Source organism: Oreochromis niloticus, linkage group LG18 (genome assembly GCF_001858045.2).
Source record: "Oreochromis niloticus isolate F11D_XX linkage group LG18, O_niloticus_UMD_NMBU, whole genome shotgun sequence".
NCBI lineage: Eukaryota > Metazoa > Chordata > Actinopteri > Cichliformes > Cichlidae > Oreochromis > Oreochromis niloticus.
In genome coordinates, this window is record NC_031982.2 from 37,390,807 (window position 1) to 37,643,891 (window position 253,085).

A 253,085-nucleotide genomic window follows, 5' to 3' on the forward strand; every position below is an offset into this window, starting at 1 on the left:
AATGAATGGAACACATTATCAATGTGGTCACTGATTTTGCTCCCTGGAGTGAGCTGTGTTTTAGCTCAGTGAGATGAGCAGCAGTTCTCAGAGCGGGAGGCCCGGGTTCAAATCCCGCTTATGGCAACTATTTTTTTCAGTGCATAATTATATTGTTTTAACTCTTTTCAACACAAATGTAAGATTCTTCACCCCTTTTCACCAGAATTTTCCAGTTTTTTCACCACTTTTCAGCACAAATCCCAGCTTTTTCAGCTGTTTTAAGCAAAAACCTCTTTTCAGCAGAATTTTGCTCATTCACCTCTTTTCAGCAGAAATTATGCTGATTGACCTCTTTTCAGCAGAATTTTCAGAATTTTGCTTATTCAACTCTTCTGCAAAGTTTTCAGCCTTTTCACCTCTTATCAGCACAATTCTCAGCAGCTTCTGCTCATTTCAGCAAAATTGGCAGTCTCTCCACCTATTCTTGGTCAGAATGAGTCTGGCTCAGTGAGATGAATAGCTGCCTCTAGACCAGAAGGGCCAGTTTCGAATCCTGCTCAGGGTAACATTTTTTTTCCACTACTTTTCAGCAAAGATTTCTCCGTCTTTACCCCTTTCAGTAGAATTTTTGGCTTTTCACCACTTTTCAGCAAAAAAATTCTGCTTCTTCACCTGTTTTCTGCAGATTTTCCAGTTTTTGCACCGCCATATAACTTTTTGCAAATTTTCAGCTTTTTCAGCAGCCAACTTCAGCGTTAAGGCATCCACACAGCATTTTCGCAGGAAATGCAAATTTTTCTAGTTCTACTTTATTATTATTATTCTAGTTGCCACTTTTGCACTTTTTTTGGCACTTTTCTACTTCCACAATTTTCAGCCGATTTTCACCGTTCAAATTTTAAACTATTCTGCTATTTCTGCTAATGTGCGCTATGACTTTTGGTATTTTTAACTGTTATACTTTTTAAAATATTAAGCTTTTTATGCTTTTTTTTGTCCCATTGAAATGAATGGGAAACTTCCACAATTCTGCTAAAATTTGCTTGTTTTTGAAACTTAACTACTTTATCATACTTTCACCTAGAACAACCATTCAAATTTTAAAATGTTCACAAATTATTGGGCTATTCATGAATGATTCAGCTTTTTCATATCTGTTACCGTTTTAATCTTATCCCTCTTTAAGTTTTGAGTTTCATTTTTGTGATTTTTCACAAAATACATGCGTTGTTATGGTTGCTATGCACTTGGCTTTCAGTGTGCCACTGAAAGTTTTGCAGTCTTCTCTTCATGTCCGAACAACTTCTTGGTACTTGCTCAATCTTCACTCCACTTCCACAATTTATACATCAAAACGTAGGTATTTTTGCTGGCTTTCAGAAAATGTTACTATCATTGTTGTGGGATTTATAGAATTTTGGCAAATCTCCTCAGACCAACACAAAGTCTGAAAACTCTCCATAGAAAGTCAATGGAGAGTTTGTTCAAAATCACCGCTTGATTTCTGTAATGAGAGGCATATTCGAATCGTCATATCTCCTTAACGAAGCGAAGTTAAAACATGAGGCTTGTCCCAGTATATCTTGAGACACTCCTGACGCTCACAATTCAAGAATTTCTTTCTCACCTATTACCGTTCTGAAATGAGTTAGACTTGTTTGAGGGTAGGAAATTCGTCCCTCGCTCAGATTTCTTCAGCTTTCAAACTCTGGAAATGAACCACTTTTTTCTCTCGTCATATCTTTTTGATGGATTTCCACAGAGACCTGAAAATTTCCATGACTGTTCACCAAAGCCTGCTGTCTCTTACGGTGAAAGAATGATATCGATACTCCAAATAGATTTAGAGTTAGAAAGCGTTGTTTGAGGGCAAGTCAAGGCAGTTTTCGCTTGCCTCTACTCAGTTATGGTGCATTACAAGTCAAATATCTTTAATAATTCATATTTTAATGATAAATTGTAAACACTTGAAGATTCCCCCATCTCTTCTGAACAAAACGGTGTAAGAATGACCGTTCTAGCCCCTACGGTTAGGAAATTATGGCCATTTGTTTGAGGGGAACCCTCACTATGAGAAATACACTGCAGAAATCCTGTCTCTCTCTGTGCTGAGTGTGTAAAAACGGCTGCACCTGTTTTGGCGGGAAAAAGTACACAGCCTCTCTGATTGGTGGATTCAAATTTAGCAGCTCCCAGGCTGCTTGACTGACCTAGAAACTTGCTTGTCTCTCCCTATGTGTGTGTGTGTGTGTGTGTGTGTGTGTGTGTGTGTGTGACAGAGAGAGAGAGAAAGGGAGGGCGAGAGAGAGTTTTTATGGGAGCATCTTATTGTATGATTTCAATTCAATATATTTAGACTGGTTGACTGAATTTGGTCCTGTGTGTGTCTCTCTGTGCATGTGTGTTTCCATATGTGTCCATATTTGTGATTGTGTGACTACTGTTATACTTTTTTTTGCTGATTTTTTTTTCATTTCACAATTACATTTGAGGGACCCTTAGCATGTTCAGCATTTTTTCAGCTGTTCATTTTGCTATTCCAATTTTTCTGTTTAAGTTATTACTATTGTGTTGAGTCATAGCATTTCTGTTGCTTTTCAGTATTTGTGCTAAATACAGCATTTCTGCTAAATCATACTATGTCTGCTATTTTATGAGATTTGTGCTAAATACAGCATTTCTGCTAAATCATACTCTTTCTGCTATTTCATAAGATTTGTGCTAAATATAGTGTTTCTGCCAAATTTAGTATTTTTGATTAATTAGGGTTTTTCTACCAAATCATAGTATAGTTTTACTGCTTTTTATAGGATTTTTAGAGGATATTTATATTGCTTAATATAGTATTTCTGCTTTTTATAGGATTTGTGCTTAATATAGTTTTTCTAAAAAATGTAGTATTTATGCTTAATCATACTATTTCTATATATTTCTGCCAGGTCCCCAGGCAGCTAATCCTCTGTGAGGACTGATACATACAAATACATATCAGGGCCTGCACGGCTTCCCAGCCAGCCAATCCTATCTGGTGTCTGCCCTTTCTTCTCTCGTCATATCTCAGCAACAGATGTACAAAGAGCAATGCAAATCACAGTCAAAGTACACCAAAGTCCGCTGATTCACCCAGTACAAGAATTATGCTTCTAGTCCACCTAGTTTTTGAGTTACACGACGTTTTGTAACTCCAAAAAACGGTGTTTTTCGCCTCTCACCGCAATCTAATTCTGACTGCTCATCACCCTGTTTTCCAGGCGCTCGCTCTCTTTCCCAGTGGTGCAGTTGGTAATGACACAGGTCTGCAACCCAAAGGTCGTGGGTTCAATTACACCTTGGGCAACATGTGTTTTTTCCCTACAAATTAATACACTATCACAGACCACTAATTCATATACATCATTTATTACAATTCTGCAACCTTTTATGATTTTAGCAGCTTTTCTAATATGGACCTCGGATTCTTGTTAACACTCCATGGCACAAATACTGTTCCCTTTAGGCTCTGTGTGTGTGTGTGTGTGTGTGTGTGTGTGTGTGTGTGTGTGTGTGTGTGTGTGAGAGAGAGAGAGAGAGCGAGAGAGAGCCTTTTGATGGGAGCATCTTATTATATCATTTAAATTCAATATATTTAGACTGGTTGACTGAATTTGGTCCTGTGTGTGTCTCTCTGTGCATGTGTGTTTCCATATGTGCCCATATTTGTGATTGTGTGACTGTTATACTTTTTTTGCTGATTTTTTTTTTTCAATTAACAATTAGATTTGAGGGACCCTTAGCATGTTCAGGATTTTTCCAGCTGTCCATTTTGCTTTTCCAATTTTTCTATAAGTTATTACTGTTGTGCTAAGTCATAGCATTTCTGCTGCTTTTCAGTATTTGTGCTAAATACAGCATTTCTGCTAAATCATACTATGTCTGCTATTTTATGAGATTTGTGCCAAATACAGCATTTCTGCTAAATCATACTATTTCTGCTATTTTATGAGATTTGTGCCAAATACAGCATTTCTGCTAAATCATACTATTTCTGCTATTTTATGAGATTTGTGCCAAATACAGCATTTCTGCTAAATCATACTATTTCTGCTATTTCATAAGATTTGTACTAAATATAGTGTTTCTGCCAAATATAGTATTTCTGCTTAATTATAGTATTTCTGCCATTTTATAGTATTTGTGCTAAAACATAGTATTTCTACTAAATGTAGTATTTATGCTTAATCATACTATTTGTATATATTTCTGCCAGGTCCCCAGGCAGCTAATCCTCTGTGAGGACTGATACATATAAAATTTACATATCAGGGCCTGCACAGCTTCCCAGCCAGCCAATCATATCTGAGGTCTGCCCTTTCTTCTCTCGTCATATCTCAGCGACCGATGTACAAAGAGCAATGCAAATCACAGTCAAAGTACACGAAAGTACGCTGATTCACCCAGTACAAGAATTATGCTTCTAGTCCACCTAGTTTTTGAGTTACACGACGTTTTGTAACTCCAAAAAACAGCGTTTTTCGCCTCTCACCACAATCTAATTCTGACTGCTCATCACCCTGTTTTCCAGGCGCTCGCTCTCTTTCCCAGTGGCGCAGTTGGTAATGACACAGGTCTGCAACCCAAAGGTCGTGGGTTCAATTACACCTTGGGCAACATGTTTTTTTTCCCTACAAATTAATACACTATCACAGACCACTAATTCATATACATCATTTATTACAATTCTGCAACCTTTTATGATTTTAGCAGCTTTTCTAATATGGACTTCAGATTCTTGTTAGCACTCCATGGCAGAAATACTGTTCCCTTTAGGCTCTGTGTATGTGTGTGTGTATCAATGTTTCTCCCATTTTAAAGTATTACTCCTCCATAATTGTATTTCTGTTAAATCAAAGTACTTTTACTACATCTTAGTACTTCTGCTCAATCATAGTATTTTGCCAAATCATGGTTTTTGTGCCAAATCATAACATTTGTCTTATGTTATAGTATTACTACTAAGTGGAGGAATTTCTGTCATGTTACAGTATATGTGCTGATTACAGTCTTTCTGCTAAATCATAGTATTTCTACTATATTATATTTTTCTTTCTAAATATAGCATTTCTGCTATATAAGTGTATTCTGCTATGTTATAATATTTGTGCTAAACCAGAGTATTTGTGCTGAAACATAGTATTTCTGCCAAATGATAGTATTTCTGCCAAATTATAGTATTTGTGCTAAAACATAGTTTTTATTTAAAATTACAATATTCATAGTTCATCACAGTGTCTCTGGTAAATCACAGTATTTCTGCTATGTTGTACTATTTTTCTAAATCATAGTATTTCTGTAATGTTTAAGTATTTTTGGCTAAATATATTCTTTCTGTTATTTTATACTATTTCTCCTAAATTCTTGTATTTTTGAGAAGTTATCATGTTTCTGGTAAGTTACAATATTTCTGCTAAGTTCTGCAATGCTATTGTATTTCTGCCAAGTATTATGTTTCCTCTGAGATATTGCAGTTCTGCTAAGTTATTACATTTTAGCAAAGTTCCTTTGCTTCTGCAAACTTTTTACAATTTCTGCAACTTTTCAGCTTTTTCAGCTAGTTTTTGCAGACAGCTTCAGCTTTAAAGCATCCACACTGCATTTTCGCAGGAAATGCAAATTTTTCTAGTTATTATTATTTTCCTTTTTCCGCCTGAAATTTTGCAGTGTATCTCGACCCGCAGTTTTGAGACAAGCTTCATATATGTTACCTCATTTTGTGCGGCTGGATCTGGAATGGTGTGCTATGACTTTTGGTGTTTATGAATATTATAGTTTTTAAAATATTAATATTTTAGTGAAAATTTTCCCGCGCTCCTCTGCCAAACAGTTTTGACAATAGGGGTACATATGTTACATCATTTTGTGCGGCTGGAGCTGGGCTAGTATGGTGTGACTTTTGGTGTTTATAACTTTTATAGTTTTTGAAATATTTAGATTTTAGTGCAAATTTAGGCCAATTTCTAGGCTCCTGAGAAAGATTCTGCTTTTGGCACCATAGAAACAGACTTCATTTGTGGTGTCTTGGCTCTCTCTAGTGGTATACCGGGAGTAGTACAGCCGAAAAGATTTATCCTTGTGTTGAAAACTCCATATCCCACAATTCATAGCACGCCTCTACAGAGTGAACAATGGCGGCCACCACTTCGTTTTATATGTCTTTTATTCGTGTTTCTAGGTCACAAAATAAACTTTTAAGATATTTTCAGGCGAGAATGTAGGTGTGTAAACTTCAAATATCTGCTTGTTTTATCAAGACATCCCATATTTAGCGACAGTGCTCTGACGACGTCCGTCCTGCCTGACAGCTAGCCGGCTACCTAGCTAGCTGCCGCACTTGGCTGCAAATGGATAGCGAGGGGACTCTCTCTGTCGTTTCAATCGTGGATCAGGGAAAGCGAAGGCAGGAGCGTGAGGTGAACTGAATTTCAGGTAAGAAGTTATGAACTGCACTCTATTTGGGTCAGATATAAACCAAGTTTAGGTGTAGTTTGTTTTCATTGTGCTGACTTTTTACAATCGTACTGCGTGCTAGCTAGCACGACGGGAGTTTGTATACAGCTGTGTGCGTGCTAAGTTACTGACGTTGGACTTTATTTTATTCATAAGGGTTCGTTCGTAGAGTTGCCGTACAAACGGAATCGTGCCACATTCAGAGAAAATATTACGATTTATTCTGTCGTTACGAAGCCTCCCCTGTCATTCTCTGCCTGTTGCAACTTCAATCATGAAACTGATCAATGATCGGCTTTTCGCTCTTGTTTGTTTATCGCCTAAACAACAGCTGCACGTTTAAGCTTGATCAGCTGTTGTTAGAATTCATTTGCTTCTAATTTCTAGTATCAGCTGATGTCGATGTGGAAAAAATAACTGAGTTGTTTGGTGGTGGAGCTACAACAGAGGGCAGCTATCCACCGGTGTGTGACAGAAAGGACATGCCGCGAACGAGACATAAAAGGCGGTGAGGCTACCGCCGATCGACCGGTGTTTGCTAACGTGGAGGTCAATCGTGGATCAGGGAAAGCGAAGGCAGGAGCGTGAGGTGAACTGAATTTCAGGTAAGAAGTTATGACCTGCACTCTATTTCGGTCAGATATAAACCGAGTTTAGGTGTAGTTTATTTTCGTTGTGCTGACTTTTTACAATCGTACTGCGTGCTAGCTAGCACGACGGGAGTTTGTATACAGCTGTGTGCGCGCTAAGTTACTGACGTTGAACTTTATTTTATTCATAAGGGTTAGTTCGTAGAGTTGCCGTACAAACGGAATCGTGCCACATTCAGAGAAAATATTACGATTTATTCTGTCGTTACGAAGCCTCCCCTGTCATTCTCTGCCTGTTGCAACTTCAATCATGAAACTGATCAATGATCGGCTTTTCGCTCTTGTTTGTTTATCGCGCTAAACAACAGCTGCACGTTTAAGCTTGATCAGCTGTTGTTAGAATTCATTTGCTTTTAATTTCTAGTATCAGCTGATGTTTGCTGGAGTCACAGCTGTAAAAAACGGCTGTTCCAAACCAGATGTCCTTACTGAATCATCAGAGGTGAACAGGTGATGGAGAAACAGGTTTACCCTTTAGGTGACATGAATGAGTTGAAGGGAAATTATGAACCGTTTCTGAGAGACAAATACAGGGAGTGCAGAATTATTAGGCAAGTTGTATTTTTGAGGAATAATTTTATTATTGAACAACAACCATGTTCTCAATGAACCCAAAAAACTCATTAATATCAAAGCTGAAAGTTTTTGGAAGTAGTTTTTAGTTTTAGCTATTTTAGGGGGATATCTGTGTGTGCAGGTGACTATTACTGTGCATAATTATTAGGCAACTTAACAAAAAACAAATATATACCCATTTCAATTATTTATTTTTACCAGTGAAACCAATATAACATCTCCACATTCACAAATATACATTTCTGACATTCAAAAACAAAACCAAAACAAATCAGCGACCAATATAGCCACCTTTCTTTGCAAGGACGCTCAAAAGCCTGCCATCCATGGATTCTGTCAGTGTTTTGATCTGTTCACCATCAACATTGCGTGCAGCAGCAACCACAGCCTCCCAGACACTGTTCAGAGAGGTGTACTGTTTTCCCTCCTTGTAAATCTCACATTTGATGATGGACCACAGGTTCTCAATGGGTTCAGATCAGGTGAACAAGGAGGCCATGTCATTAGTTTTTCTTCTTTTATACCCTTTCTTGCCAGCCACGCTGTGGAGTACTTGGACGCGTGTGATGGAGCATTGTCCTGCATGAAAATCATGTTTTTCTTGAAGGATGCAGACTTCTTCCTGTACCACTGCTTGAAGAAGGTGTCTTCCAGAAACTGGCAGTAGGACTGGGAGTTGAGCTTGACTCCATCCTCAACCCGAAAAGGCCCCACAAGCTCATCTTTGATGATACCGGCCCAAACCAGTACTCCACCTCCACCTTGCTGGCGTCTGAGTCGGACTGGAGCTCTCTGCCCTTTAGCAATCCAGCCACGGGCCCATCCATCTGGCCCATCAAGACTCACTCTCATTTCATCAGTCCATAAAACCTTGGAAAAAATCAGTCTTGAGATATTTCTTGGCCCAGTCTTGACGTTTCAGCTTGTGTGTCTTGTTCAGTGGTGGTCGTCTTTCAGCCTTTCTTACCTTGGCCATGTCTCTGAGTATTGCACACCTTGTGCTTTTGGGCACTCCAGTGATGTTGCAGCTCTGAAATATGGCCAAACTGGTGGCAAGTGGCATCTTGGCAGCTGCACGCTTGACTTTTCTCAGTTCATGGGCAGTTATTTTGCGCCTTGGTTTTTCCACACGCTTCTTGCGATCCTGTTGACTATTTTTGAATGAAACGCTTGATTGTTCGATGATCACGCTTCAGAAGCTTTGCAATTTTAAGACTGCTGCATCCCTCTGCAAGATATCTCACTATTTTTGACTTTTCTGAGCCTGTCAAGTCCTTCTTTTGACCCATTTTGCCAAAGGAAAGGAGGTTGCCTAATAATTATGCACACCTGATATAGGGTGTTGATGTCATTAGACCACACCCCTTCTCATTACAGAGATGCACATCACCTAATATGCTTAATTGGTAGTAGGCTTTCGAGCCTATACAGCTTGGAGTAAGACAACATGCATGAAGAGGATGATGTGGACAAAATACTCATTTGCCTAATAATTCTGCACTCCCTGTAAACACCAAGCTCCTTTTTTTGTGTAGCTGACAGCTGGTAACTGTGCAGGGGCGGATCTAGCAAAGCTTTTGCCAGGGGGCCAGGTAGGGCATTAACAGAGAAAGGTGGACATAAAGATATACTTTTCTTTCTTACTCTCATATAAAATATTTAGCTTTTATTAAATACTTATCTGAATCTTACAACCAAAGTTTGTATAATAATACACAAGATTGGCTGTAGACCATTGTTCATCATTCAGAACACTGTGTAAAAATAACAAAAAACAAAAAGTGAATGCATGTGTGAAAAGTGGTCCATAATGTAATGCTTCAAAGCGTGTTCATGCAAACATTGTCGGGTCTGCCGTGGTACAATGGGACTTCTGCTCATGAACCTGTGTGCACAGCGTCTACAAATCGGCGCTGTACGAAGTAACTTCATCTTTACACAAAACTGTAAGCTGTCATCTGTGAAGCGTGAGCGGTGTTTGTTTTTACCATAGTTCATGGTGGAGAATGGCTGCTCTTCTGAGTTTTGCTCTCTGTAGCCGTATGAATGGCAACTACAGTGATTAGCAGCGGCATAGGCACACATAAAATTTCTTCTGAAATTTTCGCTTTCTAGTTATGTGTGCCTATGCCAAGAGGCACACATATTACTATTCGTCGGATTTATTATTATTATTATTATTATTATTCTCCAGTTTCCGCCTGAAATTTTGCAGCGAATCTCGCCTCGCAGTTTTGAGACAAGCTTCATATATGTTACCTCATTTTGTGCGGCCGGATCTGGAATGGTGTGCTATGACTTTTGGTGTTTATGAATTTATAGTTTTTAAATATTAATATTTTAGTGAAAATTTTCCCGCGCTCCTCTGCCAAACAGTTTTGACATTAGGGTTACATATGTTAGATCATTTTGTGCGGCTGGAGCTGGACTATTATGTTATGACTTTTGGTGTTTATAACTTTTATAGTTTTTAAATATTAATATTTTAGTGCAAATTTAGGCCAATTCATCTTTTGGCGCCAAATAAACAGACTTCATTTGTGGTGTGTTGGCTCTCTCTAGTGGTATGCCGGGAGTGGTACAGCCTGTGTACCCTTATTTGGATTACCGTAATGATGACAATTTCAACAGTGCGCACAGCGTCGCTGCTTTCAGGAGCCATTGGAATTTTTAAGGTTGCGCAAATCATTCAAAAGTTACGGTAATGCTTGGTGGAAAACTCAATATCCCACAATTCATAGCACGCCTCTACAGAGTGAACAATGGCGGCCACCACTTCGTTTTATATGTCTTTTATTCGTGTTTCTAGGTCACAAAATAAGCTTTTAAGATATTTTCAGGCGAGAATGTAGGTGTGTAAACTTCAAATATCTGCTTGTTTTATCAAGACATCCCATATTTAGCGACAGTGCTCTGACTACTCGGTCCTGCCTGACAGCTAGCCGGCTACCTAGCTAGCTGCCGCACTTGGCTGCAAATGGATAGCGAGGGGACTCTCTCTCTCCTTTCACCTCCCCGGTCTCTCGCAAATGCTCGCATAGAATCGGAGTTACAGCTGGATGTGGAAAAAATAACTGAGTTGTTTGGTGGTGGAGCTACAACAGAGGGCAGCTACCCACCGGTGTGTGACAGAAAGGACATGCCGCCAACGAGACATATGAGGCCGGGCAGGCGATTGCTAACGCGGTGGTCAATCATGGATCAGGGAAAGCGAAGGCAGGAGCGTGAGGTGAACTGAATTTCAGGTAAGAAGTTATGACCTGCACTCTATTTGGGTCAGATATAAACCGAGTTTAGGTGTAGTTTATTTAGCAGCAGTTCTCTTATGTGTTGCTGATAGCCGGCTAGCTAGCTAGCGCCGCTAGCATAGTTAGCTAGCGCCGCTAGCAACCCTTCGTGAAAAAGCACCCAGGCTTGGCTTATATTGAGGCGGGTGAAACTCGTGTCAGCACCCGGTCGCTCTCTATTTGGGTCAGATATAAACCGAGTTTAGGTGTAGTTTATTTAGCAGCAGTTCTCTTATGTGTTGCTGATAGCCGGCTAGCTAGCTAGCGCCGCTAGCATAGTTAGCTCGCGCCGCTAGCAACCCTTCGTGAAAAAGCACCCAGGCTTGGCTTATATTGAGGCGGGTGAAACTCGTGTCAGCACCCGGTCGCTCTCTATTTGGGTCAGATATAAACCGAGTTTAGGTGTAGTTTATTTAGCAGCAGTTCTCTTATGTGTTGCTGATAGCCGGCTAGCTAGCTAGCGCCGCTAGCATAGTTAGCTCGCGCCGCTAGCAACCCTTCGTGAAAAAGCACCCAGGCTTGGCTTATATTGAGGCGGGTGAAACTCGTGTCAGCACCCGGTCGCTCTCTATTTGGGTCAGATATAAACCGAGTTTAGGTGTAATTTATTTTCGTTGACCTTTTACAATCGTAATGCCATGGGAGTTTATATACAGCTGTGTGCGCACTAAGTTACTGACGTTGGACTTTATTTTATTCATTAGGGTTAGTTCATAGAGTTGCCGTGCAGTACAAACGGAATCATCCCACATTCAGAGAAAACATTATGATTTATTCTGTCGTTACGAAGCCTCCCCTGTCATTCTCTCGCGTGTTGAAACGTCAATCATGAAACTGATCAATGATCGGCTGTTCGCTCTTATTTATCGCGCTAAACAACAGCAGCACGTTTAAGCTTGATCAGCTGTTGTTAGAATTCTTTTGATTTTAATTTCTAGTATCAGCTGATGTTTGCTGGAGCATGAAGATGAAATCAGGAGATGTCCTTACTGAATCATCAGAGCTGAACTGGTGATGGAGAAACAGGTTTACACTTTAGGTGACATGAATGAGTTGAAGGGAAGTTATGAGTTGTTTCTGAGAGACAAAGACCAAGCTCCTTTTTGTGTAGCTGACAGCTGGTAACTGTGCAGGGGCGGATCTAGCAAAGCTTTTGCCAGGGGGCCAGGTAGGGCATTAACAGAGAAAGGTGGACACAAAGATATACTTTTCTTTCTTACTCTCATATAAAATATTTAGCTTTTATTAAATAGTTATCTGAATCTCACAACCAAAGTTTGTATAATAATACACAGGATTGGCTGTAGACCATTGTTCATAATTCAGAACACTGTGTAAAATAACAAAAAACAAAAAGTGAATGCATGTGTGAAAAGTGGTCTATAATGTAATGCTTCAAAGTGTGTTCATGCAAACATTGTCGGGTCTGCCGTGGTACAATGGGACTTCTGCTCATGAACCTGTGTGCACAGCGTCTGCAAATCGGCGCTGTACAAAGTAACTTCATCTTTACACAAAACTGTAAGCTGTCATCTGTGAAGCGTGAGCGGTGTTTGTTTTTACCATAGTTCATGGTGGAGAATGGCTGCTCTTCTGAGTTTTGCTCTCTGTAGCCGTATGAATGGCAAACTACAGTGATTAGCAGCGGCATAGGCACACATAAAATTTCTTCTGAAATTTTCGCTTTCTAGTTATTATTATTATTCTCCAGTTTCCGCCTGAAATTTTGCAGCGAATCTCGCCTCGCAGTTTTGAGACAAGCTTCATATATGTTACCTCATTTTGTGCGGCCGGATCTGGAATGGTGTGCTATGACTTTTGGTGTTTATGAATTTTATAGTTTTTTAAATATTAATATTTTAGTGAAAATTTTCCCGCGCTCCTCTGCCAAACAGTTTTGACATTAGGGTTACATATGTTAGATCATTTTGTGCGGCTGGAGCTGGACTATTATGTTATGACTTTTGGTGTTTATAACTTTTATAGTTTTTTAAATATTAATATTTTAGTGCAAATTTAGGCCAATTCATCTTTTGGCGCCAAATAAACAGACTTCATTTGTGGTGTCTTGGCTTTCTCTAGTGGTATGCCGGGAGTGGTACAGCCTGTGTACCCTTATTTGGATTACCGTAATGATGACAATTTCAACGGTGGGCACAGCGTCGCTGCTTTCAGGAGCCCTTGGAATTTTTAAGGTTGCGCAAATCATTCAAAAGTTACGGTAATGCTTGGTGGAAAACTCAATATCCCACAATTCATAGCACGCCTCTACAGAGTGAACAATGGCGGCAGATCACCACTTCGTTTTATATGTCTTTTATTCGTGTTTCTAGGTCACAAAATAAGCTTTTAAGATATTTTCAGGCGAGAATGTAGGTGTGTAAACTTCAAATATCTGCTTGTTTTATCAAGACATCCCATATTTAGCGACAGTGCTCTGACTACGTCGGTCCTGCCTGACAGCTAGCCGGCTACCTAGCTGGCTACCTAGCTAGCTGCCGCACTTGGCTGCAAATGGATAGCGAGGGACTCTCTCTGTCGTTTCACCTCCCTGGTCTCTCGCAAATGCTCGCATAGAATCGGAGTTACAGCTGGATGTGGAAAAAATAACTGAGTTGTTTGGTGGTGGAGCTACAACAGAGGGCAGCTACCCACCGGTGTGTGACAGAAAGGACATGCCGCCAACGAGACATATGAGGCCGGGCAGGCGATTGCTAACGCGGTGGTCAATCATGGATCAGGGAAAGCGAAGGCAGGAGCGTGAGGTGAACTGAATTTCAGGTAGGAAGTTATGACCTGCACTCTATTTGGGTCAGATATAAACAGAGTTTAGGTGTAGTTTATTTTTGTTGTGCTGACTTTTTACAATCGTACTGCGTGCTAGCTAGCACGACGGGAGTTTATATACAGCTGTGTGCGCGCTAAGTTACTGACGTTGGACTTTATTTTATTCATAATGGTTAGTTCGTAGAGTTGCCGTACAAACGGAATCGTGCCACATTCAGAGAAAATATTACGATTTATTCTGTCGTTACGAAGCCTCCCCTGTCATTCTCTCGCCTGTTGAAACTTCAGTCATGAAACTGATCAATGATCGGCTTTTCGCTCTTGTTTGTTTATCGCGCTAAACAACAGCAGCACGTTTAAGCTTGATCAGCTGTTGTTAGAATTCATTTGCTTTTAATTTCTAGTATCAGCTGATGTTTGCTGCAGCCACAGCTGTAAAAACGGCTGTTCCAAACCAGATATCCTTACTGAATCATCAGAGCTGAACAGGTGATGGAGAAACAGGTTTACCCTTAGGTGACATGAATGAGTTGAAGGGAAGTTATGAACTGTTTCTGAGAGACAAACACCAAGCTCATTTTTTTGTGTAGCTGACAGCTGGTAACTGTGCAGGGGCGGATCTAGCAAAGCTTTTGCCAGGGGGCCAGGTAGGGCATTAACAGAGAAAGGTGGACACAAAGATATACTTTTCTTTCTTACTCTCATACAGGGAGTGCAGAATTATTAGGCAAGTTGTATTTTTGAGGAATAATTTTATTATTGAACAACAACCATGTTCTCAATGAACCCAAAAAACTCATTAATATCAAAGCTGAATGTTTTTGGAAGTAGTTTATAGTTTTAGCTATTTTAGGGGGATATCTGTGTGTGCAGGTGACACTTCCTGTGCATAATTATTAGGCAACTTAACAAAAAACAAATATATACCCATTTCAATTATTTATTTTTACCAGTGAAACCAATATAACATCTCCACATTCACAAATATACATTTCTGACATTCAAAAACAAAACAAAAACAAATCGGCGACCAATATAACCACCTTTCTTTGCAAGGACGCTCAAAAGCCTGCCATCCATGGATTCTGTCAGTGTTTTGATCTGTTCACCATCAACATTGCATGCAGCAGCAACCACAGCCTCCCAGACACTGTTCAGAGAGGTGTACTGTTTTCCCTCCTTGTAAATCTCACATTTGATGATGGACCACAGGTTCTCAATGGGGTTCAGATCAGGTGAACAAGGAGGCCATGTCATTAGTTTTTCTTCTTTTATACCCTTTCTTGCCAGCCACGCTGTGGAGTACTTGGACGCGTGTGATGGAGCATTGTCCTGCATGAAAATCATGTTTTTCTTGAAGGATGCAGACTTCTTCCTGTACCACTGCTTGAAGAAGGTGTCTTCCAGAAACTGGCAGTAGGACTGGGAGTTGAGCTTGACTCCATCCTCAACCCGAAAAGGCCCCACAAGCTCATCTTTGATGATACCAGCCCAAACCAGTACTCCACCTCCACCTTGCTGGCGTCTGAGTCGGACTGGAGCTCTCTGCCCTTTACCAATCCAGCCACGGGCCCATCCATCTGGCCCATCAAGACTCACTCTCATTTCATCAGTCCATAAAACCTTAGAAAAATCAGTCTTGAGATATTTCTTGGCCCAGTCTTGACGTTTCAGCTTGTGTGTCTTGTTCAGTGGTGGTCATCTTTCAGCCTTTCTTACCTTGGCCGTGTCTCTGAGTATTGCACACCTTGTGCTTTTGGGCACTCCAGTGATGTTGCAGCTCTGAAATATGGCCAAACTGGTGGCAAGTGGCATCTTGGCAGCTCCACGCTTGACTTTTCTCAGTTCATGGGCAGTTATTTTGCGCCTTGGTTTTTCCACACGCTTCTTGCGACCCTGTTGACTATTTTGAATGAAACGCTTGATTGTTCGATGGTCACGCTTCAGAAGCTTTGCAATTTTAAGACTGCTGCATCCCTCTGCAAGATATCTCACTATTTTTGACTTTTCTGAGCCTGTCAAGTCCTTCTTTTGACCCATTTTGCCAAAGGAAAGGAGGTTGCCTAATAATTATGCACACCTGATATAGGGTGTTGATGTCATTAGACCACACCCCTTCTCATTACAGAGATGCACATCACCTAATATGCTTAATTGGTAGTAGGCTTTCGAGCCTATACAGCTTGGAGTAAGACAACATGCATGAAGAGGATGATGTGGACAAAATACTCATTTGCCTAATAATTCTGCACTCCCTGTAAACACCAAGCTCCTTTTTTTGTGTAGCTGACAGCTGGTAACTGTGCAGGGGCGGATCTAGCAAAGCTTTTGCCAGGGGGCCAGGTAGGGCATTAACAGAGAAAGGTGGACATAAAGATATACTTTTCTTTCTTACTCTCATATAAAATATTTAGCTTTTATTAAATAGTTATCTGAATCTCACAACCAAAGTTTGTATAATAATACACAAGATTGGCTGTAGACCATTGTTCATAATTCAGAACACTGTGTAGAAATAACAAAAAACAAAAAGTGAATGCATGTGTGAAAAGTGGTCTATAATGTAATGCTTCAAAGCGTGTTCATGCAAACATTGTCGGGTCTGCCGTGGTACAATGGGACTTCTGCTCATGAACCTGTGTGCACAGCGTCTGCAAATCGGCGCTGTACGAAGTAACTTCATCTTTACACAAAACTGTAAGCTGTCATCTGTGAAGCGTGAGCGGTGTTTGTTTTTACCATAGTTCATGGTGGAGAATGGCTGCTCTTCTGAGTTTTGCTGTCTGTAGCCATATGAATGGCAACTACAGTGATTAGCAGCGGCATAGGCACACATAAAATTTCTTCTGAAATTTTCGCTTTCTAGTTCCATTTATTCTCCTTGAACTCATCACATCAGATGATGATGATGCTCTCCTTCATCATTGTCCTGCTCTGGTACTTTGTGATGTTCCCCCTCTGGCAGGTCCAGGATTTTGGTCTATGCTTATGTCTGCCAATATATCCCTTATACTTAAAAAGGGTAAGCTACCTGAAGATTGTGCCTCCTACAGGCCAATCTCTTTGTTGAATGTGGATCTGAAAATCCTCTTCAAGATATTAGCAAAACGTCTGGAACTTTTACTCCCCTCGCTTATTAATGAGGACCAAACGGGTTTCATTAAAGTTCGCAATTCATATAATAACATGCGTAGGTTGTTGAATATGATCCAGTTCTTCCAACAAAAATCTCTGCCTGGTGTGGTAATTTCCCTTGATGCCGAGAAGGCATTTGACCGTGTTGAATGGTCTCACCTGTTTTTTACACTACACCAATTCGGTTTCAGTGGAAACTTTATAAACTGGATTAAGCTACTTTATAACAATCCCTGCTCTGCAGTCCTCACAAACGGGGTGCGGTCCTCCAACTTTTGGATACAGAAGGGAACTAGACAAGGCTGCCCCCTCTCCCCTTTGCTCTTTGCCTTAGCCATAGAACCATTGGCAGAAGCAGTACGAGTTCAGGCGGATATACATGGTCTATCTGTAGGACAAAGACAGTGTAACCCATGGTTATTTCATTGCAAATGGTATTCTATTTTCATTCTAATTTTAAGTGTTACTGTTTTGTTAAGTGTTGAGTTTTCCCATGTACCGTGAATGCACCATAGCGCTGTGCGTGGTGACTTTCTTTCACTGCATCCGCCTGCACGGAGCTAGATGCGCAAAGCTGTGTGGAGATTCAGTTCTGTAACGTGTTGCGCTACGGAATTAATGTTTTCTTTGAAGAATATCCTGGTAAGTCTCACAGTTGCAGATTAAGTTGTGATTCACAGTCCAGTTTCTGAGTATAAAACCAGTCAGGATACTATGTTTGTCGAAGATGTGATGTTTGTTGTAGAAGCTGCTAACGATTCCTTAGCTTTCTCCAAAAGTTGAATCTGTTCATCTGGACGTAGCGTTTTGTGGGAGAAATGTTTCGTCACTCATCCAAGTGACTTCTTCAGTCTCAGCTGACTGCAGGTTTCCCCAAACCTTATAAACAGGACATTTGCATAATGACTGAAACCAGCCCACTGAAGGAACAATGGGCTGTGAGGTCAGTTTCTTAATCATAATTATGCAAATTCCCATGACCATTGATCAAAGACCACTGATCATTGGCCATTAGTACCATTCACAGAGAGTTGGGGAATGGCTGCAATCGCAGCTGGAAAGCTGTGATTGCAAAGCTGGAAAGACACCTAAAGAAAGCTCCAGCCGATCCAGGAGAGAAGGACAACCGCTGCCCAAGCAAAAACCTGTAGTGATCCCATATGTGTCAGGAGTATCGGACCAATTGAGACGCATTTTTTCTAAACACCGCGTCTCGGTAGCTCTTAAACCCCAAAACATGCTGCGCCAAAAACTGGTCCACCCCAAGGATCGGGTCCCCCGACACAAACAGAGTAACATAGTGTACGCTGTTAAGTGCCAGGAGGATTGCCAGGATTTATACATCGGGGAAACCAAACAACCTCTGGCGAAGCGGATGGCACAACACAGAAGAGCTACCTCGTCAGGCCAGGACTCTGCAGTCTATTTACACCTACAGGCCAGTGGACACTCTTTCAATGATGAGGATGTACACATCCTGGACAGGGAGGAACGCTGGTTTGAGCGCGGAGTCAAGGAGGCCATTTACGTGAAAAGGGAAAGACCATCTCTGAATCGAGGAGGGGGCCTAAGGGTACATCTGTCACCATCTTACAATGCTGTGATTGCAGCCATTCCCCAACTCTCTGTGAATGGGACTCATGGCCATTGATCAGTGTTCTTTGATCAGTGGGTTTTGGTCAGTGGTTGTTGATCAATGGTCATGGGAATTTGCATAATTATGATTAAGGAACTGACCTCACAGCCCATTGTTCCTTCAGTGGGCTGGTTTCAGTCATTATGCAAATGTTCTGTTTATAAGGTTGGGGAAACCTGCAGTCAGCTGAGACTGAAGAAGTCACTTGGATGAGTGACGAAACGTTTCTTCCACAAAACGCTACGTCCAGATGAACAGAATCAACTTTTGGAGATTTACTTTCCTGGATGATTGAGAATGCATCAAGACGATTCCTTAGCTTCCTTAGCTGTGTTAGCTTGTGGAAAGTATGCTAGCGTACCCACATGTGCTCCCTGTGCTAATGCGCTTACATGTGAAGTTTTAGCTAACATGCCACGTGACACTTTTCATGCGTTATGATTTGCTGTGAAATGTATTTTTGTCGTTGATAAATTGTTATTGGCCAATAAGAACTGTATAGATGTGTGATGTGTGAAGACAAAAAAAAGGATTTTTGTGGTAGAAATCTGCTGCAAGGACCGAGCGGTGCCATCTAAGGACTGGATGCCACTGGAGGTGCCTAGAAAGGACGTTCTCAATCTGAAGGCCACCTGTTTCCTTGGAGGGTGGTAGGATACAACGATTTACAGTTTTTTTAAGGATTAAAGTTTTTTTACTGAGATCTCAGGACGCTTTATGTTGTTACTTTTTTCCTTTTTTGGGTCAGATCTGATTCCACTTAACACAAAAAACGGATGCATCTAAAAGCAAAACTGTGACTAAAGACAATTAACACTTACTAAAAACACTGAGTACGAAGTGGACTGAACTGAATGGACAGCCTACCTAATACATTTATGGACACTTTAAGTGATATATTGTACATTGTTGAGATTTACATGTTTGAGATTATTGAAATGATGTTGTTCATGTCTATGTTTTGGACCATTTAAATGTTGAATACACTCAAATCACTTTTTTCCTTTAAGTTGTTGTCAGTGTCTCATTCTGAGTGGAGGGTTTTTCCTTCTTTAAGTTGAGTTACCACTGCCAGTCTCCTTACGATCCTAATTGAACCCAACAAGAGTAGATTCTGAAATAGTTTTTTTCCTTGACTTTGTATGACAGATTAGTGTGGATTTGACTGATTTTTGACTACTCAGTTAAAAAGGGTGACAACTAGTGGTGAGCCAGCCAGGAGATTGGCATAGTGGTTTTACCTCCAACTCATATGACACACTGAGTGATACGTTTATTTTCGAAAATGGCACTTGACCTTTTTGAACGCTTTAGAGTTGATAGCCAGAAAACCCTGCTTATTACAGGTATTGAAAGACACCGCAGTGAACATGATATAACTAATGTTTTCGAAGTGAATGGTAAGATCTCTAACATCGTCAGGGTCCCTGATGAGCCACATCAGCCTGAAGGCAGAACACTTATAGTGTATGAGTCTGAACAGGCTATCTTAAAGATAGACCCTTCCACCTTAGGGGAAGTTGTCAGCCCTGTAGACCCTACAGTGAAATGGGTTTTCAAAACCGTCAGAGATATCACCCAAGAAGAAATGGGCAAAGAAGTGGCCCGTAGATACCTGAAGGAACTTGGGTTTATGGGGGGCATTGGAAGGGCAGGCTTCCTCAGTATTTTCCAAGGCGAGTTGCAGCTCAGCCCTACCCGCCAGACTGAGACACGATCACCCATTGACCATAACGTTAATACGACAGCTGACATCATTCCCAAGTGCTTTCAGCCCACATACTGACGCTTTTGCTGGTCCAGTACATGTAGAGGAGAGCATCTACAACCCTTCACATATTCAGAAAGTAGTGGTTGAACATGTTATTCGTAATGAGCCAAGTCACGCACCCCTTGCTCATGCTAAGATACGTACCTTCTCAGGCCGACTTCCACGGCCCAACGGTGAAGTCGACTGTGAGACATGGCGTACCCAAGTCGATCTTCTACTCAGTGACCCTTTTCTGACTGATGCCCTCAAAGTGAGGAAGATATTTGAGAGCTTACTTAGCCCTGCATCTGAAGTTGTAAAGCCTCTAGGGGTCACTGCAACACCAAGCACTTATGTCACTCAGCTTGATTCAGCCTTTGGAGTTGTTGAGGACGGTGAAGAGCTTTTCACTGCCTTTCTCGGCTCGAATCAAAACAGCGGAGAAAATCCATCTGCCTTCTTGAACCGTCTTCACAGCCTTCTTACACGAGTCATTTCTAGAGAGGTGATGATCCATTTGGCAAAATAAATCCATTTGGTATCCTTGTTGGTCTTCAGACAACAATTCTGACGGCTAAAGATCCAAATGGGACAGACAAATAAATAAATAAATAAATAAAGACTCATCTTTTTACTCTGGCTCTGACTTAAGATTAGGGATGGGTACCGGTGTCCGGTGCCATGATGGCACCGGTTCTGACATAAACGGTAGTAACCAGACCGAAAAGCAGCGCACATTTCGGTGCTTTATTTCCTGAGATGTGATAGACTTTAGATTCTAGCCAATCATTTTACGTTTCCGAGGATAGTAGGCGGGCCCAGGTACGTACGTTCTTTTAGAGCAGAGCTACAGATTAAAAAAGTCTGGCTGTACTTCACCGCAAAAGATGCAAACTCAGCAGCCTGCAACAAGTGCTTTAAGCTGATACTGTGATACTGTCAAAGGAGGTAACATCTCGAATCTGATGAAACACCTGGCGACGCATAGCGTTTTTTTAAAAGCCGAGAAATGCGCCGTGTTTGATAGATTGCTGAGAGACCTCACACCGAGCACATCTACTGCGGGTGTGGTGCCTGTTATCGGACCCGGAGTTAGCAACATCCCCCAAAAAAACCCGAAGAGTAGAGTCCTGGTCCCTAGCCCTGCCAGTGTAGCAGAAATGATGACGATGATGATGGCAGCAGCAGCCGTTCTTCTCTGCGTGAGTAGCTTAATGTTGTTCGTGTGTAATTTACGTTGAGTAGGCTAACCACGTTATTACATTAATGCATGTAAGGTGAACTAGCAAACACCGTCGTAGTTACATGCGGCTGTCTTCTTGTTTGATGGCAGATACTCCCTTCACCCTGGCCAAAAAGGCTAAAATGACCAAAGAAAAAGTGGAAAACAGCTAAACATGAGAGGTTTTTGGACCAATTTTGTGTTTTTTCCATTGTTTAAGCACTGCTTCCAGCCAAGAGTGATACCATATATGCCCTATAGCTGAAGAAAAGGCTTACATTGTTATCTTTTTACAAAAAAAACAGCTGAACATGAGAGGTTTTTGGACCAATTTTGTGTTCTCCATTCTTTAAGCACCGGTTCGAGCACCGTTTAAGCACCGGCACCGTTTCAAAAGTACCGGTTTGGCACCGGTATCGGATAAAACCTAAACGATACCCATCCCTACTTAAGATAGTTTGACTATCATTTGGTTGGCTTCTAAGTTTGTCTTGTCTTTTGTTGTTGTTTGGTAAATTTGTCTTATTTTATTTATTTCCTAACTTGTGAAGCACTTTGATCGAAACTGCTTAAATTTGCTATATAAATAATTTTGATTTGATTGACTGATATCGGGGCTGCCACATGAAGGGGCAAAGTGAACAATTTTATGAATACCCCCCAAAAAACTTTAATTAGTGTAAATTATCCTCTAATATTAACAATATCCTGGAACACCAACAGAGATCGTTGTATTTCACTGGGAACACAAAACAGAGAAAATTCCAGACTGTCTGTTAAAGTTGTTGATGATCAAAGATGAATGGATCTTCAGATCTGCTCTGCTGCAGTGACAGACTCTGCTGTGAGGCCCACAGTGACAGGAAACCCACAGAGACGCTCCACTAGAGGGCGACATCATCCAGTAGGCGGTGCTCTCCTTCTGCACTGTGTTCAACCATTGTGTCAATAATAAGTGCTGCTGTGAAGAGAACAATTCTCAGACTGAATGTTGAACATCAGCTAGTTTCTCCTGTTGATTGAAACCTTGTTGTACAGATGGAACATTGGCTGTGGATTATTCTTGCTGCTCTTTTCTTTGGTAAGATACAAACATCAACATGTTTCCTCTGCACACGATTCACAACAAGGACAGAAAGAGGAGATTTAATCATTTTACACTGTGGAACTTTTCAATAACTTCAATCATGTTTATTGATCCATCTCTTCCTCTGCATGTTCTGTTCTTCCTCAGAGTGTAAAGGAGAAGACAAAGTGATCCAGGAACAAGGAGATGTCATTGCTGCTGAAGGAGTCACAGTTACACTTGGATGTAGATTTGAAACCAGTGATGCAAGCCCAACTTTGTTCTGGTACAAACAGAAAAAGAACGGCTCGCCAAAACTTTTAGTTCAACGATTTTTCTTATCAGCAGATAATTCTGAAGCAAAGGACAGATTTGATGCCAAAGTCGACAAGAAAGAAAAGTCAGTTCCTCTGAAGATCCAGAAGCTTCAGCTGTCTGACTCTGCTGTGTACTACTGTGCTCTGCAGCCCACAGTGACAGGAAACACCAAAACTCTGTACAAAAACCTTTGGAGCAAAGACAACAGAATACTCCACAACATCCACTAGAGGGAGCCACACACTGTTAAACCTCTGATTCTTGTGTCATTGGACTGATGACAAAGACAACAGAGAAATGAAGCAGTAAAGATCAGAGACAGAGACAGAGCTGCAGTGGAAGAACATTGTTCATGTGCTGTCTGTCTGGCTTTAATAACTCCAAAGACATGTTGCTGCACCTGTTTTTGCTTCTATCTCACATTATAGGTGAGTTTAAGAACAGGGATTAAAGTTTAGTTGAAGCTGCTGCATTAAGCAGATATACAGACTGCATTTCACTACTTTTCTTCTTTCTTTTTCCAGGACTAACAGCTGGAGACTCAATCACTCCTGAACGAGCTGAAGTCACTGAAACAGAAGGAAAAACTGTCACACTGAAATGTAACTATCAAACAAGTTATACACATCCAATACTTCACTGGTATAGACATCCATTACTGTTCTCAACAGCAGACAGCTCAATATATTCCTGATAATCAATATGACTCAGAAACATCAGATACATCAACTAATCTGACCATAACAGCCCTAACCCAAAGTGACAGATGAAAAAAAAGAGTTTGTTTTTTTTAACATTAAAACTTTAATGCCTGTGAAAATAGCGATGTGATTTGGACTGTTTTACAGATTATTATATGTCTTGTACATAAAAATCCTCACTGCTTCCCAGATAACCCTGCCAACTCAGGTCTTTGCCCTTTCTGGGTTTGTGTAGGATTAGATAGGTTGTGAGGCAGGTGATGAGAGGAGGCACACCTGTTACCATTGTGGTATTGTTGAAAAAGACCTGGTAACAAATGTTCAGTCTTCTCGCCAGTAGGCGGGGATGTGGTTTCTCTGGCATTGGTTTAATTTTCATTCTTTTTCCGACCTTAGCTACATACAGACATCCACACACTCACCACATGAATGTCAGCCGTTCCACATTTCTTTTAATTTACTATAATAAAACGGCTGATTAAGTATTCTGAACTTCATGATATATATGAGCAGCTGGAACTCAAACGTCAGCCTCCTATCTGCAAAATTCTGTTTTCTACACACCTCCAAATCTGCATCAGAGATCTGACAACCAAACATTTTGGGGACTTCCATCCATCATTCCACTCGTTCCACTTCTGAAAGTCCATATTCATGGAGCCATAGTGCCGATATTTAATCTGAAACATCTTAACCCTTTAAGACTTACCATAGAACCAAGTCCGCCAGAGCTTATCTTTATATTTTTACATGCTGTAGTGCCATTTTTGGGAGCATTTCAAGTTGCTATACAGCAATACAACCGTTATAGCACAAGTTTTAATAATATGTATGCATTAAGTCCATAGTAACTACATAAATTGCAGAAAAGTGCAATGAGCTACAAAAAAATAGAAAATTGTTTTTGGATTTTTTTTACATATATTTCTAGTTAGAGAATTTTAAGAGGTTTATCCCTCAAAACTGTAAATACAAAAAAGTTGCACAAAAGGTTTCCAACAACAGGAAATTTATTTTGAGTGTCTTCATAGTTTTGTTTTTGAGAAACACCAGGAAAAACGAAAATAATTATTGTAATCCAAATTTGCAAAAAAAAGCGAACAAAAAAACAGCATGTGCATCAAAATAAACTATTTCCAGCAGTACAATTTGAGTTCTAAGCATCCCAGAAACTATTCAGAAAAGCATAAAGTCAACATGAGTTTTAAAAATACCAGTATAGGCTTATAAGGCCCCGAAGGTAAAAAAACCAAAAAAACAACTACATTTTCCACGAAAATGACATCACTTCCGTTTCGGGCAAGTAATAGCAGACATGCGATATTTCGCTCTGATGTCTATTCCAACGTAGGAAACGTTTTAAACAGCTGATTGGATCAGCAAAGCGTGTTTCTGGAAGATTATGTTTTTGTTGCTGCAAGTGCTTTTTATGCAGTTTTTGCAAAGCTATGTGTGGAAGGAAACCGTGACCTAGGACAAGCTGATGGCATATGATGCAAGTACAACTCCTCCGGTTTCATATGCAAAAAACAATTATTGTGCTAGCTTACGTGGTTGCAGTTCTACAGGGATTTAAAAATAGCTATGCAAAAGTGTGCCCGCTCCGACCGGCTTTAAAGGGTTAAGGACCGAGCGCAAGTGGCTTTGTAATGACAGCATTCAGGTGGGAGGAGTCTGAGGAATGAAATAAAGTAATGACAGGTGGGCTTTAATCACAGATTCAATTTAATGTATGCAGAAGCTAACAGCAATAACCTATAAAAATCTATTCAACGGATATAGAGGATACAAGTACAACTGAAGTAAACTGTTAGCTTCATTTATCCCTAGTCCATTTTATGAAATGAAAGATTTATGAAATGATTTTATGAAATGAAAGATGAAAGATGAGCTCTGGCAGGTCCCCATTACGCAGGAAAAACATCTTTGCCTCACACTGTGAGGCAAATCAAGCAGAGACACTTGTGCAGCTACAGGAACAGCAGTTTGCTGCAGGCTGGAGGAGTCCAAGCAACACAATCATCCCCTCAAAACTTTCTGCTTTACTACTGTCAAAATATTCATCCATTAGTTACTGCTGTGTAGATAAAACACAACAAAACAAAGACCCTCCCCCATGGTGGACCTGCCTACCCAACCTGATGATTCCATCAGCACAACACGTCTACATTCCTACAAAACTGAAAAGTTAAAAAAAAAAAAAAAAAAAAAAACTTATGTCAGTCTTAATGAACGAAATAACCAAAGGTTATATGAACCAAATAAACTAAACACCTACCAATGTAACAAAAACCTTCAATTTTTTCTTTTTGTTAAAAAACAAATAGCTCAAATCCAGTTTTACATCAAAAGACACTAAATCCAAATCAGCAACAGCCATCAGCTATCCTCTAATGCACAGCAAAAGCAAAACTTAATATTCAAATTGAGTTTCAACTTCGCCACAGAGAAATATATCAGTAAATAAAACCAAAACCAAAATATATTTTTTGAGAGTCACCATATTTTCATTGACAAATTAGATGAGAACAGATTAACCCTATAGCCCTTTGTATCATATTTGTTACATGAGTTTCTGAGACCTCTATCTCATCAGCATGATCGATACTTGCCTTAATTTCAAAATGTTATGGACAAACTCCTTTTTTTGTCTAAAATTAACACTGTTGTTAACAAAAATGCCAAATGCATCAAATGTAAAAGAAAAAATATATTTTTATTAAATATTTATTATATATCATAAACAACATGATATAAAAAATGTGGATTTTGTTATAAGGGTTATTAAACATTTCAGTCCCCCCCCCCAAAAAAAACAACCTAGAATTGTCTGGGTATTTTGTGACGGATTGGTCTTACAGGATTAAATCTGCTTTATACATAATAAACATGCAATAAATGATGATTTTGGAACACAGCTTAAAGGTATTTAAACTCTGAAAGTTCTCCTGTGAACCTGTATAAATTCTCAGATCTTCTTTCAAGCTTGGCTTCTTGGACATTGTTCTCTAAATGTTTCAAGACTACGACTTCTCACCTGTGTGAGTTTTCATGTGGCACAATGACACGGTCTCACCTGTGTGCGATCTTCTGTGTGCCGATAAATGACTGCTAGATGTGAACATTTTCCCGCATGATTTACAATGGTATGGTCTCTCACCTGTGTGCATTCTCATGTGTATGGTCACACCACTGCTTCGTGTGAAACTTTTGCCACATATTTTACAAGAATACGGTTTCTCACCTGTATGGGTAGTCTTATGGCTTTTAAGTGTTGATGACAGACAAAACTTTTTCCCACACGTTTCACAAGAATATGGCTTCTCACCTGTGTGGATTCTGTGATGTTGACTCATTTTGTACTTATTCTTAAAGGATTTTCCACAAAGATTACATGTTAAAGACTCTTTACCTGTGTCACAATTACTCTGACTTTCTAAGTTACTATTTGTCCCCGTGTCTAAATTCCTGCTTCCTCCGCGATTTTGGCTCTCATCTATAGGACAGGTTTGAGAAGGGAGCTGGTTACTGTTTGCTTCTGGGTCATGGTGGTCTCTTTCCTCAGCAGCAGTCACCATAAAGGTATCAGTCTCCTCCTTGAGTCCAACCTGCTCACCCTCCTGACTAGTGCAGACTTCCTCCTGTTCCTCTTTAATATGTGGAAGTTCTGGTTCCCCCTGGTGCAGAGAGTTCCTCTCCTGGTTCCAGAGCTGCTGCTCAGGGAGAACCACCTCGTCCTTACAGACAGGCTGCTGTGGGAGTTCTGGAGGGACAAAAAGACAAGAGGAAAAGAAAAGTAATGATGATAAACTGTGAAAATCATTTTTAAAAAACGGCTTTGCTTCACAGAATCTGAAGAGGTTGTGAGCAAAGCAGCAACCCAGGGTTCGATATAACTAATGGCTGATTTTACAAGTGCATTTACAACTGTTGAAGTATTGCAGATAAGGTGGTTCCAAGTCATTGGACATGGGCTGCATCCTCCTGAGGACCCGGCCTTTGTGGTCTACGTGGGTCGGGTCCTCGGAAGATCGGGTAGGCCGGAAGTAAACTGCTGTGAAATTGGACGGTCTAGCCTTCAGATTTGCATCACCGCTGTGTCGGTGGAGTTTAATAAACTCAGCCGTCTGCTCCTTGCTATCTAAAATATAACAGGACACTGGTGTAAATTCTCAACCATCTGACACTTCTGTTTAATCAGTTTTCTGTTTGACATTTATTCAGCTGTGTGAAAACCACGCAGGGGATTAATAAAGTTTTATATTATCTAATCTAATCTAATAACGTTAATCTCAGCCAAACCAATTTACTCAAAAGTAGTTAAAATGGCCAATTATGCCGTGGACCCAGAGGGTTAAATATACATTCTCTCTGGTTACTCTGGTATGAATGATACAACATTGGCAAAACACAGTGTGAAAAAATTCTAGATTGAAGTTTTTAGTTTAACATACAAGTGATGACATGTCTGTGAAGGTTCTCAGTCATCCAGGTCATCATAGTCTAAGGAGCTTGGAACGAAAAGCGTCTGGACTTCTTTGAGTTGCTTGAAGACGTTTCACCTCTCATCCGAGAAGCTTCTTCAGTTCTAAGGTCAAATGGTGGAGAGTCCCAGATTTAAACCCAGTGGGAGTTTCCCCCCCAAAGAGGGACAAAGGACCCCCTGATGATCCTCTACCTAATCACATGAGCCGAGGTGTGAAAGTGGGTGTGGGTCCTAATCAACCAGAGTTTCGGGTGAGCTCATTGTGAAACCTGGCCCCACCCTATCATGTGATTTCCTGAGGTCAGATGGCCCAGGATGTGAGTGGGCGTTAAGGCGTCTGGGAAGGGATCTCAAAACTGGATTATAGATGGCAGACAGTTGGTGTCGATTTACTGCTGGTACATTCAATGGTTGTAACCATAAACAAACTGCTCTGGAGTTAATTTGGAGCTGGACAAAAACCACATCCTCTGCAGTTACTGCAGGTCTGTTAATGAACCGAGGAAATGAATTGGAGTTTGATTTAAACAGATAAAACAGCACAGGTGTGAAAACACATAAACCCAAGAGGAGGGGACTAAGACAAAGACTGATGAAACACATCTATTATGCGACTGTGTTTATTAAATGTTAAATACAGGAGATACCAGGTTGATCAGACTGACATCAAGCTACTTTGATGTCTTAATAAGTGAAATCACCATTTCAAATATGAACTTTGTATTTACTCTCTGCATTTCTGCAAATAATATCAATGATCATAATGATTGATGGTTTAATGATCCTTTAAAATAAAAGTGAGTGATGACTGAAGGAAGAACTGCATGATGAGCGAAATTCTTTGTTGTCACAAAGAAAAATAATAGAACATGTTCTAATGCTGTAATCAATTTAATGCTCTTGCATTTGTGAAAAGCACAGGAAGTGTGTGTGCCTCCCTCTCACATCTGAGCTCTGTCTGATAATGCACAGTATAACAAATCAAACTGGACATGTCACAGTGCTTCCATAGCCATATAGAATCCATATAGTCAGAGCATCTTTCTTACCCAGTAAGAAGAGCAGCAACATCAGAAGCTTCTTCATCCTGCAGTCCCGTTAAATCTGATCCTCAGTCAGACACATGCAGCAGCAGACTGCAGACACACCCAGAGACTGACGCACGAACACCAGTTTAGCCTTCACTTTCACTTTCCAGGATCAGGATTTTAAATATGATGGTGGATGGGGCATGGTGGCGACACATCATGTCCTGCTTTCAAACAGAGCTCTGACTTTAGAATTAATATCTTTATACTCACAGAGAGCAGACATCACTGTGTGTGTGTGTGTGTGTGTGTGTGTGTGTGTGTGTGTGTGTGTGTGTGTGTGTGTGTGTGTGTGCGCGCGCGTGTGTGTGTGTGTGTGCGCGCGCGCGTGTGTGTGGGTGTGTGCAGAGCATGAGTGTCACGGTCCCCGTGTCTCTCTGGTTGGCTCACGCTGGCTACAGGTTTTGTTTTTGTTGTTGTTCTTGTTTTCTTTGTCTCTCCTCCTCCTCTCTGCCTGGGTGGAGCTCGTTACGGGCTCTCGCTCTTGGTCCACGCACCTGTGTGATTGTCTCCATCTGCTGTTGATCTGGCTGATTTCCCCTGGCTGCTATTTAAGGCAGTGGCACAGAGCAGCTCATCGCTGAAACGTTGAACCTCCTGAGTTCGTGCTCTCGACATTACCATTAGAAATCCCTGTATGTATTTTGCTGTGAAACTAACGTGGAATTCTGTGTGTAGATATCCCTCTTCTGGACCAAATCACTGGACCTGCCCGGGTGTGGCAGCGTGTGTGGAGTTTTGGAGCGAGTGCGGCTGAAGAGGAGTGCGTGTGTGCGGAGGAGCTGTGGCGGTGACTGTGTAGAAGAGGAAGCGTGTGTGTGGATTCCCCCCCTTCTCTCCCTGGAGCCCTGGACCCCCCCTCCCAACTCACTGTTCATGTACATAGCACTGAGGTGATCCCCTGTTGTAAATAAATAATCTCCTTTTGTTCTCTAAGAAAGAACTGTCTGCGCGTGAGTCCATCCAGTAGCCATGACAATGAGAGCATCTTTCTCACCGAGTAAGAGGAGTAGCAGCATCAGCAGCATCTTCATCTTGCAGTCCCGTTAAATCTGATCCTCAGTCAGACACATGCAGCAGCACACTGCAGACACACCCAGAGACTGACACACGAACACCAGTTGCACACGTGACCAGGACACAGATCTGTAGTGTTACAGTGTTATAGCCCTCTGTGTTCATCTGAAAGTGAACATGGCATATGAATCCACCATCACAGCAACAACATGAACCATCATGTCCTGTTTTCAAACAGAGCGTGAGCTGCAGAGAGCTCAGACTTTATTATTAATATCTTTATATTCATGCATGAAGTAAATAAAGTTTTTTTTTTTTTCCAGGTGATTTTTCTGACATCACCTGTGGAGGAAGATGCTGTCTTCTTTGCTGTCTGTGTTTATCATGGATGCTGTGCAGAGAGCTTACAGTCATGATGCAGGGAGTGTGGTCCATCATTTCATCCCTGTTTGTGACAACATCAGTGTTCAGTTCATACAAGTGATGACCTTTGCCCTTAATCAGGTTTAATTTAATGCTGTCAGAGAAAATCTCATGTGCTCTTCATGCAGCTGAAGCTGTGCAGGTCTGAGATCAGCAGCTTTCTGAAACAGCAAACTGAGTTACTGGTGAATCTTGTCTTCGTTATCATTCCCCTCGTACGTTTTATTACTTCGATTTCAGCGTCTTCGCCACACAACTGAAGCGTGCAGTTTACTTTGTGTGCACTCAAATGTAGGCAAGTCAACTAGCGCCACCTGTGGCCAAGTGCGATAGTGCACAGCCAGATTACCTTCTGACAAACATCCGGCTCTGGCTCCATCACCACGTTTTAATTCCAGTTTCATGCACAACACATTTGTAGCTTTCAGTGTTTTCTGTTCTTGCGTCTTGCACATAAACCTTTAAACTAAATTAAATGCTTCACTCACATATATGTATACATATATATTGCTTTTTATTTTCATTTTTCATTTTTTTCCCTCCTTGTATATCGTTTACTCTTCTTACTTTTGCACCTTTGTGGTCCAGCTACCCAATTTCGCTGTGTAAGAAACTGCACACTGACAATAAAACGCTCTAAGCCGTCGTGTAATCCATTTCTTTCGACAAAGTAACTGTATTCTGAATACCACCTTTTAAAACGGTAACTGTAACGGAATACAGTTACTCATATTTTGCATTTTAAATATGTAACGCTGGTACACGTATTCCGTTACTCCCCAACACTGCCTACTACACAAGCTTGATTATTTTAACAAACATTTGTGGGTGACGCAGCAGCTGGAGGAGTCTGTGACAAACATCCCGAATAGCAGAGCGTTACATCCTATGGTGTCTTTGTATGCTAGCTATAATGGTCACGGTGTATCCTTTCCAGCCACTCACTATGTGTTAATAGACCTCTCTGCATCGAATCATATCTGTTATTAATCTCTGTCTCTCTTCCACAGCATGTCTTTATCCTGTTTTCCTTCTTCACCCCAACCGGTCGCAGCAGATGGCCCCGCCCCTCCCTGAGCCTGGTTCTGCCGGAGGTTTCTTCCTGTTAAAAGGGAGTTTTTCCTTCCCACTGTCGCCAAAGTGCTTGCTCATAGGGGGTCATATGATATGATTGTTGGGGTTTTCTCTGTATTTATTATTGTGCGAGCTACTGTACAATATAAAGCGCCTTGAGGCGACATTTGTTGTGATTTGGCGCTATATAAATAAAATTGAATTGAATTGAATTGTATTGTACTTGAATAAACACTGACTGCCAGGCTCAGACTGGGCACAGTGCTTTGTCTTAGGGCTGGGCCATATCACGGTACACACAGATAAGACTTGTGCACACAAATCTGCAGTAACTGCACATTTACACATGGCAGCCTCCTAAACCTCCTAAGCGCAGTTTCTTCATTCCACAACCTGACTTTAGACCGTGTGACCGTGACAACACAAAATTTCTATCTGCAGACGTTTTGCATTTTAAATAAACCGAAAAAATGATTCTTGTTGTCTTTGCTTAACGGCCTGTTTTAGTCAATCCATTGTTGGCACCGCATCTTTCAACATGATGTTTGTGGGTTGTTTTGAATGCTCCAGGTGTAAGTGCAGCCACTCAGTCCTTACTCAGCATGGTGATAGATCCAGGTGCAGATGTGTCACAAGTTAATCTGGCTGTATGCTATGGCACTGGACAGGACTCCATTTGAGACTGCTGCAGCTACTATGTGATACTTCAGCCGATCCAGCTACAATATAAATTATGAATATTCTCAACTTAGAAAGTTGATGTTTTAAAGCCAACTCACCTCAAAACTCAAAAAACACACATGACACACCAACTGGCACACCTGAGCCACTCACTTTCTTAAATCCACTCACTTTCAGGAGATCTACTCAGTCACACTGGCTCTGTTGCTTATCGATCATTGTCTAACTACTGTAACTCCTGTCTCCTCACAAATGTTTGTTAAATTAACCAAACTTGTACAGACCGTATCTAACTACCAACTCTCACTAGCTGTGACGATCAGTTATCTATTTTGGACCCAAGTGTTTCTGACAAACAGTACATGATTGTCCCAGGTGACCACAATTACACAAATGTTATATACAAACTCACTAAACCACCATTTCAAATAATTTTCAAATTGAATTCATTTCCAGAGAAAAAGACACAAATTAATCTCAAATGTCTCAGGTGAGATATTCAGTGTTTATTTGCTGGTTTGTCAGTAGCAGCTCCTGAAAAGCAAATCTACCACACATCTGTTTGACCGTCACCAGTTAATTCATGACACCAGTTAATCACTGGCAGAGGGGTGAAGTGGCGTCTCCACGTAAGGAGATGCTCAGAAAGCTGCAGAAGAAGAAATGTGAGCCGAAGTGCTGGATTTCAGCCAAACAAGGAGTAGGGCTGGGCCATATCATAGCGTTCACAGTAATACCAGTATAATGTTAGGCAACGATAAGAAAATGAAATATTGCGAAAGAATACGGGTAAAACGCGCATGCGCAGTGCCTTTGTTTTCATACGCACACGGTGGAAAAAGCATGGCGGCGACAGAGAATGAGAAAGGCGAAAGTGGATCGTTAAATGAAACGGATGAACCAAAATGCGTTTGTAAAAATGCTGCAACTTCAGTGGTGTGGAACTGGTTTAGCTTTCGTCCGTCAGATACACAACAAAGCACTATTTTTGGTAGCGCATGCTAGCGGGCCGTAGTTATTACCGTGTTTTTGGAAAATACGGCACATTTAAAATCAATCCTTTGATTTTTCTGAAAGTCCACAGTGTCCCTTATAATCCCGTGTGCCTTATGTATGAATTCTGGTTGTGTACTGACCTCGAAACGATTTTATGTACACGTCGCTCACCGCTTGATGGATTGTCGGAGCATTACGGCTACCGTAGGCAGGAGCCTCGCGGAGTGATACGTACTGTGCTTCAACATAATATTACGGTATTGTGTGTGTATAACCTCTTTTTAAGTTTTGTGGATATTATACATGGTTATGTTGAGGATATGTCGGCCTTTATTTTTGCTTTAATAAAGTTGTGGAGTGGTAAAGTACTTTGTCTAGTGTCAATTATATTGTCAGTTATAAAGTTATGGCAAATTTTCAAATGTATATCATGATAAATATTTTTGGTCATATCGCCCTGCTCTAATAAGGAGAGCTGTGACTTTCGTCCAACCTTTGACCAGTGACCATAGCGTCCTGTTTATCACACATAATAAAAAGCGTTTACTGTCTGGGAGTGGGGCTCTTTGTTTGTTTGGACCTCCTAAGCGAAGCAGTTGTTTTATTTTATTTTATTTTTTTACTTGAGCCTTCAACTGCTTAATAAATTTAAGAAAATCCACTTTGAGTATATTTTTCTTTTCTCTCTAAATAAACCCAACAATGATCGTCACCAGTTAATCTGTAACACCAGCAGGGATGCAAAAGATGCAGTCGAGTGATCAGGATCCTCCCTCAGAGTGACACTCACCTGTCCTGTGCAGCTTGATTTGGGGTTTCCAGGTGATATCCAGCAGTCTGCGCTGACGGTCGATCTCTTCCTCGTACTGGACGATCGTTTTTTCAAACTCCAAGAATATTTGTTCAGCAGCAGCAGTTAGTCGCTCGTTGATAAACTCTCTCAGATACTGAACTGAAGCCATTGTTACTGCCACAGCTCACACACAACACAACAGAAGAGTCTCTGCTCAGGCACACAAGAGGAAAGCTAACAGTATTAGCGCCTTTCTTTTGTTTAGTTCCGCCTGGTGTCGCGTGATAAAGTTTCGACAGAGCGGGACTGTTAACGCACCTCCCTCTCTCTCTTATTAATAATGTATTAATGAATGTAAAGTATTACAGAGAGCTCGGGGAGTCAGTGTAAAGCCGCCAACACAACAACAAATCAGTTTCCAGCTGAAAACAATGTTTTTTTTCTACATCCATGAAAAACAAGAAAATCACAAATATCATAAATTTGAATTTGAAGTTTTCTATTTTGAAATTGTCTGAATGGTTTTCTTACATTGAACTTTAACATGATAAAGACACTTCACCCGTTGCCTATGTAACATAGTTGAATAGAGTCAAGTTAAATCCCGCTAAATGGGACATTGGCGCCACCTACTGTTGAAAAAGTCACCCTGCACCATTCACACAGGGCAAGGGATTCTGGGTAATCCTCAGAATAATGGCGGATTCCTGCGAGGTAAGGAATGCACAAATGTCGTGGGGAGGAAAAATCATATCGCAGGCTTTTAAAGTAATACAGTCTGACCCGATTATTTTTGTTGTTTATACATCATTTGTTGCGGGTCATTTCTCCAGTCTTTATGTTGAATTGAGTGCACGTTTATGTGAGATTTCTTTATTGGGAAGAGAGGGAAAAAAGTTAGCTTAGTTAGCTAACTCTGTTGTTGCTTTCCCATTTAGATCTTATGCTGCTTGCCCACGCCATTAAAAGAGAGCATTCTAACCATTGCCCTTTTGTTGTGAATGCAGGTATGTGACTGTGCCACACTGTTTAGAGAATTTCAAATTGTTTCATGTACAGTTTTGAAATATATTCCTGTTGTTGAGCTTTTTCTATTTTGGTTGTATAAACTTACCACTATACGATCACACTGCAAGTGGAAATGTAATCCTCAGAATAATGGCGGATTCCTGCGAGATCTTATGCTGCTTGCCCACGCCATTAAAAGAGAGCATTCTAACCATTGCCCTTTTGTTGTGAATGCAGAAAAGAGAAGACACTACACAGAGGTCACACCTACTGGTGGTGGTCAGAGGGCCCAGTGGCGCCAGTGTCCGGCAGCCTCGCCTCTGTCAGTGCGCCCCAGGCCAGCTGTGGCAACAACGTAGCTTGCCATCACCAGTGTGTGAATGTGTGGATGACTGAATGTAGTGTAAAGCGCTTTGGGGTCATTAGGGACTAGTAAAGAGCTATACAAATACAGGCCTGTTTTTTTCTTTTCGTTACCATGATTCTTATCTTGAATCCACTGCCTCCTTAAACCGATCAGCACCGCAGACTCAGATGACATTTTAAAATCTCATTTTTATAAAAGGAGTTACTGTTTGGATTTGGTGAGTTCAGAACAAATAAAAGAAATATGTTTTCACACAGTTTAACTACATAGAAACCCACAAAGTAATGCCTGAATAAATTATTGATGATGTTAAATATTTGGCCTATTGTCTATTAAATCAGATGTTCTGGTGCTTCATATTTTCATTTAGATGAGATGATTTAACTTATCACTGTTAGCTTTGTTCTTTTCAATTTTAGTTTTGATTTAAATTCATTGTTCGACTTTTTTGTCTCTAATCATAACCAAGAGAAATTCTGTTTATGTCAAACTTAACCCTTAATATACTTAAAGAGCTCAGTGATGGAGAACATTTGGGCCTTGTGTTTGCACACAGTGAAAGTGCTGCATCCTCCCTCCTCACAGTGATGTGTACTCATCCATGTATCTTGCAAAAGATGTAAAATAGATTGTGTAAGATACAGCAGTCATCATTTCACTGAAAACTTTGGAAGCCTTGACATGACTGGAAAGAGTGAAGCAGTTCACATATGTTTTTGTCTTTGGGTTGATAACAAAGATGACAGAGAAATGAAGCAGAAAACACCAGAGTCAGATTTGCTGTGGAAGCACAAAACTATTTGATTGGCTGAGATGAACTGAAACTATGATGTCAAAATGTAATTGGTCCCGCCCACTGAACCTTGGTCATTGTGCTGCAGTGGAAGAACATTGTTCATGTGCTGTCTGTCTGGCTTTAATAACTCCAAAGACATGTTGCTGCACCTCTTTTTGCTTCTATCTCACATTATAGGTGAGTTTAAGAACAGGGATTAAAGTTTAGTTGAAGCTGCTGCATTAAGCAGATATACAGACTGCATTTCACTACTTTTCTTCTTTCTTTTTCCAGGACTAACAGCTGGAGACTCAATCACTCCTCAACAAACTGAAGTCACTGAAACAGAAGGAAAATCTGTCACACTCACATGTAACTATCAGACAGATAGTGGTTACCCACTCCTATACTGGTACAGACATCATTCTTATCTCCAGGTTCCTCGGTTTATACTCTACAAAGGAGGAAAATTAGAGACAGCTCAATATATTCCTGATGATCGATATGGATCCCAAACATCACCTACATCAACTAATCTGACCATAACAGCCCTAACCCTGGCAGACACAGCTCTCTACTACTGTGCTCTACAAACACAGTGATACAAAATGTAGAAGAGGCTGTACAAAAACCTGAACACAGATATCTGACTACTCTTCAAAGAGGAGGGAAGTGGTATTCAAAGCACAGCTTCATATCAGATGGATTCTGCTAATTCCTGTTTTATCAGAGTCACTGTGGTTACAGCTGCTAATGAAACACTGTGGGAGGATTCACATGAGCAGCAAATCCACATCAACCACAAACCAACTGTAGGAACGTTCAGACATAAAGAAACAAAGTAACTGATGCAACTGGCAAGTAACAGCTGCTGAATTTTAATGTACTGACAACGTATAAAAGAGAACATTAAATGGTAAATGGCGTGTATTTGTATAGCGCTTTATTATTTATTATTTATTTATAGATTTCATTAGTTCAGCGGTCCCCAACCTTTTTTGCGCCACGGACTGGTTTATCCCCGACAATATTTTCATGGACCGGCCTTTAACGTGTCGCGGATAAATACAACAAAATAAAACTATTACCGTTACCGAAAAAAATAAGATTTATTCATAACAATCTTGAAAAGACCCAGGAAAACCGAGTTAACAATAAAAACGATAACAAAAACCCTGAAAACCATACATTTCACATCCGAGCCTCAACTCTTGCGGCCCGGTACCAAACGATTCCGTGGCCCGGGGGTTGGGGACCGCTGCATTAGTTAGAAGGTGCAAAAATGCACCTGAAGCAAAATAAACAGAGTGACAGAGGTTTATCTCCCACATGCTGTGATCCAAGCATCGCATCACCGTCCTGTAGAAAAGACAAGTGTTGGATACCAAGAGTACACATTATTGCCATCTGATGACAGAAGCACGCTGGCAGTGCAACCTGATGGAACATGAACTTCAGACTATCAGAGAAGAACTAGAAAAATTCCCACACAAGCTGAACTCCAAGCTCCAAATCTCTGTAAAAATGCCAATATCCGAATTTTCCCTTAGATACAGAAGGAACCACGAACCTTTCACATGCTGCACCTTATCCTGAGCAGCCACCTATCTAACATGCTGTCAGGATCTTTGAATTTCATTCTGAGGAAGCGTAGCAGGGACCTGATAAAGACCAAGAAGAGACACAGACTGTGGGAGGAGCTGAGGTGAAGTACAGAACAGAAAAACTCCACAGTACACAGAGTTCATCATACAGACCATACAAACCCTCTTTATTCAACATGCTGTCGTTCAGCTGTTCCACACATCCTCTGCTGATTATAATGATTCTAACAGGTACGCTAATATCTGTACATTTAAAAAACAACTGCTTTTAATTCCAGTGATTCATAAATATATTTCAATATTTATCATTTGAATAAAGCATATTTCTCTCATTTTAGGTGTTTGCTGCCAAGATCTCACTCCAACCAACAAAGAAGTGTTCAGTGTAGAAGGCAGCACTGTTACTCTGTCCTACAAATACTCCAAGGAAGCAACTGGAAGTGATTATTTCTACTGGTATCGACAATATCCAGGAAAACCACAGGAGTTCCTGATCTCTCACTTAGGAACAGGAGTGAAAATATCAGATCCAGTCCCTGGAATAACTTTTTATGTGAGTGGAGACAAAACACTGATGACTCTTCAGATCTCCTCTGCTGCAGTGACAGACTCTGCTGTGTACTACTGTGCTGTGAGGCCCACAGTGACAGGAAACACCAAAACTCTGTACAAAAACCTTTGGAGCAAAGACAACAGAATACTCCACAACATCCACTAGAGGGAGCCACACACTGTTAAACCTCTGATTCTTGTGTCATTGGACTGATGACAAAGACAACAGAGAAATGAAGCAGTAAAGATCAGAGACAGAGACAGAGACAGAGACAGAGCTGCTGTGGAAGTTTTAAGAGAAACATATGATAGCTGTGTTCTGTCCATCTGAGCCTGCATTGCTTCAACAGAACCACAGAGAAAGATTTAGTACAACGCCACCTGGTGGTACGCACTGTACCGAGTGAGGGGAAAAGTCTGAGCCCTTGAGACTGAGGAACAGAGGGCGCACTGCACACATGTAGCAAAGGTCATGTAAAAAGACACGAGCTGAAAAGCCGGCTGATGACTTATCTGTATTTTCAGTGCTTGAAGCAAACCGTTTAGACTGTTTGCACACATTTATTTCCACATTTATAAATCTGACACATGGATCGGAATACACACTCACAAATACCTTTAATAAAAGCCTCATTAGTTAACTTATAAATATATAACCACAAGATTCTGCAGAAGCAGATGGCCGATCGCCATAGTAACTTCTGCTGAACACATAGCCTGGTCTGGAGCTGGTTATGTTCAGCCTTTCAGTTACAAGAAACACATTTTCACAGTTCCTTTTAATGACAGTGTGCATCAAGTGTGATACAGAGTCTCTGTTGAAAGAACGTTTTATTTATCTGCCCCATTTTAAAGTCTGTTAGTAACACTGCTGAGGAAAGACCTGCACTAAAGTTACAGCAGTGCAAACTAAATGCACTGTCAAAAACATCTGCATGGATTCACTTGCAGTAAATAAATGTTACCAAGTCACTGCTCAAAGTCCAACTAAAAGGAAATTAACCTAATAATCTATTAATCTTGGAGAATATTTATTTGAATGTATTTCAAGATGAAAACAGATGTTTGGTTTACTTCATGCGTCTACAGGCTGAATGGACTGATGATAAATATAACGCTGGCTCACAGCTCCAATGTGTTACAGCACTCAGATTGGGAAGTCTAAGGAGCTTAGAAAGAAAAGCGTCTGGACTTGTTTAAGTTGCTTGAAGATGTTTCACCTCTCATCCGAGAAGCTTCTTCAGTTCTAGGGTCAAATGGTGGAGAGTCCCAGATTTAAACCCAGTGGGAGTCCCCCCCCCCCCAAAAGAGGGACAAAGGACTCCCTGGTGATCCTCTACCTAATCACATGAGCCAAGGTGTGAAAGCGGGTGTGGGACCTAATCAGCCAGGGTTTCGGGTGAGCTCATTGTGAAACCTGGCCCCACCCTATCATGTGATTTCCTGAGGTCAGACGGCCCAGGATGTGAGTGGACGTTAAGGTGTCTGGGAAGGGAACTCAAAACTGGATTATAGATGGCAGACAGTTGGTGTCGTAAACCACCGCCTCTGTTCAAAGATGGTCGCTCACAGTGGACATAGATGGCTTCTTTCACTCCTCTTTCAAACCATCTGTCCTCTCTGTCCAAAATGTGAACATTGGCATCCTCGAAAGAGTGACCTTTGACCTTTAGATGCAGATGGACTGCTGAGTCTTGTCCTGTGGAGGTGGCTCTTCTATGTTGTGCCATGCGCTTGTGAAGTGGCTGTTTGGTCTCTCCAATGTAGAGGTCTGGGCATTCCTCACTGCACTGTACCGCATACACCACGTTGTTAAGTCTGTGTTTTGGAGTTTTGTCTTTTGGGTGAACCAGTTTCTGTCTGAGTGTGTTGCTGGGTCTGAAGTACACTGGGATGTCGTGTTTGGAGAAAACTCTCCTGAGTTTCTCTGATACACCGGCTACATAGGGGATGACAACGTTGTTGCGTCTGTCTTTCTTATCCTCCCTCGCTGGTGTCTGATCTTCTTTTCTGTGCATCTTGGCTGACTTTATAAACGCCCAGTTAGGATAACCGCATGTTTTAAGTGCTTCCTTTACATGTGTGTGTTCCTTCTTTTTCCCTTCAGGCTTAGAGGGAACATGTTCTGCCCGGTGGTGTAGGGTCCTAATTACTCCAAGTTTGTGTTCCAGAGGGTGATGGGAGTCAAAGAGGAGGTACTGGTCCGTGTGTGTGGGCTTCCGGTAAACTTCAATGTTGAGGTTGCCATTCTCTTCAATGTGTACAGCACATTGTCCTTAGTGTCTTCCCTGGTGAACTTGATGTTTTTATCCACGGCGTTAATGTGCGCAGTGAAGGATTCCACTTCTTGTGTCTTGATTTTGACCCAGGTGTCGTCTACATATCTGTACCAGTGGCTGGGTACTCTCCCTTTAAAAGAGCCAAGAGCCTTTCTTTCCACTTCCTCCATGTAAAGGTTGGCTACAATAGGTGACACGGGGGAGCCCATGGCACAGCCATGTTTTTGTCTGTAGAAACCTTCGTTGTATTTGAAGTATGTTGTGGTGAGGCAGAGGTCTAACAGTGTGCAGATCTGATCGGGTGTGAAGTTGGTCCTGTCTTCCAAGGAGCTGTCTTCTTGTAGTTGTTTTCTGACAGTCTCCACTGCCTCCGTGGTGGGTATGCAAGTGAAGAGAGAGACTACATCAAAGGACACCATGGTTTCATCTGGATCCAGGGTAAGTTTCTGGACCTTGTCGGTGAAGTCGGTGGAGTTCTTGATGTGATGTGGGGTGTTCCCCACGAGAGGTGCAAGGATGGTAGCAAGGTGTTTCGAGATGTTGTAAGTGGCTGAGTTTATGCTACTGACTATGGGTCTGAGCGGGACACCTTCTTTGTGGATCTTAGGAAGTCCGTAAATGCAGGGTATGGCATCCCCTGGATAAAGCCGGTGATATGTGAGGCGGTCAATGATTTTGTCCTTTTAAAGGTCTTGAAAGCAAGCTATAACTTTCTTTTTGTAGCTGCTTGTGGGGTCTCGCTTTAAGGTTTTGTAGGTATTGTTGTCACTGAGGAGAGTAGTGATCTTTGTGTGGTAATCCGTTGTGTTCAGGACCACGGTGCACCTTCCCTTATCAGCTGGTAATATAGTGATGTTGTGGTCTTTGCTCAGGGAAGCGACGGCCTTCTTTTCTTGTATTGTGAGGTTGGACGGAGGAACTTTGGCACTGGAGAGGGTGGCTGAGACTTTCATCCTGATTTGCTCTGCTTCTGTCTGTGATAATTTATTAATCCGTATGGCGGTTTCTGTGGCTGTGATGAGGTCCACTATGGGCAACTCTTGCGGAGAAATGGCAAAATTGAGTCCTTTGGCTAATGCTTTCTTTTCAGGTTCAGTGAGATTCCGGTCTGAAAAGTTCTTCACCCATTTTTCCTGACTGTCCTCAGGTGTGTGTTCTTCTCTGAGTTGTGTAGGTTCAGACTGAGGAGTGAGTGTTTTTGAGTGAGTGGGAAATACAGTCACATGTGAATTAATAAGATCCAAGATTTTCTGCAGCTCTTCTACAGATCCAGGGGGCGATCGTGGCTCAAGAGTTGGAAGTTCGCCTTGCAATCGGAAGGTTACCAGTTCGAGCCCCGGCTCGGACAGTCTCAGTCGTTCTGTCTTTGGGCAAGACACTTCACCCGTTGCCTACTGGTGGTGGCGCCAGTGTCCGGCAGCCTCGCCTCTGTCAGTGCGCCCCAGGGTGGCTGTGGCTACAACGTAGCTTGCCATCACCAGTGTGTGAATGGGTGAATGACTGGTTGTGTAAAGCGCTTTGGGGTCCTTAGGGACTAGAAAAGCGCTATATAAATACAGGCCATTTACCATCCACCGTTGCTTTTTGGTAAATTTGGTCTGGAGCTTGTTATGTTCAGGCTGTCAGCTACAAACACCACTTTATTTATTCGGTGTGTTGATTTATCACCTGTTCCTCTAACATTGTGTCTGACTGCAGCAGCCAGCTGCATTTCAAACAAACAGTCAAACATTTCAAACATCTTTCCAAGATTTAATGAACATCCTTGCCAAATGAATCTACACAACATCAACAGTTTTCATACCAGCATTGATACAGAATGTACTGCACTCCACTGGTATTATATAAGCAAAAGAAAAAGAAAACTACTGGTAAACCATGGATAACAAAAGGACTAGAAAATGCATGTAAAAAGAAAAATAAACTGTGTAGAGATTATATAAAACTTAGAACAAAGCCTGCTGAAATGAAATATAAAGTTTATAAAAATAAGTTAGTATTAATTATCAGAAAGGCTAAGAAAGAGTATTATAATAAATTATTTTACAAAAACAAAAATAATGTTAAGGGTGCGTGGAATATCTTAAAAAACGTATTGGGTAATAAATATACATCTTTAAATTTACCTACTTACTTTAATAAGAAAAATAAGGTCGTAAGTGATATGAATGAAGTGGTAAATGAATTTAATTCTTTTTTGGTAAATATTGGGCCAAACCTGGCAAACTTAATTAGAAAACAGGATGATGACAGAGTGGTACAGTCTATGTTTTTAGGGGAAATCACTGAAAAAGAAATCATAGCTATTGTAGCAAAATCTAAAAACAAGACATCCACCGACTGTGATGGGTTAGACATGGTCATCGTAAAAAAGACCTTGGATTGTATAATCAAACCTCTCTGTTATATTTTTAATCTCTCATTTTATACGGGTGTATTTCCTGACCGAATGAAAGTGGCAAAAGTTATCCCTCTTTATAAATCAGGAGACAGACATAGTTTTAATAATTATAGACCAGTATCATTGCTATCACAGTTTTCTAAAGTGCTTGAAAAACTCTTTGCACAAAGATTTGATAGTTTCATTGAAAAACATCAACTGTTAAGTGAAAGTCAGTACGGATTTCGACGGAACAGATCAACAGCAATAGCATTAAAAATACTACTGAAGACATTTCATCAGCAACACATAATAATAAATATACTATAGGGGTATTCATTGATTTAAAAAAAAGCTTTTGACACTCTGCAACACTCCATCTTAATTTCCAAGTTAAGTACTTATGGTGTGAGAGGAATAGTATTGAACTGGTTAAGCAGTTATTTAGATAATAGGTTTCAGTTTGTGCAGTGTTTAGGCAATTCATCTGATAGAATGAAAATAGAATGTGGTTCTGTTTTAGGACCAAAACTTTTTAATTTATATATAAACGACATTTGTGATGTGTCAAAAATGTTAGATTTTGTTTTGTTTGCAGACGATACAAATTTTTATTGTTCCAGAGAAAACTTGAAAGAATTGGCTAAAATTATGGTTATTGAAATAAAAAAAAAATAAAAATGGTTTGATGTAAATAAGTTATCGCTGAATTTGGAAAAAACTAAGTTTATTATATTCGGAAACCGTGTAAAGGAGGAAGAGATAGTATTATCTATAGAGTATTAATTGAAAGAGTGACAGAATTGCGTTTTCTGGGTGTAATAGTGGATGACAAGTTAACATGGAAATCTCATATTGAACATGTTAAAAAAAAAGTTGGCTAAAAGTATTTATATCATGGGTAATGTAAGATATATATTAGATTACAAGACAATGAGAATAATATATTTTTCATTGTTTCTACACTATCTGAGTTATTGTGTTGAAGTAGGGGGGAATACACACGTGACTAATATGAAACCATTATATTTATTACAGAAGAGAGCGCTTCGAATTATGTATAATGTTAAATATAGAGAACACACTAATAGTTTGTTTATAAAATCGAAATTATTAAAACTAGAAGATATAGTGAAATTACAGACATTAATTATTATGTTTAGGGCAAAAAATAAAACACTACCTCTTAAGTTACAAAGTTTATTTGTGTCAATAGAAAATTGTACTTAGTAGTCAGTATAACCTTTAATGATATAAGTTTGCATATGATAGGATACTGCATGATGACCTTTTGATGTGTTAGACTGTTGTTCACTACAAAAATTTGTTCTGTTCTCTTTCTTAGTTTCTTCCCACAGCGACAATAAGAGCTGAACCACTCTTATCTTCAGTCCCTTCTGAGTCCCACAACACACACATACACCTGCATACGCACTAACATTGCTCTGTCTATGAACAGACGTATTCACTATTGTATTATTTTTGTATATAAATAAAGACCAGGGCAGTAACAGAGCGCTAATCACAGGGTCCCCACTCTCGTGTGAGCGCTCTGTGACCGCCCTTGCAAGCGTGTGTGTGTCTTCACTCTTAGACTCTCAGCTGAAGAAGTGTCATTTAGAATAAATCTCTTGACAATTTGTATTGTGTTCAGAAAATGGGGACAGCAGAAGGAAGTTTTATTTTAAGCATCGGTTTGCTCGAACCACACAAAGGCAAATGTGTCCAACAGTCATAGGCATAAGAAACTGGAATTCTCTCAATGATCATCTTAAGTGTTGTACAAATGTTTCTCAATTTAAAATCTGCTATAAGAATAAAATGATAAACCAGTATGAAGAAGTTGAAAATAACAGAATTGTAGAAACAATTATCCTTTTAGTTTGATATTTAGTGGTATTGCTCATTGTTGAGTATATTGTTCTGTTTGTTTTGTTTTGTTTTGTTTTGTTTTGTGCAGAATATTGTCAGAGTGTAATTTTGGTTGCCTACTTGTATTGTCACAGATAGGGGGCAGGTGTCAATAAGAATTTATTCTTCTTCCTGCTCCTTTTCATGCATGGAAACAGTGTTACTTTAATTGAAAGGAAGGTTGTGTATGGGAAATGAATTACTGCTGTACCATTTGTGAAACAAAATAAAATAAATAAAACAATATCAGCTCCTTTATACTTAGGTGTGGATCTTTTTCTGTCTTCCTCTGCAGCTTCAAAGCTGTCATGAAAACACCAGCTGACAAACTGACAGTGAGTGCTTTAAAAATAATACAAAAAATAAGTGATGAACATGATCAGGTAGTCCTTCCTTTTAAAGTCGGTGAACTGGGAGAACATGAGCGACCAGTAGAAGGCCAGTTCTGTCACATGGCCTGGTAGGGGTAACCGTACCAACAATGCCGTGTATCCCATGTGTATCCCAAGAGATAAATAAATAAAAGTGATGAATAGCAATACAAGTTAAAAACACAATAGAAAGTTAAAAACATAATAAAAGTTAAAAACACTAAAAATAAAAAAAAAAACAAACAAACCCTAAAAGGCATAGAATTAAGACATGCAGGATAGGGTGAACAAGTGGGTCTTCAACTTAGTTTTAAAAACCTCCACAGAGCATGCCTGCCTAATATCTTGAGGGAGGCTGTTCCACAAAAAGTGGGGCATGAAAAGAAAAAGCTCGCTCCCCAGTAGTCTTTTTTCTGGCTCTAGGAACTTTTAAAAGGCCAGAATCCTGAGATCGGAGAGCACGGGATGGAACATAAAGATGAAAAAGATCAGAGAGGTATGAAGGTGCCAAACCAGTTAAAGCCTTGTAGGTGAGCAGCAGGACCTTAAAATCTGCTCGAACCTGTCAAGGTGGCCAATGAAGGGATTTCAGTAAAGGGGTAAAGTGCTCAAGTTTTCCAGTTTTAGTTAAAATACAAGCAGCTGCATTTTGCACCATCTGTAAACCTCTAAAACTTTTCTTTGGTAGTCCAGAAAGGAGAGCGTTACAATAATCAATACGTGAAGACACAATGAACTTTGGCAGCTGTTTAATCTTTACAAATACTCATTTTACAAGAAGGTTACATTCACTTAGATATGCTGAAACACACTGATGACATAATCAATGTCTGGCCATGCTAAAGTTAGTTTATAGCACAGTGATCTACCTCGAATTACCAGAACACTTGGCAAGAAGCTTTTTTGCAGACATCTCTGAAAAAAAAAAAAACAACAACCCAAAAAACAAACCAAACCCCTTAATAATGAATGTAAAACATATTTGAAAATGTTTCATTTTGGAAAAAAAGAAGTATAAAATAAGATTCATAATATTTTTACTGAAGAATTCGAAAGTCTTAACATGACTTACAGTCTGACATTAAGGAAAAACAGGTTTACCAGAATTATCTTAGTAAAGTAATAAAGTCAGACAATCGCTGCTTGATTGTTTGAGGACAAAAAGTCAAAAAGCTTGACTTTGTCTTCTCTATAAATAGTTCACGACTACGACTTCTCACATGTGTGAGTTCTTGTATTGATATTCAAATCGATTTAGATGGAAACTTTTCCCATGTTTTGCAGGAATATGGTTTCTCACGTGAGTGGAGTCTTGCATGCATTTTAAGCGATGATGTTGTGGAAAACCGTTTTTCACATGTTTCGCAGGAATACGGCTTCTCACCTGAGTGGCTTCTTGAATGTATTTTAAGCGACGATTTGGTGGAAAAACTTTTCCGACACGTTTTGCAAGAGTATGGCTTATCACCTGCGTGGATTCTTGAATGTAGTGTAAATGAAGATGTCGTAGCAAACCCTTTCCCACATGTTTTACAAGAGTAAGGTGTCTCACCTGAGTGGAGCCATGAATGTTTTTTAAGTGAGGACGACGCTGTAAATCTTTTATCACATGTTTTACAAATATATGGCTTTTCCCCTGTGTGGACTCTCAAATGGACAACTAAATGGTGTTTATAGTGAAAACCTTTCCCACATGTTTTGCAGGAATACTGCTTCTCATCAGAGTGGATTATTTTATGCCTGTTAAGTATTGATGCATTAGAAAACATTTTACCACAGGTCTTACAGAGATGTGTAGTTTTAGCTGCTTGGACTGTCACACAGTCTAACAAAGGATCCTTTAGACTACATCTTTTCCCACATGTTGTGCAAAGGAACAGCTTCTCACCTGTGTGGATTCTGTTATGTAAAGTCACGCGGGACTTATGTGTAAAGGATTTTCTGCAGCCATCACATTTTAAAGACTTTTTACCTGTGTTAGTGTTAGACTGACTCTGTGGAAAGTTTTGTGCATCGTCAGTGCTTCCTTCCTGATCATGGCTCACTGCTAGACAAGATGTGTTAGTGATGAGCAGATCACTGCCTGCTTCTGGTTCACTGTGGTATCTTTCCTCAGCAGCAGTCACCATAAAGGTATCAGTCTCCTCCTTCAGTCCCAGCTGCTCTCCCTCCTGACTGCTGCACAGTTCCTTCTGTTCCTCTTTAATCTGTGGAGGTTCTGGTTCCTCCTAGTCCAGACTGGATCTCCTATCCTGGTTCCAGAGCTGCTCCTCAGGGAGAATCTCCTCTTCCTCCTTACAGACGTGCTCTTGTGGGGTGTCTGGAGAAAAAATTGAAAAATTAGTGCAATGAAATAAAAATACATATAAACAAATACATTAAACTTAAGCACATGGATTATACAGAGTATGCTGCTCACATAAACCGTTTTGTTGCATCAGTGTGAGTAACAACAGATACAGAAATCAAGATTTTTAATAATGGCAGAACAAAATTTGTTGCCAACTTATACCTCTCATCATGTTCTCCTCAACATGTAAGCTGTATAATTAGTGTTTAAATGCACCTAAGAACAGAAAAATTTAATGTATCCAGGTCCACTGCTGTAGCAGAGAAGCCCAGAGCTTCCTCTCCCTGGTCATCTTCTCCAGCTCTTCCGGGTGACACTGAAGCATTCCCAGGCCATCATGTCGTGGGTCTGCCTTGGTCTGGAAGTGGCCACCCCACCCTTGTCCGGCTGAAAAGCCTTGTGCTTGGAGACGCTAAATTCTCATTTCCGCTGTTTCACACTCTGCACCAGGTGACTTACAGCTGCAAAGTGCATCAAGACACCACCAAAAGAAACAAGTTGTCTGTTGAACACACAGTTAAGATTCTGGGACCACCAAACCTGAGACTCTCTACCACATGGCTGTACCAAGAAGTCCTGATGATATAAAAGTAGAATGTAGAGTAGAACTGGTGATGAAGGGCAGCACTGCTGGAAGCCATCATCCACCAGGAATGAGTCCAACTTATTGTTGCCAACATGGACCAAGTTCTCAGGGCAGCTGTACAGGGACTAACTGCCCTTTGACAATGGCAAAATAGCTAATAGTTCGTCTTGATGCATTCTCAATCATCCAGGAAAGTAACTTTTTGGAGAGCCAATAGTTCCAAAGCACCGTTCATAGGACACCCCAAGGACTGCAGTTGAATACCTTCTCCAAGTCCACAAAGCACTGTAGACTTTTGGGCAAACTCCCACACACCCTCGAATAGCTTCAAGAGGATAAAGAGCCAGCATCCGAAGACCAGGATGAAAACTGCACTGTACATCCTGAATCTGATAACAGAATAAAACAGAAAAAACCCACCTGAGAAATTGCTACAATATTAAGAGTGGCAAAATCTACAGTTTGGTACATGCTGAGAAAGAACTCAGCAAGTTCTTTGATGAACTCAGCAAGATAAAAAGACTTGGACGTCCACAGAAGACAACAGGGGTGGATGATCGCAGAATAATTTCCATGGTGAAGAGAAACCTCTTCACAGCAGCCAACTAAGTGAACAACACTCTCCAGGAGGCGTATCAATATTCAAGTCTATCATAAAGAGAAGACTGAATGAACGTAAATACAGAGAGTTCACTGCAAGGTGCAAGCTACTCAAAAGCCTCAAGAATAGAAAGGCTAGATTGGACTTTGCTAAAAGATTTAAAAAAAAAAACAAAAGCCAGAACAGTTTTGGAAAACAATCTTTGGACATCATCTGTAAAACATCTGTAAAACATGGCAGAGGCAGTGTGATGGCTTGGACGTGGACGGCCGCCAGCGGCACTGGGACACTAGTGTTTACTGATGATGTGACACAGGACGGAAGCAGCTGAATGAATTCTGATGTGTTCAGAGACATACTGTCTGCTCAAATCCAGCTAAATGCAGTCATATCGGTTGAGTGACATTTCATAATACAGATGGACAATGACCCAAAGCATACAGCCAAAACCACCCAGGAGTTTATAAAAGCAAAGAAATTGAATATTCTTGGATGACCAACTTAGTCACCTGATCTTAACCCCAACTGAGCATTTCACTTGTTGAAGACTAAACTTCAACCAGAAAGGCCCACAAACAAACAAGTGAACCAAAAGCCGCTGCAGTAAAGGCCTGGCAGAGCAGTAGAAACGAGAAACCAACATCTGGTGATTTCCATGAGATCAAGACTTCAGGTTGCCATTGCTAGCAAAGGGTTTTCAATAAAAAATAGAAATAAATATTCTATTTTCAGTTGTTTAATTTGTCCAATTACTTTTTAAGCCCCTGAAATGAAGGGATTGTGTTAAAAATGCTTTAGTTCCTCACATTTTTATCCAATCTTTTTGTTCAACCCACTGAATTAAAGCTGAAAGTCTGCACTTCAACTGCATCTAAGTTGTTTTATTTACAATTCATTGTAATAATGTGACAGAATTTCTAGGCGTAGCCAAGTGGTGGAAAACTTTCACTTGGATGGTCTCAGAATCTCATCGTTCTGTTGGCTTCATTGGGTGATGGCCTCCAGCTCATACTGAAACAGTTCGCAGCCAAGTGTGAAACGGTGGGAATGAGAATCGGCACCTCCAAATTTGAGGCCAGGGTCCTCAGCCGGAAAAGGGTGGAGTGCCCACTCTGGGTCAGGGACAAGTTCATGCTCCAAATGGAGGAGTTTAAGTATCTCAGGGTCTTGTTCATGGATCAGGAGATCGACAGACGGATTGGGGCTGCGGCTGCAATGATGCAGATGATGTACCGGTCCGTCGTGGTAAAGGGAGAGAGATGAGTGTGAAAACAAGGCTCTCAATTTACCGGTCGAGCTACGTTCCTACACTTCCTATGGTCCTTCCTATGGTCATGAACTGTGGGTGGTGACCGAAAGAACGAGATCGTGGATACAAGCAATGTTAATGGGTTTCCTCAGAAGGGTGGCTGCTTTCTCCCTTAGAGGTAGGGTTAGGAGTGCGGCCATCTGAAAGTGCCCAGAGTAGAGTCGCTGCTCCTTCACATCAAAAGGAGGCAAGTGAGGTGGTTCGGGCATCTGATAAGGATGCATCCTGGGTGAGGTGTTTTGGGCATGACCCACTGGGAGGAGGTTCCAGGGCAGACCCACGAAATGCTGGAGGGATTATATCTCTCGGCTAGTCTGGGAACGCCTTGGTGTTCCCTCAGACAAACTAGAGGAGGTGGCTGGGAAGAGGGAGGACTGGGCTTCTCTGCTTAGCCTGCTGCCCCCGCGACCTGGGCCTGGATAAGCAGAAGAAGGAAGATAGATGGACGGATGGATGGACGGATGGATGGATATAATATCAAAATTAGAAAAAAGGTTATATAGCTCCATCTCTCCAGATGACCTATATTTGGGATGTCAGATCTGAATACAATGAGTAACCTGTAAGGTTTAAATGCATGCAGCTTGTGATGATAAATTACAAGATAAACAATTTTCTGTAGCATTACTCCCATAGCCTATTATCCAGGCTATGAGAGTATCCTATTATATTACATTTGGTAAATGGCCTGGTTCTTAGTTAGTAACTTGCCCAAGGATATCTGGCATGCAGACTGGACCAGACGGGGTTCGACAAAACCTTCCAGTTAGTAGGTGAACTGTTCTGCCAACTGAGCTACAGACATTTGACTGTTTCTTTATGGATCTGTATGACCTGCTCCTCTGAGCCTCCTGATAGGATCCTCCCTGAGACTGACTCACCTATTCTGTGGAGCTTTATTTCTGGTTTCCAGGTGACAGCCAACTGCCTTTGTTGATGGATCTCTTCTTGGTACTGGAAACTGTTTCTAATATTTTCTGTGTCTTTTGGTTTGGTATAAAAAAAGTTATCAGAGCTGAGAGATGGAAGCTGTTCACTGTCTGCTTCTGGTTCACTGTGGTCTCTTTCCTCAGCAGCAGCAGTCACCATGAAGGTATCAGTCTCCTCCTTCAGTCCCAGCTGCTCTCCCTCCTGACTGCTGCACAGTTCCCCCTGTTCCTCTTTAATCTGTGGAGGTTCTGGTTCCTCCTGGTTCCAGAGCTGCTGCTCAGGGAGAACCTCCTCCTCCTCCTTATCCTCACAGACATGCTGCTGTGGGACATCTGGAGGGACAAATTGAGAAAAAAGCAATGTGAAAACTAAGGTGATGACAGAACACCACATGTAAGTACATACAGTATCTCAAAAAAGTGAGTACACTCCTCACATTTTTGTAAATATTTTCATTTATTTACATCTTTTCATGGGACAACATTGAAGATATGATAGTTGAATTTGGTGTTATTGCTCTCTCTCATACTGGTCACTGGAAGTCTAAAGTCGCACATCATGGCAACAAATTCTCTAAGGATCTAAAAAAAAACAAAAGACTTGTTACTCTACTGTACATAAAGATGTCCCACGCTTTAAGAATATCGCCAACACCCTGAAACTGAGCTGCAGCACAGTGGCCAAGACCATACAGCAGTTTAACAGGACAGGTTCCACTCAGAACAAACGTCGCCATGGTCGACCAAAGAAGTTGAGTGCACGTGCTCAGCGTCATATCCAGAGGTTGTCTTTTAAAAATAGATGTGTGAATGCTGCCAGTGCTGATGTTGTTCCCGACAGTGACACGTGGACCTGCCTGGAGCTGCTCAACTGTATATTGACTGATGCACGATGAGGGCTGCAACGTCATGATGCCTGTAACTAAGAAACCACATGAATGTTGCACTGCAGTGCAAAGCTAAGCTGAGACCGTCTAAACAAACCAAGCTACTGACAACACAATCAGAACATAAAGAACACTAAAATCCAGGCTGATTTCAGCGCCTGCTGTCTGAATGGAGCACAGTGCAGTCCTGTCCTCTGTTTGCTCTTTGTTAGCTCACATCTCCAAAAAGTCCTCACAATCATAAATGTCCCGCAGAGCTGTGATCAGGATCCTCCCTCAGAGGGACACTCACCTGTCCTGTGCAGCTTGATTTGGGGTTTCCAGGTGATATCCAGCAGTCTGCGCTGACGGTCGATCTCTTCCTCGTACTGGACGATCGTTTTTTCAAACTCCAAGAATATTTGTTCAGCAGCAGCAGTTAGTCGCTCGTTCATAAACTCTCTCAGATACTGAACTGAGGGCATTGTTACTGCCACAGCTCACACACTCGGCTCACACACTCGGCTCACTCTCCGTTCAGTCACACAGGAGGAAAGCTAACAGTATTAGCGCGTTTCCTTTGTTTATTTCCGCCTGGTGTTACACGTTCAAGTTCCGACAAAGAACACTGAGCCTTTTGTTCCGCCCGTTTAATTCTCGGAGGATTTCACTCTGCTCCAAATCAGTTACTAGTAGGAAAGCATATTTATTTTCTATCATTCAGAAACAAAACGTTTTTATAACTGGTTGAGTTTTTGGTTCTTTGCAATTATCAGTTTTCTCAGTTTAAACAGATTGTTAGTTTGAACCCAATGCCTTCATAAGCCGGTGTTGTGCCAAAAACTGATTGCCTGCCAAAACCTGATTTCCAATGTTTCTCTGTGTTTTATGTGTATATCGTTACGTATGTTGCTAAATAGACTTTGGTGAACAGGTATTACAAAGGGGTTATATATAAAATTTAAAAATGACCTGTTTCTCAAGTATCTTTGTAACTGTGTTATTATACTTACATTATAATCAATCAGCTCCCTTTTGTCCACTTAAAATATGTTTACAGAACTATTTTTGCATTTGTTGGAATTTCAGCTGTCCTCTTGGCCAGATTACTCTTAAAAGAAACATTTTTAAAGTCAACAATAATTTTTTTAACTGCATAAATAAAGGACACATAAAAGTCACTGCCAAAAACTGATTGCAGCTTCTACCTTGTTACAGGAATGTTGTTTGTTGCTCAAGATGACTTGATATCAGTAATGAAGGATACATCTGACATATGTTTCACATATTATAGACCAACAAGTTATTTATAGCAGTTTAAGTGAACATCCAGCTCAAAGAGGAGACAGAGGGCGACATCATCCAGTAGGCGGTGCTCTCCTTCTGCACTGTGTTCAACCATTGTGTCAATAATAAGTGCTGCTGTGAAGAGAACAATTCTCAGACTGAATGTTGAACATCAGCTAGTTTCTCCTGTTGATTGAAACCTTGTTGTACAGATGGAACATTGGCTGTGGATTATTCTTGCTGCTCTTTTCTTTGGTAAGATACAAACATCAACATGTTTCCTCTGCACACGATTCACAACAAGGACAGAAAGAGGAGATTTCATCATTTTACACTGTGGAACTTTTCAATAACTTCAATCATGTTTATTGATCCATCTCTTCCTCTGCATGTTCTGTTCTTCCTCAGAGTGTAAAGGAGAAGACAAAGTGATCCAGGAACAAGGAGATGTCATTGCTGCTGAAGGAGACACAATTACACTTTACTGCAAATATGAAACAACTGATGCATATCCATATTTGTTCTGGTACAAACAAGAAGTGAATAGTTACCCAAAGTATATGCTGAAATCTTTCTCAGAAACAACAGATAAATCTGAAGAGTTCAACAACGACAGATTTGATGCTAAAATCAACAAGAAAGAAAAGTCAGTTCCTCTGAAGATCCAGAAGCTTCAGCTGTCTGACTCTGCTGTGTACTACTGTGCTGTGAGGCCCACAGTGACAGGAAACACCAAAACTCTGTACAAAAACCTTTGGAGCAAAGACAACAGAACACTCCACAACATCCACTAGAGGGAGCCACACACTGTTAAACCTCTGATTCTTGTGTCATTGGACTGATGACAAAGACAACAGAGAAATGAAGCAGTAAAGATCAGAGACAGAGACAGAGCTGCTGTGGAAGCACAAAACTATTTGATTGGCTCAGCTATTAAACTGGCCCCGCCCACTAGACCTGAGCTCATCTAATGACATTATTTGTTGGTCATTGTGCTGCAGTGGAAGAACATTGTTCATGTGCTGTCTGTCTGGCTTTAATAACTCCAAAGACATGTTGCTGAACCTCTTTTTGCTTCTGTAAGATCTCACCTGGATGCTTTCTGCCCTCACAAAATCAGGTTTTCCCCAGAAAATTTCCCTAATATCTACAAAGCCACACTGGTGTTTCAACACCATTCAGACAGACATCAGTTTATCTGCCAGTTTTTAAAACTACACAGTCGTGCATTGCTTTGGCAGTGTTACACACCGAATGGACCCAGTGCAGGTGGTGGGAGACAGAAGGACTCTGGCCAAAATAACATCTCTGATGGTCAGAGTCTCCCACCCCATGCATGTAAATGTTGCTGAACTACAGAGCTCCTTCAGTGACAGACTGCTGCGTCCTAGATGCATGAAGGAGTGTTTCCACAGCTCCTTCCTCCCTGCAGCTGTCAGACTGTATCAGAGGTTTACATCAGCGCTGCAACTGATTCACACTACAGCCTGGGTTTGCCTCTTATCTGTATTTAATTTTATATAACTTTAATAACTGTACAGTTATCTGTTTTTGGTAACTATTGTCCATGATATAAATAAGTAATAAATCGTGATTCTTTCTGTTCTGTGTGCTGTTTGTTTGTATATGTCTTGTTGGGTTTTTTGTTTTTTTTTGCTGCTTTCACAACCAAATTTTCCCTTGTGGTACAATTAAAGGATTACTCTATTCTATTCTATTCTATTCTATTCTATTCTATTCTATTCTATTCGTTTTAGTGGTCTGTGATTGACAGCCAGGTGTCATTGTGATTGATGTGAATTATTATTTTACTAAGTTTATGTTTTTTCTTAGACAGTAGTTTCAGATTTTTATTTTAATGAGGTTTCATTTCAGTGAAGTTTGTGGTATACTCCTTTTTTTTATCTGACCCAAGCAAACGCCAATGAGAGGGACAAAATCCTCTGACTCTTCTTCCAACAGGAAGTGACTGCTCGTCGTTGCTATAGCAACATGTAAACACTGTTTTTCCGTGGAAACCAGTTAATGCACAGCGTTAGCTCCAGGTTGGCGCATATAATGTCATTAAATACAGAAAAGCGAACCGTGCCCGTCGTCAGACCTGACGTTTGAAAGGCTTTTGTATCATTTTCATTCATAACAAGAGCTGTAGTTTAGTTCAGTCTCTGAAATCTGTCATGTCGGCGCAAAGAGGAAACGAAGAGCAGGAGGAGAAAGAAACAAACACAGAGCCAGGCGGAGACACCGCGGAGGAGGACGGCGGGGAGCCGGGAGGAGAGGAGGTGAGGTCCGGCAGCTCGGCTTCAGGTGAGTCCAGGTGTGCTGGGGCTCCTGACAGTGTTTGGATAAATACTCAGGAATAAATAGGATGTGACCTTTTTCACAGCAGCAGAGACTGGAGGGGAGAAATACTGAAATGCTGTTTTTCTGGATTGTGATTGAGCACAGCCAGACTCGATAGCAAACTCTGTGTCTCTGTGTGTGGTTGCAGTGAAGGTGGTGCTGGTGCCGGAGGGCCATGTGATGACGGTGGCGTTTGCTATCGAGCTCAGCATTCACGAGCTGAAGCGTCACCTCGCCTCAGAGCTCCGAGTCCCCGCGGACGTGCTTCAGATCTCTCTGGACGGTTTGTTTCTTTCTCTACTTCCACAAGTTTTTCTACAGAGTCGCACTTTGAAGATGACGACTAGTGGACATAGGTGTCTTTACTTTACTGTCCTGCCATTTGTCAGTCAGACATTGCCAGTGTTTTTTTCACTTGAAGTTCCAACTGTCATTTATTTCCTATGATGTTTGGTCACCAAGTCGCTGCGAGTTGCTGCCTGTGTGGATACAGATTAACGGGTCAGTGTGTTTTTAGGCAGAGCGGTGGAGGAACACAAGAGTCTGATGGAGCTCGGCGTCAGGCCTCACAGCTCCACCCGGATGGAAATGAGCTCCACTGACCCAAGCTTCCACCCACTCCGCCCTCTTCGCCCCCTAGAGCACGACAGCATGCCCGATGTTATCACCGTCCAAGTTGAAGCAGGTACGAATACACAAGCTGCTTCATGTCCGTATACACAAAGTGCTTCCATAAGACATGACAACGCACTAAGAGATCATGAGTTACATCTGATTTATATAAAACTACAAGACTCCATAGTAAATAACACTGTAAAGATAGGGATAAGAGAGAATCATCATAATGTGACGTGCATTCATTTGAACCGACTTTTAGCTAAACTCCTGCAACAAGTTTGCCAGACCTGGGTTAATCCTGGTGCCAAGCTAAAGATTTCCATACAAAAATATGCCGTCTTTGAAAAACCTCAGTTATTGTCTCTCAGATGGGGGGGTGCTTCAGGAGGTGGTGGTGGAGATTGAGCGCCCACGCCATCAGAAAGCCTTCCTCGGTGGCTACAGGCATCGGCTGACGGGGGTGGAGTACCATCACGCCGCAGTCCAGACACTGCCCAAGAGGAGACCTGATAGAGGAGTGGCGGTCTTCAGCCATGACACACAAGTACAGAAAACAGCTTCAAAAGCACCACAGTTTATATCAGAGTCAAAACTGGGACTAAATAAGTCTTTACATAAATAATGAAAAAGATCAGCACAGGAAACCCAGACTTCATGTTCAAATTAAACAATGTAATTATAGAGATAAGAAGAGAGTGTAATGAGCTCCCTGGACCAACAGACACAAACACCTCTGAGGATTACAGCGTTCAGCTAGTGTGATTCTGGCTTTGTTTCACGCTGATGTGCTCATTTAAAGATTCATCTACTTTCTTTTTTGTTTAAAATCTCTTAAACTCTCCACACTCGAGGTTTTATGTGGTCAATGCTGCAGCTTTCTGTCAATTTTACATCACAGGGGATCTTTTCTTATTCCTTTCATTTATTCCATCACAGTCAATACTTAATTTGTTTCAGTTTGAATTCAGTTTTAGTTACGACTTGAGTACTATTACACCAAATGTCAATGAGATTAACTTTACAGTAATCTTATTCAAGTCTAATGTTAGTTATGTCGACTGAATTTGATCAAAAACTTTCCATTGAAACAAAACCCAGCCGAGTCAAACAAAACAAAGTCAGGAGGTCTGGAAGCTTCTCACCGAACTTTCACATTATTTGTAATTAACTTTGGTTACATGTTTATAGATGTGTGCTCTTAAAGCCAGTCAGCCCCTGATTTAGTTTGTTTTCGCTGCATCAGACAGTAGAGCTGAAGTCTCAGGCTCAGCAGTGTCCAGTCAATGCCTCCACCCAGATGACTGGCATCGGCTGCTACGTCTCCTGCATGAACGACAGGTTGGTGACTCCAGGGAAATACACCACTGCTGATGAGTACCACGACCGGAGGCTGAGAGCTGTGAGTGTACACTGAGCATGTGTGGTTACAATGCAGTGTTTTTGAGTAGCTGCTGGACCAAATGTTTGGACACACCTGCTCTAAAAGGTTTTTCATCTTTCATGCTGTTTCCAGCTCTGTAGAACAAGACTGAAGATATCAAAACTAGGAAATAACAAATTTGAGCTTCGTAGTGCGAGTGATGATTCAGTGTTGCCTTGAATTCTGAATATAAATGTGACCAGCAATGCTGCACTGTTAGAGCTCAGCATGCTTTATGGTGGGAACACATGCCCAGATTTCTGAGGCTGGTAACTTCAGGCTGCTGGCCCTCTGTGTTACAGTGAAATCTTGCTCTTCTTCGTCATCTCAGGGATTCATGGTGTTTGAATTTTCAGATTTTTGGTGTTTGAAAAGGTTTTGATGTCTTCAGTCTCGTTCTGCATCACAGAAGATGAAGAACAGTGTGTGTGTAGTTATCATATACACAGTAAATTCAGTGTGTTGCTTTTAACATTAAATAAAAAATAAATTTAGTGGGACTAAGTATGTGACCCGTCACACACCCAGGTGATCCGTCTGCAGACGTTTGCTCGGCGCTGGTTGGCCCAGCAGGTGGTGGACCACCTGAGGAAGGAACGAGTCCGGCGGTTGGCCTGGCTGGAGATGCAGGAAAGGAGGAGGAACGAGGAGAAAGAGGAGCAGCTGAGAGACCGCCGAAACCGCTGGCTGAATCCGAAGAGGCAGGAGGACTTCAACCTGCTGTACCAAGCTCTGGAGAGTAGGCTTTAGGGGCAGGAGCAGTTCACCGCTTTATGTCTGTGAATGCAGCTGAGCAGTTACGTATTTTAACTTTGTGTCTCAGAGTGGAGGAACGAGGAGGAGCAGAGGATCAGCTCGTCCCTGCGAGGAGCTGAGAGGAAAGCAGCTCTCTGCGCGCTGCTGGACCAGGAGATGGATCTCATTGCTGCTATCGGACGCCATCACATCGCCGTTCACAGCAACAACTACGACAAAGCTGTCAGGAACTTCCTGGACAAGGTCAGAGGTCGCTCCTCCTACTCTACTCCAGCTCTCAACCCACTTTCATAATTTATCATTTATATGCAAAGAAAAGTCATCATTAAAAAGAACCATGGTTAAGTGTGTGTAGTCAGCACATAAGCTTGTTGTTCGTTGTGGATTATCGATTGCAACCAGAATCTAAAAGTGTGCCGGAAGAATCTCAGCTTTCGTTACATAATGTAAAGCAAATTTTTGGCCACAGATCTAATATTTTATACTGTACTGACATGTGTTATGAGGCATAGCTTCTAAGTTTGAAAACTTGATCTTGCATTCTTTCCAATGGCCAGCAGAGGGTGACTCCTCTGCTTGTAAAAAAAACAGTTCAGTTCTGTAGGAGTTTAAGGAAATGACTCCTTTGGCTCACTTAATTAGGAAAGACTTTCCTGATCAGTCTATGGTCTCAACTGCTGGTTTTTATATCTGATCAGTCATTATTTAACGTATCCTCGTTAGAATCGGAGAGACCTTGCACACTTTCCTAAGTGACTGTCCAAGAGTGGAGGGTGTTCTGGAAATCCATCCTACCTGACAAACCATCCTACCCATCGTTTCTACACATGCGCACAACACGAAATTAAGTGGCAAACTGCCGTACCCTTGTGAATATGAGCTAGAAACATACTTTAACGGGTAAAATGAAGTGGCAAACCGTCCTGGCTTTATGAATATGGGCTACAAGCATACTCTGATGGGCAACGTTAAGTGGCAAACCATCATGGCTGCTTAAATTTGTGCTGGAATTACTCTGTGACAGCAGACATGTGCATAAACTACTTACAGTAGGACGTTTTGCCAAAGTAGGATGGTTTGTCAGAATAGAGGGTCCCTCAGTTTCCAGTCAGATCCCCACCAACACGGTGATCACAAAAACACTCAACTTTCAAAAAGGACTTGGGTGAGACCTTGGTGGCTACCGCCATCTTTTATATACAGTCTCTGGTTTCTCCGTAAATGTTGGATCGGTTCAGGAGCGTTTGGTCTCACAGGTACTAACACTGTGCTGTATCTGCTCCAGTCTGCGTCTCCTCATCAAAGGCGAGCAGCGGACGGTCGTCTGATTGAGATTGACACTCAGAACACCATCAGAGCCCGAGAGCTGCGAGATCTGTACAACAGCATCAGCCTGACCACCGTCAGCCAGGAGCAGAGGCTCCACTTCCTCATGACACTGAAACACACTGTCAAGGTAAAACACACACAGTTCTTTCACAGCTAACAGTACTCTGATGTCGTCCTCTTATTTTTAATATTATTTTTGGGGCCTTTTGCCTTATTCAGTCATGGGGAGGGGACAGGAAAGCAGGGACTCGCTGAGGACAAACAGCAAAGGGGCTCAGGTCAGACTCAGACTGAGACACAACATTTCAGCCTTGTAGCATTTGGTCAGCTGCTCATGCTGTTACGTTTTTATCAAAAATAAGTGGAAGTGAATCGCTCATGCTTCATAGCATAAATGAGTCCCTAAACTGAGGCTCAGTGGTTAGGACCACTGCCTTCACAGTAAGAGGTTACTGGGTTCATTTCTCTGGGAGCTTCAGTTTTTTTCCCATTGAATGTTAATAATAATGGTCTGTGTCACTCTGAATCTCATGACTTTCACTTCTTGGTCAAAAGTGTTATTTTTAGAATAAAACATAACCTTTTCATAACCAAAACATTGGCTATTACAGAAGTGTACACATTCAACAGAAAACTATTTACTGCCACCAAAATCAACTTTAAACAGTACTTAAAATGCCAAATATACAATATGAAGCTCAGACAAGTAGTGCCCTTCAGAATAAAAGTCTGTGCTTGGTGTTGCCCTGTTCATAATTTGACAAATCAACTTTACTGACCTGGAGATACTAACGTACATTACAATAACATAAATATCTGTTTTACATGAGCAGTGCAGTTGCGCTGAAATGTTTTTTCTTCCATGCTCATTGGACAGGAGCAGGAGTGTGAGCTGACCCGGGACATCATGGATTTGGTTGACAGGGAGGTAGACCTAATGACTCGAGGGGTTAAATCAGCCAAGTTGGAGGGCCTGAGGAAGAGGATCTGTACTCTGTTACTTCAGTACATCAAAACTCCAGCCTTCAACCCTGAGGTGGCCAAGCTGCTGAAGGTGAGCAACCATCCCTCCTCATCTCACATGTTTAGCACAATCTGAAATATGATTTCATATGTAAAATGAAAAATCTGCCCCAGGTTCCCCAGAATCCCTCCCAGCTGAAGAATGACATGATACTCTGCCAATACTGTCATCGTTACCTGCGCCTCACGGACTTCATTATGTCAGCCAGCGGCAGTCTGAACCGCCAGTGCCACCAGTGCGCCAGACTCAACAACATAGCCAGATCTCGCGATGACTTCACCTTTTACAAAAGCATCCTGATGAGGCTGAGAGACGACGAGCAGAGGCTCAACGCAGAAGCTAAGATCCCCTTCCTGCTAAAGGTGAACTGCTTTCATTGTGTATATTGAACAGCTCCACTGATTTCACTCTTTTATCTACAGAAGTCTGCGATCTTCATCATTTCAGGTGCAGGACATGCAGTACTTGGTGGAAGCAGCGTGGGCGTCCCGGTCGGCCCTCAGCGCCAGCATCGACCTCTACAACCTGGTGTTTGTTCGGTGGGATCGTCAGAAGGACTGGAGCCCCTGGAACTGCATTCTGCTGTCCAAAGAAGAGACCTCAGCTCACTTAGAGGTGGAGGACATCCACACGGTCTGTACATGTCTGTACAATATCAATGTCTCTTTTGTTGAGAGAAAGTCTGTATTAGGACTGCCTCTCTCAGGTTCCACTAGAAGGAACTCTGACTCTGTGTTTCACTTCTGAATCGACCTCCTTGATGCTAATCTCTGTGAGCAGGTATCTGCACACCACGTCCAGTCCACCGTCTACATTTCACGCTTTGCCTGTCCAAAACGTGAAATGTTCACGCATGCAGAAGTTACAGTAAGTTGCAGTAACAGCAACAGAGGGAGATATTTTATTTCCAGCCAACATGAAAATAATCAAGAGAAAGTGTTTAAACAGACAGTAACACATTTACAAGTAAATACATATTAGTCCCTAGCTTAATCGATTCTGACGATTTAGGACCTTGGAATGTACTTATTGGCATTTTTTGCTCATTACCGACTTCTTGGCTTTAAATATATTATATATTATCTCCCCCTGCTGGTAATGCAACTTCTGCATACGTGTCCATTTCATGTTTTGGAGAGGTAAAGCGTGAAATGGACACGATGGACGGCGTGTCTATTACACGTTTTGCGGTTTGACATGTATCCAGAGCCTGAAGCCATCAGAGCAGAACTGTTGACTGGTTCCGTTACTGATGGTTTTTGGCACAGCACCTGCTCATGTTTCTGGCTAGAATGTTGTTCTTAGTTTTGTACAAAGCTTACATATTTGCACTGTAACTGAAGGCACTCTGCGCATTTTCTAATACTTTCCAATGTACATTTCATTGTTTTACATTGTATTTGTTTTAGTGGCATTTTACATTGTTAAGCACTTTGTGCAGAATGGACTGTTTGGAAATGTGCTATATAAATAGACTTGACCTTGATGCATTCTCTAAGCCACCTGTTCCAACACCTGTGTGTGTTTGTGTGTTCAGACATACGACACGACGTTAATCCACGAGATCGAACGCAAACACGCACAAGCTCGACGCCACTTCAGCCAGGTTCCCATTATGTCCGAGCACCTGGATACTCACCCTGCTGCTGTCCTTGGCAACCAACTTTTCTCCAAGCCCATTACCATGGCGATAGTCAAGCATGCCAAAGACATCACTCAGACCTCAGATCATTAACACTCTGTGCAGTTTTATTTCTTCTGCCTGATATTTCTTGTAACTTTCATTTGAAGTCTACAGTAAAGCTTATGTTGGTTCTGACTCTTGTACATTTATTTCTCTGATTTCATTTTTAAGGTAGAGGCTCATCTTAAAATGTCTCATACAAACATCTCGAGGATGTTTTGAGTTTGCCAAGATGTTCAGCTTTATGAAAAGTCATGTGCTTAACAAGCTTTTATATTCATAGCTTGATTTTTGGCCTGGTATGCAGGGTGAACTGTGGGGCCTTATTCAGTATCAGCGCAAGTTGCCATAAGAAGACATTCAGTTTCTAGATGATGATACTCACACTTACCAATGACAGCAGAACAGAATCCCAGCAGAGACGGGATTTAAGACAGACTGGTTTTAGATTTTAACAAATTAAAAACTGCTCACAGTTACAGATTTGTGTGTCCAAATGCAGGTTAAAGCTCCATCATGCAAAGCAATCTTCTCTGGACCATTATTTCAAATTTGAACTTTTTTTTGGCAAATGTGGATGTGTTATTAGACTAAAGAGGAGGGCGGCCGACCCGCTCATTATCAGCGCAGAGTTCAAACACCTGCATCTCAGATGATGGTGGTGCCTCAGTCCAGACTTTTTACTAGCTGAGAACATCTGGAGCCTCATAAAGCAAAAGAAACCATAAAGAACACTCGAGCATTGGGCAGCTACAATCCTCCATCCTTCACCAAGTCCAGGAGCAGAAACAGATGTTACACAAGCTGTCGCTGATTTGTGACCCCTGGACACTATAAACCTGTTATAAACAGGTAAATTCAAAGTGAATTTAAACAGCATTAACATCTTTAATGTAAATTGATGTCTGCTGCTCTCAGTGTAATTTACCATTGACCATGAACACCGCAGCTGCTCTGCAGCAGTCAAACATTGAGCATCACTGTAAATTTCACTGTAAACTAACCAGTGTAGCCTGCACTAAACTTTACCAGACTGACAGAAATTCCCACGCAGTCTTTGAATAACATCAACTATAACCGGTTATGTCAAAGCTAAAGATGTTTATTGACTCGTACAACAGACTGAGATGCTGAGTTCTACAAGTGAGAACTTTATTTACAACTACACATTGAGCAGTCTGTTGTAGGCAGTATTCTATTCTTTTGGAGATTGTGTTTTAGGTTTATCCCATGATCTTAAAAACTAAAGCTAAAAGGCATTTTTAAAATATTTCACTTTATGTTAGGAAAAATGCAAAAATGCACACAAAAGATGAGGCTAGAAATCAATGTTGACTGTTAGTGACCTTCAGGCCTTCAGATGGGTTTAGATTAAGTTTTATAAAAAAAACTAATATAGCAATATGAGAGGAGGAAGAGGCTGAAGGAGGAGCAACACTGTCACAGAGCAGAAAAGGACTCCCACTGTCAGATACATTCAGTATCTAAAGCATACAGAACAGATAGTGTGTGGAAGATGCTGTCACTGCATTACTGGCTCATGTTTCCTTTGTTTCTGATCACACTAACAGGTCGGTTAAAGCAGGAAGAAGAAATGTCTTTAAAGGATCTGTTTGCTAGAAATCACTGGAACAGGCGCTCACAGTTTAACATCGTCTTTAACAACATTTATCTCTTCCTTTAGGTGTCAGCTGTGATCAACTCACTGCAGTCAAGGATGAAGAGTCCACTTTAGAAGGAAACACTCTCACTCTGTCCTACAGATTATCCAGAGAAGCAAGAAGTGACGATTATTTCTACTGGTATCGGCAATATCCTGGAAAACCACCAGAGTCCCTGATCTCTCATTCAGGGACAGGAGTGGAAATATCAGATCCAGTTCCTGGAGTAACCTTTAAAGTGAGTGACAACAAAACACTGATGACTCTTCAGATCTCCTCTGCTGCAGTGACAGACTCTGCTGTGTACTACAGTGAGAGGAAACACCAAAACTCTGTACAAAACTGTTGGAGTCAAATTGTTAAATATTGTCATTGTGTTACTTAAATTTGTAAGTCTTAGTTCAAGCAGCATTCTCACAGACATTCCTTTGTCTCTGACCAGCTCTCCAGCCTGTTTGTTGGTGGGGAGGCTGTAGCGTTTTATTATAGGGACATCTATGTGAGGGTTCTGTTTTGTTGCTTGGTAAACTTCCTGCCTTTATGACCCTTTTGAGGGCAGGAGGTCACACAAACGCACACTACATGCACCTACACACACACACACACACACACACACACACACACACACACACACACACACACACACACAGATGCTCGCACATGCATATACACACACACACACAAACACACACAGATGCTCGCACATGCATATACACACACACACACACACACGTGCACACAAATACACACATAGTGCCTTATCTTTTAGAACCATAGCGGGGTTTTACAATGGGAGGTGCTTGTGTGTACTGTAACTGTTTTCAATAAAAGGCGGCGAGGAAGGCTGTTTATTTGATGCTGGCTAGGAGACGGGGCTGGTTCCGACCAGTCTCCCTTGCTAGCAAGTAAAACCCGGTTCCGTCATTGTGTTGCTTTCCTCATGAGGAATAAGTTTCTAAACCAGTGGGGCCTGTGGAAGCACAGACCCAACAAAAACCTTTGGAGCAAAGACAACCGAATACTCCACAACATCCACTAGAGGGAGCCACACACTGTTAAACCTCTGATTCTTGTGTCATTGGACTGATGACAAAGACAACAGAGAAATGAAGCAGTAAAGATCAGAGACAGAGACAGAGCTGCTGTGGAAGCACAAAACTATTTGATTGGCTGAGCTGAACTGAAACCATGATATCACTAGGTAATTGGCCCCAACCACTGAAGTTGAACTCATCCAATGACATTATTTGTTGGTCATTGTGCTGCAGTGGAAGAACATTGTTCATGTGCTGTCTGTCTGGCTTTAATAACTCCAAAGACATGTTGCTGCACCTCTTTTTGCTTCTATCTCACATTATAGGTGAGTTTAAGAACAGGGATTAAAGTTTAGTTGAAGCTGCTGCATTAAGCAGATATACAGACTGCATTTCACTACTTTTCTTCTTTCTTTTTCCAGGACTAACAGCTGGAGACTCAATCACTCCTCAACGAGCTGAAGTCACTGAAACAGAAGGAAAATCTGTCAAACTCACATGTAACTATCAGACAAGTTCAAGTGGTGCTGAGCTTCACTGGTACAGACATCATTCTGACCTTCAGGCTCCTCAGTTTATACTCTGGAAAAGAGCAGGATCATGGAGTGGTGAATATATTCCTGATAATCGATATAAATCAGAAACATCTTCTACATCAACTACTCTGACCATAACAGCCCTAACCCTGGCAGACACAGCTCTCTACTACTGTGCTCTAGAAACACAGTGATACAAAGTGTAGAAGAGGCTGTACAAAAACCTGAACACAGATATCTGACTACTCTTCAAAGAGGAGGGAAGTGGTATTCAAAGCACAGCTTCATATCAGATGGATTCTGCTAATTCCTGTTTTATCAGAGTCACTGTGGTTACAGCTGCTAATGAAACACTGTGGGAGGATTCACATGAGCAGCAAATCCACATCAACCACAAACCAACTGTAGGAACGTTCAGACATAAAGAAACAAAGTAACTGATGCAACTGGCAAGTAACAGCTGCTGAATTTTAATGTACTGACAACGTATAAAAGAGAACATTAAATGGTAAATGGCCTGTATTTGTATAGTGCTTTATTATTTATTATTTATTTATAGATTACATTAGTTAGAAGATGCAAAAATGCACCTGAAGCAAAATAAACAGAGTGACAGAGGTTTATCTCCCACATGCTGTGATCCAAGCATCGCATCACCGTCCTGTAGAAAAGACAAGTGTTGGATACCAAGAGTACACATTATTGCAATCTGATGACAGAAGCACGCTGGCAGTTCAACCTGATGGAACATGAACTTCAGACTATCAGAGAAGAATTAGAAAAATTCCCACACAAGCTGAACTCCAAGCTCCAAATCTCTGTAAAAATGCCAATATCAGAATTTTCCCTTAGATACAGAAGGAACCACGAACCTTTCACATGCTGCACCTTATCCTGAGCAGCCACCTATCTAACATGCTGTCAGGATCTTTGAATTTCATTCTGAGGAAGCGTAACAGGAACCTGAAATAAAGACCAAGAGGAGAGACAGACTGTGGGAGGAGCTGAGGTGAAGTACAGAACAGAAAAACTCCACAGTACACAGAGTTCATCATACAGACCATACAAACCCTCTTTATTCAACATGCTGTCGTTCAGCTGTTCCACACATCCTCTGCTGATTATAATGATTCTAACAGGTACGCTAATATCTGTACATTTAAAAAACAACTGCTTTTAATTCCAGTGATTCATAAATATATTTCAATATTTATCATTTGGATAAAGCATATTTCTCTCATTTTAGGTGTTTGCTGCCAAGATCTCACTCCAACCAACAAAGAAGAGTTCAGTGTAGAAGGCAGCACTGTTACTCTGTCCTACAAATACTCCAAGGAAGCAACTGGAAGTGATTATTTCTACTGGTATCAGCAATATCCAGGAAAACCACCAGAGTTCCTGATCTCTCACTCGGGAACAGGAGTGAAAATGTCAGATCCAGTCCCTGGAATAACCTTTAATGTGAGTGGAGACAAAACACTGATGACTCTTCAGATCTCCTCTGCTGCAGTGACAGACTCTGCTGTGTACTACTGTGCTGTGAGGCCCACAGTGACAGGAAACACCAAAACTCTGTACAAAAACCTTTGGAGCAAAGACAACAGAATACCCCACAACATCCACTAGAGGGAGCCACACACTGTTAAACCTCTGATTCTTGTGTCATTGGACTGATGACAAAGACAACAGAGAAATGAAGCAGTAAAGATCAGAGACAGAGACAGAGCTGCTGTGGAAGCAAAAGAGAAACTCTTGCTGTGACAATAAAGGTATTAACTTTTATTTTTCCAGAACAGAAAAACTAGGATCACACCATCAACTCAACAATTCTATGCCGTTCTTTAGCAGAACTACAAACCAAAGCTGGGTTGTACGTTATACAAACTCCAAAAAGGCTCAGACTTTGTGCAAAATTTCAACAAAAACAGAATGCAAATCTCATAAGTCCGTATTTTACTCACAACAAAACAAAACAAAAAAATAAAACTTTTAAAGTGAGGTTTTTTTTTCCTGAAAAAAGGTGACCTTATTTTGAATTGAATGGCAGCAACAGGATCTCAGGATTGGGCAGCAAAACGCTCGAAGAGTACGTTGTACTAAAAGAAACAGTTGGAGGAACATTTGGCAACTAATGAGGTTAATTGGCCACCAGTCAGGAACAAGACTGGGTATAAATAAGTGCCTGTGGAACTGGCAGCTGGCACATCTGGAAAGGCACCATCAATACTGAAAGGTGCTTACAGGTTTTAGTGACATATTCTCTGCCCAGACGGCTTCTTCAGAGGTCTTCATATTTTAGCAGGACGATGCTAAACTACACACTGCATCTATTCTAACAGCACAGCTTCATAGCAGAAACATCTGGGTGTTGAACTGACCCAGACCTTTCACCAGCTGAAACATCTGGAGCATCATGAAAATACACCAAAGAAGGCCCAGGACTGCTGAGCAGCTAGAACCCTCTATCAGACCAGAATGGGACAACACTCCTCTCTTCAGGTCACGGACGCTGCACAGTGGAAACATGACCCAGCTTTTGAGACGTGCTGCTGCCGTCAAATCCAAAATAAGATTCATCATATTTTCACTGAATAATATAAAAGCCTTACATGTAAGAGTCAAATAATCATTGGAGAGTTCAGAAGATGATTTCAAGCCAAGCCTCTACTTTTGAACCATCATGAATTAATATTTGCATTAAACTTGGCTTCAAAGGTGTTGCTTTTTCTAAAAATATTTTTCGGTTACACCTTCTCACCTGTGTGAATTCTCATGTGGCTAGTCAAATCAGAATTTTAAAGCTTTTCCCGTATGTTTTGCAGGAATACAGCTGTTTACCTGGGTGGATTTTTGTGTGTTTTTTAAGTCCTGTTTAATTAAAAAATCTTTTCCCGCAGATGTTACAGACATGTGACATCTCACCCATGTGGATTTTCATGTGCTCCATCAGAATACTCTTGTGATGAAAACTTTTCCCACAAGTGTTACAAAGATGTCGCTTCACACATGTGGAGAACCAAATGATTACGGCAACGAAAACGTTTCCCGCATGTTTTGCAAGAGTACGGCTTCTCACCTGAGTGGAGCCGTGTGTGATCTTTAACTGAAGATGACGCACAAAACTTTTTACTACATGTTTGACAATGATACGGTTTCTCACCTGTGTGAGTTCTCATGTGGATGGTCAAATGATAGTTTCGACGAAAGTTTTTCCCACATGTTTTACAGGAATATGGCTTCTCACCTGTGTGGATCTTTGTATGCCTTCTAAGTACTGATTGGCTAGAAAACATTTTACCACAAGTCTTACAGAGATTTTTACCTGCATGGACTTTCACGCACTCCAACACAGCACCACTCTAATTAAAACCTTTCCCAGCAGACTTACCAACATGCAGCTTCTCACCTGTGTGAGTTTTCATGTGGGCTGTCAGGTTATACATGGAAGTGAAATTCTTCCCACATGTTTTGCAAGAAAAGCAGTTATCACGTGTGTGGATTATCACATGCCTCTTAAATCCTGATGGGTACCTAAAACTTTTCCCACAGGTTTTGCAAAGGTAATGCTTCTCACCTGTGTGAGCTCTGTTATGTAAAGTCATTTGGGACTCATGCATAAAGGTTTGTTCATAGACATCACACTTTAACGACTTTGTACCTGCACCAGTACTGGACCGACTCTCTGACGAAGGAGAGCTTTCTGCATTTTTACTTCTGTTTGGATTTCTCGTTGATCCTGAATCTACGTTCCTGCTTCTTCCCTGATCTTGGCTCTCAGCAAGAGGGGAGTTATTAGTGATGAGATCATTGTCTGGTTTATGTGGTCTCTTTCCTGAGCAGCAGTCACCATAAAGGTATCAGTCTCCTCCTTCAGTCCCAGCTGCTCTCCCTCCTGACTGCTGCACACTTCCTCCTGTTCCTCTTTAATCTGTGGAGGTTCTGGTTCCTCCTGGTCACAGAGCTGCAGCTCAATGAGAACCTCCTCCTCCTTACAGACAGACTGCTGTGGGACGTCTGGAGGGACAACGTGTTGAAAAAACAGCACAGAAACTAATGTGATGACAGAAGAAAACACGTAAGCACATATGTTGTTCTTTCAACTACTAAAGACTCTCAAATACAAAAATAGTGTTCACTTATAGTCAGAGCTGAGATCATCGCTGTCATTGAATAAAATTACAAAAGTAGCTAAACTCTGTGTCTTTAACAAACAGCAACTCCATGATTTAAAGCTGCACATTCACAGCACCTCCACCTGATTTCTCTCCCATTGCTCTTTTCAGCTCTCGAGTACAGCAGGCACAGCAGTGACTCAAACACTCACAATAAGAAGACACGTCAGAATAACTTCACGACTGTTGCACATCAGCAGCTGTCTGCCACCTGTGAGCTGAACGGCCTCACACTGTCATATTATGTGACGCTAATGTTGTTCCTGTGCATGAAAGACCCGACAGTGACACGTGGACCTGCCTGGAGCTGCTCAACTGTATATTGACTGATGCACGATGAGGGCTGCAACGTCATGATGCCTGTAACTAAGAAACCACATGAATGTTGCACTGCAGTGCAAAGCTAAGGCCGCTCTGAGACCGTCTGAACAAACCAAGCTACTGACAACACAATCAGCAATTATAATAGAAAATTATAATATCTGTCATTAAAACGATCATTAGCTGCACCTGAAATCACACTGACGCTTTTATTGTATGATTAATCAGAATATAAGAAGACCCACAGGGAGACTTCTGCCTCTGTACTTCTCTTAACGCATACATACCGGAATATTTACTTTTAATGTAATATCTTCACAGTTCTAACTTTATGCTGTTACATAAAGAACACTCAAATCCAGGCTGGTTTCAGCGCCTGCTGTTTGAATGGAGCACAGTGCAGTCCTGTCCTCTGTTTGCTCTTTGTTAGCTCACATCTCCAAAATGTCCTCACAATCATAAATGTCCCGCAGAGCTGTGATCAGGATCCTCCCTCAGAGTGACACTCACCTGTCCTGTGCAGCTTGATTTGGGGTTTCCAGGTGATATCCAGCAGTCTGCGCTGACGGTCGATCTCTTCCTCGTACTGGACGATCGTTTTTTCAAACTCCAAGAATATTTGTTCAGCAGCAGCAGTTAGTCGCTCGTTGATAAACTCTCTCAGATACTGAACTGAAGCCATTGTTACTGCCACAGCTCACACACTCAGCTCACACACAACAACACAACAGTCTCTGCGCTCAGACACACACGTGGAAAGCTAACGCCATTTGCGCCTTTCCTTTGTTTACGTCCGCCAGGTGTCACACGGTGTTGTTCCGGTAGAGGACGTTGTGGGAGACTTCTATCGATTTCAAATGGAAGAAATATAATGTTCTGTACCAGTCAGTCATAACCATCATCACTTGAATTTTGAGGTCTCTTCTTTGAATCACCAGATTTTTTATAGAAAACTGTTTGTTTTTTGTAATTTTGTGATTTTTATAAAGACAGAGGGGCAGTGTTCACACCAGTAAAAAATGTTATGTAGTCAGTCCAAGGTATAGTCAAGTTAACACAAAGTATTGCCAGAATAAATGATAAATAACAGTATTTGTTAATCATTAGTATTGACATTTATTTCAATTTATTTATTTATTTTTGTGATTTTCAAATCCGAAATATTTTGCATCTTGTTTATCAAATCTGAATATCTGGTGCTCCATACTGTCATACAGATAAATATCACTTATTAGTGTTAACGTTATTCTCTTCAATTTTAGTAATTCTCTTGATTAAAATATTAAATGCCATCTTACAAATTGTGTGACTCATGTCTCATCCTTGTGTGAACCACGACACCGCGGGTCGTTGTCCTTGCACACAGTGCAAAGTGCTCCCTCCTCCCTCCTCACAGTGATTCAAATGCTGCTAACAGTCTGTGAACCAGGAGGAAGAGGAAGTGAGAGAAGTGAACATCCAGCTCAAAGAGGAGACAGAGGGCGACATCATCCAGTAGGCGGTGCTCTCCTTCTGCACTGTGTTCAACCATTGTGTCAATAATAAGTGCTGCTGTGAAGAGAACAATTCTCAGACTGAATGTTGAACATCAGCTAGTTTCTCCTGTTGATTGAAACCTTGTTGTACAGATGGAACATTGGCTGTGGATTATTCTTGCTGCTCTTTTCTTTGGTAAGATACAAACATCAACATGTTTCCTCTGCACATGATTCACAACAAGGACAGAAAGAGGAGATTTCATCATTTTACACTGTGGAACTTTTCAATAACTTCAATCATCTTTATTGATCCATCTCTTCCTCTGCATGTTCTGTTCTTCCTCAGAGTGTAAAGGAGAAGACAAAGTGATCCAGGAACAAGGAGATGTCATTGCTGCTGAAGGAGACACAGTTACACTTGGATGTAGATATGAGACCAGTTATGCAGCTACACTGATCTGGTACAAGCAAGAAGCAAATAGTTACCCAAAGTATATGCTGCACTGTGTCTCAGAAACAACAGTTAAAGCTGAAGAGTTCAAAAACGACAGATTTGATGCAAAAATCAACGAGAAGCAACAGTCAGTTCCTCTGAAGATCCAGAAGCTTCAGCTGTCTGACTCTGCTGTGTACTACTGTGCTCTGCAGCCCACAGTGACAGGAAACACCAAAACTCTGTACAAAAACCTTTGGAGCAAAGACAACAGAATACTCCACAACATCCACTAGAGGGAGCCACACACTGTTAAACCTCTGATTCTTGTGTCATTGGACTGATGACAAAGACAACAGAGAAATGAAGCAGTAAAGATCAGAGACAGAGACAGATCTGCTGTGGAAGCACAAAACTATTTGATTGGCTGAGCTATTAAACTGGCCCCGCCCACTGAAGTTGAGCTCATCCAATGACATTTTTTGTTGGTCATTGTGCTGCAGTGGAAGAACATTGTTCATGTGCTGTCTGTCTGGCTTTAATAACTCCAAAGACATGTTGCTGCACCTCTTTTTGCTTCTATCTCACATTATAGGTGAGTTTAAGAACAGGGATTAAAGTTTAGTTGAAGCTGCTGCATTAAGCAGATATACAGACTGCATTTCACTACTTTTCTTCTTTCTTTTTCCAGGACTAACAGCTGGAGACTCAATCACTCCTGAACAAACTGAAGTCACTGAAACAGAAGGAAAATCTGTCAAACTCACATGTAACTATGAGACAACATCAGAGTATGTACGCCTTCACTGGTACAGACATCATTCTGACCTTCAGGCTCCTCAGTTTATATTGTGGAAAGAAGCAAGATCATGGAGTGATAAATATATTCCTGATAATCGATATGGATCCCAAACATCACGTACATCAACTAAATTGACCATAACAGCCCTAACCCTGGCAGACACAGCTCTCTACTACTGTGCTCTACAAACACAGTGATACAAAGTGTAGAAGAGGCTGTACAAAAACCTGAACACAGATATCTGACTACTCTTCAAAGAGGAGGGAAGTGGTATTCAAAGCACAGCTTCATATCAGATGGATTCTGCTAATTCCTGTTTTATCAGAGTCACTGTGGTTACAGCTGCTAATGAAACACTGTGGGAGGATTCACATGAGCAGCAAATCCACATCAACCACAAACCAACTGTAGGAACGTTCACACACAAAGAAATAAAAAATACAAAATTACAAAAAGTAAACAAACTTTTATTACAGAAATATAAAGGAAAAACTAAATTCACTGCATGATTTTTATCTCAGGACACTAAGGCAGACACAGAGGAAACTGTGTGAGAAACAAAGTCTACATTGTTTTCCTGGACTACAATCCAGGATCGAACCTTGTTCTCAACAATTTAATGTTGTCCTTCAGCAGGAGTCCAACTCAAAGCTGGGTTAGCAGTTATATAAATCCAATTCCAAAAAAGTTGGGACTTTGTGTAAAATGGAAATAAAAACAGAATGCAAATCTCAGAAACCCATATTTTATTCAAAGTAGAACAGAAAAAAAAACCAAAATGTGGAAAAAATCTACAATTTTAAGAAAAATATGAACTTGTTTTGACTTTAATGCAGCGAGATGTTTCAAGATGGAACAACAAAGGCTGGAGAATTAAATGGTGCTAAAGAAAACAGGTGGAGGAGCATTGTGATGGCATCAGCCACACAGGTGTAAATCAGTCCATTTCTTATTTTATTAGTTTGCTTTGCAGTTTTCTTCATTAATCTAATTCATTAATCATTTGGTTAAACCTAACACTGGTATTATGAGGCGCGCGCATAGTAACATTGTTTGGTTTTTCTAAAATGTTTTGTTATATTAATTATGTTTCTCTCTCTTTGAGTTACCTGGGTTTGGGCGGTGGCTGTTTCCTGTCTGGGCAAAAGGCGTGGCATAGGACTCTGGGAACAAAATGCCTGCTCAGCAGGACCAATCATGGGCTTACCAGGAGCAGGGGTGTTTTAGGTTTAGTTAGGTTATTCTGTGCTTAGTAAATATTAGTGTGTGTTTTTGTTTTCCCCCCTATTGTGTGTAAATGGTTTGGCCAAATCATTATAAAAGCTACCCTCATGTGTCTTTGTAACTAGGTCAGTTTGTGAGTTAAGTTGTGTCTCACTTTGTTTGTTTAAGTTTAGGGAAATTACTTTTCGTAGAGTTATATTTAGTTGACCTCTTTTATGGGCCTGCTAAGTATGTTTTTGAATTTTGTTAATTTTGGACTTTTTGAGGGTTAAAATAAAGAAAACCCTTTTTGAAGATACTTTTTTGCCTGTGTTTTCTATGCTTTGGCTGCTTGGTCCCTCACAAGCATTTTGAAAACAGTGAGGTTACTTTGTAGGGCTACAATGACTCGTCGACATAATCGATGACACCGACATAGAAATTTCTTGTCACATCTTAAAACCACATAAATGGTTTTTTTTGTTTTTGTTTTTTTTAATTTAAACTAAAACACACTACAGGAAGCTGTGGGGGCAGTGTCACCTATGTTGTCTGCCAAGACTGCACTCAATACTAACGAAGAAGAAGGCAGTGCGAACAGCAAAACAGAATCATCTGTAAACTTTGGAAACTTGTTATTTTGGACTGGAAAACAAAATCTTTTTTTTTTTTACTTTAAAGCTGAATTTTTGGTTTAAATACTACTAGAACTTTAATTCATATTGCTTAATATTTGTATTTATTTCATTTTTATTTGGACAGTCCTACTGAGTAAAATAGGACTAAATATTTAAGTATTGATGTTAAAAATACATTTGATTATTTTCAAATTCATATGTCTCCTGGGTCATTGTTTTAATTTTCTGTGGGACGAGACAAGAGGGTGATACTCACAGGTGGGCAGACCTGAGCAGGTGAGGTACTAAAGCCTAGAACAGGAAGTCTTCCCACAGGAAGCGGAGACAAGATTTATTGAAATAATCGTTGACTAATCAAAGACAAATTGGCAGATTAGTCGCCTACCAAAGTAATCTTTAGTCAGACACAATAAAAACTGTCAAACATCCAAAGCTGCTCATTTACTCTATTTTGTATTTAGTGGATGAGGACATGTAAAAATGCAGCAGAAGCAAAATAAACAGTGTAACAGAGGTTTATCTCTTTAAGGTAAAATCTCTCACATGAAGCTAAAAGTCCAACCAGGAAGACCATCTCATGCTTAGTGCAATATGTTGCTAACAGGGTGTGAATTTCATGCTTAAAACACAAACCTGAATGTAGAATGTCACCAAACAGCCCTGTGTGAAGCTGTAGCTGCTGTAAGCAACAGGCCCATAACTAAAGTCTCTTCTGATCCCAATGAATGGGAAGCTTTGACTCCGTTACATCTTAAGTCTAAATCAGGGATGTCAAAGCTCAGCTTGCTCAGTGTTTGAGTGTCTAAATGAGTCTCACAGTCCTGAATGTGGACTTGAAGCCATTTATAAATGTAACTTATGATTCTTAACTTGTTTGATCTGCTGCTCACCACAAACAAGCACAAGCAGAATCTTTTGGACTTTTAGCTGTATTTTCATAAGTGTTACAGTTTTTCCTACTGATACAAACTTATGGCCATTCATACTACACAAAGAAATCTAGCAACAAATAATTAATGCCCCCAGTATGGGAGCAGAGAGAGAGAACATGTGATTTAACAGGATGTACCGTGTTGTTTATACAAAGACACGTGTGGTATCCACGGAAACGTCAGAATCTCAGCTAAAAGCTCATAAAACAGTTTCAACGACCACCAAACAGCTTTAACAGCAAACGATTAAAGAGCAGATAAACAGATTCAACAAAGAGATGTAAACATAATGAGTAGATCGTTCACCCGCCAGCAGGAACACGGACACGCTGCCCGTGCTGAAAGTAGAGATGGACCGATCCGATATTATGTATCGGTATCGGTCTGATACTGACCTAAATTACTGGATCGGATATCGGCAAGAAATAAAAAATGTAATCCGATCCATTAAATATCAAAAAAGCACCTCACAAAACTTGCGACACGGCGTAACTCGCCTCATAACCGTAGCACGTCGGAGCAGTGTGCTCACGTGATAGAGCAGCTGTGTGTATTTGTAGCCTCGCTACCAAACCAGCATTTCATCTCCGAGGAAGTTATCCCAAAGAGAAGTAAAGCAAGTGTGTAAGTTCATCTCTGAATGTTTGTAAAGGGTTCCCATGTTAAGCTTAACAACCGATATATGGAGCGACTGCCTCTCTCTCTCTCTCCTGCTGCTACTTCAATCGTGAAACTGATCAATGATCAGCTGATCGGCTTTTCTGTGGCGAGTCTGTCTCTCTTCTTTGTTTTTGGCCCACTTTGCACCAGAAAGAGGAAACCAGCGGCTGAACAACAGCAGCACGTTTAACCTTGATAAGCTGTTGTTAGAATTTATTTAATATTATTTTCTAGACCAGGATCCTTTTCTACGTAGCTGACGGCTGGTAACTGTGCAGGGGCGGATCTAGCAAAGTTTAGCCAGGGGGGCCGATAGGGCATGAACAGGGAAAAGGGGGCACAAAGACATACTTTTCTTTCTTATTCTCATTTAAAATGTCTAGCTTTTAATAAATAATTATCTGAATCTTACACCCAAAGTTTTAATCTGATGTAAAATGTATAGAAGTCCATTACGGTATATAGTAACTATTAAGTCTAATATACCCTAGTAAGCTATAGTACTTTTTCCTTTGGGAAAGTACCATCTGTGCAGTCTGCAATTCTGTTGAAGAAAGATGTTGAATCAATTTAATTATTCTTGAAAAATAATTGATTTCTGTGCATTTTTTTCACCCTGCATCAAATTAAAGTTGATTACATCGATTAAGCATCATGAGGTGGAGGGTGGGGGGTGGTTCCCTATTTTTTTTTTTTTTTTGCTGGGAGTTTGCAACCCTATTAGTTAGGTTGCTTAATATTTCTGCTAAGTACTCTTTAAAATACCAGAATAGGGAGGATGGAGCAGGTTTAAGTTTGTTAGATTGATCAGTTTTGCTGAACTATGAAATATTTTGGGCGCAGTGTATTTTTTACATACAGGTATAACAGAATAGCTTTAGTGTTGTTGTTTATTTAAACTTGAGTATGAACTTATACAAAATGCAGCAAGATATTAAAAAAAACAGTTTTATTGATTAAAAAACACACTATATCGGATTCATATCGGTATCCAAATTTATGATATCGGTATCGGACATAAAAAAGTGGTATCGTGCCATCTCTAGCTGAAAGCAGACATCTCACTGGAAATGCAGATTCCGATGATTAGACCAACATTCACTGAACCAGAAGACCAAAACTGTGCTTCACGTTTGAAAAACATTTTCATGAATTCACTTTCTTTGGCTGTTTTGCTTCCACCATGATTCCTGCACACCTCTCTCTCTCTTTCTGCTTTGAGACCATCAAAAATCTGTTGTCTGCATTATGTGCTTGCTTATTACACACCAGTCTACTGTTGTGTATGCTGCTGTCGGCCGCTGTTTTTGTTTATTCCCAAAAATGGCTTCTGACAAGAAAGCCTCATTTTTGCTTTTCAATACAGAAGAAATTTCAGCTTTCACAAATGATGCCAAACTACAAAGTGCTCAGCTGTGTCTCTAAGAAAACCTCTGTGACTTTGTGAGAAACAGAAAAGTTTATCTTTTTCACTTTCTGCTATAGAAGTTTTAGATTTTTTACAACTACAGTTAAAAAAAAAAAAAACTGGACATCTGGGCAATGAGCTCCCAGAACTTCTTCTGTCGTTGTATTTCTCACAGTTTAAAGAGTTGTGCTGACAATTTTTTTTTTCTGCTTTTTCTTCATGTAACTTATTTACACTGACAGAAAGTTTCACCAGTTTTGCCAACTTAACATCAAAGTGGGCTGTATGTGTCATGTGGTGTAAAATGAGTTTGACACCCCTCGTCTAAACCTCTGTAGCACAGGGGTGTTTCAGAAAGACGGAGGTCAGCGCTGATGGGAACAAGAGCAGTACATGTCTGAACTGTTCTGGAAGCACTGGTTTCAGAAGTATCTGCCTCAACTTCAGTACAGTCAGAATTGTCAGAAAACCAAAAAAAAAAAGCATCGCTCCTGGAGATGTTATCATCATGACTAAGTGCCTCGTTACTCACAGCTGACTGAAAGACATACTTCCTGACAGCAGATGGCTTGTATAGTGGCTATACATTAACACAAGGATTATCTCGATAGGCTCATCGCAAAGATGTTTTCTTCAAAAACAAAAGGAACTATGAACAGCTGCTTTGACCTTTGACCTTGTTGGAGACACTGACTTTTGTATTGATATAGACCTATTCTTATTCCAAACACATGTGGGACTCAAGCTTTTGTTCTTAAAATATTTACATTAATTGACTTTGACACAAGTATTTGTGATATTTTTGTTGATGTTATTTCTCCTATGTGGTGGTACGGTATAATTACTGGTGTTGAATAACTGTGGCCTGGAATATTTGAGTCATTCATGTCAGTTTTTGTCAGTATTTCTAAAAATTTATATTAACAATGTTAGATTTTTATCATGATATGTTATTTTGCGATAATCATCTTTATCATCTTTATCACCAAGCCCACCATTATTTCCATTTACCCCTAGTTTATCTTATCCTGCACTACTTAAAACTACCGTGAGCCTCGTGAAGCTTGGTTGGATAACAGATAAGCTCAAAGGCAGCTGTCCTCAGCTCTGAGAGGTCCCCACAAAGAAGGAAAAAGATCTTTCCCTCAGGCTGTGGCCTCGTGTGGCTACTTGGCTCAGAGAGCAGAGGTCTCCAAACACCTCTGCAGGTACAGGAGTGAGGTTTCGAGTCACCTCATCCCTTCATGCAGACTTTTTCTTTTTGCTGCCCCTCCTGTGCAGGTATTTAAAAACAAAACCAACCAACCAGTGCATGCTGGTCCTATACCTGCTTACCCTACCTATACAACCTGAGGTTTCTTTTTTTTTTTTTTTTAAATACTTTATTTAAATATCAAAGTTACCATTGACAAATACACACAATATAAACACCATGCAACAAATAATTCACGTTATGTTTTACATTTTACAAGGATAAAAGCTCCCACGGCAAGCTGACAACCTGAGGTTTCCATATCCTATCTTGACTTTTTAATCCCCCAGCAGCAAACAGCAGTGAAACAAATAGTGCAATAAAAATATACATATATAACAGCTTCAACATCTGCCATTTATTTAAAACCAAACAGCTCATACATGTTATTTCACACCATAAGACACTAATAAAGTAACAGCTGTCAGTTATTTACCCCCCACTGTGTACCATAATATCTCAGTCTGGACCCACATAAAACATTTGTAGCTACAAACCTAACAAATCACTTTCATCTATCGAATCTATCCAGAGTTCAGAGGAAACCATTGATTGATGTTTCTATATGCTTTCAGTTAAACATCAATTATCAAAAATCAGTGCCAGCAGGACACCCAGAGAAAAATCTGAAATGGCCAAAAAATAATTTAGTGCGTGCATCTCTAGTTCCAACATACCCTAAGACTTCTCAGCTGTGTGAGTTCTCATGTGGCGCAAGAGCTGACTACTATAGGTGAACATTTCCCCACATGTTTTACAATGATGCGGTTTCTCTCCTGTGTGCGTTCTTATGTGCACCGACAAGTAACTACTACGTGTGAACATTTTCCCGCACATTTTACAAGGATATGGTTTTTCACCTGTGTGAGATCTTACGTGCTCCAGCAAACGACTACTGCGTGTAAACATTTTTCCACATGTTTGACATGGATACGGCTTCTCACTTGTGTGGATTCTCATGTGGACAGTCAAAGTACTCTTCTGACTAAAACGATGCCCACACATTTCACAAGAATACGGTTTCTCACCTGTGTGGATTCTGTAATGTCGTTTCATTTCATAATTATCTTTAAAGCATTTTCCACAAACATCACATTTTAAAAACTTTTTAGCTGTGTCAAAATTATACTGACTCCCTGATCTGGGAGGAAACTCTTGACTTTCATTTTTATTTCCAGTTGATCCTGGATGTGCACTCCTGCTTTCTTCCTGATCCTGGCTCTCAGCTACAGCAGAGCCTCCTGATTCACTGTGGTCTCTTTCCTCATTAGCAGCAGGCACCATTAAGGTATCAGTCTCCTCCTTCAATCCAAGCTCCTCTCCCTCCTCACTCCTGCAGAGTTCCTCCTGTTCCTCTTTAATCTGTGGAGGTTCTGGCTCTTCCTGGCCCAGACTGGAGCTCCTCTCCTGGTCACAGAGCTGCAGCTCAATGAGAACCTCCTCCTCCTTACAGACGGGCTGCTGTGGGACATCTGGAGGGACTAAAGGAGACAACAAAAACAAAAGTGAACTGAAGATGGTTCTCTGAAATGCACAAAAGGTTTCCACTTGTTGTCAGTGCTGCGAATCGCTACCTTATCGTGGTGGAGGGGTTTGTGTGTTGTGTTGTCGGGGGGCTTTTTCCCCCTGGTAGGGTCTCATATGGCAAATTGGTCCAGGGTAAGGGACCAGACAAAGAGAGATTCAGAAGACCCCTATGAGTGTAAGATCAAGGGAACAGTTCACCCTTCCTTGGATAGGGTTACCAGAGCCCTGCCCTGGAGCCAGGCATGGGGAAGGGTGTTCATGAGCAAGCGTCTGGTGACCGGGCCTTAGAACATGGGGCCCAGCCGGGCCCAGCCTGAAAACGGGACATGGACCCATCGTCCTGCAGGCCCACCACCTGCAGGAGGTGGCGTAAGGGTTGGGTGCAATATATGCACCCAACCTCTAGGAGCGGAGCGGAAGCCCTGGTGGACCGATCCCTGGCTACCAAGACTGGCAATTGGGACATGGAATGTCACCTCTCTGGTGGGGAAGGAGCCTGAGTTAGCCTGCCTACTCAAAAGTAGGCAGACAGAAGCCAGACGTGTCTCTCTGCCAGGGGCTTGAAATAGTTTCTGCTGACTTGTATCAGGGTGTTACCCTACTCAGACACAAACTCAAACCCTTTCAGGTACCTGTAATCAAGGGAAGTGAAAACTGTTTTTCTCGCTATGATAGCATATAATCGATATTATGTGGTACAATCAACCTTCACTTTTCTCACCGGTGGTATATTCAAGGGAGCAAACACTGAGAAATGTAGGCTAAAGAAAATGACATGAGGTAAAGCTAGTATTGTTTTTAGTCAAAATCATAAATTCCCAAACGTAGATTGAGTATACTTCATGACAGTGGAGGGATGGATGAATGTTACTGCACTAAATGGCTGAGTTTACAGAAAAGCATGTGTGTGTGTCCTCCTCTTGTGCACACACACCTAATAAACCACACACATGTACCTGGATTAGCTGATTTCATGAGACAGATACTGCTAACCCTAACCCTCCCAGGAGGGCCACTTCACAGGTGTTTATAGCTAATGCAGTGATGTAGCCGCCATTCTGGATCAGGACATGGCACACGATGCATGACTATATCAGCTACTTCCACTGGAAACTGTGGTGACAGCGAAAAAGTCCATTTTTTTACTTCAACAGGGACTGCTTACTAAAATATTTCCTTATATTAAAAAATCAATTTATTTATCAGATTTTCTGTCATGTTTAATGCTGCACATTGTAGACCAGGGGTCTCAAACTTAAATGAGCTGTGGGCCACTGCTGGCACTGTCATCTCATTGGAGGGCTACTTTAGTGATCAAGTAGTACAAAAACAAACAAACAAACAAACATCCACAAATATTTCTGAAAATGTAGTGTTCTGTTTGTTTTTTAAAATTTCAAATATTCTATAACAAGACAAAACAGCAAACATTTCTTTTTCCCACTCTTCACTAACTGCAGCCTTCATTGATCTACCAAATAAACACATCGGTCTAGGGCTGTGCGATATGACCAAAATCTCATATCCCGATATTAAGACATCTATCGTCCGATAACGATATAAATCACAAAAATGTAACATTTTCTGTGAATTCTGTGAATGTTGGGCAGCTCGACTTGCGTGAAGTGTTTCCAGCTGGGCGTCGCGTACCTGGAGTCGAGTGTTTTAACTGATGCATGAAACGATACATTTTTAGACATAAGTTGTAACGGCCGCCGTTTTCTTTGTGAGTATTTATTACACAGCGTGCTGCGGGGAAAAGCCTGTTCTAACGTTTGAGTCTAAGGTTTATTTTTTTAGCACCAGACGGCTCTTTTTTGCTTCTCATCCGTAAATACTCTGCATCTTTCACGTGATTCAGTTTATTTTGAAAAGTCTCAACAGGATCTTGAGCTTTATTGTGAAAGGTTTATGTGGAAAATAAACAAGCGGACACGCCGTGGTTTTACCGTCGTTGTTGCTAACGACAACGCATAAAAACAGTCACTTGTCCGTCTGTAGTGTGGTTATATTAAATATAAGAGAAAGAGAGAACTTTAAGAAATTAATATAGCCACTACAGTGACCATCAAAACGATGAAAAATATTGCCGTAAACAGTTTATTTTGCGACACCACGAAACAAACGATAGCGTAAAATGAAACGATAGACGTTTTTATATCGTCATCCGATATATATCGTTATATCGAACAGCCCTACATCGGTCCTCTCTTTCTGTTCAGACACGTGGCAGCAGTCCTGCTATCATTTTGTTTGTATTTAACAAAATAAAAATGCAGACATAAGAGTACACATTAGATTTTGACTCTCTCACTGAACTCACACCTCAACATGTTCGTACTCTTTGCTCATATTGCCTTCATATCAAATCATTTTTGGCTTTTAAAGAACTTATTTTAACATTGCACTCAACAACAAACAAATCCTCCCTAACAAAAAAGTCACTTTAAGGGCCAAATTACAATATATATAAGGAGGGGTGACGTGGGCTGCAAGTGGCCCCCGGGCCACGAGTTTGAGACCCCTGGTGTAAAAAACCTTAGAGACATTTACTAATGTCTGCTACATAACTACTACTTCACTTCTAATAAATAATATTAAAATACATTTATTATTATGAATATCTGGTAGCAGCACCTGACATTATTTGCTCTATTAAAGACAGTTTCACTTCATCATCTCACGCTTTCCTAAATTTATAATTCATCTTCACAGTGCAGTCCTGTCCTCTGTTTGCTCTTTGTTAGCTCACATCTCCAGAAAGTCCTCACAATCATAAATGTCCCGCAGAGCTGTGATTAGGATCCTCCCTCAGAGTGACACTCACCTGTCCTGTGCAGCTTGATTTGGGGTTTCCAGGTGATATCCAGCAGTCTGCGCTGACGGTCGATCTCTTCCTCGTACTGGACGATCGTTTTTTCAAACTCCAAGAATATTTGTTCAGCAGCAGCAGTTAGTCGCTCGTTGATAAACTCTCTCAGATACTGAACTGAAGGCATCGTTACTGCCACAGCTCACACACTCGGCTCACACACACAGCTCACACACACGGCTCACACACTCGGCTCACACACACAGCTCACACACACAGCTCACACACTCAGCTCACACACACAGCTCACACACACAGCTCACACAGTCGGGATAAATTACGCCCTAACGCACAGAAATTGCTCCACGTTCAGTCCGCACAGGTGTGAATGTCTCATAAAGTCTAAATTAAGCCTTTGAAGACGCAACAGCCTTGCTGCTCGCGCGACACACGAGAAACGGAACCACTTCCGTCTTTTCCTTGTTTACTTCCGCCTGCTGTCACACAGAGAGCTTCCTGTCGATGAGGAAAGTGGCTTTGAATTCCGCTGTGATGTCTGTATGTTCTTTTAAATTCACAGTGTTTTCTTCAAAAAGAAGATGAAAAATGCACAAAAATATACCAGGGCATCAATAAATTAATAAAGTGCATAACTGCGCTGAAATAAACGTCACAATAATCTTTATTAAGCCTTTTTCTGACATTGTGCTCACATTAAGGTGAACGTGACATTTCAGCATGAATAAACTGTCTGAATGTGAGATTCACCAAATCGACCCAATGAGCAGCAACTTTCTGCAGCTAAATGAAGATGAAGCTGGACATGCAGAGATATGAGAGGAGGAAGAGGCTGAAGGAGGAGCAACACTGTCACAGAGCAGAAAAGGACTCCCACTGTCAGATACATTCAATATCTGAAGCATACAGAACAGATAGTGTGTGGAAGATGCTGTCACTGCATTACTGGCTCATGTTTCCTTTGTTTCTGATCACACTAACAGGTCGGTTAAAGCAGGAAGAAGAAATGTCTTTAAAGGATCTGTTTGCTAGAAATCACTGGAACAGGCGCTGACAGTTTAACATCGTCTTTAACAACATTTATCTCTTCCTTTAGGTGTCAGCTGTGATCAACTCACTGCAGTCAAGGATGAAGAGTCCACTTTAGAAGGAAACACTCTCACGCTGTCCTACAGAGTCTCTGGACAAGCTAATGTCAATGATTATTTCTTCTGGTATCGACAATATCCAGGAAAACCACCAGAGTTCCTGATCTCTCATTTGGGAAATGGAGATTTATTGAAGCGAGAATTCTCCAGAGTGTCTTTTAAAGTCATTGATGATCAAAGACAAATAACGATCTCCTCTGCTGCAGTGACAGACTCTGCTGTGTACTACTGTGCTGTGAGGCCCACAGTGACAGGAAACACCGAAACACTGTACAAAAACCTTTGGAGCAAAGACAACAGAATACTCCACAACATCCACTAGAGGGAGACACACACTGTTACAGTTCCAAAGTGTTGTACATTGGAACTGTAAAATAAAATTACATGAGATATAAATAATAAAACCAAATAAAAGAAGAGTGAAATCATTAATTAAATAACTACTTCAATTAAAAGAGAAACTAAGTCTCACTGAGGTTAAAAGCCAAGAAATAAGGTGGGTTTTAAGACGCAATTTAAAAGTGGACAGTGAAGGGGCCTCTCTAACGTGCAAGGGCAAATTATTCCATAATTTTGGAGCCACGATAGAGAAGGCCCTGTACCCTCTGAGCTTCCTCCTGGATCTCGGTACCTCCAGGAGCAGCTGATCAGCTGACCTGAGAGACCGACAGGGTGTGTGGGCATGAAGAAGCTCAGAGAGGTAAGGCGGGACAAGACTGTGAAGGCATTTAAAAACAAACATGAGAATTTTAAAATTAACTGTAAAAGACACAGGCAGCCAGTGCAGAGAGGCCAGCACAGGGTTATATGCTCTCTTTTTCGAGTTCCTGTTAGGAGGCGTTTTTGAACCAGCTGCAGATGTGAGAGCAACGACTGACTGACCCCCACATAAAGTGAGTTACAGTCGTCCAGGCGGGAAGAAATAAAAGCATGGATCACTGTTTCAAGGTGCTGCCTCGAAAGAAAAGATTTTACTCTTGCCAGTCGCCTTAAATGATAAAAACTGGACTTCACCATTGCTCTGATTTGGTTGTCCAATTTAAAATCACTGTCCAACTTAAAACCAAGGTCAGTAACAACAGGTTTAAAATAGACTTCCAGGGATCGTAAAACAAGAGAGGAGGACTCACAGGGACCACTAGGTCCAAACACCAACACTTCTGTTTTCTTTTCGTTAAAATTTAAAAAGTTTAGAGCCAACCAAGCTTTAATGTCATCTAGACATGTCAAGACAGGTTTTATGGAGATGCCATCCTTCTGCTTTTGTGGCAAATAAATTTGGCAGTCATCGGGATAACAATGAAATGAGATCCCATGTCTTCTAAGGATGGAACCCAGAGGCAATAGATACAGTAAAAAGAGCAGTGGCCCTAAAATTGAGCCCTGTGGGACGCCGCATGACAGAGGAGCAGAAGATGATTCGGAACCGAGAAGGCTGACAGAGAAAGTTCTATTCGACAAATAAGACCTAAACCAATTAAATGCAGTGCCACCAATACCCTACTACATCATGTAATCGAGAAATTAGAATATTGTGGTCTACGGTGTCAAAGGCAGCAGTTAGGTCAAGCAAGACAAGAACAAATTGGTTACCAGAATCACATGACAGAAGGATGTCATTAAAAACCCTTAATAATGCAGATTCTGTGCTGTGAAGGGTTTTAAAACCCGACTGAAAAACCTCAAAGAGCCATTATCATCTAGAAAATCTTTCAGTTGACTAAAAACAATTTTCTACAAAACCTTGGAGACTAAAGGCAGCTTGGAAATAGGCCTATAGTTCGCTAAAACTGTGTGATCAAGGCCAGGTTTCTTAAGCAGTGGCTGCACTACTGCATGTTTGAAATTTGCAGGAACCATACCAGAAGACAGACTGCTGTTTATAATGTCAAGGACATACTGTCCTATACTAGGAAAAATTTCTTTAAAGAATTGTGGAGGGAAAGGATCCCGAGGGGAACCTGTGGGCTTAATATGGCAAACCACTTCCTCTAAAATGGAGAGCATCACAAGCTCAAACTGAGTAAAAACAGCAGCGTAAGGGACAGAGACAGAGGGGTCAGAGTCAGGAGCTGTGATAAGAGCCCTGGTGGTGACAACCTTTTCAATAAAAAAGTTCAGAAAATTATTGCAAATCTCAGGAGAAACTTCCAAACAGACATTCAATGGCGTATTAAGAACAGAGACAGAGAGAAAGCCCCAACAATAACATGAACTCCTATGAGCAAGCATTTGGCAACAGTGGGAAGGAAAAACTCCCTTTTAACAGGAAAAAAACTTCAAGCAGGAAAAGGCTCAGGGAGGGGCGGTCATCAGGTGAGAGGAGGAAGCCAGGACAAAGTCACGCTGTGGCAGAGAGCCAGACATTAATAACAACTAATGATTAAACACAGAGAAGAGTAAGTTCGTCCCACCAAATACAGTTGTTGTCTTAGAACAAGAACACTGTCAGGAGTTTCAGAAGTTTTCCTTTTGCTCATTTTTAAACTATAATTGAAGTTCTGCAGGTTCCTCCTTCAGTCTGACCTTCTTGATGATGATGACTGCAGCATCACTGTCATTTCTAAAGCTTCATCAGCCTGAATGTAAACAGAGCTCAGAAGGAGGAGGAGCTACACCAGTGAATATGAAAGGCTTCATTTAGGAGCTGAAGAGCTGCTGTGTTCTCTCTATTGTTCATTCAGTCCAAGAGAAAATCATGTTCCTGCTTTTCATTTGGATGATGATAGTCTCCTTTCAGACTGGTGAGTCATCAAAAGATGGAGTGAGATGTAAAAGGAGATGATAGACATGAAAATATTTGGATGTTGTTTGAATTGATTCACTTTTTATAAACTAAACTAAGTTTAAAGATACAGAAACATCCTGGTGAAATATGTCTTTGTTGTTTTCAGGATCCTCTGAGGATTTACTGACACCATCTAAAGATGCAGTGATGAGTTTGGAAGGAGACACTGTGACTCTCTCCTGCAAATATTCAGGCTCTGACACTTACTTCTTCTGGTACAAACAGAAACCTAATTCACATCCAGACTTTCTCATCGCCTACTATTCAGACAAAACAGAAAGGATGAAGTTTATACATGACAATCAAAAAAAGGAGTTTCATCTGGAGATCTCCTCTGCTGCAGTGACAGACTCTGCTGTGTACTACTGTGCTCTGCAGCCCACAGTGACAGGAAACACCAAAACTCTGTACAAAAACCTTTGGAGCAAAGACAACAGAATACTCCACAACATCCACTAGAGGGAGCCACACACTGTTAAACCTCTGATTCTTGTGTCATTGGACTGATGACAAAGACAACAGAGAAATGAAGCAGTAAAGATCAGAGACAGAGACAGAGCTGCTGTGGAAGCACAAAACTATTTGATTGGCTGAGCTATTAAACTGACCCCGCCCACTAGACCTGAGTTCATCCAATGACATTATTTGTTGGTCATTGTGCTGCAGTGGAAGAACATTGTTCATGTGCTGTCTGTCTGGCTTTAATAACTCCAAAGACATGTTGCTGCACCTCTTTTTGCTTCTATCTCACATTATAGGTGAGTTTAAGAACAGGGATTAAAGTTTAGTTGAAGCTGCTGCATTAAGCAAATATACAGACTGCATTTCACTACTTTTCTTCTTTCTTTTTCCAGGACTCACAGCTGGAGACTCAATCACTCCTCAACAAACTGAAGTCACTGAAACAGAAGGACGACGTATCACACTCACATGTATCTATGAGACAAGTGATAGCAGTCTTCTCCTCCACTGGTACAGACAACATTCTGAACTTCAGGCTCCTCAGTTTATACTATGGAAAGGAGCAAGATCATGGAGTGACAATGAATATATTCCTGATAAACGTTATAAAACCCAAACATCTTCTACATCAACTACTCTGACCATAACAGCCCTAACCCTGGCAGACACAGCTCTCTACTACTGTGCTCTACAAACACAGTGATACAAAGTGTAGAAGAGGCTGTACAAAAACCTGAACACAGATATCTGACTACTCTTCAAAGAGGAGGGAAGTGGTATTCAAAGCACAGCTTCATATCAGATGGATTCTGCTAATTCCTGTTTTATCAGAGTCACTGTGGTTACAGCTGCTAATGAAACACTGTGGGAGGATTCACATGAGCAGCAAATCCACATCAACCACAAACCAACTGTAGGAACGTTCAGAGACACAAAGAAATAAAAAATACAAAATTACAAAAAGTAAACAAACTTTTATTACAGAAATATAAAGGAAAAACTAAATTCACTGCATGATTTTATCTCAGGACACTAAAGCAGACACAGAGGAAACTGTTTGTGTGAGAAACAAAGTCTACATTCTTTTCCTGGACTACAATCCAGGATCGAACCATGTTCTCAACAATTTAATGTTGTCCTTCAGCAGGAGTCCAACTCAAAGCTGGGTTAGCAGTTATATAAATCTAATTCCAGAAAAGTTGGTACTTTGTGTAAAATGGAAATAAAAACAGAATGCAAATCTCAGAAACCCATATTTTATTCAAAATAGAACAGAAAAAAAACAAAATGTGGAAAAAATCTACAATTTTAATGAAAATATGAACTTGTTTTGACTTTAATGCAGCGAGATGTTTCAAGATGGAACAACAAAGGCTGGAGAATTAAGCGGTGCTAAAGAAAACAGGTGGAGGAGCATTTTGAAAACAGCGAGGTTAATTTGTAGGGCTACAATGATTCGTCGACATAATCGATGACACCGACATAGAAATTTCTTGTCACATCTTAAAACCACATAAATGTTTTTTTGTTTTTTTAATTGAAACTAAAACCCACTACAGGAAGCTGTGGGGGCAGTGTCACCTATGTTGTCTGCCAAGACTGCACTCAATACTAAAGAAGAAGAAGGCAGTGCGAACAGCAAAACAGAATCATCTGTAAACTTTGGAAACTTGTTATTTTGGACTGGAAAACAAAATCTTTTTTTTTTTTTACTTTAAAGCTGAATTTTTGGTTTAAATACTACTAGAACTTTAATTCATATTGCTTAATATTTGTATTTATTTCATTTTTATTTGGACAGTCCTACTGAGTAAAATAGGACTAAATATTTAAGTATTGATGTTAAAAATACATTTGATTATTTTCAAATTCTTATGTCTCCTGGGTCATTGTTTTAATTTTCTGTGGGACGAGACAAGAGGGTGATACTCACAGGTGGGCAGACCTGAGCAGGTGAGGTACTAAAGCCTAGAACAGGAAGTCTTCCCACAGGAAGCGGAGACAAGATTTATTGAAATAATCATTGACTAATCAAAGACAAATTGCCAGATTAGCCGCCCACCAAAGTAATCTTTAGCCGCAGCCCTATTGCAGTCCAGACCTTTCACCAACTAAAACCTCTGGAGCATCAGAAAACCAAAAACACAACAAAGACCCGGGGGGACTGCTGAGCCGCTTGAATCATCTGTCAAACCTTTTTTGAGACCTGTTGCTGCCTGACGAATGAAAAAGCTTCAACATGATGGGTATCATCAGATTTAGTTCACACATTGCAACATGTAATACAGTCAAACAATCATTGTAGAAGTCTGAATAGGTTTTCAAGCCAAAAGCAAAAACATTTGAACCAGCATGAATTTGTACATTTGTGTAAAACTTGGCTCCAAATAGAGAAGACTACAGACTACAGCTTCTCACCTGTGTGAGCTCTCAGCAGGAGATAATAGCTGATATTCAACATTTACATGGCTAGTCAAATGAGAATTTAAACTTTTCCCACGTTTTGCAGGAATGCAGCTATTTACCTGAATGAATTTCTGTGTGTTTTTTAAGTGATGTTGAATTTGAAAACTTTTTACTGGAGGTGTTACCAACATGTGACCTCTCAACTGTGTGAGTTCTTATGTGGAAAAACAAACTTCTATTGTGACGAAAACTTTTCCCGCATGTTTTGCAAGAGTAGGACTTCTCACCTGAGTGGAGCCGCACATGTTGTTTAAGGGACGATGACCTGGAAAACCTTTTCCCACATGTTTGACAAGAGTACGGCTTCTCACCTGAGTGAAGTCGTGCGTGTTCTTTAAGTGACGATGACCTGGAAAACCTTTTACCACATGTTTCACAAGAGTACGGCTTCTCACCTGAGTGGAGCCTTGCGTGTTCTTTAAGTGACGATGACCTGGAAAACTGTTTACTACATGTTTGACAAGGATACGGTTTCTCACCTGTGTGAGTTCTCATGTGGCTGGTCAAATGACAAATTCGACAAAAGTTTTTCCCACATGTTTTACAGGAATATGGCTTCTCATCTGTATGGATCTGTGTATGCCTTCTAAGTGCTGATGGGCAAGAAAACATTTTACCACAAGTCTTACAGAGATGTTTACCTGCATGAACTCTCACGCGCTCCAACACAGCACCGTTCTGATTAAAACCTTTCCCAGCAGAGTTACCAACATGCAGCTTCTCACCTGTGTGAGCTCTGTTATGTAAAGTCATTTGGGACTCATGCATAAAGGTTTGTTCAAAGACATCACACTTTAACGACTTTGTACCTGCACCAGTACTGGACCGACTCTCTGACGAAGGAGAGCTTTCTGCATTTTTACTTCTGTTTGGATTTTTCGTTGATCCTGGATCTGCACTCCTGCTTCTTCCCTGATCTTGGCTCTCAGCAAGAGGGGAGTTATTAGTGATGAGCCGATCATTGTCTGGTTCACTGTGGTCTCTTTCCTCAGCAGCAGTCACCATGAAGGTATCGGTCTCCTCCTTCAGTCCCAGCTGCTCTCCCTCCTGACTGCTGCACAGTTCCTCCTGTTCCTCTTTAATCTGTGGAGGTTCTGGTTCCTCCTGGTCACAGAGCTGCAGCTCAATGAGAACCTCCTCCTCCTTACAGACAGGCTGCTGTGGGACGTCTGGAGGAAAAAAAAAAAAAAAAAAAGACCAGTAATGAGACTATGAGAGAGAGAGAGAGAGAGAGAGCGAGAGCGAGAGAGCGAGAGCGAGCGAGAGAGAGAGAGACTATATTTGTCAGTTGCAGTTGTCCACAACCGTGATGACAGACCTTGCCGACCGTACATACAATACAAAAACATCACATTGGGGAGACAGGTCAGGCTAGGTAGCAAGGGAAAAAAAACAGTGAAATGTGTAACACAAAAGGATAATACAGGAATGCACAGATATCAACAAACCATAACATAATAAAACACAGACAAGCAACATGGCAGAGTATTCCAGTGTGTACAGCTGATCTGGGACCGCTGCAATCTTCGATTGCGCCTCCAGCTGATCCGCTGTCCACATCGGATGGGAGGCAAGCATGGGAGGAGGCGTTGGATTCAGGGGAGGGAGGGTGATAGTGAGGGCGTATCAGCGTCAGTGTACATGTTTCGTGCGTGTGCATGTGTATCCCGTGTTCAGCTGAGAGAAAGTGTCATCACGCCCGGTTAAGCGAAGGTCAACAGTCTCCAGTGGACCCAGGTGGCCTTGAAGGAGGGACAAAGAGTTCTGACAACAATCCTGTTATCATGGGAAGAATTTGTTGTTCCAGTCAGCTTCGACCTTGGCAGGCCTTCAGCTGGTGCCAGTGGGATAGCTGCATGAGTGAAGATGGTGAATGTTTGGGTTTAGTGCGAACAACTGCATCCAGTTTTTACAGTTGGTCTAATGTCCATCACTGGTCACCAATTCTTTCAATTCCCGTTGTTCTTCTCCAAGATCTTATCCATATTGCGTTCAAAACACAGTCTGAGTACTCACAGCCCTGCCAATCGTCTCTCATGTCAGCCAGCCTTGTGGGATTTTGAACAGCTGTAGCCGCTTCTTGTTCTTCGATAAGCCAGATCTAAGCCAGCTCCAATCAGCCCGACCTCAGTTATCGTGGTTCCAAATTGGTAGATGTCATTCAATGTCCTCCATCGAGAGTGTCGCCAGGCGCAACCGACCATTGAGTATTCAGCAGCAAACATCTCCGCAGGACAATCGGACTCTCACAAGCCCCGCAGGGTGTCAATTACGGGACCAGTTGATCAAATCCATAATTCTTTAGGTTTTACAGAACAAGACTGAGAAACTCTTTGAGGGTTAGAGTTAGACGAGACTAGACAAACACATAGAAGCAGCAGGGAAGATAAGGGAGGGAGAGAGGGAAACATGCGTCTGCCTCCTCCGAGAGCCAAAGAAGAAATGTAAAGAAGAGATCTAAGCAGGCAGATTGTTGTTTCAAACACAAATAAGGCTCCACAGCACTCTATAATGTGTCACACAGAAACACACTAAAGGAATTCTAGTCAGAGCTGAGATCTTCACTGTTGTCAAACAAACTGAGGTCTGGTTAGCAAACAGTAAGTACATGCTGTCAAAGCTGCACATTCATTCAAGGATTCAAGGAGCTTTATTTGTCATTTGCATCACACGTTAACATGAGATGGAACGAAATTATGTACACACAGTCCGGAGTGTAAAGAAACAGAAATTTTTTTCTTAAAGTTATAATAAATAGTTGTTGGGTTTTTTTGGTTTTTTTTTTAAACAAACAGAAATGACAAGTAATAAGACAATACAATAAATAATACTATAACTAGAGTGCAACAACCTGACAACAAATTCACCCGATTTCTCTCCCATTGCTCTTTACACTCTCGGGTACAGCAGGTGACTCAAACACTGACAATAAGATTATCATGATTACCAGACATCAGCAGCTGTTTCTCACCTGTAGTCTGAACAGGTCTCATAGTGTCTGTTTTATGCTGATGTTGTTCCTGTGCACGAAAGCCCTGACACTGAGAGGGTGGATCTACCTGTACATGACCAGGCTGCATCCTCAGTGCTCAAACATCTGAAGGTGAAAACCTGTTTTATGTTTCCTACATCTAATCAAGCTCACAACACAAACGCTCAGCAAGTACTGGTCTCTGTTTATGATAAAGAAAGGCAACGTAGTTGATGCCTTGTTACTAAGCAACAACCTATATGCTGCACTTAAGTGCAACGCTAAGTCACACTCTGAGTCTGAACTTTTACAAACCAAGCTACTGAGAACTGAGGACACAATCAGCAGAATGTCTGTGATGAAAATGACCATGAGCTGCCTGAAATGACACTGATGCGTTCATATTATTGGAGACCCACAGGAGGACTTCTATTGCTGTATCTGCATCTGTATTCTGCATCTTAATGCATACATACATGAGGGTATTTTACATTACATTTTCTTTTAAAGTGATACCTTCACAGTTCTAACTTTATGCTGTTACATAAAGAACACTCAAATCCAGGCTGATTTCAGCGCCTGCTGTTTGAATGGAGCACAGTGCAGTCCTGTCCTCTGTTTGCTCTTTGTTAGCTCACATCTCCAAAAAGTCCTCACAATCATAAATGTCCCGCAGAGCTGTGATCAGGATCCTCCCTCAGAGTGACACTCACCTGTCCTGTGCAGCTTGATTTGGGGTTTCCAGGTGATATCCAGCAGTCTGCGCTGACGGTCGATCTCTTCCTCGTACTGGACGATCGTTTTTTCAAACTCCAAGAATATTTGTTCAGCAGCAGCAGTTAGTCGCTCGTTGATAAACTCTCTCAGATACTGAACTGAAGGCATTGTTACTGCCACAGCTCACACACTCAGCTCACACACTCGGCTCACACAACAACAACAGTCTCTGTTTAGTCACACAGGACGAAAGCTAACGGCATTAGCGTCTTTCCTTTGTTTACTTTCGCCTGGTGTCACGTGTTAAAGTTTCGCCAGAGCGGGACTGTTAACGCACCTCCCTCTCTCTCTCTCTCTCTCTCTCTCTCCCTCTGAATGAATGGATGAATGTAAAGTATTACAGAGAGCTCGGGGAGTCAGTGTAAAGCCGCCAACACCACAGTGATGAGCTGACTCTTTTCGGTCGCACACTCTCGGCTCTGTTCACACACGCGCCTTTCCTTTCTTTACTTCCGCTTGGTGTCACACGGTGTTGTTCCGGCAGAGGACATTTACCTTTAACTGTTCCGCTGTCGAAGATTTCTCTCGGTTTCAAATCAGTTTCCAGCTGAAATCAATTTTTTTCTACATCCATGGAAAACAAGAAAATCGCAAATATTATCATTTGAATTTTAAGTTTTCTGTTTTGAAATTATCTGAATATGTTTCTTATATTGAACTTTAACATGATTCCTATCTTGAATCCAGTGCCTCCTTAAACTGGTTTAAATCTCATTTCTATAAAGGGAGTTACTGTTTGGATCTGTTGAGTTCAGAATAAATGCATGTGGCACCTGGACATCATAGACTGCAGGTCAATGATCAATTTTGTAATCGTATAATCAGATCTGCAGCTGTATGTTTTGGACACTCCGGTGCTGAGCTGTCAACTGATCATCACCTGGTGGTCGGTTGGATCAGTTGGTGGAGGAGGATGCTGGACAGACCTGGCATGCCTAAACCTCTAGCTAGGATGGGAACTCTTGGCTGAGGTCCCGGTCCGTGGGATGTTTAACTGCCACCTTCGAGCATTCAGAGGGAGACTGGGTACACTGAGCCCATTCACCTCCATTGCTGAAGCTCCTGCACTGAGCTTTGGCCACAGGGTGGTTGGTGCCTGTTGTGGTGGTAAGCCCCAAACCCAGGTTATGGTTAGCCTGGGTTTGAGTTCACTGACGGAGTTAAATAACTCCTTGGTGGCAGGATCCTTGGGTTCCTGAATGCTCTGGATGTAGTCGGCCTGTCTTGGCTGACACGCCTCTACAATGTTGCATGTTGTTCAGGATCAGCACCACCCTGGTCTGGATTGGCAGACTGGGGTGGTGGAAAGTAGAGTCTTTCCATTAGTTGAACCTCGGATACGGGAGGAACAATGCCGTTTTCATCACTGGATTATTGGATCAGCTCTTTACCCTCTCAAGGATAACTGAGGCTGCATTTGAGTTTGCCCAACGAGTTTTCGTGTGTTTTGTGGATTTGGAGAAGGTATTCAACTGTGTCTCAAAGTGTTCTGTGGGAGGTGCTCTGGGAGTATGGGGTGTGTGGTCTGTTATTAAACCATTTGATCCTTCTGCAACCATTCCAAGAGCTTGATCCACATAGCTGGCAATAAAGCGAATTTGTTCCTGGTGGGTGTTGGACTCTGCGCTCTGCAGATATGAGGAAACAGTGACAGGAAACAGAGCTCAGCAAAAGGAGGAGCTACACCAGTGAATATGAAAGGCTTCATTTAGGAGCTGAAGAGCTGCTGTGTTCTCTCTATTGTTCATTCAGTCCAAGAGAAAATCATGTTCCTGCTTTTCATTTGGATGATGATGGTCTCCTTTCAGACTGGTGAGTCATCAAAAGATGGAGTGAGATGTAAAAGGAGATGATAGACATGAAAAGATTTGGATGTTGTTAGAATTGATTCACTTTTTATAAACTAAACTAAGTTTAAAGATACAGAAACATCCTGGTGAAATATGTCTTTGTTGTTTTCAGGATCCTCTGAGGATTTACTGACACCATCTAAAGATGCAGTGATGAGTTTGGAAGGAGACACTGTGACTCTCTCCTGCAACTATTCAGGCTCTGTCAGTTACTTCTTCTGGTACAAACAAAAGTCAAGTTTACCTCCACAGTTTCTCATCAATGAATATTCAGAGCAAACAGAAAAGCTGAAGTTTAGAAAAGATCAAGACAAAAGCGAGTTTTATCTGGAGATCTCCTCTGCTGCAGTGACAGACTCTGCTGTGTACTACTGTGCTGTGAGGCCCACAGTGACAGGAAACACCAAAACTCTGTACAAAAACCTTTGGAGTGAAGACAACAGAATCCTCCACAACATCCACTAGAGGGAGCCACACACTGTTAAACCACTGATTCTTGTGTCATTGGACTGATGACAAAGACAACAGAGAAATGAAGCAGTAAAGATCAGAGACAGAGACAGAGCTGCATGGAAGCACAAAACTATTTGATTGGCTTAGCTATTAAACTGACCCCACCCACTGATCATGAGCTCATCCAATGACATTATTTGTTGGTCATTGTGCTGCAGTGGAAGAACATTGTTCATGTGCTGTCTGTCTGGCTTTAATAACTCCAAAGACATGTTGCTGCACCTCTTTTTGCTTCTATCTCACATTATAGGTGAGTTTAAGAACAGGGATTAAAGTTTAGTTGAAGCTGCTGCATTAAGCAGATATACAGACTGCATTTCACTACTTTTCTTCTTTCTTTTTCCAGGACTAACAGCTGGAGACTCAATCACTCCTCAACAAACTGAAGTCACTGAAACAGAAGGAGAATCTGTCACACTCACATGTAACTATGAGACAAGTTATACACATCCAAAACTTCATTGGTACAGACAACATTCTGACCTTCAAGCTCCTCAGTTTATACTATGGAAAGGAGGGAAACAGCAGACAGCTCAATATATTCCTGATAATCGTTATGGATCAGAAACATCAGATCGATCAACTAATCTGACCATAACAGCCCTAACCCTGGCAGACACAGCTCTCTACTACTGTGCTCTACAAACACAGTGATACAAAGTGTAGAAGAGGCTGTACAAAAACCTGAACACAGATATCTGACTACTCTTCAAAGAGGAGGGAAGTGGTATTCAGAGCACAGCTTCATATCAGATGGATTCTGCTAATTCCTGTTTTATCAGAGTCACTGTGGTTACAGCTGCTAATGAAACACTGTGGGAGGATTCACATGAGCAGCAAATCCACATCAACCACAAACCAACTGTAGGAACGTTCAGACACAAAGAAATGAAAAAGCAAATTCACACAGCTGAAATTCAAAACCCACTGATTTTAAATACATATTTATGCATTTAATACTAAAATGTTAATTTATGCTCTTAGTACTTAGTTATGTGCAATTTAGATGAAACTGTTTAGAAGCTTCAACTAAGGATCTGACTTAGCCACAAAAGTTGTGCTTTACATAACTTAGGAGAGACTACTGCCATTTTAAAGAAGTGGTTTTATGTTTTATTGCAGCAGTTATAAATGCATTCAGAAAAAAATAAAGTAAACTATTCTAATCTATCCTTAGTTCTCTTATCCCACACTTGTAACCACCTTGGATCTTGAAACATGGCTGGATAATAGATGAGCTTAAAGCAGTAATTCTCAAAGTGTGTGGCATGCGCCACTGGTGGGGTTCTGACAGGTGGGGCACAAGTTACCTGGCAGAAAAACCATGCGCAACTAATGTTAAACATTAGTTGTGCATGTTAAGCATCTGCTGAAAAGCTGCAGCCGCATGTGTAAGTCGACAGTTGCAATAAAGGAGTGTACTAAAAAGTGCGATCATGTGGTCGGGTCTGTTGTGCATCTTTTACAGTGGTGCCGAAACCCAGGACTGGGGCATGAGACCCAACCACATTTTTTTTATAAGACTGAACTTTCTTTCCCATGTCTGGCCACGTTCAAGTTCTGCTTAACTTGTTGCTTTTTTGAAGAAGTGCAGCAAACTAATGAAGCAGCCTAGTGACAAAAGTTACAAATAGTTTGAAGTGAAAGTTGTTTGTTTGAAACAAAAATTGTTGAATGATTCATTGTGAATGAGGTGAATGAGGCAGCTGTTGTCAGCTGTGGTTGGTCCCCATGAAGGAGACAAAGCATCTTTACTTCAGGCTGTGACCTCATTTGTGCTCCTTGGCTAAGTGAGCAGAGGCCTCCAAACACCTCTAAGTGGGTCCAGGAACAGGCTGAGGGAGTACGAAGGACCAAAAACAGCCTGTGAGGATTTTTAATCAGCATCTGCTTTTTGAAAATCTTTGACACAGACAAGTGAAGAAACTGCACTCCTGTGCCGCTGTGTAAAAAAAGCAACCCAAAATCTCCCGAGCACATGGTGGCCCTTTACCCGTCTTTGGATTCTAAAGTTGCCAAATCATGTTTAGATTTTAACAAAACCCCAATGCACAGCATCAGTATTAAAATGATGCACAAAATATGTCAAAATAAAGAAAAAATAAAGAAACTATTAAACAAACAGTTGCCTCTGCAGGTATGGGAGGAAGTCTTTACTACAGGAAAGGGGATTCTGACCATCTGTAACACAAAAACAAAAAATAAATAAATGTTTTTTATGCCTTTCTTCATTAGTATTGTTTTCTTCAGAAACCTTTCCAGAGTAGAGGAACATTTGAATTGGATGCAATGATCAGCCTGCCATGAATAAGAATCATCTGATTTTCATTGTGTTCTCAGTCTTGACCAACGACGGGCCAGTCAGCCTCCCATGTGTGTGGTATATGTATGAATAAGCCTGTCCACTTCATGTGTGTATGTGCTACATGTCACAGCAGCATAAACAAATAGTCCTGTGGAATCTTACAGCCACATGCCTTCCAGTCAGGTTTTAGACAGAACCACAGCACTGAAACCGCTCTGACCAAAGTGTTTAATGACATGTGTCTGAACACAGACAGTGGAAAAATGTCAGTCTTAGTTTTACTGGATCTCAGTGCAGCATTTGATACAGTTGACCACAACATATTACTCAAACAACTGGAGAACTGGGCAGGTCTTTCAGGAACTGTACTTAACTGGTTCAAAACATACTTAGAAAACAGGAAATACTTTGTATGAATAGGTGCCTTTATTGTGATCTCGGGTGACTTTAACCATGTATCACTGGACAATACACTACAAACATTCAAACAATATGTGGACTGTCCCACCAGGGGAGAGAAAATTTTAGACCTACTGTATGCTAATGTCAAGGATGCATAGAGCTCCTCCTCCCTCTCCCCACTTGGAAGATCAGATCATAACCTGATTCACCTCACCCCCCGCTATGTACCAATTGTGAGGAGGGAACCTGTGACCACAAGGAGCGTTAGGAGGTGGTCAGAGGAGGCCTTAGTGGAACTACAGGGCTGTGTAGAGAGGCTAAGGACAATTACAGGGGGAAGCTGGAGTGGAAACTCCAGCAGAACAGCATGAGAGAGGTGTGGAGGGGCATGAAGACCATCACTGGATTCAGGCCAACCAACAGCAGGGGAGCTGAGAACAGAGCTAACGAGTTGAATCTGTTTTTCAATAGATTTGACACCACAGTGTCTGCTCACACCCCCACAACCTCACCTGTAGTCAGCCTGGAATCCAGAACCACACCACTGTGCCAGCCTCTCTCTTCACATGGTGCTGTTGCCTCCTGTGAGATGCCTGACACCCCTCCCCCACCCATCACCTTCAATCAATCAATCAATCAATCAATCTTTATTTATAAAGCACTTTTCATACAAACTGTAGCACAAAGTGCTTTACATGGTTAAAAAATTAAAATGGGCTCGGGAGAAAGCCACTTATTTGGGACAATCAGAAAACAAGTCCCTGTCAAAAAGGATTCAGCAACCAGTCTAAATTCTTTTTTCTTTTTTGAAATGACGTCATTGCTGGCAGTAGAAACTTATTGCGTCACGAGGTTCTACTGTCAGCAAATAAAAATGGGGACTGACTGGACTGACAAAAGCTTTGGCTGACTTGACACCAGTATGCAAGATTGCACCTCCACCTTGACCTGACAAAAGGGTGGATGTATGTATGTTTCTTTTACAGGAGCAGAAAGGTGACAGCAACAGGTTGCATGGGCTTTTGGGGCATGCAGACTTAACCTTTAATCGCCACTTTCTGTGTCTTTGAATTTACCAGCGGTGTGTTATTCATGACCTTGTATTGTTTACAGTGCAGAGGTCACTGTGAGAAAGTGTGCATACAGATGCGCTGCGCTAACATCTATTTTTCCACAGCAGAGGGTTAATCATATGATCCAATCACATGATTTGCAGCAGGACACACCGCTGGCTAATGTTTTACCTTTTCTTAAGACAGGGCCTGGAGTGAAACTACTCCAGGGGAGAATCCCTGGGAATTTTTAAGAGACAATGCACAACTTCATTGTGCATGTCTAATTGTGCTAAGCTGACATAGGGCATAGGTTTTCCGTGGAAGCTTTCATTTTTAAATTGCAGAGACCGTGACATGAGGGATATGGAAGAAGAGACTGAAGTGCAGATGCAGACCATGACTGGGAAAGAACACTTCAACAGGACCAGTGAGAAGCAGGGACCATCTGCAGGACAACTGACAAACGACAGTGGGCTGCACCACTGGGCTTCCAAAAGATTGTCACGTTGTTAAGTCTGTGTTTTGGGGTTTTGTCTTTCGGGTGAACCAGTTTCTGTCTGAGTGTGTTGCCGGGTCTGAAGTACACTGGGATGTCGTGCTTGGAGAAGACTCTCCTGAGTTTCTCTGATAAACGTCTTCAAGCAACTTAAAGAAGTCCAGACGCTTTTCTTTGCAAACTCCTTTGACTACGATGACCTGGATGACTGAGAACCTTCACAGACATATTGTGTGGGTGCGAATGGGTGTATGATGCATGTTGTATACAGCGCTTTGAGTACTCCAGGAGAGTAGAAAAGCGCTATATAAGAATCAGTCCATATTCATGGAGCCATAGTGCCAGATATTTAATCTGAAACATCTTAAGGACCGAGTTCAAGCGGCTTTATAATGACAGCATTCAGGTGGAAGGAGTCTCAGGAACAGACATAGACCCCTGTGTAACAGTTTTCAACAAAGTTCAGGTGTGTACAAACCAAAATGATGGAGGTAAAGGGGAAAACTGTTTCTCTAACACACAATCTTAATTTTACATCACTCAGGAAAAAGTAAGTAAGTAAGTAAAATTTATTTATATAGCACATTTCACAGATAAAAATCACAAAGTGCTTCACAATAAGATCAGACACACAAGTTAAAATTAATTAAAAGCCCGTTTGTATAAAACTGTCTTCAGCTGCTTTTTAAAGGAGTCAGTAGAGTCTAGACAGCGTAAAGACAACGGCAGGGAGTTCCACAACCTAGGTGCCAGTGCCTGAAAAGCCCGATTCCCACGTGTTTTAAACCTAGTACGTGGGACCACCAGTAGCCTCTGACCTGAAGACCTAAGTGCTCGGGATGAAGCATGAGGTTTCAACAGGTCAGAGATATACTGGGGAGCTTCACCGTGCAGAGCTCTAAAAGTTACAACTAAAATTTTAAAATGAACCCTAAAATTTACTGGCAACCAAAGAGAAGCCAAAACTGGAGTAATGTGAGACCTCTTGTTTGTACCAGTTAAAAGTCTTGCCGCTGCATTCTGTACAGACTGAAGGCGATCCAGAGCTGATTTGTTGAGACACGTAAAAAGACCGTTACAATAATCCAAACGAGAAGAGATAAGCATGAATAATCATCTCAAGTTCTGTCTTTGACACCAGTAGTCTGAGTTTAGAAATGTTTCTTAAATGATAAAAACAGTTCCGGACAAGTTGTTTAGAGTGTTTCTCAAGAGACATTGAACTGTCAAATATAACACCTAAGTTTCTGAGACTCGACTGAAATGAAGGGTCTAAAAAATTGATATGCTGCTGAATTTCTGAGAGCATGTGATCAGGTGCAATAATCAAGGTTTCTGTTTTATCTGCATTTAACTGAAGGAAATTGTCATTTAACCATTGTTTGATTTCTGACAGACAATTATTTAAACAAGACAATTTGTAAAACTCAGAAGCTTTGAAAGAACAGTATAACTGAATGTCATCAGCATAGAGATGATAAGAAATATTACTGTAACGTTTGATCATTTGGCCTAGAGGGAGTATATACAGCAAAAAGAGAATAGGACCTAAAACAGATCCTTGAGGTACCCCAGAAGGCAGAACTGACGTTTCAGACAACACATGATTGATACAGACAGTAAAGGATCTCTCAGACAGATACGACATAAACCATTTTAAAACAACACCAGTAATCCCGAACAAGTCCTTCAGCCTATTGTTACGACCCGGCTCATAGCCGCAACATAAAAGAAGATGAATACCAGTTTGTGGGATGAGAAGAGGCTTTATCTTAAAATGGACAACCAGGTTGGCTAAAAATGGCTGGCAAACACAACAAAAGAGATGGTCAAAATGGTGAACGGAGAACTAAACTATACTGGGAAAACTACACTACTGACCCTGAACAGAAACACAAACCTGAACACGAATGACAGCGAGCAGAAAACAGATGACGGTTGGGCAGCAGGGAAACACACGGACGAGACATGGTGGATACACAGACAGACCGGCCCACTACAAAGACAGAGGACGCGACTTAAATACACACAGGGAAACACAGGGAGATTACACACAGGTGGGGGACACAGCTGGGAGCCATTAACGAGACGAGACAAGAGGTAAAACTGAACACACTCACATGAGACGCAGACCTTCACAATAAAACAGGAAACGAGAACACTACACCAAGACGCAGACCTGACACTGAGAGACAGAATGACACATGGACCCTGAACTAAACTAAACATGAGATACAACCGAGAACAAAACCCTTAAACATGACATAAAACAAAACACTGACAACATAAAATCATAACACTATTTATCATGATGCTGTGATCAACAGTATCAAAAGCAGAGCTGAGATCCAACAGAACCAGAACGGTGTACTCTCCAGAGTCTGCTGCCATCAAAATGTCACTAGATACTTTAAGCAAAGCAGTTTCAGTGGAGTGCAATTTGCGGAAACCAGACTGGAAAATGTCCAGAACATTGTTCTTCTCCAAAAAGTTGTTAAGTTGTTCTGCAACTGTTTTTTCTAAGATCTTTGACATCAATGGTAATTTTGATATTGGCCTGTAACTGCTTGGAAGAGATGGGTCCAAATTTGGTTTCTTTAATATTGGTTCAACAATAGCTTGTTTAAAATAGCTGGGAACTGAGCCAGTATAAAGAGAAATATTAATTATTTCCAGAATACAGGGGCCAATAGAGTCAAACACACTAATGAAAAATGATGGAGGAAGTACATCAAGGTGGCTTGTAGTCAGTTTCATTCGACCGAGTAGAGCACTGATGTCCTGCAAGGTGACAGGAGTAAAAGAGGACCAGGTGTCAGAGGTAAGCAACGTGTCAGTGTGATACTGGGAAGATGATGGAGAAATATTAGACCTGATGGCAGTGACCTTGAAAGACTACTGAAAGAAACTACTGAATGAAATGAAGTGAGGACAGGTGGGCTTTAATATAATCATAGATTCAATTTATTTAATGCAGGCAGAAGGCTAACAGCAATAATATATAAAAATCTATTCAACAGTTATAAAGGATACAATTGAAGTAAACCCTTATCACTTATCCCTATTCCATCTTATTCTACTCTGCTTAAAACCCTCTTTGATCTTTTAAAGCGGTGCTGAATGAAAGTTGAGCTCAAACCAGCCTTCCTCAGCTCTGGCAGGTCCCCATGATGCAGGAAAAACATCTTTGCCTCACACTGTGCTCTCAAGCAGAGAAACATATGTGCAGCTACAGGAACGAGGTCTTTGCTGCAGGCTGGAGGAGTCCAAGGGTACACAAATGTTCTACTTTATTACTGTCAAAATATTCTTTCATTAGTTACTGCTATGCAGATAAAACACAACAAGACAAAGACCCTCCCCAATGCTGGTACTGGTAAAACCTGATGATCGCATAACAACGTCTACATTCTTACAAAACTGAAAAGTAAAAAACAAACAAAAACAAAACAAAGTCAGTTGAAATGAACTAAATAACCAAAAGCGATATGAACCAAATAAACTGAATAGCTACAAAATGTAAAAAACAAAATAAAAAAACCTTCAACATTTTCTATTTATTAAAAAAAACAAATAGCTCAGATGCAGTTTTACATCACAAGACACCAACTCCAAATCAGCAAAAGCCATCAGTTATCCATGAATAGACAGCAAATATAAAACTTGATATTCAAATTGAGTTTCAACCAGCCTATAGATAAATATTCTCTGAACAGCTCTCCTGTGAACATGTATAAATCCTTAGCTCTTCTGTCATGCTTGGCTTCTCAGATGTTGTTCTCTCTAAATGCTTCAAGATTACGACTTCTCAAACATATGCTTTGTCAACGAAGTGAGTACTCGTGTGTCCAAACAGATGACTTCTGTATGGGAACATTTTCCAGCAGCTTTTGCAATGATACGGTTTCTCACTTGTGTGCTCTTTTCACGTGTGCCGATAAACGACCACTACTTATAAATTTTTTCCTGCATCTTTTACAATGATACGGTCTCTCACCTGTGTGCAGTCTCATGTGTATGGTCAAACTACCCTTCTGTGTTAAACTTTTCCCACATGTTTTACAAGAATACAACTTCTCACCTGTATGGGCAGTCATATGTCTTTTAAGTGAATATGAAAAATAAAAACTTTTTCCACAAGTTTCACAAGAATACGGCTTCTCACCTGTGTGCATTCTTATGTGCGCCGATAAACTTCTTCTACGTCTGAACATCTTGCTGCATATTTTACAATGATACGGATTCTCACCTGTGTGTGCTCTCTTGTGCATATTTAAATTACCCCTGTGTCTGAAACTTTTCCCACATGTTTTACAAGAATATGGTTTCTCACCTGTGTGGGCAGTCTTATGGTCTTTAAGTGATGATGACAAATAAAAACTTTTCCCACACGTTTCACAAGAATAAGGCTTCTCACCTGTGTGCGTTCTCATGTGCACAGTCAGATTACCCTTCACTGTGAAACTTTTCCCACATGTTTCACAAGAATATGGCTTCTTACCTGTGTGTATTGTCAGATGTCGATTCATTTTGTACATTTCATTAAAGGATTTTCCACAAAAATCACATGTTAAATACTTTTTTCCTGTGTCAGAGTTACACAGATTCTCTGAGTTACTATTTGTCCCTGAATCTAAATTCCAGCTTCCTTCATGATTTTGGCTCTCATTTATAGGACAGCTGTGGGAAAGAAGCTGGTCAGTGTTTGCTTCTGGGTCATGGTGGTCTCCTTCCTCAGCAGCAGTCACCATAAAGGTATCAGTCTCCTCCTTCAGTCCAAGCTGCTCTCCCTCTGTGATGTGATAATAGAAAAACATGCCTGAGAAAATACATTGTCAAAATAAGACTTTTACAAAGAAAATAAGTGTCATCCACAAAGGCTGCCACTCCAGAAATAAGCTCATCAACAGAGGAACATCAGCAGACGTGCAGCAGTAAAGGAAGAGAGAGGTAAAATGGCAAGGTAGAAAAGCTGCAGGCAATAAACATACACTGAATCAATAAATGATCAGTATGACATGACAAACGAACTTTCTAACAGTAATAACATTAACAAAGATGACGTTTTGATACATTATCAGAGTGTTTGTGATCATGCTCATGCTGGAAATGAAGCCATTTCCAGTCTCAAGGTGATATTGTACGGTGGATAAAATTTGCATGTACTTTTCTGCATTTATAATTCCTTCAGTTTTAATATGAGCTCCAACAACACTGGCTGAAATGCAGCGCAAACCATAACAGCACCTCCACCGTGTTCAACAGAAGGCTGCAGACGCCGACTGTTAGACCTCTCTCCTGACCTCCTTCAAACATGTTGATCATGATTCAGATTCATAACTTAGATCCACACAGTGCAGTCCTGTCTTCTGTTTGCTCTTTGTTAGCTCACATCTCCAAAAAGCCCTCACAATCATAAATGTCCCGCAGAGCTGTGATCAGGATCCTCCATGAGTCCCATTCATGTGTGACTTCATTCAGACTTTTACATACCTGTAATGTGAAGCTGTATTTTGGGCTTCCAGCTGATATCCATGAGTCTGTGCTGATGGTCGTTCTCTTCCTCGTACTGGATAGAATTATTAATAACTTCAAATATTTCTTTAGATTTGGACTGAATAAATGTAAAAATATCAGAGCTGTGAGAGGGGAGCTGGTCAGTGTTTGCTTCTGGTTCACTGTGCTCTCCTTCCTCAGCAGCAGTCACCATAAAGGTATCAGGCTCCTCCTTCAGTCCCAGCTGCTCTCCCTCCTGACTGCTGCAGAGTTCCTCCTCTTCCTCTTTAATCTGTGGAGGTTCTGGTTCCTCCTGGTCCAGACTGGAGCTCCTCTCCTGGTCACAGAGCTGCAGCTCGGAGAGAACCTCCTCCTCCTTACAGACAGGCTGCTGTGGGCCATCTGGAGGAAAAAAGGACACGAGAAAAAGAAAAGTGATGATGTTAGACGTTGGACTCATTTTTTAAAATCAGCTTTGCTCCTCAGAATCTCAAGAGGTTGTGAGCAGAGCCAATTATACCCAGAGTTAGAGAAAAGTAACGGCTGACTTTTGTATTTGTGCATTCATGACTGCTGAATTATTGCAGATGAGGCGGGTCCATAGTTGAAGTTAATGTCAGTTGCTCTGGAACATGAAAGTTCGTCCCCTGAGCAGTAAAAGCAGCTTAGAAACTATCAGCAGCTCCATTCAGAAGAGCTGCTGTTAACCAAAGTGCTTCTGCAGGTTTTCATGTGATCAGCGAGCTGGTAGCAGACATTTTTAACCAAATCATCATTTTGTAACATTTCCTGTAGATTACACTGATACTGACAGAAATCTGGTGGAAACTGCTGATTGTTTCTGTTTCATTTGCTGCATTCTTTAACTCCTTAGAAGGAACCCTGACTATTATGACAAGTTACTCTAAATATGTTACAAATTATCTTCACTACATAAAAACATAGTTGAGAATAACTACAATTTTTTTTGTTTTTCATTAAATCTTTGTTGTTTAAAACTATTTTGGAGCCGTGGGAGCGGCGATGTTTTGTCGCACACAATGCATTGTGGGACGATGACATGTATTGGTTGTTGGCAGTATAGGCGCTTTCGTTCAGCTAACCTAGGTTGTTTTTTATAGTGTACCGAGGGTATTAATCAACTTGCCTTTTAGTGACCTGTTTACGACTTGGTAGACCAGCACTATGGCGGTCATGGAGGCTAACAAGGGCTGCCCATAGAACATCTGGATTAAGACATACGGCTTCAAAGTTTTGGTGCACTGTGTTGCATGGAGAATCTGTAAGAACAACGTATTGGCGTATTTTAATACTAGGGCTGCCACGTCGACGATAGTTGACGATTGATAGTCGACGATTACGTCAACTATCAAAATCATCGACAAGTAATTTAATAGTCGACACGTCGTTTGAAGCTTTGTGAGATCCCAAAAGACGCAGGAATAAGTAGTAGGATTTAAGAGTGTAATAACGGACTGAAACAGAAGATGGCAGCACTGCATGTACAAGGATGCCAGCTGCTGTTAAAACCCGAAGAAGAAGAAGCTGTGTCCGGTATCTAAGCTGTGTCCAAATTCAGGAACCGCATCCTCTTTTGCCCGCATTTGTAGGCTGATTACGTTACAGCGACATGACGAAGACTGTCCAAATTCGAAGACTCCGATAAACGTGCCCTTCATTTCCCCAGATTTGAAGGATGGGTCGGGTGTATCCTTCGAGGCCCAACCTATCCCAGAATTCATAGCGCGGCCCTGCTCAGTTGTCAACAATGGCGGCAGCTAGTTAGTTTTAATATTACTCTTATTATTCTTTCTGGGTCACAAAATAAACGTTTAACATATTTTCAGGCGAGAAAGTAGCTGTGTAAACCTCAAATATCTGCTCAGTTTATCAAGACACCACATACTTTCAAAACCGCTCAGATGTTTTTGGAGACGTCTGTTACCCACCAGCTCGATAGCTAGCTGGGGTTCTAGGCTCACTAGAGCCGGTGAGAACAGCAAACTCCCGGCAAATCGTTTTCAAACCCGCCACGGTTTTTCACTATTCAGGTTAAACATGATATACAAGTCACTTAGATAACTTAAAAATTTTGTTGTTTGGCTTTTTTCAGTATTTCATTTGTTCCTGAGTAAATCGGTTTGGCTGAGATTAAAGTTATAGTTTTTACACAGCTGAATAAACATCAAGAAGACAACTGATTATCAGAAGTGTGAGATGCTCGAGAGTTTACTCCAGTGTCAATTCAATTCAATTTTATTTATATAGCGCCAAATCACAACAGCAGTCGCCCCAAGGCGCTTTATATTGTACAGTAGATACAGAGAAAAACCCAACAATCATATGACCCCCTATGAGCAAGCACTTTGGTGACAGTGGGAAGGAAAAACTCCCTTTTAACAGGAAGAAACCTCTGACAGAACCAGGCTCAGGGAGGGGCGGGGCCATCTGCTGCAACCGGTTGGGGTGAGAGAAGGAAAACAGGATAAAGACATGCTGTGGAAGAGAGACAGAGGTTAATAACAGATATGATTCAATGCAGAGAGGTCTATTAACACATAGTGAGTGAGAAAGGTGACTGGAAGGGAAAAACTCAATGCATCATGGGAATCCCCGGCAGCCTACGTCTATTGCAGCACAACTAAGGGAGGATTCAGGGTCACCTGGTCCAGCCCTAACTATATGCTTTAGCAAAAAGGAAAGTTTGAAGCCTAATCTTGAAAGTAGAGGTTCCTCACAGTGTTACTGGAGACCAAGGTAATGCCATCCAGAGTAAGAATCTGGTTAGATACCATATTTCTAAGATTTTCAGGGCCGAGTACAATAACCTCAGTTTGATCTGAATTAAGAAGCAGAAAGTTAGCGGCCATCCAGGTCTTTATGTCTTTAAGACATTCCTGCAGTTTAACTAATTGGTGTGTGTTACCTGGCTTCATGGATAGATAGAGCTGGGTGTCATCAGCATAGCAGTGAAAATGTATGCTATGTCTTCTAATGATGCTGCCTAGGGGAAGCATATATAATGTAAACAGAATTGGTCCTAGCACTGAACCCTGTGGAACACCATAATTGACCTTAGTGTGTGAAGAGGACTCTCCATTTACATGCACAAATTGGAGTCTATTAGATAGATATGATACAAACCACTGCAGTGCAGTACCTGTAATACCTACAGCGTGCTCTAATCGCTCTAATAGGATATTATGATCAACAGTATCGAACGCTGCACTGAGGTCTAGCAGGACAAGCACAGAGATGAGTCCACTGTCAGAGGCCATAAGAAGATCATTTGTAACCTTCACTAAAGCTGTTTCTGTGCTGTGATGAGCTCTGAAACCTGACTGAAACTCTTCAAATAAGCCATTCCTCTGCAGATGATCTGTTAGCTGTTTGACAACTACTCTTTCAAGGATGTTTGATATGAAAGGAAGGTTGGAGATTGGCCTATAATTAGCTAAGACAGCTGGGTCTAGAGATGCTTTTTAAGTAAAGGTTTAACTACAGCCAGCTTGAAGGCCTGTGGTACATAGCCGATTATTAGAGATAGGTTGATCATATTTAAGATTGAAGCATTAATTAATGGCAGGACTTCTTTGAGCAGTTTAGTAGGAATGGGGTCTAAAAGACACATTGATGGTTTGGAGGAAGTAGAGCTGGGCGATATAAGATTTTTTCATATCACGATATTTTTTTTTTCCATTTCAGGCGATAACGATATATATCACGATATAAGCCAAATAACTATATTTGTAAGATTCAAATGTGCCATTGCTCACAAGTAAAATAATCAGCAGCTTGTTTTGATTTAAATATTTATTTCCCATAATAAGTTCAACAGGGCAGATGTACTTAAGGAACATTAGACTTCAGTTTTAGATAAATAAAGGCAAATATTGCAAACTACACAAAAGGTAGCCGCTAAAGCATTTAAGTTTGAAAATAGAACAAACAAAACAGACTACTAAATTGTCAGTTCCACTTAGAAACAAAATATTAATTCTAAAAATAAATCTTAGTTTGTTTTACAGAAGAACAGACAAAATTGACTAACTTATATAATATTGCTTTGGAAGCGCTGTCTGAGAGAAATGTTTATGTCCACGGAGTTGGTAACGAGGATCCATTACCTTAATTAGCTGCTTGAATCCTTCATTTTTGACCGTGTTTATTGATTGATTGATTGATATGATTGATATACCTTTATTAGTCCCACAAGGGGAAATTTCATGTTAAGGCTGCCGACCTATTGCACGCAATGGCGGCGCCATCTTACCCTCCAACCATAAATACATTACACAAAAACATCACATGGGGAAGACAGGTCAGAGAGGTATAACAATGGAAAATGCACCACATGAGGAAAGATAAAGAGAAAAAAAAATAACTCCCCCCAGACTGAGCTCCAACAGGGAGATCAGTTTGAGAACAGAAAAAAAAACACCTCTGCACATAGCACATGAAAAAACTCTTAATACACCAAAGAAACACATGACAAGCAACAGGGATGGGTAAAGGGTGAGAGACAGCCGATGTAGACAGTACATCCGGGCCTGCAGCATAAGCGCTGGTCTCCTTAATCCACCGTCAGCATCGGAAGGGAATAAGCGTCGAAGGTGTTTGGAGGGGGGAGGGGGGATGAGTGTATGTCTGCATGTGTATATATGTCTGTGTGTGTGTCCAGAGCTCAGCTGAGACAGTGTCCTTCGCCCTGCCAGGCTAAGTAAACAGTCTTCCAGCCAACCCAGGTGGCCTTGCATAGAATGGGAAGAACAGTCTAAACACAGCTGTTATCAGGGTGTTGTTGTTCAGCTCCACCCCTGAGACCGCAGCTGGCGCCAAAGGGGTATCCGCATGAAGTAATGGTGGTTTTTACTTTAGTGCAAACAACTCATATGAATTTCAAAGCTGTTCTAACAGTCCGACACTGGTCTCTCAATCTCCCGTTGGAGAGCCGTGAGCTTCTCCATGATGTTATCAAACTTACGCTCCATGATGTTGTCATTCTTGTGCTCAAAGAGCCATTTTCTGAGAACTCACGACCGCAGTGAGCTTCTCCAAAAGGTAGCATGTCTTTAGCAAGACAGTTGGCTATGGCATTCATTATGTCGCTATGTCTCTTAGCTTTTTTGTCATATGGTAAGACGCTGGAGAAAGCCGACTCAATTGACTGTTGCTGCTTCGCAGGGATTCCCCTGGTTGTTTTCGATGACGAATTAGCGCTTTCAGTCAGAGCTTGACCGTGCTCTAGTGGGTGGCACTGCTTCAGGTGATTAAAAAAAAAGATTTGTTGTATTTCCAGACTTTGTGGGAACATGCTTTCGGCACAATTTACAGTGCGTGCTTTTTTTTCAGTGTTTTTTTCAGACTTCAAATAGCCGAAATACCTTCACACTACGGAACTTCTATGGCCCTTCCTTTCGACAATCTCTCCGGCATTGGAACCGTCATCTATTCTCTTCAGTAACCTGGTCACCCAAGCTCTCGGTTGAGTTTTCTCTAGTCGGCACACTCATTTCCTCCATTACCCGGCGGCTGGCTGCTTCCCACACAAATACACATGTGCGGCTTGGCACTTGTGCTGTACGTAACAAGTTACGTGACGTGACGCTGCGGCTGTGATTGGTTCGGCTCTGCGCTACTTAATTTGTATTGGCTATTCATTTTTTTTTATAAGAGAGGAAGAGAGAGAGATGAGGTCTATCGCAATAGTTTCATTTTTCTATCGAGAAAAAGTTATTTCGCAATACATATCGTTATCGTTCTATCGCCCAGCTCTAGGAGGAATTAATTACTGAAGTTAACTCAGAAAGATCAATTGGAGAAAAAGAGTCTAACTTAACATCAATGGTACTAAAAGTAGCTGTAGATAATATTACATCTGTGGGATGATTATTGGTCATTTTTTCTCTAATGATAAAAATTTTATTTGTGAAGAAGTTCATGAAGTCATTACTAGTTAACGTTAAAGGGATGGTTGGCTCAGTAGAGCTCTGACTGTTTGTCAGCCTGGCTACAGTGCTGAAGAGAAACCTGGGGTTGTTCTTATTTTCTTCAATCAGTGACGAATAGTAAGATGTTCTGGCTTTGCGGAGGGCTTTCTTATAAAGCAACAAACTATTTCTCCAGGCTAAATGATGATCTAAATTTGTGACACGCCATTTCCTCTCCAGCTTACGAGTTATGTGCTTTAGGCTACGTGTTTGAGAATTATACCACGGAGTCAGGTACTTCTGATTTGAGGCCTTAGTTTTCACAGGAGCTACAGTATCCAGAGTCGTACGTAGTGAGGAGTTGGGCTGGGCCATATCATGCCGTTCATGGTAATACCGGTATAATGTCGGGCAACGATAAGAAAATGAAATATGGCGATAGAATATGGGTAAAACACGCATGCACAGTGCCTTTGTTTTCATACGCACATAGCGGAAAAAGCATGACGACGACGGAGAATGAGAAGAGCGAAAGTGAATCGTTGAATGAAACAGATGAACCAGAAATGGTTTGTAAAAATGCTGCAACTTCAGTGGTGTGGAACTGGTTTAGCTTTCGTCCGTCAGATACACAACAAAGCACTATTTTTGGTAGAGCATGCTAGCGGGCTGTCGTTATTACCGTGTTTTTTGGAAAATATGGCACACTTAAAATCAATCCTTTGATTTTTCTGAAAATCGACAGTGCCCCGTATAATCCCGTGTGCCTTATGGATGAATTCTGGTTGTGTTTACTGACCTCGAAATGATTTTATGTGGTACATGGCGCTCGAAAATCTGTCAAATGTTTCAGTACGACTTTGCTAAGCTACGAACCCGCACCGCTTGATGGATTGTCGGAGCATTACGGGTACCGTAGTCAGGAGCCTCGCTAGGGATGGGTATTGATAAGATTTTCACGATTCCGATTCCATTTTCGATTCTGTTTAACGATTCGATTCTTTATCGATTCTCTTATCGATTCTTTTTTTAAAAAGGAGAGCACCAAGGTCGATTAGCTTAGAACTTTGTTTTATATCATCTCTTTGAACAAGATAGAAATTTAGGAGTAACATGGCCTTACAAACCCAACAGTGAGATCTTAAGAGATCCACAGCCTACGGCTCTTCAATGGGGTGTCACAGGGTCCCCAGGAAAAAAAATTGTAAATGTAAAATAATAAAATAAATATTCTTCTAGCAATAACAAAGTATAACATAAATTACTCTGTAGCAATTACACAAGAATATCCAGTAATGTCCCTGCCTACAATTAAACACATTCACTTACCGAAAATCGGGGCAAATGGGTGCAAGCCTTTTACCACAAACTTAGTCACTGCTCGGTGACATTCGTCTATCCTGGCCTGAAAGGAGACGCTAACGGTAGACTGCAGCGAGAACCTGCCAGCATCTGAGCCAGCCAGACTCTGTCTCTCTCATCATGGTCACCTAAATGCACAGTAATGGCAGGTTTTGTAATAAGGCAGATCGCGCTAACATAATATGCACTGTTAGTTGATTATTTACCTGCCGCATTAACGGGAGAGGACGTGCAAACGTTACCGCTGCTGCTGGATTGAGATTCACGAGTCCGGAGCGGAATTCAAAACATGACATTCATTTAAGGTCATTGCGTGTTTTGTGAGCAAATGGTTTTGCATATTCGTAGTGTTTCCTCCCTTAAATAAAATATCTACTTTGTACGTATTGCAAGTTGTCCTGTTTTCATCCGTTCTCGTAAAGTTTAACCAAACTTTTGAGGGTTTCAGCCGCTTGGCGCCGTGTTTCCTGCCAGGTAAATGACGCTCCGCAACGTGGTGACGTCATTCGTGGCGACTGGAATCGATAAGGGAATTGTTTGCAAAAATGGCAAACAATTCCAAGGAATTGAAACAGTGGGAACTGGTTCTCAACAAGAACCGGGTTTCGATACCCATCCCTAAGCCTCGCGGAGTGATACTACTGTGCTTCAACATAATATTACCGTATTGTGTGTGTATAACCTCTTTTTAAGTTTTGTGGATATTATACATGGTTATGCTGAGGATATGTCGGCCAATTTCCACTGGAAATGCCTTTTGGTTAAACTGTCAGCAAGGAATATGCATTTGAACTGTTAAATTTTTATATAACTTTAATGCACATTATAAACAGCTGCTTGTTTAAGTGAAAATACATTGATGGGTTTTATTGCACTAATAAAGTTGTGGAGTTGTAAAGTATTTTGTCTAGTGTCAATTATATCGTCAGTTATATCGTTATCGCAAATTTTCAAATGTATATCGTGATAAATATTTTTGGTCATATTGCCCTGCTCTAGTGAGGAGGTAAAATTATTAACAAGATGATCGACCTCTGTTGGAGTAGCGTTCAGATAGCTGCTCTGGTCTATGTTGGTACAGGGCATTGAAGATGATAACAGTGGGTGGATTATATTCTTAAACTTAGTTACAGCACTTTCAGAAAGACATCTACTGTGATAAAGTCTACTCTCCACTGCTGTGTAATCAATTATTGTAAATGTAAATGTTATCAGGAAATGATCAGACAGCAGAGGGTTTTCAGGAAACACTGTTAAATGTTCAGTTTCTATGCCATATGTTAAAACAAGATCTAGAGTGTGATTAAAGTGGTGGGTGGGTTCTTCTACATTTTGAGAGAAGCCAATTCAGTCTAATAACAGATTAAATGCGATGTTGAGGCTGTCATTTTTAGCATCTACATGGATGTTAAAATCACCCACAATAATTATTTTATCTGAGCTGAGCACTAAATCAGATAAAAAGTCTGAGAAATCAGAGAGAAACTCTGTGTAAGGCCCAGGTGGACGATAGATGATAACAAGTAAGACTGGTTTCTGAGTTTTACAGCTGGGGTGGACGAGGCTAAGCATCAGGCTTTCAAATGAATTAAAAGTCTGTCTTGGTCTTTGGTTGATTAATAGGCTGGTGTGAAAAATTGCTGCCACACCGCCCCCTCGGCCTGTGCTTCGAGGTTTCTGGTAGTTAGAATGACTCGGGGGTGTTGATTCATTTAAACTAACATAATCATCCTGCTGCAACCAGGTTTCTGTAAGGCAGAGTAAATCGATTTGTTGATCAATTATTAAGTCATGTACTAACAGAGACTTGGAGGAGAGAGACCTAATATTTAATAATCCACATTTCACTGTTTTACTATTTGGTTCAGATGTGGATACTGTATTGTTCTTTCTTTGGGATTTTTTATGTTTAAGTTGTTTATTGCTGGTTTTTAGTTTGTTTTTTGTCTGTTTGGGAGCTGACACAGTCTCAATGGAGATGGGTTTTTGGGGGGGTAGCAGGAGGAGAGAAGCTGCAGAGAGGCGTGTAAGACTGCAACTCTGCTTCCTGGTCCCAACTCTGGATAGTCATATTTTGGGGGGTTTAATAAATGTGTCCATATTTCTAGAAATGAGAGCTGCTCCATCCAAAGTGGGATGGATGCCGTCTCTCCTAACAAGACCAGGTTTCCTCCAGAAGGTTTGCCAATTATCTATGAAGCCCACATCGTTTTTTGGACACCACTCAGACAGCCAGCAATTTAAGGAGAACATGCGGCTAAACATGTCACTCCTGGTCTGATTGGGGAGGGGACCAGAGAAAACTACAGAGTCCGACATCATTTTGGCAAACACACCGATTCAATATTGATTTTAGTGACCTCCGATTGGCGTAACCGGGTGTCATTACTGCCGACGTGAATTATGATCTTACTGTATTTACGTTTACCCTTAGCCAGTAGTTTTAAATTTCCTTCAATGTCGGCTGCTCTGGCTCCTGGAAGACAATTGACTATGGTTGTTGGTGTCTCCAGCTTCACATGTCTGAGAACAGAAGCACCAATTACCAGAGTTTGACCCCCGGCGGGTGTGTCGCCGAGTGGGGAAAAACGGTTAGACACATGAACAGGTTGGTGGTGTACCTGGGGCTTCTGTTTAAGATAGAGCTGGGCGATAGAACGATAACGATATGTATTGCGAAATAACTTTTTCTCGATAGAAAAATTAAACTATTGCGATAGGCTGCATCTCTCTTGTCCTCTCTTATATAAAAAAAAAGAAGAACAGCCAATCCAAATTAAGTAGCGCAGAGCCGAACCAATCACAGCCGCAGCGTCACGTAACGTGACTTGTTACGTACAGCACAAGTTCCAAGCCGCACATGTGTATTTGTGTGGGAAGCAGCCAGCCGCAGTGCCGCCTGGGTAATGGAGGAAATGAGTGTGCCGACAAGAGAAAAATCAACCAAGAGCATGACCGAAGGTTACCGAAGAGAAAACAGATGATGGTTCCAATGCCAGAGAGATTGTGGAACGGAAGGGCCATAGAAGTTCCGTAGTGTGAAGGTATTTCGGCTATTTCAAGTCTGACAAAAAACAGAGTAGCGCGCACTGTAAATTGTGCAGGAAGCAAGTCTGGAAATACAATAAACCGGTGCACGCTCAATCTCTGACTGAAAGCGCTAATTCGTCATTCGGCTTTTGTCAGATTAAAGTAACTGTTTGAAAATTATACAAGAAGGAGAGATTGAGAATTTCCTTTTAGTTCTCAGTTTATTTGATATTGACAAAAGTTAGTCAATTTTGTCTGTTCTTCTGTAAAACAAGCTAAGATTTATTTTTAGAATTAATATTTTGTTTCTAAGTGGAATTGACAATTTAGTCTGTTTTGTTTGTTCTGTTTTGAAACTTAAACACTTTAGCGGCTGCCCTTTGTGTAGTTTGCAATATTTGCCTTTATTTATCTGAAAAAGTCTCATGTTCCTTAAGTACATCTACCCTGTTGAACTTATTATGGGAAATAAATATTTAAATCAAAACAAGCTGCTGATTATTTCACATTTTACTTGTGAGCAACGGCACATTTAAATCTTACAAATATAGTTATTTGGCTTATATCGTGATATATATCGTTATCGCCTGAAATGAAAAAAACATATCGTGATATGAAAAAATCTTATATCGCCCAGCTCTAGTTTAAGACTATGCTTCCTCCTCACCGTCACCCAGCCGCCCTCTTTCCCCAGCTGCTTGGGGTCTGCCGGGGAACAGCTAGCGGGGCCTACGCTATCTTCGGCTGCACCAGCTACAGGGGCCTGGCTAGCTACGGGTGAATGAAGGGTGCGAAGCCGAGTCTCCAATTCAGTAATCCTGGCCTCCAGAGCTGCAAATATGCTACATTTGTTACAAGTATCATTACTACTAAAGGAGGTCGAGGAGTAACTAAACATCTGACACAATGAGCAGGAAAGTGCAGGAGGGACAGGTGAAGTAGCCATGGTGCTAACGAGTCGGCTACGAGCTAAGCTAAGCTAGCGAAACAGTAAAAACACGGTGAGTGAATACTTTGGCTATAAATTAGGTCGTGAGTACACAGAAAGTGTGCTTCGGATGAAGCACGTGAAGATTATACTATGAAAAAAAAATGTGTCTAACAGTTTTTAATTAAATTGCTAAGCAGATAAGCTACTCAAAAACACCACTGTGTTTGAGCAGGAACAGGAAGTGATGCTCTACTGCAGAGAAAGCGAACAAGTGACAGCGTCCAGCGGTACAGTATAACAGTGACAGTGTCCTGTTATACTATAGATAGCAAGGAGCAAACGGCTGAGTTTATTAAACTCCACTGAGACAATCTGCAAATTTCATTAAAAGTTTAATAAACTATCATCTTGTCTTTATTTTTAGTTAGCACATACCTTAAACACTTCAAGCTGTAAAGCTAATGATAGTTATATAAGAGCAGACGCATGCTGGTGCAATAAGCTGTACGTTTTATGTCCAATGAATGCATGATCTGATTAGTCGACTAATTGCAAAAATAATCGGTGACTAGCAGACTATCAAAATGATCGTTTGTGGCAACCCTAAAGGGCACTCAAAGGACTGAAATTGGAAGCCAATGAGTCTTTGGCTGAATATCTGGAACAAGCAGCCAAACTATGGAAACATCACACAGGTGTGCGGCCTGATAGGAGTGAGGCAACCTTACTCTTGTGGAGAAATCAGTGTGAAACTGGATTGCCAAGATCTGTACAAGACTCCCTGGATGGGGTGGTCGACTTGAGTGCTATGACAGACTTGTTATAGAGAGAGTACTTGCAACATCATGTCAGGAGACACAGAGAGAAATTGGAGCAAAACATTAAACAATTAACCAAAAGGTTGCTTAAACATCAGGTGGAAGAAAAGGACTCACGAGTTTAACAAGAACAAAGCAAAAGCTAAACAAATGGTGGCTGTATCAGCTGACTTAAAAACAGAGATACAACAAGCTCTGCCCACTGCGTTGGCTACACAAGCACAGCCTTAGCGTGAACCACAGCTACAGCAACAACAGCCAGGTCCAGGCCCACGATTTGTCCCAATATGGAATACTGGCAGAGGTATCGGTTGGTGGTTTTTGGCATGAGAGATTTTAACACAAACCATGGAGTAGTGGCATTTTGAGCTCAAGTGCATTAATTTAATCACCAGCAAGGAAGACAAAGATCTCCAGCACGGTTACACAGCTGCATGTCACCTATGGCACACAATCAACATGGCTGAAGGAATGGCAACAATGGACAATACACCACATGACTGTGCAGAGAAAGCAGTTAAGGATATCAGATTTTGCCATCGTGTCCGGGTCTGCCTTGGTCTGGAATTGAGCATGCCACCCTTTTCCAGCTGAGAGTCATGGCTCTGGACTTGGAGATGCCAATTCTCATTTCCGCTGTTTCACACTCTGCACCAGGTGACTTACAGCTGCAAAATGCATCAAGACACCACCAAAAGAAACAAGTTGTCTGTTGAACACACAGTTAAGATTCTGGGACCACCAAACCTGAGACTCTCTACCACATGGCTGTACCAAGAAGTCCTGATGATATAAAAGTAGAACGTAGAGTAGAACTGGTGACAAAGGGCAGCACTGCTGGAAGCCATCATCCACCAGGAATGAGTCCAACTTATTGTTGCCAACATGGAGCAAGTTCTCAGGGCAGCTGTACAGGGACTAACTGCCCTTTGACAATGGCAAAATAGCCAATAGTTCCAAAGCACCGTTCACAGGACACCCCAAGGACTGCAGTCGAATACCTTCTCCAAGTCCACAAAGCACTGTAGACTGTTGGGCAAACTCCCACACACCCTCGAATAGCCTCAAGAGGATAAAGAGCCAGCGTTCGACAACCAGGATGAAAATTGCACTGTACATCCTGAATCTGACGTTTGACGAATGGATTAATTCTCCTCTCTAGTACTCCAGCGTACACCTTCCCAGGTAGGCTTAGCATTGTGATCCCCCATACAGCTGGAGCACACCTTCCCTTCTTAAAAGAGTACCACCAGCTAGGGCTGCCACAAACGGTTATTTATATAGTCGACTAGTCACCGATTATTTTTGCGATTAGTCGACTAATCAGATCATGCATCCATTGGATGTAAAACTTACAGCTTATTGCACCAGCAGCATCTGCTCTTATATAACTATCATTAGCTTACAGCTTGAAGTGTTTAAGGTATGTGCTAACTAAAAATAAAGACAAGATGATAGTTTATTACATTTTAATGAAATCTGCAGATTGTTTCGGTGGAGTTTAATAAATTTAGCCGTCTGCTCCTTGCTATCTAAAATATAACAGGACACCGGAGTATATTCTCAAGCATCTCACACTTCTGATAATCAGCTGTCTGCTTGACGTTTATTCAGCTGTGTAAAAACTATAACTTTAATCTCAGCCAAACCGATTTACTCAGGAACAAATAAAATAATTAAAAAAAAGCCAAACAATAACATTTTTAAGTTATCTAAGTGACTTATATATCATGTTAAACCTGCGTAGTGAAAGACGGCGGTGGGTTTGAAAATGATTTGCTCTAGTGAGCCTAGAACCCCCGGCTAGCTATCGAGCTGGTGGGTAACAGACGTCTCCGAAAACGTCGGAGCGCCTCTGAAAATATGTGGTGTCTTGATAAACTGAGCAGATATTTGAAGTTTACACAGTTACATTCCCGCCTGAAAATATGTTAAACGTTTATTTTGTGACCCAGAAAGAATAATCAGAGGAATATTAAAACTAACTAGCTGCCGCTATTGTTGGAAACTGAGCAGGGCCACGCTATGAATTCTGGGACACTGCTTCTGCTTCTTCTTCTTCGGGGTTTAACGGCAGCTGGCATCCTTGTACATGCAGTGCTGCCATCTTCTGTTTCAGTCCGTTATTACACTCTTAAATCCTACTACTTATTCCCGCGTCTGTCGGGATCTTACAAAGCTTCAAACGACGCACGACTATTAAATTAGTCGTCAACGATTTTGATAGTCGACGTAATCGTGACTAGTCGACTAATCGTGGCAGCCCTACCACCAGCCCAGTCTGATAATCCAGTGGTCCCACCCTGAGTTCTTTTCTGGATAGAAAATAGTAAAAATAAGCCCTAGATTCTCATTTTAATCAGCAAAGGAGCTGGTCAGATGAAATGAAACACATTTTATTCCAATTATAATTGGATGAAGGGTTTAAGAGTTTCATCTCCTTAACATGTGCCACCCTCTTTTTAAAGGGACCAAAAGTAATTGGACAATTGACTCAAATACCATTTCATGGGCAATTCTTTTGTTATGTCATTATCAATTAAGCAGATAAAAGGCCTGGAGTTGATCTGAGTTGTGGTGCTTGCATTTGGTTTTGCTGTGAACATACAACATGCGGTCAAAGGAGCTCTCCATGCAAGTGAAACAAGCCTGAAAGCTGGAAAACAGAAAAAACCCACCTGAGAAATTGCTATAATATTAAGAGTGGCAGAAATGGGGATCAAACCAACCTTTCAGATGGTAGGTGACCTGCTCTACAAACTGAGCTACAGACATTTGACTATAGTTTCAGTCATGTGGTCAGTTTCTCTATGGATCAATGACCTGATCCTCCCGATAGGATCCCCCCTGAGACTAACTTACCTATTCTGTAGAGCTTTATTTCAGGTTTCCAGTTGACAGCCAACTGCCTTTGTTGATTGTTGATCTCTTCTTTGTACTGGAAAAAAATTCTAATGTCTTCTGTGTCTTTTGATTTGGTATAAAAAAAGTTATCAGAGCTGAGAGATGGAAGCTGTTCACTGTCTGCTTCTGGTTCACTGTGGTCACTTTCCTCAGCAGCAGCAGTCACCATGAAGGTATCAGTCTCTTCCTTCAGTCCCAGCTGCTCTCCCTCCTGACTGCTGCACAGTTCCTCCTGTTCCTCTTTAATCTGTGGAGGTTCTGATTCCTCCTGCTCCAGACTGGAGCTCCTCTCCTGGTTCCAGAGCTGCTGCTCAGGGAGAACCTCCTCCTCCTCCTCCTCCTCCTTCTTATCCTCACAGACATGCTGCTGTGGGACGTCTGGAGGGATGAAAATAATAAAACAGATGTGATGATAAAAATAAAATGTACAAATCAGTAAATATCCTCTGCAACCATAAGCTTGTATATGAGTAAAAAAATTAAAAAGGGGAATAAAGTCAACTACATGAAGATACTGTCATGAAACACATGTGCAGCCTCACACACTATCCATCAGATTTCTCTTAGCTTGGTCTTATATATAAATCTGATTCCTTAGCTAAAAAAATCCTCAAGAGGAAAATATTCTGACTCCAAAGCTTTAAAGCACAGTGCAGTCCTGTCCTCTGTTTGCTCTTTGTTAGCTCACATCTCCAAAAAGTCCTCACAATCATAAATGTCCCGCAGAGCTGTGATCAGGATCCTCCCTCAGAGTGACACTCACCTGTCCTGTGCAGCTTGATTTGGGGTTTCCAGGTGATATCCAGCAGTCTGCGCTGACGGTCGATCTCTTCCTCGTACTGGACGATCGTTTTTTCAAACTCCAAGAATATTTGTTCAGCAGCAGCAGTTAGTCGCTCGTTGATAAACTCTCTCAGATACTGAACTGAAGGCATTGTTACTGCCACAGCTCACACACTCGGCTCACACACACTCGGCTCACACACAACAACACAACACTCTCTGCTCAGTCACACAGGAGGAAAGCTAACGGCATTAGCGCCTTTCCTTTGTTTACTTCCGCCTGGTGTCACGTGATAAAGCTCCGCCAGAGCGGGACTGTTAACGCACCTCCCTCTCTCTCTCTCTCTCTCTCTCTCTCTCTCTTATTAATGAATGTAAAGTATTACAGAGAGCTCGGGGAGTCAGTGTAAAGCCGCTAACACCACAGTGATGAGCTGACTCTTTTCGGTCCCACACTCGCGGCTCTGTTCACACACGCGCCTTTCCTTTCTTTACTTCCGCTTGGTGTCACACGGTTGTTGTTCCGGCAGAGGGCATTTACCTTTAACTGTTCCGCTGTCGAAGATTTCTCTCTGTTTCAAATCAGTTTCCAGCTGAAAACAATGTTTTTTCTACATCCATGAAAAACAAGAAAATCACAAATATCATAAATTTGAATTTGAAATTTTCTGTTTTGAAATTATCTGAATGGTTTTCTTAATTGAACTTTAACATGATTCCTATCTTGAATCCACTGCCTCCTTCAGCTGATTGACACCGCAGACTCAGATGACATTTTTAAATCTTATTTTTATAAAAGGAGTTACTGTTTGGATTTGGTGAGTTCAGAACAAACAAACTGCTCCTCGGGTGTTAGCGGCTAGTTCCCGGCAGGTGCAGTTTCTGACCTCGCTGGAAGCTCAGGTGTACCCGTCCAGCTGTTCTCCTCGTGTTCTGGAGGCTCAGGAGAACTAGCTCAGCTACCTGCTAATCCACCACTACAACAAACACATTTTTATTACATAGGAACTCACAAAGCACTTCCAGAACAAATTATTTGTTAATTATTATTACGGTTTGGCCATAAATTAATTTTTTATTATATTCAGATCTTAAATATTTGGCCTTTTGTCTAATAAATCAGAAGTTCTGGTGCTCATACTTTCATATAGATGAGATGATTTAACTTATTACTGTTAACTGTGTTCTTTTCAATTTTAGTTTTGCTTTTAATTCCCTGTTTGACTTTTGTCATGTGTATTTTTTTTCTCTAATCATAACCATGAGAGATTCTGTTTTTCCTTGCACACAATGCTCCATACTCCCTCCTCACAGTGATTCTAATGCTGCTAACAGTCGGTGAACCAGGAGGAAGAGGAAGTGAGAGAAGTGAACATCCAGCTCAAAGAGGAGGGCGACATCATCCAGTAGGCGGTGCTCTCCTTCTGCACTGTGTTCAACCATTGTGTCAATAATAAGTGCTGCTGTGAAGAGAACAATTCTCAGACTGAATGTTGAACATCAGCTAGTTTTATTGCAAATGGTAAACTATTCAAAATATGAGGACATTTGAAAGAAAACGAGGACTGACCAAATAATGTTTTGGACTTTGGTAGTTTGCAGGCTCCATGAGCTGACTTTTAGAATCATATTGGTCACTAACTCTGGGACAAGGCCAGTGATGCATTTGAAAGTCAGTTTTAAAAAAGAGAGAAATCTGTCTTGGCATCTAAAAAAAACATCTTTAGAACAACACAGAGCAAATAAACTCATTCCATTGTTAATTTAGTAACTTGGGAAAAAACAAAGGAAATATTCAGTTCAGGGACTTTAAATGTAACAAATGTTTTTAACTAACTTCCTTTTTTCTTTTCTTTTCTTTTTTTTTTTTTTTATCTTTGCTGTACATATAAAGTATCTATCTATATATCATCATTTAGTGAAAATAGATCATTTAAGATTCATGACATTCACATAAGTCATCATTTCACTAGAAACTTTGGAAGCCTTGACATGACTTAAAAGACTGAAGCAGTTAACATATGTTTTTGTCATTGGACTGATGACAAAGACAACAGAGAAGTGAAGCAGTAAAGATCAGAGACAGAGACAGAGCTGCTGTGGAAGCACACACCTATTTGATTGGCTGAGCTATTAAACTGGCCCCGCCCACTGAAGTTGAGCTCATCCAATGACATTATTTGTTGGTCATTGTGCTGCAGTGGAAGAACATTGTTCATGTGCTGTCTGTCTGGCTTTAATAACTCCAAAGACATGTTGCTGCACCTCTTTTTGCTTCTATCTCACATTATAGGTGAGTTTAAGAACAGGGATTAAAGTTTAGTTGAAGCTGCTGCATTAAGCAGATATACAGACTGCATTTCACTACTTTTCTTCTTTCTTTTTCCAGGACTCACAGCTGGAGACTCAATCACTCCTGAACGAGCTGAAGTCACTGAAACAGAAGGAAAATATGTCAAACTCACATGTAGCTTTGCAAGTTGCAAGTTATCCTTGGCTTTATTGGTACAGACATCATTCTGACCTTCAGGCTCCTCAGTTTATACTCTACAAAGGAGCAAAAGACAGCACAAGTGAATATATTCCTGATAATCGATATGACTCAGAAACATCTTCTACATCAACTAAACTGACCATAACAGCCCTAACCCTGGCAGACACAGCTCTCTACTACTGTGCTCTACAAACACAGTGATACAAAGTGTAGAAGAGGCTGTACAAAAACCTGAACACAGATATCTGACTACTCTTCAAAGAGGAGGGAAGTGGTATTCAAAGCACAGCTTCATATCAGATGGATTCTGCTAATTCCTGTTTTATCAGAGTCACTGTGGTTACAGCTGCTAATGAAACACTGTGGGAGGATTCACATGAGCAGCAAATCCACATCAACCACAAACCAACTGTAGGAACGTTCAGACACAATCAAAACTGTCAAACATCCAAAGCTGCTCATTTACACTATTTTATATTTAGTGGATGAGGACATGCAAAAATGCAGCAGAAGCAAAATAAACAGAGTAACAGAGGTTTATCTCTTTAAGTTAAAATCTCTCACATGAAGCTAAAAGTTTTCAGGTTAGTTGTTTTTCATATTTTTGATTCCTTTACATAATTTCTCTTTTATAAAATAAAAGATTAAGAACTCTTTCTTCTCATATTTAAATAAAATTCCCATTTTCAAGCTAATAGCTGAGAATCACCTCATTGATTTCATTATGTCAAAATATTATCTTTTGCATTTTTCATAGATTCAACCAACAAAATGTGAATATTTGCCTGTTTTGTGACAGAATCGAGTACATAAGAGTCTAAATATAAGTTTTAATACAACAAAATCGTAATAAAAGGAGATTTATTTGGTACCATGGCAAACCAGGACAGAGCTTTCACTCTAAAGTGGTGTGACTAACTTACCTGACAAAACAGAGTTAGTCTCTAAAAACGGCTGAATTGAAGATCCATCCAGCTGCTGTCTTCTTCCCAAATTCTCTCCTGCTGCCTTTTCTTGAGCACCCCTGCAGGGCAGCCCCCCAAAATGATGATGATCATACTTTATTCATCCCGAGGGAAATTGGGTTAAGGCTGCCAGCCGTGCCAGCGCTGTCTTACCCTTCCAACCATACATACATTACACAAACATCACATGGGGAAGACAGGTCAGAGGGGTATAACATGGAAAAGCACCACATGAGGAAAGATAAGGAGAAAAAATAACTCCCCCCAGACTGAGCTCCAACAGGGAGATCAGTTTGAGAACAGAAAAAAACACCTCTGCACATAGCACATGAAAAAACTCTTAATACACCAAAGAAACACATGACAAGCAACAGGGGTGGGTAAAGGGTGAGAGACAGCCGATGTAGACAGTACATCCGGGCCTGCAGCCTATGTGCTGGTCTCCCTGATCCACCGTCAGCATCGGAGGGGAATAAGCGTCGAAGGCGTTTGGAGGGGGGAAGGGGGAGGGGCGATGAGTGTATGTCTGCATGTGTATATATGTCTGTGTGCGTGTGTGTGTCCAGAGTTCAGCTGAGACAGTGTCCTTCGCCCTGCCAGGCTAAGTAAACAGTCTTCCAGCCAACCCAGGTGGCCTTGCATAGAATGGGAAGAACAGTCTCAACACAGTCGTTATCAGGTGTTGTTGTTCAGCTCCAGCCTTGAGACCGCAGCTGGCACCGAAGGGGTCTCCGCATGAAGTAATGGTGGTTTTTACTTTAGTGCGAACAACTCATATGAATTTCAAAGCTGTTCTAACAGTCCAACACTGGTCTCTCAATCTCCCGTTGGAGAGCCGTGAGCTTCTCCATGATGTTATCATTCTTGTGCTCAAAGAGCCGATTCTGAGAACTCACGACCGCAGTGAGATTCTCCAAGATGTGATCCAATTTGCGCTCAGAGGTGTTATTCCGAGCGAGCCCCTCCAGATGTAATCCAGTTTGCACTCAGAGGTCTTATTCTGAGTATTCACGGCAGCCGTGCGGTTCTCCAAGATCTTATCCATGCTGCACTCAATGAGCCCATTTTGAGAAACTCATGCCTCGTCCCATCGTTTCAATCCCAGCGGGCAGCCTTGTGGGGGTTTGAACAGCCAGTTCCGCTTCCTTAATTCTTCGATAAGCCAGGGCCAAGCCAGCTCCGATCAGCAAGAACCCTGTTATCATGGTTCCGAATAGGTAGATATCTTCAGCACTCAGGCTCACCCAAGCCCAGACTTCTCGTTGAGAAAGGAGTGTCAATTGCATTCAGGGACCAGTTGATCAAATCCATAATTCCTCTTTTAGGTTTTAGAGAACAGACTGTGAGAGAGTTTTCCAGGGAAAAGTAATACAAAAAACACGAGACTAGACAAGGACACAAGAGGCTAAGCAGGGAAGCTAAGGGAGAGGAGAGGAGGAGGAAAAAAAAGTGCGACCGCCTTCGTCAAGAGCAAGAGAAGAAAGGAGCATACCAAATACCAATGAAAACACTTTTGTTCACAACAGCTTCCTTCTTACTTTTTAGTTTCTGGGTAGTTTTTAACCTCTAAATAAAGTATTTGCTAATTAGTTTCTGCATCTAGGGAGAACTGGTTATGATTAAAGACCTGACTTAGACATAGTTGTATTTTAGATCACTGAGGAGAGGCTACTCGCATTTTAAAGAAACCAACAGTCAAATAAAATAAAGACAAGAGAGTTTTACTTTAACAAGTTAAATGCTTTATTTATAGCTTGCAGAAGCTAACAGCAATGATCTGTGAAATTATGTTCAAAATAATAAATGCATGAAGACAAAAATTAATCATCCATTATTTTCATCCAACTCTACTCCACCTTATCCTCCTCTACTCATGACTGCCTGGGATCATGTGACCCATGGTTGTACAATGAGCTCAAAGGAAGCTGTCCTAAATAAAGCTAACAATAAACTGATTTAAGTGAACTTCATGATCGAAAATGAGCCAAATAAACTAAACAACTGTCCATGTTTAAAAGAAGAAAAACAAAGTCTAATCAGAATAAAGCTTCACTGAACATCACAGAGAAGCCTGATGTAGATGGATAACAGATCAGACTGATCAGTGTTACACGTAATAAACTCAAACACAAAAGGAGTTTGAACTCTGAAAACTGAAACATGTACACATTTTTTGATGTTTTGCCCAAAGCTGGATTCCCTAATAATGTTTAAGACTAGGACTTCTGACCCATGTGATTTTCAGTGTGGCGTAAAATATTTCTACACAATATGAATATTTTGCCACATGCTTTACATTCATATGTTTGTCACCTGTCTGAGTTCTTGTATGTACTGACAACTAACTCCTACATTGACTGTTTTCCCCGTGGGTTTTACAATGATATGGCTTCTCTCCTGTGTGTGTTGTCATGTGGAGAGTCAAAGTACTTTTGAGAGTAAAATGTTTCTCACATGCTTTACAAGAGCACGACTTCCTTCATGTGCGGATTCTGTGAAATTCATTCATTTGGAGCCTTTTCACATTTTAAAGACTTTTTACCTGCGCCAGAGTCACACTGACTCTTTGATAGAGAAGAGTCTTTTACAATTTTGCTGTGACGTCAGTTTCTGTGAAATCTCTTCTTTGACTTTGACTGAATTTTTAGATGATCCCAAATCTTTATTCTTTCTTTCCTGATCTTGGCTCTCAGCTACAGCAGAGCTATGAGAGAGGAGCTACTCCTATTATGGTCTGTGATCTCTTTCCTAATAAGCAGCAGTCAACATAAAGGTATCAGTCTCTTTAAATGCAAGTTGCTCTCTGTCCTGACTGCTGCACAGTTCCTCCTCTTCCTCTTTAATCTGTGGAGGTTCTGGTTCCTCCTGGTCCAGACTGGAGCTCCTCTCCTGGTTCCAGAGCTGCTGCTCAGGGAGAACCTCCTCCTCCTGCTCCTTCTGACAGATGTGCTGCTGTGGGACGTCTGGAGGAACAAAAGGAAATAAGAAAAAGAAAATAGATCGAGTAGAGTAACACACAGAGGTAAAGACACAAATAACCTCACTGACTGACCTGAAACTGTTTCTGACTCCACCCACTGATGCTGAACTCAACCAATGAGATGATTTCTGTCTGCAGAAGTCAAACGACAGCCAGCCTGATGTTGAGGAGAAGGACTGCAGCAGAGAGGCTGCTTAGTTTCTTCATTCTGCTGTCTGACTAACCCAACAACTAAAGACATGCTGCTTTACCTCATTTTACTTTTCTCTCATATCAGAGGTGAGTGTTAGACAAGAGAAGAAATCTGTTTGAATGTTCAGCAGATCATCTCTGCTGCCATTTGTTAGCTTGTAAAAACACCTGATATGGTTCAAAGTGACAAATATTCTACATGTAATAGAACTCTTTAAAGCTGCTGATTGTTCTCCTTTATTCAATCATGTTTATTGATCCATCTCTTCCTCTGCATGTTCTGTTCTTCCTCAGAGTGTAAAGGAGAAGACAAAGTGATCCAGGAACAAGGAGATGTCATTGCTGCTGAAGGAGACACAGTTACACTTGGATGTACATTTGAGACCAGTTACCCTGGCCCTACACTGATTTGGTACAAGCAAGAAGTAAACAGTTACCCAAAGTATATGCTGAAATGTGTCTCAGAGTCAACAGTTAAGGCTGCAGAATTCAATGATGACAGATTTGATGCTAAAATCAACAAGACAGAAAAGTCAGTTCCTCTGAAGATCCAGAAGCTTCAGCTGTCTGACTCTGCTGTGTACTACTGTGCTCTGCAGCCCACAGTGACAGGAAACACCAAAACTCTGTACAAAAACCTTTGGAGCAAAGACAACAGAATACTCCACAACATCCACTAGAGGGAGCCACACACTGTTAAACCTCTGATTCTTGCGTTATTGGACTGATGACAAAGACAACAGAGAAATGCAACAGTAAAGATCAGAGACAGAGACAGAGCTGCTGTGGAAGCACAAAACTATTGGCTGAGCTATTAAACATCAATCTGACCCTCAGGCTCCTCAGTTTATACTCTGGAAAGGAGCATGGTCACAGAGTCGTGTTCAATATATTCCTGATGATCGATATGACTCAGAAACATCACCTATATCAACTAAACAAACCATAACAGCCCTAACCCTGGCTGACACAAACATTTCTACTAGTAAAATGAGACAGGCCGCCATCATTTGAAGAATATTAACAGAAACTCCACAAAGAATTTAAAAGTGATGGATCAAAAAGAATGTTTCTTTCTTTTCATATTCAAACTTTAGTAAATGTGAAAACATCGATGTGATTTGGACTGTTTTACAGATTATTATGGGCCTTGTACACAATAATCTTCACCAGTTCCCAGATAACTCCACCCACTCAGGCCTTTGCCCTTTCTGGGTTTGTCTAGGATTTGGTAGGTTGTGAGGCAGGTGGTAACAAATGTTCACTCTTTTCACCAGCAGGTAGGGATGTGGTTTCTCTGGCATTGGTTTAATTTTCATTCTTTTTCAGACTTCCACTACATACAGACGTCCACACACTCACAATATACTGTCAGCCTTTCCACATTTCTTTTAATTCACTATAATAAAATGGTTGATTAAACAGTTGACGTGGTCTGAACTTCATGATATATATGAGCAGCTGGAACTCAAATGTCAGCCTCCTACTTGTAAAATTCTGTTTTCTACACACCTCCAAATCTGCATCAGAGATCCGACAACCAAATATTTTTGGGACTTCCATCCATCATTCCACGAGTTCCACTTCTGAGAGTCCATATTCATGGAGCCATAGTGCCAGATATTTAATCTGAAACATCTTAAGGACCGAGCTCAAGTGGCTTTATAATGACAGCATTCAGGTGGGAGGAGTCTGAGGAACAGACATAGACCCCTGTCTAAAAGTTTTCAACAAAGTTCAGGTGTACACAAACCAAAATGATGGAGGTAAAGGGGAAAACTGTTTCTCTAACACACAATCTGAAAGAAACTATTGAATGAAATAAGTAATGACAGGTGGGCTTTACTTCAATCACAGATTCAATTTATTTAATGCATGCAGAAGCTAACAGCAGTAATCTATAAAAATCTATTCAATAGTTATAAAGGTAAAATTGAAGTAAACCGTTATCTTCATTTATCCCTATTCCATATTATTCTACTCTGCTTAAAACCCTCTTTGATCTTTTAAAGCGGTGCTGAATGAAAGATGAGCTCAAACCAGCCTTCCTCAGCTCTGGCAGGTCCCCATGACGCAGGAAAAACATCTTTGCCTCACACTGTGCTCTCAAGAAGAGAAACATATGTGCAGCTACAGGAACGATGTCTTTGCTGCAGGCTGGAGGAGTCCAAGGGAAACAATCATCCCCTCGGAACTTTCTACTTTATTACTGTCAAAATATCCTTTCATTAGTTACTGCTATGCAGATAAAACACAACAAAACAAAGTCAGTCTAAATGAACTAAATAATCAAAGGTATTATGAACCAAATAAACTGAATAGCTACAAATGTAAAAAACAAAATAAAAAAAATCCGTCAATGTTTTCTATTTATTAAAAAACAAATAGCTCAAATGCACTTTTACATCACAAGACACCAACCAACAACAGCCATTGGTTATCCACTAATAGACAGCAAATACAAAACTTAATACAAATTGAGTTTCAATCCCCCTATAAATAAATACTGTATATTAATAAATAAAACCAAGACTAAAATCCATTTTTTTTAGAGTCAGCATATTTTCACTGAAGAATTAGATGAGAACAGATTAGATGAAACTCTGCTTTATACATAATAAACATGCAATAAATGATGCTTGTCGGAATACAGTCTAAAGATATTTGAACTCTGAAAGCTCTCCTGTGAACAAGTGTAAGTCCTCCAATCTTCCTTCATGCTTGGCTTCTCTCCAAATGTTTCAAGACTACAATTTCTGAAAATGATACGCTTGATACACCGGTGAGAGTTGTTCTATGTCCAAACAGACACTTCTGTATGTGAACATTTTCCCGCATGTTTTACAACATTATGGTTTCTCCCCTGTGTGAGTTTTCATGTGCCGCCACAAATGACTGTTATATGTGAACATTTTCCCACATGTTTTGCAATGATACGGTTTCTCACCAGTGTGCGTTCTTATGTGCCCAAACAGCTGACTTCTGTATGTGAACATTTTCCCGCATGTTTTACAACAATATGGTTTCTCACCTGTGTGTGTTCTTATGTGCACTGATAAATGACTGCTACATGTGAAAATTTTCCTGCACGTTTTACAATGATACGGCTTCTCACCTGTGTGCGTTCTCATGTGTATAGTCAAACTACCCCTCTGTGTGAAACTTTTCCCACATGTTTTACAAGAATATGGTTTCTCACCTGTATGGGTAGTCTTATGGCTTTTAAGAGATGATGACACATAAAAACTTTTCCCACATGTTTCACAAGAATACGGCTTCTCACCTGTGTGGATTCTGTGATGTTGATTCATGTTGTACTTATTCTTAAAGGATTTTCCACAAAAATCACATGTTAAGGACTTTTTACCTGTGTCAGAGTTACACCGACTCTCTGAGTTACCATTTGTCCCTGAATCTAAATTCCAGCTTCCTTCATGATTTTGGCTCTCATTTATAGGACAGCTGTGAGAAAGAAGCTGGTCAGTGTTTGCTTCTGGGTCATTGTGGTCTTCTTCCTCAGCAGCAGTCACCATAAAGGTATCAGTCTCCCCCTTCAGTCCAAGCTGCTCTCCCTCTGGTTCTGGTTCCTCCTGGTCCAGACTGGAGCTCCTTTGCTGCTTCCAGAGCTGCTTATCAGGGAGAACCTCCTCCTCCTCACAGACAGGCTGCTGTGGGACGTCTGGAGGGACAAAAGGACACGAGAAAAAGAAAAGTGATGTGATAATAGAAAAACATCCCTGAGAAAATACATTGTCAAAATAAGACTTTTACAGAGAAAATAAATGTCATCCACAAAGGCTGCCACTCCAGAAATCAACTGAGGAACATCAGCAGACGTGCAGGAAGAGAGAGGTTACGCCTTCAGACAATAATTCTGATGGCAAAAGAGCCAAACGGGAAAGGCAAAAAAAAAAAAAAAAAAGGAGAGAGAGGTTAAATAGCAAGGTAGAAAAACTGCAGGCAATGAACATACACTGAATCAATAAATGATCAGTATGACACGACAAACCAACTTTCTAACAGTAACAAAATAAAAAGATTGTGTTTGTGTCGTTTTTATGGCATTCATGCAGGTTTTTGTTCCAAGTGCAAAGAACGTTTAGTTGATTCTTTAAAGAACTTTCAGTTTGAATACATTTCCAGTACATTTAAATAATATATGCTCTTTTTATATTTTGCATGTGTATTTTAAAAATGTCAGTTGGTAAAAATGTACAGATGAGTGAGATAAATAAAATTGTAATACTGCGCAAAAGTCTAAAGCTATCCTTCATTTATGTTTTGTCTGGAAAATGGGGAAATGATGTAGCAATTTAATGAAATGGCAATTTATTGAAAAGTATGCAAAACCAAACACATTATACAGTATTAGGGATGGGTATCGAAAACCGGTTCTTGTTGAGAACCGGTTCCCACTGTTTCAATTCCTTGGAATTGTTTGCCATTTTTGCAAACGATTCCCTTATCGATTCCAGTCGCCCCGAATGACGTCACCACGTTGCGGAGCGTCATTTACCTGGCAGGAAACATGACGCCTAAGTGGCTCAAACGCTCAAAAGTTTGGTTATACTTTACGAGAACGGATGACAACAGGGCAACTTGCAATACTTGCAAAGTAGATATTTCATTTAAGGGAGGAAACACTACGAATATGCAAAAGCATTTGCTCACAAAACACGCGATAACCTTAAATGAATGTCATGTTTTTAATTCCGCTCCGGACTCGTGAATCTCAACCCAGCAGCAGCGGTAAGGCTTGCACCCATTTGCCACAGCAGATGCCCCCCATTTTCGGTAAGTGAATGTGTTTAATTGTAGGCAGGGACATTACTGGATATTCTTGTGTAATTGCTACAGAATAATTTATGTTATACTTTGTTAATGCTACAGAAGAATATTTATTTTATTATTTTACATTTACAATTTTTTTTCCCGGGGACCCTGTGACACCCCATTGAAGAGCCGTAGGCTGTGGATCTCTTAAGATCTCACTGTTGGGTTTGTAAGGCCATGTTACTCCTAAATTTCTATCTTGTTCAAAGAGAAGATATAAAACAAAGTTCTAAGCTAATCGACCTTAGTGTTCTCCTTTTTTTAAAAAAAAAAGAATCGATAAGAGAATCGAATCGTTAAACAGAATCGAAAATGGAATCGGAATCGTGGAAATCTTATCAATAACCATCCCTATACAGTATACAAGGCAAAGGTTTGTACAATTTTAAATATTTGGTATTGATTGATGTGGTATCGCTACCTTTAATCTTCACCACAGACTGAACACAGTTTGGCAGCTTTTTTTGTCATTTATTCAGGTAGTGTTAAAGAAGAGTTCTCCAGGGTTCCTGAAAAAGATTTATAGATATTCTTTGGATATTGGCTGAATTTTGTTTTGTTGCCTGTCAAGACTCCACACTTCTTCAGTAATGTTGAGGTCTGAGCTCCAGGGAGACTGATCCATGACTCATAGAAAAACACACAGAGCACCATCTAGATGAATGCATCATCAGACTGTTTGTGATCATGCTCATGCTGGAAATGAAGCCATTTCCAGTCTCAAGGTGATATTGTACGGTGGATTAAATCTGCATGTACTTTTCTGCATTTATAATTCCTTCAGTTTTAATATGAGCTCCAACAACATTGGCTGAAATGCAGCGCAAACCAGGGCAGTGCCTCCACTGTGTTCTACAGAAGGCTGCAGATGCCGACTGTTAGACCTCTCTCCTGACCTCCTTCAAACAGGCTGACCTGATTCAGATTCATAACGCCATCTGTTCATCTGGTTTTTAGTCCAGTTACCTCAGCCTTCCCTCCCTGTTTTCCTTCCGTAGGCATGGCCTCCTGTAAGCCGCCCTTCCCTGAGACCATTTCTGATGACGCTTTGGTGAACAGTAGATGAGCAGCTGAAGGTGCAGATGAATCTGTCAGGTCTTTGATTCAATCCTTGAATTAGATGCTGTTTTATGCTTGAATGATTCATAGGACAGAGTTCAGTAGCTTAACGAACAATAAACATTTGTCTGAAAATATTCAGGTACAATGATGTGTAAAAATAAGAGAAAAAGCTGCCAATGTCCAAAGAAAACTCTGACCTTTCAACAATTCTGGACCAAACACAAACGTTAGTACTGGTGTCCAATCAGAAACCCTTTAATTTTGAAAACAGTTCCTGGAGTCACAGTGAACCCACACAGCATTACAGCAGCAGGTCCAGTTAATTTGTATTTGCCGTGTACTTACGATTTTAGATGTGAGCTCCAAAGATGATTATGACAGATCAGTTTTTATGTTATTTTATTTAGTTTTTATTCCCTGGCACTTAATTCTGGACAAGTTGAACAGCAAATAAGATAATATTAAAACATTCAATTTATCTTATTTATCTTAGTGCACCCTCACACACCGCAACAACAGACTTGATCAGGGTGACTGAATGCATTAGTTTGTGCATTTATTTTGAAATGTGGTTAAAATATTAAATTTAAATGCAAATACAACATATGTACTATAAATACAAATCCTAATAACTAAGTAATCATGTGTTTGCAAGCAATACTTAATGAAGATTTATTTCAGATAAACAGCAGGAAAATATATTTGTAGGAATATCTGGTAGCAGCATTTTTGTGTGGTGAAAAAATTACATTCAGACAACTGGATGCTTTTTTTAATTTATGACGTTTGAAACTCTCACAAGTTTAACAGGAAACATAAAGCTGTTTGAAATGAATCAGCTTAAAGAAACTCGATTAGTGATGGACTCAGATGGATAAAAGGCTCAAATCCAGGCTGATTTCAGCGCCTGCTGTTTGCATGGAGCACAGTGCAGTCCTGTCCTCTGTTTGCTCTTTGTTAGCTCACATCTCCAAAAAGCCCTCACAATCATAAATGTCCCACAGAGCTGTGATTAGGATCCTCCATGAGTCCCATTCATGTGTGACTTCATTCAGACTTTTACATACCTGTAATGTGAAGCTGCATTTTGGGCTTCCAGCTGATATCCATGAGTCTGTGCTGATGGTCGTTCTCTTCCTCGTACTGGATAGAATTATTAATAACTTCAAATATTTCTTTAGATTTGGACTGAATAAACATAAAAGTGTCAGAGCTGTGAGAGGGGAGCTGGTCAGTGTTTGCTTCTGGTTCACTGTGCTCTCCTTCGTCAGCAGCAGTCACCATAAAGGTATCAGGCTCCTCCTTCAGTCCCAGCTGCTCTCCCTCCTGACTGCTGCACAGTTCCTCCTGTTCCTCTTTAATCTGTGGAGGTTCTGGTTCCTCCTGGTCCACACTGGAGCTCCTCTCCTGGTCACAGAGCTGCAGCTCGGAGAGAACCTCCTCCTCCTTACAGACAGGCTGCTGTGGGACGTCTGGAGGAAAAAAGGACACGAGAAAAAGAAAAGTGATGATGTTAGAGGTTGGACTCATTTTTTAAAATCAGCTTTGCTCCTCAGAATCTCAAGAGGTTGTGAGCAGAGCCGATTATACCCAGAGTTACATAAAAGTAATGGCTGACTTTTGTATTTGTGCATTCACGCCTGCTGAATTATTGCAGATGAGGCGGGTCCATAGTTGAAGTTAATGTCAGTTGCTCTGGAACATGAAAGCTCGTCCCCTGAGCAGTAAAAGCAGCTTAGAAACTATCAGCAGCTCCATTCAGAAGAGCTGCTGTTAACCAAAGTGCTTCTGCAGGTTTTCATGTGATCAGCGAGCTGGTAGCAGACATTTTTAACCAAATCATCATTTTGTAACATTTCCTGTAGATTACACTGATACTGACAGGGATCTGGTAGAAACTGTTGATTGTTTCTGTTTCATTTGTCTTTAACTCCTTAGCACCTGGTGTATCATATTTGTGAGTCTTTGTGAGTTTTTGAGACCTACATCATCAGTAGGTTTCTCTCCACTGAAAATCCTAAATGAATTTAAAAAAATAAAATAAAAATGCAACCAATAAATTGAAAAAAGCCAGCTGTAACAAATATGATACAAATTAAAGTTCATATATGCATTTTTTATTGTCAGAAGGTTCACACTAGCCAGCGCTGCAGCTCCATTTTAAGACACTGATCAGCTCTAAACTCATAATTTCATACGTGCTTCATGTTCTCAGCTTATCTCCTGATATAAAAAGTACATGCTTACAGCCTGATGGCAACAAATGACACCAACCAGGTTCTCCAATAGATTCTGAGCCCGATGGACCCGCCCTGTTTTTACATCTATCAGTTTTAAATCAAGTTAAAGCTGTCTGAAGGTAAACACTGATCACAGATAAGAAGCATCTGTGCTGCATCTCACTGAGCAGCTGCTCGGATTAAACTGTCATTAAAGACAAACTCAGAGTCCATCAGCTCAGTCTGACTTATTTACACTTAATATCGACATGTGTATGAGCCTCTCTCTCTCTGTCACACACACACACACACACACACACACACACACACACACACACACACCGGCTCGGTGAAAATGAAAATGATGCATTCAGGTTTTTCTACCTCACAATCATAAACGTCCCGCAGAGCTGTGATCAGGATCCTCCCTCAGAGGGACACTCACCTGTCCTGTGCAGCTTGATTTGGGGTTTCCAGGTGATATCCAGCAGTCTGCGCTGACGGTCGATCTCTTCCTCGTACTGGACGATCGTTTTTTCAAACTCCAAGAATATTTGTTCAGCAGCAGCAGTTAGTCGCTCGTTGATAAACTCTCTCAGATACTGAACTGAAGCCATTGTTACTGCCACAGCTCACACACTCCGTGCTCAGACACACAGGAGGAAAGCTAACGGTTCTTCCGCCTTTTCTTTGTTTACTTCCGCCTGGTGTCACAATGTGAAGTTCCGTCAGTTGAAGGCATATATTAGTGGTTGGAAAACAGAGAAATAGTGCATTAGCGCCATCTGCTGGTGTGGAGTGTGAACGAGCGCGTCACTGAGAAAAAAAAGAACTGATTCTGTTACTTTAACATGACCTGAAAGTTTCGCTGTCAGTGACTTTAATGAGGTTTGGGATCAGTCTGCAGCTCTCAGCCTCATGTTTCTGACAGCCTGGTGTAAGAAAACGTTTGGTTTCCTCACAGCTGTCACATTTCCTTGTGTCCTGTTTCCTGTTATGAACCATGTGCTGTTTAAACCCGAGCATCCAAATCAAAGTGCTGATATGTCCTCTCTCTCCTGCTTTCCTCTGAGTCCTGTAACACCGTCCTTCATCTTTTTCCTCCGCCCAAAGCTTTTCCAACGTTTCCACCATTTATATTTTCTTTCATTGCTCTTCTCGTGGGACCTCAGTGATGGAGAACATTTGGGTCGTTGTGCTTGCACACAGTGCAAAGTGCTCCATCCTCACAGTGACTCAAATGCTGCTAACAGTCTGTGAACCAGGAGGAAGAGGAAGTGAGAGAAGTGAACATCCAGCTCAAAGAGGAGACAGAGGGCGACATCATCCAGTAGGCGGTGCTCTCCTTCTGCACTGTGTTCAACCATTGTGTCAATAATAAGTGCTGCTGTGAAGAGAACAATTCTCAGACTGAATGTTGAACATCAGCTAGTTTCTCCTGTTGATTGAAACCTTGTTGTACAGATGGAACATTGGCTGTGGATTATTCTTGCTGCTCTTTTCTTTGGTAAGATACAAACATCAACATGTTTCCTCTGCACACGATTCACAACAAGGACAGAAAGAGGAGATTTAATCATTTTACACTGTGGAACTTTTCAATAACTTCAATCATGTTTATTGATCCATCTCTTCCTCTGCATGTTCTGTTCTTCCTCAGAGTGTAAAGGAGAAGACAAAGTGATCCAGGAACAAGGAGATGTCATTGCTGCTGAAGGAGACACAGTTACACTTGGATGTAGATTTGAAACAACAGACAATTTCCCCAGATTGTTCTGGTACAAACAAAAAGTAGGAAGTTTTCCAGAGTTTATACTACGACGCTTCTCCGGATCAACAGAACATGAAGACTCTGAGAGGAGCAGATTTACGGCTACGCTAAAAGAAAAGTCAGTTCCTCTGAAGATCCAGAAGCTTCAGCTGTCTGACTCTGCTGTGTACTACTGTGCTCTGCAGCCCACAGTGACAGGAAACACCAAAACTCTGTACAAAAACCTTTGGAGCAAAGACAACAGAATACTCCACAACATCCACTAGAGGGAGCCACACACTGTTAAACCTCTGTGTGGATATCTCTAAAAGTTGATTCTGTTCATTTGGACGTAGCGTTTTGTGGGAGAAACGTTTCATCCAAGTGACTTCTTCAGTCTCAGCTGACTGCAGGTTTCCCCAATCTTATAGACAGTCTGTGTGGATACAGACTGGATTCATTTCACTTATGAAGCAAAATATAAGAAATAACATTGATGTTGATGGAAACTCACACATCAACCACCCCTAATTATTATCATTATTTAAAGAAAATTATGGCAACTAATTGAACTGATGTATTTACATCATAATGTCTTCCTAAATGTAAGAAAATTACAATAATAGTAAATAATATATTATATTCAATTTAAATATTCGAAATTGTTGTCAATAAAGAAAACTGATACTTTCATGGTGTCTGCTGCTTTCTTCTTCCACTGAAACGCTCCAAATGAACAGAATCAACCTTTTGGGATTTACTTACCTGAATGTTTGCGCGTGCATCAAGACGTCTTTAAGAAAGAAGCTGTTGTGTTGTCCTGTCAGACTGTAACGATGAGCGAGTGGATTGAGTACTCGGGCTGGGCTGTTAGACCACCACAGCCCACTGTGATCTTAAGTGGGTCAGACCGGTGAAACTTTCTCTCAGTGAAAAGAAGTTACATATTTAACTCTTTTTCTACCTGATGTTTGCTGGCCGTTGACACTGTTTTTACACAGTAATTTACAGTAAATAATGGTTTAGTCCTTTAACAGCTGAAATGATTTAAGGTTGCCATTGGTCATTAGGCAGGATCATGATTTTGTTGCTTGAGCTGCCATTACTTATCCATGGCGTTATATATGTGTGGGAAAATAAAGACCCCCTGCTTCCACCATACTCGGTCTCACTGTAAATCCATTGGCAAAAGGCCGCCTTGACAAAGGCTCCCACGTACAGACATATGTCAGTTAATAACTGACATTTGAAATGATCTCGTAGGCCTAATGTGATGTGTCTGTACGTTTCTAAAAATCTAGACAACTAATCTGAGAGAAATAAGTCAAAACGTTCCGTTCATGTGAGGCTCACTGCTCACATCACACTTTTATTATTAGTGTTTCATGTGCATCGGTATACTGAACAAAACTTCTGTTAGCAAATGTGAAGTGTGGAAGATTTTTACAAAGTCTAAGCTGCACTGCAAAACTGCAGGCAGTAAGAGTTAGTCGTTAGTAATTCATCGGCCTTTTTAAAAGAAGCAACAATAAGTTCTGGAGCAGCTTTGGAAGGAACACATGGATGATGTAAGATTTTCATGTTTTAATCATTTTTATTTAAAAGAGTACATTTTCTTTGTTGCACATAATGGAAAAGTTTTCAAAACATTTGAAACCTTCATCATCCCAACTAGCATTAGTTGGGATGATGAAGCAACTAGCAACTTTGGTTATAAAGTGTGTTAACCACAGGAGGAGGAGTGACTGAGAGCAGAGATTCAGGGAGGAGCTGAGCTGTTACTGAACTATAGAAGAGAGAAAAACCTCCACATTCAACAGAGTTCAACACAAAACAAACTTTATGTTCCTCAACATGCTGTCATTACATCACTGTGTGTTTCCTCTGATTCTTCTCACTCTCACAGGTATGCTCACCTACACAGGAAACTATGTTCAATTCAAATGATTCATTCATGTCAATTATTTATTGGAACAATTCTAACATTTATCTGTTTCTTCAGGTGTCAGCTGTGAAGATCTCACTCCAGTCAAAGATGAAGAGTCCAGTTTAGGAGGCAGCACAGTTACTCTGTCCTATAAATACTTCCAAGCTGCAGTTTATGGTGATTATTTCTTCTGGTATCGACAATATCCAGGAAAACCACCAGAGTTCCTGATCTCTCACTCAGGGACAGGGGAGAAAATCTCAGACCCAGTCCCTGGAATAACTTTTAATGTGAGTGGCGATAAAACACTGATGACTCTTCAGATCTCCTCTGCTGCAGTGACAGACTCTGCTGTGTACTACTGTGCTGTGAGGCCCACAGTGACAGGAAACACCAAAACTCTGTACAAAAACCTTTGGAGCAAAGACAACAGAATACTCCACAACATCCACTAGAGGGAGCCACACACTGTTAAACCTCTGATTCTTGTGTCATTGGACTGATGACAAAGACAACAGAGAAATGAAGCAGTAAAGATCAGAGACAGAGACAGAGCTGCTGTGGAAGCACAAAACTATTTGATTGGCTGAGCTACTAAACTGGCCCCGCCTACTGAGGTTGAGCTCATCCAATGACATTATTTGTTGGTCATTGTGCTGCAGTGGAAGAACATTGTTCATGTGCTGTCTGTCTGGCTTTAATAACTCCAAAGACATGTTGCTGCACCTCTTTTTGCTTCTATCTCACATTATAGGTGAGTTTAAGAACAGGGATTAAAGTTTAGTTGAAGCTGCTGCATTAAGCAGATATACAGACTGCATTTCACTACTTTTCTTCTTTCTTTTTCCAGGACTCACAGCTCGAGACTCAATCACTCCTGAACAAACTGAAGTCACTGAAACAGAAGGAAAATCTGTCAAACTCACATGTAGCTATGAGACAGATGAGGAGTATGTACGCCTTCACTGGTACAGACATCATTCTGACCTTCAGGCTCCTCAGTTTATACTCTGGAAAGGGGCAAAAGACAGCAGTGGTGATGAATATATTCCTGATAATCGATATGAATCAGAAACATCTTCTACATCAAGTAATCTGACCATAACAGCCCTAACCCTGGCAGACACAGCTCTCTACTACTGTGCTCTAGAAACACAGTGATACAAAGTGTAGAAGAGGCTGTACAAAAACCTGAACACAGATATCTGACTACTCTTCAAAGAGGAGGGAAGTGGTATTCAAAGCACAGCTTCATATCAGATGGATTCTGCTAATTCCTGTTTTATCAGAGTCACTGTGGTTACAGCTGCTAATGAAACACTGTGGGAGGATTCACATGAGCAGCAAATCCACATCAACCACAAACCAACTGTAGGAACATTCAGACACAATAAAAAATATAACACTGAACACTTAAATAAATTAGTTTTATTTGGTGTTTCCACAGGTGTTAGTTCCACATCAGATATATGCTGGGTTTGTTCTCACAGAATTAAATTACAAAAACATTACACAAAGAAGTTTTATAAATACAAGAAACAATAAAATGCCTGGAAACATAATAGGATTATGAAACAAACCGAATGGATTCAAATGTGTTGGTTTCTTCAGAGGCAGCACGGTGGCACGGTGGTTAGCACTGTTGCTGCACAGCAAGAAGGTCCTGAGTTCAATTCCACCATCAGGCTGGGGTCTTTCTGTGTGGAGTTTGCATGTTCTCCCCGTGTTTGCGTGGGTTCCCTCCGGGTACTCTGGCTTCCTCCCACCGTCCAAAGACATGCAGTTTGTGGGGATAGGTTAATTGGATAATCGAAATTGTCACTAGGTGTGAATGTGAGTGTGAATGGTTGTCTGTCCCTGTGTGTTGGCCCTGCGACAGACTGGCGACCTGTCCAGGGTGTACCCCGCCTCTCGCCCTATGACAGCTGGGATAGGCTCCAGCGCCCCCCGCGACCCTGGAAAGGATAAGCGAATGGATGGATGGATGGATGGTTTCTTCAGTGAAATTCTTTTCATATAAAATTAATGTTTCTTAAGATTTGTCGGTGAGTGATGAAGATGTTCAAAGGAGTTAAAAACAAAGGTTAAATCCACTGGAGGTTTCTGAGTTTGTGCTGAAAGCTGTAACATGTATTGAGGTTTGGTTTTGGTGTTTGTAACATGCAGAGATATGAGAGGAGGAAGAGGCTGAAGGAGGAGCAACACTGTCACAGAGCAGAGCAGAAAAGGACTCCCACTGTCAGATACATTCAATATCTAAAGCATACAGAACAGATAGTGTGTGGAAGATGCTGTCACTGCATTACTGGCTCATGTTTCCTTTGTTTCTGATCACACTAACAGGTCAGTTAAAGCAGGAAGAAGAAATGTCTTTAAAGGATCTGTTTGCTAGAAATCACTGGAACAGGCGCTCACAGTTTAACATCGTCTTTAACAACATTTATCTCTTCCTTTAGGTGTCAGCTGTGATCAACTCACTGCAGTCAAGGATGAAGAGTCCACTTTAGAAGGAAACACTCTCACTCTGTCCTACACTTACTCCCAAGATGCAGATCTCAATGATCATTTCTTCTGGTATCGACAATATCCAGGGAAACCGCCAGAGTTCCTGATCCACATATCAGGGATGAATATTTCTAGACCGTCAGAGTTTCTGAAATCAGCTGCAAGATTCTCCACAAAACTGTCTGGAAAAAAGCGTTTGGACCTTCAGATCTCCTCTGCTGCAGTGACAGACTCTGCTGTGTACTACTGTGCTGTGAGGCCCACAGTGACAGGAAACACCAAAACTCTGTACAAAAACCTTTGGAGCAAAGACAACAGAATACTCCACAACATCCACTAGAGCAGACCTTCCCAAAGTGTGGGGCCCGCCCCCTAGGGGGGCGCAGAGCCATTGCAGGGGGGCGCGGCATGAAAAGGGAAAAAACAAAACGCTTGGACAATGCTGGCACGGGGCTCCCACACAAACACAAAGCAGGAGATGAAGCATCGCTGAATATGTTTCCAAACCAACTTCATTCTAAGCCAAATATGGTGAAGCATATCTTCCCTTTGGCTTCACCTGCACAAGTGCAAAGGTAGGTCTCCCCTGCAGAATTTGTTTTCCCTGCGTCGAGAGCAGCGCTGGGGACAAACAGGATCCCACATTCTTGATTTTTAGTTTACAAACACTTGTTGTAATAACTAACTACTCCTGACATTTTGGACATGTTAGCTCTTTATACAGTAAAGTTACAGCGGGATACAAATAATATCAGGCTGATCCTGCCACGATTTGTTCCCCCGGTTCAAATCACGGACAAACAGTATCCCACAGCTGTTCATGTTTTTAAACCCATTTTGCACAGAGAGGCATTTTTGGAAAAATGTATTGACAGCAATGTTGAATATTATTACACAGGAAAAAAAACAACTACATGTAAAATAATCACACCATGACGCCTCCGCCTTTCTAAATAGAGGGACAGTAACTGCGTGTCTCTATGTAAGCGTGTAAAAACTGAAGTCAGATTAACAGTATTTTGTCTCTATCTGCCATTCTGCAATTCATCTCCTGTAAACAATAACGTGGCGCACAGCGTGACGTGGAAAAGAGGCACATACCTTTGACGTTGCGTGACGAACTCTGTAATCCTCGTCCACATGTAAACGCAAAAAAGGAGTTTTAAAAAATCTCCGTTTTCGGTGATTCCAAACGCCGTTTACGTGTTGACGAAACAGTTTTCAAAATCACCCGTGTAGGTGTGGACGTAGCGTAAAAGAGTTAGTAGTTTATTTTCTTACTACCTGTAATTTATTGCAGATTACTTGTATTTGCTTAATTGTTTACTAAATGTTTGAGGTGTGAAATAAACCGCAATGGAGCAAAATATGGGTGTGTGTGGTTGGAGGATGTGTTTGTGCGTGTGCGCGCGCGCGCGGGGGGGGGGGGAGGGGCGCGAATATTTTTCTTGTAAAACAAGGGGGGCCCAGCAAAAAAAGCTTGGGAACCACTGCACTAGAGGGAGCCACACACTGTTAACTTCTCTGTTTTCTGCATTCTTTGTGATGATTGTAGCATCCCCAATTGAAAAGATGATCTCAAACCTATTGAACAGCCATGTCTTTTCCTCTTTCTGAGCTTCACTGTGTCTTTTTTAGCTCCCTGAGGCTTACCCATAGAGGCGGTGGCTTAGCCTCGTCCATGCCAAATCTACGCTCTTGATCTAAGCTACCATTCCTGTCCAAAATACTGGAGAGGATCGTTCTTTCACAACTTCAGCCGTATTTGGATGTGAATGCCATTAATGATAAATTTCAGTCTGCTTACAAACCCTGTCATAGCACTGAAATGACGTTGCTCAGAGTCCAGGATGATCTCCTCCTGGTTGCTGACTCTGGATGCTTCGCTGTCCTGGTCCTACTAGATCTATCCTCGGCCTTTGATATGGTAGATCATAACATCTTATTAGCGAGGCTTGGACACACAGTAGGCATTAGAGGCACCGCCCTAGATTGGTTTAAGTCATACCTTTCTAATAGGTCTTTCTCAGTCAGTTTGGGCCTTTATTTTTCCTCTGCTGCACCTGTCTCCTGCAGCGTGCCTCAAGGATCTGTCCTTGGTCCCCTGCTCTTCTCACTGTATATGCTTCCCTCAGGCGCAATCTTTGAGAAGATTGCACATCATTGTTATGCCGATGATATTCAGATCTATTTCGAATTAACTGATGATCTTGCCATGTCTTGCACCGTTTTCGTGAGCGTATGCGTAAGGTCAAAGATTGGCTCTCTGGTAACTCACTTATCTTAAATGACAGGAAAACCGAAATCATCGTGTTCGACAGTAATATCCCTTGTGGCCAACTCCGTGACGCCTTTGGTCGCTTTGCCAGTTACCTCTTCGGCATTGTTTGTGACCTGGGTGTGATTTTGGATAGCTTATTTAAATTCGACAAACAAGTGTTTTCTGTTGTTAAATCCTGCTTCCACCAATTTCGTCTTATTAGCAAAGCCAGACATTATGTCCTGCACCTGGAAAAGCTCATCCACGCCTTCGTGACATCTAGGTTGGATTACTGCAACTCCCTTTCATTATTTTTTATATGGTTTGAACTCTACTCTTCTCCATAGACTGCAAATTGTTCAGAATGCGGCGGCTCGTATCCTTACTGGTACGGTGTGTCTCCATTACCCCCGTCCTTGCTGACCTGCATTGGCTTCCTGTTAAGTACCCTATTCAATTCAAAATCCTGCTGCTCACCTTTAGAACTATTAACAATAAAGCGCCAAGTTACCTCATTGAACGATTTAGATCGGGGTGGCCAACTCCAGGTCTCTACAGCGGGTGTCCTGCAGGTTTTAGATCTCACCCTGTGTCAACACACCTGAATCAAATGATTAGTTCATTACAAGGTCTCTGGAGAACTTCAAGACATGTTGAGGAGGTCATTTAGCCATTATATCAGCTGTGATGGATCAAGGACACATCTAAAACCTGCAGGACACCGGCTCTCGAGGCCCGGAGTTGGCCACCCCTGCCTTAGACCATACACCCCTGCTAGGGTACTAAGATCATCATCCCAGTCATTTTGGTACAGCCAAGTTTGCACGTTTGCCTTGGCTGCCATGAAATAAAATACACTATAATACAATTGTCTTTGACTTTGCACAGCATATAACAGTGAACATTGTAAACCTTTGCACTGCCGACTAAGCGTGACAAACTTATCGTGGTGCGTTAGCGCCCTCTGGTGGGTGAAAACCCTTACACTTACAGTCAGCAGCTTTATGCTCTGTGAAATAACAAATACACATGTACACAACAAAACTTTGATACCAACCTTGTTCCCTCATCAACCTGGCGCTAAGGGACCATTTGTGACACCTTAACAGCCATTTGTTTCCTGTTTCTTAACCACTGAGAACGCCACATTCAAGCTCGCGCTGCTGCTGTATAGTTTATGTAAACTGATGTACGACACCGTGTGGTTCTATACCTTTTCAAAGTAAAAGCATCAACTGTTTCCAAGCTGAATAATAAGCACTTATGAGCCAATTTTCGATACAGTAAATATTAATAAGGTTATTTACACTGATAATTACACAGATTTAAATAAATAATTTCACAGAAACTTCATGTCAGTCAGAAAGTAAACACAGAAACAGTGACAGACAATCAGGTTTATAGATTTTTTTTCATATTATTCTTCCTCAGTAAAGTACAGTATAATGAGTAAAGCACAATACCTTGATGCTTTTTTGCCTTGGTGAATAAAAATGTAAATAAAAAACAATAAAATGAAATAGCTTGTTAAATTCATTGCAGCAAAATGAAGCAGTGTTTTAGTGCAACTGATTATAAAGTTTAAATATAACGCATGTTTATCATCAGAAAGCTCTTGTTCTCATAAAGAACTGCTATCAGGAAATGTCAGTGAGGTTTCATGACAGACACAGCTCAGCTGGAGGCAGAACAACAGAAGTCCAGAATAAACCAGTTTCATCCAGTATTTTACTCCAACCACAGAGCCAGCCTTCATGGTCATTCTCTTCATGTCTTGCAGGAATACAAGACATTATGTCAGCAGGGGGAATAAATAACACAGTGTAATATTCACTTCCTATCTGATCTTGACTTTCAGCTACAGCAGAGTTTTAACTGTGTTTCTATTAAAAAGTTTTGTCTTACAGACTCTCAAAGTGCTGAACACTACAAGCCACACTCGCCCTTCACACACTGATGATGTGTTTAAGGACCACTGACTTTTCACTTTGTAGACTTCCTGCTGCCAATGAAAGCAGAGCAGCAGAAAGACGTGCTGAGTGTAAAGCTGTCAGCAGGGGGAATAACACAGGGCTGTGAATGAGTCCTGTCACTGTGATCAGGCTCCTCCTTCTAATCCACCAACTTAGTGTTGATGAAGACTAAACAGAGAGATCACAGCTTCTTTATACTTGCTGTAGCTCACAGTTACTCTACACTGCAGATATGACGCCTCTGTTCATCTCAGTGCTGCTGGCTGCTATGTGCCTCGGTATGAACACAACTCTGTTTCTTTGATATCAATCCAACATTGACATGATTCTTTAACAGCACACTGATACTGTTTGTTGGTGTTTTACAGAATGCAGAGCACAAAAAGACAACGTGCTGCAAGCAAAAGGAGAAGAGACTGCTGCTGCAGGAGGCACAGTAACACTTGGCTGTCTCTATAACGTCAGCATTACAACAAATTATTATCTCTTCTGGTACAAACAGGATGGAAACAACAGCCCCAAATTCCTCCTGAGCCGCTTTAAGGTTGGTGAGGGGAAAACAGAGGCTGGAGACAGATTTTCATCCACACTTGATTCCAGCAACAGATCAGTTCCTCTGAAGATCCAGAAGCTTCAGCTGTCTGACTCTGCTGTGTACTACTGTGCTCTGCAGCCCACAGTGACAGGAAACAGCAAAACTCTGTACAAAAACCTTTGGAGCAAAGACAACAGAATACTCCACAACATCCACTAGAGGGAGACACACACTGTTAAACCTCTCTAGTTTATTAGGATACAGACTACATTCATTTTTATGGATTTACCAACAAAACATTGTTTCTTTACCTTTTTATAAATAAAAACACAGTAAATATAATAAGAATCATCTGAAGTACCTCAAGAGAAGAAAAGTTCAGAAAGAAAAATACCCTCAGACCACAAATTACATTTTAAGTGACTAATACACGATAAGATAAGATAAGATAAGATAAGATAAGATAACCTTTATTAGTCACACACATGGGAAATTTGTTTTGTTACAGCAGAAAGTGCAAAGTTACATCGCAAAAATTAGAAAAACTCTGGAATAAGATAAAAATAAGATACTGTACACAATAGAATAGAATAAGATGAAATACTATATACAATCGAATAAAATAGAATTAAATAGAAATACAAATGCTATATACAATTAAGTATAATACAACGATGCCAGAAAAGAGTATTGCACTTTGTGTTATTGCTATTGCACATGTGTGGATGTGTGTGTTGGTCAGTTGAAGTCTTTGTTGTGGAGTCTGACAGCAGTGGGGTGGAAAGACCTGTGAAATCTCTCCATCCCACATCGTGGGTGCCGCAGCCACTAAAGGAGCTGCTCACTGCTGTCAGAGATGTTGTCCAACAGGGATGACAGCTTAGCCGCCATTCTCCTGTCACTCACCACCTCCACTGGGTCCAAAGGGCATCCTAGAACAGAGCTGGCCCTTCTGATCAGCCTGTTCAGTCTCTTCCTGTCCCCGGCAGAGATGCTGCTGCCCCAGCAGACCACACCATTAAAGAGGTCATAGAAGGTCTTCAGGAGTGGGCCCTCCACTCCAAACAACCTGAGACTCCACAGCAGGTACAGCCTGCTCTGCCCTTTCCTGTAGAGGGCGTCTGAGTTATGAGCAATGTTCCCAATAAGCTGCGTGTGTGCGCAATTGTGCACTGCTGGCACGGTCTCTGCGCACAGAAAATCTGTGTTGCGCACAAAAAAAAAAAATCTAACCTGAATTGAAATTAAAATTGAAACTTTAACAATTCTGTTTTGCAGTGTTAGTCAGTGAGTGACTGGCTGCTCCTGTATGGGATTAGAACGATGCCACCTTATCCTATAGTCCAGCCAATGATGCGATTCACACTCGTATATATGCAGCTAATCAACGTCGTTGACAGGCTATGACAGCGTCCTTATGTGCCGACACCGGTGTTTGAGCTGGCAAAGCGGCGTGGCTGATGTGCAGTGAAGCCACATTAATGACAACGTGTCCAACCATTGGAGATGTGAGCAGGACAGACGGAACAACTGACGGAAAAAGTGTGGACTTTATACCAGTTTTTAAATTGTGTTGATAGGTCACGTAAAACCAGAGTTATGATAAAAATATCTGCAATGTTTGGTTTTCTTCCTGAATACTGTCGTTGTTTATATTTACTGCGGGAAGAAACGGTAAAAACGGCGTTTTATAAGGAAAACGCTCGAAAGCGCCCTCCGCCTGTGAGCAAAAACAAAACCAAAAAAACCCCCACCCTTTCCTATTGGTGGAAAAATGTACCATGTCGACCAATCAAAAAATGACGCGAAATTAATTAAAGTAATCCGATTACTTTTTTCAAGTAACGAGTAATGTAAGGGATTACTATTGCAAAACAGGTAATTAGATTACTGTTACTTTCCCGTAGGAACGCTGCGTTACTGCGTTACTAAAACTGTGATTTTTTGCGAGAGTGTCTCATGACAGTGACATAAGCGAGTGCGACGTTCGTGGCAACAGCTGTCTGCAGATCAACAATGGATAATATATCGAGTACGGGAGAGAGTATGAGTGTGCAGCGTTTAAAGCGTGGAAGTACTGACTTTACTTTGAGTTTGATTCCTTAAAAAGTGACAAAAACATTAGTGTCTGCTGTTCACTGCGTGGAAGAAAACTTTTTACAAAAAAACCCTAAACTTACGAGCAAGTACTGACAGTACGCTACGACTGTAATGGGAAATTCACAGACAAACTCGTGGATTCTTCCACTGACCGCTGCGGCACACCTGCACCAGGGCAAACATCCGCCTGCCCCACTCCTGCTTTACAGGTGAAAATAGAGCAACAGGACCACTGAGTCTTTGTTTTTATTTATTTTCTGCTGTGTTTTACTTGCATCTATTTGAAAGAGTGAGTGTAAACACAAAAAAAATATTTGATTTTATGTGCTGGAATGTGCAGAAAATAGGTTTAAATGTTAAACTAATTTCTTCCAGTCAGAGAATGTTGCAGATAATTTAATTTTTGCTTGATGCATAAAGTTAAAAGATTAAAACTAATAAAACAAGTTTTAAAAAAGAGACTTTTACATTTCATTACATTTTGTATGATGGATTACGCAGAAAGTAGAATTGGCCTGAAAGATCTATCACGTTATCACCTGTTCAGGTTGTAAATCGTGTTTTTAAAAAGTAACTAAGTAATTAATTACTTTTGAAAATAAGTCATCAGTTCTTTTATATATATATATGTATGTATATATATATATATATATATATATATGTATATATATACATATATATATATATATGTATAAAAAAAAACAAAAAACACCCAGCACGCCCCTGCGGGCGGTTTATCCTTCAAGCTCGGGTCCTCTACCAGAGGCCTGGGAGCTTGAGGGTCCTGCGCAGTATCTTAGCTGTTCCCAGGACTGCGCTCTTCTGGACAGAGATCTCCGATGTTGTTCCCGGGATCTGCTGGAGCCACTCGCCTAGCTTGGGAGTCACCGCACCTAGTGCTCCGATTACCACGGGGACCACCGTCACCTTCACCCTCCACATCCTCTCGAGCTCTTCTCTGAGCCCTTGGTATTTCTCCAGCTTCTCGTGTTCCTTCTTCCTGATATTGCTGTCATTCGGAACCGCTACATCGATCACTACAGCCGTCTTCTTCTGTTTGTCTACCACCACTATGTCCGGTTGGTTAGCCACCACCATTTTGTCCGTCTGCATCTGGAAGTCCCACAGGATCTTAGCTCGGTCATTCTCCATCACCCTTGGGGGCGTCTCCCATTTTGACCTCGGGACTTCCAGGTTATACTCGGCACAGATGTTCCTGTACACTATGCCGGCCACTTGGTTATGGCGTTCCATGTATGCCTTGCCTGCTAGCATCTTGCACCCTGCTGTTATGTGCTGGATTGTCTCTGGGGCATCTTTACACAGCCTGCACCTGGGGTCTTGCCTGGTGTGATAGACCCCAGCCTCTATGGATCTTGTGCTCAGAGCTTGTTCTTGTGCTGCCATGATTAGTGCCTCTGTGCTGTCTTTCAGTCCAGCTTTGTCCAGCCACTGGTAGGATTTCTGGATATCAGCCACCTCCTCTATCTGCCGGTGGTACATACCGTGCAGGGGCCTGTCCTTCCATGATGGTTCCTCGCCTTCCTCCTCTTTCTTGGGTTTCTGCTGCCTGAGGTATTCACTGAGCACGCTGTCAGTTGGGGCCATCTTCGTGATGTATTCGTGGATGTTTCTTGTCTCATCCTGGACTGTGGTGCTGACACTCACTAGTCCCCGGCCCCCTTCCTTCCGCTTAGCGTACAACCTCAGGGTGCTGGACTTGGGGTGAAACCCTCCATGCATGGTAAGGAGCTTTCTTGTCTTTATGTCAGTGGCTTCTATCTCCTCCTTTGGCCAGCCTATTACCCCAGCAGGGTACCTGATCACGGGCAGGGCGTAGGTGTTGATGGCCCGGATCTTGTTCTTACCGTTCAGCTGACTCCTCAGGACTTGCCTGACCCTCTGCAGGTACTTGGTGCTTGCAGCTTTCCTAGCGGTCTCTTCATGGTTCCCATTCGCTTGCGGGATCCCCAGGTACTTGTAACTGTCCTCTATGTCTGCAATGTTGCCTTCTGGTAGTTCAATCCCCTCAGTTCTGACTACCTTCCCTCTCTTTGTTACCATCCGACTACACTTCTCCAGTCCGAATGACATTCCAATGTCATTGCTGTATAGCCTGGTAGTGTGTATCAGTGAATCGATGTCTCGTTCACTCTTGGCATACAGCTTGATGTCATCCATGTACAGGAGGTGGCTGACAACTGCTCCGTTCCGTAGTCGGTATCCGTAGCCAGTCTTGTTAATGATCTCACTGAGGGGGTTCAGGCCTATGCAGAACAGCAGTGGGGACAGAGCATCTCCTTGGTAGATCCCGCACTTGATGGTGACTTGTGCTATGGGCTTGGAGTTGGCCTCTAGTGTTGTGTGCCACATCCCCATTGAGTTCCTGATGAAGGCTCTTAGGGTCCTGTTGATCTTGTACAATTCTAGGCATTCCAGTATCCAGCTGTGGGGCATTGAGTCATAGGCCTTCTTGTAATCAATCCAGGCTGTGCACAGGTTGGTCAGTCTGGTCTTGCAGTCTCGGCTGACTGTTCTGTCTACCAGTAGCTGGTGTTTTGCGCCTCTGGTATTCTTGCCAATCCCTTTCTGTGCCCCGCTCATGTATTGACCCATGTGCCTGTTCATCTTAGCCGATATGATGCCTGACAGGAGCTTCCATGTAGTACTGAGGCAGGTTATTAGTCGGTAGTTGGATGGGACCGGTCCCTTCTTGGGGTCCTTGGGGATCAGGACCGTCCGACCTTCAGTTAGCCATTCCGGGTGTCTCTCGTTAACTAGCAGCTGGTTCATTTGTGCTGCCAGACGCTCGTGGAGTGCAGTCAGCTTCTTCAGCCAGTAGGCGTGAACCATGTCGGGGCCTGGTGCTGTCCAGTTCTTCATACTGGAGACCTTTTCTTGGATGTCTGCCACTGTGATGGTTACTGGACCCTGTTCAGGGAGGTCGCTATGGTCTGCCCTCAGATCCACTAGCCACTGAGCATTGCCGTTATGGGTTGTGTCTTTCTCCCATATGCTCTTCCAGTATTGCTCCATCTCCAGCCTTGGTGGTGCTGTTCTGTTATTATTGTTCCCTTGCCACTGAGAGTACACCTTTGCTGGTTCTGTGGAGAACAGCTGGTTTATTCTCCTGCCTTCTATCTCTCTGGTGTACCTCCTCAAGCGGGTGGCCAAGGCTGTGAGTCTTTGCTTGGCAGTTTCCAAGGCCTCAGGTATGGACAGCTTGTTGTATTTCTTATGCACCTTCTTTGTCGCGCCTTTCTGCAACTCCGTTAGTTGGCTAACCTCCCTCCGTGCTACTTTGATCTTGCCCTCTAGCCTCCTTCTCCATGGAGGGTACTGCCCCTTGTGGCTGTTCAACTTGTAGCCAAGCATCTCACTGATCACTGCTGCCGTAGTGTAGATCAGCTTGTTAGTGTCGGTAATCGTGGTTGTAGGTATCATCCGTAGTGCTGCATTAACATCATCTAGCAGACCTTCCGAGGGTACTTCACGTAATCTTGGTAATCGGCTACGGGGGATCCAGGTTTCAAGCTTGGCCATGATCCTATCTTTTAGGTCAGTTCCTCTCGCACTCAACGATCCTTCTCCTATCGCACTTGGGGCTATGTACCCAATCTCGGGTGGGGGTGATGATATCTCCCCCCTGACCTGGCGTCCTGACTCCTCCTTGCCATAGCATTTATGTTGTACCTCGTCAATCTCTAGCTGTGAGAGCAGTCCCTTCTTTCGAATGTTGGAACACTGAGCTACTAGTTGTTTCGCCGTCATTGTGGATGTTGGGTATCGAAGAATCCATAGGTCCCTCATCCTATTCATGTAACCCCTTCCGCCAGGGTTACTTGTGTTACTTGTGTAGTAGCATTCCAACAACGCCCTGTTTTCGTCTCTTGCCCACCGATGCCTTCTTGTTCCAGTAGCCCACTTGTATGTATATATATATATATATATATATACATATATATATATATGTGCATGGAGGGTTTCACCCCAAGTCCAGCACCCTGAGGTTGTACGCTAAGCGGAAGGAAGGGGGCCGGGGACTAGTGAGTGTCAGCACCACAGTCCAGGATGAGACAAGAAACATCCACGAATACATCACGAAGATGGCCCCAACTGACAGCGTGCTCAGTGAATACCTCAGGCAGCAGAAACCCAAGAAAGAGGAGGAAGGCGAGGAACCATCATGGAAGGACAGGCCCCTGCACGGTATGTACCACCGGCAGATAGAGGAGGTGGCTGATATCCAGAAATCCTACCAGTGGCTGGACAAAGCTGGACTGAAAGACAGCACAGAGGCACTAATCATGGCAGCACAAGAACAAGCTCTGAGCACAAGATCCATAGAGGCTGGGGTCTATCACACCAGGCAAGACCCCAGGTGCAGGCTGTGTAAAGATGCCCCAGAGACAATCCAGCACATAACAGCAGGGTGCAAGATGCTAGCAGGCAAGGCATACATGGAACGCCATAACCAAGTGGCCGGCATAGTGTACAGGAACATCTGTGCCGAGTATAACCTGGAAGTCCCGAGGTCAAAATGGGAGACGCCCCCAAGGGTGATGGAGAATGACCGAGCTAAGATCCTGTGGGACTTCCAGATGCAGACGGACAAAATGGTGGTGGCTAACCAACCGGACATAGTGGTGGTAGACAAACAGAAGAAGACGGCTGTAGTGATCGATGTAGCAGTTCCGAATGACAGCAATATCAGGAAAAAGGAACACGAGAAGCTGGAGAAATACCAAGGGCTCAGAGAAGAGCTCGAGAGGATGTGGAGGGTGAAGGTAACGGTGGTCCCCGTGGTAATCGGCGCACTAGGTGCGGTGACTCCCAAGCTAGGCGAGTGGCTCCAGCAGATCCCGGGAACAACATCGGAGATCTCTGTCCAGAAGAGCGCAGTCCTGGGAACAGCTAAGATACTGCACAGGACCCTCAAGCTCCCAGGCCTCTGGTAGAGGACCCGAGCTTGAAGGATAAACCGCCCGTAGGGGCGTGCTGGGTGTTTTATATATATATATATATATATATATGTATGTATGTATATATATATGCATATTGTTAAGGTTCAAAAATATAGGGAAGGAAACACAGGAGGAATGCAAGTAACCACACTGGTCCAAAGAGTAAAGACGATGATTTTAATGAAATGACACGCGTGGGAGAATGAGCGGACTCCGTAAGCAGACAGCCCCACAATCTCATCCTCCTAACATCAAAATACAGTTTTATATGCATCAGAGTATATTTAGTGACGCCCCCTCATTGCGTCATCACATACATCAGCTTCAAAACCACAAATGTTCTATTCGACAACTTAAGGCACAATTAAAAGTACACTGGCTTCCATCTTCTCCCCGGTGGTTTCCCGTAAGCCAGCTCAGCTCTCGCATCGTGCATCTACTGCTTCATCAGTCAACTTTCACCTACACCCTAACAGCGTGTGTGTGTATGTGTGTGTATGTCTGTCTGTGCGTGCACAGAGTGTGCATCTGCTCTCTGCACCTTAGTTGACCTCAACTTAGGCAACCAGGCTAAGGCCATCCTGTGTTGTGATGATCTTAACTTCTATGTAAAATGTATAAAACAAATGTTTCAATCTACTACAACTATTTAAAACTTAATCAAAGCTTAATCAGACATATAAATGCATAAAAGATGATAATAGCATCATCCAAACTCTGGTTTTGGTTTCACTTCCTGCAAAAGCACGTAACTTCAAAAACATGTAACTTCCTGTCTTCTTTTGGCACAGAGTTACTCTTTCACCCTGCAGTCTGCATAAACATTTAAGATTATAAATTCAACTCAACAGTTTGAAATGGTTATAACTGGACCTGTAATAAAGGTTGATATGATACCAATATATTTGAACCTTTGAATGCAATATCAATACCTCTTGTATACATATGCTTGCTACATGATTATGATGCAACAGTAATGACAGTAATGACAGTAATAACAAAATAATAAAAATAGAATTAATAAAAATAAAATAATAAATGGAAATAACAAAAATGACAAAAAATAATACTTCGTTCCCAACAATATATATAAAAGAAAGTTGTGTTTTCAAAATTGGAGTTCAAGTTATTTTTACTTCCAGCAGTGTTAACATACTACACAGGTCCTGAACAAGATTTTTTTTAAAATTTTCATTGTAAGTGGGCTAAAGCAGTTAATTAAAAGTAGTCTAACATAAATGTAAATGCTGTAATTTGATTATTTTAATAAACATGTAACTTGGATGGATTCGATGCTGGCGTGACCACAGTGCACACGTCTGCTGTTGCTCACAGTGGTCCAAGGGATCGCTCAGGGAGTTTGTGTGTTCGCTCAGACACATGAAACATTAGAGGAAACATTGATTATGAGTCCAGTCCAGTTTATTGTTCAGATGAATATCAAGGTTCCTGTAGCTGTCCACAGCCTCAATGTCCCAACCTTGAATGTTTAGTGGTTGCAGTCGAGGATGTTTGTGCCTGCGGAAGTCTACCACCAGCTCCTTGGTTTTACTAGTGTTGATCTGGAACATGCCAAAACTGTTGAAATTTGTCAGACATCAATATGAGAAAGCAGCCCTGTTATTGACACATGACCTCTCCCTTTCATTTAATCTGATATTGTAACAGAACCAGAGCACATGCTCCAGGCCCCAGAAAGCTGCAAAACCTTCCATAGACCCAGAGAACACCCTCATCAACCTGCAAAGCACACAGGGAGACACGGCCAGAGCCAACCATCCACAACTCATGGAAATGATCAGTGGGAACCAGCAACAAATAAATTCATCCAGTTGTTGCTGTTTTTTTGAGGATATAGACATCGAAACTGCTGTGAAGTAGAAGTACATTTTTCTATTCAGTAATACATAAATGAAAACAAAAATAGTTTTCTTCGTGATGCTTTAGGCAGTAAGAACTATATTTCATGTATTTACTTGAAACAGGTGCTCTATTATTGTAGGGTCCACCTTACAATGTGCTGTATAAAAAAAATTTAATTTGGGTGAGGTTGGGATACAGCAACTAAACCATTTGGATAGATCTTCACATATCCTCTGCTAGAAGCTCTGGACACACTCAAAAAAATGAAACGTTGACTTTAATTAAAATTATTTTGTCAACAGGTTCCACGAAATTGCATTGTGTTAGTTTAAAGCAAAAATCTTTAGTTCATCTAATTTTAAAAAACTACTTAAGATTAACAAGAGATATTTAAGACTACCTAAATCAAATTATGTTGTATGAACATAAATGATATATTTACAGGTTAGATAGTTTAGATTAGTTACTTAAACACATTTCTTATTTGTGGCAGTAAAATGTTAAATTTAAGTTAGATTAATTCAAATATTATATTTTCAGCCACCTTGTGCTTTACTAATTAGTTTTACATAAATCTATTTTGTCAACAGGTTCCACACAAATGAATTAAGTACATCCAACTTATTTTTTTAAATTTCTTTTATTGCCAACACATTCAGTGAGCATTTGTGTAAACCCAGTCCAAAATAAAACACAACAGGTCATTAGGGTTAGTAACTAACAGTATGTAGACAGATGCAACATCAAGACTTTAAATTAAATGTCTGTATCTGCCAGAAATAGAAGAAAAAAACATTGAAGACCACATAACATGTTGATAAGATGACACTTGAGTTATGCACATGTGATGCTAGTAAGGTCTGTGGAGTGTTTTTTCTTCTGGTGTCTAAAATGGATAGCAAAGTTGCTATTTGCAATGATTGCTTAGGGTCAGTCCAGTAACACAACGCCAATGAAGTGCTTTCCTTTAACAATGCAAAGTGAAGTGTCCACCTCAACAGCCACAATTAAAAAAATGAATGTTGTAATGATAATAATAATAATAATAATAATAATAATAATAATAATAAATAGTCCACTGATATTAGCAATCAAAGAAAATTATATCACCATCCCAAATAAAACTTAAATAAAGCATGCCAGCATTATGGTCTAACAATAAAACAGCTTGTCAGCGTTCAGTTTTTTTGCAACAGCACAGCAGTAACCATTTAACACTTGCCACCCTCAACGTTTATTTTACCAGTGTTTGGGCAAAAAACTTGGGTTGTAAACATTTTAACATGGAAACAATTGTTCGTCTTTAAAAGTCCGCAAAATATACATTCATCCTGCATTCCTAACTTACCCTTATTCTTAGTATGTATTGCAATTACCTTTACAATGCACACAATGTAACACAAACAGAATATGAACATATTTCCACCTCATAACAATATACCTTGAACGCTAATATACACACCACCCTTCAACATTTCTGGTGCAGTATCATCTCTCAATTAAATCCTTTAAATCTCAACACTTTTGATTGTCTCTTACTAGCCCCCCCTCCCCCCACAAGAGTAAAATCTCTCAAATTGTAGTAGTTTACAAACTTTTCAAAATTTCTCTTAAATGTAATTTTCCCTTTATCTGTCATTTTCAACAAATTACCGTTTTATTCCCATTCAGCCTCTGAAAAACTTCTGTCCATCTGACAGAACATTCATCATCCAAATTAAGGGTTGGCTTATTCGTTCAGTTTATTCTTGAGTATCTGTAACCCAAACATCACCTACATCAACTAATCTGACCATAACAGCCCTAACCCTGGCAGACACAGCTCTCTACTACTGTGCTCTACAAACACAGTGATACAAAGTGTAGAAGAGGCTGTACAAAAACCTGAACACAGATATCTGACTACTCTTCAAAGAGGAGGGAAGTGGTATTCAAAGCACAGCTTCATATCAGATGGATTCTGCTAATTCCTGTTTTATCAGAGTCACTGTGGTTACAGCTGCTAATGAAACACTGTGGGAGGATTCACATGAGCAGCAAATCCACATCAACCACAAACCAACTGTAGGAACGTTCAGACACAATAAAAACTGTCAAACATCCAAAGCTGCTCATTTACACTATTTTATATTTAGTGGATGAGGACATGCAAAAATGCAGCAGAAGCAAAGTAAACAGAGTAACAGAGGTTTATCTCTTTAAGGTAAAATCTCTCACATGAAGCTAAAAGTCCAACCAGGAAGACCATCTCATGCTTATTCCATTTATTCTCTTTGAACTCATCACATCAGATGATGATGCTCTCCTTCAGGTGTGATGAAAACATCAATGTCCTGCTCTCATTTTTCAAAGTCTTCCCCTCTGTGCTGTTCTTAGTTTTCATTTCAATGTCAGATTGATGCCCTCCTCCACCCCCCACATTTCATCAGGACCAGAGTCTTTGGGTCCTTCCACTGAGCTCTTCAGCAGTCCTGCTCCACCACCACATGAGTCCAGGCTCCCTCTGATCTAAACACTGAGGACCGCTCACACATTTCTGCAGCAGCAGGGAGTTTCCAGTCAGCAGAGTTCATGAGTTCACATATTTTCTTTCACAGGGAACTGCAGCAACATTTCAACATCACATCTTCTTTAGATTTTATAATCTTACAGAGATTATAAAAGACAAAAGTATGACTTTGGACGCAGGATTATACAATAGAAAACTTTAAATCTGATGAACCAGCAAAGACAGACTCCACATAGCTGCTGTAAACCAAGAAGAAAACACATGGAGGAAACCTGACAGCATTACTGTATATGTGTGAAACCAACAAGGCAAAACAAGCAAAGAGTAAATATCAAATATATCAGGAAGTGGGGACAAGGAAAGTACTAGAAATTCAGAGGATTAGATAGACGGGGAAGCATCAGAAACATGAGGAAATACTAAAGAGAAGAAAAACAGAGGAGGAACTGTGAATGTGACAACCTGAGAGATTTGAACTAAAGACATGCTGGAACAGTGGGGACGTGATTTTCTCACTTTATTGTTTTGTACAAGAATATTTAAGGAATTCACACAGCTCAGTCAGACAGCATGTGGTCAATATAATGTCACTGGCCCATGGTCAATGAAGCTGATGGAGGAAATTAGAGATGACCTGGAACCTGTGATCAGAACCAGGTCCTGCATTTTTAGCTTCTGAGCTTGATACAAGCAGCAGAAATTAACAGTTGGTCTTCTTTCTTTTATATTCATAATCTTTTGACAAACAAACATTTGTGTTAGTTGAAATTTGGCAACTCAAACTGGTGCTGCTTGAAAGCTAACTCTTGGTCTGGTTTATGTCCTGAGTCCAACACACTGATCATGAAGAAGTTTTGGATTTTTAATGAAGGGCTTTCCCCTGACGCTGCTTCTTCAGGAAATCATCTAATCTATACTTATTATCTGTCCTAATGCAACGTTTACCTGCAGGCCAGGTTTGACACAGCATTGCTGAGCGGCCTCATTCTTCTGCTGTGAGTCAGAAAGAAAATGATCTCTCAGTTCAAACTTTGACACTGGCAGTCCCATCCTGAAGCAGGACACAAACAGCCTGAAACTGTGACCTACTCCAGTATTTCAGGGTTCCTTCCAACTAATGTTAGATAGACTTTAAAAAGCACAAAACTTCCATCCAACAACCAAACACAAGCCCAGGTTTGGTGCAAAAGTGCAAACAGACAGAACCCGTTCCAGGGAAACAACTCTCTTGTCCACCAGGAAAAATCCCAACATAAAGGCATCAAGCTGGGGGAAACAGATGTATCCACCCTTGGGTTATCGCCAGGGCCTCCAACTTTGGCTGCCACCTAACCCACATTGCTCTGGTTGTCTGTGGTCCATCCACTCACAGAGTGCCTGGCTGCAAAGCACGCTCTGTGGAGCCCCTCCCCTGGGCCTGGTCCAGCTTAGAGCCTCAGAAACCCCATCCCACGTACCCAGACATGGTCCACTGGTCAATGCAGCATGGATGTCTTCTGATTTATTCTTAGTCTTACCCCTCACTCAGGACCAGTGTGCATATAGGGACCCTACCAGGGGCAAATTACCATTGAAAACAGAGCTCCTGGTATCGTTTGGCATCATATCCCTCCACCATGATAAGGTGGGGATTCGTGGAGGAACATTACATCAAGTAGTTCCTGAATTATCTCTAAACATGTTCATGAGTTAATCAGTGAAGAAGCAAACATATCACCTGTGTAAAGGAAAGTGAGCCTCATTCCTGTGTTTGTTCTGGCATATTGTGAAACCAGTTCAGTGAGTTTCTTTTCAGGACACTGGAAACCTCCCAAACAGCCAAAGCAAAACCAGTTTGGTCCAAAGAATTCAGCCTTCACGTTATCTTCAAGAAAAACAATTCTAACTAGATTCCAGCTTAGTATAAAAGAGGACCCAGTCAGTCAGTCAGTCAGTCAGTCAGTCAGTCAGTCAGTCAGTCAGCAGGTGTCTCCAGTTCAGGTAAAGTTGAGTCCTTCTCTTCTGAGCAGTCTGAGCTCTTTAATCAGAGGACAACCAGGACTCAGCATCTCTGCTGTAAGTCTCTGATTCTTCATTTCTCATTTGTCTTAGCAGCAGCAGTAGATGTTTCTGTTTGAAGGAGGTTTTTCTTTCATCTGTCACATCAGAGATGGAGAATGTTGCAAAGAAAGAAGACATGAGAGGAACATGATTATTTTGTTTTCATATTGTGAAACATCTCGGGACAGAAATTAAATTATTCCGATTTTATGTTAGTGAAAGTGTTAAGTTTGCAGTACTGTGGTAAAGCTGAGAGGGGTAAACTTGGACTGGTGAAGAGTAGCTGTGCTGCTTGCATACATTTAATCAGAGATTGTTTAACTGTAAGGTGCTGTTTGAGTTAATTCACTAAATTCTATGTTTTTAGGTTTTTCATGGTGGCTAGAAGCTGGAAATATGTAACATCTGAATTCGGTCGGTTAAATCCACAAAGAGCAGCTTCAGCTGATCACAGCCTGGATACAAAGAAACACTGAGTGGAGCTACAGTGTCTCATTTCCAAGTCCCCCACGCTGCCCCACTGCACCTGGGCTTACAGTTTCCCCACCTGCCAAATCTCACGTTAATGCCTGAGTAGGATCCCGTGTATCTACATTCAATAGTCTTCAGGTTTATTAGGCTCAAGTCTTATTATCAATTATTCAGTATCAGCAATACATTTTCTCATTGATATTATTTTAAAAATCAGTCCTGAATAATCCACAAGAAGCAGAGATGATGTGATGTGACACGTTCTGTTCCTCCAGCTCAAAAGGTCCTCTGATTTCTTTCCAGGTCAAAGATGGAGACGTGGACAGACAGTCGGGGTAAAAAAGTATGTTACTGTATAATTCATATTAGATATGTTGATTGTTTGATCTTAGCCTCTTGTAGTAACTTTCAAACCAATAATAATAATAATTACTGCAAATGACTGCATTTAAAAAAAATCAGCTTGTGTTAAAATGATCTGAAGATTTTCCATTTTGTCTCTCAGATTTACCCAGTGACTCAACAATCGCAGTCAAATCGCATCGCCCTGCTGATCAATACTGAAACGTTTACTACAAGTTTATACAAATGTAGAGCTGCGAAAGATGAGAAAGTCATGCAAAATCTACTTCAAACTCTTGGATATGAGGTAGTGAGATGTGGGGACATTACTGCAAAGGTAACTTTTAAAAGCAGAAAATATTTCTTCACTTGCACCCAGTTTTACAAACTGGTTAAATGATCCAGTGACTGATTTGTTCTCACAGATGATCGATAAACCTCTGAAAGAATTTTCTGAACACCCAAAACTGGCCCTCACAGACAGTGTGTTTGTGACTTTGGTGTGTTATGGAGGCACGGGAACTGAGGAGTTTGAAATTGACCAAATCTTTCAGCTCTTAAACACAAAGAACTGTCCTGCACTGAAGGACAAACCAAAGATCATCATTATTCACGCCTGCAGAGGAGGTGATTCTCATCTGTCCTCACACACCCAACAAACAGCATGAATGAATTTACTGTTAATATTTGTTCATTTGAAAAGGTAAAAGATCAACACGTTTCAATAAGTCTGTGTGTTTGTTTCAGTGGGGGAGGAATCGGCGGATTTACTTGATAGAAAACAATTTGTGCCCACAGACGACATCGAATCTCTGTCAGTGAACTCTGTCAAAGGTCCTCGGGCACAGAATGAAAAGGATTTCATCATTTTTCATTCCAGCACCACTTGTAAGTGCACCACCTTCCAATAAGTAACATTTATAACGATCAAACACCGCCTAACTACAGATATGATCTGTTTCTGTTTGCTTGCAGGCACAGGTTCATACAAACATGAAACATACGGTTCGGCCTTTATCCAACATATCTTTGAGGCTGTCAGGAAGCACTGCCTTACAGATGACATTGAGGAAATATTCAGAATGGTAAGTTTGGCAAGTGGAATATATGGAATACACAAATACATACTACAAGAGGTTATCTATCTATCTATCTATCTATCTATCTATCTATCTATCTATCTATCTATCTATCTATCTATCTATCTGATATTAAAAATGCACTCGTAAAGGCCTGAACTGAGCCCACACTCAGAAACACAGGGTCTTGTGTTGCCGACAATAAAATCGACCTCTGTGTGTGGAATCATGTTAAAGTGCAGTCTAACCAACAGGTCATGCAAAGCTTTGAAGAATTCCCATCTGAACAGATGCCAACCAAAGAGAGAGACACTCTGACAAAGCGCTTCTACCTGTTTCAAAGTTAGTGTTACAGATTTTTGATGTGACTTTAAAATTTTGTGTTGTTTTGGGATGACAGGACACATGAGACTGCATGAAATGTTCAGTATGGTTTATTCACACATTTCACACATTATTCACATCGATGAGCGACTGATGGAACTAAAAAGTAAAGATGATGATGATGATGATGAACAAAACAGAAAAGTATCCCACAACATTAATTTCCCAGTGGACAGCTCTGTGTGGCATCAGTCCATATGAGAGACCTCGATGATCCCACATGGCTTCAATAATGAGGTCCAGGCTCTGAGGAAGCCGGTGCATGGCTCACAGTGTTTCATTGTGTTTTCTATCCAGCTATGCTTTTACTGCATTGTCAGTGTGTTTGGGGCTGAAAAATGAAACCATTAACAACCAGAAGCTTTCCTGATGGTACTTTAAGGTGGCTGAAAAATCTGATGGAACTTTTCTGAGTTCACAGTTCACCTGATCGACACAGCAGCTGTCAACAACCATCTATACTCCAGTTATGTTGAGTCTTCCCAGGCACCTCAACCGCTACTCACATCTTGCGTCCGGTGATCTCAATGGGTCACATGATAGAGTGAGGCGAGGTTTCACCATAGTCTCATCCAAAACCTCTGCTGATAATGACCCACACCTTTTTTCATAACTTGGATCTTGTGATGAGGCACATTATCAATAGTGTGCTAATGATCCTCTTAAGTGGACAACTCCCACTAGAGTTTAAATACTGAAGGAGAACCCTCTTCAAAAAACTTAATGGGGTCCAGTCGCCGTTTTCCAAAGCTGCTTAGATTGAATAAACGGTTCTTATTTAACTCTTTTCTACTTGATCTGAGGACGCAAAGTGCTTTATGCAACTTGCCTCATTCACCTATTCTATGTAAGAGCTTTCTATCTAACATGCACACATATTTATATTCTGATGGATGCGTTGAATCCATCAGTCTTCTTCAGTAGTTTATGTAGATAATTACTAAAAGTGACCATCACAAGCAGAGGACGAATGTCAGCACATCAAAGTCTCTTGGTGGCTTTGCTGCTTTCACTCAACTGATATATGAGGAAAAAACAGTTTGAGTTCCTACTTTTGTTCTATCTCATTTAAAAAAAAACATGTAGGTGGTGTGAAAATTTTAATATTTGATTTTAAAAGAGCAATTCTGATTCAAGATGCACCTGAAGAAGTGAAGCAGTGGTCTGCAGGAAAGGAGTCTCTAAACAGGTATGAACAGATCCCTGCCACCTTCACTCAGCCTGTTTGTTTGTTTTATGCAGATGTAAGAGTTACATGAAGTCTTCCCTCTATAACAGTATGAGTGATGCGACGTCCATGTTAGCATGTTGCCAACGACTGTGCTGGTTTGACCCCTCCTCTCCCTGCAGGGTGGAGCCTGATGGCGTCCGACGGGTGAGCTCGGGTCTGAAGAAGTGTAAGTTTGATTTTATGATGATTCTTGGAAACAAAACAGCACAAATCCAACCATCTTTAAACTATTGTGTCGCTCATTTATATCTCTGATATCAGGAGTCACCATCAAAGAGCCGATCAATGAATAGATGATCGATCAATAACTGCAGCTGGATTTATTTGTTCTCTCCATCAGATTCCTATCAACTCACAATCGACCCAAACACAGTATACAAATGGATCCACCTGTCTGACAACAACAGAAAGGTAATGCGTTTGAATGCACAGCAGCCATATCCTGATCATCCAGAGAGATTTGACCGCCCTCAGCTGCTGTGCACAAATGGGCTGACTGGTCATTGTTACTGGGAGGTTGAGTGGAGTGGATATGTTTCTATAGCAGTGAGCTACAAAGGAATCAAGAGGAGAGGACACAGTGATGACTGCTTGTTTGGACTGAACAGTCAGTCCTGGAGTCTGGACTGCTCTTACTCTTACTCTGTCTTGCATAATAACACAGAAACCTTCATCCCCAACGACGTTATCTCTAACAGAGTAGCAGTGTATGTGGACCATCCTGCTGGCACTCTGTCCTTCTACAGTATCTTCTTGGACTCTCTGATCCACCTCCACACCTTCAACACCACATTCACTGAACCTCTGTATCCTGGATTTGGAGTCTGGTCTCATAATTCCTCAGTGAGAATAATGAAGCCAGTCCATGTACACTGCTATCCTCCAACAGAGTAGCAGTGTATGTGGACCATCCTGCTGGCACAGCTTTTCCTCTGACACTCCGATCCATCTCTGATGCAAACAACCTCTGTATCCTGGATCTGAAGCTTGGTTTCATAATTCTTCAGTGAGTCTGTGCTTAGTTCAGTATAAAAACTCTCCTCTGAAAAGCACTGCTAAATAGACCTTTCAGTCTGCACTCAAAAACACTTTCAGATTCATGGATTCAATGATTTAATGTTTTAAACTGCTCTAAATGATTCCTTCTTCATTTCAATCCGTTGAAGATTGAAGCTTCCAGCAACCGTAGAGTGTGAGCCAGGGTACAACCTGGACAGGTCACAAATCTGATACAGGGCTAACATTAACTTTATTCCACTAACTGCATGTCTTTGGACTGTGAGAGGAAGCTGGAGCACGCAGAGAGAATCCAAATAAACAAGGTGAGAACATACAAACTCCACACATGAAGGTGAAGGTGAACTCAGGACCTTGTTGCTGTGAGGTAACGGTGCTAACCACTGCACCAAAGCTCTTCTGACATTGGTCTGAGAAAATATTTTGCACTGCTGATCAGAAAGAGAAATCCCTGCTTGAACAATGTTCTTTGTGTGATAAAGACTAAATATATATTGATATTCAATTTTCTATACTGATGTGCTTTGTGTGAAGTGTATTTCTTCTGGTTCGAGTATCTTAAAATCACTGATACAAAAACCAAGTTTTTCCTCACCTGGAGCCTTTTAATGAGAGCTTTAGATGAGAAATTCATCATGATGTTTAAATTGAATTCAATTTTATTTACACAGCACCAAATCACAACAACAGTCGCCTCAAGGTGCTCTATATTGTAAGGTAGACCCTGCAATAATACATACAGTGAGAAACCCAACAATCATATGAAGTCCAGATATGTAATAGTCATTAACACGATCAGACCCATGAGTGGTTTTAATCTTAGGAAGTTTATACAACAACTTGTAGCACCAACTTTAGTTAAATGAGACTGCACAACATGAAATGCAGACTACAGAATTTCAGTTCACTTTAATAATACTGAATGAGAGGAACAGCAGCTAACTATGTCGTCTACATAAACCTGGAACAGTGTTTCTTGATAGGCTGCTGACACTGCGCTGGTTGCCTGGGATCACGAAACTCTCAGGGTTTGCCTGCTCTCGTTGTACCTAACTGAGGTAGTCTGGGTAAACTTAGGCACAAGATTCACTGGCTTAGTCTGGTGTCCTTGGAGCACCCAGGCAAGGAGGCAGGACTGAGCCACGGGGCAGTCTTCCAAGAGGAAGAGGGAGCATGGCTCCTCATCCTCCGACCACAACCACACCAATGCTGAAGCTGGTTTATTCATGGAATTCAATTCAATTCAATTCAATTCAATTCAATTTTATTTATATAGCGCCAAATCACAACAAAAGTCGCCTCAAGGCGCTTTATATTGTACAGTGGATCGTACAATAATAAATACAGAGAAAAACCCAACAATCATATGAACTGTCTGGAATGCCGAATAACAGGAGCTCTTACAAGCTGGGCACCAGCGTCAAAGCTTGAATGCTGGGTGGCTCACAGTCCGTTGGCCCTGGGGCAGCAGTGATGGTGTTGACCTGGGTGACTGGTGCAATAAGACTGCTGATTAAGAAGGCAGCAACAGACAAACTCCAGAAAATTAATCTGCAGTCAACCAGGGAAGACATGATGGTAGGTCAACACAGACTGACACAGACACTGAGGAATAAACAGCACTATTTAAAACAAACGAGGGTTAGAGGTATTAGGAGAAACAAGAGTGTAACAAGACGCAGGTGATGATCATCAAAAGCAATGAGACAGAAGGTAAAACTAGACAAGCAACTGTCAGCACGTCAGAACCTTAAACTAGGGGAGTTGACACAAGAGGATAAGATTGAAAAGGGAACAAATTAAACTCTGAACCAGGTGAATAAAATTATTGCAAATACTTTGTGTTACAAATGTTTTTCAGAGTCACCTATTTTAATGCAGCCCTTCACACTGACAGTGTAATTTTGCAGGATTAACTAATTTTTTTGGATCAAGTTTGAAATTTCATATTTATCAAATTTCATGATTTTTGCTTGTAGATTAACAGATCGGACCGTTCAGACACTGCAGTACGCAACAATCAGTTCAATCACCTCTTCTTTCTCCTGAGATGAAGCCAAAATGTTCGTTTCTTTCTTTGCGTGTTTAGAAGCATCTGGACCTGCTCATCATCACTCATGTCCACTTCTTACACTTACAGTGCATTTTTGAGGAACACCTTTACTGTGTATATATCAAGGTTATTATAGTTAACTAATATAATCTACATGTGAAAAGCATTTTGGTTAACTAAAACAAAAATAAAAACTAGACCTGAAATGATTTTGTGAACTTGGAAAAAAGAAAAGAAAGACCAACAGTGGAAATGCCCGTAGTTTAAATATTTGTGAATTTGATCAAATGTGTTCAAAACGTGCTTTATGAGGCTTTATGAGGCTTTATGTGATGTTTGCCCTCCAGGCAATAATAATTAATAAAGACTAAAACTAAAACAGACAATGACAGTTAAAAATAAATATTTTTAAAAGTTGAAAACTAAACTGAAATGATTAAACTCAATCTAAAAACTTATTAAACCTACATTGAATTAAAAGTCAAATGTGATGGTCTCTCAGTCCTCTCCAGCTGATTTCTCGGTTTGTTTGCTGTCTGTCTCTCTACTTTAGTTTTCTCTCTCTCCTCTGTCTGTGTTCCTTTGTTGTTGTTTGTGTTCCTGAGTGGGCCTCACCTCAGGTTGCTGCCGCTGGCTGTCATTCTTCACTGGACTGTTGAATTAGAGTTAGTGAAGCCCTGGCTCCTTCTGCTCAGTGTTTGTGCTGCTGCTGATGCTTCAAGATACTTGCTGTGTGTTTCTTCTGTGTAGATTCCTGGTTTCTATCTTCCCAGGTGTGTGGTAAGACAAACCCTGAGTTGAGAGAGTGTTGTGTGGACTCCCTTCCTCCCTGGAGTCCCTGGAGCACTATACCCCTCCAATGAACTTTCCAAATCATATATTGTAGTCCAACCTGCCTACCAACACAAATACAAAAAGTCAAGGTGAAAAAAAAAAACTAACTAGAAAGTACAAAAGTACAGGCAATCTGGCATATACATTACACAGCAAGTTTGCAACACACTCAGCATGTAAAGGCCTTAAGACTGGTGCTTTATATTGTAAGGTAGACCCTACAATAATCAGACCCAAGATCATGACATGTACAGCCGATATTTGACAGAATCTGTCCTCTGTGTTGGAAAGGCTGTCAACTGTGTGTGGGAGCCCCCTTGTGGCGAGAGAGCACAGTTGCACTATTGAGCACATGTTCCAGGGATCAGAGTTTGAATTAACATATAGCAAGAGCCACCTGGCAGACTGACTCAGCAGGGGATGTCTACACACGGTGTGAGCCGTGTGCATCGCTAAAGAACTGTGAGTAGACGTTCCTTTACCTGTTTGTACTTTTCTCTCACTGCAGAGGTGAGTGTTAGAACACAGAAAAGTCTCATTGTGACAAGATTTGATCAGAAAATAAAAACCAAAGAGGAGACACAGAGATTCAGGGAGGAGCTGAGCTGCAACTGAAGAACAGATGAGAGAGAGAAACCTCCACATTCAACAGAGTTCAACACACAGAAGATTCACTTTATTCAACATGTTGATGTTGGACTGTTATGAAACTTCTCTGTTAATCATCATGATTCTAACAGGTACATGACAATCTGCATGTGAAAAAACTTGATCCTAATATTTTAATTATTATTTATGATTTCTTTGTATAAAACACAATATTTACAGATTTCTGTTCCTTTAGGTGTCAGCTGTCAACAACTCACTGCAAGCAAAACTGAAGAGTCCAGTTTGGAAGGCAGCACAGTTACTCTGTCCTACAGATACTCCAGACAAGCAACTGGAGGTGACGAGTTTTACTGGTATCGACAATATCCTGGAAAACCACCAGAGTTCCTAATCTTTAATTTGGGAACACAAACCACAACAAATTCCAAACTTTCTGTCAGAATGGTCGATGACAGAAATGGTCTGAACCTTCAGATCTCCTCTGCTGCAGTGACAGACTCTGCTGTGTACTACTGTGCTGTGAGGCCCACAGTGACAGGAAACACCAAAACTCTGTACAAAAACCTTTGGAGCAAAGACAACAGAATACTCCACAACATCCACTAGAGGGAGCCACACACTGTTACACTTCTCTGGGAGTGTAGACTCCTTGAGAGAATGAGACACAGCTATGATGAAGAACTTTAGCAGCGGCAATAATGTCACATGAGTCTCCTCCTGAGTCTTGTAATTAAAGTGTTCAGCTCAGGGGGAAGTCTGTCCTATAGCAGCAGAGGAGCAGAGCTGGAAGAAACACAGCTGTGGGAACGTTTCTGTTTCAAACCAAACACTCATCTTTCTTTGTTTTGTTTTGCTCACAGAATATTAAGAATATTTTAATAGATAATTTTATCTCTTGCAGATGATTCATTCAGCAGATTACAACTAGAAAACATATTTTTACGGGAGGCTATGATTAACCTGAAGTTGCTCTTTGAGTATAAATGTGTGTGAAAGGGTGAACGAGGTGTGTTGTATGAAGCACTCTGAGTGCTCAAGTGAAGTAGAAAAGTGCTTTATGAGAACCAGTACGCTAAAGCTGATAAATGGAGCAAGACTTGCTTTTCTTGATTTTACTGAAGCTCTTTATAAACCTTTTCCTTCTCAAGACTTTTTTATTTTGTATGAAAAATGAAAATAAATTATTAGCTAATACACACATCTTAATGCCAGGCTTAATAATTAGCCTACTTTAAAAACATGCACATTACATTACATGACCTAAAAGGTGGTGTCAAAGACATATCCACATTCTATGTCCTGTATTAAATATGTTCTATCTGAACATATTTAATACTCACAAAGATGAAAGTTTCCCAAGGCACAAGCATGTACATGAGCTATTTCCTCTTTTATTCCTGCTGAAACATTTGTTCACAACATTACTGGAGAAGATACGCCAAAGACAGGTTCATGGCGAGAGCGCTACTGTTGCTCAATGCATAACACAACAGAGATCATTTGTGATACACGTCTTCCTCTGATCAGATTTCAAAGCCAAAACATTTTAGAATAAATTTACTTACAATATTTATTAACTACACACTTATTTATTAGCTTTATGTAACTAAATCATGTCATGAACTAATTACTGTCTTTGACCAAAAGGCATAGGCACAGTTTTTAATGATATAAATGAATCCCAAAGTGTAACTGAGAGCAGAGCAAACACAGAGCAGAGAGGAGGAGCAGAGATTCAGGGAGGAGCTGAGCTGTTACTGAACTATAGAAGAGAGAAAAACCTCCACATTCAACAGAGTTCAACACAAAACAAACTTTATGTTCCTCAACATGCTGTCATTACATCACTGTGTGTTTCCTCTGATTCTTCTCACTCTCACAGGTATGCTCACCTACACAGGAAACTATGTTCAATTCAAATAATTACTGTAAATTTCGTGTAACTGATTAATAACAGATACTGCTTTTTCTTCAGTTATCAGCTGTGAAGAACTCACTCCAACCAAAGAAGAAGAATTTACTTTAGAAGGCAGCACTGTTACTCTGTCCTATACATACTCCAAAGCTGCTGTTGGAACTGATTACTTCTTCTGGTATCGACAATATCCTGGAAAACCACCAGAGTTACTGATATATCATTTACCATCAGGAGAAGTAATGAAAGAAGAAATCTCTGGACTGTCTGTTAATGTAAGCGCAGATAAAACACTGATGACTCTTCAGATCTCCTCTGCTGCAGTGACAGACTCTGCTGTGTACTACTGTGCTGTGAGGCCCACAGTGACAGGAAACACCAAAACTCTGTACAAAAACCTTTGGAGACAACAGAATACTCCACAACATCCACTAGAGGGAGCCACACACTGTTAAACCTCTGATTCTTGTGTCATTGGACTGATGACAAAGACAACAGAGAAATGAAGCAGTAAAGATCAGAGACAGAGACAGAGCTGCTGTGGAAGCACAAAACTATTTGATTGGCTGAGCTGTTAAACTGGCCCCGCCCACTGAAGTTGAGCTCATCCAATGACATTATTTGTTGGTCATTGTGCTGCAGCGGAAGAACATTGTTCATGTGCTGTCTGTCTGGCTTTAATAACTCCAAAGACATGTTGCTGCACCTCTTTTTGCTTCTATCTCACATTATAGGTGAGTTTAAGAACAGGGATTAAAGTTTAGTTGAAGCTGCTGCATTAAGCAGATATACAGACTGCATTTCACTACTTTTCTTCTTTCTTTTTCCAGGACTCACAGCTGGAGACTCAATCACTCCTCAACAAACTGAAGTCACTGAAACAGAAGGAAAATCTGTCAAACTCACATGTAACTATGAGACAACTTATACACTTCCAGAGCTTCACTGGTACAGACATCATTCTGACCTTCAGGCTCCTCAGTTTATACTCTGGAAAGGAGCCAAAGACTACAGTGGTTCTCAATATATTCCTGATAAACGTTATAAAACCCAGACATCAGATACATCAACTACTCTGACCATAACAGCCCTAACCCTGGCAGACACAGCTCTCTACTACTGTGCTCTAGAAACACAGTGATACAAAGTGTAGAAGAGGCTGTACAAAAACCTGAACACAGATATCTGACTACTCTTCAAAGAGGAGGGAAGTGGTATTCAAAGCACAGCTTCATATCAGATGGATTCTGCTAATTCCTGTTTTATCAGAGTCACTGTGGTTACAGCTGCTAATGAAACACTGTGGGAGGATTCACATGAGCAGCAAATCCACATCAACCACAAACCAACCGTGGGCTCAGCCTGCAGCTGGCAGCATATTTAATCTTTATTTATGTTGTACTTTAAGTTTGTACATATAAATAAAACATTTCAAGAAGCTGAACTATAGTAAAACATAAAAGCAACACAATAACTGAGATACTTTCAAATTAAGCGTTTCATGTTTTGAATTGAAACAATCTGAGCCACCGGAGGACAATCATGATCTACAGGGTGGGCCATTTATATGGATACACCGTAATAACATGGGAATGGTTGGTGATATTAAAGTCCTGTTTGTGGCACATTAGTATATGTGAGGGGGCAAACTCCTCAAGATGGGTGGTGACCATGGTGGCCATTTAGAAGTCGGCCATCTTGGATACAACTTTTGTTTTTTCAATAGGAAGAGGACCATTTGACACATCAAACTAATTGGTAATGTCACAAGAAAAACAATGGTGTGCTTGGTTTCAATGTAACTTTATTCTTTCATGAGTTATTTACAAGTTTCTGACCACTTATAAAATGTGTTCAATGTGCTGCCCATTGTGTTGGATTGTCAATGCAACCCTCTTCTCCCACTCTTCACACACTGATAGCAACACCGCAGGAGAAATGCCAGCACAGGCATCCAGTATCCGTAGTTTCAGGTGCTGCACATCTCGTATCTTCACACCATAGACAACTGCCTTCAGATGACCCCAAAGATAAAAGTCTAAGGGGGTCAGATCGGGAGACCTTGGGGGTCATTCAACTGGCCCACGACGACCAATCCACTTTCCAGGAAACTGTTCATCTAGGAATGCTCGGACTTGGCACCCATAATGTGGTGGTGCACCATCTTGCTGGAAAAATTCAGGGAACATGCCAGCTTCAGTGCATAAAGAGGGAAACACATCATCATGTAGCAATTTCAAATATCCAGTGGCCTTGAGGTTTCCATTGATGAAGAATGGACCCACTATTGTTGTACCCCATATACCACACCAAACCATCACTTTTGTTGTTCCAACAGTCTTGGAGGGATCCATCCAATGCGGGTTAGTGTCAGACCAATAGCGGTGGTTTTGTTTGTTAACTTCACCATTCACATAAAAGTTTGCCTCATCACAAAATCTTCTGCGTGAACTGAGGGTCCTGTTCCAATTTTTGTTTTGCCCATTCTGCAAATTCTGTGCGCCGATCTGGGTCATCCTCGTTGAGATGCTGCAGTAGCTGGAGTTTGTAAGGGTGCCATTAGTGAGTAGCTAATATCCGCCGAAGGGATGTTCGACTAATGCCACTCTCCAGTGACATGCGGCGAGTGCTACGCTGTGGGCTCTTGCTGAATGAAGCTAGGACAGCCACTGATGTTTCTTCATTAGTGACAGTTTTCTTGCGTCCACATTTTGGCAAATCCAACACTGAACCAGTTTCACGAAACTTAGCAAGCAGTTTGCTAACTGTAGCATGGGAGATGGGTGGTCTCGTAGGGTGTCTTGCATTGAAATCTGCTGCAATGACCCGGTTACTGCGTTCACCAGATATCAACACAATTTCGATCCGCTCCTCACATGTTAACCTCTTCGACATGTCAATGGCTGTGAACAAAGAGAAACTTGTAAATAACTCATGAAAGAATAAAGTTACGTTGAAACCAAGGACACCATTGTTTTTCTTGTGACATTACCAATAAGTTTGATGTGTCACATGGCCCTCTTCCTACTGAAAAAACAAAAGTTGTATCCAAGATGGCCAACTTCTAAATGGCCACCATGGTCACCACCCATCTTGAGGAGTTTGCCTCCTCACATATACTAATGTGCCACAAACAGGAGTTTGATATCACCAACCATTCCGATTTTATTACGGTGTATCCATATAAATGGCCCACCCTGTACTTTAGAGTGCTACATGCACTATTGTAAAGATGTAGGTTCAGTATGACATGTTTACATTGATCAGAGTACCATCATATCAAACTTTTACCTGCAGCAGGTCAGTTGGGAGATTAAAGCATATCTTACATTTTTGAACTGAACTCTCCTCTGTGACTGCTTTCACCTATGATCAGTCACAGCTCTCTGCAGCCTTCATCAGTGTCAATCTGTTGTTTCTATATTAGAACTTTACAAAGACTTAATGGTTAGAATGAATACATGACATCACAAAAACAACAGGCACTGATCACTGTATCGATTACTAACTAATGATGCTCTGAGTAAAAGCCTTTAACTCATCAGCTTGAAAAAAAAAGAAAACGCTGACATCATTCATCATTAAAAAGACATTTTCTTTCTTTCTTTTTTAAAAAAACACGGCATCTTTTACAACAACATGCTGGACATCTTTATTCTGCTTTTGTTACATATGAGGGTTGGAAAAAAATGTTCATAACAAATATGAATTGTCTCCAGTTGGCAATGAGATAATTTTAATATTCATTATGTTTTCCATTTGGAGTTTGTTTTTTTTTATCCTCATGATGGCAGTGAAGTGTGACACAGATGGAACAAAACTCACATGATTACAGTTGGAGTGTACTCTAATAAACCTTGAATAATAATAACACTAACCATGAATCCCTTTTTTTCCTAGTTTGGATTCCCAGGTATTGTCTTCTCTAGAAAAATTTCAAGACTATGGCGTCTCATCTGTGTGAGTTTTTCATGTGGCGCAACAAAACACTAATACGTGTGAACATTTTCCCACAGATTTTACAAAGATATGTCTTGATGCATTCTCAATCATCCAGGAAAGTAAATCTCCAAAAGTTGAATCTGTTTATCTGGACGTAGCGTTTTGTGGGAGAAACGTTTCATCACTCATCCAAGTGACTTCGTTTCTCCCACAAAACGCTACGTCCAGATGAACAGATTCAACTTTTGGAGATTTACAAAGATATGGTTTCTCTCCTGTGTGAGTTCTTATGTGAACTAACAAATGACTACTACATGTGAACTTTTTCCCGCATGTGTTACAAGGATACGGCTTCTCACCTGTGTGTGTTCTCATGTGCTCCAGCAAATTACTGCTTCGTGTGAACATTTTCCCACATCTTTTACAATGAAAGGGTTTCTCACCTGTGTGCATTCTTAAGTGCACTGACAAATGCGTACTACATGTAAACTTTTTCCCACGGGTTTGACAAGGATACGGCTTCTCACCTGTGTGGATTCTCATGTGGCGCAACAAATTGCTCCTATGAGCAAAACTTCTCTGACATATTTTACATGAATGCGGCTTCTCACCAGTGTGGATTCTGTAATGCTCTTTTATTTGGGACCTTTTCTTAAAGCTTTTTCCACAAACATCACATTTTAAAGACTTTTTACCTGTTTCAGTTTTACATTGACTTCCTGACATGGGAAGAAAAGACTGCCTTTTATTGTCATAATACAGATGTACAATGAACAGTGTGTATTAAAAAATAGCAGTTTATACAAATATCGGAAAAAAGTAGTGTTATATATTTACAGTGCGGGCTATTGCACATAAATTAAATGTCGCACAGTGGTGATGTTAGTTTAGTTGTAGTCTGTGTATAGAAGTCCTTGAATTGGGGGGGTGGAACTGTGTGGTCAGTGCTTGTGTGAGTTCAGGCTGGTTATGGCTCTTTGAAAGAAACTGTTTTTTAGTCGGTCGGTCTTTGTGCTGATGCACCTGTAGCGCTGCCCTGAGGGAAGCAGGCTGAAGAGGTCAAAGCCAGGGTGGGAGCTGTTTTTGATGTTTGCTGCTCTGCTGAGACAGCAGGAGGAATAAATGTCCATCAGGGAGGCGAGAGGGCAGTTGATGATCTTCTGTGCTGCCTTAACTACACTCTGAAGCCTCGCTCTGTCCGCCTTAGTACAGCTGCCGAACCATACTGTGATGCAGTATCTCAGCAGGCTCTCAATGGACGAGCGGTACAAGGTCAGCAGCAGGTTGGAGTCCAGTTCGTACTTCCTGAGGACCCTCAGGAAGTGTAGTCGCTGTTGGGTCTTCTTGATGACCATTGTGATGTTGTCCGTCCAGGAGATGTCAGCGGACGGGCTGTCAACTTTACGCAATAATGCGAGAGGTGGAATTGCTTGCTTGTTTATTAAAGTGCTTGAAAAGTTTACAAAGCAATGTGATCGGCTCGCGATTCAAACTCTTAAAACATCACAGGCTCTAATGCAAGAAGGGGAAACTCGTCGTGCCGCAGTCAACAAAAACTACGGCTACCCAGCCCTCCTCTCTGTCAAAATCAAACCAGTGAAAGACAGACTGACAACGCCCTCTTAATGTCGCCGCTAGCACCCACGTGACTCCCGTTACACATCACCATAGCAACCAAACAAATGAAAACCCAGTGATCATTAAAATTCAATACATTTAATTATGGCTCCTACAAGGAGAAACGAGCAAAAGACACAGGTAAGCAGATGTGTCATTGGATAATGGCAGGTCATGTATAAGAATCAGAATACTTTCTTAATCCCTAAGGAAATAATGTGGGTTACAGTTGCTCCAAGAAGAAATGGTAAAAATAGTAACAGTAACAGACTAAACTCCAAACAATATATACAATAATATAATATTAATTAGTCAGTGTCAACTGGCATTATCCATTGGCTTATTACCCACCAGTCTACCATTGTTTACAGCGCTGTCGGCCGCTGTCTTTTTCTTTTCTTTTTCTTTTTTCACTTAAATGACCTCGGACAAGAAAGCCTAATTTCTGCTGTTCAGTACTGAAGAAATTTAAACTTCTTAAAATTATGCAAAATTGCAGAATATTGCAGAATATTTTTAAGGTTATCTGCTATACAAAGCCAGACCAGGAAAATCTCCTTCATGTTTTTCTGTGTTTTATTCTCAGTTACTTTGACACAAAGGCATCTGCTGTGATGTTCACAATTCTGATGAAGTCTCACATGTATCAGTACTGATAAATGATCAGAATTATAATATTTCTGACTGTCTGAGGCTAAATTGAATCGAATCAGGACTTTGAGAACCGGAATCGAATGGATTATAGAAATCAGTGATGATACCCAGCCCTAGTGAGCAGCCTAGGCCTGACAGAAGTGGATGTAGCTGTGGGTAATAAGAAAAGATGAAAAGAACTATTGATAACTTTTGTGTTAAGTTAAGGCCTGATCCGTCTGAAATTCATAGCCAGCTCTGACACGGTGCCATCAATCTTTGAATGCTGAAAAAACAGCAGTGTATCCAGAAAACACATTATATGCTGCAATAAATGCACTGCCCAAGTGTCCCCTCTCCCCACTGCCTTTCAGCAGCAGGCAGCAGCAAACAGGTCGTCAGAGGAGCCAAGATGATGATTAAGTTTAACATTTTCTACAATATTGACAAAGCAATTTAAGCACAAGTTTGTTAGTTAATCATTTAGAAATGAATATTGTCTGTATGGACTTCCCCCCAAAGAAAGTGCACATGTAAAACTGCGGTGTTAAGCGATGCGGTTGAAAAATTTGAGTGCGCCTAACTTTTGTGCCGGTACGCCTAAATTTTTAAAGTTAGGTGTACCGGTGCGCCCATGTCAAAAAGTTAGTCTAGAGCTCTGAGACTGCTCTCTTGACTGATCTCTACATTAGCAGAAAGAGTACGCTTAGAATCAGAATCACAGTTCTACTTGATGCAAGTAGAACTGTGATTATATAAAGGAAATTTTTAAATGCTGCAGTAAAATGAGAAAAAGTAATAATTATAATTTTAGTAAGAGCTAATACATATATTAAAAGATCAGAGGGGAAATTCTGTCCATTACAAATCTTAACAGATCCCTCCTGACTCTAAGGTTTGACTGAAGGACAGACCGAGTACCCTGGCATTGACCTTCCTCCAGCTCAGCAGGTGGTGGTGATCAGCTGACAGCTCAGTTGCTCTCTACACCCAGCTGTCAACAACACACCATTACAAAATCAGCTGAGAGCTTTAACCACAAATCAAGCTCGCATTAGCCGGGCTGTCTGTGTGTTAGCTGACTCACCAAAACTTTAAACTCCAATCAGAGATAATGGGTATCACAGAGCTGGTTATCAACTCTCACCGGCTGAGAGACAGACTGTCTGCCCACTGAGGTTTCCTGAGCCTCTGCTCGGTGTGGGGTCCCAGTGCTCACCGTGACAGAAGCTGCAGCTACAGGACAAACTCCTCGTTTAAAACGGCGTTAATGAGAATCACGGCAGCATCAGAGGGACACTCACCTGTCCTGTGCAGCTTGATTTGGGGTTTCCAGGTGATATCCAGCAGTCTGCGCTGACGGTCGATCTCTTCCTCGTACTGGACGATCGTTTTTTCAAACTCCAAGAATATTTGTTCAGCAGCAGCAGTTAGTCGCTCGTTGATAAACTCTCTCAGATACTGAACTGAAGGCATTGTTACTGCCACAGCTCACACACTCGGCTCACACACTCGGCTCACACACTCGCCGCTGAATCAACACAGGAGGAAAGCAACTTCCGCCTTTCCTTTGTTTACTTCCGCCTGGTGTCACACGGTCAAGCTCCGGCAGACAAGGGCTTCCGTTCCACTTCGTTTACGTAACATCTCAGTTTCTAGTAGGAGGGAATATTAGTTACACATTCCTGAAAAATAAAAGGTTTCAGTACCATCATAAGTGGATTTTTCCCACCTTGATGCTAAAATCGGATTCCCAGAGACTGTTTGGTATCACAGGCTGTGGATCTCTGTGGTGAACAGGGTTTGGAATATAAAAGAGAATAAACTGCTCTCTGCTGAGTAAGCTGTACCTGTGCAGGCTGCCTCCTCTTACATCTCACCATCAAACATCACATCTCACACGTGGCCAAAAGGACTAACACCTCAGCTTACCTCTGAACACCACTCCAGAGGAATGGTTGGACACTCGGTAACTGTGGCATCAGTTACTGGTTTCTCATTGCTCTTAGTGAGAGAGTCACTAAGAGCAATGCATCCTCTTCCATTCCCTTGCCAGGTGCAAAGAGCAGCTGTGCGGAGCAGCAGCATGGTGGCCCAGAGAGCTGCTCTGAATCTGAATGCTGCAGTTTGTTTTTCTATATTCTTTCACCTTTGATCATTCAGTTTGTTGGAATTTAACCAGAGACCATATGTGGATATAAAATTGTAAACCTATGGTCTCTGGTTCAAATGCCATCTCATTCAGCTTTCTCTGTGCTTGTTGGGGTTATTATTGTATGGTTGTTACCATACAATATTAAGCTTCTTGAAGCAACTGCTGCTCTGATTTGGCGCTATATGAATAAAATTGAACTGAGTTAATTTAATTGATGATTTTAAATTGGTTTAGCTGAGGAGAAAGGACCCAGAAAACTGTTTGACATGCTTTTCATTGGTATGTATTTTTAAAAAAGATACATAAAACATATCTGTTAATATGAGTATAACATCTATGTATGTTTTAATGGAACCTGTACCTGGAAACCAACTGTGTGGTGTTCATGTGCCTGAATATGGGACTAATTTATTTGTACATGTATGTTTTTAATTTTCAGTGAAATATCTAATAAAGTAAGGAAAAGGCAAACATGTTAACCCATTCATGCATCACGCTGCATATATAGAGTAGAGAGTTTCCTTCACTGGTCCTGCTGCTCATTGTGTACAGGCAGCTGAAGGAGTTTAGGTCAGGAAACCGATTTGTTGACACAGACAAACATGGAGACAGAACACAGACCCGGTCCAGTCAGAATCTCTGTGAGGATGCAGCTGAAGCTTTTTGATTCTTCACAGAGTAGATTCTCCAGGGGAGGAGATGAGGAGGAGCTACACCAGTGAATATGAAAGGCTTCATTTAGGAGCTGAAGAGCTGCTGTGTTCTCTCTATTGTTCATTCAGTCCAAGAGAAAATCATGTTCCTGCTTTTCATTTGGATGATGATGGTCTCCTTTCAGACTGGTGAGTCATCAAAAGATGGAGTGAGATGCAAAAGGAGATGATAGACATGAAAAGATTTGGATGTTGTTTGAATTGATTCACTTTTTATAAACTAAACTAAGTTTAAAGATACAGAAACATCCTGGTGAAATATGTCTTTGTTGTTTTCAGGATCCTCTGAGGATTTACTGACACCATCTAAAGATGTAGTGATGAGTTTGGAAGGAGACACTGTGACTCTCTCCTGCAACTATTCAGGCTCTGTCAGGAACCTCTACTGGTACCATCAGAAGTCCGGTTCACGTCCACAGCTTCTCATGGAAGAACATTCAGAGAAAATAGAAAAGCTGAAGTTTAGAAAAGATCAAGACAAAAGTGAGTTTCATCTGGAGATCTCCTCTGCTGCAGTGACAGACTCTGCTGTGTACTACTGTGCTGTGAGGCCCACAGTGACAGGAAACACCAAAACTCTGTACAAAAACCTTTGGAGCAAAGACAACAGAATACTCCACAACATCCACTAGAGGGAGCCACACACTGTTAAACCTCTGATTCTTGTGTCATTGGACTGATGACAAAGACAACAGAGAAATGAAGCAGTAAAGATCAGAGACAGAGACAGAGCTGCTGTGGAAGCACAAAACTATTTGATTGGCTGGGACATTAAACTGGCCCCGCCCACTGATCATGAGCTCATCCAATGACATTATTTGTTGGTCATTGTGCTGCAGTGGAAGAACATTGTTCATGTGCTGTCTGTCTGGCTTTAATAACTCCAAAGACATGTTGCTGCACCTCTTTTTGCTTCTATCTCACATTATAGGTGAGTTTAAGAACAGGGATTAAAGTTTAGTTGAAGCTGCTGCATTAAGCAGATATACAGACTGCATTTCACTACTTTTCTTCTTTCTTTTTCCAGGACTCACAGCTGGAGACTCAATCACTCCTCAACAAACTGAAGTCACTGAAACAGAAGGAGAATCTGTCAAACTCACATGTAAATATCAGACAGATGCAAGTGATGCTTGGCTTTATTGGTACAAACATCATTCTGATCTTCAGGCTCCTCAGTTTATACTCTGGAAAAAAGGAAAAGGATCTGCAGCTCAATATATCCCTAATAGAAGATATGACTCAGAAACATCTTCTACAACAACTACTCTGACCATAACAGCCCTAACCCTGGCAGACACAGCTCTCTACTACTGTGCTCTACAAACACAGTGATACAAAGTGTAGAAGAGGCTGTACAAAAACCTGAACACAGATATCTGACTACTCTTCAAAGAGGAGGGAAGTGGTATTCAAAGCACAGCTTCATATCAGATGGATTCTGCTAATTCCTGTTTTATCAGAGTCACTGTGGTTACAGCTGCTAATGAAACACTGTGGGAGGATTCACATGAGCAGCAAATCCACATCAACCACAAACCAACTCTTTATATCAGCATCAACAGTCAGGAGGAAACATCGTCGCTGTCTGTGGTCCTGAAATGGAAAGAATCTGAAACTTAAATGTCGTGAAGCTAAGGAGTTTTTGTGTCTCTGGGCCCAGGACACTCTGACAAAAGACATTTTTCATCTCCAGAATTTTACTTCCTGATTTAAGTCAACAATTCAGTATTAATTCTGACACACTGTGGCTTCTGATTCTGTGAAGTGTCTTCATCTTCAGCTCTGCATCTTTACTGCGGCTTTGATTTATAAATCATGAAATAGACAAAAAAAACTTTAGAAAGAGCTTTTTATAAGAGCATGGTGAAAATCTACAACTTCCTAGTTTCACTTCTAAATCCTGAACAATCAAAATTAGTTGAACACAAAACAGAAGAACAATAAGTGAAACATGCTTTCCACAAATAAAAGACTCGTGTTGTCAGTGAGCACTACAGGATTTCTCAGCTTCAGTATCTCAGGTCACAATCCAAATATCTGAGGTAGAGTAAAAACAAGGAAAAAAATCCTACATAGATCAGAATATGACAGAATACAATGGAAACATTTCATACATCCAATTTTCCAACCAAGTTCACATACAGACACAAACTTAACTGATGGCGGTAAAAGGGAAAACAAAGCCAGTCTAACTCTGGAGGGAAAGAAGCTGCTTTAAAAACTAAGAGTTGCCGAGCAACGTCTCCACTCGTACCTTTTTATATTTACATTGTTGTGACAGAAAACTGCAGCAAACTCACGGAACTTAGAAACAACAGGAAACACTTCGGTTCATATTACACACATTTTTCTTCCAGAGTCTGTGAGTGCTGGAAAACACAGACTTTATAATAAAACAGAACAAACGTACTTCTTTCTATGGTCAGCTTTAACACGACTTTATATCATAAAACACCAACTGTAATTCAGTGGCAGTCCGTACATCCAACGGTACATGGCACAAACAAACTTAACACAATTCAAACAGAAAATGAAATCTGACCTTGTGTGAGATTCTTCATGTTTCACTGCAGAATTACAAACAGTCATCATGAGAGTGCCACAGTGTGACACAGAGGGAAGCGACACTGAGTCGTCTAAAGTTGCGTCTCTGCTGCACATGAGAGAAAATAAAAGTAATAACATATAAAATTGTCACATTATGTTGATTAGTAGCTTGTAGAGCAGTGAAATGATCAGATTTCAGCCTTGAATTTGATTTTGGCTTCCTTCTATGAAATGATGATCATGGAACAATACTGAAGCTGTGTGCTCGACAAACAGAACACAAAAGCACATCAAGCACTTCCTGAATCACAGCTGTTCTCTGAAGGTTTCCTGAACTAGTCTGCACGAGTAACACTGTGTTAAAAGACACATATAACAAAACTGAGCTGTCCTGTACAGCAGAGGGGGAGGAGCTTGTCATTCAGCATCATACTCTGTTGTTTTGAAATACTTTGAATTTAATGGAAGAGACGTAATGAAGATGAAATCACGTGTGAAGAGTGCTTCAACCGCCTGAAAACAATCCACAAACTGCAGCACGACCGACGCACAAAGGCTAAGAAAAATAAAGAAATGGTTACTAACGTGAATTATCCGACATTGACTCAGGATCCACAGAAGCGAGTCCGTACAGCGCATCAGCGTTTCTACCCAACTCACCAACGCAACCAGCAAAGATACATGTCCACAACAAAGGTTTCAGCACACGGACTCACTCACTCAGTTCTTTTCCTGAAGAGGAGAAACCTGCACTGCATGCAAAAGCATGCAGGGAAACGTAGAGGGAGGTCAGAGCTGTCGAATACGTTACTGAGAGTTTCATCTACATCCATCATGCAGGAACAGTGAATGCAGGGAAAGACTTTATATTTAGTTTTAAGTGGATGCACTTACATCAGGCTTACACCATATCGGTCTGGAAAAGTGTTTTAATTAATTCGTTAATATATATATATTTTTTGGAATGTGGGTGAATAATATTAGGAATGTTGCATTACATGGATGTGAAAGCAGTGTTATGTTTACATGCAGTAAAAGCCTTTTGTCACAAAAATACATGAATAATCACAACAATTAATCATGATCACAATATTGATCAAAAAAATCAGGAGATATATTTTTGCCAGAATCGTGCGGTCCTACTAGTTTGGTAGAAATCGACTCACCATTGCAAAAATCTCCACAACAAACAGTTTTGATCCTTTCGTTAGTCATATGTTCATACTCACAGCACCGTGGCTGTTCTCCTCACTGCAAAAACAATACAGTTTTTGCAGTGAGGAACAATACACTAGCCAAATGCTTTTTAATGGCCAACAGTCATTTCATGTTTATTTTATTGTTTGTTTGAGATCTGCTGCTGAGAATGATTCATTTTCATTTTCAGATTTACATGTTTGTTCAATCACGGCTGCAGAAATGAGGATTAACTCTGCTGCAGACGCACAGGATAATACACCTTTGTTTTCATCATGAAGAGGAGTGAGTGTGTGTTAAAGTGGGAAACACATTAGTCGAAATCTTACGCTTTTTCTTCACCTACCGTTTCTGCTTTTACACACATATATATAAAAAACATAAATAACTGTAAAGTTAAAAATCAGACAAATGTTAGTTCCTAATACTGTTTTACCTTCATATGTTCACAGAATGAGATCATTCGTCATCGGAACTAAAGACATGTTAAGTGGCAGTATGTATATGGTACTCTACTTCCCACCTCCTATTTTCCCATTTCTGAAACAGCCGTGAGCATCTACAGTGTTCATACTAAGTGCTATCGTCTACAGGCTGCTGTTGAATAGCAGAATATCAGAAGACTACAAGTAAGCTATTAGGTTAGCGCCTACTAGAGTGCCGGTTCACATCACTACATCTTATTATACATAAATCTGCATCATCACCGGTGAGAGCCGAGAACACACAGAAAAACTGACATTTAAATTCTGATGGTTTTTTTGTTTACCAGATTTCATTATTTCATCACATTTATGGAACATATATGACCTTTTGAGATCAGTCATGATCTTAATTTCAGACTTTTACAGACGTTTTATTGAGCAGCAGGAAGTGTGTAAAGCCGGCTCTGTGAAAGTTTTACTGTTAACAAGTTTGATAATTTTATCAAGCTCGGCTTCATAAATACACTGTTCCCTGCTAAATATTCAGAACTAAAACTTTTTCCCTGCGTGAGTTTTCATGTGGACTACCAAACCACCTCTTTGGGTAAAACTTTTCCCACATACTTTGCAAGTGTATGGCTTCTCACCGGTGTGAATTCTCACGTGCACCAATAAAGTACATTTTTTAGTGAAACTTTTCCCACATGTTTTGCAAGAATACGGCTTCTCTCCTGAGTGGATTCTCATGTGGACCAACAAACTGCCCCTTTGAGTGAACGTTTTCCCGCACGTTGTGCAAGAAAATGGATTTTCACCCGTGTGCACCGCCTTGTGCTTTTTAAGTGCTAATAAGTAACAAAATCTTTCACCACAGGTGTTACAGGTATACGGTTTCTCACCCGAGTGGGTCCTCATGTGAACCAACAGACTACCACCTTGAGTAAAACTTTTCCCACACGTTTCACAAAGATAGGGCTTCTCACCTGTGTGGATTCTGTGATGTTCGTGTATTTTGTATTTATTCTTAAACAATTTTCCACAAACATTGCATGTTACCGACTTTTTACCTATGTCAGTGTTACATTGACCCTCTGACGTGGGAGAGTCTTCTGCATCGGTACTGTGACTTCTGTTTGCACTATGTACTGATCCTAAATCTACATAGTTGCTTCCTCCCTGATCTTGACCCTCAGCTATCAGGAAGCTGTGAGAGAGGAGCTGCTCCCTGTCTGGTCCTGGTTCACCGTGGGCTCTTTCCTCATACGCAGCAGTCACCATAAAGGTATCAATGTCCTCCTTCAGTGCAAGCTGCTGTTCCTCCTGACTGCTGTAGAAATCTTCCTGTTCATGTTTGATCTGGAGAGGCTCTGGTTCCCCGCGGTTCTCCTCATTACAGAGCTGCTGGTTAATGAGAAATTCCTCCTCCTTATAGACATGCTGCTGCTGGAGGCCTAGAACAGAGCCAACAGAAAGAAAATTGATGTGATGACAGAAAAACTCCTCTGAGCAAAAATATCATTAAAATAAACACACACAATGTTTCCGCTTCTTCTAAAAGTCTGGTCTGATGTGTAAAAAAAAGCTAAAAATCACGTCTGGAAAAAGGTTTGTTTTTTTTGTGGGGATAAACTGTCAGCATTACCCCAATAAACCCACACACAGGGTTAAAAAGGTAGTAAAGAGCTTCATAAAATTTCATTTATAAGATATTAAAACTCAAAGAAACCTACAGAACCCAACTCACTAATATAACTATATGCCCAGGCACATAAGGAGAAGGCCCTTTATATTCTTATTTCTTGGTGTCAGTGAAAATCCAGGCAGCGCGTTCTGAATCAGCTGAAAAGACAGTTAAAAAAGTTGAAAAAATAAAAGTATGGATGACCTTGTGTGAGTCATCAGCAGTTCTTGTTTTTTTTTTGTTTTTTTTGCTTCTGTGTGTTTTTAGCTTTGAAACAGAGCTCTACTTTAAAAAAATCTCCCCGATGACGACCTGACATTAAATATAAAGCGCTTTGAGGCAATTGTTGCTGTGATTTGGTGCTATATAAATAAAACCGAAGTGAATTGAAGTGCTATTGCAGATCAATATTATATTTCCATCATCTGTTCATGTGTTTTACTTTATCATTTCTCATTCACTCTGAGAGTTACTGAGAGCACCAGGGGGATAAGTGGATGCTGCCGAGAGTAACGTCAGGCTCAAAAAGCAGCACCACTGCTCTCATTTTCTCCTCTCAGTGTGCACACAGACACGCATGATAGTGGGTAACCATGGTAACAGTTCTCAGGTTATTATTTCCATGCAAAAGAAAGAACACAAGTACCGATGTTGTCTAACCGAGTAACTAATATACTGTGCATGTATATAGTGCATATTACTTTACAAAGTCAGTGTGCACTCTGTGCCAATAATGTGACTTTAGAAGAAAAAAATAAGCCCTTCATTTGAAAAAATGTACATTTTGTTATTCTAATCAAAGATCAGCATGTCTGTGTATTCCACAAGTGTCCAGAGGTTAATGTACTACATTATGTTACGCGTACAATGTGTATTTGTGAAATCTGGGGGACATTACTACACAGAAGTCAATGTGAAAACGTAAAAAATCAAAAATAGGCAAATACAGACAAAAACAACATGTAAATGTTAAGTGATTCAAACATGATTCAAAATAAAATACATAAGATGTGTGTGAAACAGAAGAGGAAGTGATGCAGCTGTGAAGACACATTTCACTGGATGGAAAAGAACCCGGTAATAAAAAGCAACAGATGTGTTGGATGCACATCTGCATGAAATATTGGCCTGTAGTCGGCAGCGGACTTGACGACCGCTCAGCTCTTATGGTAGGAAATACTGTCTAAATATTTTCCCTTTATGGAATGTTTTTTAAATAATTAGCTGACTCAATGAAAAAATAATCTGATGCTAAGTAACCAATGATCACGTTAGAAAATTAGAGACATGCTGACTGCATTATTTTTACAACCAGGACAAGAAGAGAGAGCAGAGGTGATGATGGCGAGTGCGCAGGGTGAGGAAGAGGTGAACATCCCAAAACAATAATATGATAATATAAAACATAGCAAATAACTTTAAAATGAGTGAGACTCGTTCCTGTGTGAGTTCATCCATCCATCAGAGTGAGACTCGCCTGCTGTGTGCAGCTTTATTTCGGGTTTCCAGGTGATATCCAGCAGTCTGCGCTGACGGTCGATCACTTCCTCGTACTGGACGATCGTTTTTTCAAACTCTGAGAAGATTTCTTCAGCAGCAGCAGTTAGTCGCTCGTTGATAAACTCTCTCAGATACTGAACTGAAGACATGGTTGCTCAAACAGCTCAAAGATTCAGCTGAGAGACAACAACAATACGACTGTCTTCCTGCTCTGTCACACAGGAGAAAAGCTAACGGAACTTCCGCTCTTTCCTGTTTACTTCCGCCTGGTGTCACACAGTAAAGTTCCGACAGAGAAGGACAGGTTTCGTTCCCAAACCAGGTTATAGTACGAAGTTATATATTTTTTTTTTTTTTTACCGCATTTCACAAAAACAAAACATTATTTTAACCATAATAAGTTGAATTTCAACTTAAAAAATTCTCCGTTTAAACTGAAAACTGATTGTTAGTTTGAGTTCTTCTCATTTTTAAAAGAGAAATAGTTTATTGGTTGGTCGACTCACTTTGTGTTCAGCTGCTCCATGAAAATAACAGATTTTCCTTTTATTGTTTTGTTTTAATTTTTTCCCCCGTAAATTTATTTAACTGTGTGCTGGCTTGGTGAAGCACTTTTGTTGAAGTGCTTAAACTAAAGTAAGCAACTGGACTTCTATAAATTTCTTGAAGATGTTTCACTTCCTGTTATCAGGATTCATCAGTTACAAAACCAAATGGCTGCTGTAAAACCGAAAATTTTAGACACCTAAACATATTATTATTATTATTATTATTATTATTATTATTATTATTATTAGTATTATTTCAAAGCGCCTTTATAGACACCCAAGGACACTTAATGATAGAATAAAACACATAATAGAACATTGGCAGTGAAGAAAAATAAGAAAACAAAAGCACAAGATAAAATAAACAGGTTCACAGTGAATATGCAGATTTGAATAGGTGGGCAGTAGTAGGAGGGATTTAAACCGGGGGAGAGAATCAAGGTTTCTTATATCTGGGGGTAGAGAGTTCCACAGCCTGGGAGCAGAGCAGCTGAAAGCGATGCCTGCCATGGTGCTGAGGCGGAAAGAAGGCACAGCAAGCTGGATAGAAGAAGATGATCGAAGAGATAGTGCTTAACAGGTCAGCAAGGTAGGCAGGAGCGAGGTTATGAGGGGCCTTGTAGGGGACTACAAGGCCCCTCATAACCATAAAGACAAACCATAAAGTTTGTACACTATCTGGAATTTCACAGGGAGCCAGTGAAGTTCCTGGAGAACAGGGGTGGTGTCCTGGTAGGAGGGGGTTCTTGTAATAATGCAGCTGAGTTTTGAACCAGTTGAAGTTGATGGAGATATTTTTGGGGGAAACCATGCAACAGAGGATTACACTAGTCAACACGGGAGTTAACGAGACTGTGGACATGAATGGACATAAAACAGTAATTACTCATAGATCTGTGTATGTTGACTACATTCACCATTTAGAAGCATTAAATATGTATATATCTATTTTAACATCCAATTTCTTAAACTCCAGCAGCTAAAACGGAATCCCCCCTTTCTAAACTAAAATTATGGCAGAGTTAAAAGTTAGAAAATTATAATCTTTTATGGTGTTTTTTCCTCTGCATCCATGCTTGTTCTCTCTGGGTAATAAAAAACTATTAACCTGAAGAGAACAGCTGAGTCTCTGTCAGACAGCTGTATTATATAACAACACATATTCTAAAAAGGTTTTGGTGTAAAATTAAATCAAAATTGAATGCAATGATTTGCAAAACCTATAAACTGATATGTTATTTACAATATAAAATGTGTCAAATGTTTAGAGAGAAAATGTACCATTAAGAAAAATATCAGCTCATTTAGGATGTAAGATAAGACTTTACAAATAAAATACAAACAAATACAAAATAAGTAACATAGCATACACACAGTGGTGGTTTTTGATATGGGCGACATGGGCCATTGCCCAGGGCGGCATCATGGCATCAGCAAAAAAGTTGCTTGCACCAGCGCTGCCCCGACATCATGCCAGCACCTTTTGGAGATGTCATAGGCACCGATCGGTTTTCTATTGCCCATTCGCGAGGAGTAAGGGCACCCTCCATTTACGAGGTGCGCCTGCTGCTTGCTGCAGAGGTGGGTCGAGTATCCAAAAATTGTACTCAAGTAAGAGTAGCATTACTTTAAAATATTATTACTCAAGTAAAAGTGAAAAGCAGTCTTCAAAAAAGTTACTCAAGTAAGAGTAAAAAAGTACTTGGTGAAAAGACTACTCAAGTAGCGAGTAACTGTTTGAAATGTCCGATTTATTTTTTAAATAAATGTTATCAGACAAACAAAAATAAATAAATATACAAATTTTACTATTTTCAACAGGAATATATGTAAAAACATCAACAAAATAAGGCACAACAATTCTAATTTCCAGATTTCAGTTTTTCACAACATAAAGCTTTTTCCACCAATACCTACAGTAAATAATTTAAATATATAAACAGTGCAAACAATTTCCTGTGACAAAATATGCTGTAAACTTTATACTCATTTTTGCTCCAAATGGCTCAGCAGCCTCAGAGAAAACATTAGAGCGAGGCATCTTCAACATATGTACGTACAAGGCAGCTCAGTTTACCATAAGTTGTATGGCTGTGCATCTATTTCTGCATATTTAGCAAAAATGTGCCATTTCTTCACTCAGTGAAGTGATGGTTAAGCTTCAGCAGCAGTTTGCTCTCAAGGTTCTTTCTGTGAAGCTGTAACTGTTTAGCAGTGAACAGGAGTCCTGCATGACTGAGAAGTCCTTCACAAGCTCCAGATGCAGGAAGAGCTGTATTGATTTTGATCGACAGCTTCTTGATGTGAGGAAAGCCATGCAATAGATCCACACCTCCAGTGAATGGACATGGAAGGTACCTCTCCAGCTCCCCTGCTTCTGGCTTTCCCACCCCATGGATCCATCATCTTAGTCGGTTAGACTGCTGTTTGTGCTGGCCTCATCCAGCTGTGTGTCTAGGTGATGTCTGATGAAGTTGAGACCTGTGGAAAGATGTATGTTTTCAAAAGAATTAGGTCTGGTCATTATAGTGCTGTATACACTGCCAAGCTGCGGATGTTTGGCAAGAAGATTTGATCATACTGGAGATGTTTTTTTACTAACTCTTGTTGAAAATAAAATTTTGTCATTCATATTCACAAACAGTTTGCAACGAATTCCAGATTAAGTTTAAAATAAGAACGCGTGCAAGGCTAAGCAGTGCTAGCCAGTAGATCCTCCTTGCACTGTTTGGCTGTTACTCTGGGAAAAGATGAGAAAGACAGTGATGGAAGCCGTGACTGGATTTGTGATGTAGCCTCTAATCTCTCCATGGCTGTCCTGAGAAGGCAAACATCTCAGTCTGGCTGCAAAAAGATGAAACATGCCCCCTTCCAACCACAGAGGAGGGAGTTGGATGAAGCTAGCCTCCAAAAGCTGGGCATGCACTGTGCAATGTTTGGCCCATTTTGAGCCGATTTTTCAGTTGCGCAACCATTTTTGGGGATCGGCCCGAGTTTCGCCTTAATCGTTACAAATGCACAAGCATCTACTTAAAATCTATTGAATTTATCAACTGTGATATTATTATGTACAATTCCAATGTATTTTGTATATCTGCCTTAAATAAACAAGCACCCTTAAAGTATGAAATATTCATATACAAATACACATAAATGTGTCTACGGTCTCAGTGGCTGATGGTGCCCCACAGGCCTCAGTGTGAGCTTGAAGACATTTATAATGTTTAAGTAGTTTAATGTGTCGGTGCTGACCATAAACACATTTTGAATGAAAGCCGGGGAACTTTGGTAGCACAGAAACAAGTGGCCATTCTTTGTGACCATATGGATCGGTCCCTCATATTACCATTATTTCACCCAAAGGCACCAAGTTAATACTCAAAAAAGCTGCAGCAATACACACAAATATAAACAGTACTTGGTGACAACTTTGCTTTTAGCCTTTAACCCTCTGGGGTCCAGGGTGTAATTGGCCATTTTTGACTTTTGATTTGGCCTCTATATTTGACCTTTAAAAACTGTTTATCTTGCCAATCTGTTATTTACTCATTTTGACATAATGTGTCAGCACAATATATCTAAATTCAGATACAATTTAAAATACGAGTAGAAAGTGATATTTTTGACTGTAAAAACCAAAAGCATGTTTAAGGAATCATTTTCATAACTTGAAATGCAAATACAAATTGTACATTTTTTTAAAAATATGCACAAGTTTTGCAAACAACAAAGTTATATGGTACTATTTACCTAAAAATGCAGCCAAGGCTGAGATGTATTTTATATAACCATTTCAAACTATTTACAGAACAATCAGGTGTTCTGCATCAAATAAGACGGCACACAAATTATTTATGCAACTCCAAAAAATAGTTTGTGTCACTATAAGACAGAGGAGAACAGCACAGGGATAAACCTGCAGGTCTGACAGCAGGTGTGTCACACACATGTTTTCGATGTGGGGACAGCGTTTACACTGCAATCTGCCTTTGGTGGCTTTTTTGCAGCAACTGTGACATTCACTAGTAGAACTGACACACAAAACAAAAACTACACACTAACTACACAACACAACACACTAACTTGAAACTCCAAACACGGCAAACGTCACAAATCTCTCACGTATCAAAACTCTCTCTCTCTCTCTTTCGCCGGTCACTCCTAAAACTTCCGCCTCTTCCCAAACGACCAAATTGCACATGTTGCCATATCATTTTTTGATTGGTCGACATGGTACATTTTTCCACCAATAGGGAAGGAGTGTCTGTGAAGGTTCTCAGTCATCCAGGTCATCGTAGTCAAAGGAATTTGCAAAGAAAAGCGTCTGGACTTCTTCAAGTTGCTTGAAGACGTTTCACCTCTCAGATTTAAACCCAGTGGGAGTTTCCCCCCAAAGAGGGACAAAGGACCCCCTGGTGATCCTCTAATCACATGAGCCAAGGTGTGAAAGCGGGTGTGGGACCTAATCAGCCAGGGTTTCGGGTGAGCTCATTGTGAAACCTGGCCCCACCCTATCATGTGATTTCCTGAGGTCAGATGGCCCAGGATGTGAGTGGGCGTTAAGGCGTCTGGGGAGGGAACTCAAAACTGGATTATAGATGGCAGACAGTTGGTGTCGTAAACCACCGCCTCTGTTCAAAAATGGTCGCTCACAGTGGACATAGATGGCCTCTTTCACTCCTCTTTCAAACCATCTGTCCTCTCTGTCCAATATGTGAACATTGGCATCCTCGAAAGAGTGACCTTTGACCTTTAGATGCAGATGGACTGCTGAGTCTTGTCCTGTGGAGGTGGCTCTTCTATGTTGTGCCATGCGCTTGTGAAGTGGCTGTTTGGTCTCTCCAATGTAGAGGTCTGGGCATTCCTCGCTGCACTGTACAGCATACACCACGTTGTTCAGTCTGTGTTTTGGAGTTTTGTCTTTCGGGTGAACCAGTTTCTGTCTGAGTGTGTTGCTGGGTCTGAAGTACACTGGGATGTCGTGCTTGGAGAAAACTCTGCTGAGTTTCTCTGATACACCGGCTACATAGGGGATGACAACGTTGTTGCGTTGTCATCAGATCAGACACCAGCTAGGGAGGATAAGAAAGACAGACGCAACAACGTGGTGTATGCTGTACAGTGCAGCGAGGAATGCCCAGACCTCTACATTGGAGAGACCAAACAGCCACTTCACAAGCGCATGGCACAACATAGAAGAGCCATCTCCACAGGACAAGACTCAGCAGTCCACCTGCATCTTAAGGATAAAGGTCACTCTTTCGAGGATGCCAATGTTCACATTTTGGACAGAGAGGACAGATGGTTTGAAAGAGGAGTGAAAGAGGCCATCTATGTCCACTGTGAGCGACCATCTTTGAACAGAGGCGGTGGTTTACGACACCAACTGTCTGCCATCTATAATCCAGTTTTGAGTTCCCTCCCCAGACGCCTTAACGCCCACTCACATCCTGGGCCATCTGACCTCAGGAATTCACATGACAAGGTGGGGCCGGGTTTCACAATGAGCTCACCCGAAACCCTGGCTGATTAGGTCCCACACCCACTTTCACACCTTGGCTCATGTGATTAGAGGATCACCAGGGGGTCCTTTGTCCCTCCTTGGGGGGATACTCCCACTGGGTTTAAATCTGGGACTCTCGGCCATTTGACCTTAGAACTGAAGAAGCTTCTCGGATGAGAGGTGAAACGTCTTCAAGCAACTCAAAGAAGTCCAGACGCTTTTCTTTGCAAACTCCTTTGACAATAGGGAAGGAGTGTTTTTTCTTTTTCTTTTTTCACTCACAAGCAAAGCGTGTTTGCTAGCGCTCTCCATAGAAAACACCGTTTATACCGTTTTTTCCTGGAGTAAACGCCACTGTTTTATTCAGAAAAAAACAAAAAACATCGGTTTTACATGACCTATTAACACAATTTAAAAACTGGTATATAGCTTGAAGTCCGCACGTTCGACCCAAGTTGAAATGGAGACTTTGGGTCCGTCGACCCCAGAGGGTTAATCAGAAAGCCTTAAGTTGGCTAGTTATGTATCGCTAATGTTTAAAGCTTTCACTTGAGTAAATTAACTCATATTACTGCTAAGTAATGTTAGCTAAGTTCACATTCCATAATAGCGCTGCCATACTGCATCACACTCAGTGCATTTCAATCATTTCTCCAGCGAGTTTGACAGCTAGCAAAATAATAACCATAATTTTAAAAAAAAAATAGCATGTGTAATGTACACGTACTGGAAAATTATTTACTAGGACTCACCTATCATGCGACTAGAGAGCGCAAACTCCGCCATTGTTGTTTTCCATCAACACTCATTAAAACAGCAACCTACAGGTATGTTAGCGCACTCATCCCCGACTGTCCGAGGGAGGGGCGGGGTCACATATTGAAACAGACGCAAGGCAGCCCAGGCGGGGACATTTTGCTTTTACATTTCGCGACTCATTTTATTTCTCTATCTGATAAGAAAACTATTCAATCAGATAGTTATTTGTTGTGAATGAAATACAGTTACACTTTCAAGCACTTTTAAGCACCACATCTGAAATTCAAGCACTTTTCAAACCTTGAAAAGACAACATTAAAATTCTAGCATTTTCAAGGATTTCAAGCACCCGTACGAACCCTGATTATGGTGTTCCACAGGGTTCAGTGCTAGAACCAGTTCTGTTTACATTATACATGCTTCCCTTAGGCAGCATCATTAGAAGACATAGCATAAATTTTCACTGCTATGCAGATGACACGCAGCTCTATCTATCCATGAAGCCAGGTAACACACACCAATTAGTTAAACTGCAGGAATGTCTTAAAGACATAAAGACCTGGATGGCCGCTAACTTTCTGCTTCTTAATTCAGATCAAACTGAGGTTATTGTACTCGGCCCTGAAAATCTTAGAAATATGGTATCTAACCAGACTCTTACTCTGGATGGCATTACCTTGGCCTCCAGTAACACTGTGAGGAACCTTGGAGTCATTTTTGACCAGGACATGTCCTTCAATGCACATATTAAACAAATATGTAAGACTGCTTTCTTCCATTTGTGCAACATCTCTAAAATTAGAAATATCCTGTCTCAGAGTGATGCTGAAAAACTAGTTCATGCATTTATTTCTTCCAGACTGGAAAACTGTAATTTATTATCAGGATGTCCTAAAAACTGTCATGGTTCTGGGCCATGTTGGCCCAGTATTCTTAGTTTTCGTGTGTTTTATATTTTGTTCCTTATTTAGGCCATGCTTCCTGGGTTGCTCTGTTACGTTGTTCCTTATGTGTTTTCCCCTTGTGACTCTTACCCCCTGTGTGCCCCTCTGTGTATCTGTGAGCCCTCGTCTCTCCTTGTGTTTTATTCAGTGTTTCCCCTGCCCGTTATGTCTGTGCTCTCCCCGTGCTCTCCCCGTGCTCTCTCCTCCTGTCTGCACCTCTGTGTACTTCCTGTCTTGCTTTGACAGTCTCCCGTCAGTGTTGCGTTTACTCCTGCTGTGTCTTGTTATGATTATCAGTGTCACCTGTGTTCCCCGTGTGCTCCCACTTCCCTCGTTAACCCTCTGTGTATTTATGTCCGCGTCTCCCTCAGTTCTGTGTCGCGTTCTCCCTCATGCTGTGTGTGATTCCCCCGTGTTTCCTGGTGCGCTTTATATTTAGTTTTCCCAGTTTAGTTTTCTGTAACCTGTGATCTGTGTTTCCAGCAATAAAGCTGTGCTTTTTGAGTTCAGTCCTGTTTTCCGTGAGTTTGCATTTGGGTCCTCATCCTGCCTGCACACAGCCTAACCATGACAAAAACTCTCTGAAACTCTTCAGTTAATCCAAAATGCTGCAGCAAGAGTCCTGACAGGGACTAGAAAGAGAGAACAGATTTCTCCTGTATTGGCTTCCTGTCATATCCAGAAATGAATTCAAAATCCTGCTCCTCACATACAAGGTCTTAAATAATCAGGCCCCATCTTATCTTAATGACCTTGTATTCAGGATTACACGCAACAAACTAGAACACAGGGTAAAGCTGCACTCTGCAGAAACACAAATCTAAAATAAATATTTTATTTCCATTTATTTTATCACTCACTGGCCTTTCCATGCTGCTGTTTATTTTTAACATGATGGATGCACAATCAATTTTTTTTTATAGGATACCTTTAAACATCAAAGGTTACTGTCCGGAATCAGAGCACAAATAAAGAACCTGAAATTAAATAAAATCAAAAAGAAATAAATTTCATTGATTAAACAGGCCTTCTCGGTGTGTGTTCTGTGATGTAGTAGCTGCAATGACAGCAATGCAAAAGAGATATGAGCAGAAAACGTTTGGTTTCTGCATAACTAAAGTAACACACGTACGTTCTGGTTTGCACTTCATTCAGTTAGGAAACAGTTTAACAACTTCTACATAGAAAATGTATTCCTCAGCAGTGTTGGGCAAGTTACTTTGAAAAACTAGTTATTAGTTACTAACTCAGTTACTTCTTTAAATAAGTAACTGAGTTACAATATTATAAAAGTAACTAAATAATAGGAAAACTAACTACTGTGTTACTTAAAAATAATGTTAAACCCTCTGGGGCCCAGGGTATAATTGGCCATTTCTGACTACTTTTGATTTGACCTCTACATTTCACCTTTAAAAACTATTTATCTTGCCTTGTTTGGTATCATTCTTTTCAACACAACCTTGTATATCTGAATTTACAGTTATTTTTTCATAATCACACTTGATCTAAAATTAGACAAAAAACAAAAGCAGAGTATAAAAAAAATATTTTTTTTCTGTAACAACCACAAACAGGTTTAATGAATAATTTTCATAACTCGAGATGCAAATAGAAATTGTACATTTTAAAAACCTATGCACAAGATTTGCAAACAAAGTTATATGCAACTATTTACCTAAAAATGCAGTAAATGCGTCTTTTCAATAAGCATTTCATTGGGAAAACGGGAGGAGTGTCCTCCCGTTTTCCACCTGGCAACAACGTTTACACTGTAATCTGCCTTTAGTGGCTTTATGGCAGCAACTGTGACATTCAGCATCAGTGTTCTGACACACAAAACAAAACTAAGGACTACACTACACACTAATTACACAAGACAACAGACTAACTACACACTCCATACACGCTAAAAGTCACAAATCTCTCACATCTCAAAACTCTCTCTCTCTCTTTCGCTCTCTCACCGCTGTCACTCCTAAAACTCTGGTTGTAAGCAGAGAGTGCTTACTAGCACTGCCTTTAGACAGTAAACGTGACGATAGTATTCAGGAAAAAACAGCTAATATACTGTTTTAATCATGACTGTGGTTTGACATGGCCTATCAACACAATTTAAAGACTGGTATATAGCATCTTGTTATTATGTCATCTTAAACTGGACATGTTATTGGGTACCATGACTACTTTATTCTTCCTCATCCAATGAGCAGCAGTTCAGAGATTGTTTCGCCCCACTAGCTCCCGGCAAGATGAAGACAGCTTCAACCATCTGTGTGTTGAGAAATAGTAACATTTTCTTCTTAGTAACAGTAACAGCGTTGGAACGATAGAAATAGTAATTAGTTAGATTACTAATTACTGAAAAAAAACAATGGTGTTATTCCCATCACTGTTGCTTGGGCACAGAATTGATAACGCATTTAAAACATGTTGTAAATAGAATAATTTGTAAAAATGTGGCACCTGCTTTTAAACTGAAACTCTAACCATGACCACCTTGCTACCATGCTGTGTTTACCATTAGTTCCCATGCTGACTTATGTTTAACTTTGCACTCTACACAGCTTGCTAAACTGTTAATTTTGTTAAAAGAGTACACCTCTATATGTGTATTTTCATGTGGTGAAACAAATAAGCACCATATCTGAATGCCTTCCCACAAGTTTTACAATGATATGGTTTCTCACCTGTGTGTATTCTTATGTGCTCTTTTAAATGACTGTTACAGCTGAACATTTTCCCACATTTTACAATAATAAGGTTTCTCACTTGTGTGATTTTTTTGGGGGGCCTCAATAAGCCATTACTACGTGCAAACATTTTCCCACATATTTCACAGTGATGTCGCTTCTCACCTGTGTGCGTGATCATGTGGACAGTCAAACCGTTTGTCTGTCTAAAACTTTTCCCACACACTTTGCAAGAATATGGTTTCTCACCTGTGTGGATTCTCATGTGGTTCACTACAGAACCACTACGTACAAACATTTTCCCACATGTTTTACAGGAAAACGGCTTCTCCCCTGTATGGATTCTATAATGTCTTTCCATTTCATAATTATATTTGTAGGCTTTTCCACAAACATCACATTTAAGACTTTTTACTTTTGTCAGACTTGCACTCACTGTCTGGCGTAGGTTGGTGTTCTACATTATTGTGACCCTTTTTTTTTTATTTCTTGGTGATTCTGAATCTTTCTTCCTTCTTCCCTGATATTGTCTCACAGCTACAGCAGAGCTGACACAGTTGAGATGGTCTCTTTTTGGTTCTGGTTCACTGTGGTCTCTTTCCTCAGCAGCAGTCACCATAAAGGTATGAATCTCCTCCTTCAGTATCAGCTGCTCTCCCTCCTGACTGCTGCAGAGTTGCTTCTGTTCCTCTTTAATCTGTGGAGCTTCTGGTTCTTCCTGGCCCAGATTGGAGCGCCTCTCCTGATTCCACAGCTGCTGCTCAGCGATAACCTCCTCCTCCTTACAGACATGCTGCTGGGACATCTGGAAGGGAAAAAGGAGACAATTAAGAGAAAAGTGATGTGATAATAGAGAAAAAAAAAACATACTGAGCAAATATACAACACAAAAAAATAATTAAATTATGCTTGATATCTATGGCTCTTGACTAGCTTAGCGTTAGCATGCTGTCTGCACAGAGCCATAGTTGTGTTAGCAGCTGTTTTGTCCTGGATGCAGTTTCTACTTTACCATCATGTTCTCATCCTTTTTGTGCAATAAAAATAAATGTAATGTGCTCAGATGATTCAGGAGGGAACTTTTTGACTTCAAGTACCTAAGATGTACTCAGCTGCTGCATTACTAAAGAAGAACAGGCCCTTGAAAGCACACACCGCACAAAGTTCTGTCGTCATGTCCTGGAGACTCATTCAAATGTGGGGGACATGATCGGCTGTGTGGGCCAGCCTCCTCTGACGCCCCACCTTGAACCCACAGCTCCATCCCTCTCCTGTAGCTGAACCACAAACCACACCCAACCACAGCCTGAATGATAATCTTTAAAGTTCTAAGATTCTCTGTTAGATTTCTAAAATAATTAAATTATTGCCGTTTTATTATTTGTTATATTTAAAAGATTTTAGAACTGTACTGGATATTTTGAAGATGAACTGTACCAGATTTATTTCCTTTTAGCCAAAGCCTAATTTATGAAACCACATGATCTAAACTGTTCACATGGAGGGCCATGGTGTATTTGAGTGGCGCAAACACCAAACAGGAAGTTAATCACTAAAAGTGTAGGCTGATGAAACACATACATTATTGGTCAAAAGTTTTAGAACACCCTAATTTCAATCATTTCAGTTATTTATTGCAATTTAAGTTGTTCAAGTCCAATGAACAGCTTGAAATGGTACAAAGGTAAGCGGTGAACTGCTAAAAGTTTTTTTTTTTTTTTTTTTTTTAAAGGTAAGGTTACCAAAACTGAACAATAATGTACATTTCAGTATTATACAAAAAAGAGTTTTTCAGGGAAAACAACATGGGTTAACAATTTAAAGCTGCTCTGCAGCAATGGAGGTCAATCAAGCCTTGAAAGCCGGTCCTACTAATTACTATAGAGGTTCCAACTTTTCTGGATTACTTAAAGCCCCCTCTGTCTGCATAAAAGCAGTGTTGGAACACACTGTGGTTACATACCATCTTGAGCATCACTTGAACAGTATTATACTGCAGAAAGTAGTGTGTTGGCAAGAAAATGGCAATTAACAATGGAAGATAGACAGAACATCATATAACTTGTAGGTCTCTCCTACACTTCAAAGAAAGTCAAGGTGTCAGTGAGCACAGTTTCCTTCAACATCAAAAGGCTCTCAGAAACAAACTGTGACAGGAAGAGGTCTGCAGACCCAAAGACACGACTGAATCAGAGGACAAGTTTCTGAGAGTTAACAGCTTGCATGAATCATGGCTCACAGGACAACAGCTTCAAGCACAGCTTGAAATTTTCTGTTCCTCATGCAGGATCTTTGTGCGCCGTTGATGAGAGGAAAGGATGGTTCCAGTGTGTGGCATCAATTGTCAAACATGGAGGAGGAAGTGTGATGGTCTGGGGCTGTTTGCTGGATCCAGGGTCGGTGACTTGTACAGAGTGAGAGGCTCCCTGAACCAAAACAGCTACCACAGCATTCTGCAGCACCATGCAGTACCCCCTGGTATGGACCTAGTTGGTCAGCAAGATAATGAGCCAAAACATAAGTCCAAGCTGTGCCAGAACTACCTCAGGAAAAAAGAACAAGATGGTGAGCTTGAAAACACGGAGTGTCCAGCACAGTCTCCAGACTTAAACCCCATCGAGCTGATTTGGGATGAACTGGACAGAAGAGTGAAAGCAAAGCAACTACAAGGTCCACATTTATGGGAACTTCTGCTACAGATATAGGAGAATATTTGATTTCTATTGTAGAAAGGATGCCACGGCTGTGTTCAGCTGCTGTAGCTGCCAAAGGGGCTACTTTGATGAGTCAAAAGCTTAGAATACATTTTGGTCTATTAATTGATTCCATGATTTCTTTTTTAACTCCAAGTGCTTATTTGTACTCTGCTTTCATTTCAGAGTGCAACGAGACATTAAACTAGGGCTGTGTGATATGACCCAAATCTCATATCCCGATGTAAAACACCTCGTTTTTGCTTCTCATCCATAAACTCTCTCCACACTCTGTCATGTGACTCTTGCGCAGATGGCAGAAGAAGTTTGTCATGTTTGAGTCTGTGGTCTGGACCAGTTTGCACCATAATTTGCATAGTACAGTTTTCAGACTTTTCATAACCAAACCATGTCCCTGCTACAGAGGCAGCCCCTCGTTTAGGAATAAGGTCCTGGATTCAAGGAGCTTTATTTGTCATTCGCATCGCACGCTAACATGAGGTGGTGGCTTCAACCTCCTCAGGAAGTAGAGCCTCTGGTGAGTCTTCCTAATCAGGCTGGAAGTGTTGTTTTTCCAGGTGAGGTTGTAGCTCTGCTGAGAGAAGATGCTCCAGATTGTCTTTGGAGCATCTCTGCGGGGCCCAGGGAGTGGCATGGGTTATCTCCATATACATATGCTTTGCAGAATAAAGAGTTGAAGTTGGACTTCACTGTCTCCGAGAGACTTCTTGCGATCCAAGAATAAGGTGAACCCGGTGTGCTTCCACATATCTCACCACTAAGTATCTCGCTCGCTGGAGCCGACAGTGCAGTTTTTCTCTGTTGTCCACTGTAGTTTGCAATATAATCATTTATTTATTTATTTTTTATCTGTGAAAAGTGCTATATAAATACAATTTGCTTACTTACGTCTCCAAAAAGCCCTCACAATTAGGGCTGGGCCATATCACACCGTTCACAGTAATACCGGTATAATGTCGGGCAACGATAATAAAATGAAATATCACGAAAGAATCTGGGTAAAAGCAGAGCAGTGCCTTTGTTTTCATACGCACATGGCGGAAAATGCGTGCCGGCGACAGAGAATGAGAAGGTCGAAAGCGGATCGTTGAATGAAACTGATGAACCAGAACTGGTTTGTAAAAATGCTGCAACTTCAGTGGTGTGGAACTGGTTTAGCTTTCGTCCGTCAGATACACAACAAAGCACTATTTTTGGTAGCGCATGCTAGCGGGCCGTCGTTATTACCGTGTTTTTGGAAAATACGGCACACTTAAAATCAATGCTTTGATTTTTTTGAAAATCGACAGTGCCCCTTATAATCCCGTGTGCCTTATGTATGAACTCTGGTTGTGTTTACTGACCTCGAAACGATTTTATGTGGTACACGAAAATCTGTCAAAAGTTTTAGTACGACTTTGCTAAACAAAGTCAAAGTCAGTTTTATTTGTCAATTTCTTCAGATGTACTTGCCATACAAAGGAATTGAAATTACGTTTCACACTGTCCCATGCATAGACATAGACTCTACTGGGGTAGAGTCCAGTCTGTCTTCCTATAGTTCTGCCAATCTGGTGGTTCTGCTGGCTGGGAGCCGGGAGGGGCGAGAGTTCAGCAGTCTCACAGCCTGGTGGATGAAGCTGTTGGTGAGCCTGGTAGTGCGGGAGCGGAGACTACTGTATCTTTTTCCGGAGGGCAGGAGGCTGAACAGACAGTACGCGGGGTGGGTTGCATCGTTGACAATTGTGATGGCTTTGCGGGTAAGGCGGGTGGTGTAGATGTCTTGCAGGGAGGGGAGTGGTACACCAACTATCCTCTCAGCTGTTCTCACAATGCGTTATAGAGCTTTCCTGTTATAGTCAGTGCAGCTACCGCCCCACACAGTGATGCAGCTGGAGAGGATGCTTTCAATAGTTCCTCTGTAGAATGTGGTCAGGATGGGTGGTGGAGCACTTGCCCGCTTGAGTTTGCGCAGGAAGTAGAGGCGCTGTTGTGCTTTCTTGGCCAGTGATGCTGTATTGGTGGTCCAGGAGAGGTCCTCACTGATGTGCACCCCCCGGAACTTGGTGCTGCTCACCCTCTCCACCGCAGCGCCGTCGATGTTCAATGGGGGGTGACAGGTGTGGCCTCTCTGGAAGTTGACAATAACCTCCTTGGTCTTGCTAACATTTAGCAGGAGGTTGTTGTCTCTGCACCACGTGGTCAGGAGCTCAACATCTTTCCTGTAGTGGGTCTCATCGCCCTTGGTGATGAGCCCCACCAGCGTTGTGTCGTCCGCAAACTTCACAAGGTGGTTGGAGCTGTAGGTTGGTGTGCAGTCATGTGTCAGCAGGGTGAAGAGCAGAGGACTGAGCACACAGCCTTGTGGAGCCCCCGTGCTCAGGGTGATGCTGTTTGAGACCTTGTTGCCCACACGCACCGCTTGAGGCCTCTGGCTGAGGAAATCCAGCAGTCAGTTGCAGAGGGAGGTGCTGAGGCCCAGTCTGTCCAGTTTACAGATGAGTTGTTGTGGTATTATGGTGTTGAATGCTGAGCTGAAGTCTATGAACAGCATTCTCACATATGAGTCTTTCTTGTCCAGATGAGTTAGGGCTGGGTGGAGGGCAGAGCAGATTGCATCCTCTGTGGATCGTTTCGCTCTGTATGCGAACTGGTATGGGTCCAGGGTGGGAGGCAGGGTGGATTTGATGTGTGACATGACTAGTCGTTCAAAGCACTTCATAATAATGGGTGTCAGTGCCACGAGGCAGTAGTCATTGAAACAGGCTGGGGATGGTTTCTTTGGCACAGGTATGATGGTGGCAGTCTTGAAGCATGATGGGACAGTGGCTTGCCTCAGGGAGATGTTAAAGATGTCTGTGAAGACATCCTTCAGCTCCTCTGCGCAGTCTTTCAGCACACTACCAGGGATGTTATCTGGACCCGCTGCTTTCCGGGCGTTGATGGTGATGAGTGTCCTCTTCACGCTGGCAGCAGACAGGCACAGAGGCTGGTCGTGTGGAGGTGGTGGTGTTTTCTGTGGGCGTGTGTTGTTCTGTGCTTCAAAGCGTGCAAAGAAGCTGTTCAGGTTGTTGAGCAGAGTGGTGTCGCTCTCACAGCTACGTGCTGCAGGCTTGTAGTCTGTAATAGCCTGGATGCCTTGCCATAGGCTTCGTGCGTCCTTGCTATCATTGAAGTGGGAGGTTATCTTGTGTGTAGTCCTGTTTCGCTTTGCTGATGCCACGGGACAGGTTGGCTCTCGCTGTTCTCAGGCCTATTTCATCCCCAGCTCTGAAGGAGTTACACCTCTGGATTGAGAATTACGTGAAGCATGAAAAATGTTTCCGGCCTTTGTCTTCTTACTCTAACAATATCTTCAGCAGTTAGGTGAGTCTCTAGTAAAAATATTACCTGGGCTTTAATTTGCCTAATTAGATTCATAATTTGTTTCAGTTTAACCAATTTATTCAACCCCCGAAAATTCCAAGAAGTTATATTCAGATCTGATGCTGCAGGCATTTATAATAGGAAATAGCTAGAAATGTACGAGTCTGCCCTGGGATGGGAGGAGCAGAAAATTAACTAAGAATGAATGATCAAATATTATAATATAATAACAATAAATTACCACCACAATGAAAAGGATTACATCAGACCATGTCACTTTTGTGCTCAAATTATATTTGTTATTTTAACTGACTATATGGCCTGGAATGAAATTATCCCTGAATCCGACATTACAATCATAACAACAGGGGCTTAAAAGGTAAGTAAGCGTTTTCCCTTCAAGTAGTGTCCTTCTCTTGTGCATTTGACTTCAGCTGTTGTACGTATGAACTTGCCACAGATGGGTTGTCAAAGATATGTCGGTCCCCTTGAAAGGTTATCAACATCTTTGCTGGATAGATGATGCCAAAGTTGAGATCCGGGATGTAAAGGGTTAACAGCTGGTTTTTAACCGGGTCAAACAGCCTCTGTTGTTTACAAAGCTCCACTGAGAAGTCTTATTAAATAACAGGAGCTACAGTAGTGGCAGCATATTTATTGTTCAGTAGAAAAATGTCCAGTATGTTGGCTGACATACTTTTTTTCCTTTGAAAATATAAATGGGCTGATTGTAACCATACTGTAAGTGTCAGCAAACCCAGTCTGTCTACAAAACACAGGAAGCATTTTCCACACTGCTCAGCTCCACTAGAGGGCGACATCATCCAGTAGGCGGTGCTCTCCTTCTGCACTGTGTTCAACCATTGTGTCAATAATAAGTGCTGCTGTGAAGAGAACAATTCTCAGACTGAATGTTGAACATCAGCTAGTTTCTCCTGTTGATTGAAACCTTGTTGTACAGATGGAACATTGGCTGTGGATTATTCTTGCTGCTCTTTTCTTTGGTAAGATACAAACATCAACATGTTTCCTCTGCACACGATTCACAACAAGACGAGGAGATGAAGACTTGTTTATTATAAAGACTAAATGTGATTTTAAATCATGTTACCTTTAAATTATCTTTACTATTACATCAGAGACATTTTTTATATATGTCTTTCTGATGAATGTGTAAACCTAAAGATTGTTCTCCTTTAATCAACCATCTTTATTGATCCATCTCTTCCTCTGCATGTTCTGTTCTTCCTCAGAGTGTAAAGGAGAAGACAAAGTGATCCAGGAACAAGGAGATGTCATTGCTGCTGAAGGAGACACAGTTACACTTGGATGTAGATTTGAAACAACTGATACATATCCATATTTGTTCTGGTACAAACAAGAAGTAAATGACTTTCCAAAATATGTTTTACGACGTGATAAAACAGCCGGAGATAATGCTCAAGAATTCCCAAAAAACGGATTTGATGCTGAACTCAAAGAAAAGTCAGTTCCTCTGAAGATCCAGAAGCTTCAGCTGTCTGACTCTGCTGTGTACTACTGTGCTCTGCAGCCCACAGTGACAGGAAACACCAAAACTCTGTACAAAAACCTTTGGAGCAAAGACAACAGAATACTCCACAACATCCACTAGAGGGAGCCACACACTGTTAAACCTCTGATTCTTGTGTCATTGGACTGATGACAAAGACAACAGCTTTTACCTTTGTGGTGGAGAGTCTGTCTCAGGCATTGCTGTTGACTTAAACAACCCCCCAAAAAGCAGAAGTTGTAGTTACTCTAGTTGTTGCTGTGAACCTGGCATGCGGTCTCACAGGTTCACATGGACAGTAGGTCCTCGCTGTGACCACCCCAAGCCCAGGAAGTGAGATTTTTCTCTGACCGTTGTGCTGGTCTAGTCTGTTCTTGCAGTATCACGACTTCATACTCGGCATCTACTCTCAAACAAATAAAAAAAGAAAAGAAAAAAAGCAGAAGCTGTAGTGACTCTAGTTGTACCGTGATCCCTCAGGCGTATTTACATCGCCTTATTTCTTCATCGAAAGCTGGAGTGTTCTCCAGGCTGCAGAGCCAGCTGTCCCTCATGGCGCATTGCACGTGGTCACGCAGATTCATGCAGCCTGTGAGGCAGGCCATCAGTGCCGGGGAATGGTTTGCCACAGCTGACCTGAAGGACACCTACTTTGACATATCTTGCAGGGCACCAGCAGTTTCTGAGGCTCGGGTCTGAAAGGGAAGTTATTTCAGTTCTGAATCCTCCCCTTGTGCATTTGTCTTGCACCCCAAACATTGACGCGGTGCATGGACATGGTCCTTGCTCCCATGAGGCTGCTAGGCCTCAGGGTCCTGAACTATCTAGACAACTGGCTGGTCTGCACCACATCAGAAGAACAGTGGTGCAGCCATGAAGCTCTGCTCATGTTGCATGTTCAGGCTGCGAGCTTGTCCCAAAATCTCAGAAAGAGCAAGATGAAGTCTTTCCAGGTCATTTCATTTCTGAGCATGACCCTGCACTCAGACACATGGCTACCATAGTGCAGGCAGTCCCGTTAATGTTCCTGCACATGAATCGCATGTAAGTCTGGCATATTCTCCCCTATTAAGCAGCGGGCTACCAGGCTGTGGCAGCTGATTAAAGTCGCGTTGAACGCTCCATCTTGTATTTGCTCATCAATAAATGTTTTATGAAATATGATTGGAGGAGTTGGAGCATCATTCTGCCTGTACATAGCTACATGTAAACTCTTTACTTCCCCTGTGGTGTAATATAAAACAGTCACAACACTTGAATATCATTATGAAGATTAGTAAAAATGTGAAGCTCTGCATGTTGCAGCCATCATTCCTGGTTATTACACAAAGGCTACCATTGATGTTTCCAGGCTTTTCCTGCTGCTCCACAAACATTTTGTAGGACTGCACCCGTTCAGAGTCTGTTTATTTCACAAACTCCAGATTCTCACACAAATGTCTTGTTTATAAGTTAAAGTCTAATGAAGGAAATCTGTGAGCAGTTTAATGTTCACTCACAGCAACATTCTTACTCAACTCCATAAACTTCACAACTTCATTTTCCTGAATTTGTCACATTTTGAGGTTAAATTTCTATAAAGATCTAAAGGATGGGATGGTGTTTCCATCTCTTAAAGATGCTTCTTTGAAAAATTATATTCATAGATATTAATATCATTAAATATATTATTTATTTGTTGCTTTGTAGCTGTGTTTGTTCACGTTTCCTTTGTTGTTGTGTGTCACTGCAAACACAGAGCAGAGACGAGGAGCAGAGATTCAGGGAGGAGCTGAGCTGTTACTGAACTATAGAAGAGGGAAAAACCTCCACATTCAACAGAGTTCAACACAAAACAAACTTTATGTTCCTCAACATGCTGTCATTACATCACTGTGTGTTTCCTCTGATTCTTCTCACTCTCACAGGTATGCTCACCTACACAGGAAACTATGTTCAATGAAATCTTTATATGAATGTCAATTATCCACTGAAACAATTCTAACATATATTTCTTCCTTCAGGTGTCACATGTGATCAACTCACTCCAGTCAAAGATGAAGAGTCCAGTTTAGAGGGCAGCACAGTTACTCTGACCTGCACGTACACCAAAGGTGCTGCTGATTATTTCTTCTGGTATCGACAACATCCAGGAAAAACACCAGAGTTCCTGATCTCTCATTTGGAGTCGGGAGAAATAGTAATACCACCCAGCAGCTCCAGACTCTCTGTTGGAGTCAGAAAGGATGAAACAAAAATGGATCTTCAGATCTCCTCTGCTGCAGTGACAGACTCTGCTGTGTACTACTGTGCTGTGAGGCCCACAGTGACAGGAAACACCAAAACTCTGTACAAAAACCTTTGGAGCAAAGACAACAGAATACTCCACAACATCCACTAGAGGGAGCCACACACTGTTAAACCTCTGATTCTTGTGTCATTGGACTGATGACAAAGACAACAGAGAAATGAAGCAGTAAAGATCAGAGACAGAGACAGAGCTGCTGTGGAAGCACAAAACTATTTGATTGGCTCAGCTATTGCACTGGCCCCGCCCACTGAAGTTGAGCTCATCCAATGACATTATTTGTTGGTCATTGTGCTGCAGTGGAAGAACATTGTTCATGTGCTGTCTGTCTGGCTTTAATAACTCCAAAGACATGTTGCTGCACCTCTTTTTGCTTCTATCTCACATTATAGGTGAGTTTAAGAACAGGGATTAAAGTTTAGTTGAAGCTGCTGCATTAAGCAGATATACAGACTGCATTTCACTACTTTTCTTCTTTCTTTTTCCAGGACTCACAGCTGGAGACTCAATCACTCCTCAACAAACTGAAGTCACTAAAACAGAAGGAGAATCTGTCAAACTCACATGTAGCTATAAGACAACATCGGGTTATGCTAACCTTTATTGGTACAGGCATCATTCTGACCTCCAGGCTCCTCAGTTTATACTCTGGAAAAAAGGAAAAGGATACCCAGAGGAATATATTCCTGATAAACGATATGAATCAGAAACATCTTCTACATCAACTAGTCTGACCATAACAGCCCTAACCCTGGCAGACACAGCTCTCTACTACTGTGCTCTAGAAACACAGTGATACAAAGTGTAGAAGAGGCTGTACAAAAACCTGAACACAGATATCTGACTACTCTTCAAAGAGGAGGGAAGTGGTATTCAAAGCACAGCTTCATATCAGATGGATTCTGCTAATTCCTGTTTTATCAGAGTCACTGTGGTTACAGCTGCTAATGAAACACTGTGGGAGGATTCACATGAGCAGCAAATCCACATCAACCACAAACCAACACTTTATATCAGCATCAACAGTCAGGAAGTTTTTTTGATATTAAAGGTATTTTTTTCTTTCAAAATAAAGTTCTTCCAAAGAGTGCTGCACATCTTCACACAGATTTAAATCCCACCTTCAGTCGAGCTCCTTCCTGGTTTTACCTGCTTTGGTCCAACTGTGCTGTGAAGAACTGAAACTGAACATTCAGCAAACATTTCTCTGAGGCAGAAATAATTGCACTGACTGACATGAAAATGTTTCTGACTCCACCCACTGATGCTGATCTCAACCAATGAAATGATTTCTGTCTACAGAAGTCAAAGCACAACCAGCCTGATGTTGAGGAGAAGGACTGCAGCAGAGAGGCTGCTTAGTTTCTTCATTCTGCTGTCTGACTAACCCAACAACTAAAGACATGCTGCTTTACCTCATTTTACTTTTCTCTCATATCAGAGGTGAGTGTTAGACAAGAGAAGAAATCTGTTTGAATGTTCAGCAGATCATCTCTGCTGCCATTTGTTAGCTTGTAAAAACACCTGATATGGTTCAAAGTGAAAAATGTTCTGCATGTAACAGAACTCTTTAAAGCTGCTGATTGTTCTCCTTTAATCAATCACGTTTATTGATCCATCTCTTCCTCTGCATGTTCTGTTCTTCCTCAGAGTGTAAAGGAGAAGACAAAGTGACCCAGGAACAAGGAGATGTCATTGCTGCTGAAGGAGACACAGTTATACTTGGATGTAGATTTGAGACCAGTGACTCCAGTCCATATTTGTTCTGGTACAAACAAGAAGTAAATAGTTACCCAAAGTATATGCTGCAATCTATCTCAACATCAACAGTTAAGGCTGCAGAATTCAACAACGACAGATTTGATGCTAAAATCAACCAGAAATCAGTTCCTCTGAAGATCCAGAAGCTTCAGCTGTCTGACTCTGCTGTGTACTACTGTGCTCTGCAGCCCACAGTGACAGGAAACACCAAAACTCTGTACAAAAACCTTTGGAGCAAAGACAACAGAATACTCCACAACATCCACTAGAGGGAGCCACACACTGTTAAACCTCTGCCCTGTTTTGTTTGTTGTAGTGACAATTTAAGTGAATAATGTTTACGGTGTTAAACATTAACACACTAATGTTAAATAACAGAAAATATTGTGGGAATTATATTCAATACTTTAAATACAGCAGCAGAGGAAGTGATGAAACAGGAAGACACAATTGCAAAATAAAATCACGTGTTTCTTCTCTAAATTTGATTTTGATTTCATGCTAAGTTACCGAAAGTTAAATAACAGAATAAACAACAGAACATCACATTATGATTCAACATAATCGGTCATGTGACACAAGCTACTCACTGATATCAACTAATAGCTCGCTAATATCAAACTTAGAAATACAATCTCAGTATTCTCATGCTATGTCGTGGTTCACAGATTCACTACATCGCAGAATCAACTGTAAATTTAGATTGTGGGAATTTCATCATTTCACAGATTCCCGAGGCTTATGTGTATTTTTGCTTTTTACATTTTTTGTCATTTTTCCTTTAAAATAAACATTTTGTAGCCTAAAATATTAATAGCAATATAAATGGCGTCTTACCACCGAACACCACATTGCTGATCTGGCCAACGGATCAAAGTGTTATTTGCTCATTTAGGCACTTTATATGAGAAACTCCCTGCACGACCTGTCAAGGTTTTCACTCAGTACATAAAGATGTTTTTCAAAAGTGTCTTTACGAGAGCAGAAAAGGTTTAGAAGATTGTGAGGAAAGTTTTTGGGCTTAAAGTACATAAAAATAATAAAACAAAGATATGGTTTCTACTTTGCGGATTTTCACCCCTTTGCAGGGGGTCCTGGAACGTAGTCCCCACAATATTTGGGGGTATGTACACTTCACTCATGTGACTGCCTCGATTAAAAACTTTAAGGCCCCTCATTTTTATTGTTCTGCTCTCAGTTTTCATTTCAGTGTCCAATCGATGCAACCCTCCTCCAACCGCCGTCCTCGACTGTTCATGTGTCTGTGGGTCCTTTTAACATTTGCCAGTGAAAGACAAAGATACATCACTGAAAGTAAAAAACACTCAATAATTTAAATTTTCTTCTCTCATTGTAATTTTGATTTCATGCTAAGTTAATGAAACTTTAGCTTTACTCAGTTGAGCTGGAGCATCAACCTTTATTAACATTTCCTTTGTGCTTTAAGTCTGTGTTGTGGGTTAGCTGTGGCTCCAGCACAGCAAGAGCATTTCTCTGGAATAAACGTGTCCATGTAGGGATTTCGCTGGCACGCCTTTGGAGAATTTCTCTTTGATAAAATACGTTTTTGTTACTGAAACCTCTGCTTCTCTTTTCTTCTCAGGTTTTCCTCTTTAATGAATCTTTAATTCAATATGACCAGAACCGACCACCAAGTGTATTGTACAGCACTCTCTTTCATATGATTACTTGATACATTACTTGATATGGTTTCTTGAAATTTTGTTCAAGGTCAACTTTAGTTTTTTGCAATAACAATGAAGGTCAAATGCTTACCTAACCTAAATAAACTTTCAACTTTTTGGTGGCCTGCTGGTACTGTGGTTAGCACTGTGTGGAGTCTACATGTTCTCTCTCTCTGTACTCCATGCTGTTCTGAATAGTGATTCTAATTTTGAGCACAGGTGTGAATTTTGTCTCTCTCTGTGTTAGAGCTGTGAGAGACTGGCGACCTTCTCATGTATGTACAAGGAGCCTCCACAGGACATGTTTGATTTCTGTAATTTTCATAAAATAAATAAGAGTCATGTCAGAGTGACTTATATGTAGGGTAGTTTGTGGCACAGTGCTGCTTGTCCCTGACTCAGGCCAGTTTTAGCACTTTTCCACTAGTACCTACTCAGGTCGGCTCAGCAAGGCTCAACTCAGTATGTGGTACCAGGTACGTTTTTAAATGGTAAATGGCCTGTATTTGTATAGCGCTTTACTAGTCCCTAAGGACCCCAAAGCGCTTTACACATTCAGTCATCCACCCATTCACACACTGGTGATGGCAGCTACATTGTAGCCACAGCCACCCTGGGGCGCACTGACAGAGGCGAGGCTGCCGGACACTGGCGCCACCGGGCCCTCTGACCACCACCAGTAGGCAACGGGTGAAGTGTCTTGCCCAAGGACACAACGACCGAGACTGTCCAAGCCGGGGCTCGAACCGGCAACCTTCCGATTACAAGGCGAACTCCCAACTCTTGAACCACGACCGCCCAGTCGCCCAGTTTTTATTACCAACTCAGGGCGAGGGTTCCAAGAGGTCTGAGGTGATCCAAAACTGAGAGTGTCTCTTTCATGAGAATCAAAACCGCCATTTTTAAACCAGACAAGGTGGGAAATGGCCACACAAAAAACAACACGTGGTCCCTGAGTCTGACAAAAAAGCCATACACCAAGCAGCAGGTATCCCCTCACCTCAACGTCCTCCATTTTGTAACGTTTGGGTCTCATACAAATGATGTCACACAGTGGCGTCGTTAGGCCTATTTTACGGGTGCTGAAGCCTCCCTAAAATATTCTTAAGCCCCCCTAAATAATTTGGTGGGGTTTTGGGGTTTTTTTTTGTTAACTTATTCGATTTTTTTTAATAGAACTTGCAGACAAATTCAATATAAAGATGCAGGAATATGAGTTTAAAAAATAATAATATAAACCTGTTGCTATTCACATAAATATGATGATAACTCGGCTGGTCCCTTCACTTTACACTGTTAAGGTAGCGTCAGTGCTTCGTTATCCAATCCGTTCCAGTTATTCACAGGGGACATCCACATTACTGAAAATCCAGTCCTCGTTTTCACTGCTACTTTACACTCCGCTCGTCTACACCTGCGGACATACTAGCGTACATGCTGCAAACTGCAAAAAAAACATGGATATACGCAAAAAAGTAAGTCTTCATCACTGGCTGGTAGTAACAGTTAGCTCCAGCTATCAGCAGAGAGTTCCATGTAATTAATGAACCAGGTGTTCCCATTTTGATAAATAAAAACCTGGCTAGCGCACTAAGTTAAATTGTTAGCATAATGGCCTGTAATGTTAATTTCTGTCACTCGTTTTAGCTCTGAAAAATGGAGCTGAGCTCATTCAGGTATGGTTATCATCAGTGGAAATAATAATAATCATTCCATCCCCATTAACCTGTAGGAGTCAGGGAAGAGGAGCACAGAGTGAGAGGGGAGAGACCTCTACTGGAGAGGTGAGTCAAAGATTTCACGGGATGGAGTCATTTGTGATGCAAACAGTCTGATTAGAATTTTATGGAACTCAGCATGGATATGAAATGTGAAACATTTCAGTCATGGTAAAACATATAAGACCTGTTTAACTTGAGCTTTTATTTAGGAGAGTCGAGGTTAGAAAGTGGAGAGAGCAAAGACATATATATATATAAGTCAAATTAGCCTGACTCACATATTTTTGGGGGTTCTATTTTAATATTACTTCAAGTGATTTCGTAATATTTTTCAGGGCTTTAAATTGCAACCATTTTAGTCACTTGCATGCTCAAAATGTAATGTTTGTAACTTCAAAATATTTGGGATTTCCAAATTACTGTGGCATGTGAGCAGAAGTCATGATATTAACAGTTTACATTACAATTCGGTATGTTTTAATGTATCTTGAAGGGGCAGGCAGAAGGAGAGGCTGAGGGAGAAGGTCAACAGACAAGTTCAAGTCAGAGAGAGCAAGGAGAGACAGAGGAGCTGAGGCAAATGGATTGAGAGGCAGTGGAAGATCAAGTTATTACAGAGAGAGGAGAGCAAACAGGCCAAGAGAGGGAAAATGATGAAGCAGCTGCAGCAATTCATTCTACTACAGGGTTTGATTTAGGTGACAAAGACACAGGCCCAGACAGGTAAAGCTGAAGAGCTATTCACATGATACTTTTGGTACACAGAAGCGAGCATTTAACCACAGCTGGTTTGGAAGGCACAACTGGTTTGAATATTCAGTCAACCAGAATGCAGCTTTCTGCTTCCCATGTAGAGTGTTTGGCAAAAACATCAAACATGATAGTTTGGTCAGTGATGAAGGTGAAGACAGCCCAAACTGAGCTTTTACGTGCGTGGAGCTTTTAAAGGAGTTTGATCCTTTTCTTCAAAAACATAACCCCCCATCAAATGCACAGTATTTCTTGCCAACATCCCAGAATTACACAATTGACTGTTGTGCCCAGGAAGTTACTAGTGTCATTGTATCTGAAATGACAAAGTCTAAAGTCTATGCCATCATGGCAGATGAGGCAAGGAATGAAAAGGCAGAGCAGTTAGCTGTTTGTGTCAGGTACGTGTCAGAGGGGGCAGTGAAGGTTTCTTGCACTTGCAGAGATAAAATCATTTGATGCCCAGTCCATTGCAAATGAGATTCAGCAGCAGATCCAAAACAATGGTCTTGCAGAGCTTAAGTGTGTAGCACAAACATATGATGGTGCAGCCGTTATGAGTGGCTCCATTGGAGGTGTACAAGCACATTTTAGAAGGCTCCATCCTGAGGCTATCTATATGCATTTGTATACTCATCAACTCAACCTGGTTTTGTGCAATACTTGCAAGGCTGTCCCAGAGGCTGTGGAGCTTTTCAGCTTGTTGGAGTGTGTGCTTTCTTCAGAACCTCCCTAGTCAATCAGCATACATTCATAAAGACTCAGGCAAAGCTTGGATTGACAAAAACTGAGCTTGTGCAACTTTCAAACACTCACTGGGCATGTCAGTTGCAATCAATCAGTGCAGTTCTTGAGACATTGCCTGCCATTTTGGAGTGCCTATCTGCAATTGGATCCCCCATAGCTGTTGGTCCCAGAGCAAAGCTCTCAGCAGTCTATGCACTACTGATGTTTCAGTTGATTCTTTCTGTAACCGAAGGACTCCACAAATTCCTGCAGAAAGAGACTTTAGACCTGGCAGAAGCTTTTATATGTAAACAACCTGTGTGTGACACACTTAAGGGCAAACACTCAGATGCATTTGGCTGCGTCAAACAATGGGTCAGAAAATACTTCACAGACTTGCAGTCATGTCTATTGAAAAAGACACGCTTCAGCATCTGAGTCACAACATAGTGATTGACCGATTTGCCACTCTTAAAAACAGACGCCACTCTTTGATGCTTCCACCCACCAAGTAACTGGTGTACGCAGCCATAAAAATTATGTATTTTTTTATTTTAAGTTTTTTTCTTGTTATTGATGCAGCAAACACATTTCCTCTGTTTTCTTGTTGTATTGTATTATAAAACAGATGGAAATAAAGCAATAGATCAATTGGTGGCCTAGGATGTTTAATCGGTCCAAAAAAGTAGTAAAGCAATTTCTCAGTCTTTTTCTGTTTGTGAAATTTTGTGCTCATTCACTACATTCGTTCGTAACGTGTGCATCTCTTGGGGGCTAAGCCCCCCCTGTCCTTAAATCCTAGTGACGCCCCTGATGTCACATGACTTCCTGCCAGGTTACTATAATGACCCCACGCATATTCAGTGGTGATCGAGTGTAATGATTGATTGTATTTGTGTAATCCCCTTTTATTTGTGCATGTGTCAGCTGGGGTGCGCCACGCTTAAACGTGGAGCAGTGGTGCTGTGGGATGTTGTCATTGGAGGCCCCAGATCTGCTTTCCCCTGCTCTGCTGTGGGGTGTGAGGAATACAATGCTTACAGAGCCTATTGGTTACCTTGTGGTCTAATGCAGCGGTCCCCAACCTTTTTTGCGCCACGGACCGGTTTATACCCGACAATATTTTCACGGACTGGCAATAAGGTGTCGCGGATAAATACAACAAAATAAAACTAGTACCGGTACCGAAAAAAAATAAGATTTATTAATAACACAAGTGAAATGACCCAGAAAAACCGAGTTAACGATAAAAACGATAACAAAATAACGCTGAAAACCGATAAAAACCCTGAAAACCATACATTTCACACCTGAGCCTCAACTGTCGCGGCCCGGTACCAAATGACTCACGGACCGGTACCGGTCCGAGGCCCGGGGGTTGGGGACCGCTGGTCTAATGTATCCCAGCCTTACTCTCCTACCCACTCCTTTGATCAACACATCACTCACACATGCCGGTGGGTTGGGCTGCTGAAGTGTCCCCCCTCCCCTTTCAGTCATATCTGCCCCTCAATTTTATCTGCACTCTCCATCTCCTTTGTGATACATTACTTGATCTGGGGGGTTGGGGACATTGCAGGTTGTGGAGGTGTGGATGAGCACCGTTGACAAGCTTTTGTGTGGTCTTATCACTTCTGTCACCTCCAGTTTAATAGGCCTCTACTCTAGTTTTTTCCTCATATATTCACATACACCAAAACACACAGCCGATATATCACCTTCAGCACAAAGTGGGAGGGAAACTGGGTCGGACTTTTCTGGGGTGGGGATTGGTTGGTGGGAGCCAGGCTGCATCCCACAGTCGAGGCTTCCCATTGGATCTTCTTTGCAGTATCCGTTTTTGACAGGTGTAGCAGTTGGTGACCTGTTGAATTGTCACCACTGCCATACCATAGTACAGGTATACTGTGAAAAGTACTAGAAATGAATCCGAAAGAGAAGTCTATAGTGAATTTATATAGAAAAGCAAATGTAACTGGCACAAATCAGATGATGATTTGGATTGCCTGGACTGCAGACACTGTTTACTCTTGAACTAGACAATGACTTCAGATTGGAGGGAAATACCATGAATGAAGTTTCAAACGCTTTCCAGTTCAGTATTATAATCTAACCCTAAATCATTTTCCAATTTACATAGTGGACGAGTTCCTGCGCCAAGGCTGACACAGATGTAGTGCTGCTGCAGCCTTTGAAGTCCATAAAATGATCCATCAAAACCAAGACTCCAACAAGCTGATGAATGATGGGTTCTTCCCTTGAGTCAAAAAGTCACTGATGCTGCCTGGGCAGTAAAATCTGTGCAGTTAACATGTTTATTTCATCTTTGATGGGTGTTACCCTGGCAACCAAGTAAAGGGGTCTTGCACTAATGTTAAACTGGTGTGAATGATTTGGAGATCCATCCAGCTGCTGTCTTCTTCTCAAATGCTCCAATCCAATTTAATAAGCACCCCTACAATTCCAAAATACCAGTGAATACACTGGTTCACAACAGCTTTCATCTGACTGTAACACATCTTAGTTGCTCAACAGCTTTTGAGCTGTATGCAAACTTTTCCTGCTAAGTAGATATTTTTTTTTAATGTCTACAGATTAGTTTGAAGTCTCAAATAAAAACCTCATTTAAACACAAAATCTGTATTTTCACATCACTGAGGAGATGAGGAGTACAGAGAGTTTAACTTCAGGTTAAATGCTTTATTTAATACTTGCCGAACAGCAGCTACAAGAAATGAAAATTGTTTATACCTGCCTACCTATCTGTGTACCTGAGATTCGCACAGCAGGTCTTGATTCTTAAACAATTTAAAAAAATAACATTAAATTAATCTAAATGCACTAAATCAGCCAAACAAAACATATATTAATGTAAAAAACAAAAGAAAAAACACCCACCCTAATAAAAATGTCAAACTCATTTAACCAGATAAAAAAGAGCAACTGTTGTGACAGAAATGTGACTTTCAAGTTGACACAGCTCACTAAGCCAATAATTGTGCATCAAAAGTAAACCTCTTTGTGTGAGTTCTCATGTGGCCCCACAAATGAGTTCTAGAATTATACATTTTCCCACATGTTTTACAGCGATACGGTTTCTCACCTGTGTGAGTTTTCATGTGTTTCGATAAAGAGCAAGTATATCCAAACATCTTCCCACATGTTTTACAAGTAAATGGCTTCTCACCTGTGTGAGTTCTCGTGTGCTTCAGTAAATCACTATTATATGAAAACATTTTCCCACATGTTGTACAAGAAAAAGGTTTCTTACCCGTGTGACCTGTTGTGTGCTTTGACAAAGAACTAGAAGATATAAACCTTTTCCCACACATTTTACAAGAGAATGGCTTCTCACCTGTGTGGATTCTATAATGTTTTTTCATTTCAGAATTATACTTAAAGGTTTTTTCACAAATATCACATTTTAAAGACTTTTTACTTTTATCAGAGCTCCACCAACTCCTTGACATAGTGGGATCTTCTGCATTGTTGTGACTTCTGGTTTTTTTTCTAGTTGATCCTGAATTGACTTCCTTCCTTCCTCCCCGATCTCGGCTCTCAGCTACAGCCGTGCTGTGAGAAAGGAGCTGCTCTCTGTCTGGGTCATTTTGGTCACCTTTGTAACAAGCAGCAGTCACCATAAAGGTATCAGTCTCCTCCTTCAGAACAAGCTGTTCTCCCTCCTGACTGTTGCAGACTTCCTCCTCTTCCTTTTTAATATGAGGAAGATTTGGATCCTCCTGGTTCAGACTGGAGTTCTTCTGGTTACAGAGCTGCTCCTCCATGAGAGCCTCCTCCTCCTTAAAGACATGTTGCTGTGGGAGATCTTGAGGGACAAAAGGAGAAGACACAAAGAAAACTGATATGACACACACACAAACAAAAACACACATCTGAGCAAATTACTGCCAGTGGCATTAATGCCACATTAATGCCACTGTTTTGCACATGTCAAACTACCAACCTCTGTATATTTTATATATTTTATTTTATTGTTTACTCTATTTAATTTGTAAAATATGTATATATACCCACACACACACACATAGAAAAACATATTTAGTATACACATCCAGTAATGCATATACTCTTATATATTGTACATATATTTATTACTCAGATTTAGCCATTCTTATATCTTGCTCGTTTTACGTTATTGTATTTTTGCACAACTCTGTTGCTTGAGAAGCTCGCACACAAGAATTTCACTCGCATGTACTGTACCAGTGTACCTGCACATGTGATGTGACAATAAAAGTGATTTGATTTGAAATACACTGTCAAATACTGCAGTAAGGGTGGACTACAAGCCACTGTTGAAAATAAGAACAACCCCAGGTTTCTCTTCAGCACTGTAGCCAGGCTGAGAAAAAGTCAGAGCTCTACTGAGCCAACCATCCCTTTAACTAGGACTGGGCGATATGACCAAAAATTCATATCTCGATATTTTTTTAAAGCCATAAAGTAAGAACAAAAAGAGAGTTCTTAGTCAAAGCTGTGTCCCAGATGTCACACAGGCACTTTTATTAACATACAGCATAGATGTACATGAAAAAAACTACTCAAAAATAAATTATGAGCATTTATTAAATAATGATGCTCTATAAATAAAAGAAAACTATGTTGTTTTGTGCATAACAAAGAGCTCACAATTGTGCAGTCAAAATGTAAACTAACAGACGCTGAGCATAATAACAAAGACAGATTTCACAGCTGCTCTGTTCCCAACTTCTACTGTGTGACTGACAGCCTGGAGTTTGAAATCCGCTTCGTAACCATGTCTCTGAACAGGAGCCATTTATGGTCCTTATACACACACAATACGGTAATTGTGTGGATGCCCTCAAAGGCATCCACACTATTGAGTTCCTGTTTCTCTTTAAACTTTATTCTTCAAGTTGCTCCCCTGTTTTTCGGCACTTAACTACTTCCTCAGTTTTCAGCCGATTTTCTCCGTTCAAACTCTAAACTGTTCTGCTCTTTCTGCCAATTCCAGCTATGACTTTTGGTGTTTATTACTATTATACTTTTTAAAATATCACACTTTTTTCCTTTAATTTGTCCCATTGAAATGAATGGGAAACTTACACAATTCTGCTAAAACTTGCTTGTTTTTGAAACTTAACTACTTCCTCATACTTTCACCCAGAAACTCCATTCAAACTTTAAAATGTTCTCAGATTATTGGGCTATTCCTATGTGATTCAGCTTTTTCAGATCTTCTACCGTTTTAATTTTATACCTCTTTAAGTTTTCAGTTGCAAAATTGTGATTTTTCAGAAAATACATGCGTTGCTATGGTTGCTATGCAATTAACTCACAGTGAGCACTGGTCCTTTCTGAAACTTCTCTTCATGTCCGAACAACTCCTTGCTGCTCACTCAATTTTCACTCAACCCCCACAAATTATACATCAAAACGTAGGAATTTTTGCTGGCTTTCAGACAATGTCACTATCATTATTGTGAGATTTACCATTTTTTTGCAATTTGCCTCAAAGTGACACAAGGTCTGAAAACTCCCCATTCAAAGTCTATGGGGAGGTTGTGAAATTCAGAGCTGAAATTCTGTAACAGGATGCATTTTCAAATCGTCATATCTCTTTAACAAAGCAAAGTTAGGACATGAGGCTTGTGCCAATATATCTTCAGACACTGCTGACACTCACAGTGGAAGCAGTTTTTACAATTATCTTACCGTTGAGCAATGAATTACGTTTGTTTGAGGGGTGGAAATCTGTCTTCCTCTCAGTTTTCAAACTCCGAAAATGAAGCCGTTTCTTCTCTCGTCATATCTCCGCGACGGAGGTACAAAGAGCTATGAAAATCGCAGTCAAAGTACACCAAAGTCTGCTGATTCACCCAGTTCAAGAATTATGCTGCTAGCCCTCCTAGTTTTTGAGTTACACGACGTTTTGTAACTCCAAAAAACGGCGTTTTTCGCCTCTCACCGTGATCCATTTTTTGACTGGTCATGTCTGTGTTTTTCAGACACCCGCCCCCTTCCCAGGTGGTGCAATCAGTAATGACACGGGTCTGCAGCTCAAAGGTCGTGGGTTCAATCCCACCTTGTTCAACATTTTTTTTTCACTACAAATTTATACACTATCACAGACCTGTAATTTATATTGCGAATTTATTACAATTCTGCAAAGTTTTATGATTTTAGCAGCTTTTCTAATTTGGACCTCAGATTCTTGTTAACGCTCCATGGCAGAAATACATACAAGTACACAGCCTGATGAAGCAGACAGAGGCAGTACCTCTGATTGGTGAAATTGAGCAGAAGCAGGTTGTTCTGCTTCTTTTCAGCAGAAAGTTTGCGTTTTCACCTCTTATCAGCACAAATGTCAGCCACTTCTGCTGTTTTTATCAGAATTTTCAGCTTTTTCACCTTTTTTCAGTTATGTGAGAACCAGTTTGGCTCAATGAGTAGCTGAAAAATTTCAGCCTCTTCTGCTCTTTCAGAAGAATTTCAGCTTTTTCACCTCTTTTCACAACAATTCAGCTTCTTCGGCCCCCCCTGCATATTTTTTCTCTCATCATATCTCTTGGTGGGACAAGAACTGCTTTGGCTCAGTGAGATGAACAGCTTCTGTGATTGCTTCTTTCCGTCTTTTCAGCAGAAATTCTGCTGATTTACCTCTTTTCAGCGCAATGTTCTTCTTCTTTCCATCTTTTCTGCAGAAATTCTGCTGATTCACCTCTTTTCTGCAAATTTTTCAGCTTTTCACTTCTTCTCAGCACACAACTCAGCAGCTTCTGCTCATTTAGCAAAATTGTCAGTTTCTCCATCTCTTGTGTTTGTCGGAACAAGTTTAGTTCAGTGAGATGAGTAGCTGCCTTGAGAACAGAAAGGCCAGGTTCAAATCCCGGTCATGGGATTTGAACACCTGTTTTCAGCACAAATCTCAGCTTTTTAGCTGTTTTAAGCAGAAACCTGTTTTCAGCAGAGAAACTTTTTTAACTCAATTTCAGCTTTTTCACCCCTTTTCAGCAAAATTTTCAGTTTCCCAGCTTTTTCAGCTATTTTCAGCAAAAACATCTTTTCAGCAGAATTCTGAAAAGAGTTCTGCAGAACACTTTTCAGCAGAAATTCTGCTGATTGAACTCTTTTCACCAGAATTTTCACCTCTTTTCAGCCCAAATTCTGCTTATTCACCTCTTCTGCAAAATTTTCTGCCTTTTCACCTCTTATCAGCACAATTCTCAGCAGCTTCTGATAATTTCAGCAGAATTGTCAGTCTGTCCACCTTTCTCTGTCAGAATGAGTTTGGGTCAGTGAGATGAGTAGCTGCCTTGAGCCATGGAGGGCCAGGTTCGAATCCTGCTCAGGGTGGCATTTTTTTTTCACCACCATACAACTTTTTGCAACTTTTCATCTTTTTCAGATTTTCAGCAGACAGCTTCAGCGTTAAGGCATCCACACAGCATTTTCGCAGGAAATGCAAATTTTTCTAGTATTACGTTGAAGCACAGTACGTATCACTCCGCGAGGCTCCTCGGTAGCCGTAATGCTCCGACAATCCATCAAGCGGTGCAGCTCCGTAGCTTACCAAAGTCGTACTAAAACATTTTTTGACAGACTGCTGAGCGCTGTGTATCACATAAAATCGGTTCGCGGTCATCAAGCACAACCAGAATTCATACAAAGGCGCGCAGTCAACTTTTGAGAGAATGAAAGGATTTCAGGCCGTGCATGGCGTTAGCGTGGTTAGCTTGTTAACACGTTGACGCCATCCAGCCCCACGCACGGGGCGATGCGCAGTAACTCGTTAACAGACATTTGCCGTGTCCATCTTGTCGCTGCCTGCAGGTGAAGCGATGGGGGAGGAGGGGGAGTTGTGTTCAGTGAAGGAGAGGCGAGGTCGAGTAACGTTGCGTAAAGACAAAAGTGGACGAAAGAGAGGCAAAGTTGCGGCTCCGCAACTATAATTATAACGTAACATAGACGATATCGATATAAAGGATATTGTCACATCTTGTATCTCGTATAAAAATATATCGATATTTTTAAAAAAACTCGATACATCGCCCAGCTCTACCTTTAACATTAATGACTTTATGAACTTCCTCACAAATAAAATTTTAACAATTAGAAAAATTGTTAAAATTCCTTATTTTCTTCAATCAGTGACGAATGGTAAGATGTTCTGGCTTTGCGGAGGGCTTTCTTATAAAGCAGCAAACTATTTCTCCAGGCTAAATGATGATCTTCTAAATTTGTGACACGCCATTTCCTCTCCAGCTTACGAGTTATCTGCCTTAGGCTACGTGTTTGAGAATTATACCACGGAGTCAGGGACTTCTGATTTGAGGCTCTCTTTTTCCTACTGGTAGTTAGAATGACTCGGGGGTGTTGGTTCATATAATCTAACATAATCATCCTGCTGCAACCAGGTTTCTGTAAGGCAGAGTAAATCGATTTGTTAATCAATTATTAAGTCATGTACTAACAGAGACTTGGAGGAGAGAGACCTAATATTTAATAATCCACATTTCACTGTTTTACTCTTTGGTTCAGATGTGGATACTGTATTGTTCTTTGTGATTTTTTATGTTTAAGTTGTTTGTTGCTGGTTTTTAGTTTGTTTTTTGTCTGTTTGGGAGCTGACACAGTCTCAATTGAGATGGGTTTTTTGGGGGGGTAGCAGGAGGAGAGAAGCTGCAGAGAGGCGTGTAAGACTGCAACTCTGCTTCCTGGTCCCAACTCTGGATAGTCATATTTTGGGGGGTTTAATAAATTGGTCCATATTTCTAGAAATGAGAGCTGCTCCATCCAAAGTGGGATGGATGCCGTCTCTCCTAACAAGACCAGGTTTCCTCCAGAAGGTTTGCCAATTATCTATGAAGCCCACATCGTTTCTGGGACACCACTCAGACAGCCAGCAATTTAAGGAGAACATGCGGCTAAACATGTCACTCCTGGTCCGGCCCTGAGTAGCCCTGGATATGGAAGACCCCAAAAAATGTCACCAGCACTGAGCCGGAGGATCCAGTTGGCTGTCCGTCAAGACACTGGACACTGCTTGACCCAAATTGAGACCGTTACTGATGCCGACTGCAGCCCCATAACGATCAGACGGCATCTGAGACTGAAGAGCTTCAAAAACTAAAAAGTTTTATTCTATGATGAGAACAAATGTGACCTTGATGGTCCTGATGGTTGCCAACATTACTGGCATGACAAGCAGATCCCACCTGAGTTGTTTTCCATGCACTACAGTGGAGGGGGCGCCATGATGAGCTGGGGTGTTTTTTCCTTCAGTGGAACAGAGCTTCAGGAGGTGCAGGGGGCGTCAAACGGCTGCTGGTTATGTCCAGCTGTTGCAGGGAGCATCCCTCATGACTCAGGGCCCTCGTCTGTGTGGTAACGGCTGGGTTTTTCAACAGGACAACGCTACTGTACACAATGCCAGCAGGACAAGGAGAATAACATCACTCTTTTGGATGTGCGTGTTCCCCTGATCTAAATCCAATTGAGAACTTTTGAGAACTTTTACAAAAATGGACGCGAGTTCCAGGCAGTAGATGCCTTCGTGCGGCCGTCTTCGACCCTCACAGACACATTCCTGCTCACCTCATGGAAACGCTTGCATCAATCATGCCGCAACAACTTTTTGAAGTGATCAACAATAATGGTGGAGCTGCTCATTATTAGAGCAGGGCGATACGACTAAAAATATTTATCACGATATACATTTGAAAATTTGTGATAATATAAACTGATGATATAATTGACACTAGACAAAATACTTTACAACTCCACAACTTTATTAGTGCAAAAACAAAAAAAACCCATCAATGTATTTTCACTTAAACAAGCAGCTGTTTATGTGCATTAAAGTTATATAAAAATTTAACAGTGCAAATGCAAATTCCTCGCAGACAGTTTAACCAAAAGGCATTTCCAGTGGAAACTGGCCGACATATCATCAGCATAACCATGTATAATATCCACAAAACTTAAAAAGAGGTTATACACACACCATTAGGGCTGCCACAAACGATTATTTTGATAGTCGACTAGTCACCAATTATTTTTGCGATTAGTCGACTAATCAGATCATGCATCCATTGGACGTAAAATGTACAGCTTATTGCACCAGCATGCGTCTGCTCTTATATAACTATCATTAGCTTACAGCTTGAAGTGTTTAAGGTCTGTGCTAACTAAAAATAAAGACAAGATGATTTTAGTGATGATTTTAGTTTTAGTTTAGTTTAGATTTTAGTTTATTACACTTTTAATGAAATTTGCAGATTGTTTCAGTGAAGTTTAATAAACTCAGCCGTCTGCTCCTTGCTATCTAAAATATAACAGGACACCGGAGTATATTCTCGAGCATCTCACACTTCTGATAATCAGTCGTCTGCTTGACGTTTATTCATCTGTGCAAAAACTATAACTTTATTTCTCAGCCAAACCGATTTACACAGGAACAAATAAAATACTAAAAAAAAGCCAAACAATAACATTTTTAAGTTATCTAAGTGACTTATATTACATGTTTAACCTGAGTAGCGAAAGACCGCGGTGGGTTTGAAAACGATTTGCCGGGAGTCCGGTGTTCTCACCGGCTCTAGTGAGCCTTGCCCCCGGCTCGCTATCGAGCTGGTGGGTAACAGACGTCTCCGAAAACGTCGGAGCGCTTTTGAAAATATGTGGTGTCTTGATAAACTGAGCAGATATTTGAGGTTTACACAGCTACATTCTCACCTGAAAATATGTTAAACGTTTATTTTGTGACCCAGAAAGAATAATAAGAGTAATATTAAAACTAACTAGCTGCCGCCATTGTTGAAAACTTAGCTGGGCCATGCTATGAATTCTGGGACACAGTTTCTTCTTCTTCGGGGTTTAACGGCAGCTGGCATCCTTGTACATGCAGTGCTGCCATCTTCTGTTTCAGTCCGTTATTACACTCTTAAATCCTACTACTTATTCCTGCGTCTTTTGTGATCTTACAAAGCTTCAAACGACGCGTCGACTATTAAATCAGTCGTCGACGATTTTAATAGTCAACGTAATCGTGACTAGTCGACTAATCGTGGCAGCCCTACACACCATACGGTAATATTATGTTGAAGCACAGTACGTATCACTCCACGAGGCTCCTGCCTACGATAGCCGTAACCAGGGCTCTAGAGTGCGACCAATTTGGTCGCAAATGCGACCAAATTTTTCAGTGGTGCGACTAAAAAAAATATATTTGGTCGCACCAGTGCGACCAAATATTTTCGGGTAACAAAAAATTAAAAAAAATTTCTGCAACTCTCTGTGTGGTCAACAACAGACACACATTATGCCAATACTAAACCAATCAGAGATAGTCAGGGGCGGGACCTCTCTGATTGGCCGTGGTCCAGTTGAAAGTGCAGGTGGAAGAGTGAGGTGAGTAGCTTTAATAAGGCGATATCAATTCATTAACGGATTCCACACAAAGACGTAAACACAGAGCGACCCGACGCATCAGAATCAGCTTTGTCTTTCTCGGCTTTCTCACCCCACGGCCCGAACACGGACACGCTGTCGGAGCTCAGCGATTCTGATGCGTCGGGTCCGCGCTGTGTTTCCATCTTTTTGCGCTGATTCTGAGCTGCAGGTTTTGTCTCTCCAACCAAAATTCGCCGAGCCAGCAGCAAAAGAAGCAGCAAACTACGCTTCACATTTGATCAATGTCGTCATGAATTCCCTCTGACTTTTGCTGTTTTGCTTCCACCACGATAAAAATCACACTTCATGCACAGCTCCCTCTCTCTCTCTCTCTCTCTCTCTGTACTTCAAGAACAGTTTCCCGTCTCAAATCTCTGTTTTCTGCATTATTCATTCGCTTATTACCCACCAGTCTACCGTTGTTTACAGCGCTGTCGGCCGCTGTCTTTTTCTTTTCTTTTTCTTTTTTCACTTAAATGACCTCGGACAAGAAAGCCTAATTTCTGCTGTTCAATACTGAAGAAATTTAAACTTCTTAAAATTATGCAAAATTGCAGAATATTTTTAAGGTTATCTGCTATAAAACGCCAGACCAGGAAAATCTCCTTCATGTTTTTCTGTGTTTTATTCTCAGTTACTTTGACACAAAGACATCTGCTGTGATGTTCACAATTCTGATGAAGTCTCACATGTATCAGTGCTGATAAATGATCAGAATTATAATATTTCTGACTGTCTGAGGCTAAATTGAATTGAATCAGGACTTTGAGAACCGGAATTGAATGGATTATAGAAATCAGTGATGATACCCAGCCCTAGTGAGCAGCCTAGGCCTGACAGAAGTGGATGTAGCTGTGGGTAATAAGAGAAGATGAAAAGAACTATTGATAACTTTTGTGTTAAGTTAAGGACTGATCCTTCTGAAATTCATAGCCAGCTCTGACATGGTGCCATCAATCTTTGAATGCTGAAAAAACAGCAGTGTATCCAGGAAACACATTATATGCTGCAATAAATGCACTGCCCAAGTGTCCCCTCTCCCCACTGCCTTTCAGCAGCAGGCAGCAGCAAACAGGTCGTCAGAGGAGCCAAGATGATGATTAAGTTTAACATTTTCTACAATATTGACAAAGCACTTTAAGCACAAGTTTGTTAGTTAATAATTTAGAAATGAATATTGTCTGTATGGACTTCCCCCCCAAAGAAAGTGCACATGTAAAACTGCGGTGTTAAGCAATGCGGTTGAAAAATTTGAGTGCGCCTAACTTTTGTGCCGGTATGCCTAAATTTTTAAAGTTAGGCGTACCGGTGCGCCCATGGCAAAAAGTTAGTCTAGAGCCCTGGCCGTAACGCTCCGATAATCCATCAAGCGGTGCGGCTTCGTAGTTTAGCAAAGTCGTACTAAAACATTTGACAGATTTTCGTGTACCACATAAAATCGTTTCGAGGTCAGTAAACACAACCAGAGTTCATACATAAGGCACACGGGATTATAAGGGGCGCTGTCGACTTTCAGAAAAATCAAAGGATTGATTTTAAGTGTGCCGTATTTTCCAAAAACACGGTAATAACGACGGCCCGCTAGCATGCGCTACCAAAAATAGTGCTTTGTTGTGTATCTGATGGACGAAAGTTAAGCCAGTTCTCAACGATCCGCTTTCGTCCTTCTCACTCTCTATCGCCGCCATGCTTTTTCCACCATGTGCGTATGAAAACAAAGGCACTGCGCATTTACCCATATTCTATCGCGATATTTCATTTTCTTATGGTTGCCCAACATTATACCGGTATTACTGTGAACAGTATGATATGGCCCAGCCCTACTCATTACTGAGGTCATGTTTGGAACTTTATGGTTCATGGGGGTTTTTTGGAGGTGTGCTCCCAAACTTTTGATCAGCTGTAGAACAGCCTGTTTCAGTTTAAGTGCTGTTTTCAATAAATTGCATGCTCAAAATGTGTGTCTCACTCACATTTCTTCTTGTTCCATGTTGAAGCTCTTGGAACCGTGTTAAGATCCAACCATGCAAAATATGATTTTTTGCCATTTTTCAAGTGGTCTTAAACTTTTGATTGGGACTGTATATCACAACCAGACCATTTATCATTTAACTTTAAAGGAGTATGTGGTGGCTCCAATAAAGAAAAGTGAGCATACCAACACTTTGCCCTGTGCTTATTTCGTGCTGCTGAAAAGAGAAGTTATGATGGTGTTGATGTTACTCAATTGTAATAATAATAATTGAGTGCCCAACTTAATAACTCCAGGTCAGTGCCTCAGGTTTCTAAGGAGTTTTTCCTTCCTGTGTCGCCAAGGGCTTCATCATGTTTAAGGGATCAAACAAATACTCTCCTTTTGAATTAAATAATTTAAACTAAAATAAATGAAATAAATGCAGAACAACATGCAGATGTAATCTCTCCAGCATGCCCTCAGTCACAAAAATTATACCTGTGAGGTTCATATAGGCCTAAGTTGGTATGGTGAGATGAACATCTGAAAAATAAAATTTCCTGCTAATGGAAGAGTTAAGAATAAATAAAGCAAAATGAGTGGCGGACTTAGTTTACTTAATTAAACTAAAGCAGGAGCAACAAAACTAACATCATGTACTTCCATCATTGTCCAGCATGAACAGGTTTATTAGAACGAATGTTTTCATGGGGACCTTGTGGTTTACTTTGGTGAGGTCTGTGTCTTCATTCACAGTGAAGAGCTTCCACACTACACCATATTAGCATGAGACTATGAGTGTGCACAACAATTTGGCTGCACCGCTGTGCATGTGTTGCTTATTCAGGAAATGGAGCGGCTCATCAATCAATCAGAAATATGCAAGGCTGACCGGCCAATCAACAGTCACGGGACAGAATGCTGGAAATCAGCTGATTCCGGTCTATGGCCAGTCAACTGGTGCAGCTCTAGTTAAGGGTCCTGGAGGATTTTCATCAAACAGCTGCAATGTAGTAGCAGTTGGATTCATAAGAGTTTCACTGCATCATTCTAGCATGTGGGATAATGAACATTGCAGGGGATTTTATGACTGAGTCACTTTTCCCTTGTTTTGGATCTACTTCTAGGCTGAGATAATAAGACTGTACTCACAGTGCAATGAGATTTAGCGCAACTCCAGTAACTGGTGAAAGTGATTTTTGTGGTGACTGTGGGCAGCACAGTAATAATTATTACTTAATACAAGATTTATTTCCTCACCGAGTGAATGATAGTGAAAACTTTTTCCCAACGCCTCAGCTGTGAAACCACATGATCAAAAGGTATATTTGGATGGCGCAAACAGGAAGCTGCACCTGAAGTGTTTTCACTTATATAGTATAACCAATATAAAACAAAACTAACATTTGGTAATCAGACATTCATACAATGATTACAGTGAGTATACTCCATAACAACGGAGAGATGGATGAGTGTTACTGCAGATACTGCTAACCCCAACCCTCTGTGGAGGATCAGAGTTAAATCCATAAACCTGGACCGTCTACAGTTCACAAGCTGGTGATGACCTAGCATACTCCCCAGATGGTGGACACGTACATGCTCATGCAAGTTAGTCGTGTTAGAGTACTTTGCTCGCACTATACGTCTGCACAAGTGACACCGCTTTGGTTACATCCTTAGGTTTACCTCTTTCACCTGGTTTAAACTAGTTTATTTAAAAACATTTAAAGGAGAAAAAAATCTGTAGATAAATCATGATATACATTTTATTATTGCAGATCAATATTATGTTTCCAACATTTGTCCACACTACATTTTGCTCGACAAAACATTTTAAAATTTTACTTCATCCTCATCATCCTCATCTCTCTCATCATTAATATTCTCATATTAGAAAACTGAAGCAGTAAGAACCAAATGAAGTGCTGCTGCCATGTGACAGACTTTAACTGGATCCTTCTCTTTATTCATGATGTTGATGCAACTTCAACAAGTTTAACAGGAAACACGAAGCTGTTTAAAATGATTCCGCCTAAACAAACTCATTCAGTGATGGATTCAGGTTGGATAAAATACTCAAATCCGGCCTGATTTCAAAGCTCTACGTGAATTATTCTATAGGAATATTCTTTTGGAGCGCAAACACGAAAAGAGGGACAGAGCGGGGAGGAAACGGCCCAGGGTGGACTCCAACCACGACTCTTCCGGGAGCTTTTCGGCACATGGGTCCCCCTCTGAACCAGACTCACAAATATCCAAATCCTAACTTTGTTTCACTAAATAATCAAGAGAGAAAGTTCTGATTAAAGCCTCAAATCCAGGCTGATTTCAGCGCCTGCTGTTTGAATGGAGCACAGTGCAGTCCTGTCCTCTGTTTGCTCTTTGTTAGCTCACATCTCCAAAAAGTCCTCACAATCATAAATGTCCCGCAGAGCTGTGATTAGGATCCTCCCTCAGAGGGACACTCACCTGTCCTGTGCAGCTTGATTTGGGGTTTCCAGGTGATATCCAGCAGTCTGCGCTGACGGTCGATCTCTTCCTCGTACTGGACGATCGTTTTTTCAAACTCCAAGAATATTTGTTCAGCAGCAGCAGTTAGTCGCTCGTTGATAAACTCTCTCAGATACTGAACTGAAGGCATTGTTACTGCCACAGCTCACACAACACAACACAACAGTCTCTGTGCTCAGGCACACACACGTGGGACGGTAATGACGCCTTTGTTTGTTTACTTCCGCCTGTGTCACGCGTTGAGGTTCCGGCAGAGCACGAGTGTTGCCTTTAGTTCCTCTTTAAAGTGTCAGTTTGTTGCAGTAAATGAATAAATGATTGTGAGCAGCAAGGCTGCAGTGAGAAGAGAAAACAGATCCATGAATGAATTAAACTCCATGCAGGCTGTGGAATAAAAATAAAGGAAATTGTTTTCACTGTTTAGCTTTCAGTGCTGACTTTCATTTAGTTAGACATGTTGCTGCACCTCTTTTTGCTTCTATCTCACATTATAGGTGAGTTTAAGAACAGGGATTAAAGTTTAGTTGAAGCTGCTGCATTAAGCAGATATACAGACTGCATTTCACTACTTTTCTTTTCTTTTCTTCTTTTTTGCCTGTCCCTTTTGGATCTTTAGCCATCAGAATTGTTGTCTGAAGGCCAAGAAAGATGCCAAGCGGATTTACTTTACCAAGTGGATCATCATGACCTTGCCATATTGGTCCATTTGATTGACCTTTATTATAATTATGTATTTATTTTATTTTTCGGTTGTTACAGACGGGACAGACATGACTGGGGGATAGGACAGGGAGAAAAAATGAAAGAAAGAGAGGGAGAGAAAGAAAAATAGAGGGGAGACGAGATGGTGAGAAAGGGGGGAAGAGAGAAAAAGAAAAACAACCAAAACACCTGGATCACCTGTATGGAGATAAGAAAAAACAGAAGAGAAAACAAACAAAAAAGAGCAACATGATAAATACAACAACATCACAATAAACTAGCTAACAGTAGATACTAAATATTACATGTTATTGTGCAGCACGCAAGATCGACAGCGCACGCTGTGCTTTGAGGTAGCAGCCAAGAAGGGTGTAGTTTGTGTCTGTGAACACCCGTGTGCACCACGCTTGTATTCAAAAGGTTTCTCCATGTAATGATCTGCTAGGGAGTGTGGGGAGCCATAGCCCCGCCCCCCAGGGCATGAAGCAGGTATGGAGGAGATCCAGGCTCCAGACATCCAGAGGCCCCAGAGAGGCAACTGTGCCACCCTCCTTGGAAGAGCTGAGGAAAGCCCCAAACGAGAGGTCACCCAGCAGCCATGGAGCAGAGGCCAGAGGGGGTTTCAGTGACGTGCCCGCGGGCTCTTCCGGCAGCCTGCTGTGCCAGAGAGAACCGAGCCTCAGGCCCAGAGGCCTGAGGGCACCCCACCCCCGGAAGGGGCCCAGCTGGGCCACAGGCGCCAGCCCCGCCAATCGGCCACCAGAAGTGAGTCGGTACATACATGAGCGCCCAGCCCCAGACACCAAGAACCACCAACACACCAACGTCTGAGGGCATCAGCCACCGGCAGGGAGTGTGGTGAGGGGAGATAGGCCTCCATACCTCGGAGAGCCTGAGATGTTCCCAGAGAGGTGGAGTCTAAGACCCAAGCTGACATATAGACACAGACGAACAGGCGCACGCAGACACAAACGTGCATTCCCACCCCCATATACACAAACAAATACTCGACACTCACCCGACGTGGAGACAGACACAAATAGACACTGTACACACATTCACACTCTCCAAACATACTCTGTATCCCAGGTCCAGGTACCCCTGCCCCCAGAGGGGCAAACCGTACCCAGACCCAGGAGATGTAACCCTTCTCTCTGGGGCGGAGGAAAGCAGACCGCCTCCTTATCTGCAGTAGCAGGGAGGCCCTGCATCCCAGCCCCCCAGCCTCAACGGTTAACAGAACGGGGGTGAGTGAAGACCCCAAACCTCCCTCCGCCCGCTCATATGTAGTGTTGCTGCGTGCTGTTCTAAAGTGCATTTAAAACATAGGAGGGCATGGTGCTTCCTGCCAGAGAGCAGCACGGCTCCTCTCGATTATTACGTTGTAGAAGAGTAAAGGTTCAACATCATCTTTTGGTTCATCCAGCAAAATAAGAATAATTAACAAACTCTGTGTTTTTTGTTCTCATCTTCCTCTTTCATTACTAATAAATTAACATGATTGGAGGAAATGTTCTCTCCTCAGGCACACACTGTCTGATGGTAGCTTCTAGTATCACAACCGAATACAAAAACAGGTTCAGATATGCTTTTTTCCCTGCTGTCAAATAACTGTGTAGTCAGCAGTGACTTCACTGTCACTGGATGATTCCAGTGAATCCTCTCCTCCCCAAACTTTACAGTCTGAACAGGAAACTTGTGCAGACACTGATGCAGTGAAGCCAGCTGTAAAAGTCACTGTCCAGATTTGTCCAACTTGTAACTGCACCTCTTTAGTTTCTTTTAACACCAGCAGATGGTTCGCTGTTCATAAAGACCCTAAACAGATTTTTCTCTGGCTCCACCCACTGATGCTGAACTCAGCCAATGAGATGGTCTCTTTCTGCAGACCTCCAGCCTGATGTTGAGGAGAAGGCTGTGCAGCAGAGAGGCTGCTTAGTCTTTTCATTCTGCTGAACTTTGTTCATCTGCTGTGTGACTTCAACACCTGAAACATGTTCCTTTACCTGTTTGTACTTTTCTCTCACTGCATAGGTGAGTGTTAGAACACAGAAAAGTCTCATTGTGACAAGATTTGATCAGAGTTATTATTAGCAGATTTCTTCATCTCATTATGCTCACAAAGAAAGAAAAAGACTGACTGACATGAATCATTCATTTGCAGCTTTGGGCTCCATGAACAGCATAAAGCAGGAACGTGCTGAAGAAGCTGTTACAGAGCGAGGAAACATCAACCTGACCTGTACATATGATGGTCTTATCAACAATATCCAGTGGTACCGACAATACCAGAGATCCAGACCAGAGTTCCTGCTCTCCATCACAGAGGGAGGATCAGTTCATGAAGCTGTGTCGGGATTCTCAGCTCACATTGACAAAACAGAGAAACGTGTAGATCTGGAGATCTCCTCTGCTGCAGTGACAGACTCTGCTGTGTACTACTGTGCTCTGCAGCCCACAGTGACAGGAAACAGCAAAACTCTGTACAAAAACCTTTGAAGCAAAGACAACAGAATACTCCACAACATCCACTAGAGGGAGCCACACACTGTTAAACTGCTCTGGAAGTGTAGATAGGGAGAATGAGACACAGCGATGATGAAGAACTTTAGCAGCAACAATAATGTCACATGAGTCTCCTCCTGAGTCTGTACTCTCATAGTTAAAGTGTTCAGCTCAGGGGGAAGTCTGTCCTACAGCAGCAGAGGAGCAGAGCTGCAAGAAACACAGCTGTGGGAACATTTCTGTTTCAAACCAAACACTCATCTTTCTTTCTTTTGTTTTGCTCACATAATATTAAGGATATTTTAATAGATAATTTTATCTCTTGCAGATGATTCATTCAGCAGATTACAATTAGAAAACATATTTTTACAGAAGGCTATGATTAACCTGAAGTTGCTCTTTGAGTATAAATGTGTGTGAAAGGGTGAACGAGGTGTGTTGTATGAAGCACTCTGAGTGCTCAAGTGAAGTAGAAAAGTGCTTTATGAGAACCATCCATTTATCAGTTAAAGCTGAGACCCACAGAAGCAAATGAGTGTTTGCTAAAAGTAGAAGACGTTCAGCTTTAAGATAAACATGTGAGACAATTCTTTAATGTTCACATGAAACTCATGGAGCACTCAAAACAAACAACCTTTATTTGTCACATACACAATCATACAGAGTACAACATGTAGTGAAATGCTTGTGGCCGAGCTGCAGATGTGGCCGTCCCATTCCAGGGCTTGGTTTTATTAGCATAAGGGGTCTACCCAGGACTCTTACGGGTGGGAATCAAACTTGCGACTCCCACTACTGAAGTGTGTAGTCTTACCACTACACTATTCAGCTGCATACTCAGCACACAGACGCTCTCACCTCTGTCATGCTGCTTTGTTTTATACAAGCAAGATGAATATTTCATCACTTTTGGTACTTTATGACATTGGCATTAGATAATTATGTAAAATGACATATTCCAGGAAAAACAGAAGAATCCCCATTGCAATAGAGCTGCTGGCTTCTTCTACATGCATTTCCAAGACCTGTACAGATATGTAATACCCTCTCACTCAGGAAAATAAAACAGGTACTTTTAGAGTTTGCAAAACCTTAAGTAAGTGATTTTAATGATTTAAATGAATCCCAAAGTGTAACTGTGTAACAGAGCAGAAAGGAGGAGCAGAGATTCAGGGAGGAGCTGAGCTGTTACTGAACTATAGAAGAGAGAAAAACCTCCACATTCAACAGAGTTCAACACAAAACAAACTTTATGTTCCTCAACATGCTGTCATTACATCACTGTGTGTTTCCTCTGATTCTTCTCACTCTCACAGGTATGCTCACCTACACAGGAAACTATGTTCAATTCAAATGACTACTATAAATTTAGTATAACTGATTAATAACAGATATTTCTTTTTCTTCAGTTATCAGATGTGAAGAACTCACTCCAACCAACGAAGAAGAGTCCAGCTTAGAAGGCAGCACTGTTACTCTGTCCTATAAATACTCTAAATCTGCAGATGGCACTGATTACTTCTTCTGGTATCGGCAGTATCCTGGAAAACCACCAGAGTTCCTGATCTCTCATTTTGGAACAGGAGAGAAAATATCAGATCCAGTCCCTGGACTAACTTTTTATGTGAGTGAAGATAAAAAAGTAATGACTCTTCAGATCTCCTCTGCTGCAGTGACAGACTCTGCTGTGTACTACTGTGCTGTGAGGCCCACAGTGACAGGAAACACCAAAACTCTGTACAAAAACCTTTGGAGCAAAGACAACAGAATACTCCACAACATCCACTAGAGGGAGCCACACACTGTTAAACCTCTGATTCTTGTGTCATTGGACTGATGACAAAGACAACAGTGAAATTTTGGAAACCATCTGTCTGTGAAGGATTCTCAGTCCTCCAGGTCATCGTAGTCTAAGGAGCTTAGAAAGAAAAGCGTCTGGACTTGTTTAAGTTGCTTGAAGACGTTTCACCTCTCATTCAAGAAACTTCTTCAGTTTTAGGGTCAAATGGTGGAGAGTCCCAGATTTAAACCCAGTGGAAGTTTCCCCCCAAAGAGGGACAAAGGACCCCCTGATGATCCTCTACTTAATCACATGAGCCAAGGTGTGAAAACGGGTGTGGGTCACAATCAGCCAGGGTTTCAGGTGAGCTCATTGTGAAACCTGGCCCCACCCTATGAAGTGATTTCCTGAGGTCAGATGGCCCAGGATGTGAGTGGGCGTTAAGGCGTCTGGGAAGGACCTCAAAACTGGATTATAGATGGCAGACAGTTGGTGTCGTAAACCACCGCCTCTGTTCAAAGATGGTCGCTCACAGTGGACATAAATGGCCTCTTTCACTCCTCTTTCAAACCATCTGTCCTCTCTGTCCAAAATGTGAACGTTGGCATCCTCGAAAGAGTGACCTTTGACCTTTAGATGCAGATGAACTGCTGTCTTGTCCTGTGGAGGTGGCTCTTCTATGTTGTGCCATGCACTTGTGAAGTGGCTGTTTGGTCTCTCCAATGTAGAGGTCTGGGCATTCCTCGCTGCACTGTACAGCATACACCACGTTGTTAAGTCTGTGTTTTGGAGTTTTGTCTTTCGGGTGAACCAGTTTCTGTCTGAGTGTGTTGCTGGGTCTGAAGTACACTGGGATGTCGTGCTTGGAGAAAACTCTCCTGAGTTTCTCTGATACACCGGCTACATAGGGGATGACAATGTTGTTGCGTCTGTCTTTCTTATCCTCCCTCGCTGGTGTCTGATCTTCTTTTCTGTGCGTCTTTGCTGACTTTATAAAAGCCCAATTAGGATAACCACATGTTTTCAGTGCTTCCTTTACATGTGTGTGTTCCTTCTTTTTCCCTTCAGGCTTAGAGGGAACATGTTCTGCCCGGTGGTGTAGGGTCCTGATTACTCCCAGTTTGTGTTCCGGAGGGTGATGGGAGTCAAAGAGGAGCAGTGTTGGGTAAGTTACTTTTAAATTAGTAACTTAGTTACATTATTAGTTACTTCTATCAAAAGTAACTCAGTTACTTCAAGTTACTTGTTACTTTCAAAGTAACTAGTTACTAGGGAAAGTAACTTTGGCTTTACTCAGAATTCTCTTGTTAATGTGTTGCTTCCCTAACTGGATGCCCAGCAAGATTGCCAGTCTTCTAGCTTACTTACATGTTAGCACTGTCCTGCCACAGGTGCACTGTGCCACCTACCAACAGAAAGGAAAAAATAATGTGCATATTTCCACGAGAGAAATCCCACGCCTGGACCATCGTTTACTGCCACCATGATTCTAGCCTACGTCACAGCATTACGTGCGCTTTTTACATCCAACACGAAAACTGCAGTTGTGGTGCTTTCGATTGTACTCAGAACTCGGAAATTCTGCCTTCCGAGTAGGAAGATGTAGGTAACACCAGACTGCAGATGAACTGCATACAGAGCTGGACTGGGACAAAAATTCTGCCGGGGCATTTTGACTAGAGACCGGCCCGCCATTATAGGAAAAATAAAGCCTTTTGTTAGGTCTGCGCTTTGGAGGCCCCGCTGGTTTAGACTTATTCCCGTGAACAAAGCAAGACAGAGCTCAATCCATTTTAACTTGCAAGGGGAGCTGATAGGACCAGGGTCTTGGAGCTGCAAGCTCCTCACCTGATCCCAGACAACTCCAAACTCTGGCCCCTCTTGCAGCTCTTTTATTAACTCAGTGGTCAAACTCATTAATCATGCAACAGATATAACACTCACATGTGAACATGTGTCATGTATGTCTCTGCAACAGTGAACATGTGATGTGTGTGTCTATGAGCATGTGATGTGATCAGTGATATGTGTATGTGTGTCTGTGTAGGAAACAGAAGTCAGCATTCATCCTAAAGATCTAATCATCTTGCACAATGACAATAATATTGATCCACAATTCTCTAACACCTTTGAATGAAATCAAACGCTGTTGTGACAGTGATGTACACTGTCTTGTTGGTATATATGTATCAATCTATCAATCATTTGTTGTAAGATTCAGATAATTATTTTTTTAAAGCGAGATATTTTAATTGAGAATAAGAAAGAAAAGTATTTCTTTGTGCCCCCCTTTCCCTGTTAATGCCCTACCTGGCCCCCTGGCAACACTTTGCTAGACCCGCCCCTGCACAGTTACCGGCTGTCAGCTACTTAGAAAAGGATCCTGGTGTTATTTGTCTCTCAGAAACAGTTCATAACTTCCCTTCAACTCATTCATGTCACCTAAAAGGTAAACCTGTTTCTCCATCACCTGTTCAGCTCTGATGATTCAGTAAGGACATCTCCTGGTTTCATGTTTCCCTCTCACCACATATCCAAACCGACATCATGACCAGCAGCTATTACAGCTGTGGCTCCAGCAAACATCAGCTGATACTAGAAATTAATATTAAATCAATTCTAACAACAGCTGATCAAGCTTAAACGTGCTGCTGTTGTTTAATGCGACATCCGCTGGTTTCCTCTTTCTGGCGCAAAGTGGGCGATAAATAAACAAGAGAGAAAAGCTGATCAGCTGATCATTGATCAGTTTCATGATTGAAGTAGCAACAGGAGAGAATGAGAGAAGAAGAGGCAGCTGTGCAGCAAAGACACAATAACTCCAGCTTTGTGTCTTTTTCCATTGTAGCTGAAGTCCTAGACAAACTGCGTTCCTTCTCAGCTCAATACAAAGCGCGTAATATTTTCTCTGAATGCGGGACGATTCCATTTTTTAAGGAGTGGTTAGCAACTCTACTAACTAATCTTATGAATAAAATAAAGTTCAACATCAGTAACATCATAGCACCCGCCCAGCTGTATAGAAACTCCGTCATGCTAGCTAGTACGCAGTACGAGTTATTGTAACTGACTGTAAAAAGTCAGCACAACGAAAATAAACTCCACCTAAACTTGGTTTATAGCTGACCCAGATAGACTGCAGGTCATAACTTCTTACCTGAAGTTCAGTTCACCTGACACTCGGACCGGCGGCTGCCTCGGGTCTCTGCTAACCCTAACCCTGAAAACAAAAAAACAAAAAAAATCGGCATATCAAAACGAAAAATTAGCATCGGCCCACCGAGTCCAGCTATGGCTGCATATGTGTTTATTAGTAATTTCTTTTTGTAGAGGGCTAGCAAAACAACCGTTTTCGAGGGCATTGCCATATTGGAATCTCGGCTTCTCTCATGAGGCTAACCATGAACATGGAAAAGTGGTCTTAAAAGTTAGAAATTACAGTTTGTCACTTTTGTTTTTAAGAGACACCAGGCAGCAGACAAAATCTACTCAGGAAGTTAATCCCACATAAGAAATGCCAAAACGTGTGCACTACTGAGAGTCGTCCAGCATTGTTATCAAAGCTGAGAACTTTAACCTGCTGCTCAAACATGTTTCATTCAGAGTGTGTGTGCAGGATGCAATCGGAGCTCTGCAGGCTCCTCCTTCAGTCTGACCTTCTGGATGATGATGACGACTGCAGCATCACTGTCATTTCTAAAGCTTCATCAGCCTGAATGGAAACAGAGCTCAGCAGGAGGAGGAGCTACAAGTGAATATGAAAGGCTTCATTTAGGAGCTGAAGAGCTGCTGTGTTCTCTCTATTGTTCATTCAGTCCAAGAGAAAATCATGTTCCTGCTTTTCATTTGGATGATGATGGTCTCCTTTCAGACTGGTGAGTCATCAAAAGATGGAGTGAGATGTAAAAGGAGATGATAGACATGAAAAGATTTGGATGTTGTTTGAATTGATTCACTTTTTATAAACTAAACTAAGTTTAAAGATACAGAAACATGATGGTGAAATATGTCTTTGTTGTTTTCAGGATCCTCTGAGGATTTACTGACACCATCTAAAGATGTAGTGATGAGTTTGGAAGGAGACACTGTGACTCTCTCCTGCAAATATTCAGGCTCTGACACTTACTTCTTCTGGTACAAACTGAAACCTAATTCACATCCAGACTTTCTCATCGCCTACTATTCAGACAAAACAGAAAGGATGAAGTTTATACATGACGATCAAAAAAAGGAGTTTCATCTGGAGATCTCCTCTGCTGCAGTGACAGACTCTGCTGTGTACTACTGTGCTGTGAGGCCCACAGTGACAGGAAACACCAAAACTCTGTACAAAAACCTTTGGAGCAAAGACAACAGAATACTCCACAACATCCACTAGAGGGAGCCACACACTGTTAAACCTCTGATTCTTGTGTCATTGGACTGATGACAAAGACAACAGAGAAATGAAGCAGTAAAGATCAGAGACAGAGACAGAGCTGCTGTGGAAGCACAAAACTATTTGATTGGCTCAGCTATTGCACTGGCCCCGCCCACTGAAGTTGAGCAATGACATTATTTGTTGGTCATTGTGCTGCAGTGGAAGAACATTGTTCATGTCCTGTCTGTCTGGCTTTAATAACTCCAAAGACATGTTGCTGCACCTCTTTTTGCTTCTATCTCACATTATAGGTGAGTTTAAGAACAGGGATTAAAGTTTAGTTGAAGCTGCTGCATTAAGCAGATATACAGACTGCATTTCACTACTTTTCTTCTTTCTTTTTCCAGGACTCACAGCTGGAGACTCAATCACTCCTCAACAAGCTGAAGTCACTGAAACAGAAGGAAAATCTGTCAAACTCACATGTAGCTATGAGACAGATGAGGATTATGTACGCCTTCACTGGTACAGACATCATTCTGACGTTCAGGCTCCTCAGTTTATACTTTGGAAAGGAGCAAGATCGTGGACTGGCTATGAATATATTCCTGATGATCGATATAAAACCCAAACATCACCTACATCAACTACTCTGACCATAACAGCCCTAACCCTGGCAGACACAGCTCTCTACTACTGTGCTCTACAAACACAGTGATACAAAGTGTAGAAGAGGCTGTACAAAAACCTGAACACAGATATCTGACTACTCTTCAAAGAGGAGGGAAGTGGTATTCAAAGCACAGCTTCATATCAGATGGATTCTGCTAATTCCTGTTTTATCAGAGTCACTGTGGTTACAGCTGCTAATGAAACACTGTGGGAGGATTCACATGAGCAGCAAATCCACATCAACCACAAACCAACTGTAGGAACGTTCAGACATAAAGAAACAAAAATGAAATAACTACAAACAGTAAAAACTGTTCATGTGAAATATGTACAGTATACAATATGCTTTCTACCATATCATCCTATTAGAGCACTTCGCTCTCACACTGCAGGCCTACTTGTTGTTCCTAGAGTATTTAAAAGTAGAATGGGAGGCAGAGCCTTCAGTTTTCAGGCCCCTCTTCTGTGGAACCAGCTCCCAGTTTGGATTCAGGAGACAGACACTATCTCTACTTTCAAGATTAGGCTTCAAACTTTCCTTTTTGCTAAAGCATATAGTTAGGGCTGGACCAGGTGACCCTGAATCCTCCCTTAGTTATGCTGCAATAGACGTAGGCTGCCGGGGATTCCCATGATGCACTGAGTTTTTCCTTTCCAGTCACCTTTCTCACTCACTATGTGTTAATAGACCTCTCTGCATCGAATCATATCTGTTATTAATCTCTGTCTCTCTTCCACAGCATGTCTTTATCCTGTTTTCCTTCTCTCACCCCAACCGGTCGCAGCAGATGGCCCCGCCCCTCCCTGAGCCTGGTTCTGCCGGAGGTTTCTTCTTGTTAAAAGGGAGTTTTTCCTTCCCACAGTCGCCAAAGTGCTTGCTCATAGGGGGCCATATGATTTTTGGGTTTTTCTCTGCACCTATGAAGCGCCTTGAGGTGACTTTTGTTGTGATTTGGCGCTATATAAATAAAATTGAATCGAATTTACTATCCTTCATACGCATTCACACTCCGATGGATGTATAGAATAGAATAGCCTTTATTGTCATTGTACAGGGTACAACGAAATTGGAGTGCCACTCCCTTGGTGCAAAATGCAATAATAAATATAAATGTAAAATATAAAAGGTACAATAAAACAAACGTATCAGAGAGGAAATCGGGGTTAGTATCATGCCCAAGGATATTTGGCATGCAAACTGGGGGAGGCAGGGATCAAACCACCAACCTCCCGATCAGAAGCTGACCTGCTCTACCGTCTGAGCTACAGCCACCCCTAAAAGTTGTCAGGATATAACTTTCTTATTTATTGGATGACAGTGTTTAAAAATCAGAAACAAAATAAAATAACCCAGTTTCACACGTAACAAACTCACAACATATCTAAGATGGCGCCACGGTAGGCAGCCTGTTTCCTCAGCTCCCAGCTTTTTCCTTTTCCTTTCTCTTTTTCTTGTGCTTTAAGCTTTTTTTACCTGACACTCTTGGTCGTGTTTTATTTGTTGTGCAACGGGACATGGACCCACAAATTTTCGTGAGAGTAGTAGTATGTCTTCTACTCTTTTTGGGACTTTTTACCACCACTTGTGGAGAACCTGTAAGCCAAGCCATTGTTTACAATAGGGAGCAGCTGCTAGCACTATGCAACAGGAAAGTACTCCTGGAGGAGCGACCCAAGATTCCGAAGGAATTACGACGTCGGAGGAGGGGACGCAGGGCTGGAGTGAAGTACCAGGAAAGAAGGAGACGGTACAAACCAAGCATTCCATCCATTCTCATGGGTAATGTAAGATCTTTACCCAACAAGATGGAAGAGCTAATTGCGCTAACGAGACTGCAGTGGGAGTACAAACAGAGCAGCCTCCTCCTGTTCACTGAGACATGGCTCACGGACCACACACCGGACTCTGTCATAACTCTGGAGGGCTTTCAACTGGTTAGAGCGGACCGAAATGCAATGGAGAGTGGTAAGAGGAGAGGTGGGGGACTAGCAATGTATGTCAATGAGAGATGGTGTAACCCGGGGCACATCACTGTGAAGGAACAAAGCTGTACCAAAGACATTGAACTGTTGGCAGTTAGTGTCCGGCCATACCACCTGGCCAGGGAATTTTCACACGTTATTGTGCTGACTGTTTACATCCCACCCTCGGCCGACGCTACAGCAGCCTGTGAGTACATTCACTCCACCGTCTCTCAGCTACAGATGGAACATCCGCAGTCCCTCATTATTATTTCTGGGGACTTCAATCATGCCTCACTATCTGTCACTCTCCCTAACTTCTCCCACAACAACAACAACAACAATCTTTATTTATAGAGCACATTTAAAAATCAACGGTATGCCAAAGTGCTTAACATAAAACAAGGAAATAACACAAATATAATCAGGGTCATAAAAATGTAAAATTATGTTCACAGGAAAATGCCACCAATACACAACGGCGATATGACATACACAGCGCAAATAAAAGCATAATAGGAAAATTAATAGGATAAATCTATGCAAACAAGGCCAGCATTAACCGGTAGAAAAAGCAAGATTAAACAAATACGTTTTAAGCCGTGATTTAAAAGACTGAATAGAGTCAGACGCCCGGATGCCAATCGGAAGGTTGTTCCACAACTCTGGTACGTTGACTGCCATACAAGGGACAGCAAAACCCTAGATCTATTGTTTGCCAACACAAAGCAGGCTTACAGTGCATCACCCCTCCCCCCGCTTGGCCACTCAGACCACAACCTGGTCCTTCTCCAGCCCACTTACACTCCTATGGTGAAAAGGAACCCCCCCGCGAAGAAGGTGATAAGGGTGTGGTCTGAGGAATGCACTGAGGCCCTAAGAGACTGTTTTGAATGCACAGACTGGCAGGAACTCTGCAAGCCTCACGGTGAGGACATCGATGCCCTCACCCACTGCATCACGGACTACATTAATTTCTGTGTTGAGAACACTGTGCCTACCAAGAAGATACAGTGTTTCTCAAACAATAAACCGTGGGTCACCCCAGAACTGAAAGCCCTGCTGAACAAGAAGAAGAGTGCTTTCTGGTCGGGAGACAAGGAGGAACTTAAGAAAGTCCAAAAAGATCTTAAATACAAGATCCAAGAAGGCAAGGAGTGCTTCAGGAGGAAGATGGAAAACCAACTCCACCAGAAAAACGTCAGAGAAGTCTGGAGGAACATGAAAAAAATCTCTGGACACTTCCAGGACAATGGAGGAGCCACAGTGTCTGCTGGCCGGGGTGGGCTAACGACTTGAATCTGTTTTTTAACAGATTTGACAATGGCCCACTTATCACCTCTCCCACCCCTCAGGTTCCATTAACCCCCCTCCAGTTGCCGCCCCCCCCTCCGGGTGCAATGCCATTGTCACCTGAGCTCTCTGCTTCACCCCTATCCACACAGCTACCCACAACAAAACCAGCCCCACCCCCCACTCCAGCCCAGCCTCACATCTACTTCACAGCTGATCAGGTGAGAAATCAGCTCAAGAGGACGAAGGCAAGGAAGGCAGCAGGTCCGGATGGAATCTGCTCCAGACTGCTCAGGGACTGTGCAGACCAGCTCTGTCAGGTGGCCCTGTACATCTTCAACCTGAGCCTGAGCCTGGAGAGGGTTCCTGAACTGTGGAAGACTTCCTGTGTGGTTCCGGTGCCAAAAATCGCACACCCCAGGGAGCCCAACCACTTCAGGCCTGTTGCCTTGACTTCTCATCTGATGAAGACCATGGAAAGGCTCATCCTGCACCACCTTCGGCCACTGGTGGGCTCAGTGATGGACCCCTTGCAGTTCGCCTACCGTTCTGGAATTGGGGTGGATGACGCTGTCATCTACCTGTTACACCGATCCCTCTCTCACCTAGAGCAGGCGGGGAGCACTGTGAGGATCATGTTTTTTGACTTCTCCAGTGCTTTCAACACCATCCAACCTGCACTACTGAGAGGGAAGCTGGAGGGAGCCGGAGTAGGCAAACAGCTGACTGCATGGACCATCGACTACCTTACCAACAGACCACAGTATGTGAGGCTCCATGACTGTGTGTCCGAGGTGGTAATCTGCAGCACGGGAGCACCACAGGGCACGGTTCTCTCACCTTTCCTGTTCAGCCTTTACACTTCAGACTTCTGTTATAATTCGGACGATTGCCATCTACAGAAGTTCTCAGATGATACAGCCATCATTGGATGCGTATCAGACGGGAATGATCAGGAGTACAGGGGGGTCATCAGTGACTTTGTTGGCTGGTGTGAGACCAACGTACTCCAAATCAACGCCGGCAAGACAAAGGAGATGATCATAGACTTCAGGAGGAAGTCACCCCCTACAACACTGGTGAGCATCCAAGGGAAAGACATTGAGATAGTGGAATCTTATAAGTACCTGGGTGTTCACCTCAACAATAAACTGGACTGGACTACAAATACAGACATCCTGTATAAGAAGGGCCAGAGTCGACTCCACCTGCTGAGGAGACTGAGGTCCTTCGGAGTCTGCAGGACTCTGTTAAGGACATTCTATGACACTGTGGTAGCATCTGCCCTTTTCTATGCAGTGGCCTGCTGGGGGAGTGGATGCACGGACAGGGACAGGAGCAGGATTGACTAACTGGTGCGGAGGTCTAGCTCCGTGCTGGGATGTCCCCTGGAGTCTGTGGGGGTGGTTGGCGAGAGGAGGATGTTAGTAAAGCTGACATCCATCATGAACAACCCACATCACCCACTGCATGAGTATGTGAGTGGGCTGAGCAGCTCCTTTAGTCAGAGACTGAAACACCCTCGGTGCAGGAAGGAGCGCTTTCGCAGATCACTCATCCCAACAGCAGTTAGACTCTATAACTCCTCAATCACGATGTCATAAGTCACTGGACACTGTGAACATCCACGGTCACCACTTCATGCATAATGGACCTTCCATGTGTATGGACATGTGCAGGTATATATGTATGTATATGTATACCTGCACATGGACCTTCCATGTGTATGGACATGTGCAGGTATATATGTATGTATATGTATACATATGTATATTTAGTGTGTACGTGTGTGTGTACATGTCTATAAATAGGAATAGTAGTGGTACAATAGCTATATCAAGCGATATAGTTTATGTCTTCCATATTTCCAACCATATCCATAATCACATACTGTGTATGCTACCATTGTATATAGTGTATTATACTGTGTGTGCTACCATTGTATATAGTGTATTATCTTACTTTTTTCATTGATTGTACTTATTTGTATTTTCTTTGTATTTCCTTCTGATATCTGTACCTGAGCTGAGGTGACGCAAAAATTTCCCCGTCGTGGGATCAATAAAGTCTTATCTTATCTTATCTTATCTTATAATAATCTAATCTAAAGGTGCTTCATACCTGCATAACCTACTTTGACATTCTCACAGTTTTTTCTATCGTGGCTTAAACGTCTGCTTTAAACCTTCCTGACATTTGACATGAATCATCTGTGTGAGTCTGTTTGATTTTTCAGTGATGTCATGTGTACAGTTTCTCACCTGTGTGTGTGGTCTGATTGGATTTTTATTGCAGTGTCGTTGTCCACTCATTTGCTCCCCAAGAGATGGTTCATAAATAATTAGAAATAATAATAATAATAACGTAATTAGCAAAGAAGTCAAGTAAGTAAAACGTGTTAAAAGTGAAAATGAAAACCTGATTAAAATTCAATACATGTAAAAATGTGACTATGGTGGTTTGGGTTCTTTCTTCTTCTTCTTTTTTGAGTTTTTCTATCTTAAAATGCTTAGTAGAGTCTTTTATGATTTATTTAGTTAATTCTATATACTGTTCCCATTCTTTTCCCTCCATCAGTCTCTGTGTTTATCTTTTATTTGTCCTCGTTGTGCTGTTTTCCCTTTTTTGGCAGCTTTTGTTTTTTCTGTCTTGTGTTTGCTTAATTTGTAATATCTGACTTCCTCTTTGCATTTTTTTGGGGCTTTGTAAATTGTCCTGACAAATCCAGATTAAGTACTTGTTGGAGTCCTGTCACCACCATGTTGCATTTGTGTCCATAACATATCACCACATAGCTAATTATGACACACAGCACATGTCAGATGTCCTGAAAGTGTTTGATAATAACTGAATGTAAAGTGTTGTTACGGTGAGACAAACTCTTGGAATAACAGCTGATTCTGTGTCATAAAGAATTATTTCATGAAGTGTGAGAGATTTCCTGTATCTGTGCTTGTGTCAGTGGAGCTGAAGCAGCCTGTTAGACAAGGAGCTCTTACTGTAAGAGGCTGATAGATAACAGCCTGTTCAGTGACCTTCTCTCCACCACAGCTTCCAATATATCCAGTTTGCATTAAGCCTTCCTCATCACTTTATTCAGTTTGTTGGTGTCACCAGGAATATGGCTTGCGGGAATAAAGCTGATCACCTGTGTGGATTTTATGTGCTGATGAGTCAGTAAAACATTTCCGGCAGGTGTTACAATCGTACGATTTTTCCCCCTGTATACATTCTGCTGTCGTCACAGAAGAGGTGATCATTAGGGGTGGGTTTTGATAATCGACTTATTGATTAAAATCAATTCTGGCTTGGATAATGTGGTATCGATTCATTAAAATCCTGACTCGATTTTTTAATATAAATTTATTTTGCCCAAAACGCCAGAATCTCAGGTTAAACCTCACAAAATTTCAACAACCACCAAACAGCTAAAACAGTAAATGAGAGCAGGAACACGGATTCTGCACAAAGACATAAACACAAAGCGTGGACCCGCCGACGCATCAGAATCAGTGAGATGTCGCCTTTCTCACCTGACGGCACGGACACGGTCGGGGCTGAAAGCCGACAGCTCGCTGATTCTGATGTTTCGGCGGGTCCGCGCTTTGTGTTCACGCCCTTTTTGCGCTGATTCTAAAGCTGTTAGTTTGATCTCTCTCCAAACAATATTGACCGAACCAGCAGCAAAAGAAGATCCAAACTACGCTTCACATAAACATCGTCATGAAATCACTCTGACTTTTGCTGTTTTGCTTCCACCATGATAAAATCACACTTCATGCACAGCTCTCTCTCTCTCTCTCTCTGTACTTCAAGAACAGTTTCTGTCTAAATCTGTTTTCTGCATTATTCGCTTGCTTGCTACGCACAAGACTACCGTTGTTTACAGCGCTGTCGGCCGCTGTTTTTTTTCCTTTTACTTACTTCCGAAAAGAAAACCGAATTTCTGCCGTTCAATACTGAACAAATTTAAACTTTTTAAAATTATGCAAAATGCAAAACGCTTAACCGTGTCTCTAATAACACCGCTGTAACTTCAGAGGTAACGTTCATATGTTGATTAATGGTTTTCTTTCGTTTTTGATCTACTGCAGAATATTTTTATAAAATCCCAGGCCAGGAAAACCACCTTCATGTTTTTCTGCGTTTTATCCTCAGTTACTTTGACAAAAGGCATCTGCTGTGATGCTCACACCTTTGATAAAGTCTTGCGAGTGTCAGCTTCCTTTTTATAGATACAAAAATATGTAAATGTACTGATCTGAATTATAATATTTCTGACTGTCTGAGGCAAAATTTCCCAGATTCAAATCGAATCGAATCGTGAATCAGAATCGATTCTAGAAATCAGTGACGATACCCCGCCCTAGTGATCATTGTTAGCTGTGTGGATTCTGAGCTGTGTATTTATATTCAGGACTTATTCTTTCGGATTTATTCCCAAATATCCCGTGTGTCAGAAACACATCGACTCCCTATCTACATTGTCACACTGAATATGTAGGCAGGGAGGGTGATGTCTTCTTTTTGGCTTGGACACGTACAGCTCTACATTTGGAGTTGATTGTGAGTCTAATATTCACTTCCTATCTGATCTTGACTTTCAGCTACAGCAGAGTTTTAACTTTGTTTCTATTAAAATTTTTTGTCTTACAGACTCTCAAAGTGCTGAACACTACAAGCCACACTCGCCCTTTACACACTGATGATGTGTTTAAGGACCACTGACTTTTCACTTTGTAGACTTCCTGCTGCCAATGAAAGCAGAGCAGCAGAAAGACGTGCTGAGTGTAAAGCTGTCAGCAGGGGGAATAACACAGGGCTGTGAATGAGTCCTGTCACTGTGATCAGGCTCCTCCTTCTAATCCACCAACTTAGTGTTGATGAAGACTAAACAGAGAGATCACAGCTTCTTTATACTTGCTGTAGCTCACAGTTACTCTACACTGCAGATATGACGCCTCTGTTCATCTCAGTGCTGCTGGCTGCTATGTGCCTCGGTATGAACACAACTCTGTTTCTTTGATATCAATCCAACATTGACATGATTCTTTAACAGCACACTGATACTGTTTGTTGGTGTTTTACAGAATGCAGAGCACAAAAAGACAACGTGCTGCAAGCAAAAGGAGAAGAGACTGCTGCTGCAGGAGGCACAGTAACACTTGGCTGTCTCTATAACAGCAGTGGTTTAACAGGCACTTCTCTCTTCTGGTACAAACAGGATGGAAACAACAGCCCCAAATTCATCCTGAGTCGTGTTAGCAGGGATGATGGAAACACAGCAGCTGAGTTCAAGGAGAGATTTTCATCCACACTGGATTCCAGCATCAGATCAGTTCCTCTGAAGATCCAGAAGCTTCAGCTGTCTGACTCTGCTGTGTACTACTGTGCTCTGAGGCCCACAGTGACAGGAAACACCAAAACTCTGTACAAAAATCTTTGGATCAAAGACAACAGAATACTCCACAACATCCACTAGAGGGAGCCACACACGGTTAAACCTCTGCCCAGTTGGGTTTGTTGTAGTGACAATTTGAGTGAATAATGTTTATTGTGTAAAATAACAGAAATTATTCAAGATAATCAGTCATGTGACACAAGCTACTCACTGAAATCCAGTAACAGCTAGCTAACGTCATACTTACAAATACAACAGAAACTTAATGTCTATTATTTTGTGATGAATCTACTTCCTGCTTCTTCAAAATGTTTCTTCATGAAGTGACGGAAGTGACGGACAAGGTAAGGGACTCATGTTGTAACTGACGTCAGACGCCGGAGATTTTGGCGGAAAATTAAAGCGAATGGTAGTTTAGATTTGAACAAATTCCTTTAAGCTTCAATCTTACCAAATACATTTATCAATTGTCTTACAACTAACGTTATTTGTCTAAATAATCTCCAACACCCTGGAGAACAACGGGGAGAGTTTAGAGGCTCTCCAAGATTATATTGATCAGTGCTTTCAGGATCTAGTGATGAAGAAGGCCCAGTGTGCAGCTTCCCCGGCTAAATCTGAGACGCCGTCGTCGAAAAGACTTCGCCCGGCAGATTCCCCCGGCACAACATCGCCAGCCGGCAAAGATATTGCCGACATACTAGAGTCAATCGACAAGCGATTGTCCACTTTCGACGCAAGTCTGTCCTTGGTGGAGCTTCTTCACCGGGAATTTAAATGCTTACGTGAATCACTGGAGTTCAGCCAGCAGCAGGTGGAAACGCTCGCTGCTGAAAATGCCACGCTAAGGGAGTCGGTGAAATGTCTCACAGACAATGTTACTCAGCTAAATAGAGAAAATAAAAAAAATAAAAGAAACAGTTATTGATCTACAAGCTCGTAGCATGCGTGATAATCTGGTATTTTCTGGTATTCCAGAAGCCGCTGGAGAGGACGTGGAGACCACGGTAAAAAGCTTTATCAAAAACCACCTAAAGCTGCCGGAGGACACGGTGAAGAACATCGTCTTCGATAGGGTGCATCGCCTCGGCCCTATTCGGGCTGCAGCCGGGAGACCACGTCCTATCGTGGCCAAATTCGGCCACTTCAAACAAAAGGAACATGTGAAAAGCCGCGGCAGGGAATTAAAAGGAACGGACTTCAGCGTGAACGACCAGTTCCCCAAAGAGATCCTGGAACGACGCAGGGTCCTCTTCCCAATCCGACGCGGCTTCATCCAGAAGGGCTCCCGCGCTGTCATCGCTGTGGACCGGCTGTACGTGGACGGACAGCTCCACCGCGACCCCGACACCACTCCGTGGCTGTATTAACTTCACACCAGATAAGAATCCGCTACACCCTTTCCCCATCCACTCACACTAACTTGCATTAACATCTGTCTAACTTAGTAGTATTAAATCGCATCTTAAGTGTGATATCATAGCAGAATTAACACCGTCACTCTCCGTCAGTGGTTTAATTGGAATGTTTCCCTTTTTTTGTTTCTTTTTTTTTTTTTCCCCTCTCGTTTTTTCCTCTCTCTTTTCCCCCTCTTGTTTTTATGCTGCTCACCCTTGTCCTTGGTTTCTTTATTTATTTATTTCTTTCACTGCTTCGATCACCTGCTTCCACACTCATCCACAAACAACATCCTTTATTTCGACACATGCACAGCACGATCACGCACAGTCATGCGCGCAACGGCAGCACATTTACATCAGTCAGACAGCGCACACAGTCGTATAGGATACACACACTTAAGCCAAGGTACTTATATTAGTAAATATGCAAACACATAGTCAGACTCAGGGAGCATCTCGCCACATATTCCTTCTCTCTCTCCGTCTCTTTATTTATGAACAAGTGATGCACTCCCTCCACCTGTCTAAGCGACACACACAGCATACACCCCTAGTTATACACAGACATCTATGGGTGCACTAAGATTCGTCTCATGGAATGTAAATGGAGCTGGCTCCAGAGAAAAGAGGTTAAAAATATTTAACCAACTCAAAAAACTACAGGCAGATGTTGTCCTTTTACAAGAGACCCACAGACCTCTTAGAGGTTCGAATGAACTTAAAACACCTGAATTTCCTAATGTGTTCTCAGCTTGTTATAACTCTAGACAAAGGGGAGTAGCGATTTTAATCCATAAAAAAATTAATTTCACAGTACTCGATACAGTTATAGATCCAGAGGGCAGATTCTTAATCATTAAACTATCTATACTTGATAAAAAGCTATGTATTGTAAGTGTATATGGTCCAAATGTTGATGATCCCTCATTCTTTCACGGTTTTTTCAGTGCACTCTCTGAGCACTTAGATGGCACACTTGTTCTTGGAGGCGACCTCAACCTTGGACTAAATGAAGAAATGGATAGGCTCAATACAGCAGGAAATCAGCGTAATTGGCAGTCCACAAATATAATCAAACAGTATATGAGCGACTTTGGTCTTTGCGATGCATGGCGCTCCCTTCACCCCACCAGTAAGGAATATACTTTCTTCTCACATGTTCATCACTCCTACTCTCGTCTGGATTATTTTTTGGTCAGCAGCTCACTGCTGAGTGACATTTCAGACACTGAGATTCACCCTATAGCTGTCAGCGATCATGCTCCTGTATCTTTAACACTAATGCAGAAGAATAATACCACACTAAGTAAAAACTGGAGATTTAATACATCACTGCTTAAAGATGAAGACTTTATTAAATATTTTAAAAAAGAGTGGACTTCATATTTAGACTTTAATGACATTCCCGGAACATCAGCTTCTGTTTTATGGGAAGCAGGGAAAGCTGTGATGAGAGGTAAAATAATTTCTTTCTCATCACATAAAAAGAAAAAGGAAAACAAAAATATTCAGGAATTAGAAAAAACCATCAAATCACTAGAAGAAGCCTACGCGTCCCACCAAGATCAGGAAACATTGAACAAAATATGCAAAACAAAACTAGAATTAAATGAGATAATTGATAAAAAAACCAAATTCTTAGTACAAAGACTACGCTTACAAAATTATGAACATAGTAATAAATCCGGTCAATTTCTAGCAAACCAGCTAAAAATAAATAAAGAAAAAACAACTATTTGTGCTGTTCAAGATTCATCTGGGAACACAGTATATGAACCAAAACAAATAAACAACATCTTCAGGGATTTCTATAAATCGTTGTATTCACCACAAATAAACCCATCTAAAAAGGAAATTGATCAGTTTTTAGACAACATAACTCTCCCAAAATTATCAGACTCTCAAGCAATTGCACTGGATTCGCCACTGACATTAGGTGAACTCCAGGAAGCCCTGATAAGTATGCCCAATAATAAGGCTCCAGGTCCAGACGGCTTTCCTGCAGAATTCTACAAAGAATTCTGGACGATTCTAGCACCAGTTTTTTACAGAACGTTGTTGGAAATCAGAGAAAATGGCAGACTTTCATCAAATATGAATTCTGCAAACATTAATCTCCTGCTAAAACCAGGCAAAGACCCTGTATATCCCTCAAGCTATCGTCCAATATCCCTTATAAATGTAGACCTCAAAATTATCTGCAAAGCTCTCTCGAAGAGACTAGAGAAAATAACCCCCTCTTAATTCATCCTGACCAAACTGGTTTCATAAAAGGTAGGCACTCATCAACAAATACACGTAGATTACTTAATTTGATAGACTACTCATACAGTAAAAACCTTGAAACTACAATATTTTCTTTAGATGCAGAAAAAGCGTTTGACAGAGTTAACTGGAAATTTCTATTTACAACTTTAAACAAATTTGGTGTTGGATCTTCTTTCATCAGCTGGTTAAAAATATTATATAATTCCCCAACAGCTTGTGTCAGAACAAATGACCAGACATCCTCCAGCTTCTGTCTCCTGAGGGGCACCAGGCAGGGATGCCCACTCTCCCCTTCACTGTTTGCAATTTTTATCGAACCACTAGCAGCAGCAATTAGACAGAATTCAGTAATTAAGGGCATAAAATGCAAGAACATGGAACATAAAATCAGCCTTTATGCGGATGATGTGTTACTCTTTCTCCAAAATTCACAAACCAATATCTCTGGGGTGATTGAACTGATAAACTCTTTTGCAAG

General features: G+C 41.3%; 9 protein-coding genes, 4 long non-coding RNA genes and 8 gene segments (V, D, J or C); 13 read left to right on the plus strand and 8 right to left on the minus strand.

Annotated features, from left to right (window-relative positions):
- Window positions 1–16,641: 16,641 nt before the first annotated feature.
- On the plus strand, window positions 16,642–19,363 carry LOC112842835 (uncharacterized). Its single transcript, XR_003214856.1, has 2 exons — window positions 16,642–17,542; window positions 19,081–19,363. It is a non-coding gene; the product is annotated as an uncharacterized LOC112842835 (long non-coding RNA).
- A 2,752-nt stretch (window positions 19,364–22,115) lies between these two features.
- On the plus strand, window positions 22,116–23,128 carry LOC112842814 (T cell receptor alpha variable 18-like). The segment is given in 2 exon segments: window positions 22,116–22,589; window positions 22,743–23,128. Coding segments are annotated over 2 exon segments (423 nt in total).
- A 3,293-nt stretch (window positions 23,129–26,421) lies between these two features.
- Window positions 26,422–34,338, minus strand: LOC106097252 (zinc finger protein 2 homolog). Its single transcript, XM_013267161.3, has 2 exons — window positions 34,149–34,338; window positions 26,422–27,356 (listed from the first exon to the last, which is right to left on the minus strand). The coding sequence occupies exons 1-2, from the start codon at window positions 34,318–34,320 to the stop codon at window positions 26,617–26,619; spliced, it is 912 nt and encodes a 303-aa protein (XP_013122615.2). The 5' UTR covers window positions 34,321–34,338; the 3' UTR covers window positions 26,422–26,616.
- A 2,100-nt stretch (window positions 34,339–36,438) lies between these two features.
- On the plus strand, window positions 36,439–36,844 carry LOC112842847 (uncharacterized). Its single transcript, XR_003214872.1, has 2 exons — window positions 36,439–36,499; window positions 36,596–36,844. It is a non-coding gene; the product is annotated as an uncharacterized LOC112842847 (long non-coding RNA).
- Window positions 36,845–46,130: 9,286 nt separating this feature from the next.
- LOC102079485 (putative zinc finger protein 833) lies at window positions 46,131–53,103 on the minus strand. Of its 5 annotated transcripts, none has more exons than XM_025900229.1 (3): window positions 53,053–53,103; window positions 51,126–51,506; window positions 46,131–47,718 (listed from the first exon to the last, which is right to left on the minus strand). In XM_025900229.1, exon 3 carries the CDS (start codon window positions 47,525–47,527, stop codon window positions 46,643–46,645), a length of 885 nt encoding a protein of 294 aa, XP_025756014.1. In that variant the 5' UTR covers window positions 47,528–47,718; window positions 51,126–51,506; window positions 53,053–53,103; the 3' UTR covers window positions 46,131–46,642. The 5 variants fall into 5 exon arrangements, with proteins under 5 accessions (XP_025756014.1, XP_019218803.2, XP_025756016.1 ...); XM_019363258.2 differs by lacking the exon at window positions 53,053–53,103 and adding an exon at window positions 52,353–52,428; XM_025900232.1 differs by lacking the exon at window positions 53,053–53,103 and adding an exon at window positions 52,353–52,539 and having other exon boundaries at window positions 47,609–47,718; window positions 51,126–51,515.
- Window positions 53,104–55,260: 2,157 nt separating this feature from the next.
- Window positions 55,261–62,635, plus strand: iqub (IQ motif and ubiquitin domain containing). Of its 2 annotated transcripts, none has more exons than XM_025900176.1 (12): window positions 55,261–55,633; window positions 55,818–55,952; window positions 56,187–56,354; window positions 56,656–56,831; window positions 57,531–57,686; window positions 58,236–58,446; window positions 58,531–58,706; window positions 59,749–59,919; window positions 60,670–60,846; window positions 60,930–61,178; window positions 61,264–61,476; window positions 62,316–62,516. In XM_025900176.1, exons 1-12 carry the CDS (start codon window positions 55,504–55,506, stop codon window positions 62,370–62,372), a joined length of 2,019 nt encoding a protein of 672 aa, XP_025755961.1. In that variant the 5' UTR covers window positions 55,261–55,503; the 3' UTR covers window positions 62,373–62,516. The 2 variants fall into 2 exon arrangements, with proteins under 2 accessions (XP_025755961.1, XP_003459552.1); XM_003459504.5 differs by having other exon boundaries at window positions 55,273–55,633; window positions 61,264–61,449; window positions 62,354–62,635.
- Window positions 62,636–71,602: 8,967 nt separating this feature from the next.
- Window positions 71,603–72,439, plus strand: LOC112842811 (T cell receptor alpha variable 36/delta variable 7-like). The segment is given in 2 exon segments: window positions 71,603–71,895; window positions 72,049–72,439. Coding segments are annotated over 2 exon segments (426 nt in total).
- Window positions 72,440–79,368: 6,929 nt separating this feature from the next.
- LOC102079576 (zinc finger protein with KRAB and SCAN domains 8) lies at window positions 79,369–122,384 on the minus strand. 3 transcript variants are annotated; one of them, XM_025900218.1, is made up of 3 exons: window positions 122,074–122,384; window positions 83,385–83,578; window positions 79,369–80,511 (listed from the first exon to the last, which is right to left on the minus strand). In XM_025900218.1, exons 2-3 carry the CDS (start codon window positions 83,554–83,556, stop codon window positions 79,709–79,711), a joined length of 975 nt encoding a protein of 324 aa, XP_025756003.1. In that variant the 5' UTR covers window positions 83,557–83,578; window positions 122,074–122,384; the 3' UTR covers window positions 79,369–79,708. The 3 variants fall into 3 exon arrangements, with proteins under 3 accessions (XP_025756003.1, XP_019218801.1, XP_025756004.1); XM_019363256.2 differs by lacking the exon at window positions 122,074–122,384 and adding an exon at window positions 83,696–83,818 and having other exon boundaries at window positions 83,385–83,591; XM_025900219.1 differs by lacking the exon at window positions 122,074–122,384 and having other exon boundaries at window positions 79,369–80,502; window positions 83,385–83,693.
- Window positions 89,894–94,388, minus strand: LOC109203498 (zinc finger protein 664-like). Of its 2 annotated transcripts, none has more exons than XM_025900206.1 (2): window positions 93,223–93,913; window positions 89,894–91,420 (listed from the first exon to the last, which is right to left on the minus strand). In XM_025900206.1, exons 1-2 carry the CDS (start codon window positions 93,329–93,331, stop codon window positions 90,303–90,305), a joined length of 1,227 nt encoding a protein of 408 aa, XP_025755991.1. In that variant the 5' UTR covers window positions 93,332–93,913; the 3' UTR covers window positions 89,894–90,302. The 2 variants fall into 2 exon arrangements, with proteins under 2 accessions (XP_025755991.1, XP_019218423.1); XM_019362878.2 differs by lacking the exon at window positions 93,223–93,913 and adding an exon at window positions 93,936–94,388 and having other exon boundaries at window positions 89,907–91,420.
- LOC106097251 (zinc finger protein OZF) lies at window positions 103,567–230,506 on the minus strand. Of its 5 annotated transcripts, XM_025900181.1 has the most exons (4): window positions 121,855–122,085; window positions 121,050–121,469; window positions 106,114–106,518; window positions 103,567–105,412 (listed from the first exon to the last, which is right to left on the minus strand). In XM_025900181.1, the coding sequence occupies exons 1-4, from the start codon at window positions 122,024–122,026 to the stop codon at window positions 104,529–104,531; spliced, it is 1,881 nt and encodes a 626-aa protein (XP_025755966.1). In that variant the 5' UTR covers window positions 122,027–122,085; the 3' UTR covers window positions 103,567–104,528. The 5 variants fall into 5 exon arrangements, with proteins under 5 accessions (XP_025755966.1, XP_025755967.1, XP_025755968.1 ...); XM_025900182.1 differs by lacking the exon at window positions 121,050–121,469 and having other exon boundaries at window positions 103,692–105,412; XM_025900183.1 differs by lacking the exon at window positions 106,114–106,518 and having other exon boundaries at window positions 103,692–105,389; window positions 121,279–121,469.
- Window positions 127,409–137,331, minus strand: LOC102079685 (zinc finger protein 37 homolog). Of its 4 annotated transcripts, XM_025900203.1 has the most exons (4): window positions 137,065–137,325; window positions 135,468–135,872; window positions 132,150–132,184; window positions 127,409–128,252 (listed from the first exon to the last, which is right to left on the minus strand). In XM_025900203.1, exons 1-4 carry the CDS (start codon window positions 137,234–137,236, stop codon window positions 128,082–128,084), a joined length of 783 nt encoding a protein of 260 aa, XP_025755988.1. In that variant the 5' UTR covers window positions 137,237–137,325; the 3' UTR covers window positions 127,409–128,081. The 4 variants fall into 4 exon arrangements, with proteins under 4 accessions (XP_025755988.1, XP_025755990.1, XP_025755989.1 ...); XM_025900205.1 differs by lacking the exon at window positions 135,468–135,872 and having other exon boundaries at window positions 137,065–137,320; XM_025900204.1 differs by lacking the exon at window positions 132,150–132,184 and having other exon boundaries at window positions 127,409–128,261; window positions 135,838–135,872; window positions 137,065–137,319.
- LOC100711528 (T cell receptor alpha variable 38-2/delta variable 8-like) lies at window positions 128,304–129,194 on the plus strand. The segment is given in 2 exon segments: window positions 128,304–128,592; window positions 128,800–129,194. Coding segments are annotated over 2 exon segments (426 nt in total).
- Window positions 137,793–138,662, plus strand: LOC112842815 (T cell receptor alpha variable 9-1-like). The segment is given in 2 exon segments: window positions 137,793–138,126; window positions 138,280–138,662. Coding segments are annotated over 2 exon segments (420 nt in total).
- Window positions 142,364–144,503, plus strand: LOC112842895 (T cell receptor alpha variable 3-like). The segment is given in 3 exon segments: window positions 142,364–142,639; window positions 142,753–143,059; window positions 144,440–144,503. Coding segments are annotated over 3 exon segments (426 nt in total).
- On the plus strand, window positions 147,051–147,728 carry LOC112842818 (T cell receptor alpha variable 19-like; the record flags this gene model as incomplete). The annotated part of the segment is given in 2 exon segments: window positions 147,051–147,312; window positions 147,403–147,728. Coding segments are annotated over 2 exon segments (372 nt in total), but the record flags the coding sequence as incomplete, so codon positions are not given.
- On the plus strand, window positions 159,186–166,073 carry LOC102079862 (caspase-1-like). Its single transcript, XM_019363247.2, has 11 exons — window positions 159,186–161,060; window positions 161,413–161,618; window positions 161,820–161,859; window positions 162,022–162,195; window positions 162,284–162,485; window positions 162,606–162,746; window positions 162,834–162,943; window positions 163,192–163,279; window positions 164,459–164,510; window positions 164,672–164,718; window positions 164,893–166,073. Exons 2-11 carry the CDS (start codon window positions 161,611–161,613, stop codon window positions 165,444–165,446), a joined length of 1,416 nt encoding a protein of 471 aa, XP_019218792.1. The 5' UTR covers window positions 159,186–161,060; window positions 161,413–161,610; the 3' UTR covers window positions 165,447–166,073.
- On the minus strand, window positions 178,499–192,021 carry LOC109203618 (uncharacterized). 2 transcript variants are annotated; one of them, XR_002063384.2, is made up of 3 exons: window positions 192,007–192,021; window positions 181,783–181,785; window positions 178,499–178,683 (listed from the first exon to the last, which is right to left on the minus strand). It is a non-coding gene; the product is annotated as an uncharacterized LOC109203618 (long non-coding RNA). The 2 variants fall into 2 exon arrangements; XR_003214847.1 differs by having other exon boundaries at window positions 178,499–178,696.
- On the minus strand, window positions 181,876–187,664 carry LOC102080045 (zinc finger protein 391). 4 transcript variants are annotated; one of them, XR_003214824.1, is made up of 4 exons: window positions 187,371–187,663; window positions 185,280–185,663; window positions 182,586–182,696; window positions 181,876–182,080 (listed from the first exon to the last, which is right to left on the minus strand). XR_003214824.1 is itself a non-coding variant. In XM_013267156.3 (3 exons), exons 1-3 carry the CDS (start codon window positions 187,540–187,542, stop codon window positions 182,680–182,682), a joined length of 573 nt encoding a protein of 190 aa, XP_013122610.1. In that variant the 5' UTR covers window positions 187,543–187,663; the 3' UTR covers window positions 181,876–182,679. The 4 variants fall into 4 exon arrangements, 2 of the variants coding, with proteins under 2 accessions (XP_013122610.1, XP_005465159.1); XR_001223548.3 differs by having other exon boundaries at window positions 182,586–185,663; window positions 187,371–187,664; XM_013267156.3 differs by having other exon boundaries at window positions 181,876–182,696.
- Window positions 208,614–209,911, plus strand: LOC112842816 (T cell receptor alpha variable 38-1-like). The segment is given in 2 exon segments: window positions 208,614–209,160; window positions 209,368–209,911. Coding segments are annotated over 2 exon segments (420 nt in total).
- Window positions 212,458–215,172, plus strand: LOC109203619 (uncharacterized). The gene is made up of 3 exons (XR_002063385.2): window positions 212,458–212,638; window positions 212,896–212,947; window positions 213,378–215,172. It is a non-coding gene; the product is annotated as an uncharacterized LOC109203619 (long non-coding RNA).
- Window positions 230,507–248,279: 17,773 nt separating the features above from the next.
- LOC112842797 (T cell receptor alpha variable 18-like) lies at window positions 248,280–249,035 on the plus strand. The segment is given in 2 exon segments: window positions 248,280–248,538; window positions 248,629–249,035. Coding segments are annotated over 2 exon segments (438 nt in total).
- The last annotated feature ends 4,050 nt before the right edge of the window (window positions 249,036–253,085 follow it).

Coding starts and splice junctions, on each gene's coding strand:
- LOC106097252 (XM_013267161.3), bottom strand. CDS start 34,320: ATGGCTTCAGTTCAGTATCTGAGAGAGTTTATCAACGAGCGACTAACT. Junction 27,357..34,148: donor AATCAAGCTGCACAGGACAG/GTGAGTGTCACT, acceptor TTGTCCCTCCAG/AACTCCCACAGCAGCCTGTC.
- LOC102079485 (XM_025900229.1), bottom strand. CDS start 47,527: ATGGTGACTGCTGCTGAGGAAAGATACCACAGTGAACCAGAAGCAGGC.
- iqub (XM_003459504.5), top strand. CDS start 55,504: ATGTCGGCGCAAAGAGGAAACGAAGAGCAGGAGGAGAAAGAAACAAAC. Junction 60,847..60,929: donor AGGTGGCCAAGCTGCTGAAG/GTGAGCAACCAT, acceptor AATCTGCCCCAG/GTTCCCCAGAATCCCTCCCA. Junction 61,450..62,353: donor AGGTGGAGGACATCCACACG/GTCTGTACATGT, acceptor TTGTGTGTTCAG/ACATACGACACGACGTTAAT.
- LOC102079576 (XM_025900218.1), bottom strand. CDS start 83,556: ATGCCTTCAGTTCAGTATCTGAGAGAGTTTATCAACGAGCGACTAACT. Junction 80,512..83,384: donor AATCAAGCTGCACAGGACAG/GTGAGTGTCACT, acceptor TGTCTCCTTTAG/TCCCTCCAGATGTCCCACAG.
- LOC109203498 (XM_019362878.2), bottom strand. CDS start 94,107: ATGCCTTCAGTTCAGTATCTGAGAGAGTTTATCAACGAGCGACTAACT. Junction 91,421..93,935: donor AATCAAGCTGCACAGGACAG/GTGAGTGTCACT, acceptor TTTTTCCTCCAG/ACGTCCCACAGCAGCCTGTC.
- LOC106097251 (XM_025900181.1), bottom strand. CDS start 122,026: ATGCCTTCAGTTCAGTATCTGAGAGAGTTTATCAACGAGCGACTAACT. Junction 121,470..121,854: donor AATCAAGCTGCACAGGACAG/GTGAGTGTCACT, acceptor TCATCCCTCCAG/ACGTCCCACAGCAGCATGTC. Junction 106,519..121,049: donor AATAAAGCTCTACAGAATAG/GTAAGTTAGTCT, acceptor TTTTTCCTCCAG/ATGGCCCACAGCAGCCTGTC.
- LOC102079685 (XM_013267157.3), bottom strand. CDS start 137,236: ATGGCTTCAGTTCAGTATCTGAGAGAGTTTATCAACGAGCGACTAACT. Junction 135,873..137,064: donor AATCAAGCTGCACAGGACAG/GTGAGTGTCCCT, acceptor TTTTTCCTCCAG/ACGTCCCACAGCAGCCTGTC. Junction 132,185..135,467: donor AATGCAGCTTCACATTACAG/GTATGTAAAAGT, acceptor TTGTCCCTCCAG/ACGTCCCACAGCAGCCTGTC.
- LOC102079862 (XM_019363247.2), top strand. Junction 162,196..162,283: donor GTGGGGACATTACTGCAAAG/GTAACTTTTAAA, acceptor TTGTTCTCACAG/ATGATCGATAAACCTCTGAA. Junction 162,486..162,605: donor TATTCACGCCTGCAGAGGAG/GTGATTCTCATC, acceptor TGTTTGTTTCAG/TGGGGGAGGAATCGGCGGAT.
- LOC102080045 (XM_005465102.4), bottom strand. CDS start 187,542: ATGTCTTCAGTTCAGTATCTGAGAGAGTTTATCAACGAGCGACTAACT. Junction 185,664..187,370: donor AATAAAGCTGCACACAGCAG/GCGAGTCTCACT, acceptor GCTCTGTTCTAG/GCCTCCAGCAGCAGCATGTC.